Source organism: Pagrus major, chromosome 14 (genome assembly GCF_040436345.1).
Source record: "Pagrus major chromosome 14, Pma_NU_1.0".
NCBI lineage: Eukaryota > Metazoa > Chordata > Actinopteri > Spariformes > Sparidae > Pagrus > Pagrus major.
The window spans coordinates 8,811,947-9,098,373 of NC_133228.1; the positions used below are offsets into that span (position 1 = coordinate 8,811,947).

Below are 286,427 nucleotides of genomic sequence, written 5' to 3' on the forward strand. Positions count from 1 at the left end.
AATGGCTGCATAAACTTGCAAATAAATCCTCAGAATCTCTTTTACGAGTTCCTGGCAATGGTCCTGTGGATTAGTGCGGCGAAAAGTAGGCAGTGAGATGAGGTTGTACAGTTGACGTTGGTATACCAATTTCTCTAGCCTTCATTGCTTCACTTTTGTAACAAGCTAGAGTCCCACTGGCGTGAGATAAGAGGGAACAACAAAACCTTCTGCCCACCCCAATTCCATGAATATGGTACAAAGTGGTAATGTCTAGCTAAGCCTTACATTCCAGTCATAGTACATTATCATTCATGTCTAAGCTTATGGCATCTAACATGCACCTCCTTGCATTTGTGTTACCTGGCGAGCCTCCCCTTTAAAGACAGTGGCCTTGTGTTTGACTGGTGAATTTGTTGTTGGAAGTGAGTCTCTCCCAGAGTGTGTGAGCAGTCCTAGCACGTTGGAGCAAAGCACCGTCCCTCAGACTACAGGCCATCATAGTGATAACTACCCAAAAACAGCCTAAGCTCAGTTGGAGCATGCAGTTTTCCTCACAAGAGTATGTCATCAAACTTTACTGACATTCTTTGTCCCCCCACTCTTTAACCCAAGTCCACACCACTGTTATGTCCACATATTAGTTTTGGTTCTACAGTAACGCCAGGTTCAGACAGGACGCCGAAGCGCTGCGAAGCGCCATGCTCGGAAAATCTCGCGCAAGCCACAGCCCTTCTGTTCACACCAGACACAAATTTTTCCGTGCCGGTCAGCAAACGGTTCTGCTCCTCAGCTAATCTGTAGTCACACTTGGAGCTGTTTTTTCACCATAGGAAAGTAAATAACTGCATAAAATTACAACGCCATGTTTTCCTGACAACTGTAAATGTATGTCCACTTCATAGTAATGAGTAGTTTTCTGTCAATCGGGGTGTTTAATTATCGAAAATAATTTTATTTTGAAATTTGTTCTATTTTGAAAATCGACCGGATTCTCTCGCTGTTGCTTTGTTTGACTTCCTGCCCGGCTTGACACATTCAGCCGCAGCACGCGAAAAAAATAGACCAGACGCCGAAACGATCGCTGCACGGCGCGCGCCGGCAGCGGAGCAGAGCACCGTGGTGCTACTTATGTGAACGACACCATTGGTTAACATGGGCGCCGAATCGAAAATGGCTCTGCTCCTCGGCGCTTCACAGCTAATCGCGGCACTTCGGCGTCCTGTCTGAACCTGGCATAAGGCAAGTGCTTTTTACAAAGTCACAAAAAGCTTCATGTTTATGGTAATTTTGCCATCTGTGCTATACATTTTGAAATTTAAACAGAATATTACATTTGAAATATTTTAGTCTTTCCGACATTCGAACAAAATTCCAAATTTCAAATTTGTGACAGCCCTATCACGACGCAGGTCCAGGTGTCCTGGAGGATTTTAATATTGTATGTTCCACTGGTTCATAATGCACAGGAAATTTGATGGATTTCTTGCACAAAAGAGGAAGCAGTCATTTTTCAAGAAATAAGAAAGCTTTATACTATTTCCTCTGTTCAGACTGCATAATATCAGCTGTGTGGTAGAGCACATGCTGAAAGCTCCTTGGATATCAATAAAGTCCACCAAGGCCCTTGTTCTTCCTCTTTTTTCCATAAAACCACTACACATGGGACAATGCCAGAGAGGGGAAAGCAACAGATTTATGGGAAATGTGGTTTTGATTTTAGGAAACCCAAAATGCAACACGCAGCGCCTTTAAAAGCAGACCAGAGGCTAGAAAGTCCTTGGAAAATACAAACCTCCACACCACCACATATTCTTATTCACTATCTCTCAGTTGTGCATGGCTGCAGTGACCACACGCCAGTCCTCTTAGCATTACTCACCATTGTATTTACAGTGAAACCCAGGGACAAACTCACCCTTTGTTACCAAGCACTTAAGACCTGACGTGTGGTGTATACACTACAGAATGGGGGTGGTGTGTGTATGTGTGCATTCATGCTTGTGTGTGTATTTCGGACAGCCGTTTGTCTCTTAAACTCAAACAAAAGAGCGTACATCCTCCATCACAGCTTTATCTGTTTATGCCATCAGCTCCTCAGCACCCACATGCCTGTAAACACACAACCCACCCGGTCCGTGTCACACAAACACATTAGAAAATGCGCCCAGGTGGGGGCCAGTGCCCCATGACTTTGAGCTAATAATTCCTGGTGGAAGTGAAGTCACCACTAGTCACCAGATTTCTGGACTAATATGGAAAATAAGAGAAATTATCCTATTCTCCAAAGAGAAGTAATGGTTTATCATATAGTATGTGTACATATACACATATATAACATGGTCTATACCACCTTTTAACTCATTTTTTATTTTAGGACAATAATAATTTAGTCAGATTTTCATCACATTTCATTGGATCTCTGCAACACAGACCTCGCTCTCATGTGGTTGCATATACACCCGCACACATCGAAAATGTGGCCAAAATCACTATGAAAGTAACTGCTAATTTTGTACATGACTGTTGAGTAACACAGAAGTCCATCTTTCAACAACCTCAAAATCATGTTTTAATTATGGAGGGCTGCACTTTAACTTTCAATATGTTTGACTTTTTAGACTTTTTGGACTTTCGTTTCTGAGAATAAGTTTATATATGGTTCATAAGACCTGTCATTATTGAAAAATTGCACTGTAAATAGAGCTTTGCATTTCCTATATTTTCTTCACAGTTAAAGCATCCCACCAGTTCATCAATGGAAAATTTTTAATGTAAACAGCAACAGCACAATGTGTTGCGTTTGGTTTGCATCAGAAATAACAGGACACAGCTTAAATAGAGCTGAATGCAATCAGTTAAGAGTGCAATAAGAATATGAGTAATAACGTAATATTAAATGTACAGAAAGAAATGTAGGAGTGAAACTAAACTCAGTCCGTCATAAGTTGGTGGTGGTCCTGCTACCAAGCAGCTTTCCCCTGCTGTGGGGCTGTGGTGGAAATACATGCCATCACGGCTTGGCTTGCCACTGCTAAAGACGACCAACCTAGGCCTGTGGAAAAACCCTTTACGAAGTAATAAAAAGATGTGATGGGACAGAAAATACCTTCCACCACATGTCCTACTCATTCAGAGAGTGCATTATGTTGCATCCACCATACTAACATGTTTTCTCAATCCTATCAGTAGCCTTATCATTAGTATACTACATAGACATGATGCTTTATGAGTTATGAGTTTTGTCTGGGCTGTTGCCTCTGGGTTTGTGACTGACAAGTTCTGGATGTTGGAGTTTCCTTAAGCGCACCACCAAAGACAAGTTTTAAACAAACTCTGCTTGCTCCTGTATTGTTAGTCCACAAAGATGCAACTGTAAAATAAAGATTGTACAGTAGAATAGATCTATCTCTAAAACAGTTTTAAGTCTGCAGATTCATGAATGGAAACCAACTGAGAGACTGTTCAGGGGCAACAGCATGTAGGTGAACTATTCACAGAAAGTGTGTCCGTCACATTGACTCGTGGTGACAACCTGCTCTCCCAGAAGTTGATACAGAAGTGGAACAGCAAACTGACACACAACAAAGTGACCCAGCGCTGGGGCCGGTGACCCCGTTAGCGGAGCCCCATCAGTACCCCAGTTTCAGTCTGCTGACATTAAAGACAACTGGACATGATGGAAACTGCATGAAACCCAAGGGTTCCATTCTGAGGCTGCCCGCTTGGCCTTGTTTCCTGGACAGAGCAGAGGAGCAAAACCCATATGTCAGACAATGTAATGCCCTGTGAAGCATACCACCCCAGTGGTATCTGACAGAAAGGAGAGAAAGAGCACACACACACACAGACACACAATCTGATTTGAGGACAGGGCTTTCTGGATGGCCGCTCTGGCAGATGAAGAGACAGCAGTGACATAGAGTCTGTTTCTGTAAAAATGTCTTGGTTTGTGTGTGTGTGTTTGTTTACATGCATTTGTTTGCAACTGAAAGTTTGTATACCTGAATGTGCATATGCTATCTATTTTGTTTATGTGCGCGTCCACTATGTCTGTATGTTATCGTTACTGGGCTGTACTTGCCCTCTCCGCGCGCACGCACGCACGCACGCACGCACGCACACACACACACACACAACTCCTGCCATCTCCCACTCTTTGTCCCTAGTGCAGATGGCATGTGGGTCTTTCCTCTTCTATTCTGTCCTCATGGTCCCCAAATACTGAGTCTCTGGGCTGGCAGGAACCATATGTCCAAACTAAACTGACCTAACTCACACCTCACAGTCTGTCATTTTACCTGTCTGTCTCTCTCCTTTTCTCCCTACCTTTTCTATAAACTTTTTGTCTGCCATTACATTACATTTCCTTGTGTGATTTTTCTTGTGTGTAATAAAAAATCTTGAAGAAGGCACAGATGAACAATTACTAAGTGCTAAATAATAAAACAGGGTCCGTGTTGAACTTCCATGTGTCTCTTTTGTCTCAGCAGTCCTTTGCTGTCCCCGTCTCCCACAGATTTAATTTCCCAAACAAACAATCCCACTCTCCCTACCCTCCATATGCTGTTCTCTGACCATTTACCTTTTTGGCTCCCTCACCCCTCACAGTGCCCGGGTTCATACACTAGTTCAACCCCCAGTACTGGAAAACAGGGAATACATAAAAATACACTGAGCATCTGAGCAACGTAGCAGCATGGGTATTGGTTCAGCTTTGCATGGTGTTGCACTTAAAGGGGAAATGCCGTTTTTTACAACCTGGACCTTATTTCTAGCATAAAATACGATCATTTACTCACCCAGATAACTTTGGTGTCATTTGGGGTCGTTCGGACGAAATTAGATCCAGTGGAAATTATATCCATATAATGCGAGTGATTGGGGCAACGAAGCGCAGCCTCTATATAACGCATTATCTGCCGCGAAACTAGTTCATTTCACCAATATTTTGTTATGATATGCTAGTGCTATTCCCCTCTAAGTCCGGGGTTGCCTGTTATCAACATCCGGGGTCCGTATTTTATACTAGAAATAAGGTCCAGGTTGTAAAAAACGGCAATTCCCCTTTAAGCATAATGAGTTGCGGCAAAGGTCAAACTATCCCAAAACTCTACTCAGAAGTAAAACACATACACACATAACTGTAACTTAGACTTAAAAGTTTCCAAGTTTTCAAGGTCAACCTACAGCATTACATACCCTGATGACATTTTGCATACCTTAGACCAGAGAACAAATTAGCAGCCTTGGAGCCAGTTCCAGTTTGCAAGACAATTTCATACAGCAACGTGCTCAAAATTATTATTATAATTTTTTATAAATACTGTTACATAATTCATACAAACACTTGTCTTTCTTATTTTAATTTTCCTCAGTGTTTTATCGCTAACAACAATCCCTTATTTTACATTTAGCAGTTAATGAGCTGCGTGTACATCTTCAATTAAAACAACAGCACTCTGATTTGGTCAGCCAATCCCGACCAGAAAAAAAGCAGCAGTTTATTATGACCGATATTTACATTTATTGTTTGGCGGTGACCTCTTCAAACCATAGTAATTATGACAGGAGCAAAGGAGGAAATCAGGTGGCGTACTATAAAGAGCAACACATTCTACATAGGGTGAAGGATAAAGGGAACAAACACACCCAAACTTTCAACCAAGAGACTGCTGTTTATGTCCGTTATGAAATCCAAAGTCAAATTGGGCTTATTTTAACTTAAATCATGTACTCAAAATAACTTATGTTACGTACATACTTATTTTAACCTAGACTGTGATCTTTTCTTCAACCTTACCAAGTAGTTTTGGTGCTTAAACAGAACTTAACTGCGACCATCACACTACCCATGTGACGACAAAGGTCCGGTATGACAAGGATCCTGTGGGCCTGTCACTGGTAGTCTCCAATGATCATATACAGTCGCGGTCAAAAGTTTACATACACTTGCAAAGAAAATGTGTATCAAGGCAGTTTTCAGTTCCCATGATTTCTACAGCTCTCATTTTCCTGTGATGGAACGAGAGGAACACATTCATGAAGTTTGCTTCAAATCTGAATTTATTATGGGTCTTCTGAAAAGATGACCAAATCTGCTGGCTCAAAAATATACATACAGCAATTCTAATATTTGATTAAATGTCCCTCGGCCATTTTCACCTCCATCAGGCACTTTTGACAGCCATCCACAAACTTCTGGCAAGCCTGAATTTTTAACCACTCCTCTTGACAGAATCGGTGAAGTTCAACTAAATTTGTTGGCTTGGACTTGTTTCTTCAGCACAGTCCACATGTTCTCGATAGGGCTCAAGTCAGGACATTTTGTACATTTTCTTTACAAGTGTATGTAAACTTTTTACTGCAACTGTATGCTATTTCTGGAGTCAATTGACGTAGATAGTGGGATAGGTAATGAGGACATGCTGATTTATTATTCAAATGGTCCTTTCTAGAAAGTTGGTGAAAACAGTGGTCAAGTTGCTCTCTCTCCCCCAGGAGGAGGTCTACCTGATGGACACTGTCCGAGGTCCACTGAGGTTCTTTAATTCTTTACTTCTGTATCTAGGTTGTTACTCAGTTCACATTTAATTTTCATTTCATTTTTTTCTGGCTCTGATTTCTGTAGAGGATAAGAGCCTCCTCGAATGTCTTGCATTGTATATTTTGTACAGTATTCATCGAGAGAGGAATGTTGGTGTGTGTGTCACAAAACACTAGACTGAATTTGGGAATGTTCTTTCAGCCTCAGTATAAAGAAAAGATAGATTTTCCAGCTAATATCATAACTTTTGAGACCTGTACACCTGCAAGATGTTGATCAAACAGCTTAGGTTTGTCACACACCGTATCATACATCAACTGTGTGAATGTCTTTATTAAAAAGATAGTTTGTCTACACTCTACATTAGAGAATATTACATGTGAAAATATTGCAAATGATTACTTGAAATACTTATTTTCTAATGCACCTCACAAGATAAATTAGAGGCCCCTTCACTAATCCCCCTCTTTCACACAGACACACACACAATCACAAACACACACACCCTCCCCTCCCTATACCCTCCATGTCAGATGTACAGATATGATGCTTACTGGCTGCCCACTGGCCCCATAGAGGCCAGCTGAGAATGCCGATTGGCTGGATACTGACTGTGTAGTCATGGAAACTGACTTGAGCCCTGTGTGTGACCTCATGAAGGCCACATAAAAGCTGGGTTACAGAAACAGGGAGAGAGAGGGAAAGTGTCCATGTGTGTTTTGGGGAGAGAGACAGAGCATGACTGAAAATGTTACTCAACCCAGTTCAATGTGTCTTTGCTGTAGTCCAAAAGCAGAGTCCCTTGAGAACTTACATACTGAAATACAGTAAGTCTGTCTGTGAATGTGTATGTGCATGTGCATGTGTGTGGTATGAAAATAGGCACTGACCTACAAGCGTCCCCAGAGAGGTGGCTCTGATGCAGAGTTGATTCCCATCAGAGAGACGACCAACCCTGGTGAAGAGAAACAGAGAGAGATTTAGCTGGAGTTCCCTCTCTATTGTGAGACACACGCATGCACAGACAAAACACCATATTACAATGAGAGAGAGGAGAAAAGTGAAGGGACGACTTGACCCTCAGACAGACTGAATTACAGGAGAAAGCAAAAAAGAGACAAACAAACTAGAGGAAAATGAGAAACTATAAGAGGAGACAAAAGAAAAAGAGACACAAACTCAATAAGATGAGAAAGGGAATGACAAATAAAAAAGAACGGCAATTACTGCCTTGTGGTTGTATGTCTCCGCCAGTCAAGCTGCAGTTCACATCTATGTCTGACTCATTTATATAGTGAAGACTTTGAAGGAAAGAGAGAGAGATGAAATTGCGTCATAATGAGCGTATTAATTCTTAAGTTATGGTCAATAACATGTTTTGTGAGATCAAAGTGACCTTGAACTTTGACCACCAAATTCTAAACAGTTCACCCTTGAGTCCAAGTAGACAAACGTAATGAAAGGACAGACAGACGGATGGACTGACGGACAGAGGGAAGGATGGACAACCCAAAAACAGAGTGCATCTGGCCAAAGCTGTCTCTTGTGCAGAGGCATAAGAAGAACTGAGCAGTGAGGAAGTTGGAACTACAGAAGAAGCAAAGAGTACAGAGAAAGATCTAGCTGCAAACCACATTAATACAGTAGGTGTAGGTCAACTAAAAACGCTGGTTAAAATGTTTGTTCTTGTAATGTCTTTTGTGTGAAGTGTGCAGAGCAGAATCAATCCTTCCTACAGGGAATGTGTTCAATGCCAGACTTCTCATTTTGTAGGAGGCTTTTCACAACGCTCGTCATTGTCCTCCAGATTTGGGAATTACACTCGTTAATACTGCTATTTTGTTTTGTTGTTATGGTTATGTCATTGTTCAATTCATTGAGCAGGAGAATGAAAGGGGCTACAACACTTGTTTTGCAGGAACAACAAGCTCTTCATTCATGAAAACCTAACTTTACAGAACTTCTTCATTCTGCTGGTTCGATTATTGTTGGCAGTACCTTGTCTCCTGCAGCATTTTCAGCACTTGTAAAGCTCCAAAAATGTTCAAAATAAGGCGTACACTTAAGCATATATATATATATATATATATATATATACATACATATATACATATATATGTATATATATATATATATATATACATATATATATATATATATATATATATATATATATATATATATATATATATATATTTTATTTATTTTTTTTTTTTAGGTGTGCCCTCTTTTAGGGGGCTAAAATACGTCTTGCTGTCGGTTCTGTTTAGCAATAAAATGCTCTGCTTCCCTGTCAGTGCTACACACTGCTTCTCCACAAAGGGGGAGAGCTGACCGTCATCTACTGCAGATACACTGACTAGTCCGGTCCAGTCCAGTCCAGACCCATGTAGTCTTTTCCAGTTTGTCCCAGTCTGGTCTATTTAGTCCCAATCCCATCCTTTCTGGTTCAGTTCTCTTCACACCTAGTCAGACTTGCTTGAGATCCAAAGGTAGAAGCCAATCAATCAGCTATCATTAGATAATTACATAACTGAATATAAAAATGTGTAGTCAGTTGAAATGCCTCTTATTGTAGACTTGCATTTTTTTGTATTGTTTTGCATCAGTAATACTTAAATATTGCTGTTACAGACGGAAACTAAACCAGGCAATGCTACAGGTGCATTGGTCTGTTTACTTAGGCACGCACATGCATGTGTTTTAGAAATAATGCCAAAGCAACTAGTGATCTATTTTTGAGGGATCTGTGAAGAACATAACAGCTACACTACTGGTACTTTGTGTACCATGAACTGAGGGTCGATAGGTCAACTGATAAGAGTTAAGATAAAAATTCTGAAAGAATTTTAATGTACCGTTACTGTAATAAAGCTAATAAACAATCCTTAGTGTCACATTTCCATCACTGAGTTCATGTTTAACTACATAGTATCTTAATTACTGAAAATTTAAGAAGACTAAAAATGGGAACCATATTCTAAGCTTCGGCAACCAAAAGCTTAAGCCTTTTTGCCAGCCTTGGCGACCACTTTTAAAAGTTGTGTTGAGCCCTGGTAGATGGAAAAACATAAGCTCAAATTCATGCTCCCACACTCAAAGGCACATGCAGTACAGACACTGTGAATGTGGACACAGCTAATGAAGCCGAGGACAAAGACAGAACGTTGCCTGTGTGAAATACAAACTGTGGGTAAACATCCAGATCAGTGGATCTCCTCTTGGCAGGCCTCAGCTGCCTTTCTGCCACGTCCAGCCGAAAACTGCCACCCTCCTCCCCTTGTTCCAACCTAACACCTCCCTCTTAAACATCAGCTATTAGATAAACACACACGCACACACACACACACACACACACACATAGAGTTCCATTTATTACTCTTTAAAAAGGTCACCGTTTTCTCTGGCTAAGCGCCCTGCGCTATTGATAATTTTATGCATAAACAAATGGCAAATTTGTGCCACATAAATATGTATTAGCAATTAATAATGGTGGTGTGTGTGAGGGGACGCCAGGTGCATGCCGAGTGGGGCTGGCTGGCTGCTGGTGGAGCCTCTGAGCTGGACTGGTGGCTTTATGCTGCTAGCTGGTCTCTCTCTCCTACACTGAGTCTGCACAATGGCCACTTAGGCACACACCAGAAACACAAACACACATAAGCAAAGACTGAGACAAGCACATATGCAAACTGTACAACCAAATTCTCTTTACTCACACGCAAACACACACACACATATAGTTACAAAAAGAGCACATAAACAGTGCATAGAGTATATGATACCTGAGTGAATGAAAATATTAATTACAAAACATTTGCATGTAACTACACATTTGCATATATGGACACACACACACACACACACACAAGCAAACACACTAAGACAGGGCAGCATTTGTGCACAGAGGCAGGCCTGAGGGAGTGATGGCACAGCAGGCCTAATGTCAGTGCCGGATTGGGAATACGGGCAAACCGGGCATTGTCCCGGTGGCCTGCGAGGCTTTCTGGCCTACTGGCCTGCGTTATTTTTATTTATTTTATTTATTTTACGACGTGAAATATAATAACAATTTAACATACCGTTGTAGGCGAATGACGGTATATAAGCCCTCCTATTGGTGCATAAACTGGTAGCTCGGCCCATTGTTCATGACTGATGTAGCTGCTGGACCAATGAGCTGAGGGCAGGGTCTGCCCGGCAGGTCCCCTCCCTCTCGGGCTACAAGGTGCCTGTAAAAACAGCTAAGACCGAGCGTGATAAAAAGTAGTTTATAGTAGCTTATCTGACCATGGATGGCAAAAAGAGAAAGGGTGGCGCTGAAAGAGCTAGGGACCAAAAGAGAATGGCCCTCCAGGTGGATGCTGCAAAATGTAGAAAAATATTCGATATGTTTGCATCTTCTGGACGCGGAGATTCAACATCTGCGGCAGCTTCAAGGGGCGGAGAAGGTCAACAGGTGGACCCGGGGAGCACTACGGCCATGATCACTGTGAGTATAATTGATAAACTGCAACCTAACTGGTTCATAAATCAGATATCTGTGTAAGACAGAGATGGACATCTGTCACACCTGTCTCTGTCATCACTCAGATATGTATTATAATTGGATATTAATTTCATTGGTGCTAACTCTGCCAGTCATGTAACCTAGCCATTAAGCAATGCGACCTGGGCAAATGGTGTGCATGCTAGCTAGCAGGCAGGTTGTTTCATCATGGCTAGTTGGACTGGCAGTTTGATGGATTTATTTCGCCTCTGACCTGAAATTAAGTTCTCTCGCACATCTGTCATTAAGAGGGGGTGAAGTGTCGTCTACCGGGGTCACTCATACATCTGTCATTAAGATGGCAGAGGTGGGGGTGTTGGAATATTTGTACTTATGGGTGTGAAGTACTGTGTACTCATATCATTACTACTGTCTATAGTGAACATACCTACCATAGTACTATACTGTAAATACCCTAGTGTACTCATATCATTACTACTGTGACAGTAGTAATGATATGAGTGCACTAGGGTATTTACAGTATAGTACTATGGTAGGTATGTACAGTATAGACAGTAGTACTGTCTATACTGTACATACCTACCATAGTACTATACAGTAGTACTGTCTATACTGTACATACCTACCATAGTACTATACTGTAAATACCCTAGTGCACTCATATCATTACTACTGTCTATACTGTACATACCTACCATAGTACTATACTGTAAATACCCCAGTGTACTCATATCATTACTACTGTCTATACTGTACATACCTACCATAGTACTATACTGTAAATACCCTAGTGTACTCATATCATTACTACTGTCTATACTGTACATACCTACCATAGTACTATACTGTAAATACCCCAGTGTACTGTGACAGTAGTAATGACATGTATGGTATACAGTGTTAATATAGTACACATTATTATATAAATTTAATTTATGCTTACATTTAAGTAACCAGGCTGAATGAAAGGACTTATGTCTAAAAGTAATGTGACCTACTGCCAATAGATGACATCGCCATGTATTGGCATTTTTGTGTATTGCAGTATCAAATTTCCACCTTTTGTATCGAGCCATTTCTTGTTTTATGATGAATTGGATTGCAATTATATATCATTTATGGTATACAGTATTTATATATAACCAATGTTATAATATAATTTCTATTTATTCTTAGATGTAAGTATCGAAGCTGAATGAAATTACCCACCCCGAATAAATGAATGAAATAAATAAATAAATACCCCCCCCCCCCCAAAAAAAAAAACAAAAAACAAAACAGGTGGTGGCCTGGCCTAAGTAAAAAATGCCCGGCCTAAAAAAATGGCCCAGTCCAGCCCTGCCTAATGTCCTCTCTCTTTCTCTCACCTGGAGAACAATGCATCCATTACATCTGACACCCCACCAAGGACCAAACACAGGCTTTAGTCGTCTAAGTGCTGTTGTACTATAAAGTCAGTTTAATGAGGGGAGACATAAGCCGGTCAACCGGATCAGGTCAGGTTTGAGTACTTACATGGTGCATGATATATATTTCTATAGTGCAGCTTTCTTCATATACATATGATATTGCTCTTTATCACGTTCAACTTCAAGACTGGAATTCTGGACTGTGTGTAATGTAACAGTATTATCAGGATGTGGCATGTAGGTGTTAAACTTAGTTTCACTTTAGGAGACACATCATAGCATGGTAACCTTTTGGCTGTGTGACTTTTTGAGGGTTCCTCTTATAGCTTGAGACATCCAGTTTTGACTGTTAAAATACTTCAGCAAAATAATTCATGAGAAAACAAGAGCAAAATGCACATGTAGAAAGTGCATTTTGTTTGTATAAAAGAAGACTACAGTTTTCGGCATCATGCATCATCAAAGTTGAGTTACTTGAGTGATATAGAGCAATATATTTTATACCATTAACATTCATTCATTAAATACAGGAAACTACTGCCAATCAAACAGTGCTAATCAGAACAAAGAACTGAACTTTTGAAGCAGACAACCAGCTGCATGTCAGGAGTTACTGAAGTGAGAGGAGGCAAATTATTAAAATACAGACATGTGAAGACCTGATGAATACATTTGACCTCAGCTGCTTTCAGGACAGCCAAGCCAGCAAGGGATATTTAAAAAATATTGTGCAGGAGTTGCAGAAGCTGTGTGTGTGTCCGTCTGTGTGTTATGTTGTCCGTCTGGCGTGGTGAGAGCAGGCTGGCTCCCCTGTAGAGCACTATCACTCTGCTTGGCTAAACACAATCACACAACCCCAACCTAACTCAAACGACCCACTGAGAGTCAGAGAGAGAGAGGCAGACAGAGAGAGAGCACTATAAGGTTATATAGATATGAGTGTGTGTGTGTGTGTGTGTGTGTGTGTGTGTGTGTCTGTCCATGTCCCCTACGTGCACTTGCAGGACAAAAGGCAGCCCCATCTGTTCCATTGTCACAGGGTCTTAAATACGAATCAGATAAACATGACATTTGGGATGAGCGGCCAAGCTCAAGTTATAAACCCTGACATCAGACCTCTGTCTATTAGTGTGTGTGTGTGTGTGTGAGGGAGTGTGTGTGAGAGAGTGTGTGTGTGTGAGAGAGAGAGAGAGAGAGAGAGAGAGAGAGAGAGAGAGAGAGAGAGAGAGTGTGTGAGAGAGTGTGTGTGAGAGAGAGAGAGCGTGTAGGTACATGCATGTGTGTCCTATTATTGTCAGCCTGAACAAGCAGTGCACATTAACCTGTATGAATCCTGTGTATATTAGTTTCAATCAAACTTCTATTTCATCCTGTGTGTGTGTCCTCTCCGTGTGTACACTATTAGTGTGTACACTTTTATGCGTTAGTTGTATAACCTGCTCCCATTCTCAGGAGGTGCAGGGCTGACACACTGGATCTGTAGCGGCTGAAGGAGGATTAGCGGCCCATTGGCCTAATCAGAGGAGATAATCATACTATTCTCTATCATGACAACAATCAGCCGGGAGAGACACACATCTGCCTATTGAGTTCAGCTCTAATGCTATAATAGTGATGAAACATCTGGTCATTTGGGGCTCAATGCAATCAAGAAGAGGGATTGGGACAGTTGCAGATGGCAAACCTATAGTAATTATCTGTTTTAGGCAACATAGATGCAGACAGAGGGATACACACAGCACTCAGGTTCACAGGCCACCCTGCTTTGGTAACAATAAGCTCACACTGTGAGAAATGTGTCAGTGGACCTAAAGAGAGACCAATTTTGATTTCTATCATTCAAAGCACCCTTGTGAACTTTTGATTTGAAAGCTAAGACAAAAAATGGACACTATTATATAAGTGCTCTAGCTAAAATGGTCCTACAAGACAATACCTGGATTTTAATGACTGTAAAAAAAGGTTTAGTATGGATTACCTTTTTCAAGTCACAGAAAATTCATCTACACCATCACCCCCATGAGCATAGAAAGTCAGGTGAAGTTTCGTAGTCCCCAAAACATTTCTGGAGCTTCACAGCAGAACAGGGTTGCAGCATTCTCCTAAACAACTGAAGTAGGTGGTGAGGAAGAAAATACACATTTGGAGTGACGTCTAGGAAGAGCCCTCTGATCTCCAGACGTAAACGGTGATTCCTGTCCGTCTCCTAAACGCTACAGATACACATTTGTGTAACACCAGTTAATCGAAGGACGCCTAAACCTGGTTTGATCACTATGTTAAATGTGTGCCCCCATACCTCCCCCCACCCCCTGCTGTTCACACTCTCCAAAGAGCAGACCCCCCCTCCCCCTCTTTGCATGTCTTTTGTTTACCTATTGTTTGAACCTGCCATTTGTCTTCCTTGTTCTTACTGTATAAAATGCTGCAGTTTCATTTGCTCTGGGTTCACTCACTGGCTCAGATCCGCTCTGTACCTGTCGGTTCACCAGTTTACCGGTTTACTCTGATTAAACACATCACCACAGCAAACTATTCAACAGGACTTGAATGATTTCTTCAACAATGAGGACTTGTTTTAAAATGTTAAAAAAAACCTGAGATCCCAAATTGACTTGAAAAGATGTTATTTACACCTCAACATGTTGTCAAGCTTGTGCACCCACTTCAGACAGGGTGTGCTCTAACGCTTTTAGCTTAGCAGCCACAGTAAAGATTTCAGCTAAGAAAAGGATGTAAATAATGTCTTTATCAATCGATTTGGGATCTTTGAGCTTCCAGAGACTTGGAGTATGTTAGGCGAGCTGTAAGAGGCATTTATGTTTGGGCTTCTTTTTTTTTGTTTGTTTGTTTGTTTTATAAAACAAGATCCCATCTGATTCCATTGTTGAACCTCTCTACATGAGGACTCAATGATTTTCCCTCATCTCTGGTGCCAAAATCAGCATTAGTTTTTCAGTAGTTTTTTTCTCTTCACCCCCGCGACTCTGCTGTAATCATTCACTCTATCCATGGAGCAACAGAGAGTTTAATTTGTCAACATCCCACATGAGACTACTGGCTGGACTTTTGTTCATGTACACAATGGAGAACAAACGCCATCATCATTGTCTTTACTGGGGGATTTAGGTGATGATCCACAGGCAGAAATTACATCAAGCAGTGTTTGGCCATAGACTGTTTTGTTCCTCAGAGCTCGCTGTGTTATACACTTTAATACCTTCCCATTTTCCCATCTGCTGGAGGAAATGCTGCCAACATTGGCGTTACCCTGAGAATATTTCATGGCAGCCGGGAGTGGAGATAATTTGAGTTTTGAGACCTCGGCTGTCTTTTAATATAACTTGTCATGCCAAATCTAGTACCTGTTAATATTTAAAAACAATCTTCATGTATAGGTTGTTTTGTTTTTTTTGTCATTTTATATGTGGAGTGATTAGCTGTGCATGAATCACCCATTATGTGTTCATTTTTAATTGTAAAAGAGTGATTATTTCTCATTGTTGTCACCTTTTTCCTTGTATACAGTATTGATAAAGGAATTTTAAAGATGTCATAACATAATGTCAATCAGATAAGGCTTATCTGGAGTTAAAAAAGGATTTGGCAACTACAGAGTCCCCTTTGTCCTGCCCCCTCAAACCAAAAGTGTAACCAACTACCACAAGCACATTCCTCAGTGTCTGAAGCTGCAGCCCAGTCAGCCAAATTACCTGACTAACTACACATGGACAGAAAAACACACGCGTCTAGTCTGAGCGAAAACTGACCCCGCTGGATACCCCTGAAGAGTTACCGTATTAATGCGTGCAAGTTTGTGTGTGTATGGATACTTGGGCTTCCTGTCTGGCTGTGTGTGTGTGTGTGTGTGTGTGTGTGTGTGTGCTTGCATGCGTCTGCTCTGAGACACAGAGTCCAGTCAAACGCTCCAGTGGAATAAAAGAGCCATTGTTCACCAAGGTGGTCCCTGTAGGACCTCCAAACCTACCCCTTTAAACACACACACACACACACACACACACACACACACACACACACACACACACACACACACACACACACACAGAAATATACATGCATATACAGTACACTCACACATTCAAACATACAAAGAGTTTGTAAGCCGCCAGACAAACACACATAATACACACTCACCTCTGCCTAATCATAGCTTTGTGTTAGAGAGTGGCAGTTGCACAGAGGTAAATATTTGGATGTGGGATGTAAACGCTGGTCTGTGTAAATCAGACACACACACACGCACACACTCATGGTAGTCTGTGTAATTCAGCTACTTCCTTCCTGTGGGGTGATGATGTTTAGTCTCCCCACACCGCAATCTGATTGGTGCGTTTGATCTCATCCACTTCCTGTTTAGGAGCAACTCCGACCCCTCCTGGCTCAGATCTGGGATCAGCCTTCATCAGAGAGATTCATGTGTGCCACATGTAGGAGGGCTGATAACTAGTCTAAGATCAGATCTGTCTGCCAAAGAGGTGATTCATCCCGACTGTCTGTGTCATGTGGCTAATGGGAGCACGCTGGATGAATGAACCTGTGTCCTGCAGCAAACTGTTGCATCATTTCAACTTTTTTTTTTTTTCTGCTTAGGGAGTCATGTGCAAAAGGAAATGCCAATTACTTGATTGTGATAAAAAAAAAAAATTTGCTTTCAGATGGCATACATTTGTGATGCTTGTTCAGGCTTGGTGCATTATCACAACGATCAAATGAACCCTAAACATAGCCAAACACAAAAGACAGTGTGAACAACATGTTACTAAAAGCATACACACCCCACAAATGTTTCTTAGTTTGCATGTGTGTATGGTGTGAATGCGTCAAAAGCTGCAGGGCATAAAAGGAAACGTAAGATTATCCTGATACATCTCATCATTATATGCAGCAGCATACACATTTTAACTGCAAGGCCACTTTGCTTTCAGTGGAATCAGAGAATTTGTAAGTAATTTGAGGACATTTTTAGGTGTCAATATTCACAAGTCAGCACAAATCTGTGATATTCCATTGTACGTAAGTAAAGCTGAAGTTTGTAGAAAATGGCTTTAGTATGTTGCTTTTATTGAAAACCCACACAGGCATTCACCATCAAAACAACAACATAACAGTAGTCAATGATTGTATAACCTATTGGAACTACCACTTTTCACAATGTCTACTTAAGATCTGAATTTGAGCACGACTGATATTCAAATTTTTGGGCCACTGCCGATACCAATATTAAGTCGTAAAAAAGTCCAGTACTGATAAATCAGCCAATATATTCACATGATCCCTCAAATGTGATTATCAAACACTTGTGAATATTCTACAGATTAACAATTCACTTTATTGTCTAAAATGACATCAGGGCACTTCAATGGGAATCGAAGCATTATAAATTACCCCAAACATTCTTTTCTGTATTATTATCTCTAAAAAATAATGTTTTCCATAACGGAGCATATCATATGACATATATGCCAATATTGACAGATCTATAATAGGCCCATATTGGCAGATAATGTTAGCTGACTGATTGGCTTTAATGTGAATCAAAATGTAAGTTGAAATATCTTGCTGATAATCCCCTTAAAATGTATTATACAGTCTGACAATTGCGGCTCAGTGTTCCTATCAATGATGTCATTATCAAAAGTAGGAGTCTTTAAAACAAACCTTTAATAGTATTCCGTGGTTTGGGGGAATGCAACAATATAGATGTTCTTTTCTGCCGATATGGTTGAACAATTCTGAGGTGTCTGTATACTCTGCTTGTACCATCACCCATTGCAGATGGCTGACAGTCATCCATCACTGAGCCCTCTAACATTGTTATTTTCTGTTTGGTGAGTAAAACCTTGGTACCGAAAACAGTAGTTACTGGGCATCCCTCCAGTTCCATGAGCACATGCCTGGCCTTCTAACAGGCTTTGCTATTGGTGAACCCAATCGAGGCTCCATAAGACATCCCCCCCCCCACCACCACCACTACAACGATAACATTGTCATCCATCACAATGTTTTTTTGTGTCATATGCCATTACCCAACCCTTCTTTGTAATATGCAGGTAATTCCCGTAGCATAAAGTTAGCCATGCTTTACTAGTTATGACGCAAACTAGTGTGGCAACCAAAGACTCATTCAGTAGCCTGCTTTCATGTACCATGTAGGGATAAACGTCCTTTGGAAAAAGTACTTTGATGTTACATTAACAATAAATCAATTGAAAGATAATATGTCTAGTGTGATCATAAGACTTTTTTTTTTTTTTCTGCATTACTATCTCAATGAGTGGCTCTGCTTTTACTACTCTATGACAGTGTCTGATGTGACTCAGCCTGAACTGTGCACTCTTTCCATGTTTCTCATAATATAAGAGTACTTCCACCAACCAGTGCATACGGTACATGGTGCATTCTTTTGAAGCGTCTGTCTATCTGATGAAACCCTCCTGTAAACCTCTTGATGTCCAGACCAAACAAAGGCCTTTGTACAGACAAAAGCTTGCAACCACTTCAGTACAACTGCACACTGGACAGCTTATTCATCTAATTGAGGCCCTGGCCCCAGGAGAGGAAAGACAGATCACATGTTGAAGACAGTTACTGGTTAGATGCTGAATGCACTTTTATGTAAAATGTGAGGAGCAGAAAATCTCTGGATTACACAGCAGAGATAATCTTTAGTCAGATATGTATGAAAGCTATTGTACAAAAATAGCTCCTGTATAAATGTCACATTTACTCAATTCATAAAACCATGAGATAAATTAAGGGAGATTATAGGCCTAAGTTACAAGTGGGGGAATCATTTCGCTTAAAGATGGTTGGTTCACGACACCCAAGTTTTATGTTTACCGTTGTGTCTGCTCAAGGTTCAGCTTGGTGTTTTTTTGACAGAATAAATATTAGACATTCAAAACAGTTATGTAGCAAAAGCTTCTCAAACCCCTCAGATGTATGAGAATGTAAATGAATCTACACACGTTACTATGGTTTGTCTAATTGGTTGAAAAAAAAGGTAGTCATTTATGAGAACAATGTAAAAGCAGTAGTTAAAAACCATATAAATCACACTACCCACCCCCTATCACCACTCTCTGCTCCTCTGTTCTAAAATAAAAGATGTTGAGAATGAGAGACCTCTTTCAGAAGAAAAGGGAAGCAAAAAGGGACATGTCACAAAGAAAAGCTTGAGAAGAAGAGGAAGGAATTGAAGACAAGACACGAAAATGTGATTTTGCTAAAGTTATGCTTCTGAGAAATGACACAGCGTGTCACAGAAATAAAGAAAAAGTTCGATTCACACCAGTGGTTTAGTGACACTTTCTTTAAACACAAACACGGAGAGACGCCAAAGCATAAATGCTAAAATAAAATCGATTTACTCTCTTCTTATGCTACAGTAAACCAGGAGTTCGGACAGAGTTTCAAAGGGCAACAATGAATTCTGATAACTCTACGAGGTTTGGTTTGTAAGATAAAACTAAACAGTCACCGTGGAGAAGGTCAATTGTGGGTAGCAATTGTTTGTACTCACTGGACTTTATTGTGTGTATTTGAGTTTGCTGTTGACAGCTGTGGGCTGACACACACACACACTTACTGCAGGGTTCAGTGAGAGCTCTCTGGACTACAGAGCATGAACTATGGATTTGTGGAGGCCAGGAGCACTGCAGATTTGCCCTTTTGACCCAGTCACTGAAAGTTATGTATTATTGTGTACAACAACTTCTACAATTCCTGCTTTAGGTAAAGTGGACAGGAGGGGAGAAAAGAGAACAGGAGCTGCCAGAACCACCCAGTCAAAATGTCCACTTATCCAACACTCTGGTTCAGGACAAGGCATCTTAATCCAACGAACCAAATTAAGTTACATTTTTTGACACTACTTAAACTTGTAGCGCCAAATTTTTTTTCTTTTCCATTTAGTCTCCTGATATATCCAGTCCCCAGAGGAAAAATCCTAAAGATTTTAATGACCCATGACTTTGCAGCTAGTGCCACCAGGACAACATTTCTGAGGTACAAACATATCTTCAACACAAAATGTTCAAAGTGAATAGACTATACTGAATCACCATTGTCACTGACTCAATCAGTAGCTTTTAGCTGTGGAGCTCCACTTACTGGTGACCGAGAGCACCGTTGTCAGTTCAGCTGTGATACACAGGACGCTACTTCCTCTTAAAAAGTCTATTTAAAGACCAAAAAAGCCACAGAAAGGCCCCTGAAGTCATAACTCCATTGCAAATAGCTGGCTGCTGAGCTATCAATGTTATGATGTCCAGATTTTGTACTGAACTAACGTAACATATCTAACCAGCAACAAACTGAATACATTACTGAACTGAAGATGGTCAGAATCATGTGTCAGTAGCCCTTTTCACACAGAGACGCCGCATTATTGCCGCAGCAGCGTTTCGCCAATTCTCCGTCGTTGGTTGTTCACACAGAGCCAAGCAGCTCCAGCGTAAAAGACGCACCAGAGTATAATTCACACAGCAAGCCGGCGCCGCGGCTCCAAAGGAGGCGTGACGGTATGCGTGTTTTTGATGACGTGTGTTTTTTTCAACGTGTTTCCCCGGTGTTTACCTGTTAATCTAAACATGTACCCGCTGACTCTTTATAATCATATGGATGCTGTTATAATGTGCTGTGATTGGGATCCTGACCCACCAAACATCCGGGAAAGTGACAAAGTTACGTTTTCTCTAAATGACATAATTACATAATCACCATCAGTAAACAGGACGCCATCTGACTGTCACTCGCTGGGAGGGATGCTGTTTTCTGGGGTAAAGTTCACTGAATTCTCGGTGGAGGGCTACCATTGCGGTGATTTTTTTCACCGCGACAAACAGTTGGTGAGTTAAAGTTTTTTGCCGGGGACAGACGCTGTTTTTTGGGCAGAAATGTGACGAAGAGTCGGTCGGACCGACAGGCTGACAGTCACTTCTCCACGTATAACTGCTGTATTTTTTCCCTCATATAGCTTGCCAAAGACACAACCAGTTACTACGTTACTGTTGTTTGGTCCTGTAACGTTGTTTTGTGGGACTTTTCTCTATATTTTGTTGAGTGAAGGACCTGTTTAGTTATCAGACAGAGAACACCATCAGATCGACGCACCCCCACTCCGCGCCACCAGCTTATCTGTTCACACTGGTTCGGTTTGCCAATACTACGCCTCTGATACTACCTCCGGAGGCGCATCAGAGGTGCAGCAAAATTTCACCCCTCACCGCATCTGAAACTTTCACACAGAGGCGGATGCGGAGAATTGGCGCAGGATCCCCGCATGCAAACGGCAGTGTGAATGGGGCTACTGTGTTATGAGCAGTGATGCATTCGCTGACTGCTGCTGAAGTGGAAAGTAAGTACTTCATCTGAAGATCTGTTATCAAGCTCAATTCTGTGGTATTTCCATTTCATAATACTTTACATTTCCACTCCACTACATTTCAAAAGGGAAAAATCTGTACTTTTACTCCACTACATTTATCTAACGGCTACAGTATAGTATACTTGTACTTTGCAGGTCAAGGTTTTCAAACAAAACATGTGATCAATTAACAATATATGATGCAGTGCTATAGATCAAGTTATAAAAATAAAGTAGCTAAAATGAGTTCCACCTCAACCAACTGTAACATTAAAATGCTATTTATGTGGTAATACATCAAATATAATAATCCAGTATTTTTGAAATATATACTGATATAACTCTGAAAGAGTATTCTGCACACTGAGTGGTTTTACTTCAGATACTTTAGATACAATTTGTGGATAACAATTTTGTGCTTTCACTTCATGAAACTTGTCAGTTTTAACAAAGTGGTACTGCTAGTGCATTTCAATGCGATTCCTTAGCTCAGAAAAAAAGCTAAACATTTACATCACTGTATACAGTCCAGGTGTCTGCTTTATTCCAGAAACAAAGTTGAAAAATATATACCTCTTTCTAGAAACAAGGTCAAATGTAATCCATATTAAGTATTTGGATTTCTTTGATTTCTTACAAGATGTGAATCAAGACCACACTTGAGCTTGAACTTCATTGTAAGCCAGTGACTGTCAGTTCTGGTTCTGGACCTTCTGGGTTTCTTGTTTTCAATGAGGAACAGAGGCAAGATTGGAAAGGAAATATCAACAAGACATAAAAAAGGACAGGATGTACTGTGTTGTTCTCTCCTACCACCTACCTGTTGCACATTTCCCTTTTGGCAGTCACACAACACACATGGACACACACACTTCACCCCACAGAGCTGTGACAGGGAGCAGAAAGGAGGAGAAAGGTTGATAAAAAAAACACTTAGGGCTGTCTCGGATTTGACAGGGTGAGTAAAACACAGCAAGAACAGATCCCTCCTCATGTCCACACAAACACGCACACTCACTGATGTCTCTATTCATTTAGAGTGTCACACTCACACACCCCCAAGAGATCTCACTTCCTCTGTCAGCCAGCTAAATTACAGCTCTCCTTCTTCCTTGTCTATCTCTCTCTTCCTTTCTTTCTGTCTCTCTCCCCTCTGTCTGAGAGACAGACAGCAACAAAGACACATGTTTGGCATGTTGTCGCTCTCTACCCGGCTCGAACACAAAACCAGTGTCTGCAGAAGTCTGAGAGGACATACATGCCAGATGCGCTGCTTAATGTTTTAATGTGATTAAATGTTCCAAGTAAAACAACGTCATTAGGGAGAGAAATATCGTTTGTGTGGGTCAGTGTCCTGGTCTGCCCTCTGAGGACAAGGACCGTCTTATGGTTCTGCTGGCTCAAACCAAGACAGCTCAGCTGGTTCAACCGCTGAACTTATCATTAACAATCAGACCAGAACCCACCTGACTGCCAGCCAAGCAAATTAGCCAAAACAACAACAACAAGTTGCTTTCTTTGCCAAATATAATGAGGGAATTTAATTGTGTTGTTAGGGAAGGAACATATTGGAAGCTAAACAAAGTGAAATTATTAGTGCAGACTTGTGGTATGAGATGATAAGGTGCAAACAAAAAGTAACATCATTTGCTTGATGGCATGTTGACAAAGACACGACAATTTTAACAAATCTACAGCCATACTAGCAGCTCTGTAAGGCTGTACTTCGCCTAGTACAGTGGAGGCTGACCGTAATGTCATCAGTTTTTCATTAGGTATTTGATCACAAACCAAAGTGTTTTTTGACCTCATGGTGACCGTCGAGGAAAAATGGAAGGGTAATCAAAGTCATAACAATACACTATTAGAGGGACATTAATAATAGTCAAGACATTTCATTCAAACCATACCATGAATGTCTGTACCAAATGTGGCAATCCTTCTGGTATATATGAAGATATCTTAATAGATAAATTAAAATATTGAACTGCTGGTGGCATTAGATGTAAAGTCAGAAAATGACAAAAGTCACTAGGATTCATCCTTGGGAGACCAATGAGTCTATGCATGAGGCCATGCTGCCAGTTTTTACGTTTTTTACATTTATCTGGCTTAATCTATGGAGGAACAGTGATGTTTATTTTTCTGCCAATCACAAATCTATCAATCAAAACAATCAGAACATAAATGAGAATGTCCCGTCTACATCTACCGTGTCTCAACAGTCTATGTCTCGACAGTATATGACAGATATGCTTTCAGTTTAATCAATACTGTTGTCATGTTGAACTGTGACCAAGGTGACCATTCTATTTTTTCTTCACTTATGCTCATAACTTGTCAAATAATATGTCCATTTAAAATGCTTCTGAGTGCACAGCAGGACTGTGGCTCAAAAACACTTAAAAATGCTAGGACTAGGTGACAGAATCAAATATCAAATTTTTTGACCAAATACCTCAATATCAATATTGCGACAATACTGCATGGATGTACTTTTACAACATATTAACACAATGAGATTTTTTATAAATAATCTTCAGTAAGGTGGATTTAATAACAGTGTGGGGGGAGGCAAGTAGAACAGTCTGATAAGTTCAGAAAATTACATAATTTTACTGTCATGCAGCTTTTAAAACCAGGAAAAGAAACTTATGTCATATCGCAATATAAAGATATCCATAATGATACAATACCTATATACTGCCCAGCCCTACTGTAATTTACAATAACTGACTATGGCTATAATTTCTACAAAAATTAGGCCACTAATGTTTCATGCAAACTGATTTAAAAAAAAACAACAACAAATGAAGTGAATAAAGTCAAAGCAGATCTGATTAAAGCTAAAGGTAATTAAGAGAAATAAAAGCATGAGATAACTGGACCTGGTGTGCCCAATCAAGCTCAGGCTGAGAATCAAAGCCCTGGAATAAACTCAGATAAACTGACTGATCAGTCAAGATCGAATTAAATGCATTAAATTGATTTAAACATAAACAGATGCCTGCAGTTTACCAAGACAGTCATTCACAAAGAAAACAGACTACTTTAATACTGAACACTCCTTCACGCGTATACACAAATAGAGCACACACTAGCGTGAACAGTACATCCCATCCAGATGTGGAACAACAGCTTTAATTCTCTCTCAGCATGGTAACAAATGCTATTCAGAAGAGATTAATTCCACAAGAGGATTATTCTTCACATTAGAAATAATAGGAAGTAGGATGGGGGGATGGTGGACAATATTTGATCTCACAAACATCTAGCTAATCCCAGGTGTAACACATGTTAGTGTTCAAAAGACAACTGTACGTGTGTGTGAACACTTCAACTATGATTTTATGTCTTTTATCTGTGGTAGTCACACATGTGTTGTCTGCTACCTGTTACCTGCTCTACTTTAAGTGTGTGTATGTTTGCTGTGCGTGTGGTGATGCTGATACATTTCCGTAGGCCACAACAGCAGCTGTGCCCCCTGGCCTCTTCCTTAAAGTGATAATACTAATGTCATTTTTGCTTCCATTTATCACTGACTGACATATCCAGTTCATGAAAGAGATTACATTTGTCGATCTAAACATGCAGTGTCAGGCAGGAAAGTCTTATGTTGCGCAGGAAGTGATGTGATTTACATCTCTGGTAAAAGCAACAGCGATTTGCTTCGAGTTAGAGGAACAAGAGCTGGGTAGTTAGCATGGACAAAAAACGATGAAAGAGCTGCAGACAGCGAAAAGAGCTACAGAAATGTAATCAGAAAAGCAAGCCCAAATTGTTCGATTGACAGGTAATGACTGGGAATCAATGCACAGTAACAGTAACTCTAAAATAGGATCTAAACAATTCTTGCATTATTGTCATGGCATGACACATCTAGAAACTGTCGACTGCAACATTAAGCACAAGAAGACATTACCATTAAAAATGTGTTTGAGTGAACAGAGCATGCAGAGATTCATACTGATAATTTACTGATTCTTTTCTACTAAACAAACATCTCTCTTCTCTAGTTATGCAAATACTTTATCATCAGATTAAACAAATTATCTCTCCACATTATGCTATATATTCCGTTTGAGGGTTTTTCAATTAGCTGTCTTGAACAGCCTTTTTTCAGTTTCAGGCTTTAAATGAACTGGCAGAGACAAAGCTCTAAGAAAAGAACACTGTTGGCACAACATCAGCTTATGGAGTGAAGTCTACATTGCACACCTGTCATCTCTACCACAACTTCCTTTGGAAGTTAGAATTTTATACTTGTTTTCTACCTTACGTTTTGTACTTTATCCTCCTAAAGCCAAAGGTGACATCTTCAACTGAGCTGTTTGGTTTGACTGACTCGCTAAAACCTGAAGGTTTAATTTACTACAACGTAAGGCAAAGAAAATTAGCAAATCCTCACAAAAGAGAAGCTGAATCAAGGGAATATTAGCTATTTTTGCTTGAAAAATGACATCAATGATTAGCTGTTGCTATCAAAATAATTGCTGATTAACTTTAACAGAAATAGGTTTAGCTAATAAATCATAAAGTACATTAAAGCATTACAAGCTTAAATTTACATTATCTTCTGACAATTTTGCTAAAACTGAGATTCTGTTCAAATCTGATTTGGCTGGGATCTTGCCTACTTATAGTCACACTAGCAGATTGTCTATTTGTGTGTGTGTGTGAAGTTAAACCTACATACATCGATCTGTCCACATCAATGAGGAGAGTGCTGAACCTTAACTACAAGGCCATTCAACAGGACACTGTTGCTCAGTGTCACACACACCAACACACACTCTCTCTGGAGCCCACTTAACATTTATGGCCTCTGTCTGAGACTTAAACACACACACACACACACACACACACACACACACAGAGAGAGAGAGAAACAAATAAGACTTCTCATCACTTGATCTGCATTGTCTGTCTGCAGCAGAAGTAATCAAATCAAGGATCTAACTCTTTCTCACTCGGGCTCTCTCTCCATTTCTCTCTTTGTTTCTCTCTCTCTCTCTCTCTCTCTCTCTACCTCTAATGAGAAGCTGGGTGCCACTGTGTGGTTGTTTGGTGCTCATTTCAAATGCTTCCCATCTCTAATGAGGTTCAGACAGCTTGGGTTCCTCCAGGTGAATGCTGTCCATAATACACCTTTGATTCATTTTACATCCAAGACAAACTGATTATATGATTTAATATTTTGATGAAACTATGATGGAGTAGAATCATCACAGATGCCCATGTGCCCTCATGCCAGTTTTGTTTTTTCCTTTGGCCGTACTGTAGAGCAGAAACATCTTCAGCCTTCAGCCACTCCACCATCTGTGAGAAAAAGCACCAGCTCAGTTTGCTTTCTGTGCGTCCCTCTGCAAACTTTCACCTGAGCTGAAAAAATCTCCAGCCTGCAATGCAAGCCTTCGCAAAACCCATCTTGGAAGTTACGTTCCCACCATTGCAACATACTATATACTAAGTAGGGCTGTGCCATATCATATCGTTCACGATAAGACTGGTATACATTTTCAGGAGGAAAAAAAGGGAAATATCACAATATAGCTGCATGATAACGTATTGACGTGTTGATGCACAGCCCACAACGAAAACAAGCAAGAGCATGGCTTAAAGCCAGAGCAGTGTGTCAGCCTCCAACAAGGATCTTATACCTAAAAAGGGAGCTTTTTCAATAGTGTGGAAGTGGTTTGGCTACAAGAGGTCAGACCTCCAACGAAGCACAATAATGCGCAAACTATGCAAGAAAACAGTGACAGCCAAAGGTGGGAACACACATTTGTTTCACCACTTAAAGCAAAAACACACCATCGAGTACAAGCAGACTATGAAGGAGATAGCAGCTGCTGGTGATACACGTCCCAAATGTAAACAAAGCATGACTAAGCTGAACATAGCTGGAGCACTCGCAAGTCACAATCCATACAAGAAAAAGAGCAAACGATGTAAGTTATATTATACTTTTACTGAAGATTTCCAAGACAGAAAAACAAACCTACTTTTATGTTTATTTGATTTATGCTGTGTCACCATAGTATAATGCTGTGTCACTACTGCACTTTAATGCTGCAGCTACCTTGTGGTAATAGATGCACACACTATGAATTATCATCAATGTGATACTAGCTCATTGGAAAAGAATGGAAACGGTCAATGCACTTAATTTTGTTTGCACTAACGCATGCTGCTGCCTACAATCACCGATAAAACATTGTTCATTTATTTTTTTATATTGTCATGAATATTGTTATCGCGAATTTCCCTGAAATATTGTGATATAGTTTTAAGGCTATATCGCCCACCCTTACTATGAAGCCTGTTATCTACAGTCGCGGTCAAAAGTTTACATATACAGCCCTCATTTTTCTCTGATGGAATGAGTGGAACACATACTTCTAAGTTTGCTTCAAATCTGAATTTATTATGGGTCTTCTGAAAATATGACCAAATCTGCTGGCTCAAAATTATACATACAGTATTCTAATATTCAGTTAAATGTCCCTCTGCCATTTTCACCTCAATTAGGTGCTTTTGATAGCATCCACAAGTTTCTAGCAGGCCTCTGGCTGAATTTTTAACCACTCCTCTTGACAGAATCGGTTCAAGTTCAACTAAATTTGTTGGCTTCCTGGCATGGACTTGTTTCGCCAGCACAGTCCACATGTTCTCAATGTTGTTAAGTCAGGACTAGGGAAGACCATTCCAAAATTCTGGAAAAGTCTGATTTAGCCATTCCTTTACCACTTTTGATGTGTGATTGGGATCATTGTCCTGTTGGAACACCAAAGACCCAATCTTCTGCTGATGATTTTAGGTTTCCTGAAGAATTTGGAGATTAGATTCATTATTCCATTTACTTTCTTTAGAGAACCAGATCCACTGGCAGCAAAACAGCCCCACAGCATAATACTATCACCATGCTTGACAGTAGGTATGGTGTTCTTGGGGTTAAAGGCCTCACCTTCTTGCCTCCAAACATACTGCTGGTCATTGTGGCCAGAACAGAAGGCTTCTTCTTTGTCCATGTGATCAGCAGCAAATTTCAGTCGAGCTTTAAGGTGCCGTGTCTGGAGCAAGGGCTTCTTTCTTGCACAGCAGCGTCTCAGCTCATGTTGATACAAAACATGCTTGACTGTGGACACTAACACCTGTCTTCCAGCAGCTTCATTGCAGACTTGCGTTTTAGGGGTTTTGGTTGACTCTTGACCATCCCTACTAATTTTCTCTCAGCAGCAGGTGATAGTTTGTGTTTTCTTCCTGATGGTGGCAGTGACACATTTGTGCCATGCACTTTATACTTACAAACAGTTGTTTGTACAGTTGATCCTGACACCTGGAACTGCTTTGGAATGGCTCCAAGTGATGTTCCTGATTTGTTCAAATCAATAATGGGCTCTTGCAGATCAATGCTGAGCTCTTTAGACTTTTGCATTGTAGTGTTTGTGACTGAGTCTAGTGGGTGTATCAAACAAGCGCTATTAAAATGGGCCCAGAAAAGTCACCAGCTGTTATCAATCATAATCACTCATCAATCATTGGAACTGAAGCCATTTTTTACAAGTAAACTTTTGACCACATCTGTATCTGAGTTTCAGGCTCTGCACCATATTTCAAATCTACCTGCATGTTTTTTCTTGGTATACCAAGCAAACCCAACATTCATTCTCTAGCATTGTTTTGTCTTCATTTTCATGTACACACACCAGATGCATCTGGAATAGCTTTGTCACTGTTATCCATTCAATAAACCATCTGTCTGGGAAATGTACATTATCAGCTATTTATTGGTACAGGTGAAATTCTAGACGATAAATAGAACCAATAATATGAAGCCAAATTGCCTTCATTGACTAAACAAGCACAGCATTTACTCCAACACAGTAGGTGGCTTTTTGCAGCTTTAAAGATTGTTCGCAATCCACTAAAAAACACAGGGAAGATTAAGAAGATGAAGAAGACTAAGAAGAAGTGCAGCCCGTTTTGCTCATGATGTCAAACTCAACACAATGTAGGTTATAAAGTCAAATATGTTGTTACCGGTGTTGAGGTTTTTTACAGTTTCAGAGGAAGAAAACATGATTGCAATTTGCAATAAATGTTCTGCAAGGGTTCAGAGAGCCGTGGAACATTAAATCATCCATATTTGCTCATCACATCTGAGCCTTTCTTTGCCTCAGGTGTGCATAAACTACAGGTCAGGAACTTCCTTTTTTTTTCTTTTTTAACTTCCCTAATCATTACTATGTGTGTGTGTTAGATAATTAATATTTTCTGTATTGCATCTGTATTTAATGGTTTACTAAGTGTCGGCATGTGTCTGACTGATAGATTCGTTATTTATTGATTGTTTTCCACAGTAACATGAAAATGTATCCAGTAGTTTAATGCCACCAGTAAAGCAGCAATGGAACACTTTACTTTCTAAAGCACAAAAGTAACAATTTTACCACATCCACTGTTTCAAAAGGTGGTCAAAAGGCACCTTTGTCAGCTCAAACAGCAGCATCTTACAAACAGTCAAGCAGAAAAGGCACGAGGACGAGGCCTGCACTGTAATGTAAAAATAATTTTACAAAATGACATATGAGCAAGGCTGCGAAAAACATACACCTTCACGTAAACACGAGGTGGCGAGATGTTTGGGCCGACCCACTGCGCACTCCTCCCCCCTCCTGCACAGAATCTGCAGCGCTGCCTAATCATCGTCATTACAGCTGTTTGAAAACCTGTTTCCAAACAGGCAATCAAAGCCTGTCTCGATAATTAGCGGAGGGGAAGACGTCTTTGTGAGCGAACGGCTCCTCTCCCTCCTCCCATTGCCACCAATCTGAGAACACAAAATCAGATCTGTCTCCTATGAGAACACAAAAAAACCTGCACGTGTTTTTGCATGCGTGTGATTCTTATTGTGTGTGTGCGTGTGTGTGTGTGTGCGTGCGTGTGTGCACTGGTTGCACTTATTGTGCTGCCGAGACAGCTTGACTGAAAACAAACTGACAAAAAACATTTGAAGCAGAAAAAATGGAGGAAGAAAAAAACGCGCACACACAACAACCTGTCAAGAGCGAAATGCCTCTAATTTTTTTGTCATCTGCCAGCCGTTTAACAAGACGAGAGCGCTCTGCCCCCACACTCCTTCTTCAAGCCACGAGAGACAGAGATGGAGGGAGGAAAAGGCGGGGAGACGGAGAGTAAAAAGACGAGAATGGGAAAGAGACAGACAGAGCATCTGATATGTCTTTTTCTTATCTCAAATCATTCGACTCACTTAACCTTTCTTTTCTCTCCAGGTTGTGATCTTTCTCTCTTTCTCTTAATCGCCCCCTCTTCCCTACCTCAGACATTGGAAGAACAAAGTGTATATTTGTAAGTGTCGGGGGAGGCAGGGTAATAAGCACTTAGCCACTGGCCCTGTCTCTGTCAGACCAAACCTCCAGCTCTCTAAGGGGGAATGGTGTTTATAGTAAAGGTCCTGTTCACTTTAATACAGCACATTATGCTGAGGCTGCTGTCAGCTCACATGAGAGCGCAGGCGGCGAGTGCCTGTGTATGTGTGTCCCAGCATGTCTATTTCTGCTGGGTTGTACATTCATTTGTATGCATGCATGTGTACATTTACAGCAAATGTGTGTGTATGTCTAGTGTGTGTGAGTAGTGTGTGCGTGCTGTCAGCTTGCCTCCTCTTGCTCCTCCAGCGGAGCTGAGGATCGGTGGAGACAGGCGGATAGATGAAATATTTAACTGTCTTGTGTTTAAAAGAACAACAGATGCTTTGTTCTGCTAATTAGCACTTAGCACAGAGAGCAGCTACAGCACAGTTGTGCGTGTATGGCTGGGATTGTTATCTAAACTCAGCTGGGGCTTTAAGCAGCCCCACTTGACTTGCCAAGTCCAATCGTGTTCGCCCTCCATCCTGTTCTGGTGTTACAAGCAGGTTTCCAGTTGCAGCATCTGTCTTGGTCTGCGATCAAATAAATGCATTAAATGCCCAAAACAATTGTCTGTCAAATGCTTATACAGTAAAGAGTCTCCACTCTTTAAGGATGCTCTCAAAGAATTCGAGGAGCAACCAGGATTCTGCTGAGAAATTTTATGTTTAATAATCATTAACTGAACAACACTAAAGGCTTAGCATTTAAAGAAGAGGTTGAGGTGATGGCGAGACTTGCAGTAATTTATCAGCAGGGTAATAGTGAGATTAATTGTTAGAGAGGTTTTAAGTACTGTGCACCAACCTGGATATGATTCCACGTAACAAGCCAAACAGCCAGTGAAAGAGCCAATGATGATGAAGCATGAACAGGGCAATTGATTCATATCAGCGGATGCAATCACAGTTTGTGCTGAACACTTTGATCCATATTTAGTCCATTTGAGAAAAATCCTAATGATTTTGTTGCCCCTTTGACCCATTCTTCAAGCAATACCTTCATACCAATTTGCTGCCAGTTCTGCGTTGAAAGCTGAATACATCATTTCAAAATGATAAAGAGTTGTTGGCAGTAGCAGGCACTTGAAACTAAAACAACATTTTTTCAGGTATGTTCAGCAAAATAAGAATGAGACTCCCTCTGTTTAGTGAACAAATACCACAGAGGTACATCTCGGCAAGGTCTTTTCCCTGTACTGCTCCAGTACATCTGCTCACAGTCCAAAAGTACAAGTCTGCGGTGCAGGAGTCTTCAACCTCCTGACTACCTAAATCCCACTAAAAGCCAGTGAAAACAGTACTTTAATCATACATCTTTTACATTTGGCTCATGAGTTATATTACTCAACAGTGATTTTTGAAGAGAGCATTAGAGCAATAATCTTAAATTATAAGGTGCAAGAGTTGCAACCAAAAAGCAAGGTGACAATACCAGTTTTGTCAGCCTGAAATGATGGTATAAAGTAATGCAAAAGAACAAAAAAACATATGAACAAGCAAGTAATGTAGGAAGGATTTTCTCACTAGTCCTCTGGAATGCAGTTTGGCTTAAGGTACAGTTGTGGAAGATTGTAATCAATTAGCCCAGCACAGCTCAGCTCAGCTCAGTCCAGTAGTTTTGTCCTTATATAGGGCAGGCTAGCGGACGGTCGTATAACACCCGAGTCAGACTCAGCCACAGCAAAACATAAATTTAGGTAGAGACAACGGGGGATAGTCGGAGAAAACACAAGGCTAAGACTGTCTGCTCCGATTCTGTCACACAAAACAAAAAGAAAAAGAGAAAGAGAGCAAACAAGGGCAATGTCATACTGTACACAATATGGGTCATTATTACAGACTTTCATATCCTTTTGTTGGTGCCTTTTTCAGTAGCCAAGACATCACTCTCTATAACGGCGACAGGAGAGGAGGGGCTTTGCGTACGCATGTGTGTGCGTGTGTGCCAGGTCGTTGTAGTGCTGTGCCCCCTCATGTTCCTCTTCCGCCCAGAGATGCTTGTCTCCTCTCCTCTCCTCTCCTCTCCTCTGACACTTAATCAATGCACTGGAAGTAGCCTTTCACACACAATCTAATTATATGGAAATGAATGGAAACCAGGGGGCTCTATGCTAAGTGCGCTAAAACACATGCGTGCACACACACCGACACACACACTTGCACAAAGGCGAATACTCACTGTGACAGAATAGAAGAAGAGACGGAGAGCTGTTGGAAAGTAAAGAGAGGGAAGGTTACAGGCAAATGGGCTCTACGTTAAGTGCTACTCATATCAACAATAAGGTCGTTACTGTAGTAGGTAAAGAGACATCTAGCTCCCCACACACACACACACACACACTATATCTCAAACATAAGGCGACATATCATCTGTATTGTCTTGTTATTGGTCCCTATTGTGCTTTGTTTCAGTCCATTTATCAGGCTCTGACAGATACATGAGTTATAATCGTGTGTGTTTTATAATATGTGTGTAGGTGTGTGCAGTGGTGAAGGTGATGCTGTGAGACAGAGTAGGGTCAGGGTTAACTCGTAAAATAAATCAGGCTTGTGCAGCCATTAAAGCCAGGATACTGCGAAGGCATTTGTCTAGGGACTCATCCATAAACAGTGACTGTGAATGCCTACTCACACTGCGCTGACACAGCTCCCTCCTCTCACTGATGGCTTCAGGAGTCACCACACGAGGATACATACAGTAATACTGTTGAGAACTTATGTCACAATGCCAGGAAAAAATGGTAGTTACTGTATATTTGCTACCTGATTGACAAAGATAGAAAATTTAGTCAAACATGCTATGTGTTATTTTCAAGCTTCTAGAGCCCATTCCTGTTATCAGCAAACAGCTGATTCATAAAGCTATACAAATATTACTTTTATTTTTAATTACTGCCACCAAGTGTAGACTATTTGTGTAAAAAATACTTTTTTGTAGAAAAAGTAGAGGTCGCGAACTACAAACAAAACCAGCTGATTGCCAGCCACCAATAAAAAAAAATTAGAAGAAGAGGAAGAGGAACCATCCCCCTTGGCCATCTGCAAGAGAAAAAATGGACAGAGCTCTTCAGGAATTTATCCAGTAAGACGACATCAGTAGAAACAGCTTTGTTCTTCTTCTCCTCTCAGAGCGAAAACTGTTTCCATCTCCTATTAAGCACATCAACTCTTTTTCAAAAAAGCAAAAACCAACTCGAGTAAGCATAAAAACTTTTGCGAGGAAAACTTCTTAACTGAGGAAGTTTTTTCCTCCTGCAGTTTTTGGTGGTTTTTGGTTTTACAGTCTATTCGGCATACGATACCCTGCAACCTTAAACCCTTGAGTCACAAAAGGAAAAAAGTGGAAGGAACCTCAGAAAGAGCAACAGAGGAGGGATCCATCTTCCTGGACGGATAGAGGGAATCAACCAACTTAGTAAAATACAATATATAACCAGGATGACAAAATTAAGATAGATTGTGAACATCAACAAAACATCTCAATTATGATGTGCTACACTCGCAAACAGGCCTCATTCATTTTGACAGGCTAGTGTGAAATTAGTTTTGAAAACAAATGAAGCTGGTCTTCAGGACTTTGAAAGATTGCTGTTATGATGCTAATAATGATGTTGATTAAATCAAGCATTTTTGTATCAAATCATTTATGTCCTTTGTTGGATCAAGTTTGAAAGACCAATTTAACAGCAACAGAAAATGCTCTAATTACAGGTGCAACGCAACACTACTCTGACCATGCAACCACACTTGGACTGAAACTGAAGAGAGAAGGCAGTGAAACACTACTTTGTAGGATTAAATTACTCTTAAATGTCAGGAGAAATTAATGACAACAGCTTTTATAATGAGTTCCACCCTTCATCGATAGCTAGTATTCATGATAAATATCTAAAATGGCACCTTGGATCTTACAATGGATTTATTATTAATCCACTGTGCAATGTACTTAAATGTTTCACCTATTGGATAGTGTGTGTATGTGTGTGCGTGCTTGCATGCGCATGTCAAAATATATGAATGAAAGAAAGACAGAGAAGATCATGATTGAGTCAAGCAACCTGACAGCTGTCAGTTGAACCTATTTCAGCTCAGACACATACACACATACACACATGTCAATTAGAGCTATGGTGAGCTGAGCAGTAGTGAGCTGATTGGGTCACATGTTTACTGCCTGCAGCAACCATCAGCAACAGACCGATAATACGGCGGACATCACCTGACAGACAGACAAAGGAACAGACAAACACACACACTGATATGCAGTGTTTTTGTCAGCGTGAGAGCATCTGGCAAGATAAACAAAGCATATATAGGTACAGGTGCAAAGCCTAGAAATACACATATGTTCTAGGGCTGTAATCTCCTAGTCGACTGGTCGATTTATTGGTCGATACGTTCTGGCTCGACCAAAATTCTGATTGGACGATTTTTGGCGTGTTAATTACATGCTGCTATGGCAGTGCGTAAACACGCAGCGGGTCCTCTCCATGCCAATGCTGTGTGTCCTGCATATGGCATATTTGACTTCATCAGGAGGAAAGTACCAAGTGCTAATGGGGGGTGTTTTCAGAGCACCCCTGTTTCACAGGTAACAGTGTGTCTTCAGAACACCCCCCTTGTTTTCACTATTTTGGATTAGCCCAACCCACTACAGACAACAGATTGAAGAATGTACTAGAAGGCCTAGGTCCAGTGGTTTGTTAAATATTTATTTATTTTTAAGCGTTTCATTTACAGTCATTCCTATTCTACCATGTCAAAGACATCAGCAGTGTGGCAGCATTTTATAAAAACAGAAAATGGAAAAAAAAGTCGAATGCAAAGTTTGCAAACAACAGTTTGTATAGCACAGCTCGACTACAAACATGGCACATCACCTAAAAACGGTAAGCTGACTTGTCTGCGTTAGGTTGCTCCATCCGTTTTAAGTATATCATACATATATACATATCAGAATTGGCATATTTCAATGTTTTAGTCTAATAATCGTTTTATAACTGCAGGCGCACCCACCCGCAACAGCAGCATCCCCTAGTTCGTGTCTCAGCCACGAAGCTGAGCTCCTGTGTTCAGTCCTCGCACAGAGCGAAATCATAGCGTCTGTCAATTATTATCAATTATTATAACATGACAAAAACAATTGTCTAAATATTCCTCAATAGTTATGGTGCTGATATCACTAGTTGACATAGTATATTTTCGGAAATCATGGGCTATGATATTGCGCAGATGCACGTGATGCAAAACGCTGTCTACCAAGAGTCCCCCCAGTGCAGCCAGTGCACATGTGCTTTTTCTTATTTGGACGTTCCAAGCGTTGGGTCAGCCCAAGTTACAATGCTAAGATGTTGATTGACATAAACCAGTAAAACGGATGAAAGGTCAGGGTATTATCAAAGTCACTGGGAGACATCATCCGGTAACAATGAATGCCTGTACTAACTTTCATGGCAGTCCATCCAATAGTCAAGAAATTTCACTTAAAATGAGTAATGTAAGTCCATGGTGGCTCTAGAAGAACAGCCAGGGGAGCACTTACATCACTGGATTTCATCCTCAGGGGACCATGAATGCCAGTCTGAGCCACATTGGACAGACAGAGCGACAGGACAACCAACCAACATTGCCTACCAGAGCCATGCCACAAGCAATTCTTAGAAAAGTTGCACTGTTTGTCATGTTTTGAGTTTGTAGTAAACATGCAACAACGCACAACTTCCTAAATGTAACAGCCTCATTAGATTTTGCTAGCGTAGTTTTGTGTGCCTAGCAATGTTGTTGTTTGAGTCTGGCAGCAAGAGGAAAGATTTAGAAACAACCCCAGATGAAGTCTGCAAGTTTGAGGCGTATCTGCAAGTAGAGCAATCCCAGACTATTGGGAGAACTTTGCTAAAAAAAAAAAGCTGCAGCACTTTAAAGATTATTAGAGAGGTTTGCATGCTTTTTTCTATGTTGACACATCCTTACTCCAAACACCAAGGGCAGATAATAGTGGCATGGGATAAGGGTTACATCTTAGTATAGAAATCAAGTGTTGTTAAACATACTGGCATGCAATTTGCAAAGTGAATGTTGCAAAAGAGGAAGACAGAGGACATGTTCATGTCCAGCAGCGAGCCATGCTGGGCCACATCATTAAAACAACACAGATCAGAGACAGGAAGGACAAAAGAGAAGAAAGGAGCGACAGGAAGAATTAAGAGGATGTGGGCAACAGAAAGGAATGGTTGTTATAACAATACAACAAAAGACCAAAAGACTTTAAGAGAGAACAAGCGATAGATGGAGACAAAGTGATAAAGTGTGTGTGTATTCATTATAAAAGTGTTCTGATTGTCTTGGCGTCCTATCAGGTGGCATCAAACCCGTGTGCGATCTGGAGGGGGAACTACAAAGTGGATCCTGGGGCCTGCAAAAAGAAGCCTTTTTGATCGCGCTAATTAAAAGCCATTTTGTTTAAAACAAACAGACACAAGTCTAATTGGCTCTTTTCCATAAGAAAGGGAAGGATGTTGAAAGTGGAAGAACGCACGGAGGAGGGAGGAAGTGTGGGTGTCTGTGTGTGAGGTTGTGGTGCTGGATCAGAGGAAAGCCGTGATCAGTCTGGCACATATATTGCTTCAGACACACACATGTAAACATGGAAGCACACACACATTGCATTTTGTGACCCACTATTAGGGATACCCATTAACAATCTGAGCATACAGTAAAAAGCCTGTGCAAGTATGTGAGGAGTGTGTTTTATGTCCCCCACAATCCTGAAATGCTCTGATAAATCCTGACCGTTGTGTGGCCAGGATAGAGCTTAGCCTATTAAAACGTATATTATTCTAAACTGTTATTCTTGATGTTAGATTTCATAATGAAGTATAGTGGGTGATTTTTTTGCTCAGAAACTGTGTGCTACTGGCCGAACTTTGTGGGTAACCTGTGCGTGTCTAACAGGCTTGTTGTGAGAAGTGAGACGATGAGTGTTTGGGATAAGTACAAACATGTTGCCCCAAACACAGAAAAGGGCATGGATAAAGATTCAGATTGCAGTATACTAGTTAGGCTACTGAATGGCTGTGTATTGTGTGCACTGCTACAGAGAAGGAGAAAGTCTGTTAATGACATATTACTATGGTGTCTTCCTGCATTTCTCATAACAGTTGGTCCATTCTTTGAAAAGTTAGTTACCAGGTACGAGACATGCCAAAGTTTTAAGTAGAGGTCTCCTAATTATGGTTGGAAGCTGTGGATCTGGACAAGGTACTTGATCCGCAAAGCCACTGCTTCAAAATCATCTTGGACAACTGGCCGATCAAATGTAGGCCCAATTATTGGAAAAAGCGGTGGACTTTGTGCAGATTCTGCAGAACAATTAAGAATATTTCAATTTCTATCAACCATCAGAAAAACAAAAAGCATCATGCAAGAGAGGAGCACGCTGTGCCAAAGGTAAACCATGGTTTTGATTTTCTTTTGTGATTATTTTGTGAATAAAAAATTATTCTAAAATTAAAATTACGTCATTTAACATAACCTGTACTTTGCAGGCAACTTTAGTTTATACAGTGAATTGCTTTTGCTGAAAAAAAGCATATCTAAAATGCATCAAAAAAGGGGTCTGATGTCATGAAATTATTAAGGAGTATAACTTCCAAGAGTTTTGCAGTTGCAGTTGCCACTCTGCAACACCTACATTAACTATACTCAGCTTGACCTCCCTGACGCCCAGCTGACCTCACTGTGGGGCTGAACCTTAAATTGAGGGAACAAACTTCTTTCAGAAATGTGTTTAACAAAGTTTCCTTAACTTCTTAACAAGCTGTTCTGGTATTGTGCAGAAACCCCACAGGCTTTAAATCAAGCTGTGTTGACTGAATTGTTTGTTTTACTCCATGTGTGCTACTTTTTTAAATTTCATTTTTAACCCTCCAAAATGTTTGAAGATAATAAATACAAAGGTAAAGAAATTCAGCAGACAAATCTCAGTCTGCATAAATCACAGTGGGCACATTCAACAATGTCAGTAATATAACAAATATAAATAAATCATAACTTCAGTTTTGTTTTTTGTCAATATCACAGTGCATCAAATCCTTGAGGAGCATTTGCATTAATACACACACACTGCATGTGTGTCATATGTACACACACCTGGGGCTGAACAGGGAACAGATTGTCTCCTTCCATCTCTGAGTCATCACATCACGGCCTGCAGCTCCTCCGGCTGAGTTCACACTGTTCTGCTAAAAGTGACTGAAGTCAACTGAGCCAAGCTAGATCAGAGTGGGTGGACGGATCTGAACTACACTGGACTGGACTGGACTGGACTGGACTGGACTGGACTGGGGTTCACTAGCCAAGTAAAGAGATTTAATCTACTTTAACCAGTGCATTTATGGTGTGAGGGCTGTGTCCCTCAGTGGTGCTACGATCAATATTAGACTTACGGAAGTGTGTGTGTGTGTGTGTGCGTAAGAAAGTGGGAACCCTGGGAGGAAGGAGGATTTGAGAGTTAAGTGGTGTAGTGGTTCCTGTTTCTCTCTCTCACACAACCACACACACACACACACACACACACTACAGAACCAAAAAGCTATTTGAGCTGTGGGAGCTGCAGGGGATTTTCCTCTTGCCCAAACTCACTCTATCATTGTCAAAGAACTTCTCTTCTTGTAGATACAAACACACACAACACAAACACACTTCTGCGCACTTTGTGCAATAAGCAGCTATGGAGTGTGTAACTTCTGCAGAAAATGTTGAGAATCCTCAATGTTCCCTACAACATAAACTATTATTAAATGCATTTCCTTCATCCTCTCCTCAAAATAATACCCAAATATGTACGAACAGACACTCCAGATTTAACCTGTACCCATGTAAACAAACATATACTGTTCACACTCACTTCACAAAACCAAGTTACCGAGAAAACACAAAAACACACATCTTTTCGTCAGACACAAGGCCCAAAAAAATCTCACAATCTTCAGTGATTGTGTTTACAAGCAGGAGAGAGGGGCAGGCGACGTGAATGGCAGAGGCGACAGGGGCCTATTTTAACAACGTACACAATGCACTACATTAGAGCCACACTTTCTCGTCTCGCCGCAACAGAACATTCACTTATCTATATGATAATAGGAGGGTGCAGAGCTCAATGTGACAACAAGGGAGAGACGAAGCACATTGCTGAGCAGCGCCTGCAGACAGAGTGATCCAAGATGTAATCTGCTCCGAAAAGAACAAGAGGAAGAGCAAAGAAAAGAAAGTGGGAGATACACGTCTTTATGTGTGACACAATTCTGAGTTGGATGGACTGACAATGAAGCTGTCAACAACAAAGCACAGACAACAGCCTATTGTCAGAGAAGATATCTGTGGAGGAGATATTGATGCTGAAAAGGGGATAAAATACAGGAAACAGCGTGATACAGGAGGTACTGACATTCTTTACAGTCGCAGCTGGTGAGTGTAAGTGGACTATGATTGTAGACTTGATGCAGTTTGGATGAATCACAGTGTTTCTCTCTTATGTTGAATGTATGTTTGAACAAACAAGACCTATTCTATGTGGAAGTAAAAATGGGTGTTTGCACCTGCCTAGTGTGTGTGTGTTTTCGTGTCAGATGTGAATACCTGGAAATGGAAGCCGACATACTGATCTCTTTGTCTCATATTCATCTTTCGATGTCAAACCAAAATGTTTTCAGTGTACAGCAAAAATAAAAGAACTGGTCTTGCTGTTCCAATAGTTTTGGAGGGGACTGTAGAAGTTGTCAAACTAGGTGGGATGAGGCAAATACATTTTGACATGGTAGTTTTTGTCTGAAAGTTATGAGGCTATCCAGCACCTGTATCAGTTGCTCTACAAGACACTCCATATAAACATGATCAAACAAAGTTCATTTTTGTTCTCGACTTCTGACATCCGCCATGTTGGGCCATTATCAGGATATTATGTAGTCTGATCTCAGCATTGAACAAACAAGATACATTATGCTAGAAAGACAGCTTAAGTGTGAAACTGTCTCCAGTGCTAAGATAGGCTAAACACATCCTGACATCCTAACTCCAGCTTCCAAACTTCAAGCAGATTCATTTCAGCATATTTCCCAAAACACTGACCTTTTCCTTTCAAGCTGACTTGCCTGCACAGGACAATGAGACAAAATAATCAGAGAAAGAAAGAAAGAAAGAAAGAAAGAGCAAGAGAAGTAGAGGAGAAATCACAAAGGAATTACACTTTCTTTTGGCTCATATGATCTATTATTAATTCAATTTTGCACGGACCCTTCCATTTTTTGGGGGGAGAAAAATCACATTGAGCAAATTAATGAGGTAAACGTAATGATCTGAGATGATCAAAGGATATCAGTGTTGGGCAAAGTATAGCCACCAATTAGTAAAACAAGCGCAGGAAAGGGACTAAAATATGCACCACCGCGCCTGATGAAAAGACAGGGTCAGAGAGAATGGACTAATTTCACAAATGAAACAACGTGCACCAAGACAGCCCCACGTGTGTGTGTGTGTGTTCCAGGAAGAGGGGGGTGTGTATGCGGGTCATGTTTAGATTCCCCCTGGGTCTATGAGCAGAGAGAGTCAGGGAGGTCCCATAAGAGCAGCAGGAGAGGAGCTGGCTTTACTTTGATAACAATAATAAGGTATTTCTCTCTCTTTCACTCTCTGTCTCCTTTTTTTTTATCCCGCTTTGGCACAATGAGCAGTGCCGCTCTCGTTTGATCCATGAAAGAAGCTTGTTATGTTTTTTTGAAGAGTTTGATGCACAAAGGAAAAGGAGAAAAAAAAGTTTGGAAATAGGCTGCCTCTGTCCGACTTGGACTTTGGTTCATTAAGAAGGCCTCAAGGGGTGTACTTCTTTTTGTCAGTTCTTGTTTCGTTATTTTTTATTTTGGGGGAATTTTCTTTTTAAAAAAAAAAAAAAAAAAAAGGGGGTTGGATCTGTTTGACCCACTGATTGTATATAAGGTTCCATAGTGTGTGCATATATGTGCACAAAAATGGTCTGTTATACTTTTAAAAAAGGGGGAAAGGGACCAAAGATTTCCACTAAAAGACTGACCCTTTTAAAACCTGAAGCTCATGCAGATTAAAAAAAAATCTCAAAAATAGAAAATACTCATTATTTTTGATTTTTGATTGCTGTGAAATCACGTGACACTCAAATCAGTGACAATTTGCACAGAGCAGTTCAAGTCAGACAGCATCCGGTCAATTTCAGAATAAAACACCCGGTACCGACTTGGGCTCTACAGCAGAACAAATTTGGAAATATCAACAATAAACGCACTTTAAACAGACAAATAACAAAACGATTTTACTATGTAGCCTACTCAACCACAGAAGAAGCACAAAAACCAAGAAGAAATTATGAAATAAACACAATCTACGCAAGTCAACAGCATCAGGCAGCATGACGTTCCTCTTCTGAAACGCTCCCGGTGGGATATGAAGTCATGTGGAGGGTGGAACATAACAGAGGTGCACATGCCAGGTAACAAAGACCTGCCCAGCGCAATGAAGGGGTAACTCCAAATCAGGTCACAGAATTTAGTGGAAGCAAGCGCTCAGGAAAACAGCCTTTCATTAAAGCAATATAAGCAATATGGGGGAGGTCAAACAGGATCCATGAAGTCCAGTTTGAGAAACAGATCCATGAGTTTGAAGGATTATCAAAAGCTAAAAATGTCGCACTGACAGGGCCTGACTTTTCTAACTCTGGACAGCTATCACAGCAATTATTTAATCTTTTAATGTTGTAATGATATTTTCTTTTTTGGAGTGCTTGGATTTCTTTTGAAATCACCTTCTTCTCCCATTTTCCAAGAGCACCAACACACAACACAACTTTTTGCCACCATTGTGTTTAATAGAGCAACCAGTCATCTTCTCTTTTTTCCAATAGAAATACTATATTTGAGTCAGATAGATCTTCACTGTTGTTTGCTTGCTGCTCGGACATTTTTGATTGGCAACCTCAGCTTCCTGGTGGATCACACTGAGCTACAAAAGTTGAGCCAGTTTCAACTTTTTTGGCCCCATCTTGAATGGCAAGGGAGTTTCATGCTCAACCAAACAGCGTTTGGTGATATGTTACAGGTGCTTACACCTAGACACTGTGTAAGCCCTAATATGGTTCAACACAACTTTGTCTGTTCGAATTGTCTTTTGTAAATCGACTGTGAACACAGTTTAAAAAAATAATCTTAAAGGATCATTAAATGAATGCTGTTATTCTCCCTCAAACCCATTCAATGTGCCACTAAATGACATCTCAAAGTGCTAGGTGGCAAAGACTGAAGGGCACGCTAAGCTCGAGACTTCCATGTTACTGTATGTCATTCTTCACACACATGTCCCCTGACTTGTCCCCTCTCCTTTCCTTTTCTCCTTGAAATGTTCATCCCAACCAGCGTCTTCTTATCCTGCAACATATGCTGTAGTTCGTCTGTCCCAGTTTCATTCTCTATTTTTAAGAAGATTTGCCGTCTTTTAAAGTCAAATATTGTAACAGCTCACTTACTAAAAGCTTCCGCGGGGAATGAAAGCATGCGGCACATCTTTCAAATTAATAACAATGGATCACTTTGCGCTTACAAAACAGAGGAGACACAGGAGGAGGTGGGAGAGAAGAGAAGAAGGGAAGGTGGGGGGCGAAGTTAACGCTTCCTTCAGATGAATTTTAATCCTGACCTCGAAAAAAACAGTAAGCGGGGGGTTGGTATTTAGGATTCATTCAAATTTTTTTTTATTCTCACTTTGTGTATTCTCCTAAGCCTCCGCATGACTATGTGTTGGAGGGAGACAATGTTAGGACAAGCCACTTAAGCCCATTAGTCTAATAATTCATAGGACTTGGCAGCGCACTCCTCAGCCTCGTCCAAAGTCTGCTAAGAGACTGTGAGAAGGAGAAAAAGATAAATAGAGATCATTATATAGATGGATAAAGAGAGAGAGAAAGAACAACATAAGGATACAAACTACAAAGCAGAGAGAAAGAAAAGGAGACTCGATGTACAAAGTGTGCACCTAAGTAGGCACTTGATGAGGTGAATCCAGGTAAAACTTTATACCAATCACTCAACAAATGACAGCTGAAATAACCAAAAGGTGCTGCAAGTCAATATCATGACTATCAGGACAGTATCAAGAAAAAAAAGTTTTACAAATTGATCAAAAACTGTAATTGCCTTGTTTGCAGTTCAATTTGTCCTGTCAACAGTTTCTTTTACAATTCTGCTTTATGGGGAAAATGCTTTTTGGGGACAAAAGCTAAAGCAAAAACACCCAGTGGACACCCAGTGGAGAAAACTGCAAGCAATTCCGAGCGCGGCACCGTTTCCACATGTAAACCATACAATCATGATCCCTGTTGCCAGGTTCATGCACTTACCTGCAGTTGGTGGCCATAATACAATATGCAGTAGTAGTAGCACTATACCGGGAAAGGCAGAGAAGATGATGATATCCAGCCAACGAACATGGATGTAAATATGCAAGATTCAAAATACTCTACTAATACTAATATACTACCAATAAAAAATTGGTTTTGCAAACGTTTTATGTTCAAGATAATGCTCAACGTGTTTGTTAGGCATTTTGGTGGCAATTCATGAATGAAATCGTAACTCCACAGGGCACCTTTAACATGAAGTGTCAGCTAATGTTGGCTAAATGTGAATCAAATACAAACTTTAAGACACATACACAGCAATTTCTCAACAGCTTCTGAAAGCCAGGACAAGTCAGTAGGAGGCTTTAGAACAGGTATTAACCTTTGCTTCACAACTTGATCAGACGTCATGTTGTACTAAACTCCTTCGGAGGAGTTGAAGCGTTTACGGCAGGCTGGGCGAAATTTTGAAATTTAAAGAAGAAAAATCATAATAGTATAATATAACTGACATACAGTTTATCACAATGTGGAAAAGGCGATAATATCACAAAGAATCCACATCCCACAAAAAAGTGACAAAGTTATTGCACTGGGAGCCTGCAGTAAGCAGGTTTTTTTTTTTTTAATTCTGGCAAAATAATATATCAACTGATACTCACCAGTATTGCATACAACAAATCATTTTGCACAACAGATTTTTGTAACACAGTGTGTTTATATCATCCTAATACAATTCAGTTAAAAGTCAAGTGACGAGTAAGACTGAACTATCTCCCAGCCCTCCCCCTCTGTGATCTAGAGATATGGACAGTCCTTCAAACATTATGAAGCACTTACTGTACAGTTCATTTCAGAGAGGTCACGTTGGATTAAATATTATTTCACAGATGACAAAAACATCCAAGCCACTTCTCAATTGTGTAGCAGGCTGACTTCTGTAAACCTATAAAATCGTTCAGCAATTTGTTTCTGATTATTGTTTATTGCACAATTTCTTTCACCAAAACAAACTCCATTTCAAGTGTACTAACATCGCTGCTATACTGACGAGCTGTTCCAATTTCCACTCTGCTGGGATACTTCATTACGCCATAACTCACACAAACACACTCTGATGGAAAGAGAAGAAGAGATGGATGCGCTCCAGCAAGCTGCCACATGTTGGGGGATTTGTTTACTGCTTCCTGTCTTGTACGAGATCAGCACCCCGTTAAGTACTGACGCTCAAACACACGCAGTCTTCTCACCTGAGCCCTTACTGAGTATGTGTGTGTGAGAGAGAGACAGAGAGAGAGAGAGAGAGTAACTCATCAGTCGCATTGGGAAAGTACCATTCAGAGAGTGACAGATGTCTTTCTCTGTCTGACTCTTACATGCATCTAACAATGTGTCTCACTCGGTGAGCCTCAGGAGTTCTGCACACTCACTACAACTCTCACACACACACACACACACACAGACACTCGGGCACAGAGTGTTTGTGTACAGTATATGTTTTGAGTTTTTAATCTGTTGAAAATGGAGCGGAAACCAATCCCTGATGCTACAGCCAGATACAACTTCCACCTCTGCCAAGCAGCAGCAACTGATTCTGTATGACTGTAAATAACAGACACACTTCACATTCAGTGCAGATGAAAAAATGACTTAGATATGAGTGACTGACTGATGAATTGAGCAGAGTGGTTTTAGCAAACTCAGTATAGAACAGCACAGAACTCCATAGCTATAAGTGCATATGTCAGAAATTAAAGTTAAGTTTCTTGATCCTCATGTCATGTCATATGTCATGTACTATATAAATTACAGTTAGATCTCTCTAATGAAGAAAAGTGATTTTACGTAATTAATGTTCTAAGTAATGGTCTTAAACAACACAGCTCAATGAAAGAAGAAATGGTGCAGTAGTTTGTTTAAGCAATGAAAAACTAGATCACAATCACACAGCAGCAGAGTTCCTGCACCAACAGCACACAGTTTTACAGTCAAGTCACTTCAGACATTACCAGCTTAGGCTTTTACAGAGGCAGGCCTCTACAGTTCTTTAAAATTGCAGAAGAACAAGGGGAGCACAGTTTGTCTCTAAACTCTTAATGACTAAGACACACTGCCCAAGGAAGTTTCCGCTGCCAAAGTCACACAGGCACACACTTACACACACAGCTCTCAAGCCATAAAGGCAGGCATTAGCTGGCAGGATGCCGATACATGTAAAGCTTGTTAGAAAGTAAACGGCAGGAGAGTTTGACATATACACACAAAGGCTGTGGAGTTCAAAGAAAATGTTGAACTTTTCCTCAGATGTGTGTTCTGCATAGAAGGTTGATACGGCAAAATACACATGCTACACTGGTAAAAGAAAAGAGAAAGATAAACAGATATGGAATTACATTTTAAAGATAGTGTGCATGTAACTTGGCTGTTGTCACAGCTAAAATATTACGCAATATAGGAAAAGCCATACTGATAACTTTACAGCTCTGTGAGGCTGTACTGGTTTGAGCTAAATGTAATTTTATCATGCTAATGTGCTCACAAAGACAATGACAATGCGAACATGCTTTTGATAAGCAGGTATGATGTTTACCATGTTCACCACCTTAGCTTAATGTTTACATTAAGCTTAATGTTTAGCTTAAAGTATGTTTAGCTTAAAGTACAGCTGAAGCTGATGGTAATATTATGGGTTTTGCAGGTATTTGGTCATAATCCAAAGTACTAGACTGGGCTCTCTGTGAATGTTTGTGCAAACTTTTGTGCCAATCCATGTGGTAGATATTGAATATGTCACCAAATATCTAGAAATTTTACCAAATTTCTGTCAGACATGAAAGTACCAAATTCTGTGTCCTGCTTTTCTGCTTTTTACAGTTTACATGTAACTTTTCATTTTGTTGTAGACCAATTTCTTTAAATTGAGTAAGATATTTCTATTTATTTCCTCAACATTTTAACATTAACATTTTTATCATGCTCCTGATGACTGATATCTATAGATAATAATAATAAAGTATAGAAACAACATTTTGATCGTTGATTGGCACCTGCCTGTACTGCTTCCAGAGATCATTGATCAGCTCCAAAATTCCTCATCGGTGCACAACAAACACCAACTACTACAAATCATTGTGGATAATTGTGAAAAGTAGAAGTAGTATTTAAGAGTACACTACTAAAAACTGGCATCTAAGCTCATGAACAATCACACAGCCCTCCCAAAGAAGCAAACTAAATTATACTTAGGGCCAGCACTGACTGTAACAAAGCCAAGACTTTACAGTCCCCTTATATGGGTTTTACCAGACGTACATGTCCACTGTGCAAGTACTGTGTTCCTATTAAAGCTGCATCGTCACAGTCACAGTGCAGTGGAGATTCATGTTACTGAACTTCAAAGAAATCTCCGTCTGCACCAAATGGTGACAGCTTTCAAGTCAGCTCCAGTTTTGAAGCGTTAAAAAATTAGGAAATAAAACATCACCTAGGTGTCATTGTAGAATCTCTGTTCTGAAATGAGACTACATTTTGTGAGAGGACTGAATGTATCCTATTTTGTCACAGCTTAACAAGCAACAATTGTAGTGATGTTACAATAAAAGTCGGATTTAAGCACTGCCAAGGAATTTATTTTGTACTAAGTACAAAATTTAGACAAACGTGACAGCAAAACTCGTTGATTTTCATGGCATAAAGGAGAGGAAACCAGTGGCTTGATGGAAGATGAGAAATTGAAAAAAATAAACAATCACTGGCAGTAATGTAAAGTGCACAATCCTACTGAATATCTTCAACAAGAAAAGACCCATTTGTAGTTCATTCTTTGCAAAAGCAAGTTGCATGATTCAAAAATCCTGAACTTCATTTTAAATTCTAGTTACCAATATTTCCAAAAGAAATATGATAAAGTGTTGGAATGTTTAATTACAGATGTACAGTATATGGCACAGTCAAACAGTTATTTTAAAGCTACTTAACAGTCCTCTAAAAAGCTATAGTTTCTTATTAACTCACTAAAGACACACAGTTAAATCCACATAGGAATACTGTAGCAACATCAAGACTACCAAAGACAAACTGTAACTTCCTACATAAATAATAAAACAACATCTAGGGAACAACCTCTTTACTACCTCTCCGTCTCTTCCTCTCTCTCCCCTACTAATACACCAGCGCTCTCTTGCTTTTCGAGAGGCAGGGTGGTGATTGGCGGAAAAAAGCTTCACTCAATCCAATCTCTAATCCCCAGCAGGCTTTAAAACATATGCATAGTGGAGGACCAGCGGCAGCTCTCTCGCTGCTCTGAGTGTTATTTTTTCTCCTTCCTGAAGCAGCGGCAGCGCTGACAGAGGCAGCGGCGAGGAGCTGCTTTAACAGAGAAGCAGCAAAAGGCACCAGCAGCCCCGTTTGCCCTGCTTGGTGCGCTCTGAACCTAGGAGAGCCGAGTCACAGTAACAACGCACTCTAGTTGCCATGGCTTCCACAACTTGTGTACGGTGGGAAGTACTTTTTTCAGTTAAGACTTACCGGATTCTGCGTTGTGGAGGAGACCGTCTTTCCTGTGACTCTGTCTCTATCCGTCTCTCCCAGGGAAAGGCAGAGAGGTGATGGAGGTCGGGGGGGAGGCTGCTGCTCCTGCTGGTGATGGTGGTTTGGTTGCTCACATTGATTTGTGTCACTTCTCTGTCTCTCTCTCGCCACTCCACCTCAATCCCGCTCTCTCCCTTCACTTCACTTCACATTACACACACATGCATGCACACACACACACATAGAAACACACACATGCACACACCAAGGTTTGGGCAAATTTCACAAAGCTGAGGCACCAAGGGGAGTACACGTAAATTTGTTTTCTCTCCAGAACAGAGCCAGAACAGCCACAAACAGCACAGCAGGCCAGCCAGCATCTCCAAACTCCCCAAAACTCTACACAGTTGTCAAGTTCTAGCAAACCATGTATCAAAAAGCTTCACCAACACGTGTTACTTTATGATACATCTTAATGATGACAACGCATTAGCATCTCAAAAATTAACGATTACAGTCTGGAGTGGCCCCAGAGGCTCTGTGGGTATTAGAATACGAAACGGGATTGAAAACATAGTGGGCAGATGCGCCCTGAAGCATGATGCAGCTGTAGACTGTCAGGAGGTATGACTTTTAATGTGTCTGTATCAGGAGTTGTTATGCATATCAACTCCACACAAAGCTTTACTGTCCATTTAACATACTGTAGCTACTTGAGCAAGATTCTGCTGGCCACAGCCCGATCGAGCAGGTTAGTAAAACAAGCAGCTATTGCAGTACTTGGTAGTTGGTGGCCATACAGAATCACTAATCAATATTTTTATATTAGCAAAAATATGAAATGACTGAGTGAGGTAAAAGGAGTCACTTTTAGTAACAAACCCACAGACAACTATCATTTTAACATATTTCATTTCATTGTTTTGGTTTCATGGCCCACAGCCTTGCTGTTTTGGTTTACTTTCACTGCTTTTCAGCACGTTTCCTGTAGCTATGTCCAGCAAGAAAGCTCTGATAAACTCACTTTAGCTACCTGCACAGCACCAAAGGTAAATAACTAGTAGATGGTGAAGCATTAAGCAGCTACAGAAGCTAAATGGTGGAGTCAAAATTGGCGTAATCACTTGACTGACGTTCACCAGGTGGCTAAAATATGACTTGAATTAATGCTTATGGCGCAGGGTCTCTGAATGCATAAAAACTCAATTGTTTTGTCACACATTACAATTTATGTGGTGGTATTATGTTACTGTTGTCTTTTAAGCTTGTCTGACTACGAGAAAACCGCCCAAAAAATCCACTCATGCTACTTTAAGCAGATACTACATGGCATGACTATTGACATCTTTCAATTCCGCTAATGCTAATTTGCTCAATTTTAATATTATAATTCCAGCAACAAGCAAAGTTGTTCTGCTAGCTAGTGCAAGGTGTTTGCCTGCAGTTTGTACTTCTTGTTATTATTGCAACTGTCATTTCATGGGAAATGGCTGGGGGGGAATAGCCGTCTTAATATCCTGTAGGTTTTTGTAGGGGATTTTTCTATTAGGCGTTTTCGTGATAACAACTGACGTCACTGGCAGTTTTTAGTGGGAGCGTGAAAGTCAGAAAAGTGGACATCTTAAAACGTTTTTTTCCACACACATGAAAAAAGGGTTAGCTTTGTCTTTTGAGTATGAAACACTCACCTTTCGGTAGACATGGCTGTGAAAAGTTATAAAAGCTGCTGTCTTCTCTTCTCAAACTGACGCACTTGATTTCAGATCAACGCTTGCTCCGCGTGCACAATACAGTTTCCGCCTCCTGCTTCCCCATTGGTCGGTACCATTTTCTCCTAGCTCACTCATTGGTTGACCTAACGCTGCGCTTCATAAACGAAACTGACTGTATGACTGTAAGCTGAAGATAAAGATGGAGCCTAAAATTGAATTTTGTTTGTGCAGAAGTTTTTTGGTTTTTTGTGATGTGCCTGAAAATCATTGAGTGAACTTCAATAAGAATTCAGCTTAAAACCTTAATGTATAAGTGTAGATATAACAGTGCAGGTTCTTTTGCACAATACACAACGAGGCTTTATGGGAAAACAAAAAGGTGCTTTTATTCCAAACCAACCCAAATAAAACATACGTGAAGAAGCTGTTAAAGCATTATGTAAGTGATGAAAGAAATCTGGAGTCTTGGGCTGAAAAATGAATAAGTGCCAAAAAACTGCAGTTCCTCGGATGGCCACTTGAGGCTCTCTCCAAAAGCGAGTCAATCCCCTAAAGAGCCCATGTTAAAATGCCCAACTTTAAAGCAGAAATAAACATGCCAGGTACAAAAACATTTTTGGTCACTATAGCTAATTTCATGTTCCCGACAACTGTAGGAGGGGTGAATTTTTATGTAAGTCACTCGTTTAAGATATATTATGGCTTAAAGTTATGCCTAATTAGGGGCGTGGCTTCTTTGAGTGACTGCTAGCCATGAGCTGTCTGCTGGACTTCCCCTCAGCTAATTCCAGTCACTGATCTTGATCTCTTGGCTGTGTTTGAATTTTTGGAGAATTTTTAATGCAAATGTTGGTCAAATAATAGGGCTTGCTGTGTGTTATTTTTTATTCACGAGTGACCCTGTTAGCATTAACAAGCAGACAGCTGCTGGTGCTGGAGAGCTCTGGAGGAGACAGCTGTGGGCAGAGCTCCAGTATTATGGAGGGAAAAACACCTGGAGTCAAGAAGAGTACAGAGTTTGTTCTTAAATTTTTGGGATTAGAAGTGGATTTATTTTCACTCTCGCCTCTTAACCTGTCTGCCTAACTAGTGGGTAGGCGGAGTCAGGCATTGCTCTTAAGGCAACGGCCAGTGCAAACCACTTAAAGCTTCAATTTGGCTCATTGGAAACCTATGGGAGACATCAGGATGGGTCTGTACACTATTTTTACAGTCAATGAATAGTCAACGTTGTACATCAACAGCTTCCTTGGAAACAGACTCATCTTGTCTGACATTTAAAATAAGTACACCATGAGTGCCTCTATCCACTCAAAACTGGCTGTATGCTGAGTATTAAGTTAAGGCAACTCAGTTGGACATAAATCTACTGGCACAGTTCAAGTTTGAGCATAAAAATGATGGCCTTCACAGTCACTGTCATCAAAACGTTAAACAAGGGGATATTGTTTGGAAGAATAATGTTCATCCCTCAAGAGGCATGATAAAACAAGGAACATGTTCTACTCAGTCTTTGAGTGTATACGAGCCAGCACCACCAAAGCATGGCTTTTTTTGCTAAATCGATAGCAAAAGTCAAAATGAAAAACAGGGATGTGTTTGGTCTGCCCCTCCTCAGTGTGTGCTCACACACCTGAGACAAACATCTGTGTAGGTGGACTGCTCATATTGATTTCATAAAAAGAAAAAACCTAAAAGACAGTTTTTGAGAGCTCACCCTTAAGGGAGCACTCCATGGTGCTATGACCATGGTGGCCAACACTGTGCTCAGACGCCTTATGATATTTTCCTTTATTTACCGTCATTATCTCATACTCAGAGATAGACGATCATCAGCATATGTAAAAAAGTCTTTTTTCTAATGAGCATTTTGCTGCCCACTGTACCTTGTAAATGCCACAGTATGCCCGTGCAGAGGAGAAAAAGGGCTCAGGGGCAATCAGCAAAAGCGTGGGGGCAGAGCGGATGCGCTTCAAAGGTTGTCAAAACTATATTATATGGTTGATCCCTGTCCAATTCACTTTCACAGTTCAGTAGTTATTGTATGTTAAAGCTGGAGAAAACAAAGGCACTCAGTGGAGTCTCTGCATTATGAAGTTAGCTCACACAAGAGGCTTTGTATTTGTGTGTGTGTGTGTGTGTGTGTGTGTGTGTGTGTGTGTGTGTGTGTGTGTGTGTGTGTGTGTGTGTGTGTGTGTGATGGAGAGAAGGTTGGTGGTCAAACAGGGTAACGTCTAAATAGAGTGACCGCATAGGTCAGGTTTGACACACTTTATTATTCATTCACTGCCTGTCCTCAGCTGCGCTTAGCTCATCAGTGCACACACACACACACACACACACACACACACACACACACAACCTCCCCTAGGTGCGGCTTTTACTGCGCATATGCGTCTGGACGATGCACAAATGTCATGAGCAATAACTGGGATGTCACTCCAAATTCACTCTCCTCTCTTCAGCGTTTAGCAGCTAGGTAGCTCAAGGAACAGGCTCTGTCTCTCTACATGTCTGTGGGTGTATTTCTGAAGCCTATGTGTCCTAACCTCTGAAAAGGTTGGGGGGTTACCTGTTTGATTTGTTAGATTTTCTCAAAAATGTCCCACCCCAAAGTTTAATTCATTTCAATTCAATGCAGCTACAAGAATTTGTATCATGGCCAGAGGTGCCCTGGGATTAGAAGGCTGGTGAAATGAAAAAATGTCCCACTGGTACAAATCTAGGGCACAGTTAGGTTATTTTTTCCCATATTTGTAACTCCTTTTCTTAATTCCCTCCACAGGTTCAATGTCAGGTTAGTATTTTGGGGACTTCCTACATTTTGGTCACAATATGAATCATTCTGTATACTTTTAAGGTCTCTCGGGAAATGTTGTATGTTTATTGACATTTTTATCATCATATGGTTTTATTACATGATTTCCTCATCATAAGGTATGAATATATCCCCTAGTTTTGTGTTTAAATTACTTTATGAGTGTTGCAATCGCCTTTACACAGGTGAAGTTATTTAGTCCCATTTTTCTTCACTTTATTGTTTGACTTCCTTGCTCTTTGCTGTACTTTTAATGTTTTTGACACTTTTTCAGTGCAATTGTTCTTCACTGGCATGATGTAAGGAACCTTCTTTTTGTTTCCCTTTTCCTGCAAAATATTAAAAAGGGTATTCAACTGGAATAATAATAAACAAACATGTAACTAAATGCCAAACAGTGATATCCACATCCAAAAGTAGCTCAATCAATATATATTTAGATACACAACTTTATCAGAAAAAGACAAGGAGGACAATAAAGTACTAAGGTCAATTCTCCTGTATTTTATCCTGGAGATATTTACAGTTAATAACTTGCACCTGGTATTATTTAGGCTGATTCCAGACACATTGTAATAAAATTTCACTAATGTTAGACAAACAAATAACAATAAATAAATGAATACAGGATTCAGTATTCCTTCTCAATAACTTTATTCCTAACAGCATGCAGTGTGCTTTGAAACAGCAATTAAAGCTTCAAGTTTGGAAATGGAACAGCTAAATGATGTAATGAAATATGAAAAAATGGGTGACACTTTATAATAGAGGTACAAATCATATACTTAAGTAATGCTTAACTGATGCATGACTTTTTAAAACAAGCTGGTTATCAGATGCAAACAATAAGCCTACAAAAATCATAAATAGAATTACATAGATAAACCTTTATGTAAATGAAATCCAGCTTTCTTGATAGATATCAATTAATGTATGAAGTAACTTTGAATTAATATTCTTTAATTTAAGTGTGAACTAATCAGATAAAGGCATTCTAACCTCATTGTTTGTCGGTGGTGAGGCACAGGCATTCATGATACATCCTTGATCATTCATGCATTAAATCACCATAAGTCATTCATTGGTTAGTCATTACTTAAGGATGTGATCTGTACCTTTATTATTTTTTTGTGTTACCTCAAAGTAAATTTAAGAAATTCAGAGTATTTGTTTTATGGATCAGGCTGGAAGGTTGGGTGTATATACATCAGTATATCTAAAACCTATTTTCATGCTTTTATGACAACCTAATCTGTTTTTTCACAAAGCAATTTAGCTGCAAGAGTTTCCGCGTTTGGGTTTGCTTGGGAATGTTTCCAAATTCAGTGTTGGTCTTTTTACTTCAAAACTGGGCATCAGAAATGCCCTAATTTGTTTAAAGCTGCTCCAAATCAAGATCATGTGCAGCCCTCCTTTCTCTCTCTCCCCTCCTCGGTATAGTTACATGGACGTTGCTCTGTGTGTGTGTGTGTGTGTGTGTGTGTGTGTGTGTGTGTGTGTGTGTGTGTGTGTGTGTGTGTGTGTGTGTGTGTGTGTGTGTGGGAGGGATGGGAATCAGGAAGCCTTATCCGTAATGCGAACATAACTTTTAATGCTCCATCTGAGGGAGACCTTATTGTCAATTTCCTCTTGTTTCTCGGAGCACAAAGCTGTCTCTGACCTCTCAGAACATTTGCATGGATTCCTTTGAAATTAGAGGGTTTTTTTTATAATGCCATTTAACGTTGACAATCTGGTCAAAAATTCAGACAGGAATAATATGTTTGAGGTAATTCATTCCTTACAGAAAAATTAAATTACATATAACCACTAATGATATTCCTATTATAGAGCAAAAATACAGAATTCAATGTCAGAGGCCAATTTATGATTTTCTCTGGGAATAATACACCTAAACTAGCTTTGTAGTCTGTCTTTGATATTATTAGCAAGAACAAAAGGCACAGGCACACACGCAGAGACACACTCAGAGCATCATATATTACTCTTGAGTCCCTTGTAGTACAGCTACCTTCCAAGGATTTGGCAGCCTGTGCCAGACCCCTGGGGCCTGAAGCTTAAGAGCCCGGCCAAATGACACCCTGCTGGGGCGACAAGGCTCCTGGAACAGTAGCCCCCCTTCCGGAATATTCTTTTTTTCCCCAAGAAGGGACACCCATGATCAAACCAATAACACTATGTGGCTTTCATAAGCACAAATCACTCAAATCTCCTTCATGATTAAAATGTTTTCGTCTCCACTGAAGTTGAAGTCATCGGAGGATAGGTCAGATCAGTGCACAATCATTTCACTGATGTCAGGGGTAAATGCATGTTGAACTTCTCAGTGATCAAGTGGATTTTTCATCACCTCAAGTAGCTGCGGAGATACTGCGGTCTTTCTCTTGTTTCAAGGCCAACATCGCTACACAATATCTATTAATGAACATGTCAAGAGGTTAAAGATACTCATTATAGGCTATGTTTTATAGCAGCTACAGGAAGGCAGGGTGTCAAGAGCGTTGGCAAATAAACACGTGCACAAAAGCATGCAAACAAATTACATTCACATTATAAGTTCTTTGATTAAAACGCCTCAATTTTTGTTGATTCAGTAGGCAATCTTTAGAAGTATCATAGAGATAATTGCAAAAATAAAACACTTGCTGTTAAAAGTTCCAATTTAAAGAACATTTCAAATGTCTTAAAAGGCATGATTAAAACAAAATCTGCATTTTAGAAAATGTTTAGCTTGAATGCCAAGTATATTTCACAGAGAGGAGAGATCATTTAGTGAAACATGTCAGTAATCTTACCTCCTGTCATGTACTGTATCCCCACAGTTCAATCCTGCTCACATAGCTCAGGCTTAAACACCCTCTAGTGACTGGAAACACGCATTACAATCACACCGCAGCAGGCTCCAGTTCATAGGAAGCAGCTTTCCATTCAGCTTACGTTGCTATTTCTACACATATATGCTCCGCTGGACAAATATATCATGATATATCCATCTGTCTGGCCGGGCTATTCCAAGCCTGAGAAATGACAGAGAAATGCAGGAAGTCGTTGGAACATAAACAAGGCGCAATGGAGGAAGCAGGGGTCAAGGCGGTGCTTCCTGTTCCAAAACCACCTCTGTGTGCCTGTGAGCAGACACGAGGCAGCAGTGACACTGTGCAACTCCTACAGTATTGTTATTAACAAGCCTGTTTCGTGTATTTCTTTCATTCTAATAGTATAAGAATGTAATAAAAACTTGCATTAAAGCCCAATCACTTTGTCAAACTTCTGCTTTTGCATAAGTGAATAAACTTATGATTAATGCATTGTTTTGCTTCTGTTTCCTGTTTTTATATTTTCCATCAGTTCATAAAAAAGTCATTGTTTTTAAATTAAGTACATTTTTTGTCCACCTTCAATCATGATGCTGCTGCCCGCTTTGATGTCCTGTGTTTTTTTTCTGTGTTTAATTAGTATTTTTGCAAATGAATACGACCTAAAACCTGTTCAAAGTCATTTGGGGGTTATAAAAACCTCCATTGTCAGATGTCCAGTTTGGATTAGATTCATTCGCCGGACAGACAAAATGGCAGCATCTGGCCAGCATTATTATAGCATATCATAATGAATTCATAATCTGGTATTATTGAAGCATTTGGTATTATTCTCAAACTCAATTACAGTAATAGGAGTATAATGATTTCAAAGGGTTTACATTTCGGGTGACAGACAGGATGCAACATATCTCATTCCCACTCTCACACAGATTACCTCCACAGCTCAGTAATATTACCTCAGCTTCTGTTTTGATTGTAAGATGCTCCTCTTAAATAACCTATTTCAAAATGTGCTCACTCAGTTTGTCTCTTTCATCCGTTTTTTTCTTTGCAGGCGGTCCAGCACTGCAGCCCACACGACGCTTTGGACCACAATGCTTGCTGTATTTCACTCAAATGTCTTATCAGCACTTCAGAGAAGATGCAGTGTATCAAATTTAAGGGAAGACATATGGTATACATGGGAATTATCTCAACCGACTGAGTGTAGTGTATACAGCAAGAGCATCTCTATCTTAATAGTCTGTGAGCAGTGGTGAAGGGAGAATGTGAAAGCTCTGAGGGATTTGGGAGAAAGGATATGATTGCATTTATGTCCCATCAAGCAGCTTGCTGGATCCAGGGGAATGCCTAATATATATCTGTATTTGGTCGCCAGCTTACATCTGTCTGCTTATGGATTTATGACTTCAAAACTATTTGGAAAAAAAAGGCGCCTCTCGACAGAGCCAGTGACTAATAACTAAAGCTGACAGGGATGGCAGGCAAACACACACACACACACACACACACATGGATAGACGTAACGACAAGACTCGGCGACAAGGAACAAAGGAGTCGAAATCTGACACATTCTCTCTGACAGTAGGATAAAACTCACTCACCCCTCGAGCCATGCTAACACACACCACACACACGCACACAATTTACTTCTTCGTCTGTCATGCAGAGTTTTTCTTACAAACACGCACATTTTGTTTTCAGTCCTGTTGCCACACTAAACCTTTTCAAATCTTTACATAAAGTGTGTTTATTCTGATTCCACTCACCAATTCACACATACAGTTAAAAGCACCAAACTTTTGTTTATTTGCTGTTGGTTGCAGAGACTGTGAGGGATTTTTGAGAGGGAGAACACATTGAGAGAGGTTTGGCCATATACACACTGTCAATAAAAAATGTGTCACTTGTTATGTCCACAGCTCTGGTTCAGACATGGAGTTGACTTCTCGTAGCTGTTTCCAACTTGGTAAAATTTTGTTGCACTCAGAATCATCAAATCTCTTAAAAAGGATCTTCCTCTTTTAAAGAGAAATGTGCAAGGCATTCAGGGAGCCACTTAAATAGACTGCAAATATGGACTGCAGTATATTTGAAAAACCTGATTTTGTATAATGAAGTTTTGTTTCTTAAATATAAGTTCTATGTGATGCTTCATGTTGCTGGAAACTCAACTCACAGGATTTGAAAAGATATTAAACGATGCTTTGAAAAGCAGATTTGATAAACTGCTAACAGACCACCAGCCCGTTCAGACATAAAGAGATGAGATTCTCTGGACAACAAAGATTGTGCAATGCAAAATTCAAACAAAACACGCATCCCTGCAAACGTAGACATGACAACTTAAGAAGTGATTGATTTTTGGCCACTTGGGAGCAGCAGACCAAGCTGTAAACACAACATTGACATGTTATTACCGAATAAAGTCAAAATCTAGCAGAGACGGAGAAATACAAGCATTCATTTTGAGTCCATCCAGTAAATATAAAACATATCCTCATGACTAAATGATGATTGATTTTCAGTGTCTCCTAAAATGACATATATGACCATTTCCAAAACAGTTTAGTTGTTTAGTTTTGCAAGAAAATTACTTGGTTAGATTTAGGCACTAAAATTACCTGGTTAGGTTTAGGTACTCACCTACTTGGCTGGGTTTAGGAACTAAAACTACTTGGTTAGGTTTCACTACATTAATAAGTTATAAGAACTCACTGTTGACTTCTGAATGAAAGTCCTGTGCTTGCTGAACCCGACGGTCCATTCCCGACCTCCTCCCACTTTTCACTCCTTATATGACTTCTCCTCACTTCCTGCTTTGCAGCTGTAATAATCACTGCAGCCACTAGAGGTTGCTGTCCAACAACAAACGTAAGTATGGATCATAATAACCTGCTTTCCTTTTATCATTTTTCTGATAAGAAAGCCGCAAATAGTCCAACATTTCCTCTCCTTTTAGGTATGTTTTACTCTCCACCAACTCCTGAGGGAAATATCTAAGCCAGTTAGCTAGTTGCTAACTTTATCTGCCTGTTTGGTGAGGGGCAGGTACTGTACTAGGTTTATCAGAGATTTCTTGCTGAAAACAGCTGCCTACACCTAGAAACAGGGTCAATGAGAGTGTGAACGAATACGGTTACATTACAGGCCATTAAACCAAAACAATGAGCTAAAAGATGCTAAAAAAAAACTGGAGCAATGAGAGAAACCGGAGAGTTGCTTGATAATGCTCTATGTATTTGTCACAATAAGGAACATTACACAAAGTCATTTGACACTTTTTGTATATAAAAAATATTGATTAGTGCAGCTTTAATGCTTCAATCATTGATAGTGGCGTGTACAGTGACCACTTGAGTCACCATCACAGCCCATTAAGTTGAGATGAGTTTGATTGACTTGGTCTAAATTCAAATACTTTTTTTTTTTTTTCAATTCAAAGGGGCTTCATTGACATGGAAAACAGATGTTAACAACGCCAGATCACAGGTAAAATAAAAATACCTACCTTGTACATATGGACCTACCATACCAACACGGCACGCAGGCCACATGGATTATGACATGTGGGCAAACGTGGTGCTGCATAACAATTTGCGGATTGTGACTTTAAAATATATAAAGGTGGAGACAAATGAGAGAGTTGGCACTGGCAATAAGATGAAATAATGACAGAGGGAGATAGAGGGAGAATAAGCGGGAGAAATGGAAGGAGGTGGAAAGGTGAAGATGTGGATGGGTGGTGGGGGGGAAGGCAGATTGTGTGTGAGAGAGGCGTTTAATCCCCAGGAGCATCCTGTCGGCAGCTGCTCTGTACAGATGGGGACGAAGGGATGCTGAAACACACACGCACGCACACACACACACACACACACACACGCACACACACACACACACACACATTGTGTCAAAGAGAAAAAAGCACTGTCGAATGTTGGAACCCTTTTCTAACACCCTCGAGGATCATTCTAAACATAAGGTAAGGGAGCTTGGTTGTGTTCCATTATTTCCCACTCTACTAAGGCCACTGGAGCTGTGTCATCAGCTGATTAATGAACACAATGCTCTTTCTTTCTCCCGCTCCCTCTCAATATGTTATCTGGAGTTGTTTTTTCTATTCAGTGCTGCAGCACAGAAGTTTGAATCCCTGGTTTGTCTGGGGGAGTGAATGTGTTATGTCTGCTCCATTCCGTCTGTGTAGCTGTATGTATGCAAGCTCCATATGAACTCGTTTCATCATGGTCATAGTCCTAAAATCTGCAGATTGTTTCTGGTGCAGCAGGGAAACACCAGCTGCTTTCAGCCACTCTGGGTCCAGCTAGTTTCTCATGGAGAAACATGTAAATGTCTTCCAAGTTTGGCCTGTGAGCCCCATTATGAGGTCAACGCCATTTTGACTATTTTCACATTTGCTATGAAATCTTGCCTACAACAATGTGGAGTGACATTTTACCTGATGAGTGCTCCAGTAGAGCTACACAATGGCCAGCAGCCGAAGGGTGATCATAATGCACAGCTCCAAATTCATAAAAGAAAACATAATTTAGTCATTGTTCTTCGACAAACTTTTTCCAAGATATAATTTGATCTTAGAGGAGAAAAACACAATAGGAAAACACCAAATGCTTTTCATAGCTACCTTTTAAATCTACAGGGGTAAGAAATGCATGAGATTGGTTAGATGTAAGACCACAGTTCGGCCCGTGCAGCATTGTCAGTCATTTCATGCAAACTAATTAAAATTATGTATCATAATGAAAGGTGATATTTAAAGGAAATCATAGAAATGCAAGTGTGTTGCTCTACAAAGTACAGTCTATTAACCCACGAACCAAGTTTCAGCATCATCTTGTCTATCAACTAAAAGTCTGTTTAAATAAACTGGTAACTTGAACACTGGCATGGTTTCTGTTATCAGTGTAATGTGAAAAGACAGCGTGGACTTTTCACTTGTGAAAGCAGGAATGTGGAGCAGCTGGAGGAGGTACTTCTGAAGCTCCTATTCGATAGGTGAGTTATTTGAAATATTTCAACTGAGGGTTTTTCAAGGTACAAGGTTCATATACCATGTTACAACACAGCGTTGTATAACAAAATGCTAGTTGTTGTCCCGTTGTGCTATCCAAATACAAAGATTATAGAAATGGGTGAATAATTAACAAGCCATAGAAATAAGTGCAGTGTGGGGTTCAGGAGTCTCATGGCCTGAGGAAAGAAGCTGCTCCATAGTCTGCTGGTATGGCAGCAGATACTTCTGTATCTTTTGCCAGATGGCGGCAGGGTGAACAGACTGTGGCTGGGGTGGGTGTTGTCTTTTAGTGTCATTTGGGCTCTGTCCAGACACCTCACTTTACCGATATCACTGATAGTCAGAAGATGAATACCGCTGATGTTCTGGGAAGTTTTAATCACCCACCCAAACATGCACATCCCATGTGAGTTTTGGATGTTTCCAGGATGCTTTCTATTGCTCCTCTGAAAAAAATTGAAAGGAACTTGGAATGGGAATTATGCCACATTAAGTTTCCTTAGGAAGTAGAGCCTTGATTTTGCTGATTTCCCCCCGATATGAACTCTGATCATTAAATTCGACCGATAATGGTGGTGTCCATGTCTGGAAGTCCAGTCATGGGTGTACAGTATGAACAAGAGGGGGCTGAACACACAGCCCTGGGGGGCTTTGGTGTTGAACACTAAAGTAGAGGAGGTGTGTCTGCTAATCTGAACTGTCTGAGGTCTGTTTGTGAGGAAGTCTAACATTCAATTGCAGAGTGTGGGTACTTTTTGCCTTAGTGCTCAGTGTTAAAAAGACTGCATTGTCTCTCTGCCTTGTCTGTCCACGGGTTTGGTGCCGGGAGTTTGCAGCTAAGTCGGAAACAACACGCACAATCAAAAAACTTCAGAAAAAACATGACAAAGTAGAATGTGAGCAACCGATCATACAATTCATCCTGCCTGCATTTTTGCCTCAATCTTACGTGTTATACCATTTTTAACCCTGTTGCTGTTTTTTTTAAAATGTTTTTGGCGCCATTACTTTGTTAATCTATCATCGCTTGTTCCATTTAAAGGTGGAGGATTTATTGTCAACTGAGACGTGGAGGTGAGGTCATGGCATATCAGTGGTTCGTAGTGTGACAATAGCCATTGTTCCTGGGACCAACAGGAAGTGTCTGCATGGGACTTCCTGCTGAAGATAGTGCACCTCGGGAGGGCAGAGAGGTGTGTGTTTGTATGTGGGTTCATGTTTGTGTCACTCCGATGATTATTCCTTTGTTCGTTTAGTTTATGTCATCTCTTTTGTTTTGTCTCTCCTTCGGGGTCCCACCTTGTTAAATGACGCTCCTTATTTTTTTTTCCTCTTTGTTTTTTCAAAATAAAGTGTAGGTACAGTCACAGCACAATGCAGTTATGAATTTGCTTTTTATTTCTACTTCCCTACACTTCCCCTTCCATTGCACACAAAAACTTACAACAGTAGTCACATCTACAAGAATACATAAATGTATGATGGCAAGTATTGATGACAGATGTCAGCACTCAGTTATTTTTGATTTGGTGATATGCAGGTTTTGCCTTTGACCTATTTCTGAATGCATTTAGAGTTAAAACGTACATTTCTAGATGTAGTCATTGTCTAAACAGCACTGAAATTACTTTATTTTGATGCAAATTAGGTTGCATTCGTGTATGTGAACTTCTGATTAAATCATTTATATAAAAATGAAACAAACACGTGCAACAGACATACAAAAGGAGGTTTTAAGTGGGATTAATCAGGTCCATGAGACCCCTTCGCCAGTTAAAATACCTAAAAAAGCACAGAATGGCGTCATTCTGCAGTAAAAAAGAAATCTGCTTGCACCCAAACAAAATTGCCACTTAACTGCTACAATATCACAGTGTTTGATATCTGTCGGCCCAACAATAGGGCCTTCCGCACCTCTTTATTTCTCAATGTCTCCCCCCAGTAAAATTATAGGCACGATCAATTTTGATAATGCAAGGGAGCAGCGGTATCCGGCAGAAAAATAATCATCTTGATTATTCCTTCTCATGGAGAATTTTCTTTCCTATTCTGTACTTTCTTTGCCTCTCCACGGTAATGGTAACAATTTTCTCTTTTCAGTCTGACTCGAGGCCTCTTTCTCTCACTCACTGGTGAAATGTGGAGCCGTTGTTTTTTTTCTTTCTGTCTTTCGCTGCAATGCTGAAAGCCTTTTGACCTACAAAGTAGGGTTTTGTTGATAGATTGATGCTTTCACACAGTGACATTAGCTGAATCGCCGGTGTTCAGAGGCCCGCGGTGCCACTCTGGAACAAATGCCCTGGAATTTTCCCAAATAATCCCCCTGTGTGCCTGTCTGTGTGTGGTGCGGCGATGATCTCTGGGGGAAAATGGAAAGCATCTATCTGTCTGTTTGTCAGTCTGTCTGGCTACCTTTTACTAATCATTGTCTTTATCGAAGGGGATGGTGGGCTGGAGGTGCAGTAACCTTTAATGTGAAGGGAGATATGGATGAATATAGGGGTGGAGAGGGGCAGGAGCAGGAGACGTGGGATTCTGTGATGACAGCTAAGGTATTAACACTTGGTGACATTGGTACAACATGGCATTATAGTCTGACAGCAAGGTGAGACCGAGAGAGTCAGAGAGAGAGAGAAAGAGAGAGAGAGAGAGAGAGCGATGACGGAAGACAGAAAGATTTCTGCATGAAGTCTGTAAGATCACAGGCAAATGAGACAACAGATTTCTTAATGAGGAGCTTCATCAGCTTGAGCCGCCAAAGACGAACCCCTTAGAAGAAATTTCTGTAGAGGAAATATGCTTATGGTTTGACTTAAGGGAGCATAAATTGATTTTTTGGTCACTCTGTGGACAGCAACCAGCTGTAAACACAACATTGACATATCATCACCTTATAAAGTTGTTATGGCCAGCGTGTTAGCAAGCAGTGGCCTTTTTACACATCCAGCAAACAAGAAAAACATTACTATTGTTTTGGAGTCATATTCCTGACACCTGGTGAGTGTGAGTCCAACATTCACTCTCCTTTTATCTCTCTGTTGTTTTCAACCAACTCCCGAGGGAAATTTGTGGTTCTTTAGCAGCGAGGTGCTCCACCATGTTGGTTAGTTGCTCATTTTGTCAGTGTGTTGTTTAATTCTTGTCTATTCAATTTGCAGTTGGAGAGTTTTTTTCATGAAAACAATTACTGTTGCTTATATCTGCTGTAAAAAGTTGCTTTAACTGTGTAAACTTGTACACCATGAAACCAAAACAATAAGCTTAAAGAGCTTAGAGGTGAAGGAAAACTGCAGAGTTGAGTGATAATTTTCTGTGGGTTTATCACAACTAAGTCCTTTTATATTAAACAGACTCATCTGATCCATTGTTGCTATAAAACTTTTGGCTAGTTCAACTTTAACTGTACTAAAATTTAAGCTGTAAATAGGCTATATACCTATCATATACCCACACATATGTAAAACACTTACATTTTTCATTTATCTGACCACTTTCTTAGATTTTTCCTTTTCCCTATGGATAACATACTGCCTTAAATGGTATTTATCATGATTGTTTTTGGCTTCTCATTGGGTTATTTCAGCCAAGTCACCTGGATGAAATGTTTGCAAGTAACATTTCTGCAAAAATACTGATACATTCACATTTGTATATGTCATAGGCTGTATACCATATTGACATTTCTACAAAAAGGTGTCACATCACAATCACATTACATTTATGACCCGACTTTCATATCAGGAGGTGGAAGGGATGGTGGTGGAGTGTCACAGGCAAGAATGTTGCCAAACTAGTGACCATGTTGTGTTACAACACTTGTAAGCTTGACACCAGTGGATCATTTTTAAGGAGACCTCGGGACAATTTCCAGCTGTGTTTGTGGCAACCAAAACAGGCATTTTAAGCCAAAAAATGATCTTTTCTAAACCATGACCAAGTGGTTTTTGTGCGTAAATCGGAGCACAGGCTTTACCAGAGCATAAGCATAACCAGGGCATATGCACAGTGTTGTCACGAGTTGCAACACAGAAAAATAAAGGTTCAACACATTCGTGGTTTTCAGAAATGTACATTGCCAACATTCATTCTGCCGATGTGGTTGGTTCTTTAGTATTGTTAAATGGGACTCTGTTCTCAACTCGAGTGGAAGAAGATGCAGACTGAGCGCAACTGAAAGTTCAACTGAAGCACCTCATCACAGAATAACTCCTGGAATGCAGCAAAAACAGTAACAACAAAGTCAAACTGAAGGTGCGAACAGTCTCATCAATGTGTCATTTAAACACAAGTCAGTGTGAAAGTAGAGTTCTGTCTTGAGCAGTGCACGTAATGTTGTCTTTACATACACGTACAAGGTATTGTCAAGCCTTGCTAGCAGTGGGTCACAGCTGAGAGAAGTTCAGAGGGTCCAAAACCAGCGCCGCCAACCCCCCTCTACCCAAACACACACAGACACATACATACACACACACATACACACTGCCTTGTCAAAGGACCCTTTGTGCACTGTTGTTTTTTCAGGGAAAATACTCTCTTTATTTCTCTGTGGGGAATATACAGCAGCGATCACCTAATCACACACACCGAGAAACCCAGTTAACCTCCCACACACACATACACACACAAACTTTACACAAATACATATGTTCAAACACATACGCCGCACACACACACATTTATATTGACACATGTAAATGAACACAAGTTTGCACACACATTCAGAGACATGGGCAAAGGAAAAACACACACACACTCACAATGGGTCATTTATGTCCCTCTCTGCACCCCACATTCATACTTGGCAGGCGGGTGACTGCTCTGTTGTTTCAGTGACCTGGAGGAGAAGTTATGTGCTCTTAATTTATATATCAGGAAACACCTCCCCTCCCTCATTCACACACACACACACACACACACACACAAAGCTTTTCTAAGAAAGAAACTGTGTTTCATCAGCAACAAAAGTCTTTAAATAAAAAGAAATCTGATTTCTTGAAAAAAGAAGAGGAAGAGAGAATAAACCTCCCTCTTTATTTCGAGGAGGGAAAGAAACAGCAAACAAGAAGTAAAATGACCCAGAAACCTTCAGCTGCCCCAGGGCAGAGTGTAATATTGATGATGGTTGCAAGACCTCACCTCTGGACACACACACAGCTGTGTGGCAGCAGTGTTAGGCCAAACCCTACAAAACTAAGACAGAAGAGGTGCTGTTGAAAAAAAATCCTCTAAAATAAGATGTGTATGTATGTTTGAGTGTATGTGTGTGTGTGTGTGTGTGTGTGTGTGTGTGTGGTACCCAGCACTGAGCTCTCCCATGGGAACGCGAGCACAGCTGAGAGTAAATGGCAATTACTGTGTTTAACTGTTTTATCCGCGCTCAGAGGCAACCATACATCGCCGATTCCACAGAACATCATTAAAACACACTTAAACACACACACACACACACACACACTGTCACGTCACGTCTGGTGGGTTATCCATGCCTGTCACATCGTCATTTATTCAACCCTGATGGAGTGATACAAATACCAGCAGACATATTTCAGTATTCTGCTGGAGCAAATTATGATATCTGATTAGCAAATGATGGAAAAGGGCGTTACACACACACACACACGCATCAGTCTCTCAGACACACACATTTGCACAGGACTTACAGTTGACGGATGGACCCATCAGTTCAGTGTTACAGTCATTTATGATGATTTGTGATGCCAGTACAGTTAAAGAGGAGGTCAGTATGGGAAAGAAGTGTAACATCTGCAAGGCTTCACTTTCAGTCAGCCTGTCCTGAAGGGATTTTGGTTTGCACCCAAGTGTCAAACACATCAGATGATGTTAGAGGACAATGAAACTGAACAATCCACAGTCAATAAAAGAACATTTTAAAAAAGCAAACGGAGTGATAAGTAGCTGTGAGGAAAAAAAACCGATCTTGTGACAGATGTGAAGAAAAAGACAGGAGAAGTACACGCTCCACTCACAGCCATGTCTCAAAATTCCTATAAACAGCCTACATTCATTGCCCTTACAATGCACACATAATAGTGAAATACCCCTGAGATGAATAATAACGGTTACGACTTTAAGGAACTGGACTCCCCAAACAGTCAACGCTCCCACAAGTGTACATGTGACCGCGCTGTTTTTGACTGCAGATGACATAATGGGACATGTATTAGATATAAATATGTGTTTTCACTGTTGTGTATATCTTGGCAGCCGCATTAATGCCTTGATTTAATGCTGTTTACTTTTATAAATCGTACAGTAAAGCAGCTTGAATTTGAATTTTGACAGAGACATAGAGGCAGACAGGGAGGCCGAATAAACAGAGGAGAGAGAAAGGTACCTTCTCTCCACCTTAATGTGAGTTGGCATTTGACAAGGATGTGTCAGACTTGTGTGAGTAATGAGAGAGAATGACTGTGTGTGTGTGTGTGTGTGTGTGTGTGTGTGTGTGTGTGTGTGTGTGTGTGTGTGTGTGTGTGTGTGTGTGTGTGTGTGTGTGTTAAGGAGTAAGAGAGAGAGATTCTGAGAGAGAACCTCACTCTTGCTGCTGTGGCGGTATGTGCTGTTGCTCTGCAGACAGACAGACAGACAGACAGACAGACAGTTGTTCATTGGCCAGTTGGCTGCCATGGTCGCTGGGCTGGCACACCGAGGTGGTCAGCATGAAATGGGTGGCACTGCATGTGTGTGTGTGTGTGTGTGTGCGTAAGAGTGTGTGCGTGCAAGTGTGTGTGACTCACTCCCACCTGCAGGGAGACAGAGCAGTGCCAGCCGCCAGGCCTGGAGAACATTACTCACCGTCAGGACCGACGTCTCTCTTTTTTTTTGTGATACACACACACACACACACACACACACACACACACACACACACACACACACACACACACACACACACACACACACACACACACACACACACACGTATTCTCCACACCACTGAATAATAAGTAGGTGTCCTGCATTCCAAGACAAAATGCGCCCACCTGCGACTAAAGTACATGCTTCCCCCACAGAGCCCGAAAGCAAAGGCACAGAGAGATTTTAATATTAACCACTCTTGTATTGCTGATTTAAAAATAAATCATTACCATTACAATTTTGAGACATTATTGCTACAACGATCATGAACAGACGAAACCATTGGCAAGAAGACTAGCAGCTTCAACACTGCGTTTGACGTTGTGAGTCATCCTGTCTAATTTTATAAAAAAATCTGCTTGGTTGCTTTATGGCACGAAATAAGAAGAGGACCCTGATCTTGTGTGGTAAGGGACTGTACCAGAATTATTCGGATAGGGAGAGGGGCTAAACGTTATGTTTCATTTTCTGAAGGCCCTCCCCAGTGTTATTAACGTTTTCCTTTGGATCAAAAGAGAAAAATTGCAACTCTCTACCCACAGAAATGTGAGAATTTAAGATGCTGTCAACCACTCTAAACCTTCACATGTTAATATGTAAGTCACATATTGCAACAAAATTGTACACAAAAGGTGCAATTAGCAATTGCCAAAATTATGGTAAACATAACAAAAAAGATTCATCTTGCTCACTGAATATTCTTGCCATTATTTATTTTTGAACTACGAACTTTCACTATCACTTTATCTAACTTATTTCTGGAACATTTTACTTTACTGCACTGTAAAAACTGACAGTAACCAATTGCCGCAAAATTACCAAGACAAAGTAGAAGTGGTTAAAACGGTTTAACTTGTACACCTTAAATTTGATAGTCTAATTTATTCAGTAATTCTGAGGTAATCGGTTTCCTCGTGTATAGCTCTGCTTTCTGTTAAAGGTGCAATATGTAAGAATTGGCCAGCTGTGTATTCATACTCCCAAGAAAGAGGGGGCAGCATATCACCAGAGTAACCACTCACTGCTGCTAATGGTAACTGCTGTTAGCTAGTTAGCTTGGTTAGCCGTGCATCTAGCTCAGATTACCAGGGGGAGTGTACACTGCGAGCACAGGAGATTTGGAATGGACAGGCTGCGACTAGCTGGTTAGCATGCTAACTTCAGTAGATATCTCTGCACCGCAAACCATCGATGTAATTACGTCAATATTGCTATTTTTTTTACATGTCTAAATGTTTTAATCTAAAACTTATGTATTGCACGTTTAAAAAAAAGTTGAGTTGCGATAGTGTTGAGATAACAACTCAATTAGCAAAGATCCTCCCCCCACTCTCCCAAAATATTTAGGCCACGCCTCCTCCAGCAAAAAACAAACAAAATCAAAACATTACCTCCACTTTTATAAAACCCTAACAATTTTTGTACAGTCCCTAAAGTGAGCTAACTAAGCTTCTAGAGTTTGGAAGGGATGAAATGTTAAAATATACACTTTTATATTATAATATCCAATTATTCTGTAATTACTAAGACATTAATATTATTTATTATAACATTATTATCTAATGAAGCCCACAATACTTTGCATTGGGCAAAAAAAAAAAAAAACACAGTTTAAGATGCTGTTGGTGTTCAGTATAAAAAATGTCACGATGAAAAAAAATAGATAGAAATATGCATGTCACATCTTTTACTCGTTTGCTTTTGCTGCATTCAATTCCCCAAACCCAGCCATCAGTTAGATGATGCATAATACAATCTGATGCAGTAAGTACAGAATGAGGTAAAACACCAGAGCAGCAAAATGGCTGATTTTTCACTACAAAATGAGACTTCAAGTATCGTGTGACAGCGGAGCATCTCCATTACAACACTGATGAGAAATAAAACAGCTTTTACCACAAAGCAAATCAGGCTTTGGAGCTGAAGCTGTGTGAGTGACACTGATCTCTCTGTGCATGTGTGTGTGTGAGTGTGAGTGTGTGTGCCTGATCTTCATCCATCCATCTATCCATCCATCCATTTACTCTAAGCTCTTAAGCAACGGCGCTGTTAAAAAGTCCCCTAAAACTCTAAGCCAAGAGCAATAACATGAGCGGCAGGAGGATAACGTTGATGTAATGTCAGACACACACAACTGACACCCAGTGTTACGCTCGTGTTAACAAAACCCATCACGGCCTGTCTGTCCGTCTGAAGGCGCGCGCTAATCTGCTCTTAATCAAGAGCTCTTATTTACAAAAAATAAATTTTTTTATTAATGCAGCGGAGGGGGAGGGGAGTGAGGGAGTGGAGAGGAGGATGGTGGTGATAGTGGTGATGGTGATGATGATTTTGTGATTAAATGATGCCATCGTTGTGCTGGTGGATTAGGACCGGCATGGAAATAGATTAGTTCTGCAGTGGTTTTTCATCATGATTGGCAGGCCTCCAAAACCTCACTCCACACACCTCCCTCTCCCTCTTTTCTCTCTCTGTGCCTCTACCGCTCTGAAGCAGAGGTGTGCTGAGGTCTATGGTTTGTAGGCTGCTAGCACCACCCTCTGGTAAAGGAAGACATGATATTAATATATCTCAATCTGCCCCACATAACTTTACTTTTATCTAAATGATCGTGCAGTGGTTTAGCTTTATCAAAAAGGTGACTGTGGCAAATTAAGGGAAACACTTGAATAAATCAATGAGGAAATATAATAAATGCATGCCACATGAGGGTGAATGAATGGCGTCACTTGCATCTTTTGAAAGTCCTCTGTTCTTGTACCATACAGAAGTCATAGGTAAATGGCTGGGTTGGATAATTAGTGTGCAAAATGCAGGACTGAGACACTAGAGACTAAGAGGCTTACATGCTGTGACTCACATGTGGTTAGACCAAGGTAACAAAAACACTTTGATTAAGAATTAAATCATGGTTTTGGTTCAAATTTAAAAACTATCCTGTGTTTTGCTCCAAATCACAGTTGCCTTTTCGATATTTAACCAAGATCACAAATCTCTCCTTAATCTTAACCAAGCTGTGACTGCATCTGTATAACCTTCAATATACATATAGAGAGCTGCAATAATTAATCGATTAGTTGTCAACTACTGAATCAATCGGCAACTATTTGATTAGAGATGAATCAGTTTGAATAATTTTTTAAGAAAAGAAAAGTCAAAATTCTTTGATTTCAGCTTCTCAAAGGTGAATATTTTCTGTTTTCTTTACTCCTCAATGTAAGTCAACTTAAAATCTTTTTGTTGTGGAAAAATAAGTCTTTTGACAATGTCATCTTGGGCTTTAGGAAACACTGGTAGACATTTCTCACCATTGTCTGACATTTTATACACCAAACAACTAATCGATTAAACAAGAAAATGATTGACAATGAAAATAATTAGCTTGCTGCCAGATAAACAAATGTAAAATCTTGTCAGTGAATATGTAGCAGATACTGAAGGACATTTTATTACTTACCACACTATGTTTCTCTTTTTTCTGTTGGAAATTTGTACTATATACCCTTACTCTTTAGGAGACAAGACACATTTGTTTTATTTTTATCTGTCACACAAATCAAAATAGAAATGAAAGGCTGGTGCTGTGCATCTTCTCTGGATATTGTCTCACAGCATGAAGGATCTGATTTTGATGCCTGGTCTTTGCCTGTTCCTAATATCTAAAAAAAAAGACCGAGTGACTCAGCGTCCTGTGGGTTTTCCATCCATAGAATGGGTATGTACTATATTTTAGACATTATACTGACAAGACTTAGACTTAGATTACATCTGCCTACCTGCAATGCATTGCATTGCATTAATCTCTATGTCTTTTCTATTCTTTTCCTGTATCCTTGAATAATAAATTAACAGTTTGCATCTCTGGAAAGAAATCTTTGCTTTTTTCTTCACCAAAACTTGAAGTTGACAATTGATGTCCATTGTACCATGAGGTTTTTAAAGCTGTGCTGAACACGTGTTGATTGGTTATGCACAAATACAAGGTGCAAAGTGTTAAAAACAACATTATAATGGAGTTTTACAGTAAATGTGTGAAGTTCTGGAAAGAGACACTGACCACCACTCTGCCCTTCAGCATCAGCATCAGCGACCAGCAGCCTTTCGTTCCCTTTCTCTGCTCCCTCATTAGGATTCAGAGACAAACACAACAGAGTCAAGTAGACACACACACATGTACAAATGTAGGCCTACTACACACACACAAACACACAGCTTGATTCTAATTGGGTGACCCAAAGCCATTGATATCATCTGCTATGGTGTGAGACCACAATCTCACCCAGAGCGACCGACGGCCTCTGCAGTCACACCGCCTCCGAAGAAGACTGGAGGAGTGAGTAGAAGGAGGAAGGGTAAAGAAAAGACAAATAGAAGACAAACTGGCCTGAGAAGGAAGGAGAGGAGCAGGAAGAACACAACAACAACAACAACAAGAAAAACACAAAGTGGCGCCGAGTTCATTAATTAGAATTTCAAATTGGACAAACTCAAGATGACAGCGTTGCGCTTGTCAAATCAGATCATGCCCCGGCGGGGTGAGACAGAGGGAAGAGAGAGAAGGAGGCACACTGCTCAGAGCCAAACAGCACTCTTAGTAGCTGAATGGGTGCCATCTCTTTCTCTCTCTCTCTCTCTCTCTCTCTCTCTCCTTCCCTCTCTCCCTCTCTTTCTCTCCATTTCCTCTGATTACGCCGACCGCCTCCCCTCTGTCCCCGCGTGAATGTCACGGCCGCCTTAACAAGAAGTGACAATTAAAACATCATCGCCGTCTCCAGGCTGAATGGGAGCGGCCTGCCGGGGTCCCTGGTTCCTGTGAGGGGGGAGAGATGGAGGGAGAGGGAGAGAGTGAGAGAATAAAGGAGATGGAGGAGCTGGGGGGGAGCTGAGAGAAATGGAGAGAGACATACTTTGGCAACATATACTAAACTATTATGCCAATAAAGATAAATGTATGTTTGGATGTATACTGTATGTATAAGGGATGGAACAAATGAGCATGACACATATGGTACACATCATTAATGCTTTCAATCACCATGAAATGGCAAATTCGGTAATACTGTGCCCTGAAGTAGATATAAAACTGCTCATTTAATAAGAAAAAAATACCATATTTTTAGTTATTTCACATATAATCATGCTTTATATATATATTATATTGAATTTACTGTGTAGTTTTATGTTTTTCTTTTACAAAAATAGGTTGTAATTCTTCATAATCCCCTTCTTACAGTGAGAGTGAGATGCAAATTGCAAACCAACACCGAAGCCCTGTAATAAATATGAGCTTTTTTTGTTCACACTATGTCAGTGGTTTCCAAAGTAAACATAGCCAATATTCTGTCTATCTCATGTATGTAAATGGTGTAAAACAATTAAAGAATTTAATCCAGTATCACTGATATTGCATCAAAAAGTTTGGCAAATGCACCAAAGATAGATCAGAGACTAAATGTGCCAGTGTCTCCATCAGTTCACACCATCAGTGACTTTAACACTTTTACTCAGTTCTGAATTATTAGCTCAGAGGCTCATCAGCGACTGTATTAACACTTGTCGACTCAAAGTAAATATCAATGAAATAACAGCTCAGATTCGCTTTTTAGTCCTCCTGGAACAGTTTCAGTAAAGCTAACATCCAACATGCCCTTAAACAATCACGCAAAGTGTCCTCACCTGTCTACATGTCATTTGATGAGATTAGATGTAAGTGTAATGATCCCTGTGGGCGAATAATGGAGTGAGGAGCTTGAGAGACTAATTTATAGCTAATGATTATTGAACAAACCGCTGTGAGCGTTTCATAGTGACAGAAAGCAAACAAAAGAAAGGAGAGGAAACTAGGCTGGAGAATAAGACGTCACGATGTGTGCTGTGGTAAATTAACCAGTGGCCTGGATCAAGTAGGTTAGATGGTGTTTGGCATTTTGAAGTGTGTGTGTGTGTGTGTGTGTGTGTGTGTGTGTGTGTGTGTGTGTGTGTGTGTGTGTGTGTGTGTGTGTGTGTGTGTGTGTGTGTGTGTGTGTGTGTGTGTGCACTCACTGGGCTCTACACCAGCTGTACCACTGCACACAAGGAGGGAGCTGCTGCCAAAATGAGCTGTCTTAACAAAGAGCCAAAAATCATTCAGCACGCCACTGGGCAACCCCTTATACACACACACACACACACACACACACACACACACACACACACATACACAGATACACACATAGACAAAGGCAGACATACAAAGACCCATTTTACTAGTGGACATAACTTAAACTTGTGAGTTTTAATTTGTAAATTAAACTAGTACACTACATCCTGAATTATGCCGTGCACATGTATGTGTGCCTGTACATGTGTGTGAAGAGCCAAACAGCCAAGGGCTCTCTGGTTTGATGGCTTTCTGTTATGACTCCATTATGCTGATGGCTTTGGTTCTGTTCCAGGTTCTCCATGAGTGTGTGTGTGTGTGTGTGTGTGTGTGTGTGTGCAGGGTGGCAGGAAAGCACTCCTCAGCATCATTAAGGACTGTGGAAGCATCTCTGCAGAGCTTGGCTCGCACTAAAGTTCCTGAACCTTTGAAAAGTACTGCACTCCTAGTGAGGATGCTTTTTTGCACCTGGATCTAGATTTAGTCTGAAATGCAGAGTTCCTCAAAAGGTTCTTGGCCCCCTGGAAAAGTTCCTGCAATGGAAGTGCCCTGTGTTTAGGTAAAAAAATATAGTTTTACTGACCAATTAACATCAGGACAAAAGACATTTTCTAACAATCACAATTGAAGATTACAGCACTTGTCAGCACTAGTGCAAATGTACGATGGTTAGCTAAATATTGATTAAGCTTTATTTATGATGATTACTATTTGGTGGTATTTGGTTAAATTATTAAAAATCCCATCAGACACGTTTTAAGATGTTAAATTATCTTGTAAAAATCCATCAAAAAAACATCTCCCTCTCCCTTATTTAAAACTATACACGAAGTCTTCCAATTTACTTTAAAGGCAATTCTCAGTGTATGTGCTCTGTAGGCCTCAAGTTTCAACGTCACACTTGTGTACGCTGAATGTTGGACCAGGATTGGCTTCCAAATTTCCAAATTATTTTTCTATGAAAATGGACACTTTTAGCAATTAATGTGAAACAGCCCCTTAGTGTCAAACTCTGCACATACGTCATTATAAACAGTGAAACTCAAACATTCAACTGTAGGTACACGAAAGAAAAACAAAGTTTTGACTCAATCAATTGACTAAAATTGCAATTTAATGCCATCACTACAATGCACTTTGTTCAGGAATTAACAGGTGTAACATCCATAGACAATGGCACAAAGAGAAGCGACCACGTTACACCAATCCTTGCTGCCCTTCACTGCTGACCTGTGAGTTGTAGAATTGATTTTAAGATTTGACTGCTTGTTTTTAAAGCCCTGAATGGTATGGCTCCTGCCTATATCTGTGATTTGCTATCTCCTTATGATCCTGATCACTGCTTGAGATCTTCTGGCAGGGCCTTACTGATGGCTCCAAAATCTTGACTTGTGACCAAAGGCGACTGGGATTTCCCTGTCTGGGTGCCCCAGCTGTGGAGCTCCATGCCTCTGGATCTCAGGCAGGAAAACTCAATATCATTCCTTTAAATCTCTTTTTGAAACCCACTTTTATTATATGGCTTTTTCTTAACTGATGCTATACATTGTTATCTTAAATCTTTTTATCTTGTTCAGACCTTAAGTTGTGTTTACTATATGTCTTTATTGTAAAGCACTTTGTAACTCTGTTTTGAAAGGTGCTATAAAATTAAAGTTTATTATTATTAATGTTTTAGTGGAGCTGGAAAGGCTGTGATATGATAGTATAAAACTCAGGAAAACTGTCTTTGTTCCACCTTCCTAACTGTACTTTTCTATAAAACTTACAGTGTACTACAGTTGCAGTTGTGAAGTTGTAGCTGCATTGCAGTGGCAGAAAGTAAGTAAGTACATTTACTCAATTACTGTATAAAAGTTAAGTACAATGTTGTGGTAGTTGTACTTTACTTCAGTATTTCTATTTTCTGCAACTTTATACTTCTACACTACATTTTGGGGCGTATATTGAAATTTTCACGCGCTTTATTTATTTGATGGATGTAGTTACTAGTTACTTTGCAGCTTACATGCTGCATCAGAGTCAAAGTAGCACATTTCTAAATTCATGTATTTTATCGCCAATTGAAAGAAGAAAAAAAACACTGTTTCCAAAAAATGCTAAACATCTGATCAGAAAATCGCCCAGGCAACTAATCAATTATGTTAACAGTATGTTTACATGCATGTTAATATATTTATTATTTACATTTACTTTTACTTTTGATATTAAAGAATATTTATTGCCAGAAAATAACTGTTGCTGCTTCAGTACAGTACTGTTTAAAAGTATGGGGTCACTTAGAAAAAAAAATTCCATTAAAATAATTTTAAATCGGTCATAAATACAGTCTAGACATTATCAATGTGGTAAATGACTATTTCAATGATTTCCTTAGGCTAGTTGAGTATGTGGAGCATCAGCATCAGTGGGTTTGAATTTAGTCTAAAAAATGGCCTGAAATAAATATAACTTACCTCTGAAACAATGCGAGAAATTGCTAAGAAACAAAAGGTCTCATACAATCGTGTGTAATACTCCCTTCAAAGAACAGCACAAACAACTGAGCAAAAGAAAAGTACATCAGGCTGTAACTGCTGCAAATGGAGGATTCTTTGATGAAAACACAGGTTGAAGGACAAAATTATTATGGTAAAAAACATTAATTCTAACCTTGTTGATGTCTTGAATATATTTTCTCTTCATTTGGCAACTCGTTTGATGAATTAAAGTGTGAGTTTTCATGAAAAAAATTATATTTTTGTGTTACCCCAAACTTTTGAGCAGAAGTGTACATTTAATATCTGATACATATAGACTTTTACTTAAGTACTAGTTGGATGGGTGACTTTCACTTTTACTAGTGTTTAACATCATAACTTCACTTTCACTCAACTGTGACTTTTGGGTACTTTTTACAGTACTGCTGCTTTGTAACTCTTACACATGTGATATGAAATTCTCTGTAACATTTGTTTTCCTAAAGCCACAGCTGTATCCTGGATGTTGGTTGGAAAAGGAGATGAGGAGCAGCAGAATAAGCCACTGTGGCTGTGTTACTGTAAGTTATTGTGCACTATTGCATGAGACATTAGCCTACTTTTGTTAATTATTTTGGACAGTTGTGTGTTAGTCATTAATTTGAGTTTAAAAGGAGATAAAATGTTATGACACTCTCGCCGCAGAGCTGTTCTCCCTGATGTTGCAGTGAAACTACAAATATTGCACATACATTGTTTCCTTATTAATGTACATTTACAGTATGTCTATGGTTGTTGCATAACAATATGTTGTTCCTGTACACACACTGGTGTGTGTGTGTGCATTTGTGTGATCCAGGCTTCTTCATCACTGCTACACCAGGAAGGTCCAGTCGCTGGGCGTGCGTCCATACTGTAAGAGAACAAAGGTCATGAAAAGGTTACAAGAGAGTCTCCGTGTCTCCAGCGGCCCGAGCAGTGAAAAGAAAATCTCACGTCACTAAGTACTAAACTTCTCTCGCCCGCTTAATTGCGAGCAAAACACAAATCAGAAAATGAAATCAAATATCCGTGAGCAAATCTGCAAACTCAGCCACCAACAGAGCACAACACAACAGAGGAAAGGGAACTATAATAAAAATCAAAACAAAATGTTCCCCAATCCGTGACAGCCGCGGAGACAAATCCAATTATTTGTGTCTCATGTTGCAAATTTGTTCTAATGGTCGAAGTGAGAAAGTAAATAAACGCCTGCGAAGGGGAAACAAAAGAATGTGATTTCTAATTAACTTGAAAGAGGAACAGCAGGGCGACTTAGTAAACCCATCTTTCATCTGCTGCCTCAGACCACTCGTTTGTTTGTTGCACAATGTTGTCTTCAAGAGGGGCGGGAGGAGGAGTGTGTGTGGGGGGATAACACCGTGCTGCTTCCCTCCAAATGAAATGTCAACAGATTTAACAGCGGCGCGGATGGAGCGCAGCGTTTTCCAGCGTTTTGTCGATTTTATTGTTCATTAAGCTTCACTGCCGCCCCTTCATTCCCCCACCACCAAATCTTCTTCCTCCTCCTCCTCCTCTCCCACTTGTTCGAGGCTTCATTTGCAGCATCTTGGCTTTGAAGATCACAAAAGGCTGAGGCAATAATTGGGTTTGTGCAATTACAGCAAGCTTAATGAGAGAATTCAGGAGTTTGTCTTGCCCCTATCTCCAACTCTCCACACTCCACCATCAGGCCCTGTCTCTCTCTGAAGCACTGTCGACGAAGGGAGATGTTATCGGGTATAAAGATGTGGTCAACACATTCATAATGCGCATCATGCATGCACACAAGGCCTGGGTGATGGGGAGAGCAGATATGCTAATCGCCCAGCCGCCCTACACTGACCAGAAAGACGAAACAATAAAAAACAAAAATGCAACACAGAAAGTAAAGAGAAGAAGAGGGAGACAAAGCAAAGGAAAAGAAGACAAAAGTCACTAGTTGAAGAGATAAGACACGTCAACTAATAAAAGTGTTTAGAGGACGTTTAGGAGAGGGCTACTATCTGTAATGTGTAATAATGCAGATGTGGAAGCCTGCAGGGCATCCAGAGCAAAACCAGTCAAAACTGATGATTCATAAACAGCTGGTCATAAAAACAAGTAAGCAAGGACACATTGACCTTTAAAGGATAATTTCAACAATTGTACACGTTAAAGTGTGTTTACATGTCTTGGGGAGCACTACTACATATGTGAAACAAGTAGTATAAAGCCTTTTGTGGCTCCAGAATAAGCTGCTTGTATTTGAATAAATTGCCTTCAGTGATGTCACTCAATGGCTAAGATTCATTGTGGGTAATGTAGACGCATAGTCTAAGTACATAACGTGAGTAAATATACTTAGTTACTTGACACTTGATGATTTGTTCGTGAACTTATGAGGGCCTCTCCCAGTATGAGTGAGAAAATAATTATCACAGTCCAGCTCACACTCATACTAATAATAGGCTCATTACAAAGCACAATAACAGAAAATCAGCGATACATAACGCTCTCATTAACACAAATCAAGCCTTCAGCAAAAACATTATGAATTTGTTGAATCCTGCAGTGCCGCGCAGACTGTAGAGGTGGCGAGTTTGTAGGCCATGTACAATATTACCAAGTCATTACTCTTTACCTAATAAGATATGTACTTACAGGCGAGATAATGCATGCAGTGGGTGTACAATGAATATAGACCAACGGGGGTTTGTTCATAAAATACAACTTAATGCTTTTATCTCATTGATTACATAATAACTGAAAAAAAGAAAACAGCCCTGTAATACAATTATGGAGATGCGTGATAAGTTAATATTTGGTGGGAATATTTTTTTTTGTTTGTAATCGACCATATTTTCAATTTAGTCAACATTTCTATTTATTTGTCTTTATTAGTGAATCCTCTTTATCGTAAACATTTGAGCACTATGAGACTGACATGTGACAACAGTAAGTACAGATATTCCACACATTGTCTTTTCATACCACTGCCACTTGCACTCCTACCTTTTTTTTTTTGAAGGAGGCTGTGCTTCCAATTTTTTCTTCTAAAATCACATCACTGAATGCTTTATTCAAAGTAATCTAGCAGTGCAATGAAAATAGAGTCCTGAGGGTGACAGGAGTGTGAGGAACACAGATGCTCAACCAGCTGTTACTAAGCTAGGCGAAACATCTGTGGGATGTATGTGTGTGTGTGTGTGTGTGTGTGTGTGTGTGTGTGTGTGTGTGTGTGTGTGTGTGTGTGTGTGTGTGTGTGTGTGTGTGTGTGTGTGTGCATCCACCAACCTGTATATCTTTGAGTTCTTTTGTTATCCGTGAAGTCAGCTGTGAGTTGTTATCCTGACAGGGGATGTGGAAGTTCTAAGACACACAAAAACACACACAATTTTAAAACATTAATGGGCTTGAATGTGAATCTACTTGTTACAATGTAAATTACGAGAACACAGACAATATTAAGTAAACACATTATGGTATTAAAACAAGGAGCCACAGGGTTCTGACGAGCCTTTAAAGATGAAAACTGTCCATGTGGTCACAAGAGACTGTGAGCCTCATTTATCAAAGCACAAAGCTTCGAAAAGATTAAAAACTATGCACAGATTACTACTTTATTGTATTAAAATGTACATCTTTCATATGATTTTTTTAATCAAATAAAGATAGCATAACTTTTTTACAGTGTGACTGAAATAAACGGAGGCTTTAGATGCAAAAGTCAAACTTCTTATGCTTATCATGAAGCAGAAGATGAGAGGGCAAATTGGGAAGACTCAAAGCTAAAAACTGAGGCTACAGTATGCAGCTGTGTAGCTTAGCATAAAGAAACAAAGGGCAAACAGCTAGCTTAGCTCTATCTTAAGGTAATAAAATCAGCCTACTGGTATGCCTTCAACTTACTAATTTACATCTAGTCTGGCATATAACTGATTTTTATTGACAGTTCAATGAAACCAATCTGTTCCCACCTGTTACCAAATCTTTTTGCTAAGCTGTGCTAGCTGGTTGCTCGCGGTAGCCTAATATTTATTGGAGAGATACATCAAAGAATGGTATCAATCTTCTCATTTTACTCTCAACAAGAAAGGACTGCAAAAGTGCCCTCTTGGATGCACCCACGGTAGATAAAACGTGATAATGTGTCTCTAGGGTGCCCTTCCAGCGTAAAAAATGTGGTGAAGTGCCCTTTCTTCACTATAAATACTGTATATCACAACTTTTGCACACTGGTGCCCCACTGGATACAGCTGGTGGCCTTTTTATTTTTTTCACCCCTGCCCCTCAAACATCCTGAGTCAACCACAGGATTTTCAGTTTCAGTTAGTGTCCATGGCTGTGTTCATCTGGAAATTACATGAAAAATAATTAATTGTTTGAGGAAAAAAGTTTCTAATACTATCATACTGTCTGTTTTTAATTGTTAAGACAAAGCAAGTGATAGAGACCAATGAAAGCAAAATTTGATTTACATTGTGTAAAAGATGGCTTTAAAAATGCAATGGCACAGGCAATGTCCAAAATTACCTTCTTATAATAATACAAAGGAGAAGGTTTACCTACATAATATGGGGCAAAATGTTAAAGAGAGAATAATATTTTTCCTGAAAGTCACTCTTGCGAACCAGAATAGTTGTTTTCTTAGTAAGAACATATAAATCCTGCTGAACTCCACTTTGACACTCATTGTTTATTAAATTATTGAGATCTAAGTGATACACCACTACTCCTTATTTTCATATAAGTAAAAATATTCATATCAAATATTACATAATTTAATGTAAACGACCTTGCTTTATATTGGTGAGCATAGATTTTCATAGAATGTGTCGCTCTTAGTCTTACCTCTCCCTGGTAAACAATGTGTCCTATGGGGCAGACCATGCAGGCAGTACCGGAGCCAAACAACTCTTTGACCCGCTGCTGCTTCACAGCAGAGCACAGCTGGCTCATGGTCAGGTAGCGCTCTGTTACCTTAAACACACCCTGCATGGGCACAGAAGACAGTGGAAAAGACCAGAGGAAATGTGATGCCTCATTTGGAATATTTATCCATGCATGTTGACCTTTATGGTTTCATCTGACTCACCCATTTCCTGGTTAGTTCCAGGATGCTCTGTCGGGTTACACCTGGGAGTATGATACCGTCCAGAGGTGGAGTTGCAAGTTCCTCCTCTGGAAAAGAATAAACCAAAAAAAAATAAAACTGAAAGAAATGATGAGTGGAGAGGCCGTTGTGCTGTAATGACATAGTTCTGCCACAAGAGGTCAGACTTGTGAAACATTTTGTATAAATGCCTATTATACTGTATAACTGTATACTGTATACTGTGTATGCTGAGGTTAAATGGAACAACCAGTCTGACCTCTTGTTTCAACGGCTAAATCTGCTCTCTGCACTGCAACTCTACATCTTCCACTTCACTGGAAAACAGTCTGTGATTGGCCAAGTGAGGCTCTGGTTGTGTGACAAACCTCCTTCCTCATTGATCCAGTGCAGGAAGACGTTCATACTTCCGGCTTCAGTGATCTGGTGGTCCTCCCCGTACAGCCACAACACCTGCTGACACCCATAATCCTCTGCTTCATACTGGGGAGATATAGAACATCCATAGTTCCTGCAGAAATCCAAAGCACAACTATGATTAATTTAGCTAAAGCATTGCATGTAACTGTACTGTATAGTGAAGTTGAGAAGATTATTTTACCTCACCCCCCCCCCCCCACACCAAACAAATCATCCATTGTGTGTGTGTGTGTGTGTGTGGGGGGGGGGGGGGGGGGGGGGGTGGTACGCTCTTTATCTTTACATTCAGTGAAATAAGAGCAAGGAAGAATATTTTGTGTATTTATGTCAAATGTTTGATTGTTCAGCACTTAACACACCTATCGTGAGTGTTTGAATAATAATGTATAAAACTAAACAACTAATCACTAATTTCAGGAGTTCTTAAGACTTTATCTGCACTTGTCTTTGAGGATTGATCAGCAACCCAGATGTTGGAGTTGAGTGCTTTAATTATCAATGAATAATAACAGTCATACAATATGTGTTTACCCACCCTCCCATCTTGCAGTCTCCAGTTCCTCCTCTCCAGGCCCGTGTGTACTTCGGGTCAGCCCACAAGGACAGGGTCCTCGCAGCGCTGAAGTAAGTGCCCACCGGACTCAAGATCACATACAGCAAGGCATGGGTGGACTTCTTCAGACCCAAACAGGGCTACCAAAGACACATGAACACATAGCAATGTGCTTGAGCATGGTACAGAGCGCTCACACTAGTCAAACAAACGAGGCTTTGTGGTCAAACATGCTTGGGCATGGTATGGATTGCCTAGTGTGAGTACACCCTAAAAACAACAAAACAAAAAACTTCTGCCTTCACAAATGAACATAGCACTTCATTATCCTCCTCACCTCATTGCCAATAAATGTTGGTCTTATGTAAAGACTGCTTTCATTTGAGTGAGGAACCCAGTCCTGGTCAATCTCTACCAGTCGCCTGATACACTCCAGCAACTCTGACTGGTCAAAGGCCTGGAGGAGGGAGGGAGGTGGAGAAAGAGAAGGGTAAGGAGAGTGGAGGCTGAGTGGGTGAAAAGACATTTAAATAGAAAGGACGGTGGTGATGGCACTTCAGAAGTGGAAGATTGAGTTGTAGTTGTAGCTGAAATTACAGTTTGAAGGCAAAAACAGTAATTTGCTCATCACTGTCAACTATCCTTTCATCCATCCATCCACTCATTCCTCACACCCATCTTACAGGTAGACAAGCTCTCTTAGCAGAGTTGGACATGCGGTTCATGTTGAGCATCGGTCTGAAGATACGCAGTTGGTTGTCATCCCCACGGTATGCCTTCAACCCCTCAAAGAGCTGGTGAGAAGGGAAGAAAAATTACTAAACAAAATGCTAAATTCTAAACTAAATCAGTGCTTGAACAAGTGTGGCCTTGGTGGAGAAATACAAATGTGTTTATTTAGCAGAAGTTGTGTCATAAGTAGGGAAGGCAATTGATAAGATTTCATTGATACCAATTCCATTATTAATTCTCCTTATAAGTCTTAATCTTTTATTGATTACTGATCAATTTTATGTGTCAAAAAAAAAAAGGCTTACGCCGTTTTCAGCATCAACAAGCTGTTTCATTATCTCTGAGTCAGAACACTGTGTAGGGAAAAAGGCATGCAGGTGTACAAATTCACCATTGTTTTACTGCTGTGTTATTTTAAAGCAGTTTCTCCAGTCAGGTCTGTCATAATCGGAAATGAATGAAATGAGAGACTTGTACTGTAATCATATTTATAGTGGTTTTCTTCTGCTAAGCCTGCCTGACTTGTACTGATGTTAGAACAACAGAGGATATTTATCCTCTGTAGTGTACGTACTGCTCAGCTGGGAAGCAGCATAACTCATGCATAGTGTCAAATACATGGCTTTCTTGAAATTTAAGCCAATGTTGCGCAGAAATATGTTTTCAGCGTATCGCTGATTGCTCCACCCTTTCTTATAATTATCATTTTACACAAATTACAGCAAACGCTGTTGTCATCTTTTTTTGTTGTTTGCTTTGGACTGTTTCTTCCACTGCACTGCTTCAATAAAATTTGACTAATTGATAACATGAACTGATAAGCTCTGAGGCATACCATTCTGAAGGATCAGATCATTTTGAACCAGTTCTCAACTGGAACCGGTTGTAAATTCACACTAAAGCCACCTATCGAACATACGGGGTCTCAAAACACTAGAAATAGCCTTTAAAAGACCCATTATATGTTAGAAGGTTGCCAGAGCACAAAAAAGATCCATAGTGTCTTCAATAGTAGCTATGACCCTGGTTGAGATTCCAGTTGGGCTCTTCTGTTGTGTCTTAATAAATAAGTGTAGAATACTTGTCATGCTGCATTATGAAATATTGGGCCTTTTTTTTTTTTTAAATCTATGCCATAAGAAGTTACATCTTTTTATGTTTTAAATATGACAAAACCTTCATCCAGGCTTTTTTTGCCCCATCCTGACTGAACTCTGAAGCTTCGTCAGTCTCCTGACCGAATGTAGCATCAGATGAGATACTAAATCCATTTAAGCTAGTCTGAATCCTCTACCTGTATGGCATAGTGTAGTGCTGAACAGGCCGGGTGAAGTGACAGGTTCCCAAAGGGTTTGATGAGCGGAGCCTGCCAGCCCTCAGTCTCACTCCACTCTATGGTCAGCATGTGGTCAGTGAAGGTGGTACCAAAGGTGAACACATCTTGTTTGGGGTTTGGAGTGGAGGACAGCTGGATAACCAGGTCAGCTGCCTGGTTAAAAGCACAACAGAAAAGAAAACAGTGAGATTTAAGAATGAATCTGAATGTTTTATTGAAGAATCCACATTGTATCAGACTTGTAACTGACGGAGCATTGTGTCTAATGTTACTGATGTATAACTTCCATGTATTTTATCTTTAAGTTCAACCACTTTCATGTCAGGCAATATATTTAATCTCTTCATTGTTTAGCAGAGCAATTAATCTGTAAAAAGCATTTCATCTTTCAGCATTTTAAGGGACATCCATTTCAACTTGAAGCTTTAACAATATTACAGTTTAGCTTACATCTTTTCTCAGAATGCATTTCAGCTCTCAGCCTTAGGTAATGCACTTTAGCATCCAACTATTGCTGTTGTCTTGTTTTTCAGTCTGTGTTTGGCCAGCTGCTGTAACATTGAGAGCGTAACAGGCTCATACAAAGAATGCGAAAAGCAACATGAGTTCACCTCTCAGTGACCACACTGCTGCAAAAACAAATGCCGTGCTAGTGACAGTGTAACATCAGGGACAAAGATGTACAGAAAGTAACTGTTGTCACTAACATTTTAACTGCATGAAAACCACAAACCACAAACATCTTCCTCAACGACCCAATTCAGAGGTCAAAGGTCATGCTTACATACAGAATAGAATAGCATCATTTTAGCATTGAAAGAGCTTGAATCCAAGTCTCTGAGTTCATTATGTCCCCATGCTGCATTTATGATGCTGCAGTAACAGCAGGTTGAGAAATATGTGTCATATTTATCAAGAACAAGTGCTGTCCTTTCCTGCTGTTCTGCAAGACTGGTTCATGTGATCCTTCTTTAAAAGAGAAATATCTTCTGGCCAACCATTCAGTCAGCTATCTGTTCCAGTTGGCTGGGATTAGACTGGCTCTTCATCCCCTCCCTCCTGGTGCAGAAGGTTACCTGGGCCATAATCCCAGATTACAGTACTGGAAAGTGACGAGTGACCACAGTACAACACCGTGTGAAAATGTCAGAGAAATGCATTTTTTTTATATTGTATATTTACATTTGCCTCTGATTATCTTTGTTACATCAAATACCTGTTTACATATCAACATACTTGTAGATGGTTTAATTTTCGTTATTGTAAAACTTTTATTCTGCTGCTGTTTATCTCCATTCTCCAAACCAAAGCCAACTCTCATCCTCGTGAGTATACGTCTGAGTGGGTGTGTGTGTCCACAAATGTCCGCTCTAATCTCTACCTGAGCCTGCTGTCTAGTGCTCAGGTGTTCAGGGTCAGAAAACAAGCAAAGCTTCAGCTACTTAGCGTGAGCTGGGAAAGTGGATTCTGCTGAGCAGGCTGCAGCAAGAGGGAGAGGAGGACAAGCACAGGAGTGGACGCTGGTTGCCTCCTTACCTCCCAAAAATGGAGACAAAATGGACAAATCAAGAGCTAAATCAAATGCCTTAGAAAAGGCTTACTTAGGTTGGAAGAAAGTGGACTTTTTAAGCACTGGAATATATATTTGGATTGTTTTTTTAATGTGTTTTGTTGTCACATTAAGAACATTGTTGAATGACTGTGGCTCCAAATGCCTCTCATTGCTGCTCTTGGCAACATGAGGACAAGAGGCACTGCTGGAATATCTTCTATGTGGAGGAAAAGGGGGGATTTTTAAGTGTCAGGAAGCCAAGGAATCTTCAAGATGCTGCAGCTGGAGCAGCTATTGAGGGTAGGTGCTCTTTAACCACAATGCCATTTTAACAGAGGCCCTTACTAACATCTTCTGCTGTTTGGCATTCATTCAATTCTACAAACCATAAAACCACAACACACTTAAACAGTTTGAATACCTTAAAGCTTGGAGTAGTGTTGTCAGCCATTGGGGTCGTGGAAATGATGCTTCCCTGAAAACAATTTGAAATATTTTAACAATACAATAAAAATAAACTTTCAATGTGCATTCGCGTTCTACAAGGAATTTTGCCTTAAGGGGTAGAATCTGCTGAACAGGTTGTCATATCCAGTTGAACCAGCTGTTGACCCTTTGAGAAATTAAGTCACTTTACTTTCCTTATAACAACATACTGCAAACTTAAGTCAATGCTGGTTCCACACTGGTTGTGCGATCATTTTTATTTAATTGATAATATGATTGCAGCTCTTTTTCTACAATTTTGTCGAGCGTTTACTATCACATAGTATAATAAAGGAAAGCCACATTGTCCAAACCTTATCAAATATCTTCTTAAAATGCAGGTGTCAACAGAAACAGGCCTTGTGATAGAATTACATTAAGCTTTTCATGAACTACATCTTTACATAAAGGAGAAGACACTGCATGATAGTAGTCCACATAGAAGTTCTCAGTAGGCCCTACGTATCTGTAATTTGGTAGTTATAATAGTGTACCTGCGCTGAAAGCACAGCCTTGTCACCAATATTTATCTCCAACATTCACGCTCACAATAGTAAATATTGTAAAAAAAAAAAAAAAAAAATTAAAAAAGGAAAAAGAGAGAAAGAAAAGTTACCTTCAGAGAAGTAGAGCCGTCTTCACCAAATGTAGCAGCTGGGATGAATGATGAACCGGTTGTGCATCTTCAGACACTCCCTCCTTAAACCGCTTACAGCTTGCTCAGGTTGAAACCAGTCCCAGTAGTCACGACACCAAACATCCAAATTCACTCAGCCAATATTATATTTGAGCGCACCTGACGTGGTTATACTGAGCTTGTCTTGTTTGCTTTTTTCTGTCTGCTATTTAATGTATTTACAGACTGACGCGTCTAATTATTGGTGAGTCATTAAAAAAGGGGGGGGCGGACTATCACCTGGGGCGAACTCAAAACACTTAACGAAATTAACTTTCAAAACTCACCCCACCTACATGAAATACGAACTCGTAGTCTGATACATTGGGTGCAGTGTCTCCTTCAGGCCGCAGGGGGGGGCTGCCGGCTCATTTTTCGGAGCCGGGGACACGCGCGCGGGTTTTAACTCTTTCAGTCTCGAGCGCTGTGCTTCACACTACCTGTGCGCGTGCTCTCTGCGTGCGCGCCCGGACAGTTGGTTCCAAACATTTCGTCGCGGACATTTGCTCGCAAAAGCTAACAAAAAACCTGTGTCCTGCTAGCAAACCAAGGCTGTTTTGAGAGAGTGAATACAGAAGGTGGGTTTTTGTTGGACGTGGTGGTCACGTTCATGTGTATGTGTGGATATAATATTTATCGCTGACGATAAAATAAAATAACTGTCCAGGTAGCGTGGCTGTCGTAGGCTGACGCATTTATCTCCTAAATCTGTTAAATGCATTTGTTACGCAAATTCTTTGTATAAAGAGTCGCTCGTTTTGCTAATATACTATAACGGATTTAATTGACAACCAGTTGCATTTTTTTAAATTTCATCTGCAGCGAGAAAATGAGATATTTTACTGAATATTTTACTGAAATAAATGCTGCTGTGTTTAAAATTCGCGAGGAAACTCTTGAATTAATGAGCTCGTTTGCGCACCTGGCGCTTCAGAAGGTGATGCTTCGGATGTGAACACATTTGTGCTTTAATCTTTCCACACTGAGAAGCCAGGATTTCAAAATGTGAAAACTTGTGGACTGGTTTGCATGTATTGTAACTTCTGTGGAATCTCCTATCCGAACATATCCGCTGTTTTGGTAATTGATTAATCGTCTGTCGTTTTTACAAGCTAAAATGTAAAAAAAATCTGCTGGTTCCAGCTCTTTCTTTGTCATATGTGATAGGGAATGAAGAGTCTTTGGGTTTTGGTGTGTTTTTAGGAAAAAATAAGCAATTTGAAGACATCAATTTGACATTTTATGGTCTAAAGGATTAATCCATAATGAGAATAAATCTTATTAGGGAGGATTTAATTTGATGTCCATTTTATCTCTTTCCTTTACTCTTCATCTTCCATTTTTCCACTTACAGTTCTTAACAGACTCCTGTCTATGATAGCCATTGAAGCTTGGAACAGCCATAGAAAGCAGTCCTAAACAGACTGAATGTGCCAGTTGGTCATCTACCAGCAGAATAACCATGGCTTTCTCTGTGTTTTAATATTTATGTCTCTATTTTACAAACAAAATAGTTTCTGCTCCTCTCTCCACAGACTTCAGCCTCTCCTCTAGCCGGGAAGCCAGCATTGCAGCCTCTCCATCAGCAGCATGGATTATTATATGCCCCAGCCCAATCGTCGTCACAATCCTGTGGAAAGCATCTGCCGCAAACTGCAGACCATTCAGTGGCGCGGTGATCGAGAGCCCAATTCACCGTTCCAGATTCCCAAACTCTCCTCCAGCAGTTACGACAGCACACAGTGTGGCCTCAGGCACAACCTGGAGGCCATTCTGAAGAAAGGGGTCACACACAGAGACGAGGGGGAGAGGGGGAAGGAGAGAGTGACGCAAAAGGAGAAGGGAAAGGGGAAAGGGATGGGTATGCCGAGCTCTGCAGTGTCCCAGAGGAGCCTGGGCTCTTCTGTCCCGATGTCCATCCCTTCCACTCCCACTATGCCAGCTAATGTCACTTACACCATCACTAGCACACTAGGAGAGAGGAGAGGTGCTGATGGGAGTGATTTGAGACAAGTTAAGACTTGGCAGAGGTATTGTTCGACACCCACGGGCCAGTCCAAGGAGTCCCCTTACTTTACATTCACACGAGGACCCCAGTCGGTTCAGCCCGAGAGCGAGAAGCGGAGCAGGAGCCCGCCTCTGTCTCATACCTTCACTCCAAACCACAGCACCGTATCCTACAACCTCAACTTCTGCTCAGGAGACACAGGGAACTTGACCGAGTGTGAGCTGCCCTACCCAGCTCTGGTTGTGAAAAGACTGTCCATGGGAGATGGAGGTAGGGAGGAGTGGCTGAGGGCCAGCTGGGATGTGAAGGTTTTTGTAGCAGCGAACACAAAACTGAAAGCAACAGTAGTTTGACTAAAGAACTTAACTCAAAGTCGCACTTATTATTTTTTCATTGCTTTGAGTCACATCTCCCTGACACTGACACTCCACTGACAAGAAGTGTGAGGTTCAGGTAAAAGCTGTGGGAAAAGCTTGTAAGCAGACTTTGTTTGGTCTAAACTTCAGTTTAGTGTTTAATATTTTCACCAGCAAGACAAACTTGAAATGCTGATTCTAGCATATAAGATTTTGGTTGTTGACTGGAAGTTTTTTTTTTCCTTAATTGGATTTCCAACACAGGGAATCTGATGTGTGCTACTAGATGGTACTAATGAGAAGAAGAGAGAGAATGCAGCTACTTTATAAAATAGAAAAATAAGTGGTCTACAAATTAGCAATAAGGGACAAAGGCTTAAACCACATGAAAGTCCCAAATTTCAGTTGGTTTACTTCCAGAGGAACAAAATTGGTGCTGGCAAGGTTGTTTATTCAAATGTATACAACAAAGGTTGACTGATGTTCGATTTTTTTGGGGCTGATACCAATATTGCGGAGTAAAAAATTCTGATATCGATGTGTCGACCAATATACGGACATTTTGTGTAATGATCCCTTAAATGTGGTTTTGTTACCAAAATATGTAATGGAGGCAGGATGTTGTAAAGTTGAACAATTAACTTTGGATTCTAAAATGATGTCCGTGCACTGAATCAGTAAACTTCACTGGAAACTTGAATAATTACATTAACCCAAGTATCTTTTTCTGCATTATAATCTCTAAAAATTACCCTTTTTTTATCAGTGCCTATTGGGCAAATACCAATTTGTGTATGATAGGTCATTATCGCCCAATAAATCATACAGGCTCTAATACAGATTGAAAAATCAGACTACGTCAGGGATGAATTACCAACTATGCTAAGCTAACAATTTTCAAGAACTTGAGGGGGCACAAAGGAGCATGGCATCCTTGTTTATCCTTGTTTTGTGTCTTTTTTCTTGTCAAAACTTACATTACTTCACTTTGGTGCTTACTTGTTCCATATTCCTAAATTACAACTTCTCTAATGAAAGTACCACATAAAAAAAACCTGGGATGAGATTGTAGTCCAGCATAAAAAACTGAAGTTATTGCACAGAGAGTGGGGATAAGTGTTAATGGGGCCCCCATGGCTAGTTAATTTGTACTTGTAGCCCCAAACCAACTTGCATTATGTAACTCTGCAATAGTGTTTCAGGCCATCATGCCATTATAGGTTTTGCTGTGCCTGAAGGAATATTTATCATGTGCCTGCTTTTTCTACAAAAAGTCAACACATTGTGTGTGTGTGTGTGTGTGTGTGTGTGTGTGTGTGTGTGTGTGTGTGTGTGTGTGTGTGTGTGTTGCATATTCATGTCCAGGATCATCACTGGCTTCTGAAAACAGGAAGGAGAATATGGCAGAAATCAGCCTCATCTGTGAGGAGAATCTGCTTGATACCATCTTCCATGCCTGTGACACCCAGCGCCGAGGTACACATGCACGGATACACACACAAGGTCATAATTGGTTGGGTCATGCATTTTAGTCTTGCAGCAAGCTGAATACAGCCGCTAAGTGACAAACTGTAATTATCATTGAGGGTAATATGACAGTGTGTTCCCTTCAGTTTCCCACAGTCACACAATATCAGTGTTGTCTCTTTTGCCTGCAGCATTGGCAACACAAATCTGTTCTATTTATCTCTCCAGCCTTTAAGGGTTTTCATCTGTTCACAGACTTGTGTGTTCTCTGTGTTAAACACTTTTAATGCCATTTGGAGTGAACCATCTTGGGCAGCAGGGATATGGAGGTGGTGGTCATTTCTTTCAACATTTTTGTTCTTTTTTCTTGAACTCTGGATCTGATCTCTTCTGATTTCTTGTGCTGGGCAGGTGGACATGTATGTTTCTGTCTTTGTTTCTTTGTTTGTTTCTGTCTGATTGCGGTAGAAATATAGCAAAGTTCTGCCTGATTACATTTTGTGTTTTGTTGTATATGAAATTGAAGAGTACCATGTGTAAACATATTAAAAAGTACATGGTGTATTGTCTGCAGTTGAGTTTTAGTGAGAGAAGTATTCATGAATATTGAAAGATCATGGAACGGATTTTTGTGAGATGAAAGAAAACTAGTCCACAGTTTAGATTCCTGCTGTGGTAACTGAAGGCTGAAGAGTTTCAAAGAAAAAAAAACTGAAGTCAGCGTTGAGAAATGTGTGAAACAAACTGCAGAAAAGAATTTAGTCTTGATTCTTCCTGTCGCTATGGTTACTGCTTTTGCAGCTTGCACCTATAACCCAACAAAGACAAAAAGATTGAGGAGAAGTGCTGTGTTACAAAAAATTATATACACACATAATAAATCTGTTAATATATTAACCATCATTGCTCTAACAGGAAGAGCAGAAGATTTCTTTTAAGTGTCTCTGTGTTACTTTCATCTTGCAGGTAAAGTGTACGTCTCTCACATTGTGGACTACCTGCGTCACACCACCAGTCGCAGCTCAGAAGACAGCGGACTGGAGGAACTTTGCAACATGCTTGATCCAGAACACAAAGACGTCTCCATTGACTTGGACACATACCACGCCGTCATGAGGGAGTGGATCGATGATTGCCGCAACAACGGGTATAAAAAAAAGCTGGTGTTATAAACCTGAAGTACATGATTATTTATTAAAAAACGAGAATTTTCTGGCTTTGTACGGTGTTTAGTTTTTGAAAAAGCTGGAGGTTTCAGTTTTAAGAGAAAAATAATCTTAAGCAAAATGCTGAATCAAGGTCCAGCTGTGCTTTTCTGGAGCTACAGGATGTGTTGTGACCTTCCTGTGTGTGGATGAAAGAGAAAAGTGAAATCTGTTAGGTGGCTAGTACAGAATTATAAGTCAGTAGTGGATTAATCATCGGTTATCTGTGTATTCTTTTGCTCGTGTTTTTGTCTGGCTAGAGTACCTATTTAAAATTTTATGTGTGACAACTGGTGGTTTCAGAGGAATATAACAGCTTGTGCAGTCAGTGGTTACATTTTTTGTGTAGTGTTATGACGGGGATAAAAGGTGAGATGCCTCCCCTTTTGCACCTTAAGCGTATGTTAATGTAATTTATGTGTTAGAGGAAATAATATACTAAATTTTCTCCACATGTTTTTCTTTCTACACATTTGCAGAATAGTTTCCAGCCTCTTTAATGTGGCGTGAAAAGGACAGCTTGCAACGTCTTTTACCAGGCCTGTGGTTTCTTTTTAGCCTTTCAGAGAAGAACCACTCGTATGTTGTGCTTGAGTTATGCAAGTAGATGTTGTGTAGGCGGGTTATGCGTCAGATGAAAGATGATTTTTTTTTTTTCTTCCCCATAGTTTCAGCTGTCTGCATCTTAATGTAACAGCATTGTGTCGTTTGTCTCAGAGGCAGTTCTGCGTAATCACACTGCACACTGTCAGGTTGATGTCAATGTGCACTTGACACCTTTGATTCAGTCTGATATGCAACTCCGATGAAGGATTAAAATTGAAAGTCAAATTGTTTTGTTTTAAGTTTATATTATATTCATTTATCTCTCATTAAAATTGTCCTGATGTGTGGGCTGTGAATAAAGCTGAAGACTTCATACTTTGAAGGGCAACAATAGAGGTCCATTTTTATCGATGCATCTTATTCCTGTATACATGAGGTGGCCGACCACACACTATATCTTTCACAAGCATAAGGACTGTGCCTTACCCAGTGAGCTCTTTGCAGTATGTCCAGGCTCTGTTTATACATCACGTAGAGAATGAGTTTCAGACTGAGCAGAGAACTGACTGTTTTTAGTGCTCGGTCTGCCAGGCACCAAGAATTAAACGGTTAACCATCATTTCAAACATTTTTTCAGGGGTCCAAAAGCAACAGTATAGTGCATGACTGCCAAACGCTAGAAAAATATCATAAAGGCAACTGATCTTGCACAATCTGATGTTTGATTTCTCTGTTTTATCTCAGGGAAGAGCCAACAGATGACGTCATCCAGGACTCTGTAAAACTCAGAGACAGCCTGTCCGGTAAGGGTGTGTGTAATCACTCGTGTTTGCCTTTCATTTCATTGTTTCACTGTACACACATCTTATTTTAATAACACCTTCAGCTTTAGATGTTTTAATGTATTTTGGATCTGTGTTTGTGTGTGTTTTAGCCAAGAGGTCAATGCTGCTCAATATGACCTCAGGAAGCTTGGAGGCCTTTGGAGGGGAGGCATCCAGAGCAGAATTGTAAGTGATGTTTGTATGAACGAATAAGAGTGTCCATGTTCATATAATTAGGTAACCAGTGGCTTTATTAGTGTGTATGACCAACCAGCCAAGGGTAAAAATAAGCATGTACATTTGCACTGAGGCAACTCCTGTAACTTTGTAATAAACGTGTTGCAATTACTAGCGCTTTAATTATTATACCTACTTTCTGTTGCCTAAGGTGTTAATTACTTAAATTATTAAGTTCCATGCTGGCAGTAATGCCATGCAAATACAACTGCAAAAAATACACTTTAGCCAGTGTCTGAAAGTGGATGTTTTCAGCCAAAAGTGTGAGAGTAGACTTACTGAAGGAGACAGAGAGAAGTTCTGATGGTGGATGGTTGTCAGGATGTGGTGGTCCAGCCCAATTTAAGCCAAGCATATAAGTGTTTGTATGTTTCTCCCCACAGTGAGACATCAGAGCTGGTATATTGTGTTGCCGACCTGCAGATGAGCAATCAAAAGCTCGAGGAGGAGGTGAAGAAGCTGAAGCAGGTGGTGGAGGGCATGGAGGACAGCAACCAGAAGCTGGCAGAGGAGAATGAGGAGCTACGCAATCAGGCCAGAGTGTAAGATGCACATACATGCAAACACAGAGCACAGATTTATTGTAGTAGTGGTTTGCTGACTTCTATCTCTGTTTGTCCTCTTGTGCAGTAACCATCAGCTGTCGCAAAAGGAGAAAATGCTGAAGGAGGAGGTGGAGGAGATGAAGGCCACTCTGAGCTGTACGGAGGAAGGCAGAGCTCGCGCCTCCGCACACAGCAAACATGTGGTCAGTCAAACTCGGGCTGCACAAAGAGAATCTATAAAAATGCATTCTGCTTGCAAACAGATGGCTTGTGTCTGTTATCTTTGCCTACACTATTGGTCTGCAATATAGTACAGCACATTTCAACTGCAATGTCTGAACATAGACAAATCATCAACTGTTGTTGACCCCATTTGGATTAGAATTAAATGACTGTAGTTGACATTCATTGCAGCCATGACAAACTGGGGCACTTTGACTTGCATTACTGATTGTGGCTGGAAATTAGAGCCATGTCTTATTTTTTTTCTTTTGTATTGCATTGCCAAAAATTGTTTACAGTCACAACCCAAATCCAAAACAAAATGGCTTTGAAAATACACCTTGGTTGAAGCACTTGCAAACTGCAAATCACATTTTTTGTACATACGATTTTTGCAAATGCAAGCTGAAGGTAAATGAGCCCAAATAAGTCCACATCCCAGATTGCATTCAAACTTTAGATAAAATGGCAAAATTCTTCAAGTCAGGATGTCAGAGTGTAATAGAATAGAAAGTTTATGACTGTATTGCTATCGATTGCTTTTCTTCTTTTCAGGAGAGAGAAAACCAGAGTCTCATTGCCAAGATTGCTTCTCTTCAAGAAGAGGTACTTGATTGTCCAAAGAGGACTTTTGTCTGAGGAGTTGACAGTAAAATCAATGACCTGACTCACAGGGGATCAGTAGCACTCATCCATTTATAGTTGGTTTACAAAGAGTATGTTGTTACAAGTTTTTTTTTTATAAAAGGATGTGACCACCTGACCTAACTCCCCTCTGATGGCTCCCCAGAACTTCAAGGTAACCATGGAGACAGACGAGCTTCAGAGGAGAATAGCAGAGCTGTGTGACATTAACGCTGACCTACAGGTACCTGTCCGTTATTATTTTTTATATTTAGCTCTGCATTATTACATCCCTTCTCTGTCATTCTTTACTTCTCTCTTACAGTGCACTTCTCTTATTCTATTTTTCTGGCCCTGAGACATTTTTGAGTCTAAATCCATCTTCCTTCCTCAAAAAATGACCTTTGCATTGTCAATCTGTCTCAGGAACACTTTGTAATTCTGTGTCAACGTGCTGTACCTTCTTTATATTCTTATGTAACTGCCCTTTGTATGTCCTCAGTTGCAGATTCACTCTTTTGATGGTGTCGTGAGTGAAAAGGAAGCTGTGATTCTAGAAGTCAGTGCCTTTTATGATGTTTTTAAAAAACAAATCCTTATTACTCACTGTAAACCTTTTTGTGGCAGTTGTGATCATTCTATACATTGAATTTCTTGAATCCAATCAGAGATTCAATCTGAATGAAACCTTTGAAATTTAGCTTTAGCTACTAATTGTGTTTCTAAAATTCCAGATGAAGGTAATTTTTATTGCCCTCTTTTCAGTTTCTTCAGAAAACACTTGTATCCTTTATCCTCCTTTTACAGAAGAGCAGACAGATAAATGAGCTGAAGTCAGCAGTAGAGGAATATTCCTCCATCACAGAGGTCAGTGTGTTGAACTTCACATCCTATCATTAGTTTCTCATAGATGGTCTTTTATGCTTTCACTTGTTCCTGATCTCTCTGCTCGCTCCTTCCTCATGCCAATGCAGACCTTTTTATATACTCCTTACAAACCTATTGTCCAACTCCACCACTTATTTTTTAGCTGACCGGTGTTTGCAGAAAATCGTCCTGTGATTCACTGATTTCCTGTGTGCAGCAATGAAAAAAATCCTCATGTTAAATGAAGTTTGCATCAGATTGGTCACTTCAAAAGCATATCACATTACTTATATCTTGAATAAGATATTGACTATGAACTTGAGGTAGTCATTTTATTTTCCAAAGTATTTATGAATATTTGTACAGCTAAATGTGAGTATTTTGGGGTACAGACAGTTCTCTGCTATGTCCAGTGTGTTTATACAGTTATCAGCTGTGCGTCATTGGCTGACCAACTGTGGGAATTAAATCACCTGCTTCCACACACTGGTCTTATAGTCAACAGGGTTGTTCTAGTGGGCTAACAGCAGGACACGTGGTTGACCTGTAAATAACTAAAGGGGTGAGCTGAGTCATGGTGGTGTCTCTGTTGTTGCTTCCAGCTGCTGAGAGCAGACAAGAGCAAGCTGGAGAACCAGATGCAGATGATGCACCCAGACCTAGCTGGGTAAGTGAATGACGAATAGCCTTGGATTGACCGTGTTTGAGATATTAAATATTACAACTAAGGATGTAGACATTAGCCTAGTTTTATTTTATCACACTATTCATTCTGGGGAGAAAGACTGCCACAAACTGTATCTTTTATATAAAAAAAAGTAAGATTTTTGCACATTATGGGGAAAATGTGTCCTTTGACATTTTTTTTTTTTTACCTTGTTTGCACCCCACCTCTTCACTCCCTGTCCTTGTGTCTGTCACAGTGCTGGTCTGTCCCTGTCGGTGGCCTACAGGTTGAACCAGAGCAGCTCAGGATCCCTGCAGACAGAACTGGCTCTGGCACAGTCACCACTGGAGGTCAGCACTCTCTTACTTTGTCTGTCTCTTTCATTTGCTTCCCTCTTATTTTATGCCCTCCATTATTTTTGCTTTCTCCCTCTTGCTCTCATTCTCTTATCTCATAACCACCTGTTTCTTCTTCTCTATTTTTGTCTGACATTCTGACACTGATTCTTTTTCTCTGTAAACCCTGTTTTGGTCTTTTATACCACAGACAGATAACTCATGGCGGCTACACATCTTGGATATCTTCCTTGTAGTAACCAAACTGTTGCACATATAAACTTGATTGCATCCCACACAGATACAGCATGTACACCAACTAAGCACTTGAACAGGAACTAGTTTTTAAGATAGTTTTGGTAATGTTGTGTAATCTCAGTTTATAGTTCATCTGATCCCTGCTGCCTTCATGAGAAGATTATTTATGCCTACAGGCAGGTGATTCATCTCTCAAGATTTTTCTTCCTCATGCTGTAGGGCCTCTCACACACTCGACGGACAATGCAAAGCACTGTCTGAACATTAGCTGCAGTTCTTCACATGTTGTGTGCTTGGTACAGTCCAGCCTCTATGTAATAATCAGACCAACGGTGATTGTTTTATAGTTAGTCTGCTGACTTGTTTGTATAAATGTATACAGCAGGCCCCCAATGGACTTGATCATTTTTCCACTGCTATGAGCTTTGCCTCCCCACTGGATGAGACACTTGACAGGGAGGTGCTGCTGATGCTGCAGGGACCCAGCCCTGAACACATGGCCCAGGAGTTCAAGAGCCTCCTAAACAAACTGGTAACAAGTGTGATTAAGTGAACCCTGACTTGCACTTAAATCCTTTAATTGACTTTAGATTGGTGAATAGTGGCCAATTGCATCTGTATAACAACCCCATTTTTCTTTTGTATAAAGTGTTATATAAAACACTTTGACTTGCAAATGACTGCTTTGAGTGTAAATGTCATTCCGCTCCAGTCAACACAAAACTAGCATGGCATCAGCAGTAGCATATGACACATGTATTTGTAGCTTTTTGGTATGGTATTTTAATGTTTCAGGTGCTCCTTTCTGTAGCTTCAGATACAGACTGCTAAAAGCTAAAAAGGCAACTGTTTGTGTATGATGATGTGGCTACTCTTCAGACTTGATTTAAATTTTAAGTAGTTTAAAATCACAAGAAACACAATTGTCAGATTAACTTTTTAGCTACAATGAGAGGTGACGATTACCTTGAAGTTTCAGTCAAATTCAATAAACAAACATGACGTTAGGTTTATGTTTGCATTTAAAGTTCTTGTTTGTCTCAAGCAGTGTGTCTAATGTGAATAATGACTTTCCATCTTACAGTATTTCTCTTTCACCACTTTCGCTTTATGTTTCTCAGAAAAGGGATTTCACAGAGGAAGCTGCATCCGTCTTGTCTGCAGTTGGAGGCTTGTTGGACGACCACGCACAGCCAGGGGGCAACACAGGCACCAGTCTTCAGGTCACATCCACTCACACACTTTCACAGACAGATTTTTACAGATTTTGTTCAGTGTCAGCCTACCTGAAGGTCTTGACATAAGCTTAAGAAAAGTCTCAGGTTAACAGTGCACTGCAGTGTTAGATCCTTTGTATATGTGTACAGGTTCATTTCAGACTGAAAAGGGCCGTTTAACTACCTTTTATAATATGAATCATTAAATTATGTAATGTGATTTCTGTCTTTCTCTCCCTCCACCTGTTGCTCTTTTTCCATCTATCACTGCCTATCTGCTCTTTCTCTCCTTCCCACCCACTATCTCTCCTCTCTAGAGATCTCTCACTTACATAACTCTCCAACAGGCCCCATCCAAGCAGTGCTATTTAGTCAGTGTGTTGTACCATGAACACAGCCCACTCCCCTCCTCCCTCACTCCAACTTTCTGTATCTCTCTCTCTCTCTCTTTCTCTCTCTCACTTTCTATCACCCCCTCCTCCTGCATTGTTGCCACTCTGCATTCATTAGCCACGTACTGCCATACAGCAGTAAACATACCAAATGAGACCGAAATCATTAGTGGAGCAGAGCTGTACCAGTGCAACTCGGTCTTCTGCTGGTTCTTCAGCGTGCTGCTGGCTGACATGGAAAGATTGTTTGTCAGTTAGGTGTCAGAACTTTTCAGAGGCATAAAAGAAACTTGGTTATTCAGGCTGCAAGGCTGCCTGCGGCCTTTCACCCCAGCGAGAGGCTGACTCCTCGGCCTTGTCATCCCACAGACCGTGCAGGCCGAACTGGACTCGAAAAGGGCAGACTGGGCCCTCAGCCTGGACCAGCTGGCCCAGTACACCGACTCGCTGGAGAAGGAGCTGATCAAAATGGCCAGTAACATGAGGAGGTCCCGCACCGAGATCCTGCACCTTTCCGTCAGGTGAGCAGATCTTTGTCTGTACTCCCTGTGCATGTGTGGCAGTGTCTGTGAAAATCAGTGGGCAGTGGACAAATATGTGAGCTGCTGAAGTGAGTGATGTTTGAGGATGTGGTATGAGCGCAGAGGAGGGTGAAAGAGAAATACCAGAGCAAGATGGAAGAGAATAGATTTGCAGTGGATCTTGTGCTGGCGTGTTGAATACAACTAGCCTGTAAGGTAGGAAAACATTTCTTTAAGCTGGAGTTGCTCTTGTGCGGCAGTAATCTCATTGGTTGAATTAGACCCTAGTAGGCAGAGCTAAAGAATTAAGTAAGGTAATTCTGATGTCACAGAAGAAGACATTAATAAGGGAGATAGATGTTGATTATATCTTGCCCTTAAGCATAGTGACCTATCAGGTTATCAGGTTAGCTGGTTAGCCTAGCTGACCTTCCAAGTTTCCAAGCTTTCTCTGTAAGCTTGTTTGGGTGCTTGCAGAGCTTCCAGGATCTCAAATGCGACATGGTCCTGAATTGATTTAAAAGTTACTGGGCAAAGCTTAAGAGGATTTAATGCAAGTGAAGTTATTTCTGCTGTCAAAGGAGATCTGGCTATCAGAGAAGTCCACATTTCTAAAACTTTCTGAGACGCTACATGAATAACACCACACATTACTTAATGGCAGACACCTGCAATGTGAGTCTTTCTGCTCTCCAGTGCTGTGTCTCAGTTGTGTTGAGTGGGGGAAAAACCTGTCAATCATTGCTGACCTCAATGACCCCAAAGAGCCCGCCTCACTAGGTCGGAGTCTGGGCCAATTCTGGACCTCACTCTTTGTGGATGGGTTTGCCTCGCCTTTTGTGTGTGTGTGTGTGTGTGTGTGTGTGTGTGTCTGTTTATGTGTGTGTTCATGGAGACGGCCATCCCCTTCAGATATATAACAGAGCTAGCATGGTAAAGTATTAGACCAGAGAGGGGGAACTGGTCAGGCTGTCCAGCTGGGATTTACTGGTGCTTAGTTGCCAGGGTAAACTCAGGAAATTTGATGTTGTTTGGGAGTAAGGGAAAACTGCAGGGACTCATTGTAAGTAATAGTTGTACCTCCTGCCCTGGACTGTCGGGGCTAACGCATACTGTTGAGAGTAAGACTGGACTATAAGACAGGGCTAGGATAGGGATTTGTTGTAGAACACATTTGAGGTTGTAGGCTGAGATTAGAAGGTTGCACTGGTATTGGATCTACAAAACTGTGAAGTGAAGAAACTGTTACTGGGCCAGTCGGAGAACTGGCGGTGGTCACCCTGGGCAACAGAATGGGACACTGCATGGGCCTGCGGATTGGGTACAGTATGTCCACTGTACTGTCGCCTAAAATAGGATTTCATACTTCTCCGAACAGCAAAGATTTTGTTTCTACCACATTTTTTGGGAAAAACCAAATATCCCTCATTTGGTTTTAATGAACAGGATTTTTGTACTGTTGCATGCAGGGTGCAGGAGCAGGAGAACCAGAAGCGGCAGCTGTGTGAGGAGCTGGAGCAGCTAAAGACGCCTCAGGACAGCAGAGAGGCCTCATCCCAGACACCTGCACCAGAGGAAGAGGTCAGAGAGGAAGGGCAGGCTGGGTCATGGACCTCAAATCTATAAGTGTATATTTGATAAACAGCAGCAGCTACTTGCTTCCACCATTCTCAGAATTAATCTTAATCTAGTCCAGTATACATGGATGTACACTGTGTGGGAGGTCAAGTTCACTCTTTGGATGTTTTCCTGGCATTAAAGTCATATTCAGTTTGTATGACACTTTAATCATTTACATGTATGTGTTTTTGCATGTATGAATATTCAGTTGCCACAATAGAAGGATATTGAAGGGCTCGCTTATTGAGCAGGGACAGAGCTTACTGTATTCAGACAGATGGAGTATCTGCCAGAAAAGAGCTGAGTGCGAGTTGGCGGTTGAAGTGGACATGTCCACACACACACACACACATACAGAATCCGATGCGGCCACACACCTACGCACTGCTCCTCGCACAAAATACACTGAAGCATGCTTGAACATTTCCATTACAGTAGCATTGTTTTCACTGCAAAGCATAATGAACTTGGTGCTGAGGTATAGTGGATAGATTTGCACACAGTAAACAAGTTGTGCTTCGACAAAAAACCTGGTTGTCTTTGAAATAATTCAGTATAGCTCCTGCTATTTTATAGCTATCTTTCATTGGACTTAATCAACAAGAAGAACAGAATATAATCTGTGAACTCTGTTATGATTTGCTGACAGCTTTGTTAAAAGGGTCATCCTTTTGGAAAAGTTTTACTTTTTCCGCGATGGTTTAACCATGATGGCTGTCACTGCTCCACTTCAGCTTCATCACCTCCATTCCTGCAGTTGGATTTTGCCACAGTGGGGTTTGTTGCAGGTTTTTGTGCATCTTTTTTTATTGAGACCTTGTTTTTCTCTTTGGTTGTTTTTTCTTTTTAGCCTGGAGATGACTTGGACTGGGATGAGGAGTTTGCCCTTCAAGACTTCCTGAAGAACGAGTTAGCAGAGAGGAATTGCAGAGAACAAGGCGGGCGAACGGACAGCAGGCCGGAAGAGACAGCGGATAAGTTAGCAGACAGAGGTGAAGAAGAGGACGGGGAAGAGAAGTGGATGGTGGTGGACACAGCAGGAGAGGGAGAAGTGAGGGACACGTCCACTCCTCTATCTGCCCTCTCTGGGGAGGCCCAGCTGGGGCACAGTGGAGCAGGAGGGAGTCAAGGTGAGTGGGGTCACAACGGTGGACAGAATGACCACCAGTCAAAATCTCAATACTGAAACTACTTAGTGACTATTATAACTTAATTTTTCATAATTTTTTTTAGACTTTTACCAAGTAATATACCTCTAGATAACAATTCTTATATGTATTTAATATAATATCTTGATGGGTTATATGATGTAGATTTATCCATAAAGAACCACTAAATGTAATACTACTGGTAGCAACTGAAGCTATTCATTTTGAATTGGCTCTCAACAGATTAAATTTTCTGAATTTGTTCCAGTTAAAGTTGAGAACTTTGAGCAGTCTTCCTGGAGCCTTTTAAACCCAGTTTACACCAGAATTGGCCCAGGGCTAACTGGAACCTCAGAAATCAAACCAAATAGGGCTAAATATAGTTTCATATTTTTGTAGCCCCATTCTGACCTTTGCTCACTCTGTTCCTATCTCTGAATCTGACGCAGTAGGATTAACAGTAGAAATAAGCCTTGAACTAGCGTCATGCAACAAGAATGTGAGCTAGTACATCCTCTGTCCTCTTAGCATGAGAATATTGAAACCATAGTTTGAACATAAAAACTGTACATAAACATTTTACAAATTTGCTGGTTATTGAAACTTAACACTATTGTACATTCACACAAGAGTCTCTGCAAGTTAACTTTAAATAAGCACTATGTAACTTTTTTAGTATCTATTTGTTGTTATACCATCCTATAGTCTTGAACTGTGGGACTTCTTGATGGACAATGTCTGTGTGTTTTTGTGTTCATCCCACCATAACTCAGAAACAAGCCTGTTTTGCTCAAATGTTAAAAAACACTAATGTAATACTAATTTAAGTTCATCTAAAATGTTAGCTCCTGTGAACTGTTACTCCATGTATCAAGAGCTTTTTCTCTTTGTTAATACTAAAAAAAGAAAGATTTAAAAACTATTGCATAGTGCACCTTTTAATGGGCTAATGTTATTCCTTTCTGTCACTGTATATGCCTTTTTAGCTTTATCTACTGGAATGTGTAGATGTTTCAGTACGTAGCAACACAAAGCTAAACTACATTTTTTATGTATGCAATTATGGAAGAATATGCACACTGGTAGTGATTACTGATAGTAGCCATATTAAAGTTATAGAGGATTTTATTTTACTCTCTTGAGCACCTTTTGTGAAGCCACAGTTTTTAATCTCAGACCATCAAGTTAAACATTACAATGACTTAAAAATCACTCACACATCCAGCTGATGCACCAATTTGCAGGTTTCCTCGGTCTGACAAAGTGCTTCAGCGGATAAACTCTAAAGGTGAAGAACAGCCTACAGGCTGTTATTGTCTTTGAGTGTTGATTTGTGTGTGTGTGAGAGTGACTGTGTGGATTATCCCCCTATAATCCATGGGAGTCACAGGGCACTCAGCCACCCTTGAAGCACCAGTACAGTACACACACTCGCTCACTGTAAGGATACACACAGTCTGTGGCCATGGAAGTAGACCCCTGCCTTCTATGGATGTTGTGGCCCTAGTCTTATAAAGGTTGTGTTTGAGAGTGAGTGTGTGTCTGTGTGTGAAATCCTCTCTTCCTCAAGGTCCTTGTATGGCCAGGTGTACAACCGGTCTAAGGCCACGAAGTGAGCTCAGTAATCCTCCATTCCTCTGCTTGCATGAGCGGCTGGCAGGCAAAGAGAAAGATGAACCATAGTGCGAATGTGGTCATTAATGCCACCTTAGCCATGCATGGTATTTTAGAATCTCTGCCCCTCCCCCAACTCAATGCCTTGCATAATAGACAATCTGACCCTTTATGGTAAAAGGTGGGGTTGCATTTTTTTGTATGGCGATTAACCCCTGTAGATGGATGAAGGTTAGGGTTTTTAATGAACAGCTTCTTTGTTTGGCCCTTTTTCAGCCCATTCTTCCCATCTGACAATTTGTTTCCTGATTTATATTAGATTTTCTCTTCTTCTTCTTCCTCTGTATCTGTTACAGACTCTGCAACCCACACCAAGTCAGAGCCCGAGGTGAACTGTCAATCTGTACAGGTAAATTGAATTGTCATGGGATTAGTTATATGGGTCGTACAAGATGCTCACCGTGTTTGGGATTGTACGTGCATGTGACCTCAGTGTATTATCCTTTTAACTCTGCATATCTTTCATAGTATTTTACTAAATGTACAGTACAAGATTAATTACTGAGATCACTAACATGCATGTTAATGAGTGGAACATTCTGCGTCCCTGAAACGTTGACAAGTAAACTTCAGAAAACTTCTTTTTAGTTGTTGGAAGATCATCTTGAATAGATGAGATGAAGATGAGGAGATCTTTCCTTGAAACAAATCTGTGAAAATATAGGCAAACTGAATGTAAGCATCGTTCAATATCGGGAAGCCACACGTTCAAATTAATTTGTGATGGTTTACATGTGATTATCATCACACCAGTTTTGACCGTATGAAAGCTTGTGCTTGTAGCTTAATGCAGTGATTTCATGATTATGTCAAATGTTCTCACGCAGAATCAGGATCCCTTTCATTTGAACAAGACACTGAATCTCAACCTGCTCAGAGGCCAACAATAGATGACTGTAGCTGTACTGGGAAGCTGCCAGGTGTGTGACAGGTGTTTAAGTGTGCGTCAGCAAGAAGCTGGACAGTTCCAAAACAGATTTGGCTCTCAGCGTACATTCCTATTTGAAAATAGTTGGCTTACAGATCTTTACCGGAATACGCACTATTTCCCTTGTGATGGTGGGAAGGAAGTAGGAAATTTTTAAAGTTATGATTAACAACGTCAAAGGAGATTTAAAAGATTATTTGAAATTAAATTAAAATTGAATGTAACTTTAAAGGCCCATGTTTGTCTTTTGTGGCATGTTTTAATCCATTCATTACAAATTCTTTGTACTTAGAATTAGACAAACCTTTCAAGCTACTGATTAATTGTTTTTATTAATCTCACTACTGTATGACAACTAGCTTGAAACTTGCAGGAGATGAATAATTCATCTCGGTAAACATTTATTCTGTTCTAAGTTCTCGTCACATCCATCACACTTGTTTGTTTATACAGTTACAAGCAGAGGCTTGTTTGCAAGCTATTTGTCTAAGGATGCTAAATATTAGATTTCCGAGTTTTCAATTACATATGTCAGCTATGGGACTGTCCTTGAACTCATCATCGACAAGGAGGGCTCTGAAAAACAGTCATTGTTATGGACATATCTGAGTTCTTAAGTTACTATAGTACTTTTACAACTACTCTGTAATGAATGGGAAGCAATGACTGCCTGGAAGGTAGGAAAAGGATCTAAAATCATGTTTGGCAATATTGCCCTATATTACTTTCTTATGAATCTAATGTTAATGTAATTGGTTCCAATGTGTACATGTGTTATTTTTGCTCCTTGTCTGTTATTCCTCTCTCCTAAGCTTCAATCTGCACTCTCTCTGTCTTTCTTTTTCTCTTTCTGCCATTTGCCTACCAAATAACTCTTCACATCATCATAATTCACAGCCTCTGGTCACAGGCAGCAGTCTGCGTGCTTGTGTTAAAGCTTTCCACTTCCTTATATAGAATGACTGATGAAACTTTGGGGTCACACTAAGATTAAAGGGAAAAATAACCTGCTGTAATGCTATTGGCAAAAGAGAGGATTATACAACTACATTTGAAAATGAATATATTCCATATGTATTCTGCACCAAATAACAATGCATGCTATACATAAACTGCACGTTCATAACTATAATCTCAATGTCTCGTCATACTTTCTGATCTTTGGTGTTGTGTATTCTGCTCACTTGCCGTCCTCAATGCTTAATTAATTTCATGCCTGCGAGGTTGGTAAAACTAATTCAAACACTCCATCATGCTGCAGTCAGTGATGTTTGCTTTGAATTCCTGTGAGGTGACATTAAGTGGGGGTCTTCCCAACAATCCATTACTGATTTAAACAGATGCTTTGTGCTGTCCATCAGCCATTAGATTATGTTGACTTCTTGTGCAATGTCTTCTCATCTGACAAAGATTTGTTTCTGTTAACTGTAGGCCTGTTGTTTGGTTCATGCTTAATGTGTGTTGCTTATTTGATCTTTTCACCCCTTTCCTTTCTGAATATTTATCTGTGTGTGCGTGTGCGTGTGCGCTTTCAGGAAGAGGCTGCAGTACCATTGAGCGCCCACTCACAAGCTGTCAGCATTAGACACCCAGAGGCGGATGCGCTCCCTGATCGGTCCCACTCAGAGAACAACAGTAAGATCTCCACCTCCCTCTCTCTTTCTTCCTCGCTCTCTGTAGTTCACTCTCTATGTTGATCACACGCTCCCTTTCTGTTTCATTTTCTTCTCCCCCTACTGTCAGCTAGTCTCCACACTGTGTGCATTTACAACTTAACCAAAGAGTGAGTCATTTCCTGACTCACTTGGTATGTTTGCTGTTTGTTTAGAGGAGAGAGAACTTTATTAAATCTTGCAAGATAAAGGTCAGACTTGCCAAAATACCACGGTATGAACATTTTTGTCTTTTTTTCCTAATGCAGAACTCCACAACTGCTTTGTAAAATCATATACTTAGTAACTGCATTTTTTAAAACAATAATTTTCTGTTTTCCTGTGTTTAGAAGCAGAATTTAAGTGAATTAGAGAAGGAAACTCCAGTTATCTTGCTAGAGAGCAGTCGCATTGTTACTGCACTTAAACAGTATCTCAAGCTCAGACAAGCTTGGGGGTTTAATCCAATCAGTCCTGTCTCTGAGAGCACATAGAGAACTCTGTTATTTCACCCACCCCCTGGGTTATTTGAGACCTTTTGGATGAGAATTGATCATTCTTATTGGATGAAATAATATGACGCATCTCCTGCGATTAATCGACTATTCAACTACTTTATGGTATCAATCAATACTACTAAAATGCAGTAGTCATGAATGTCGTATTTCCCATATGAACATAATCTGGGTGTTAAACCCATTTTTCCCACTACATGAAGTCAAACATTGAAGCTAATATACTCCATTCGCATGCAAGCCATGTTTTCAGGTGATGTGTGTTGAAGTTAAGGCCACTGGCTTGTTATTACTTTGTCATCTGTCTCTGCTTGTGTAAAACACCTATTGGGTTTTCCCTTGCTATTTTGGTGTAAAAATGGTTCAAGATTACCCTTTAGGATGGACCCATTTTTCTTCTCTTGTTTTCTTCTCTAAGCAGATGCAGATGCCCCTAAGACTGCAGAGTCTCCCCCCTGTGGTCCTGCCCAAAATCTGACCAATTCTTCTGAGCAGGACCAAACAGTAACACTTAGCAACACCCCTCCTACAGCAACTGAGATGGTTCCCCCCAACAGCACATCACCTGGACCAGATGGGACCATTATCCAGACTGAGAGGTGAATGAAAAAATAAATGTTGTACTTTATAGACTGGACAGTACTGGAGAGTATTAGGCTGCCTTTCTTCTCATGCAAATTCCAAATTATATGAAGTATTGCATGTGCATTGAAGTATTTGTTGATATTCTGGTTTTATTCATATTCTGTCTTTTTTGGTGTTACCCCTAGGGGGCACCAAGGTCAAGAATTTTTCACATTTTTCATAATGGCTTTAATCATACATTACTTTTCATGGGTTAAATCCATAAAGATGTGATTTAGCATATGTCAACTAGTTTATTAGAAATTACAAATTACAAATCAAAAGAATGCAAATGTTTAGATGTTGAGAACAAATATGTTATCTCCTTATTTCTCTGAGAGACAGTGAGGGATCACCTTACACAGGGCAGTAGCGGTTTCAAAGGTGTCACAGCAGATTATACACTGGGGCCATGACACATCTGACGTAATTTCTGAATGACGAAACAGGATTTTTCAAAATAAACAATGCAGAAACTGAGGGGAAAAAGAAACGGGAAGTTTACTGACTACATATGATGCATTAGCTGGTGACCTGGCAAGAATTCCCCACTGAGATGGTTGTTGTAGAGGAGGAAAAGAGGATAAAGCTACCGCTCTATCTTTAAATTTATTGTCTCCATCACACCTAAACAGGAACTGAATCCACAGACACACCTGTGGAGTTGCTGTTTGGATAAGAGAACCCCACAAAACAGAAGCCTCCATACTGACATGAAACTGACATTACCACATAGCCTCACCCAGCATCCTGACTCATTTTCATAGCAGTATAGACCCTCCCTGCTAGATGTGAAGTAGATGGGTGTTATCATCAAAGTTGAAGTCACCATTTTACCGTGTTGCGTCATTTCCCTATGACTTGGTCCACATTTGCTAGTCAAATGGGTATTTTCCTTGCTGTGGGAGGAGTGTGCAGCCTAATTAGTATCTCTGCAGCCATGCTTTGCATAGGTTCAGTCCACCTACAAAGCGACTGGCTGTTCCTCACCTCTCATACTGTTGCTATCAGTTGTACCTTATGAGATAGATAGAAAGTGTATCTGAAGTATACGTCAAGCCTGAGAAAATGAACAGTGTTTGACAGTTGACCTTTGACCTGTGGTTAGCACCCAGCCGACCTGTGAGGACCACGGGGGAGAAGAAGCAAAAGAAGGCGAGGCGGACTCGAGCACAGGAGCCATGAGACGTTCAAAGGTTAGTAGCAGAGAAGAAGTGTTTTAATGTGTGAGGGAATACAACTTCCTCTATTCTCTTTAGCAGTGGCTCCCCACTGCTTCCCCTTCCTCTTTTGGACCCTCTCTCTTTCTCTATGCTCTCTGCTCTTCATGTGTGCCTCTGCTGAATGAGAGTAGATGTGTTTTGAAGTGAGGAGGCTTTCAGTGGGCAGGGCGGGGGCTGGCTTTCCTTCAGAAAGACTCAGAGGGAGTCCTCGCCCGGGGCAAGGAGGAGAGGAGAGGGCAGGGATGTAAAATGAAGGGAAAGATCATTGAATCAGTTGGCCATCATTCTAATAATGACTAAAGCTAATGGGAGTCACAGGATGGGCTATCTGGTTCTCTGAATGCTACTGCCAAAGGAGGCAAGTACAAAGTCCTTTATATGTCTCACTATGTTGTCGGTGTTAAAGTGCTTACATTACCGTGATGTTTACTTCAAGTTGAAATGCTTTAGATTTTTTAAAGATCGGATATAGCACAAAAGACAAGAAATATGTAATATATGATCAGAGCAGATCAAAGAAGGTTGAAATAGGATAATTGTATGAATGTAATGAATGGTAATTAATGAACATCCATTACTTTAAGCAACATTGTCACTTTTTCTACCTTTTTTAAAATGAATGGTGTCTCCGCCCCCCTATCACTTGTTTCTGTAACTTCAGTGAGAGGGTAGGATGACAGCGTTGCATACATGTTTACTTCAAGATACAAGTTGTCAACACATAACATTGTTATGATGTAATGAGTTTTGGTTGTAGTTAGCACTCACATTATGTCTTACAAATTGTTACAGACCTGGGATTTGTATTTACGACAGTGTTGTTGTACTCAGAAACTTTTGGGGCATCACCCAATTGCATCAAATACCAATTTCTACATTATGTCGCTTTAATTAATATTTTAATATATTTTAAGTAACTGATCACAACTTTTGTTGATTTAAATGTCAGAACAATTGCATTAAAAAAATCTCCAGTTAAAATGAAAAACAGAGAAGTCTTCAGATTTGAGAAGCTCAAATGGCAAATGTTTGGCCCTTTTACTTGATTAATGACAGAGATGTTCCAAAGCTCATTAGCAAAGGCCTGGACACAATGGATCTTCACTGTATCGTCTCCCCCTTTGGACCAATTAGTGTTTACAATGAGAGGCTTTGATGTACGGTCCATATAATAAGATTGCTTGATGGTAATTATGCCCAGCCTCTGTCTCGCATGGGCTTGCAATGCCTTCATGTTAGAGGTGAGGCCCACTTCTGTTGTGATGCTGTTTCACCACAGCCTGCTTTGTATCCTGCTGAGAGATCGATCCGTTGGTTTATTTAGTCTCCTGCCTGCTGGTGGCATGCTGGACTGCCTCCCTACTGAGAGAGAGTCTGAGGGGAGCCAAGAAAGATGAGCTTTGAAGCTGTGGGTGTGTTCAGCATGTTAATAAAATCCTATTTTACACTCTTAAAAGCCTGGTGGAGAAAATGTTTGATGATTAAGAATCAACTCCTGGTTTTAAGTTTCTTAAAGTTTGAGTTTTTGTGAACAAAATCATTTGGATATATTCAAATAATAGTTTTACTTGTAAATGTACGACATTTTCATAGGAAGTAAGAAGCAAAATTCAATCATTTATGTTTTATGTTGTGTTTTTACTTGGTGATAAATTTACTTAACATAACTTTTAACATATTTGTACAACGAGACGCTAAATGATAAACATGACTTATAGTACCTACCGAGAACGCTTTGTGCAAGCATAAAAGTCAAACTTGTTATGGATGATCACTGTATTATTTAGCAAGGAAAAAGCTTTATGGGCAAATTCACTACATTTTGGAGGATTGGATAATATCAACTTTTTGAAAATAGGTCTTCGGAAAGAATTTTAGGTCAGATCATTGGATTTTAATGCAAAAAAAATCTAATGATGCTTAAAGGTAACTGAGCAGTTTTATTTTTCTTTCTTTGGGCCTCATTTGTAAAAGAATTTCTTCAATTTATATTTGAACTTTGTCTTAAGATCATTTCTGACAGTGTGGTTAAATTCGATTCATAGAAGATGAGCATTTAAAAACCTTGCAAAGTCCTCCACAGGCTTTGTTTCCCAAACTGCAATACCCATACATAACCAGCAGGAAAATCACTGAAGTGGAGTCTTGACTTTGCTTAGAGATGAGATCATTTCCAAGTCGAAGCTTTTATAAATAACTGCTCTTACATGGTTTTCTACTTCATATTTAAGATCAAAATGGATCGTAAATCAATGTTACAAATGAGGCCAAGGAATATAAAATGGCATTAAAGTCTCCTCAGGTTTTGTATTTAGAAAATGGTGAGGCAGCTCTCTCCTATTCTGAGCAGTGTCAAAACGGATATTATGCAGACTCATTACACAATATCCCATTGCATTGCTCTATCTGCTCACCTTGCTCCTGTGTGTGTGTGTGTGTGTGTGTGTGTGTGTGTGTGTGTGTGTGTGTGTGTGTGTGTGTGTGTGTGTGTGTGTGTGTGTGTGTGTGTGTGTGTGTGTGTGTGTGTGTGTGTGTGTGTGTGTGTGTGTGTGTGTGTGTGTGTGTGTGTGTGTGTGTGTGTGTGTGTGTGCGCACACGACTGTGTATGCACGCAGTCCGCCTCCACTACTTAGCACTGTGCCAGTGTTAACGTGTTCTCTGAGCACCCCTCTCAGCAACACACACACTCAAAGAGCTGCAGGGCTCTCTATGAAGCTCCACATTATATAAGGAATCAGCCCAATCTTTCTCATCCACACTCTTACTGTACAGCTTAGATAGCATTTCACTGCCATGGGACAGGTACGCTACATGTATGTGGATGTATGGGTGTCTTTAATCATTGGCCATTTGTTTTAATGCAGGGTAGAATTTTGTGCAGCAAGCCCGCCTGTTATTTTCTTACCCCCTCCCTCCTTCTCTTCCTTTACGTTTGTCCATCTCAGAGCTTGAGCGAGGACCAGTCGGCAGACAGATCAGCAGCAGAGGACAGGTGAGTGATTCACTGTCAACTGTTGGCTCAAGTTACAACACTGCTTCACTTTCCAGCAGCATTAATAACTCCTGAAGATTTTAGTGATTTCTGCCTAGAGAGAGCTGTTTTATCTGCATATTCTTTTGGTACCGACATAAAGATTTGATTTGATTTTTTTTTTTTTTTTTTTCCCCAAATGCTGTAGTAATTGCTCTTGTGTAAAAGTGAACTGTATGTGTTCCAGCACGTGTCTGCTGCCTGTGTTGGTGGAAGAAGAGGAGAGTGTGCAGGACAGCACAGCCGAGGTTCCAACAGTAGCCGCTAGCATGGAAGGTAGGAAGAAAAAATGCTCAAATCTGTGTGCAGGAAGGAGAGAAAGAGAACCTGATATTTCTTAACTGTTTATTTACGCCTTCTTTCATCTGTGTGTAACTTTGCCCACCCACACACCAACTCTTCCTTCACAGCAACAGAGCAGCTCACCAGCAGTGGAGCAACCACCTTCCCTGACGGCAGCTCTCCTCAGTCACAGTCGTCCTTCATACATGCCAGCCAATCAGGGAGCGGCATGGGCAGCGTCACCTCTGACCCCAACCATTCAGAGGCTTCAGCAGCTAAAAAGGACGCCCTCCTCCTCTGTGGCAAAAATAAGAGGGAACTGGTAAGACCTGCTCTACTCCCACTTGACTGCTGGATTAGTATTTCTACATATTAATGGTGGCAAGAAGTTAAAGTTGTTTGCTTGACTGCTGTTGGAGTTGATCGCTACTTTTGTGTAGATCATTCTACTGTAGTTTTAACTATTTTACTGACTTTTATATAAGGTGGCTGTTTTTAAATAAAACTTTCAAGCTAAATCAATTATTATTTTCATTTAGGGTCTGGTAGGACACATAACATGTGACATAACAATGATTATGGTGGAGTTTGCAGCAGGTGTTATGTAATACGAACTAATGACTAAAAGTGTTTAAAATAGCGATCTCTACACTTAAAAATACAAATGTACAAGTTACTTTGGGTTCAGTTTTCTGCCATAATGCGTAATTTTTATTTAAGATTTGTTTTTCAATGTTTTGTTTTCTGTTAACACTAAATGTTATTAAATGCTTAAACATAACTCAAACCAACCTAAAAGTAAGTTTGATGAAGCACCAGGATCATGTTGAGTGGAGCTGGTGTCATTAAGATTAAATGTCTTTGACAGTGATGAAATGGTGCATTGGTATCTTCCTTCACCATGAAATGCTGTCTTTCCAGCTATGCGAGTGTGTGTCAGTGTGTGCGTGTATAAAAGAGAGAGCAAGGGAGAGTGCCTAGTTTCATTTAAGCTCCACTCAGAGTCAGATCATTCAGAATCAAGAGGCAGCTACACTGCCAGCTACTTTGAATCTTCACATTTCACCTTTATTATGTAAAAACTATTGAAGAAGAGCTGTGAAAAGGGAGGGAGTGAAGGGAGCAATATGGATTTGGAGGGCAATGTGAGCATGGAGGGATCAGAGTTGGGAGAGCAGGAGGGGGAGAAGGAGCAGAAGGAGGCAGTAACGTTTGTCCGGGTCCTGCAGGAGCTGTCACGCAGCATGGAGGCCATCGAGGAGCACAAGGATCAGGAGGACCAAAGTGAGACCAGCATGGCCACTGAAAGGGAATGTATGTGTAATATATTCAGTGTACATACTAGATATATGTTTACCAGCTGTCTTAAATCCATTTTTTAATAACTGCTAGTACTCGAAATGGTGTTTGCACCATTTTGTCAGGTATTTGTTGAGTCATGATACACCTACTTATTATTTCCCTCTCTAGCTGAGACATCACTGATCTCTGACACCAATGAAACCTTAAAAGACAGGAACAGGTAAGACAACAAGTGATCATTGTAACACAGCACATAATCATTTTTGTGTAAGACTTTCCTTGATTGTTGTCTCTTTTTCTGCAGTCTGTCCCCTAATGACAAGGAAATAGAGGTATGTATGCATCAAATCTGAGAGCTGCATTCTATTAGTATTAATGCAAACAATTGGTGTGTTAAGGACAGTTTTTGTTTTGGGATTGTGTGTGTTTGAGAGCATAAAAGCCACAAATGAGTCTGTATCATCACCAGTACAAAGTGTCATTCTTTTCTAATACAGCCTTCTGTCACAGATTAAGTGTGCATCCATCAGAAATATTTATCAGACATACAAAGTTTACATGTTTGTAGGTTTGCACTAATTTCCAAAAACCCGTAAGATACACAGAAACATGCCAATAGAAAATGCATTATACTTAAAGTATATTGAAAATCTGAGGGTTTTCTACAGAAATGTGTAGAAGTTTCATAATTCATCTTATCCATTGGCACAATAGTAGTCTTTGACAGGTGACAACTCTTATCTTATTCAAACAAGGAAATGTTGGTAATCCACATTCAGAATGTGTCCAGCAATGAGTGCCAAGTCAAGTGTCCTTTTCATGTTTTCAGACGGAGTTCCAGCGCCTGGCGTTGGGTTTCAAGTGCGACATGTTCACCCTGGAGAAGAGACTCCGGCTGGAGGAGAGGTCACGTGACCTGGCTGAGGAGAATGTCCGCAGGGAGGTGTCCAGCTGCCAGGGCTTACTGCAGGTCAGTCTGCATACGCATGGAGCTTTCCAGCTTTCTGTTTTGCTTCATCCCCTGACAAAATAATTGTATTCTGCCAAGTATGATTGTTTATACATTCTCATTTTGGATGATTACTCAGTAAATATTTGTAGTGCAGCTCTTTATAATACTGTAATTTGTCCTGAACGCCTTTCCAGTTTGTTAAATGTTGTCAAAATGTGTAGAAAATCACAGCATGTTTTGGCTTTATTTTAAGTAAGTGTTGTGGTTTCATGTAAGTAGGACATGTCTGAACAAGTTTCAACCAACAACAACAATGGGGACAGTCATCTTGCATCACGATCATCAAGTATAAATGGATTTATTTGTAAATGTAAGTGATGAATAGGTGTTTGTTAGTGGGTATGAGTGGAAAACCATCTGTGTAATCTATTGCTTTTATGTTTACATGTAAAGTGTCTATGAGTCTCTTGAAAAGCGTTATACGGATAAAAGGTATTTTTATTACTATTACTGTTATTGGTTTCTCCTGTCAGGTGCAGTCATCTGTTTTTTGCCCTTTGTCCTTTCTTTTTTTGTAATTTGTTAACTGTCTCCTTGCCCTTTCTTTTGCCTCTGCACCAGTGATAGCCGTTCGTCCAAATGTTCGTCCCATTCTTGTGGACGTGATATCTCAGGAAAGCCTTCGGAGGATCTTTTAATTAAGCCATAATTTCCACTTGGACTCAAGGATGAACTGATAAGATTTTGGTGATCTAAGTTCAGGGTCATTGTGAACTCACAAAACATGTTTTTGACCTTAATTCCATAATTTTCCAAAGCCAAAACTCAGGAACTGAAGGGGGGATTGTGACCATATTTCACATTTGGTTGGATACACACTAAGTGTGTGTGCGTGTGTGCGCGTGTGTGCGTGTGCCAGGTTTTACAATTTGTAGGTTCTAATCATGGACAGTCATGGATGTAAACTGCAACTTGAGTGGTGCGCAGAAGCATTCAACTGTGAGGTTGTAATTCGAGTCTGTCTTCTGTTCTGTCCTCTCAGGCTCTGATCCCTCTGTGTGAGGATGACAACCAGTCCATGGAGATCATCCAGAGGCTCCAGAAGAACCTGGATATCCTCATCCAGTCCATGACCAGAGTGTCCAGTCGCTCTGAGATGTTAGGAGCTATTCACCAGGTGGGATAATGCGTATGTTTGTGTTACCATTTGTTTCCACCATGTTGTGGTGTGGTGAACGTTTTCGATTTTACTCCTGTGCTGTCTCTGTGACTTTGACTGTGATGATTTAATGGAGCCTTGTGTGTGTGAACATCAGGAGAGTCGTATTGGTAAGGCTGTGGAGGTGATGATCCAGCATGTGGAGAACCTGAGGAGGATGTACACCAAGGAGCATGCCGAGCTGCTGGAGCTGAGAGAGACACTCATGCAGAACGAGAGGTCGTTTGGATCACAAACTGAAAGAGGTATGACATGTTAGCTGCAATGTTGTTCTCCCATTAATTATCTTACATTTATCAGTGCTGTTCTTATAGTTTATAACTAAGAGCATAGTTTTTCCCACAATGTTTTTTGAGAACCAGACTTAATGAAATGTTGTGGCAATGGCAGGGGAACTCTCGAGATCCAGTAGGAATTAAAATGAAAAATGTATACATATTTAGTGTTGAGCCTCAATATAACGTAGACTCAATATAATGACAAATGGGGGTATATGTGTCAATATGTATGCTCAGTGATGGCTCACACAAAGCACATATATAAGGTATTTAAACTGTTCCTCTTTTCAGATGACTTCCGTGGCAAGAAACAGCCGACATCACAGTACTACAAGGTCAGCTGCAGCTTGGTTACATATGATCTCATCACTCTGCTTCAGTCAGGGCTCATGTTGGCTTGATGTGTGTGTATATGTGTTGATGAAGAAATGTATTTATTTTCCTTGTTTGTTTGTTTTTTCTAAAAAGTCATCAGCCCGGCGGGTCAGCATAGCAGCAATCCCCCGCTCTGGTACAGGCAACATGCACTTTGACATGGTGAGGACATCATGTAGCATGGACTTTTTTTTTTTTTTTTTAGACACCTAGTGAGCTTTTTGCATTATTTAACAGTTTGGTTCATAGTTTCTTTATAGATATCCACTTTTAAACTGTATAAATAAAAGTTATGTTTTTGTTATAGAGTTCTGATGCTGCAGGTAGGATTGCTTTCAAAGCCAACTACATGCATTGCAGGACAAAACATTACTATTGTTGGATAGGCTTATAACACAGTGAGCCTAAATATATGTAAAATGTAGGTTCTAGTGCTGTTAGGACTGCACTGGAGAGTTTCGCATCCAGACAATCAGATCCAGGTTTAGAATGTTTGTTGTCATTGAGCATTTTATGTTGACATGATAGTGACTTAAATAGCTTAATTTTTCCCACCACAGTCCAAAGCACAGGACGGCTCAGAGGCTGAAACAGAGCGACTGACCAGGCGATCCCCATGGTAGGTATTTGTTGATTTGTCTGTGTTAAATCTGCCTTGATTGTAACATGCAAGTGAAGTTAAACCAGATTTAGTGTGTATGTGAAGGGGAGAGTGTGCTTAAATTACAAGTAAAAGGACTGTTTACATTACTCTACCTTTTTAAAAACACAGCAGCATTCTCTCTGTGTGGGAAGTTGTTTGCTGTGGCTGTCGTCCTCATGCCACAGAAAGTTGGTGTACCCTGACATGAGGGATGTTGTTGTTGTTATGCCCCTATGTGATAACGGTGGTTTCCAGGAATGTGGCAGGGAAGAGCACGGCGCGCCCCCCACTTAAACGCTTTGTTAGCTCTGCGGCCTGGGTTGACACTGAAGAGCCCTCTCTCGTGATGAAGGGGTAAGACATGCCAAGAGGAAGATACCACGCTGGCTGCGTCGCAAAAGTCCTTTCACGCTGGACCCAGATGCATAAAGATGGAAGCTTTCTAGTGTGACATGATTACGGTCTTCCCAGCTGCGGGTTAGTCAGAATTACATCTCTCCAAATCAGTTTGTAGTAAATGTTGTATCGAAATTATGTGTTTCTGAAAATGCAAACTTTACAGGGAAAAAACAGAGGTTGTAATCAACTTTTGTCCTTCCCAACAGTTCTGTACCCAGTCTGCTAATATCTATAATTGTAACTACACTGACAAATGTGACATCAGCAGTAATAATGTAGTAAAGGGGGAAGCTTAGACTGCTGGAACAAACTCAAAACCGCATGTTATCCTTTGAGACTAGATTAAAACAATCGCTGACATTAAAACGCCCAGCAGCCATCTTTCATGCATCTGGTTCCTCCTCGCATGGGGAAGTGTTTATCAGAATCCAAATAGGCACATTTTTATTTTTTGTTTTTGTAAATGTCAAGTAAGACTGTCGACTTTTTTGTTTTTATTGGTATCATATAACTTTCAAATGTTTGGACGACGGGAGTAGAATTTGTTCTATTTTTCCAGCTAAGCCAATGTTGAAGCTTAGGTGATATAAATGAAGCACTTCCAAATATCTGAAAGAATGTGAAATTGCTTTGTGGGTTCATTATTTATTATCTGAGCATGTAATTGCTGTGCATTGCTGGGCATTCATTGCAGAAAATGATTTTAACATGTTTCTATCACGCATCTCTACAAATATTTGTATACAGAAGGTGAATGTTATGCTTCATATGCATGAAATGTGCATGTGTGCATGTGCACATAGTTATTGTGGTCGTGCAGCTATGCTTGGACTTGAATGTGCAACTGAACAGTGTGTTTGTGAATGCCTGATCCATGCGCGCCAACAGGACGGCCTACGACAACACCGACTGCCAGTCGGAGGATGAACAGAAGGAGGCACCAGTGGCAGGGAGGAGGAGGTCCAGTCTCAGTGAGCTGGGCAACAAACTCACCTCCCTCATTCTGCCCCTCAAGACGTTAGTCCAACCAAATACCCACCACTAGCCTACCGCAGCACCACTTTCTGTCAGCAAAGCTAAGAGGCTAGCTGCGTAGTGGAAGAGTTCAGCATTTAGCTCAACTGAGGTTCCAATAGCTGCAGACTGTTTTCTGGTACCAAAGTGCAATATTAGATATTGTTATTTAATCTTCTGTAGTGTTTTTGCACTTCAGAGTACACCTAGCCATCATTGTGTCAATTATTATGACATCTTGACATCAGATGGATTTGAATTTGCTGTCAAAGCTTGTCTCTGTAGGAGGTGCCCCTTAGCTTGGCTATCACTGCTCATGCTAACACTCAGTCGCTGATGGGAAATATTACTGTTGTGTCTGCTGGAGACTTCACCTTTACTGCTCCAGTGTGTTTTCAAATGTCAAAGCTTTCATGAGCTACACAGCTAGATGCTACTTGCAGCAAATCACACATTCTGAATTATTTAATATGAGATCATCACCTATGTCATATTCTGTCATTCAAAAAGTTGTGAGTTTATGGAACCTCCTAGGTGCTGAAACTTTTTCACTATATTGGGTGTGTGCTGGACTAGCTTCTTCTCTGCTGCAGGGGCTCAGCGGCTTTTAATCATGTTATCCGGGCATTTTTACTGGAAGGGCCAGAACTGAACCATTTCCTTCAACTGTTAACTTGAGATCAGTGTATGTTGGCGTGACAAGTGATTCTTGAGGCTACCTGATTTGTGTTTCATGCATGGATCTCAAGTTCTGATTTGCAGTGTGCAGCTAACAATGTGTCTAACATAACTAATTCACCTTTACTGTGCTCAGTCTTCTGTCATTTACTAACCTGTTCAGCCACCATAATAATTATATGTGCAAACTGCTACACTTGGACTATTTTCTCTATTTTGTGTTGGCGGATCACGTGTTGTTCTGAACTGTCTTTTCCTCTTTTCCTCCCTCCACATTGCTCAGGAGTCAGGATGAGCTGTTTGTAATGCTGTAAGTGTGCAGGGAGGAGAGTCCAGAGTGGAAAGAGCTTCTGGATTCTATCTCCATCCAAAAACACAATAAATGCATGCAAAAGGCCTGTATTTATCATGTGGGGGTGCTAATCAAAGGCCACTTTAAACCTTGCACTGACTTTCATAATGACTGTAAAGTGATGTGAAGCAGCACTCCTACTGTTGACAGATTCCAGGCCTAAATTGTCTGCTGCCTTTGCTTCACCAGTCAAAGCTCAATCCACCTTCGTGCCAACTGCTATTAACTGTGCTTCCGACAGCTTTTTCATTATGCTGATGAAGATGATGTAAATGGTTTTGCATCTTTGACACAGTTTGAGACAGGTGGCAGAATGTGCTTTAATGAAGCCAACTTCAGATTGCACCAAGCTGCAGCTTATTCACCGCCTGCCATCCATTGCATTAGTTACCACAAATGACTCACAGTTTTTACTAAAAGTTTTCAGTGATTACTTATTTACCTCCCTATGCGTCATTCTTGGTAACTTATTCAATATCTCGCTTCACCTTGGACCATATTTTATGTCTTCATTTTCCATCTCTTTTTTTTTAATTTTCTATCCATCCTGTGGTAACATTTTACTCTTTGTTGCACTTCTCCAGTCCGAGCCCTTCCTCCAGCCCTACGTCTACAGACCCAGGAATGGCCCACTCTCTGTCCAACAGCCTGACCTCTTCCCGGGCGGCCGCAGCAGCAGCAGTAGCCAGAGGTGGCAGGGGGCTCTGGCTTTGGTTGGCCATGGTGGTGGTGCTGGCAGGTACACTGTCTGTAGAACAGGTTTAAAAGGTCCCCATATGGTATAAAAGTGAGATATACTGTCTGTATGGCTTTAAAGAGACGAACACTAAAACTAGGACTAGAAGAATAATTTGATTTGGAACATTAAAGCATGTAAACATTTGCTAGTAGCCCAAAATAAAAACATGAACCTGTAAATGAGTACACTATGGGAGATTTAAAATCATTCTTTTCAGTCTTGTAGATGACTAGTGGATAAGTTTCCACTTGGATTTGACAGAAAATGCCCTACTCTGTACTGATTTAAGCATATACAAATTCAATTTCACATTTAAACAAGGTGACACTTTTCCAACAGTTTCTGTGCGTGTTGCTTTTGGTTTGAGTTTCCTCTTTGTTTTGGGTAACAAATTCTAAATCATTCACAAGTTTAAAAAACATTTATATATAAACTCAGTCTGTGTTCTAATACTACGATGACAGAGTAGCATTTCCCAATACTGGTAAATATTTATTGTTCCCCTGCAGGTCTCTTGGCATTGCTGGCCAGTCTGGTGATGCAGCCGGTGGTAGATGCAGCCCCTGTGGGGACCGGAGACTCCTGGATGACCATCCAGCAGCTGCTGTGGCCCTACGCAGGGCTCCGGCACAACGGACAGCCGCCCGTCTAGCCCCTAAGATCAAGGGTGGATGGTGTTACTGCCCATCGGCTCTCTGCAGAAATGATCCGTGCACTGTGGTGATTAAGGAAATACAGTGTGCCAGTCCTGAGCAGAGGCTGTTGGGATGTTTACTGGTGCCTGAAGATTCCTAAAACAAGACTCACATTGACAGCACAGGCCAGGCCTCAGGGGATAGCTAACCCTATGGAGGATTTTATGCATCACTTCACGTTTGCTAAATTAGTTAGTCTGTGTGTGTATGTGTGTGTCTGTGTTTTAAGAGAAGAAGCAGTAACAGTGGTTTTCGGTCGGCTGCTCAACAATCCTTTACCACGTGATGATGCAGTTGTATCAGTGCTGCCGGCAACTGTCAACTTGGACCCAACACAATCTGTCAAATCAGGCATGCTCAGTCAGCAGAGGTGGTACAACGTTGACCAATCATGTCACAACTTCATCACAATGATGGCAGATGCAGATTCCCATGGACAAACATCGCAGACGATGGCTCCGGTTGTGCCATGTGGCTTTTTAAACACATTTCATGCACTTGAGGGAAACAAATACTACCAACCTTTTGCCTCATGGGTTGCAGAGGACATTTTTATCATTTTTAAGTCTATAAACACTGGTAATAAATCTTCCATTTTAAGTGTTTTTAAATTCCTGAAATCTATTTATGAGTTTGTTAGTTCTGAGTGGAAAGATGTGAATATCTGTTTATTTTTGTTAAGTTATAATTCTACATTGTTACAGTCTTATCACCAAAGGGTTTTTTTATTTTTCTGCTGTGGTTGTCACCGTTTTCAACTTCATACACTTTTGTATGTTCCAAAGAAGATGTGTGGGACTTTGCACAAATAAAGTAGCCAATTCTACAATAGAAGACGTGTGTTCTTATGTACATCTAAATGCATATTTCACATTCAGGTATTTATAATGGCTTTAATTTGTTCATTTAAAAAAAAGTTTCATACAGATTATGAATACATCAGGGGTCTGGTGGAGCAGAGAAGGCTCTGAACCGTGTCGATGAACAGATAACTGGATTCTCTGGTCCTAGCTAGGCCATCAGCGCTCATGTTGTCCTGGAGCACATGGATGAAGGTGGAGTGAAAGTCACTGCCGGGATAATGGTCAGGAGAGAAAGCCTCGCTCCGCTCTGTGATTTCCAGCTTCTGACTCCTCTGAGCACCCAGCAGGTAGAGACTCCACGAGCTCTTAGGCACAGGGGCAGGGCTGAGATGCTCACACACCTGGTAGAGGAAATGGAAGAAGTCCAAACAGGAAAAAGAACAGAGGAAGAGAATTCAACATTTACACTGGCACTATACAACTTCCCTCTTTCTCATTCTGAAAAGATCATATTTCTGCACTGCAGTTCCTGTAGGTGTAAATGTCAAATCTGGTTATTTTGGGGCATCAAGGTGGAACAGCCTTGAAGCTACAGTGACAACCCCTGATTGTCACAGAGTGGAAGTGTTTGGGATGAACATTTGCTTGTGGCTGATGACTCCATGTTGACAGGAGGAGACACATGATGGTGTACACCCTCCTCAGACTATTCCACATTTAGGGAAAAAAAGAAGTTGAATTCTAAATGAAACTTTATATATACAGTATGTGTAAGTGAGAATACCTGCAAGACCAGATGCTCAGCGCCACATTTAGCGTTCCACTTGCTCCAAGAGAAAGCACAAGCGGAGGCAAACAGGGCCATCTGTTCGTAGGCAGCATGTTCTGTGAGTGGATCCTAGAGAGACAAACCACACAGCATATTTAGAACATGTTGGAAAATGTTGGACTGTACTGTAGTGATAACGCAAATAAGTTTTGGCACTTACTCATTCTATAGAATAGTCCCTTTCAGCTTTACATAATTTATGGTGAGCAGGTTTTTTTTACAGGTAAGTAATGCTGTGGCAGCTTCATATTGAATTATATTCATCTACTGCACTAATGACTGGCTGAAGCAAAAGAAGTTTTCCATATTCTTACGTTTCAGACATCTCTAGATCATTTTACACATTTAGTGTGGCTCTATAGATTGGTCATTCCATTATTTCGGTCCAGATTTAAATACCTTAACTATCAGATGGCCTTGGTGCTGTGTACAGAATTTAATGAAATGGTTAACCCCGGGAGTTTTCCTCTAATACCAGTAATGTGGTTGACATTTGTTTTTCTGAATGAGATTTCAACAACTTTGATGATCTCTTAACTTTCATCTAACACCATCATCAGGCCAGAACTTTAGCCTGATTTCTCCAGGACTTTGGTTTATGACCAAATTCCTGCAAATGTCATAGCATTCCTGTCAATCACACATTTAGTTTTTGTCTTAATTAGCAAATGTTAACATGCTAACACATTAAAATAAGATGGTTAACTACTGTGCCTAAGTACAGCCTGACGGAGCTTCTATCAAGCACCAACAATTTATTTTATTATTTTCCTGTCGTGAGTAGCTTAGCCTGTATAAAACACACACTCAAAAGTGGACTGTATGTAGTATGCATGCCCTTTGCCCTTGGAAACAATATGAAGTATTCATTTGAGCATTTCTCTTTTTCTTTGCCAATAAAATAATAAAACAGCTTAGTATTAGTTGGACGCGCTGTGATGACAGTGTGATACCAGCATAAACACTGCACTCCTTAAAATAACAATGCTGGGAAGGAAGGGACATGCTGGGACATGTCAACTCCAATCTACTGTCACTCTTACAATGATATATGGATACATGCTGTCACTATGTTGCAACACTGTGCATTCACATAATTGACTAACTAAGTAAAGCCAAACCTTCCTGTTCTTCTATTCTTAAAGCCAACACATAAAAGATGCAGACCTTGCCGCAGGCGCTGACGTATTTGTCCGTGTACTCGTTCACAAAGATGTTGATCCCAGCGTTCAGCATGGCTCTCTGCAGGGCGGGGCCACTCATCCACTTCCCTATGAGGTGAGAGAGGCCTCTCTCTTGCTCTGACTGCAACATGCACTGATTACCCTGTGAAATAAGCACATACACACACTATAACAGTCAGGCTACATCAGTTCTACAGTTCTCTCCGGTCTCTTACCTGGATTGTGACACTGAGCTTTATGAGTGCCCCATTGACGGTGAAAAGAGCTGAGTCTTGGCCCAATGGTCTGAGCTCCCAGCACTGGAATGGAAAGTTTGCATATGTTTCCTGCATCAGCACAACAGGCTGGAAGGAGTCCATCTTGAAGGAGATCTTGGCCTCCGCCTCCTCATAAGAGACGTCGTTCATGCCATCCATCCTCCACTGCTTCCCTAGATGAATAACCAACTTCAGTGTCCATGACTTTTTGGTTCCCCCCTTTTTAAATCGATCCACTTTTTTACACCTTTCCATGCTAGAAATGGTAAATGATGTGTTGCTGTCTGCCCTACCTGCAGCATCCCAGCGAGCCACTTGGGGAGCTTCCAGGAAGACAACGGAGTTGGGCAGTGTCACAGTTATACCAACTGGAGGCCAGGTAAGCCCTTCATTGTCGTCTAAGTGAGACTTCTCCATAGGGTAGGGGAACACCTGCAGCCCTTCGTCCAACAGCTGGAAACACGTGGACATAGAGGGTGTTTAGTGAGATTGACTTTAGCTGCAGGGCCTGGTGTAGCAGCAGCACTGAAACCCTTTTTTTTTTTTTCTTTACCTGTCTAATTTCCCATCCACGGACCTGGTGGGCTTGTGGTGGGAGGTGGAACACGTCAAAGTAGAGGACCCCACCCAGAGGTGTGTACTGCATTAAATCCACCATCTGGACACTGCGGTACATCGCTGTCAGCTGCACTGGAGGAGAAGTTAAGTCACCCTTAGCTAAAGAGATTAAAAAAAGAAGATAGAAAAAAAGATTAATTTGTATTTCTCAACTAAATTTACTTCATTTTTACAACAATTATAAGACAGATTTGAATCTTTGATTGAGAACAAATAACTCAGAGTACGTTGTTGCATGCTATTAGGCCATGTATCAAAAGACCTGTCAATCATTTTGAGTGACATCTGATTTATATTGTGTCGTCTTTTTGTCTTCATTTGAAGTTTCAGGTTGGGCATCTTACCATCGAGTGCCTCCATCTGGGTCTGTACTTGGCTCTCTTGTCCGTCCGACCGTTGACTGGCTGCACTCTGTGAGAAACATCCACAATAAGAATGAAAACATCACATTAAATTCCAGACCAGCAAGTCTTTGTTTCATCCTACCTTCCGCCCTTCAGACCCTTGGATGGACTGCACCTCCTCGTCCACTCTTTGCTGCTGAGTCTCGTTGTCCTCCTTCACCTCCTCCTCTCCTTTAGTCTCCTCCTGCTCATGTATATCTATGTCTGCTAGAACCTCCTCAACGCCTGTTAGAGACCTGGAAGCAAAAAGATGAAGAAAGACACTGTAGATGACTTTGTAGTATTCACTGTGTAAGAGCACTATCAGATAAGTACCTGTGGCTGGGGGTATGTATTCTTAGGTGAGCCATCCTGGCCAGCAGGGACAGGTGGTCATAATGTGTGTGGAGGATCCGTACAGCGATATCACTCACAGCCAGCTGCTTGGGAAGCTCAAAGCCCAGACCGACCTCTTCAAAGTTTAAACCTTTAAACCTGAATGGACCACAGACACAGAGTGTTGTTACCTGGGAAGGCCACGTGGCACAAAAGTTTAACATTTAATGTCACAAAAATTACAGATGCCCTTATGTGGAACGTATAATCAAATTTTTATACTTTGTTATTGCTTTTCAAATGTAAGGAATAAACATTGGATACCCTCTCCATCATAAATCACAGCTGCTAACCTCATTTTAACCTTCATTTTAAACCCGTATATATATATATTTGTAGCCCTTTCTTCCACAGACCTTGGGTTCTTCTTTAGGTTGGCCCAGAGACACAGAGTGATGTTATCATCTTTGACCACAGTCTGCATGTTGCCTGTCTCTGTGTCGATGTTGGCACTGGCCCTCTATGACCAGGGAGACACACCACACAAAAGAACAAAACAGGCATGGTTAAAAAAAAAAAAAGTGTCCAAGTGTCTTGGACCTTGCAAAATACATCATTTTTATTAATATTAAAATCTTTCATATAGTTACAAAGTGCTTCATTATGTGTAAACACAAGTAGGACTATGATTCTTGTACCTTGAGGATCTCCTCAGTGGTGAGGAGATGTTTCGAGTGGATTAGCTCCTGCAAATTTATAAGAGCCTCCTGGTACTTGTAGCTCTCTTGTGGATCTGTAGCGTCTCTTAGCAGAACTTCCAGCTCCTCAATCAGCTACAAAGGATGACATTTACTTTTATACAGACTTTGTAGTAAAGTGGTAATCTATAAAGCACTGATTATATTGGAATTTTCTTAAATGGGCTTTTTTGGGGCACAAGGAACCATGGTGATAGTATTAATTTTTAATCAATCATTTGACTTTGGTAGACCACACCATTAACTTTGTTAACTGATCATTAAAACTTTAGTTTGACTCCTCACTGACTTAACTGTGCGACACATCCACATTTCCACATTAAATACACACCTGTAGAATGAGGTTACATTGCTTGAGCACGACTGTGATGTCGACCTCTGGATCATCTCGCCATAAGCTGATATATGTGTTAATATCCTGCTGTACTGCTGGGTCTGGAGTACTATCACAGCGCATGTATCTCTCCCACTGGACACAAACAACAAACTGTGTATTAATATTAGCCAGAGAAGATCTGCTAGGGGTGCTGTGAAGGGAAGACTAGCATGCCTGATCAGGTTACTTTATCTTGGTGAGTGTGACTTTTTTTGTGTTGAGTGTATTATTTGTAGTTACTGAGTCTGAAGAGGGACAGGCAGATAATATTTTGTTATTTTTGTATCTGATTCATAGTCTTGTTTTTTCATTATATTGCCTTGTTTGCTTATGAAAAAATTGATGATTGGTAACAATACATGTATCAGACATCCTGTAGTTTCTCCCTCTCACTAAATATCTCACACAGACAAAAATAGACACACACCTTCTCTATCTCTCCAGCATCAGTCTTCCATTTGATTACTGCAGTATGATTCTTCTCCAGCAGGTGGCGGAGTTCGTTCAGCTCATCTTCTCTGCGCTCTCGGTCCTGTCAGCAGAAGATAATAAAAACTTGCAGGGCAGTATGTCCATAATAAAGACAACAAACAGCTGTCTATTTCAGTAATTGCTGCTCTGGTCTTCAGTCAATACATAGTATTATAGTCAGTGATGGAATCTAAGTACATTTACTCTGGTACTGTACTTAAGTATAATTTTGAGGCACTTGTACTTACTTTCCTTGAGTATTTTTCATTTTCTGTTACTTTGCACTTCCACCCCACTACATATTGGAGTTAAATATGGTACTTTTTACTCCACAACACTTTAGTTACTAGTTACTTTGCATAGTACATGTTGCATCAGAGCCAAAGTAGGACATTTGAATAAATATTTTATCTGTAATCGGCTCAAAAACAATTATTCTAATATAGAGAAAAATGCTGAACATCTAATCTGATGATTGAATAAGCGGGTAATTGCTCGACCCATAGTATACAGTATATAATTCATAGTTTACTTTTACTTGTAATTTTGATACTAAAGTATATTTATTGCCAGAAAATTACCACTTAATATCAGATCAAATGTAATCATATTTAATATCAGATTCTTTCACACAAGCCCTGTTCTTATGGGTGACTTTCACTTTTACCAAAGTAATACTCTAACAAGATATCTTTTCTTATACTCAAGTATGACTTTTGGGTACTTTTTACAACACTGACTATATTCCATAGGGACATCTCACCTTTAACTCAAGCTCTTCCAGCTGCTTTTCCTTGATCTCTCTTTCCAATTTTTCCTGCTCTTCTTTTTCTGCTTGAAGTCGTGCTTCCTCTATAAAACAAAAGCACAAATACTGTTTATCCTGAAGTTTTCAGAGGCTCAAAACAGTTTATTACAGATGACTTTTCATCATTTTCCTGCAGAGTTTCATGCATCATACCAATGCTTCCGACAAGCATCTGATTTTGCCCCAGTTTATATGAGCAGAGACAGATATATGGATTACCTTCCTCTCGCAGCCTCCTCTCCTCCTCCTCTTGCTGCAGCTTGGCCTTCTGGGCCTTGCTTGGCTTACGTCCCTTTTTGGATGACTTTAAACAAGCAAAACATTATAAATCAGTGTGTAGTTTACTAACTTACTACTTTACTTTAGTGGTTGTGGTTTAGTGGAGAAGTGTGGGTCCACACTGGGACCATACAAGTCTGAATTATTGTTAGCCAACCATACAAGAGACAATGACTGTAGTAGTAGGATGGTGTACTCTACGCCTGTCTGCATATATCTTCAACTACATAACTATGATATCAGATAAACTTTATTAATGTGCTGACTGACTTTTGCTCATACCTTTCCTTTCTCGGGTGGCTATCACTCGCAGGAGAAAACAGAGAGAAGGTTAAATAAAGGTTTAAAGCATTAATTTAAGTCACAGGGTCAGAAATTGGTGAGAAAATGAAGAGAAGAAAGAGCACCAAAAGTAAGGACTTCTGCTAACGTGAAAGCTACGCAGTTCAGTTAACTGCACTGGGCTGTTGCATTTACTGTCTTGTAAGTTCGTATAAACAGGTTGTCATTGACTATACTTTCTTATTTGTCACAACTGACTATAGTTTAATATAGTATAGTTTAGATTATTTCAATATGGCATCATTTAATGCTAAAAAGGGGCAGTTTGTTCAAAATAAAGTAGTAAAACTCACCATGATAAAACAGGAAAAGCTCTACAGCGTTAGGTTACTATAGAAACGCTCACGCATGCGCGGTTATCTGTTTTTATTTACGACACAACGGAACGACTTACGACCGTGTGTACAGCTGGGCTGTCCACTGTCAGGCAAAGGAAGGACAAAGAAAAGGAGACATTTTTCTTCGTTATCGCAGCGCTTCAATAAATCCACTCAACAAAACGACGCGTGTAAATATGAATCTATTGTTTTACATGGTTCTAAATACAGTCTGCAAATGATAAATGCTAACAAACGTGCTAGCTGTTCAGTTACAGCTTGCTAATGCCAGTGGGAACCAACTCTTCTATCTCTTTAACTCTTTTCTTCTTTCACACACGCCTAATGATGTTTCTGTTATTACCGTAATCCCCGTTAACGAACAATTTCTCTCATTTTCTCGTTTCAGAAGGGGTCAAAGGCCACCTCGTTTGTGACATGGCCAACCCTTTAAAGGGGGAGGTTATCAGGCTTTACAAAACTGTAAGTGAATCAGTCAACGACACACACACACACACACACACAGAGAGAGAGAGAGAGAGAGAGAGACAGCAGCTGAGATGCAAATGGTTTTAATGTGTGTCTCGTCCTCCACAAGATGCTGTATCTCGGCCGTGAGTACCCGAAGGGAGCAGCCTATTTCAGAGGGCGTCTCAAGTCAGCGTTCATGAAGAATAAAGACGTGACAGACCCAGAACAGATCAAGAAGCTGGTGGCCCGCGGCGACTTTGTCATCAAGGAACTGGAGGCTCTGTATTTCCTCAGGAAATATCGAGCTATGAAGAAGAGGTATTATGAACCAGAGGAATGACTCATACATACAGCACCAAGATACACTTCTGAAATGAAATACATGGAGTGTATCAATACTTTATTGAGATGCAGTCCACACTATTCTGCAGGAATGAAAAACACAACAGTTGCCCTTATAAAATAAATAAATGAATAAAAACTTGCCTCACAAGGGAAATGGAAGATCAGTCTGATAGAAGTGCCAGAGAGTGATGATAATGAAGCTGTTACAGAATGTACTTTTTTATACACAAGTTGTACCTTAAAAGCCAGTGTTTTAAATCCTATCTACTCTATTTATGTTACTATCTGGGGTTGTTCTGATACTGTGATGGAAAAGGTCTCCTCTACTGCTTAAACACAGCAACTCGTAACATTATTATCAGAGATGGCAGCGGAATAACTTTATCAGAGACTGGACGTGCTACCTCCCAGCAGCATCCTGTACACCTGTATGCAGTCAACAGATTTCTACATCCATACAGGGTTAGTAGTATACAGGTGTTAAAAATTTTGGCAATATTTATATATTTTAAACCCACTGGTAATGAATTGGTACTCGCTATAGGCTGATACACAAAGTTCAGAAATCGAAAGGAAAAAATGCTATCAGAACATCTATTTTAATATCATAGGTTGTTCTCCAGGAGTGGAAATCATCACATCCTCAATCAAGATGAATTAATTTAATGTCCATTTTGAAAGGAGTGTTCGGATTATGGTGTCAGGGTTCACAGGTAATACACACGCAGGCCTGCACCTGGTCTATAATAAACTGGAGGAGCCTTTGGTATCAGATTGACTGAATCATGTTGTACAATGTATTTCAGTGTATATATTTGTAAATACATGGTCACATTTCTTGATGATGAATGTATAGGACTATGTATCATTGCACTATTCTATAAAAACAATGTTTTAAAACTGATGTTTTGTGTCATAAACTAAATTATAAAATCACAGCAGTGTTCCTCAACATTTTGACTCTTTTACTGCCATTGCTTGTATGAGATTATACTATTTAAATAAGTAAACATATTTGTTCTTTTGTATCAAGAACTGACACATGAAATTAAAAGCAGAGAATTATGTGAAGAGTTTTGTGAGGTCACAGTGACCTTTGAACACCAAAATCATTATCAGTTCATCCTTGAGTCCAAGTGGACATTTGTGCCAGAGGTAATGAAATACCTTCCAGGCATTCCTGCCGAAGGTGGGCTCACAGTGACCGAGACCTTTGAGAGGAGATTGTGACATGATAGTGACACCAATCTTGGGTGCCCACCTTGAAACTGTGATGATTGTTTATATCTTCTGTGCTGCTGGGTTGAGGATGTGGTTGATGCACCAACGTTTTATTTTTAGTGTCTTGGCAGCAACATTTATTTTTGTAGTATTATCTCCTGTCATGGCTACAACTTTATGTTATTTAAGAATCAGATTTATTGGACAAACGTGAACACATGCAAGGAAATTGACAGTTTTTTGCTTCTCAATGAACTTGCACACTTATAGACATTCAGAAGTAGTCCACCACATCCTCATTGGGTAAATAAGTCTTTAGGTGAAGACAGCTTGTTTCTCACTGGAAATAAGTTACTGGAATCGTACATGTCAATATTGTGATAACCTCAATTTCGCTTCAAAACAACATAAAAATGAAAAAGCATTTAATGCCTTTTATCAATGTGGACGGAAATTAATATAAACTGCAACCTTACTGACTGGCAGAGGCATACTGTGAGACAAGAATTGTATAATGTGAAAAAGAAATAGAAAATTGATAAACTCAGAGGGTCCATTCGAATCCAGGTATTCAAAGCATGTAGCACCCTCTGGCTGTAGAATATGTTTAAGCTTCAAGCTCGTGCTAAACTTTGTCTCCTCACTCCTTCCATGATCAACAAACATTTTAGTGAGAGAAGAAACTAATTTTCAAACTGGACCAGATAATCTAATAAAATATCACAGGTGTGTTTGTGTTTTCATACTTTTGTGTGCATTTGTAGTATAATAATATAGTATAACACTATTATAGGGAATTAAAATAAACAACATTTTAAAGGATTGATATTCTGGTTTGTAATAAATTACAGAGATACTATAAGATTTTGTATCACAAAGCACAAAAAAAAAAAACACTCAGGTTGAGTTGATCATGGTGAATTTCTACTATTGTGATAACTGCAAAAATATCCTCTCGGGTGATTAAAACAGTCCTATGATTTAAAATAAAAATATTTAAAATATTAATTTCTTAATTCCAGTATGTTTTAGTTCCATTTTAAGAGTTGTAAGCATATTTTGATGATTACCATGATTATATCGTCAATCATCAATTGTGTCATAAAATGTTCATATCATTCAATGGCAAATTACATAAATCTTTCACATACATTTCTTGTATAAGACTACAAGATGAACATTTTTCCACCTTCGTATTAAGAGCCCATGACAAAACTGAAGAAATCTAGTCATTTTTATGACAAATGTTTATCATGTGGGAATGTTGCCTCTCTTTTTTTGGCCCTTTCATGGCTTAATTCTATAGGCCAGATGAAGAGTGTCAGGAAATGGGATGAGAGGATGACATAAATAAATGTGGCCACAGGTCATGTTCGAACCTTGTGCTTATGTGGCGAGGACACAACCTCTGTACGTAGGACTTATGATTTACCAACTGAACTACTGGGGTGCCCCAGTAATTCTACTTTTTAAGTCCATCTCAGTGTCACAGAAAGCAGCATTTGTGTTGCCAAATTTCTTCTCTCCATTCTTTTTAAGAATTCTTCTTATGACTTGAAGAGGGAAATGGACAGAGCAGAAGCCAGGAGCTGTTATCAGTCTAGCTTTGAGCATTGTTTCCCTGCTGTCATATACTGGGGAAATATAACCCTCTGAGCTGGAAAAACCTGATCAAGCATGCACATGTATATGTCTCTTCTATAAAAGTATTCATGGACTGGCTCCTCCCCCTCTAAGTGGCTTTGACAACAACTAAATACAAATCAGTTTAAAGAGGCGTCACAAGAGGAAACTTTATTATCCCGTATCTGCCTTATCAATTTAAACTCATTTAAACTTCTTGTTTTAGGCTGACTTTAGTTTGTGTACTTCACACAGGGCTGAGACTACAGCTAAAAACTAGTGTCTTTGCTAACATATTTTCAGGGATGTTTACTGACATGCACTGTCCCTGAGAAATAAGTTGATTAAACTGAACTAAGCTGCAGCACTTACTTTGTCTTTGATAAATGTGAATAGGTGATACAAAGTTGTGTCTTCTTTCATTAATGTAAGCCTTGATTCCACCCTGGTCCTCAAGCCTCTTGAAATGTACAAAACAGTAGGACAATGAGATCTGATGTATTTTTAACAAGTGCCAACAGAATATATTTCTGTACCTGTTAACAGGCTGACTATCAGTCCCACACTGACAGTTGTTACAGTTCCAATGAGACCGATGTAAAGACAAGAAGGAGAGTGCCAGTTATCTGCCTACAGAGGACAGAAAACAGTACATGTTCAGTCATTCTAGTGTATCAACAGGACTGCACATTCATTTCCAATTAAATTATATTCTGTTTAATTTGAGCTCTTTAGCAGAGATTGACATAAACAATAGTAGAGTTCACAATGGAATATCTGCAATGATTACATTAGAGTAGGTAGTAGGTAAAAATGCAGACTATTTACCCTTGTATTAATTACTATGGTGGCCCTGAGGGACAAAACACAAAACATTTCAGAAAACACAACATCAAACACAAATAATAAATATGTACGTAAAGAAATACATTTACAAATTAATAGATAATTAAAATGGAAAGTTATTGGGCGAAGTAAATAGAAAGGGGAAGTAAAACAAAGGTAAATAAATACTAAAGCAAATTAAAACAGAAATATCAATTTCTGTCACATTTTAGAAATTAAATAAGTCCTGCCATACCATTAATGCTGTTGTGTGAACTTTTTTTGCCAAGGACTTGAATGTAACGGCTCTTCATTTAATATTCAAAAGCCCACACTGCGGGTTTAAATTTTTACTAGAATATGAAACCAGCAGAATTGTTTATGCCATTTGATTTCACACTTAAGTTCTCTGAAAGTTATTCTGCTGCCATCCGTAGCTGCGCCCCATGGATCGTGTGCTAGGTACTGAACTGCATACGTGAACGTGAACTGCATGACATCTGGTAGGCTGGGATCAGCTTGTTGTTTGGTGAAACCACAAAAGGTTGTTTTCTTGAACGGAATTGTAGGAGCAAAGATGGGCCAAGAGTTGGTCCTGGGAGTAACTGTTGGTTCAGAGAGGACCCATGGCGTACGAAGTAACAATTAAACACTAGACGTTCTTTGCCATTGTGGCTAACGAGGTGGTGTGGCAAGTACTCGTCGATCTTTGTCACGTGTCCTGCCTCAGTGAGCCTGTGGATTTCTGCTTCATATACCTGGGCCTTCATGGGATCTCTACTCAGTTGCCTTTCAGTACTCCTGAGGTTCGGCATGACTGCCTCCTTGGAGGCCTTCGGGGGGGTTCATCTTGGATCCAAAGGAGGGGAGTGCCATACCATGAGATGTCACCCACTGTCAGTCTTACCATTTTGGCCTCAAGGGTCTCCGCTGCTTCTTGGTCTTGCTGGGATCTCTTCATAAGCTTCTCGCTCCAATATGGCAAGACATCTTACTGCCACAGGTGCTCGACATGCTGAAAGATGTCATCACTGGTAGTTGGACAAACTGAAGCCCACAGGCACTGTTGTACTTGCACCTGGTGCTGCAGGCGTCCATCTGAGGGCCCAACTTAGCCCTGTATGCACTGCTGCTGGTCCACCAGCAGCACCTAGATGGACAGGCTCTTTGGCTGTGATCAGGTTAGCGTAGTCGGATCCAACCACTAGCAGTGGGTGTGCCCCATTGAAAGAATGTAGCGGAAGAACTCTCAAGTGATGGTATTGTCTCTGGAGAGCTATGACTGGATGAGCTAGGACTGCTCCCCAAGTGCATCCTCTCTGCTCCATCATCCAAAATAGCGGAGGTCTTTAGTGACTTCTGGTCAGCTCGCAAGATTACTGGCACAACCTTCAGAAAGACTCATCCAGTCTGATGTGGAGGCATAAAGTAGGTCCTGGTGAAGACACAAGCAGAATGGTAGGGCCTTTCTCTGCAATGCAATGGGGTACCTGAAGGTGTATTCCATTGCAGTCCCTACAGGCCTTCTTGAAAGTACAACCACTACTGTGGCTGGTGTGCCCACACTCCAGCACCTCTTTCCTCCCGGATCCAGTTCATGATCTGTTTGATCTGTGTTTTATGGAGATCACTACAGGCTGTTCCTTGACATTGGATTGCTCACTGCCATGGTAAACAGCAGCTGGCTGACTCTTCCTGGGGGCAAATGTGTGATCCTTCCGTAGAGTTGGCTGCCTCTCTGTCTGGTGCTGCTGGGCCATTTTGGCAGACAGCCACTGTCTTTTAGCCTTTGACCTTAACCATTGTGCCAAATCGTGCAGGTTTCAAGGGTTAAGACTTGATGTTTGTAACCTGCCTCTTACCTGTAGGTGCTCAACAAAACTGCTACGGTACTGTACGTAACTTGCTGAGAAGTCTGTCAACATGCCTATTGCAGGTCAACTCCATCCCCTGCGGACCCTCCAACAACATTCTGACTAGCTTCTCACTGCCTACGTCCGAACGTCTACCCTGCTTCCGCTGGCTTGGCACCTGACTTGAATAGCCCCTGAGTCAGATACGGCCACCAGCCACGCCTGTTAACGACAGCTCTCCTCTAAATTAACTGTGCACTTGGTAGGGTGCTAGGTTGAATTTTAGGGGCTTTTGGTAAACCCTAAGGGGCTGTTTCAGTTTGTTGGGCTAGAGTAACCTTTAAGAACCTTTAAGATATTTTGCACACTTATCACCTACTTTTTACTTCAATCAAAGAATCATAAAATCAATGTCCACAACTTCTACTTTAACTAAAGTTGAAGGTTTATTACAAAGTTTTAGCAAGAGCAAAGCATACAGCTCAAACTTGAAAATTACTATCAATCAATCATTATCAAGAATACCTATTGATAAAGATCACAATTCAGCATATAATAAAGATTAATCTAAAAGAGCTGAGGCTGGTTCAAATACTTAGATGTAGTAGAGATTGAGAGGGTCAAGCCTTCCGGTAAGCCTTTCCCTTCCTGCTGAAAGTCCAAGTCCTTGCGGTAATTCATGACCCCGCCCGAGGTCCCCAAATTTCCTCAAAGTCCAAACTTCATGCCAGTGGGGTGAACAAAAGAACTCCAATGTCCAAATTATTATCCACAGTTGGTTGGTAAAAATGGTTAATCCTCCTTATGCTCTGTTATCCTTGGATCCAACTGCGATCCTCTTGAAGTCATTCTGCGATGATAGGCTGCTCAAATACTCCATTGTAGGTTAATCCAAGGTAGTAGAGCGGAGGAAGAACATCTTGTCCTCTGTTGCTGCAGTTTTTATACTCTCTCAGCTGGCCATCTATTGCTTAAGAGGGAGACTTTGCTTACTTCCTTATAAGGACGTGCAGCCGCTTCCGGTAGCATGATGATGTACTGGTCAACTGCTGATCCAATTTTTTGCCAAACTCATTGAAAAATCTCGACCTTTACCCCGCTTCAGCTTGTATATTACTTTTGTCTGATTCATCTCTTCATTCAATTTTGTAACTGTTTCTCATTTGTATAACTTCATTGTAATCATGGCAACAATCATTTGATTAATACAATACGCTAATAGCAGAGCTATTTCTTAATCACTTGTTAGAACTAGGTATAATGTCCTTTTACTTGCCAGTGGTATATGGCCAGTGTGTAGAGATCTCAACTCTTTTGACTACCCCTTCTTGAGATCAGCACTGCTGGGGATGTCCTTTTTTAGCAAAATCCAATTTCTTCAGAGCTCTGCCCACCCAGAGTCCTGAGGTTGTTCTTCGTGTGGTGACCACTCCGTAGACAATCTGACGGAGGGTGGCAGGTGCTGGGTGCATTTTTGGTTCCTGGTCTTCTTCCAGCTAGGAACTGGCATAAGCTGCTCCACTCCCTGGATTCACACGATACACAATATATTTCTAAATCATATTTAGGACTGTATATAATGTCCTTTATACTTGTATTTGTGTATGGCAGGAGTGTATGGATCTCAACTTTTCTGACAATACTCATTGTATCATTTCTTTTGCGCTTCCTTGTAACTCAAATACTGGAAACAGCTGTCAACATTTTGTTTAAACGCTCTGAGTGATAAAATGGAAAACAACTTCTTTTTGGGTGTCCGTGTTGCTCCCACATGCTGACATGAACACACTGAAGTCAGAAGAACGACTTGCCAATTTGGGAAATGGAACCCTCCGAGGAGCAAGTGAGTGCAGCATTAATAGTAGTGTAGCTATAAGACAGGAAGTCGTTCATTAAGTGGCAGCCATGTGAGGATGTTTCTACAACCCTGTTCCATCCATTGCTCAGAGACTTGTGAGACACATTGTCTGTAAGTAGATCTGTGAATTAGTAATATATCAACATAGAAAACAATATATTTCAAGAGTTTATGGTGAATTCTTTGTTTTAGTAGTTGATGACATATGATGCTGCTGAGTGACAATCCCGAGTCAGCAATCAAGCTGAACAAGCCAATCAGCAGGCCTAACCTGTTCACAATCAGAAACACACACACACACCACACACACACAAATGTAATGAAGCGATCATTTTCTGGCTTTGGTGGCCTGCAACTGCTGTTTATGACACAGTTTAATTGTGAATGGGTCAATTAACACCTTTTCTGTAGTTGTGGAGGCTGAAATAGCAATGACAGTAAACTAATTATCTATAAAACTATACACAGGAATTTTAGTGAGAAATCAAACTAATTTTCAAACTGGACCAGATAATTCAGTAAAATGCCAGAGCTGTATTTCCTAATTGATATTTCATATCTATTTGTAATTACACGTTCAAATGTATTAAGGATAACAATATGAAAGGGAATGAAAATACAGACAAACATTTTTAAAGGAGTGATATCCTGGTTTGTAATTAATTACAGAAAACAGTTTTCTTCTTCTTCTTTTACTGACTTTTCTTGTAGAAGACTAAAGTATGAACATTTGTCCTACTTTATATTAAGGGCACATAACGAAAAGCAAAATTGAATCCAGACATTTTCTGACAAACATCCATTGTTTTATGTGGAAATTTAACATTATAAGTCCATATCAGTGTCACAGAAAGCAGCATTTGTGTTGCCAGCTTTCTTTTCGCCATTTTCTGTCAGATCATGCTTTCCTGCTCTTCTCATGACCTGAAGAGGGAAAAGACAAAGCAGAAGTCAGCAGTTGATATGAGTCTATAGTTATTGGCATTGTTTCTCTCCTGTTATGCACTGAAAAATATAACCCTCTGAGCTGGGAAAACCTGAAAGCAAATATATGTCTCTTTCTTTAAAAATTCATGGACTGGCTCCTCCCCCTCTGAGTAGCTTTTGTAAGTCCCAACTAAATATCAGATTAAAGAGGAGTCACAAGAGGAAACTGAATTATCCCACTTAGAAAATCTGCTATAAGCCAATCTGCTTTATCAATTTAAACTCATTTAAACTTTGCTGACATATTTTCAGGGATGTTTACTGATATGCACTGTCCCTGAGAAATAAGTTGATTAAACTGAACTAAGCTGCAGCACTTACTTTGTCTTTGATAAATGTGAATAGGTGATACAAAGTTGTGTCTTCTTTCATTAATGTAAGCCTTGATTCCACCCTGGTCCTCAAGCCTCCTGAAATGTACAAAACAGTAGGACAATGAGATCTGATGTATTTTGAGATCTGAAGTGCCGTCAGAATATATTTCTGTACCTGTTAACAGGCTGACTATCAGTCCCACACTGACAGTTGTTACAGTTCCAATGAGACCGATGTAAAGATAAGAAGGAGAGTGCCAGTTATCTGCCTGCAGAGGTCTGGTGGTGACAGAAAACAGTACAGTACATGTGCAGTCATTGTAGTATATCAACAGGAGTGCACATTCATTTCCAATTAAATTATATTCTGTTTAATTTGAGCTCTTCAGTAGAGATTGACAAACAATATGGATTTATTCAGAGTTGAGTTCATAATGGAATATCTGCAATGATTACATTAGAGTAGGTAATTGCTGAAAACATTATACTGAATTAATGGTATTCTATTTAATTGAAAAATATATTTCATTTATAAGGACAGTTTATCAAACAGCCTGACTCAAGGGATGGTCATGACGATTGGTCAGTCGGTCAACCACTAAAGACCAGAATGAAAGATTGAATCAGTTTTAATTTGCCTCTGTATTTATTTACCCTACACTTACTTCTGTGTGGCTGTGGGGATTGTGATGAAGGTTGGCTGTGTTGGAAGAGCAGTGGAGGTCCAGTTGAGGCTGTCTGTAGTGGTGAAGTTACAACCGTCAATGGTCAGTGACAGAGGTCGGGTCATTGCAGGAGGGGGAGGGTATATCGCAGATCCAATGCTCACACCAATGGACACAAGCAACCCTGACACAAGGCCGGACAAACCTCCCTTTAGAAAAACAGCACATGAAACATCATGAAACTACTCACAGTCAAAAAAAATGACAGTGTTTATATTAAATTGATGAACTTTAAAAAAAAAAAAAAAAAAAAAGGTGGCAAGCAAGCGACTCCTAAACGAACTTGAACTTAGGTTGTTGTTGAACATTCTGGGTTATAGAGAAAAACTTGGTTTGAAACAAAGTTTCCAGGAGCTCTAAGGTGCCAAACAGTTTCTGGTTGCAGCATAAGATGTGTCCACATTTGCTTTCTTTTTCCTTTAATAGGGGTGCATGCAGCGAAGTGCAGGTTGTTGTATCTGGCAGGATTATTCTTTTTAAGAGATAAAGCTTCAGGGTCTCAGAAACTGTAACAGCTGTAGTTACCACCTATCTGATAAACTGTCATCATCAGCCCCCGCCCGGACCTCAGCTACATGCTGGAAACAAGAAAATGCATGGTGCACCAGAGGCCTGCTACATCCTCTGTTCTGACTCCAAAAAGCCAGGAATGAAGAAACTAAAGACTCCCTTCACAACTTTCCAAAGTGTGAATAAAAAAGAGGGAGAGAGAGAGAGACGAAGGCCCCCACGGCAGCAAAGGCTGACTAGAGGTCTGCCGCAACGCTTCCTCCCTCTTCATCCTCATCAGACGTGACGACTTCGCCTTCTCACAAAGCCTCATCAGGTATATAAACTTTCCAAGGGTTGAATAATATGGTTGAGGTTCCTCCATTCATATTCTATTGTGTTGTAAATTGTGTTAAATTACAATTAATTATTTCCCCTGAATTAATATGTGTGTTCATAGACCCATCTTACCTGAACAGCAAGAGGTTTCACTGTGTTGTTGTGCTGACTATGAGGTCATCTCGCTGGTCGAGAGACTAACAGCGGTCTGCATAATAACCTTTATTAACGGCATATTAATACTAATATTTTGAGCTATAATTATAATCTTACAGTGATCAAGTCATCACATGCTTTCAGCTCACTTGCTCTCTGAAACCATACATTGTGCTTGGACCCTGTCTGTTGCCATTTGCGGTTATATTTCTTTTTAATACCATTGTTCTGTTTCAAAATAAGAAATAAGCAGCAAATGGTAAAAGTGAAGAAAGACAAACAAAGTGTTTGATTTCCGATTTTCTGAATTAATGTCTTTGTTTAATATTATCATGAGTTAAATAAACTGGAAGAAGTCAAAGCCATAGTTAAAAGAGGACGGACTTACTTTGGAATTGGCAAATGGACAGAGGACGCCCAATGAGACAACGCCAATTAAAGGACCTCCAAAGGCACTCGAAATGATGGAACCTGCCTGTTTAAGGAGACACACATCTACAGTTTTGCCTCATGACCACAAAAAGGAAGATGGGGACCCCACCACTTGTTTTTCATTGTGGTAAGAAATGTAGAAACAGTCTTTTGAAGCAATTGGTTGGTTGTTGAGTTATACTGTATATGAGAATGTTTTCAAACTAACAAAACATAGATGGTTCCCATTTAGATTTATCCATCCAGAAGTTATCATGCTTGTGTATTAAAAGATCTACTATACCTGCATCATCCCTCCCAAGATTGAGGCCAGTCCAGCCATGCTAATGCATAAAATGCCGTAGAAGAAACCTGCAACCAAATCATGTCAGAGACTGACATTTTAATTCTGGACAATTTAGTTACCAGAGTTATAGCCTCAGTCACACAGTAGTGCTTATCAGGTAAATCATTTAGCTGATGTACAGGTTAACCTTCAGACAAGGACATCCACTTACTCAGTCCTTTGGACATCCAGAAAAGGTGTTTCTCAGACATGTTAGTGTACGGTTTGATCAGGTCCTCTATTGTCACTGCAGCCAGTGCATTGATGGCGGAAGACACTGTGCTGGGGTGAAATGACAACAAGATTACAAAAACAGGCAGAACCATCATATTTTAAGTTTTTAACAGCCAGTGTCACTTTGAGTACTGGACATGATGAGTTGATATCAGGTGCCCATCAAATCAGTTACCTGAAGAGGGCTGTGTGTAAACATTTTTGCAACTATAAAATACAAACCTTAGCGAGCCGCTACATACTGCAGCAAAAAATAGTCCAGGAAGGCCAGGATAGCCTGTCATGATGTCCATCACCAAATAGGGCATCAGCTGTAGAGAAGGGATCACAGGGACTAACATACATGATAAGAAAACATAAAAGAAATGGTGACACCCAAAGCACATACATTGTTGTCTACTTTCTTTCTTTAAGTATACAGATAGGTACACAGTGTGTGTGTCTGTTGTGTTAAGACTCTTGACAACCATAACTCAGCTATGCTGTGCATCTCTCGGACATACCTGATCAGGAGCAGAAATCAGTCCAGCCGTCCATGGGTCACAGTTCTTATAGACTGAATAAAGGCACAACCCTGCAAACACTGAACCTGCCAGGAAGGTGCACAGACCTAACATGTAGATGTACAGAGCTCTAGACCAAGAAAGAAACAGACAAACTCAATACAACCAAATTTAAAATACATGGATACAAACATTTACAGCCCAAGAAAATTATAAAATCATTCAGCACTCTCAGTATCTGTGTCAATGTTGATGCAGTGAATATGGGGCTGGATGCTTAAAACGTTTGATAGGGTCCATGGGTCTATATGTTATTGGTAATGCAATGAATACATTAAGATAAAAATGAAAAATAAATACTTTCCTTGTGATCACTGTGAGGTTAATGTTCTAGATTATTCATAGCAACTGTGATGTGTTAATAGGCTATCAATTTTCCCTTTTGATGGGTGATGGGCCCCAAAAAGAATTGATGTAAATACTGATTAATCCTGATAGTCAGAGATGAGAATAAATCTGCTACTTCCTCTGACCAAAATAAAGTTAAACATTATCTATTTAAATATTCTTAAGGTACACCTGTGCTACACTTGTAATCACTGATTTAAAAAAAAAAAATCCACTATCTGACATTTTCTAGAGGCAAACAAAAGATCAAAATTAAAACCAGACAAACGTCAAGTCACTACTAGAGGGTCTCTCTTTATTCTGAGAAGCCACTACCAGCAGATTTTGAAATTTCCAAATTTGGCAACAGCCAAGTATAAAAAAGCGAATTCATGCTGAGCTCATGATTAAAGAAACATACTCAACTCACTCCGACTAATCCCTCTTGAAATGTTGAGTTTCAGAAAAAAATTACATGAAATGCCAAATAAAATCAGCCAAATGTGACTCACACTCTGGCATGAGTCACGCTCTTGCAGCAGACGTATCTCTGAACCATGGTTTGGTTAGTCCCACTGACAGCAAGCCAGGTAAATGCTGCTCCGATGGTGATAGTCCAAAAAGTGTGTCTCCTCAGAGGGTTTATGTCAAAGCTGGTGTAACAAAATGAAATGACAGTTTCCTATTCAGTAAAACAACACTGAAATTAAAGTCCTGTTTTTATGGTCAGAAAATCATTGCCATGCCAGTACAAAAAAAATAACATCTATTGCTCAAATATGAGATGCAAGATTTGAATGAAACTAATTATTCTCTCTCTCTCTCTGGCACAGGGAAAAGCTCCAGCAACTATATCATTTTGATCCTTTAACATACTCACTCCAGAAAGTTGAGTCTTCCTCCTTGTTGTGAATCTGAAATGATGGTGGAAACTCCTCCTTGTAAGATCACAGCCTGGACGATGACAGCCACGTAACCTGTAAGCATTACTCCAAGCTAGAAGATAAAATACAAGGCTTTTGGTTTGGTTTTGGTCCAGATTTTGGATCTGGTTATACCAGATTGCTGCATTTAACTCTTTTACATGGATTATGTTTAATTGATTCTGTATTATTCAGAAATATAGTCATGAGTTGGATGAAATTTTACTCATTTTTAATGTATTTTCCTTTTTTGTGGGTGGTTACGCTGCTGTGTATGAAACACTGGTGTACAGTATATTCAGTGTAAGTGGCACAAGCCATACCACCATCTCCTTGTGTAGTTTTTCTAACTAGAAGCTTACCTGGAACACATCAGTCCACACCACTGCCTTCAGTCCACCCTGTAACAATGCAGACCACAAACAGATATTGCGATGATATCTCAATTCAAATCCAGGTATCCCAAGCAAACATCAAGCACGTCAACCAATCAGGAGTGCTCTCTGCCTGGGAGAGATGTTTAGGCTTACAGCTGAGAATGTGGAGGTGGGAAGCCAGGGTCTATTTTAATGTGTTTTCTGTATTTCTGTGCCCACAGTGCACACCGACTTCCCTCTGTGGATAATAAAAGCCAATCAACAGAAACAGTCAAATACTGGTATTTGTATTTGCTTTCAAAGGCCAGTATTGTGCGTCATAAAATTTAGTGAACCAGTGGCTCAAAGCAGAGATTGATAAGCCTGTTGTCATTTGATTTTGTACCTAACTGTACATTGTAAAACTTATATAAGCTGTCTTATGTCTGTTACTAACCAATGTGCAGTAAAGAGTACACACAAGGCCTGTTGAAATAATTCCACCCCACAGATCCAGATCAATAACTGGAAAGAGAGAGAGAGAGGTCATTTGATGTGAATTGTGAACCTGACTGACCTCTGTGGACAGAAAACAACTTACCTTGGCTGAAAGCAAGAGCTGGGCCATAAATGACGATTCCACTGAAGAGGGTCTGTGACAGACAGACAGGAATTATACAGTCATAAATGACCCTCAGGTGTCAGATTTGCTGCCTTCAGAGGTCAAATTGCTGTCACTATGTGTTGATCTCTTTCTTACTCACTATATGAAGAATGCAGAGCACAGTTCCCAGCAGACGGGTTGCTTTGTTGAATCGCAGCTCCAGATACTTGACAGAGACATAACATGTATAGAAAGACATTGTAGAGGGTCAATTTTACTTGTCACTATATGTAATGAACCCATTTATTTATATTTCATTTAGACAGGCATGTTGTGTGAAGTCATCAAGAATCAAAACCACTGATCATTATGACATCTAATCAGGTGAAACACTCTAATCAGAGAACACCATTCCACTGCTTTCAGTAAAGATTATGCCGGTGCTGTTTGGTTCAATGTGAAAAAATAAACGTAGTGTAAAGGCAAGCCTTCATTTTGCTATTGCGTAATCTCTTTCTGAAAAGGGCTAAAGGGTTCAAAATTTCAAAGGTTCATTAAAGTCTTTTTACAACATCAGGGTTGTAGAATGACGTGAGTTTTATGGTGGAGTGCAGAGGATGAATTAAGTCTCACAGTCTTGGGAAAGAAGCTGCTCCATAGTCTGGTGGTATGGCAGCGGATACTCCTGTATCTTTTGCCATGTGAGATGTGCAGAAATCTCAGTGATGCTCAGTGGTTTGGTACCAATAGAGTTCTGGGTGGTTTTAATCAACCACTTAGCCTTCTTGTCCTGGGCCATGCACGAACCAGTTTGTGTTGTTTCCAGTCAGGATGCCAGGATATTGCTCCTTTGTAAAAGTTGACACGAATTTGACCTTCATAAGTTTACTTGGGACGTAGAGACTTTTCTGTGTTTTTTTATTTATTTATATATGTATTCATTCACTTCTTTTACCGGGGTGGTGATGTGCAATGACCATATGGGTTCTCTGTGATGTTGATTCCCAGGAACCTCAAGCTGTTCACCTGCTCCACCTCAGCTCCACTAATGTACGTAGACATGGGTGTGAGTCTTTGCCTCCTTGGTTTTGTTGATGTTGAGCAGTAGATTGTTCTCTGTGCACAACTGTACAAGATTGTTTATTTCCTCTCAATATGAACTGTCATCGTTTATAATGCCGTCGATGATGGTGGTGTCACAGAAGAGTTCATATGATGTCTGAGAGTGCAGTCATGGATGTACAGTGTGAACAGAATGGGGCTGAGCACACAGCCCAGGGGGACTCTGGTGTTGAGTAGAGGAGGTGTGACTGCCAATCTGAGCTGTCTGGGATCTGTTTGTGAGTCCAATATCCACTTGCAGAGTGTTGTACTCAAGTTTAGAGTATGAAGTTTTCAAAACAGCTTCATAGGTGAGATTGTATAGCATGCAATGCTGAAATCAACAAACAGCTTTCTGATGTTGCTGTTCTTATTCTTAAGATGTGCGAAGACTGAGTGGAGGGCAGTGGGTGTGGCATCGTCTTCGGATCTGTTGGTTGTGAATGCATGAGGGTCCAGGCTGGCAGGGATGTTGTCTTTGATGTGTTTGAGGACCAGTTTCTCAAAGCACTTCATCAGGATGGGGGTGAGAACCAAAGGCCAGTAGTCCTTAAGACTGGACATAGGAGACCTTTTAGGCACAGGAACGATGGTGGCTGTCTTGAAGCAGCAGGGAACAGTCTCCCGTGAGAGTGAGATGTTAAGAATGTCAGTAATCAATCAGCTAGCTGATGGGACATGTCTTTAGTACACAGCCAGGTAAATTATCAGGATCAGCAGCCTGTTGGGATCCACAGATGAAGTCGTTCATTGTGGATTTCAAAATGGACACTGAACTGAACTCAGTTCCACCACACCTAGGTGCAAAGACTACCAAGAGACCCGGTTTTGAGCTACTATTGGTCAAGGTGACAGACCTGACCAGGTAGTCAAAACTCCAGCTCCTTCCTTTGGTCTCTCTCTTCACTCTTCAGAACTCTTCTCCAGCTCTGCCCCCACTGGGCTGCCCCCCAGTTCTGTTCTCCACCTGCGCTGAGTTGAGCCGAGCCACGCCCGCGATGGACCTGCTCCGGAGTAGGGCCAAGCTGCAGCTCCGCCTCCGTGGTTAAGAAGATCAGAGCAGGCATAAAATATGTTAAGCTTATCCGGCAATGTGGCCACACAAATGATTCAGAGTTCCTGCATTTGTAGCCTTATATTTTGAATCATCTGCCACATATCTTTGGTGCTGTTGGTGTTGAGTTCCCTCTCCAGTCTCTGCTGATGTCTCCTTTTTTCCTCCTTCATACCAGCACTTGTGATGCAAGGTAAGATTTTTTGATCAGGGCCACTTCAGCCTCGGGGACTTAATCTTTGATCCACGTCAGTTTCACTGGTATTCAGTATGTAGACAAACTACACTCTAAAATGCACAATAAGATCACAACAGACTAGCTTATCAGAGAAACACTCATCTGAGAACAAAACCTCATAAATCTCTTTTACCTCATAAGCGCTGGTGATGCCCAGCCTGTAGTAGATTGGGAGGAAGACCTCTGAAACAACCACAGTTGACAATACATAGGAAACACAAAGGAAGGCAAAGATGGCTCCATAGCGATACACCTACAAAGCAAGTGTATTTTCAATTAGTGAAGTTCTCTATGAAATGGTAGAAAATAAAATAATGAAACAGTGAGTAAAATGTAGCAACGGGCTTTCATTTTACTTTAAATAATAACAATGTAAAGTTATATAAAGCGTCTTTAGGGGTGTTATTTTATGTTTTCCAATAACAAAATATTTCTGATAAATATGTTCAGTTGGTGTCCTAAAAGCACAACAGCAAACATCTAAAGAAAAAAGCTTGTAAACCGCAGTGTTATTTCAGTTTGTCAGTGGGATTTAATGTATATACATCTGTGAGTTTTGGTAGATCACTGTACATTAAAGAAAACATAACTAAAAGAAATTCACCAGTTTTTTTTCAAGAGGTCCGCTGTTTTACTGTTTCATTGTAAACGAATGTTAATGTGCAAAGAAACACCTCAATCAACAACAAGGTATCTGCAGTGAAAACAACTTACTTGTTAGAAGAAGATTTTTTTCTGTTTTTGTTTGTGTATTTCTACATTTGAACATTAATCTAAAACATTGTGTCAACTTTACCTCAGCTGGGTTGGACAGCACTGTGATGGATGACATGAAGTTTGCAGTCATGGACATGGAGACAGGAAATGCAGTCAATCTTCGGCCCGCTGTTAGGAAATCTCTGGAGTTTTGTTGGCCCCTGTTGGCCCAGGCAAAATAGAAACCGATGGCAACAGATACCACCAGCATGAGAGAAAACACCACATAGTCTGCAATCACAAAGGAGCCAGCTACGAGAGAATCCCCTGACATGTCTGTCTGTTAGACCAACAATGGAAATAATGGAAGTATTCAGTTATTCAAACTGTGAAATCCTATCTGAACTCCTAATATGACACTGAAGTGCAGGAAAACTCCAAGTGTGAATGACAACTCCTCCGTCAGTTGGCATGATTTCAATTTTATACACCAGCATTCAATATTTAACAAGAAGAGTTAATATATTACCAATTCTCAAGGGGAGGTTCAGATCTGTGTTGACAGAAGAGCTCTTGTGATTGACAGTGACTTGAACTGACCATAGAAAAAGAAATAACTGAATCCAAAATGTATTGGAATGCTCCTTTAAGTCCAGCTCAACGTCACAGAAAGTGGGATTAGTGCTGCCAAACATCTCTCTGTCCCTTGTCACCTCATGAGCTGTTATTAGTCTGTAGCATCTGATGTTTTTTCACTGCTGCAGCACTTACTGTGTCTTTGAAAAACTAGACAAGATGATAGAGTTATGTCTTCTTTCTTTAATGTAAGCCTTGATCCCACATTATGCTTCCAGCCTCCTGAAATATACAATACATGTAAAAACACAAGAGACAGCCAGATCTGATTTTCATAACAAATGCCCATTTTTAAGACAAATTTATTTAACACAGTATATATTCAATTTACCTTTGAAAAGGCTGACTAATTCCCCACTGATAGTTATCATTATGATTACGGTTCCAATAGGACTGAAGTAACGGTAGAAGAGAGAGTATCAGTTATCTGCCAGCAGAGGCCTGGAGATGGGAGAAAATAGTAAATCTTCAAAAATAGTGCACATGGAGTGAAATGTTTCAATTACAGACAAGACGGTGACATCAACAGATGTAAAGAACTAGATGTACATATGAAGAACTTACCAGACTAATATTGAGTAAAGTAAATATTGGGTTGATGAAACTTTTACCAAAGACACGTATTGTATACTCTTTGTATAATTTCCTTTGCGCTTCCTTGTAACTCAAATACTGGAAACAGCTGACATGAACACACTGAAGTCAGAAGAACGACTTGCCAATTTGGGAAATGGAACCCTCCAAGGAGCAAGTGAGTGCAGCATTAATAGTAGTGCAGCTATAAGACAGGAAGTCGTTCATTAAGTGGCAGCCATGTGAGGATGTTTCTACAAGTTGATGACATATGATGCTGCTGAGTGACATACTCAAGCTAATTTCCTACACTAGTATCCTATGTTACACTTGTGATTTTTACTCTTGGTCAGTCTTGTTTATGGAAAAAGTAAAAATAGATAAAGCAACCAGGAAGTATCTGATATTAATGTTATTGACTAATTTTGGTCTATTTTTACAATTGTGATGACGACCACGACCTGTGATATCTTTCTAAAGACAGAATAAGTGACGATTGTGGTTCGTAACATTTTGCATTAATGAGAAGGGGAAGGATTTAAAATGAAAAAAGTTGTGAAGTGATCATTTTCTGGCTTTGGTGGCCTGCAACTGCTGTTTATGACACAGTTTAATTGTGAATGGGTCAAATAACACCTTTTCTGTAGTTGTGGAGGCTGAAATAGCAATGACAGTATACTAATTATCTATAAGGTAAAACTATATACAGGAATTTCAGTGAGAGATCAAACTAATTTTCAAACTGGACCCGAAAATTCAGTAAAATGTCAGTTTTCTTTTATTTAAATCTTTTACTGACTTTTCTTGTAGAAGACTAAAGTATGAACATTTGTCCTACTTTATATTAAGGGCACATAACAAAAAGCAAAATTGAATCCAGACATTTTCTGACAAACATCCATTGTTTTATGTGGAAATTTAGCTTTATAAGTCCATATCAGTGTCACAGAAAGCAGCATTTGTGTTGCCAGCTTTCTTTTCGCCATTTTCTGTCAGATCATGCTTTCCTGCTCTTCTCATGACCTGAAGAGGGAAAAGACAAAGCATATGTCGGCAACTGATATGAGTCTATAGTTATTGGCAGGGTTTCCTCCTGTTATGTACTGAAAAATATAACCCTCTGAGCTGGGAAAACCTGCATGCAAATGCAGTCTCTTTCTATAAAACTATTCATGGAATGGCTCCTCCCCATTTCGCTTTCATTAGTCCCAACTAAATATCAGATTAAAGAGTAGTCGAAAGAGGAAACTGAATTATCCCACAAAGATCTGCTATAAGCCAATCTGCTTTATCAATTTAAACTCATTTAAACTTGTTGTTTTAGGCTGACTTTAGTTTGTGTACTTCACACAGGGTGACTACAGATAAAAACTAGTCTCTTTGCTAACATATTTTTAGGGATGTTTACTGATATGCACTGTCCCTGAGAAATAAGTTGATTAAACTGAACTAAGCTGCAGCACTTACTTTGTCTTTGATAAATGTGAATAGGTGATACAAAGTTGTGTCTTCTTTCATTAATGTAAGCCTTGATTCCACTCTGGTCCTCAAGCCTCCTGAAATGTACAAAACAGTAGGATAATGAGATCTGATGTATTTTGAGGGTCAATTTGACATGTAACTATATGTAATGAACCCATATATTTATATTCCATTTGGACAGGCACGTTGTGTGAAGTCGTCAAGAATCAAAACCACTGATCATTATGACATTTAATCAGGTGAAACACTCTAATCAGAGGACGCCATTCCACTGCTAAACTTGAAGGCAGAAGTGACAGCACTTGGAAAGCAAGTTAAGATTATTTTTGACCTGTAGTTTGTGCTTGTTTTGGTGGGAATAATAGCCAATGCACATAAACATTACACATGAAATGGAGTTGTAACTTATCACTTTTTACTGACCAATCAAGAATATAAAAAGTAACCTTTGACCCTCATCTTTCTTTTCTAAACAGGGTCTTGTCGGCCTCTTAATCTGTTGTTTTACTGTCACTTTTATTATCTCTTACAGTAGAACAGCCAGCTTCTATTACACAATAATGCAACAACTTTTTATCTTGTTCCGTTTTACTGGCACCATACAATACACACTATGATTACTGTACAATGGCTTTCCAGAGAAAAGTGCTTTATTTGTAAATCAATGGTCCCTGAACACAGACAGGGTGCTGTTCCAGCCAATCAGGGGGAGCGAAGAAAAGTCAGGGAACACATAAAAAATCTAGCAGTTAAAAAACAAACCAAAACTGTCATCACAAACTGAGCATTATTTATTTATATTTATAAAATCAGAGCATTCATGACAATTACTCAAAATCAGCAGTGAGAGGTGCGTAGTAACAGTTGATTAACGTTTATGTTCCTTTTTATAAATCAGATTTAAAATGCCTGCAAAAGGCAAGTGATTTTTGAGTAACTTAAGTCAGAAATAAAAATAGACAACATAAAATATTACACAAAATGTATTTGATAGTGACAAAGGATCCCATCAAACAGGTAGGTCCCAGTCTGGGAGGTCCTGGATCCTTTTCCGGAAGGATCTTTGCACAAATTAAGCCCTGCCAGAGAAACACTCGTCTGAGAACAAAACCACATTTACCTCATAAGTGCTAGTGATGCCCAGCCTGTAGTAGACTGGGAGAAAGACCTCAGATACAACCACAGTTGACAATACATAGGCAACACTGAAGAATGCAAAGATGGCTCCATAGCGGTACACCTACAAAGCAGAGATATTTTTAATTAGTTAAGTTCTCAATGAAATTGTCAAAAACAAAGTAATCAAGCAGTGAGTAATAATAAAGCGAAGGGATTCTTTCAGCTGCAGCCACATCCAGGCTGATGGAAGTTTGTTGCAGTGCAGGATGATAAAGCCTATAAAGGGTACAATAGTACAGACCTATTACAGTAACAACCTTTAATTGCCTTTAATTTCCCTTAAATGTTAAAATTTCAAAGTAATATACAGTGTATTTGAGGGTGTTATTTTATGTTGCTGTATAATTAAATATTTTTGATAAATATGTTCAGTTGGTTCAAGCCAAAAGTAAAAAGACAGCAACTAACAATTAAAGTAAAAAGCCTGTAATATCTGAGATGATATTTCACTGCAGTTGGATTTAATGTATAATCATTCATGAATGATGTAGAACTGGCTTGGGAATGTTTTCATTCTGCTTTTAATACAATTCTAATTTAACAAATGCAAATTTGGAGCTAAAGGCTATAACAAAAGACTCATGTACTGTAAGTGCTATAACTGCTTTAATGAGCATTTTGTATTGTCTGGTTCCTTATTTGAATTTACACCCAGATCTGAAACAGCCAAATTAACAGAGAGCTAACTGCTAACAGTTACTTTAACACTTTAACAGTTACAACTAATCTTACTCCACTTAATGTAATATAAGTCCATAGAGCCTTAAAGCAACTGGATCCTAAAAAATCTGTAGCTCCTGACCATGGATCTAACAATTAAAATCCTGACAAGTTTATCCTTATTTTTTCAAGTTAACAGTTGACTTTATAGCAGAATTAACTTATATTTTTAATCTCACCTTGTCCAAAAATGAGAACCAGGGGTTCCCACAGTTACTAATAACTCCAAGCCGATCTCCAAATTAAGTCATTGCAAAATTGGTTAGTGAACTTAAAGATTTTCTGGAAAAAAATGGTATTCTGTCACAACATCAGTCAGAAAACAACACAGTACAATAACTGCTGCTATTAAATTGGTGAATAACATTATTATTACAGATTCAAGCCATAAGCACTTACAGAACTTCATATATATATATACATATATATATATATACATACAGTATATGCTATACATATATACATACAAGTACATGAGAGAAGGTACTGTTTTGACCGCACACACTAGGTATTAATTATCAAGAAAGTTACAATGTTCCCACGGTTAAAAAGCTGAGTAGATGCATTGAACAAATCAATGATTGGCTGTGTCAGAGTTTTCTTCAGTTGAACAAAGATAAGACTGAAATAATTGTTTTTGGAGCCAAGGAAGAATGACTAACAGTTTCTGCTCAGCTCCAGTCTGTAATGTTGAAAACTACAAACCAAGCCAGAAACCTCAGTGTAATTATGGACCCAGACCTGAATTTCAGCAGCCACACTAAGACAATTACAAAGTCAGCCTACTGTCACCTTGAGAATAGATCCAGGATAAAAGGACTTATGTCTCGGCAGGATTTGCATTTATCTTCAGCAGACTCTACTACTATAACGGTGTCTTTACAGGACTCTCTAAAAAATCCATCAGACAGCTGCAGCTGATTCAGAACGCTGCTGCTCGAGTCCTAACAAGAACCAAAAAAGTAGATCACATCACTTCAGTTCTCAGATCTTTACACTGGCTTCCTGTCTGTCAAAGAATAGATTTCAAAATCCTGTTGTTGGTTTATAAAGCACTGAATGGTTTCAGGCCAAAATACATTTCTGCTCTGCTGCTACGTTATGAACCATTCAGACCTCTGAGGTCGTCACGTACAGGTCTGCTTTCAGTCCCTAGAGTCAAAACTAAACATGAAGACCGTTTTCGGGAACACAAATAAGTACATTGGTGTTACGATTTATTTCAGAAACGATCAGCACAGTGGGTTCTGTGAGACTCTGCTGAGAAGGTGATTGGCTGCAACCTTCCATCCCTCCAGGACCTGCACAGCTCCAGGGCTCTGAGGCGTGCAGGTAGGATTGTGGCCGACCCCTCCCATCCCGGTCACAGTCTTTTTGACACTCTTCCCTCTGGCAGGAGGCTGCGGTCCATCAGGACCAAAACCTCCCGCCACATGAACAGTTTCTTCCCCTTTGCAGTTGGGATCCTTAACAAGTCCCGGGACTCCTTCTTGGCAATAAATCTGTTTCTGATTCTGATTCTAAAATTCTCTAGTTTGGAGCCAGACATTGCTTCACCTGTCCATGTCTCAGAAAAAGCAGCACAATTCTTCCCATTAAAGATGGCAACAGATAGAATGACAAGTGAGTAGCTATTCTACTTTGTAAGACCATCATCTAGTTATGCTGTAATTTGTAATTTACTGTTGAAGTAGGCCAATTGTTTTCAGGGATGTTGGGAAGGCAAGTGGTCCATGAAGTTTTTTTATTGGCTAGGTTCACCTTGGTCTGAAAAATATTGAGAAACACTGGTTCAGATCAACCTGACCTGCATGCCTTTGAGACTGTGGGACATGCACACTCCACAAAAAAAAAAAGCCTCAGTTGGAAGGTGAACTTCAACCTGTGATATTTTACCTTGTAACAAATTATAGGGTATGTCATTTAAGGTTATGTCATTTTGTCTGTAATTCAACTCTTTCATTAACACTGACTTGTATTAACCATAAAAAAGAAATTAATTTTATCCAAAATGTATATTTCATGCTTTCTTGTTTTTCATGTTGGAATGTTCCTTTTTGTTAAGTCCAGCTCAACATCACAGAAACCTGGATTAGTGCTGTCAAACCTCTCTCTGTCCCTTGTCAGGTCAAGCTTTCCTGTCTGCCTCATGACCTGTAAAGGGAGGAGCAAAAAGTAGAATGTCAACAGCTGTTACAATTCCATAGCATTTGATGTTGTTTCATTGCTGCAGCACTTACTGTGTCTTTGAAAAACTTGACAAGATGATAAAGAGTTGTGTCTTCTTTTGTTAATGTAAGCCTTGATTCCACCTTTACCTTCCAGCCACCTGAAATATTCATGAAGAACACAAAAGAGCACATCAACAACATTGAAGCTCAATACAAAACAGTAGGACAGTTAGATTTTATTTACATAACTATGGTACATTTTTAAGACAAATATATATATGTAATTTACCTGTAAACAGGCTGACTAATAACCCCACACTGATAGTTATTATGGTTCCAACAGGACTGAAGTAAAGGTAGGACAGTGAGTACAAGTTATCTGCCAGCAGAGGCCTGGAGGTGGGAGAAAATAGTAGAAAATAGTGCACAAGGGGTGAAATTTTGCACAGACAAAACTCTGACATCAACATATTTAAATGTCTCCTTATGAATGTTCTGTATAACTGGCCCCTCTGATTTAGATAAAGAAGACAGGTTTATTCAGGGTTAGGTAGTAAAATTATATTTTTAATAGTAGGGCATTTAGTAAATATGAGCTGTGTAAGGAAGAAGGGTCCAAGAAAAAGTCTCTATCTTATTTTTGTAATGTCTTGCTACATTGATGCAGCTTTTTTGTGTTTTTATCCTAACATGCAACATCTCACTGACTTGATATTGCATAGGTAGGCATTACCCTTAGTCGAACTGAGGATACTAAACAAGCTAAATAATATTAAACCAATAGTAAATCACAACCAGTTGCACACTTACTTGCCATCAATTCTGTGAACTGCGGCTGTGGTGATGAAGGTTGGCTGTGTTGGCAGAACAGTGGAGGTCCAGTTGAGGCTGTCTGTAGTTGTGAAGTTACAGCCTTCAGTGGTCAGTGAAAGAGGTCGGGTCATTGCAGGAGTGGGAGGGTATATCTGAGCTCCGATGCCCAGCCACAGAGATACAACCAGCCCTGACACAATGCCTGATAACACTCCCTAGAAGACATTCTGAAATTGTTAAAGTGTCTTTTTTTCAGAGGAGCACATATAAATGGTATATAGACGTTTTTAATGGGTCGTAATTGAGAAACTGTATGATTTGAGGAGTTGTGCTGCTATCTATGTAAAAAAACAAAAAAAACATATTTCATACCAGACTAGGTAAACAACATTTAGCATTTAAAATTTTTTAAAGGATAAATAATTTGGGCTGCAAATCTTTATCAGGAGTGAAATCTATTTACATGCTGGACTTACGTCCTTTTCAGTGTTAGCATGGGTTACTGGAATCACAATAACAACAAAAAAAACTGGACTTGCACAGGCTTACTTTGGAGTTGGCAAATGGACAGAGGATACCCAATGTAAACAGGCCAAGTAAAGGACCTCCAATGATGCCAAATATACTGATCGCTGCCTGTATACAGAAGCACATATCACTTGAATTGCAGGGTTAATTCCTATATAAATCATGGACCTAAAGCATACAAAACTAAGTATAGTTAACAATTATACACAGCCTTTTTTCTTTTTGTTTCACCCATCGAACTTGTGTACTAATAGATCCACTCTACCTGCAAGATCCCTCCCATGAGCGAAGCCAGTCCAGCCATCCCAACACATAAAACCCCATATACGAGACCTGCAAATAACATTGGGGAAGAATTTGAGAATGACAGTTGAGACTGTCACAGCCATGCCACCAGTTACTTCCCTTGTGTTTCCCTCTTCCCCTATGTCTTCTGTGTACTCCTGTCCGTCTGTGCTTCTGTGTTTTGGGTGTGGCTTCTTTCTGGCACTACTCAGCTCCCTCCTGACTACAGCTCATTGGCCACACCTGCCCAGCCTGCACATCTTCCTTCTGTTAACACATCAACTCAACAGTATATCTTCTCCAGTTCTCCATCCTCTCATCACTGTATCATTGTTTCAGTCGCTGTTGTAGTTGATGCATCTCTACTGTTCCTAGTTTATAGTTTGCCATTAGCTCTTTTCCTTGTGCTCCAGGATCTTGTCTGGCTGTCTGCTTGTTTGCCACCTCACCAACTTACTGCCTATCTGCCAACTCCAGCCTGCTCACATCATAGAGAGGCAAAGTCTCACCACTTCACCACCACAGTAGTCAAATGGTAGAGACAAATACTTTTTTGATCCCGTTTGAATCGTGCCATGAAATACACATATGATATTTGTCAATTTAAAAGATAATTTTAGTTTTATGTAAAACCGCTCAGTGAACTACATTGTTTCACTCAACATACGTCACAAACACCAACTTGACTGTCACCATATGTGTAAGTCATGGCACAATTCAAACGGATAAAAAGTCATGTCATGCCACTCACTTCCATACATATTTTTTCTAAATTAAAAGGTCCAATTGTGGCCCAACGGAAGAGGTGAGACTATGCTGCTCTAAACCACCACATTCATCCACCCTGCCCAACTGGTCCTCCTATTACTCATTGCCCTCCTGACCTCTGCCTCAGCCAGCTATCTCCCCTCCAATTTCACCTTTGTTTCCCCACTATCATTTAAATAAATCCTCTTTATTTAAAATCCTTAAAATCTGTGACTGCATTTGAACTCTCACTGCAAAACTGTTACACTAATTCTAAAGGGGGATTAGGGTTCAACAAACAACTCGTTTAGCTGAAATACTGTGAGCACAAACTCACTCAGTCCTTTTGAGGTCCAGGACAGATGTTTCTCAGACATGTTTGTGTACGGTTTGATCAGGTCCTCTACTGTCACTGCTGCCAGTGCATTGATGCTGGAAGACACTGTGCTGGGGTTGAAATGACAAAATCATGCACAATTTAGACAAAGAAGGACCATCATACAAATACCTTTTTTCCTGTCAATCACACATTGAAGTAATGAACATAAAACAATATTACAGAAAATAAACATATAACAGACCTAATATAAACTATAGATATATACATGATACATACAATCTGCTACAAACTAGAAAACAATACACATTAAATTATTAACATTCTTTCATGTGTGAATTGGATCTGTTGAGTGAAATAACGATGATTTATTAACCTTAGAGATCCACTATATGCAGCTGCAACAAACAGTCCTGGAAGGCCAGGATAGTCTCTCAAGATGTCCATCACCAAATATGGCATCAACTACCAAAGAAGGGTGACATTGGATTAATATATATGATCAGGAGGGTTGCTGTCGCACAATACATACATACATACATACATACGTACATACATAAATTCATATTTACACTTAGAAACCATCTATACATGCATATATGCAAACCTGGCTTAGGTGTTAAAGAGGAGTCAGTGGTTTGATGCTGACTGGTGACAGAAAATGGTTTTCCAGTCAAGCTTTCAGTTGGACCATCTTGGTATCTCACAAACATGCACACAAAAAGGCTGACAATATTTATATTTTTAACCCCAGCACAATCTAATTTTTTTCACGTGTACACCTGTATCTGTGTTTTGTCAAGACATTGATGTCCAAAACTCTGAGCCATGCCATGCCATGCCTTTCTGCATTGTACCTGATCAGGAGCAGAAACTAGTCCAGCAGTCCATGGGTCACAGTCCTTATAGACTGAGAAGAGGCACATTCCTGCAAACACTGAGCACAGCAAGATGGACAAGAGGCCCAACAGGTTGATGTACAGAGATCTGGAAAACAGAAGAAACGTACAGAGTTGTAAAGCACATGGATGAAAACATCGAAAACATTGTAAAATTGTTAAAAGTGACATGGATTAGAAACACACATGAATGAATGCATGTATGCATATCTCAAGAAATAAAACTGCCAAAATCGTATATTTAACTTAAATATGCATGTTCACCAGTATGGTGCTAAATCTAGTACTTCCAAGATAAATGTGCACATTCCCAGCTAAGACACAGTACAGCCATACTAAGGTGACTGGGAGCAAGTATTTCTCTTTGTCTATTGCAGTACACTAATTTCTGAATTTCTTAATCAAATGAGACAATATTGTCAAGATTTGTATCACATAGTGTCTCAGGACTCACAGTCTGGCATGAGTGATGGTCTTGCAGGAGATGTATCTCTGAACCTGGGCCTGGTTGATCCCATAGATACTGACCCAGACAAAAGTCCCTCCGATCGATATGGTCCAAAATGTGTGTCTCCTCAGTGGGTTTGTGTCAAAGCTAGTGAAACAGAAAAACAGGGTCGTTTTTGAATTTCAGTAAAAACCTGAAAGTAAAAGTTTTTTAAGTGCTGCCAGAAATGATTCAATAGTGCCTAGTTCAGGGGCTTGTTCCTTCGACAAACACTATTCTCAAAGAACCTGAAGGCAAGGCCGAGAGGCTTACAAAGACCAAAATTAATTGTGCATTTAGGGGCCCTTGTCAGCTTGTACCATAATATTTTGGCTGTATTAAACTTGGATTCAGATTTTGAGCACGATTGAGAGGGTCACACAGAAAATGGTCTGAATGTTTCAGCTTCATAAACACAGAAGATTCTTTCTGATAGTTGGAAGAATAGTACTTTACCCCTAGAAAATATTGTGTACTATTATGATTTATCAACATGTTCCAGATCTGGTCTCATGCGGGCCCATTACATGCCTGTTGTAGCAGCTCTGTAAAAATTATTAGTACACAAATGTGCTGCACCTGTACCTCGGACACATACTTACTCCCAAAAGTTGAGTCTCCCTCCCTCTTGTGAATCTGAAATGATGGGGAAGACTCCATCTTTTAAGACCACAGACCTAATGATGACGGACAGGAATCCTGCGAGCATGACACCAAGCTGGAGGGGAAATCGTTTTTATAATTTTAGGTTGCTTACCAAATCTCTCCTGTTTATCCTCTTATAGTCATGGTTCCTATTGACCATTTTGATGCATTTTAACTACTATACTTAGATAACATTTAAGAATAATTCATTATTCCAAAACATGAGCCAAAATGTTAGTGTTTTTATTGAAATGTGGTTAATATGTAATGACGTTTCCATTTTTTTGTATTGCAGGTTGTTGCTGCGGTGGCCTACACACTGATGACCAGTATTGTCACTGGCAACCACAAAAAGGTGACACATGCACAGTATTTCCTGACTTGACCAGTCAGTTCAACTTTAAATTCCCTCACAAATCAAGCAAACTAGTGAAAGTTGTACCAACCTGAAACACATCTGTCCACACTACCGCCTTCAAACCACCCTGTAACAACGTAGACCACAAACAAACATTGTTTTTACTGCACGATAAAATCCAGTAATTCAAAGAATACAAATAATGGGGAAAACACTCAGTGAAGTCAATAGTTAACAAATGATTATATTTCAAGAACCCAGTTTATTACATTTTAAAGAACCCTGTGAAGGACACTGTGTTACGTACCATTGTGCAGTAAAAGGTACAGACCACGCCTGTGGAAATAACTGCACCCCACAGATCCATACCAGTTACTGCAGAGAGAGGGAGGGTTTCAGATATACTCCACTGAGCACAAGCAAGCAGCTTTAAGTGCCTCCTTGCAGGATTGTTTCATGAATCTAACTAGTATGTACTGACAATACCTTGGTTTAAAGCTAGAGCTGGGGCATAAATGACGATTCCAGTGTAGAGGATCTGTGACAGACAGAGAGAAACACAGACATAAATGACCCTCAGGTGTCGGGTTTGCTCTTTTGCCCTCAGAGGTCAAAGCCCTGTCATTATGTGTTGACCTGCTTCTTACTCACTGTCTGAACAATGAAGAGCCCAGTTCCCAGCAGACGTGTTGTTCTGTTGAACCGCAGCTCCAGATACTTGTTAGAGACATGACACATTGACATGACGTGACATTATCACAAATTGGCCTCACTTAACACAAAGGCAATCACTCATTTACCCCCTCCCTCACTTTGGATCTTTAAGGAATAGTGCTTGAAAAAAAGCAATATACAATTATCCAAAGAAGGCTGGTATACTATATGTAACATATAGCATCAACTGGACGAGTGGAAAGAATTTTGGAAGAATTTTGTTGTTGGAAACAGTCAGATTTTTCATTACTCCCAAGACTAAGAGTACATTCTCTTATACTCAACAGACCCCTGAGGAAAAGCTGATATTGAGTCATGAAATACCAAAGACATTTGAGGTGTTGTATTTTGGTAACTTGACAAGGGATAATGTTCAGTATGAAGACCGATGTCCAGTCAAAGTTCTGATAGCAGCGACCAAGAAGGGAATTACCAGGAGATGGAGCAAGGAGGACCCTTCTACTCTGAAACACTAATTCAACACTGTTAAGAGATATTTGAAATGGAAAGACTCGCACACGTATTGAGAATACACACAGTCTGAATTTAGCTAGAAATGGGGCAAATGGACTGTTTATAAGACCCTTTACAGAGACACCCTTACAGCTCCTGAATAAAGACAGAGACATCCTGTGTTGTATTGATGTGTTATGTATCTCTCCGGCACGACTTATGTTTGTTCTGTGGTTACAGAATGATAACAAAAAAAGGGGCAGAGCTTGATCCCACATTTATTACCCTCTATCCACCACTGTTCATATCTACTCCTGAACACTTGTAAATCACCTTAACTTGCTGCCCAGAAATTGCAATGTGTTACAGAATCTAAAAAATGGACGAGTAATCAGAGCTACAACACTTTGTCCTGTGCAACAAAACCACTTAATGAAAAGCAATTGACTGACACAATAGAGAAAGCAACATAGGAAACTTAAAGACTCCACAATTTAAGAGTAGATGCCATTATCTCAATATCACACAACCACTGCAGTGCTCTAACCCCCCTGAACTCCACAGTATTTTTAATAGTGCATGCAGTAGGTGTTCTGCTTTATCTTGACCCACGCTCTACCTTGGAGCCCATGCCTGAGGTTAAGACTATACACCTACCTGCAGCACATTACAGCCACTTTTGCTGATGTATACCACCAACAACAAAAATTAATTTCAGATTTACAACAGCTCTAACCAACCTTCCCAAACATTTCCCCTTGTCTCTACTTTACAGGTAAACTAAACATTTTACATATTTCATGGCTCTGAAAATAGAAAAGAATATGAAAGAACAGAATCTAATCTAAAAACCAAACAAAACACTCACCTCATACGTGCTGGTGATAGACAGCCTGTAAAAGACTGGGAGAAAGACCTCAGATGTGACCACCATCGTCATTACGTAGGAAATACCATAAAATCCAATAATGGCTCCGTAACGGTAGACCTACAGATGGATAATATGAATTAGTATTTTATGATTTGGGCATTTTTATTTTGCTCTATGTACAATTTACAAATGTTTCTGTAAATGTATTAAAACATTTAGAAATGTATCCCTTAGTTCCCCTTATAACTGCATTGGTGGGATGAATAACTCATAAGTTTAAGTTTTAAGATTATCTATCCATCATTATGTCTTAGATTCACTTGAAATCAGAATCAGGTAAACTGTACAGGGAAAGTGATGCATCTCGACCTACTAAAAAGTGTTCTTGCATTAAAAATGAATTCTGCAGACTAAAATAGACACAAATAACTTTTAAAGTGAGATGGTTTTTTGAATTTGTCCCTAGGGAATGTGCAATGGCCTTACTTCGGCTGGGTTGGACAGCACCGTGATGGCTGACATGAAGCTGGCGGTCAAGGACAGGGAGACAGGCAGGGCCGTCAGTCTTCGCCCCCCCATCAGGAAGTCTCCCGAGCTTCGCTGGTCCCTGTCTGCCCAGGCAAAGTAGACCCCGACTGCAGCGGACACCACGAGCATAAGAGCGAACACCACATAGTCTGCTACCACAAAGGAGCCAGGCACCAGAGAGTCCTCTGACATTTTGGTGAATGTCAAACCACAGCTAGATTTAAAACTTTTCAGAAAATTATACAAAGTGTCCCTTGTGTTTTGCACTCATAGAGGAAAAACAGATGAATGAGCACAAGTCCTGATACATTACCTACTCACTCAAAACTGAGCTGAGAGCAGGACCACAGACCGAAACCTTTTATATGTGTGTGTGTGAGTGTGTGCGTGTGAGTGTGTGCGTGCGTGCGTGTGTGAGAGAGAGAGAGAGCATTCCAGACAGGTACAAGTGAAGTCAACAGGCGAGGAGAGAGAATTGTTCAGCTGACCACAAGATAAAAGCTATCATCAGTACAGACTCCACACCTTTACACACCTTTACACACACACACACACACTAAATCCTAATACTGACTCTATCAATTTATTGACTTATTTCATTAAAGGAAGAATTAATTTCTGCAAGGAATACTAGAGACACTGAATATGTTCCATATGTTTTGTCCTTAAGTTTCCATATTATTTAAAATGACTTTTCAACATGTCTGAATGAATCGTATTATATGATAAAACATGTTGTCTATCTAATTGTTTAATCAAAGCATCTACATGGAAATGACATGTTTTTGTAGTATCCAGTTTGTAAAGTTATAAAGATCTTGATCTGACTTCTTGTTTTCATCTTGTCTTTAACACTATTTCTGTATTAAATGCAGCGGCCTTAACCAAGGCACTGGCTAAGATCTGTTGCCCACTGCTCAGGATGGGTTAAATGCAGAGTATCAGTTTCACTATGTTGTACATTGTATGATATGTGATCCGCCATAAAAAATAGTTTTAATTTTAGGAATCTGACCTGGTAAGAGGCATTAAGAATAACCATTTAGAAAAAAAGCCAATATTCCCACCATAAAAGTTCCTTACAGTAAATTTAAGATGTTGAAATTGTTTGTCCATGGCCTACACAGACTCCCATGTAAATTTCCTCCATATTTGTGATATCACCTCCCACTCTGTAACCGCAGTTTAAATATTTTTACGAAGCCTCTAAGGAGTCCCTATCTTTCAAGTGTACAGTATCAGTATCTCTATTCACACTTTTCATATTTACTTTTACACTTACGAAAATCTATTCCACTAAAGTGATTGTAGACAATATGAAAGATAAAAGTATCAAAATAAATAAATGAAAGAACAGCAGGAACAAGAAAGATCCTCACATTCCTGCACATGTTTCTTCAAAGTTACTATTTGTTTTGTTTTTTTAGTGTTACTCTTCCTGTGCAGGGCAATTCTCCCTATAATGTTTTTGAACTGTTGTGCACAATACTCCCTGTACTGCAGTGTTATTCGCAATGTGTGCCTTCTGTACTGATAAGGAACAGACCTCTGAAATTTATACATTTTAGCAAAGCAGGCAGAGAAGGGAGGCAGCACTTAGGTAAACTGAGGTTATATTATCATTTAGTGAATGGAGAAATAGGTTTGAGAGGTGTTGAGACTGGACTTTTTGGATTTAGAAACTATTCTGTGGCAAGTGGCTGCAGTCTATCAGAACGCTGTCATATTACTTGCCCTTTCTACAGATGTAGGTATTTTAGCTCTTGTGTGGCATTCAATTCTAAACCAATTAATCGTTTTTTGCTGGGTCAAGTTGATCTTGGACACACAGTACTTTGCTTTTTGGAAGAAAGAAACTGATGATTAAATACTTCACATACTTTTTCTTACTAGTCAACATAATAGATAATGATGAATGAATTTGATTGATTGATTTTTTTAATCTACATTCTCTGACACATAGATGACAAGTTTTTTTTCACTATTCCTTAGGTATATGCTGTCACTTTTTATGAGGTGTTACTAGTGCCTTTACTAACTGGGTGTCTCTTCTGGAGCTTTTCAAGGTGGCATCCATAGACTGTATAAATAGAGGACATAGCCTCTGAAATGTGAAGCCAATGCGCAAGTACTTTAAGCCTGCATTCTTTCAAAAGACCATCAGGTGGCGACTCCACTGGTTGCAAAAAGAAGTCCAAGTGTATGAGAAACTAACCCTACTTCTCGCTTGAAATATAACCACAGTAAACAGTTCCTAATGAGCTAATGGTCTCAATCAGTACTTTCAAACCATTTTCAATACAACATAATGTTCATTTAGTAAATTATGGTCCCATTTAGACTAAAATAGACGATGAAGCAGGGTATTCTTTAAGACATGGCTACCCTATGATTGACAAGTCACAACAACGGATAAACTAAAACAAGGATATAGCCTATTAGCTATGAAAATGTATTCATTACTCAAACTGGTCTTTATCATGAATCATCATGATCCTACCCACCACCTCCATGACACCAACAGAGACAGCAGACATCTATCTATGTTGATATTTAATACTATGATAATTAAGTAAAAGACAATGAACTTACCTTGAGCAGGGTAAGATTTGAGTATCTGAAATTCAGCCTGATGTGTTAATGGTTTTGATTTATCATATTGTAGATGTGTAACAAACATCCCTCATTCAAAACCATATAGATATTCCCATGATACTGTGACAGCAAACCAACGTGCACAATATCTCAATATTAATTCAATTAGTTACACCTTTTCTTTTCTAAGAGTGACAAAATATCATCAGTGAAAAGGGCCTATAGAGCGTTCGTGGCAGACAGTTTGACCTGTTAGCAGGTGTAGTAATATGAAGGCAAAATACAAGGTCCTGAGGTGACTAAATGTAAGACAGCCATCTTTACTTAATGTTGTTGTTACACCTGTTTTCTGCTCTGGCATGTCAAAATGTCTGCTGTGGAAACCATTAGCCTAAAGTTACTTACTGCATTGTGGGTTCATGTGTGCTGCCAAAGGCTGGTAGATGTACCACAAGGTATGAAATGTTAGCAAAATAATTTTACTTTTAGCCTTGTTTTATTTACGAGTTTTTTAACATTCACTAGCTTAGTCTGTTCCAAAAAGCTATTAACTGGCAGTCATTACTAATGTTAGCTAACTTTAATCGTGTCTTTATTACATTGTCATGGCTAAAACCTATGTAGGTTGGCTAGTTACATACTAGGCAAAAAGAAGCCTTTTTCGTTGTCTATATTATTTTTTACCTAATTTAAACTTGGCGCAGTCCGTTTCTCCGCTCAGCTCTTTGCATGGACCGCGGTTGTTTAAACTTTAGCTTTAACGAAGTTGGAAGTAGAAAGGCGCGAACCTCAAACGAAGGCGGAAGTGAAGGCAGGATTTCTCTCTCGCCTCTGCGCTTCCCTCGCACACCACGCGGAGTCAAAATTTCCCAGAATGCTTTGAGCAACATGGCTGCGCCCTGGTGTCGGCGTGTGTGTAAACAGTCGTAGTAACGAAAAGAAACACATTGTCGTTTTCATGAATTATTTCAATCGCACGACAACCTTTGGAATACAATTCATCACTTTTTAAGCAACGAGGCAAAGATGAAGATTAAATCCAAGTCTTCGTATCACAAATCTGAGAACACCTACAGGGTGAGAGTCCACAAACTTACTGCAGCATGTTGCTAATAGAGACGCAAGGGTGGAGATAAATACACATCTGTAGTAACAGTTTGTTAAACTCATATTTTATATACAAATTATAAGTAAATCAAGTATGGAGACTCGTTGTTGATTTCACTCAGGTAGCATAGTCTACTAGTTTAAGGGAAATATGGCATTCTAGTGCTAGTATTACAATATCATTGTTAAATCCGTTGTCTCCGAGCCCTAGCTAGCTCTATGAATCTGTCTGGTGTGTCTCTTTCAGTTTCTCACTTTTGCTGAACGACTTGCCAATGTCAACATTGATGTCATCCATCGTATTGACAGGACTGGATCTTATGCAGAGGTTTGTACAATCAGTCATTTTGGGCATGAGCATTTCTCTTATTTATACAACAGGCTTCTCAGTGTCTTTATGGTTTGCATCTAATGACTTGTTTGGCCCCTTATGCAGGAAGTAGAAACATATTTCTCCGAAGGACTGACAAAATGGAGAGACCTCAACTTGACAGAGCATTTCAGTATGTATAAACTATGATTAATACATCACCTTGTAGTGAGTGTTGTAACATGTTAGGAAAAAAAATGCCTTAAATTACCTACAACTGAAGGAAAGATGCTGTTGTTTGCAGCGAATGTAAACTGAATGTCTTTCCTTCACAGCTACATTTTTGAAAGAGGTTTCCAACAAGAGCCAGTCATTCAACATGCTGGTGTTCCATCAGAAGACGATAGTGGAGAGTCTGAAAACACACCTGGCTGTCAGCAACAGTCTGGCCTATCAGCCACTGTTGGAGTAAGTTGTCTCTTATTTTGTATATGGCTTGTAGCTTCTCGTACCATGCGATGCAGTAGCTGTAGTTTACGTATGACTCCAGCAGTGTCTCTCCACTCTTTCTCCCTTCAGCCTGGTGGTGCAGCTGGCCAGAGACCTCCAGACTGACTTCTACCCCCACTTCCCAGACTTCTTTGTTCTGATCACCTCGCTGCTGGAAACCAAGGACACGGAGGTCCTGGAGTGGGCTTTCACCTGTCTCTCCTACCTCTACAAGTACCTGTGGAGGCTCATGGTGAAAGACATGAGCAACATCTACAGGTGAGAAAATAAGATGACTCTGTGGAGGCTTTATAGGTGAATCTATTTTCCAACATGGTGAAAATTAATTCTTCTTTTCTCCTCAGTTTATACAGCACACTGCTGGCGCACAAAAAAGAGCACATCCGCAAGTTTGCAGCAGAGAGCTTCTCTTTTTTGATGAGAAAGGTGAGCAGATGTCAAACATGAGCTCGTGCCTTCCTTCCTCGTGTCAAAATGTTAATGATTCAATGACATTTCTACATGTCACGCAGGTTTCGGATCTCGATGCCCTGCTGAATCATGTGTTCACAGATCTGCAGCAGCACCCTGACAAGGCGGAGGGAGCAGGTCAGCTGCTGTTTGAAATGTGCAAAGGAGTCCGAAACATGTTTCACTCCTGCGCTGCAAACGTGAGTTTCTTATCTAAGGACTGTATGTGCTAAATAATGTTACTTAGCAAAATCCCTGGTTTAGTACAAAGTGTTGTCAGTTAAAGGTACAATATGTAAGGAATGGCCACCTGTCAGATTCATACTTCAAACAAATATGGGGCAGCATATCACCAGAGTAACCGCTAACTGCTGCTAATTATAGCAGCCGTCAGCTAATGAGCTCAGTTAACCGGCAGCAAGCACTAGAGCTAGTCGTATTAGCTCAATCAGCCCGGACGGGGAGCTCGGAGCATGGCGGAAGTGTTGGTGTGGTTTACAAGTGGATTATTACCTCTTGAGTGGGGGTTGACCGATATGGCTTTTTCAGGTCTGATACCGATTATTAAAAATCAAGGAGACCGATTACCAGTATTATCAAACTGATATTTGTTTTAATAATGAAAATCTTAAGTGTATAAATTTGGAACAACCAGTGATGAATGAACCTAAGTAAAATTAACACAAGTACGTTTCTTAAGTAAAATTTTGGGGTACTTTACTTGAGTATTTCCTTTTTCTGCTACTTGTACTGATGATGATGATGATACATTTACTTTGCAGATTCATATTATTTTATTGTTTATAGGCTATCAATTGTGATGTGTTACCAATCAGATAGTGTTGTGGCAGGACATTGTGTAAAAGGATGAGGCCAAACTAGCACCTTTTTAAATTGGTTTATTTTATCGTCAGAATCTGACAGAAAAATCACGGATACCAATAACCAGAAAAATGCTGAATATCAGCCTGATAATTGGCCAACCGAGCCCTACTCCTGGGTTAGAGATTGGTTAGGGGCTAACTGGTTAGCAGGCTAACTTAAATGGATTTAATATACAAATAAATTTCATTGAGGATTAAACAAAGCTGTATAACACTAAACACAGTAACCCTGAACCATCTGTTTCTCTTCACCTTTCTCCACAGGCTTTTCCTGTAGCCTTGCGTAAGCTTGGACCCTCAACCAGCCCCGGAGTCTCTCTGCCATGGGACACTGTTAGGGACGCACTGGATCACATGGCCCAGGCTGCGGCTGATCACGTTGAAAGAGACCACTTCCTGGTTTTGTGGGAGTCCTTACAGGTGGGTTGAAACATTCAAAATCCATCCCAGACAATTGGACTTACCCTCGCCTTGTGTCTGACGGTGATGTGTTCCCATGTACAGCTCAGTGTGGTGGAGGTCTTGGGTGTCATGGAGGCGAAAGGAGAAGAGGCGGACCAGGCAGCAGAGCAGCTTGAGAGGCTGCTGTTCGTTCTCCATACCCTGGTGTCCCACAGAGACGGAGCCAAGATCACCAAGCCGGAGGCTGTCTGCCAGGTAGGAAGAGAACACTGGTCTCCCGGTAAAGTCACAGTGACTTGTCTTTTTACTGTGTTACTCATCTTACTTCTTTTCTCCTGCCTGCAGACGGTGTTGCGGCTGACTCAGAGCTCGTCTATGTCGGTTCCTTGTTCCCGTCTGCTCCTACAGATCACCTCCTCTCTGCTCCTCGGAGAGAACATCACCCTGCCCAAGGCGCTCATCCAGGAGACGGTCCAGAAGGTGTGTGTTTGTGTTGAATGGGAAAAAAGAATGATAATATCTGTATGTTTGGAGGTTAGTACTTTTGTTTGTGTGTTAACGTGTCTCTTTTTCACAAGGTATTTGGCAGCACAATTGGGCAAGATCTGATACTCGAGTTCACAAAGGAGATGTTTACCATGAAACAGTTTGAGCAGGTGAGTCACCAGTGGAGGGATGTTTCCAGTATTTTCTTCTGTTTCTGCTTCTGTCTGGTTTCTGACTTTTTTCCTCCATCCCTCTCTTCCAGCTCTTCCTCCCCAGCCTGTTGCGCTTCACCGCTGGCTTGTTCGGCTGTGGTGATCCCGTGTCTCGCCACTGTGGCCTGGATGTGTTGGTTAGTCTGATCCTCGCCAAAGCCCCACCACCCACAGACGGCTCCATGGCCTTTGAAACCTACCCGCTGCTCTTCACCGGACAGACCACAGGGTCAGATACTACAGTATATTTACATCCTTTAAATTCTTTAAGAACAGTCTGAATTCTTTGTTGCCTGATTCATGCCATAATCCAAATTTTGAATGTAGTATTTTCTAGGAGGTAAGCATGTTTTTTCCTCCCGCAGAGTGTTTAGCAGTAATGACGCAGGTCAGGATAGCAGCACAACATCAGAGCAGCCTGCAGTGCCAGAATTGGTGCTGTCTCTGATCAAATATCCCGAGGAGGAGAACCAGTCCATCACTGACTTGTCACTTCCTTGGGCTGCTCTGGTGCTTCTGCCACACCTCAGGTAACACACACACACTTAAACATATGCACTGTTACAGTCCTCAGGGTAGCTACTGGCCACACAGTTTCTTTTTGAGAGATGTATTCCAGCCAGGCAGTGTCGGGGAAAGCTGAATATTTATTCGGGACAGGAATAGTTGAAGCACATTTTTCAACTCAAATACCAATCCATAGAGTGTATACCTCTCCCAAGGCCCCAAAGTCCCCTGTCATTCAATCAAGCCTAATCTAATCTCAAATAAAACATAATTAAATCCACTACACCAGAGTTTTATTAGGATCTACATCAAATTGTTCTTACCCAGAGATATCAGCCACCCTAAAAAATGGCAGATTTTTTTCATCAAGATCCATGAATTATTCCCTGAGAAATTAACCAAACCCAGCTAGCTCAATTGGTATGGTGACCCATGTACAGAGGCTCTGTCCTCGCTGCAGCGACCCAGGGTTCGTGTCTTACCTGTGACCATTTGCTGCATGTCACCCCCCCCCCATCCCATTTCCTATCATCTCTCAAGCTGTCCTGTCAATAAAGTCATGAAAAGGCCCAAAAAATACTTTAAAAAGGGGGAAAGTGGAGTAAAGATGAGCAGAGATTTATTAAACTAATCTGTTGGATTTCTGTTTTGTTTTTGTTTTTTTATCCTTCAGGCCTTTAACTCCAGCTAGTGTTGTTCCTGCTGTGACTGCTTTCTTAAACCACCTCCTGTGTGCGATTGAGACAGAAAAACTGGGAAAAGGTTTGTGATTTCTTGTTACCTTTTTTATTTAATGGTCACACCGCATAAATATCAAACTGCTCATAGCAACTGAAACGGTTGTGAAGTGTTGAGTAGTTGACAAAATGAGCTATTTGAAGGCTTTTGAATGCAGGAGCTTGATGGACACCACATTTTATTGGTTAATTAAAAAAAAGAGAGAGAAGAGTTTATAAAGGAATTAATCAGTTGCAGGTTTGAAATTCTCCAAACAATGGCCCTGAAAACTGTTCATACCCATACAAGTGTTAAAACAGATTTTGAATTGTGCATTGAGTTTTGCTGTTCTCAAGACCGAAGCCCTTCTGTCCTGCCTTGCTTCTCCACCCTCCAGCTGGTCTGTTCGTAGCCAGACAGGCCCTGAGCTGCCTCCTCACTCTGGACGGCTCTGCTGAGCTCCTCGCACTGCTCACTGTGGACAAGATCAACTCAATCCTACGGTACTTTCTGTTGTTTTTATAGCTGAATGTAATGAGGAACAGATTGTAAACACCTCTCTCACTTCCACTAACTTACAATCATTGTGTTCATTCTGGTTACAGGAAGTTTCCCACTGACCTGTCTGCCCTGCTGCTGGGAGATCTGTACTACAGCCGCCTGTCACTCAGCGGTGTTTCAGAGCACCTGTCCCACAGTGCACTGCTGCAGCTCTTCCAGATCCTGCAGACCAACCTCTCCTCCAACATCTCCATGGTATATCAGCAGGGACTTACAGCAATTCCTCATTATTGAGAAAGCTCATTGAAACACAAAGACATTTAATCATGAGTTTCACAGAATATCCAAAGAATAATGCAAATATGTTTACCACCAGTGTCACTAATAAATTGTTTTCTCTCTCAGATCCGCCTCCTGACTCTGAGGATTCTCTCTCAGTTTGAGGCAGAGCTCCCTCCACAGATCGAGGTACAGTCTGCATTCTCATTAAACTTGATCGAATACTGTTACGACCCTAGAGGTCATAAATGTTTCCTTTTTGTCTGTTTCAATAACCCTCTTTTACCTGAGTGAGTGTGATTGGTTGCAGGTGTGTCTGAGTGATTGTAGGTTGCCCCGGTGAGCTGATTGGTTCCTGCCTGGAAGCCAAGGGTTTAAGGGCCGGCTCCTCTCCAGTTCCTGGAGGCTCTCCTCTGCTGTCCCAGACTACCAGCATGTGTGATTGTGGACAAACTATGTTTGTTAATAAAACCATTTAAAAATGCTTTGCTGCTGGTGGTGCTTGGAGGATGGGAAGAGGGGAGTCTCATTTTCATGTTGTGCCAGGGTTTCCCTGAGGCCCTGGTCGTAACAATTGGGGGCTCGTCCGGGATCTGAATGTCCATGAGGTGAGGTAGATGTGGTTTAGTTTGTTTGTGTAAGTGGCCTTTAGTTAAGTTTAGTGGTCATCTTTTTTGTTAATTTGCTGTTGCAGCATGTTGTTTCTGACTGAGCACCCTGACTAGTTAGCTGCTGGGCATTCTTAAGAATTTGCCACTTTATTATTTTGCCTTTCTTATTTTTGGTGGTAATCCTGAGTGGGGGTACGCTTCAGTGTTTTGCCGTTGACTAGGTTCCTGGTCTTCGGTAATGCACGGAGTTCGGCGTTTAAAGATGCCTCGAGCTCGGCAAGCCACTGAAGACTAGCTAGGTGAGTTAGCCATCTTGGTAGGCAGGTAAAGTTTGGGTGTCTGCAGTTTGTTTCCCTTCATTTTATACTTTGCACAGCAGCGTGGTTTTGTGTGAGATGGCTGCTTTTGTGTTGGTCACGTTGTGATGTGTGGCTTATTAATACTTGTGTGCAGTAACTTTTTGTGACCTTTTGGTTGTGATAACTGGACTCCACTTTTGTTGGGTCACTTGTGGTTGCAGCTTAGGTGTAAGCTGGCAACATTTGTGTAGTGGTGACTACAGAGTGATGCCTTTTGTGTGCGGTGGTTGCAGTCCACTTTTGGTGTGGTCACATAGGTGTTACTGCTTTAGTGTTTGGGATGGTGTCACTCCTTAGATAAGTGGATCTTGAGTGGTGGGTATGGCTTCCCAGTTTGTTTGGTTACTTTGTCTCTTTTGTTACACTCCGTTACAGTAACGTGTGGTTGGAGATCACAAGGTGTCCATTTTGGGTGTGGTAGTGGCAGTTCACCTTTGTTGGTTCACTTGTGGTTGCAGCTTAGGTGTAAGCTGGCAACATTTGTGTGTAGTAGTGACTACACAGTGACGCCTTTTTGTGTGGTGGCTGTTGCACTCCACGGCTGTGTTGGTCACCTGTTGCTGTTTTTGGTGTGTGTGTGTGTGGTGTGTGAGACCACAGTGGGTGTATTTGCTTTTTGTGTTCTCTCCTCATGGTGGTGGCCATTTTGTTAGTGGGAGTGGCACCCACTGACTTGATTTTGATCCTGTTCATAAGTGTTTTTATGTAGACTGTGGTTCAACAGGAAAGAGGGTGATTGACTTTAGGTAGCCAAATACCCTTATTGCATCTCTTGAACTTGAACATTTCTTTGGGAGAGAGATGTTCAGTTTTAAGGGGGGAGGTGTTACGACCCTAGAGGTCATAAATGTTTCCTTTTTGTCTGTTTCAATAACCCTCTTTTACCTGAGTGAGTGTGATTGGTTGCAGGTGTGTCTGAGTGATTGTAGGTTGCCCCGGTGAGCTGATTGGTTCCTGCCTGGAAGCCAAGGGTTTAAGGGCCGGCTCCTCTCCAGTTCCTGGAGGCTCTCCTCTGCTGTCCCAGACTACCAGCATGTGTGATTGTGGACAAACTATGTTTGTTAATAAAACCATTTAAAAATGCTTTGCTGCTGGTGGTGCTTGGAGGATGGGAAGAGGGGAGTCTCATTTTCATGTTGTGCCAGGGTTTCCCTGAGGCCCTGGTCGTAACAAATATTTAAACGATGAGCTCATGTGCTTATTTGTGTGAGTGTGTGCTTCTCTGTCCAGGGTGAGGAGAATGTGGAGGTGCAGCCGGTGTTCGCAGTTTGCCTGCAGGCTGAGCTGGTGCCAGCTTCGGTGCAGGACTATAGAGAAAAGCTGCTTCACCTCCGGAAGCTGAGACACGACCTGGTGCAGCGCAGTCTGCCGCAGGGCCCGCCCGGTACCTTCCAGCAGGTACAGAGGAAGCTCTCTTGGCTGTTTCTTCTTCTTTTCATCATTTGGAAATTATCAACACCGTGACATTGTTAAAGGGGCAATTTGTAAGATTCAGAATTTTCACTTAATACATGCCACTTTGTAGCACTTTGCAAGAGACGGTACCCAGAACCTTATAAAGTGTATAGCAGATTACAGTACATGTATTAAGTACAAATATAGACATGAGAGGAGAGATGCTTCAGTGGTATCCTTCTTCTGCCCATTTTCCTCCAGGTTCCTCTGCGTTACCTCATCGCAATGCTGTTCGTCAACTTCAAACCTCTGTGGGACGCAGTGATTGAACTTGTTGTGTGAGTATAAGATTAATTTAGCTGTAATTAACACACTTATAATGGTTTGATACATTGAGTCATCTCCTTTTTGTCAGTCAAGCTCTTTTCGTGTAAGGCATTTTGATGATTGCTCACAGGCCTTACTGCTAAAAATAAGAACTTTGTCTGAATTGCCTGCATAAACATCACAAATATTCAACATCTTTAGGTGTCTGCTGAAGACATTTAGTATAAACGGGTCTCTTTGCTCCTCACAGGAGCCATGCCAGAGGGATGGACAACAAAGACTTCTGGAGAGTCTACCATGAACATCTGGAGATGGTGGCAGGGCTGGCTGGTAAGGGCTGCCCGCTGTGTGTGTTACATGTAAATTCTTTATTCAGTGACAGTTTTTACATGCTGGGACCCACAGTTTGGTAACACTTAATAATAACCATCATTAATAATCAAATCATCAGTTTCTACTTTTATAATGGCCGTCCAAATAATGTTTATAGATGAACTACACAGTATTGCTTTATAAATGGTGTATAAAAGCATTTCATTGTCAATGGTCAAATAACTATTAGTTAAAGTTTAATTAACTATAACTCTTCCTCTCTGCGTGTAGAAAAAGAGCTGCAGGAGGATGGCGAGGATGATGATGAAGAGGAGGATTCAGGTCCCCAAGGCGAGCAGGGCTGTGATGTCATTGAAAGCGGGGATGTGGGGGTGCTGTTCCTCGAGCAGCTCAAACTGAGCTGTAACCCCAAAGAGAGGACGGACTTCATCAACTTCCGCAGCCTGCTGTGGCGCTCCATGGCCCAGTTTCCCGACAGAGTGGAACCACGCAGCCGAGAACTGACCCCCCTGCTGCTCAGGTTCATCAGGTCAGTGTTTATGGTGTTTTTACGTGAACTATATTATAGGTACATTTATCCTGTGCCGTCAGAGTGCAAGAATCTCATCCTGATGCTTTTATTGTTGTTGTCAGGAATGAGTTTTACCCCGCCGACCTGCTGGTGGCTCCTACTCAGAACTTGAGGAAGAGGGAAGATGCTGCTCTGGAGGAGTCTCAGGTGGCTGTGGAGGGTGAGGAGGAGGGAGAGGAAGAGGAGCAGGAGGCAGAGGAGGGAGGTAGACAACAGAGGAAGGCACTGCCAAGGAGAGCTGCCGCCAAGTAAGATATCAGAATCACACTCAATGATGTCTCTACCTGCCTTGTGATCGTTACAGTAACAGCTATTACTCTACACTAGTTACAGTAGAGGTGGATGAAATATACAGAAAAGTAACTAGTAACTAAAGCTATCCGATAAATGTAGTGGAGTAGAAGTATAAAGTTGCGAGAGTATTTTAATATTATTTATAGGCCATATCGCCCAGCCCTAGTGAACCTGTTCTGTGTATAGTCTGGAAGTATAATGTGTGACCCCTGTGTGGGAATTGCCTTTTTTCTTACAGACAGCTGATTGCCCATCTGAAGGTATTCGCCAAATTCACCAACCCTCGCTCTCTCTACCTGGAGAGCAGCCTCACTGAGCTCTATAACCAGGTAATCAAAAAACTTCACACGCATTTTGCTCTGAGTGCCAAGATGTTTGAACATATCTGGACACTCTTCAGCAATGCTAAAACCGTCTGAGGAGTGTCTTTTTTAATATATTACAGTACGTAAGTTTTCTAAGCATGCTGCACTCCTCTCTGTTTTCAGTTGCTGTGCCATCAGGACCAGCAGATCCAGCGAGTTGCACTGGAATGCGTTCTCACATACAAAGACCCCAACATAGTCCCATACAAGTAAGAACACTTCTAGGAAAACACATGTACAGTAATATTTCTCTTGAAGCAACAATCTCCTATTCTTCCCTTGCCTTAAAGAGTTCATTGTGGCATCTGTGATAGGAATCAGAGCTCTCGTCCTCAGCCCTCTATGGTTACAGGCGGAGGAATGTTAACTGTTATCAAGCTATCCGTTTACTGAACCTCCAGCCTACCTGCAGACAGATGTGTATTTCCTGGAAAGTTTTACATTACAGATGCTTGTGTGTGACTCTTTGTTCAGGATCAGGATGTAACACTGACCTGGTTTTGTTTTTTGTATGCCGGTAATGAGTCCATATATTAGGATCTACAACATGGCCTTTCACCTTCAGTTGATATGGGTTATTAACTTGACTATCAAATACACATAAAGCATCATTATGAGGCTACATTGTAGGTCATTAGGAGTGTCTTTAACCCAGGTTCAAGTTTCTGTCCTAAAGAATAAGTCTTTGTTCAAGACACTGAACCGCTACAAGCTGCAGGGATGATGCTCTGTGTCCCAAAGTTTTGACCTTTGTGTGTGTGTTTGTGTGTTTTTTAGGGAGAATCTGGAGAAGCTGCTGGAAGACAAACACTTCAAAGAGGAAATCGTCCATTTCAACATTTCTGAGGAGACAGGAGTGGTCGATGCTTCACACAGAGCCAAGCTCATCCCACTGTTAATGAGGTACTGTGTGCGTGTTTGTGTTGTGGAGTATGTTATATTTTATTTATTCATTTTTGTTTTAATGTTAATCATGCTGCCTAAAAATAAATGGAAAATACACTTTCCTGATGGTGAAAAGATTGACATCACTCTCATGTATGTCGAGTTAGCTTAGCTTAGCATAAAGACTTAAAATGGCCTCTCTCTGTCCAAAGATAACAAAATCTGCTATCAGCACCGCTACAGCTCACTAATGAACAAAAGTGTATAAATGACAAGTTGTGCTTTCATGGTTGCGCTGAACCTACATTAGTTAGCTCTGCTTGCCATAAAGAATGAAAGCAGGGAGAAACTGCTAGCCTCGCTCTGTTACAGAAGTTACAGAAATGAGCCTAAGAATTTTTTTTCTTTACCTCTAGACAGCCACACTAGCTGATTCTCTCCATCCAGTTTCTTTATGCTAAGCTAAGCTAACATCTCCTGACCATGGCTTCATATTTGATAGACAAACAGAAGAGTGGTATTAATCTTCTCATTGAGCTCGCTGCAAGAAAGCGAACTCAAGCAATACTTTTACAATACACATAATCACTAAGACACACTTTGTTCATTTTGGGAGTGTCCATTGGTTATACAGTTTATTAGCTAACAAGTCAGGTCATTGATAAACTGCTTTTCATGTTGACATGGAAAGCAGCAGCATGCTTTCAAAAAAGAAGAATGTAGGGAGACCATTTTCATTATTTATCTCCTTTCCCAGTACACCACAGCTTTACCAGAAGTAACTTACACTTTGATTTGATCTGTCAGTCACCAGCCCTGTGTTTGTTGTTCAGGATCCTGTTCGGCCGTCTGCGCAGTAAAGCAGGCAGCAAGTTTCAAGGGAAGGCGAGCTCCGCCTCCCGCTCCTCCATTATCCTGCGTTTCCTGGCAGGCTGCCAGTCTGAGGAGTTGGGGATATTCATTGACCTGCTGCTGGAGCCTGTCTGCCATCACAGCCAAGGTTCGACACGCGTCGTTAACAATAAAATATATTCGCTGATGTGAATCTTTGTTTATCTTCCAGCCAAAAACCCCCCTGTTGAAGATTGGGGTAAAACAAGGTTAATATGTTGAGTCTGTATGACCTTTGTAGTTGAACTTCAACCCTAATCAACATAAATTAAGATTTAGTTTTTTAAATGGGTGACACATTCAGAGTGAAAACTAAAATGATGTTTGTTCTTCTAACTGGTAGAGCTACCGGGGAATGATATATAGAGTGACTTTCTGGGCCTTGTTCATTAAAGATCATAAAAAAACCTTTTATTTTTGTAATTAGTAATTAATGTAATATAATCTGCTGCAAAAAACTAATATTTTAAACAATTTTTTAGATTTTTTTTCTCTGCAGCACTGTGAATATAAATTAATTTATCGATTAGTCAATTGGAAGAAAAGTAATCTAGTATTTTGATAATTTGATATTATTTCCGTCATTTTTAGCAAAATGTGAAATATTTCTTGGTTCCAGTTTCTTAAATGTAAGCTTTTGCTGCTTTTCTTTGTCATTTATTATAGTAAGTAAAGAGTTTTTGGGTTTTGGACTGTTGGTTGGACAAATAGAGAGGGAAGAAATGAATGAAAATAGTTGTTAGTTGCTCCCCTAGTGCTCATTCGTCTTTATTTCTGCAATTTATATAATACAGACTGATAAATTAAGTAAGTAAGATGAAGACTACACTTCCAAAGGTCTCAGTGGGTTTCAAAGATTCCAATAGTATATCTAATACAGGACAATACACAAGAATTACACAACGAAACAACTCTCTCTTGAACTAATGCTCCTCCTGAGACTCGGATGTAAAAAGCGGCATTTTAACAATAGGCATTCCTTTCTTCTTTGTCTGCTTCCTCAGGTTCCTGCCTGTCAGCAGTGTTGAGAGCAATAGCTGAGACAGATGTGAGTGCCGTCTTGCCGCTGGGCCGTCAGCACAGCCTGCTGAACATCATCAATGTGGTGATCCAGAAACTGGGCCACCTCATCCACATCTACCTGCCCAAGGTGCTGCAGATCCTGCTGTGTGTCACCGCCTCAGTGTCCACCATCCTGGACAGCAGGGACCAGGTAATCAAGATAGAGATCGATAAGAATATATATATTTTTTTATAGATTTTTAATGATCAGATTCCTGAATTATTTCTATATATGACCAAGACAACTTGAGAGCATACCAAGAGTAACAAGTTGAATGAGTTGAAGCTGTTCAGTTACAGCTGCTGTATTACTGATCTCTAAAATAAGTATGATTGACTTCCAAGTTAAAATGCGCCAATGTGAAGCTGTGTGTGTACAGTTCACTGGGTACTGTAAGTTCTCTTGTTTTGTCTTTGTAACAGAAGTGCATAGGAGGAAACTTTCATTAAATCTTTTCCAGTGTTTATCTAGTCACTAAAGTGTTACTTTAGTTTCTCTTTCTGTCTAATGTTTGACAGGTTCTTTCTTCAGTTACAGGAAAAGAATTTCTGAGATAGTTCGTCTGTGAATAAGAAACTGTACTTTTTGAGCAGCAAGTGAATAATAAAAATGCATGTATGAGCATCACAGATAATCGGGTATTAAAATGTCATTTACTGCAGTGCCACCTGATATCACATTTTAGAAATATCTTTGTTCTTGGATGCTTTGTTAAAACAATATATAACTAAATCCTTTGCACTAAGAGATGTAAACCTAAAAAACTGTCCTGTTGTCTGCAGCTGCGTGGAGGTTGCATCAGTCCACTGAAGAACCTGAGGCGACTCGGCATCCTGAGGATCCAGGACTTTTTCGACGGCTTTGACTCCTACAGCTTCAGTCCAGATGAGCTGGACGCCGTCTTTGAGGCTGTGGTCTTGCCTCAGGTACACGTCGCTAACAATTTTTGTGTTTTTGTCTGGTTTCCATTATCTTCAGGTTTTTTTTTTGTGAATACATTTCTGGTTCAGCTAGGAGTTAAAATTTGTTTTTGTGCAGGTGTGTCGTCTCCCCACAGAGAGCCCTTACTCCCCCACCCCTCTGCTGAAACTCATCCATGTGTGGTGCAAAAATGCCAGGTCAGTCTGCCTCTCCTCTCCATCTGTGGTATTCTGATCACACTGTTCATCTATCTACCAAAACATCTTTACCAGTTATTAGTAGTTTTCATCCAGAGTGAGTTAAAGAAAGAAATACAGAGATGTTTTTCTTGTTTTTCAGGTATTTCCCCCTCTTGGCCAAGCAGAGACCGAACCAGCCGGAGTGTGATGTACTCCTTAATGTCTTCGCCCTACTCTCAGCCAAGAACGCCTCGCCAGTGACCATCGCCATGGTGATGGACATAGCAGAGTCTCTCGCAACCACTGAGGACTTTGTTGCCTCAGAGAGTGAGACGGAGCTGAGCGTGAACGGATGTGTGTTCCCGCAGCCAGAAGAGGGCGCTCTTGTCAGTGCAGGTTAGCAAAGTTTGATAAAGGAAAGAAGATAAAATGAATTATCTTTAGTATATCTTCTAACTCAAGTGTTGTCGTAGATTTTAATGTGAACATTGTTGTATCTCCTCCAGACTCATTAACTCAGGGCTCCAGACTGCTGCTGCCTCACATATCCACCCTGCTGCAGTACCTCAGCGGAGTCGTACGCAACACCGACAGACTCAAGAAGAAGAAGTTCAGGGCCCAGGTGGCCAAAGAGCTCAACATCCTCTCCAAGTTAGTGTCTTATTTGGATGAGAACACACAGTATAGTTCACATTCAGGTTTCTTTCTCTTTCACTGTATGTAAGATTTGTTTTGTGTTTGCACTTTACTTTGTCTCATCAAACACCTTTTTGACTTTTTTCTCCATCAGGGTCAGTCGATTTGTCAGCGACAAGGAGCAGAGCTCTGTTCTCATCAGCCTGCTGCTGCCCTACCTCCAGAGAGCCAACAATCCTCAAGTAAGACTAACATATTATTATTTGTTTTCTGTATTTGTTTGTTTATTAGAACCCCCATTAGCTGAGCCCTAAAGTGCAGCCAGTCTTCTTGGGATTTATATTAAAAGCCTACATTTTTTATTTTATTTTATGCAGTGGCACCCAGTGGAAAATAAATAGAAACAAACAAAAAGGAACAATAACAACATTAAACAAGCATGTCTGTTGGAATTTGCATTTTTGATTTTTCTTGTTTGATGTTGTTTGGTAGCCTGTTAGAATGTTAGGGATGTTGATGATTAATCATCAATCAATTAATCGTTATTAAGAAATGAACCTAGTTTATCAGAGACTGTACTTCTTCATGCTGCCCATTAATGACCTTACTGTGTGTTTGTTTTAGGAGACAGAAATCGACATCCTCGCCACAGTGCAGAACCTGCTGCGACAGTGTGCGCAGCCCTCTGCCTTCCTGCGGCCGCTCAGCAGACTCTTCTCCATCATCCACAACAAGCTGCCCAGACAGGCCCTCGTTAACGTGTTCCAGGTACAGCAGAGAACTAAACAAGATGCTCATTTTACTGGTATATTGTATTTGTAATTTAAGACATAAATGTGCAGTCACCACTGTTGGTCACACTGCACTGAACAAGTGGAATCTCACCTGATCCTTAACATTGGTGTATGAATCCATAAACAGTAAGCAGTGTGATATATGTAGCTTTTAGCCTGTATCAGATGTATATTTCCAGCTGGTGTTTTTTGCGCTGTTTTTTTCCAAAAAGACAATGCTATTTTTTATTGGATTTTAGAGTTAAAATTAGCGTTTTCATAAATAATCAAAGTGTTTAGCATTTTGACAGGGAAACCAGGCTAACATGAAGCAAGAAATTCACTATTAACTGATAACTACACCACCTTAATAAAACCAGGACTTTTTAGCATGTTTCTTTTTTTAATGACTCTTTCTTCCTCTTGCTGCTTTGCTCTCAGACTCTGTCAGATCTGGAGCCGTCCATCTTGTACATCACCGATTTAGCAACAAAGGTAAGATCATTCATATCATATTCATAAATACCATATTTACCCATACCTGTGTTATACACCTGGTTCACAATATTCTAACTAGTAAGACGACTCTTATTGTTTCATGCTCACTTTCTCCAGCTTAACGCGTTTGACAGTCGACACTTGGATGAGGTCTACTTCGAAGTGCGTCTGACGGCTTTCCAAGATGCCGCAAGACGCGTCAAAGACATGACCACTCTGGACCTGGACTACATCAGCACCATCATACACAACTGCTTCCACACCTATGAGGTAAGCAGATATATGATATTGACATGCTGTCTATACTGATAGCTTCAGCCTGAGAAGATTTTCATCATCTGTTTGATTCTCCTCTCCTCCCCGCTCCCTCCTTCCTTTGGATGCAGATTGGTGACATGTCGTTGGCAGACAACGCCACGTTGTGTCTGTCTGCGGTGATCACCCAGCTGGCAGCGGTCGGGGCTGGAGAACAGATCTACAGGGACATCATACAACACACCATCCTGGACGCTGTACACAAGGGGCTTCGCAGCAAGACAGAGGTCAGGAGCACATGTCACTCCTCCCATTTCTAAACACAGTGGGGATATCAAGATGATGCTATAAACTCACTCAGTATGAAGTTAGTCATCTACTCTCTCCTTCTCTCTACCAGAGTGTGCAACATGACTACACGACTGTACTGGCCTGCCTGGTAAAGATCTTTCCCTCCAAGAAGGAGTTCAGAGACCTGGTGCAGCTCACCGACTACAACGACCCAGAGTCTGACTTCTTTGAGCACATGAAGCACATCCAGGTAAGAGAGAGAACCATGAAAAATCACTCCTGTATCTCCTTTCTCCCTTTTCCATCTGTCACACATGTGACTGACATATCTGTGGCATTATTTTCTTTCTGTTTAGATCCACCGTCGAGGTCGCGCCCTGAGGAGGCTGGCCAAGCAGCTGACCGAGGGCCAGGTGGTGATGACGCCTCGTTCTCTCCAGAATTACATCATGCCGTATGCCATGACCGCCGTGCTAGATGAGAAGATGCTCAAGGTGACTCATGCACACACAAACTCACCAGTTAAATTTCAAAATACATCCAAACACACAAGTTTTGTTTCTTGTTTTGTGTGTGTGACCTCCTCCTCCTCCTCACATACTGCAGCATGAGGGCATGATATCAGCATCGGTGGAGGTGGTGGGCGCAGTGTGTCGCAGGCTGACCTGGTCCAAGTACCTCTACTACCTGAAACACTTCGTCCATATCCTGCAGACAGCACAGGCTGAGCAGAAGCTGGCGGTCAGGTGGGGATGTCTGCTTATAAATCACTTTTAACCACTGCGTTTCTTTTAATGACCCTTTTATTTTAAAGGGACAGTTCACCTCAAAATCTAAAACACATTTTTCCACCTGTGGTGCTGTTCATCCATCTAGATTGTTTAGCTGTGAGTTGCAGTTATGGGGATGATAGCTGTAGCTTGGATGAGAGTCTCATGATCATGGCATCATGGGATGTAGACACGAGTGGCGTCCTCGCCTGAGCTGTAACGTTAGCTGTATTCCATGAGTTACTGTGAGCTTCCTTCTGCTGATCCTCCTCCTTCTTTCCTTTTCTCCCCAACTCCAGTTTGCTGGTCACAGTCCTGGAGGCTTTCCATTTTGACCATCAAACCCTCAGCAGAGAAATGGAGGCTGCCAAGGCCAGAGAGGGTGAGCGACCTAAAATCCTGTATTTGTTTGGTCATTTAAAATTGTTCGAATTTTGGTTTCTTTCACACAAGTAAAGTCCCATGAAGATATAACAGGTTTAGATTCAAGCTGATAAAAGGAAACGACTTATGTCAAATGTCCTTCATCCAGCTGGGAACATTGCGGTCGATGCAGATGATGAGGAACAACCTGCAGCCGACGAATCAGACGCAAGTGATGATGAGGAAATGGAGGTAGATGGTAAGACTCCTTCTTCTGACGTTCCCATGGAAGTGGACACCACCAATGGAGAAAAGGACGTCATATCTAAGGCAGCAGCCACCAGTGGAGCCAAGGGGCCAGCAGCTCCTAAACCCGCCGCAGTTGCCAGCGGGCTGCCGCAGAGCAAAGACGAGCTGGAGTCTTTGATCACCGCCATCCACGCAACTGTTAATAACAGCGTGCTGCCTCGCCTGAACAAGTGTCTGACTGCAAAGGTACAATACACACACACACACACACACACACACACACACACACACACACACACACACACACACACACACACACACACACACACACAGACTTCCACTGTTATACAGTTGTTTATAGTTTTCAGACCAAATAAAGACGCTGTGTGTTTGTGTGTGTGTGTGCGCCGTCTAGGTAAAGAGCGAAGACGAGCACAAGGCAGTGAAGTCGAAGGACGTGAAGGATGAAGAGGTAGTGAGGATACCGATAGCCTTCGCCATGGTGAAAGTGATGCAGACTCTGCCTCCACACATCATGGAGGCCAACCTGCCCGGGTATGCAGAATTATGTGTCTGTGTGAATGTATACACACGGGATGGTGTTGCCAAAATTTGTGTTAAAGAAAGAAAAGTCTTGTTTAGAAACACTTAACAGGCTCTTGGCTGTCTTTTTAATTGTTTTCAACTGAAGGAACATTAATTAATTTGTTTGTATATCGAGTATTGTATAGATGTAGAATTAGAATAAATTATATGTTTGAGATCATAACTTATATATGAGTTTACTTAAGATGTTGCTGTTGCATTTGTTTAAAATGACACATTTTAGTGATACCTGCATTTTGTCTGTTTGTTCATATTTGTGTGTGTCATTCAGGATCCTGATCAAGGTGTGCGTGCTGCTGAGGAACCGTTTCCAGGAGATCCGAGACGTGGCGAGGGGAACTCTGGTGAAGATCATTGAGACTTTAGGCTACAGGTACCTGCAGTACCTGCTCAAAGAGATGCAGTCAGTCCTCGTCAAGGGCTACCAGGTATGAGCGCACACTTACAAAGACATGTTTGCTTGTGTTTGATTGTTGTAAAGAGATGTATCAAAATTGTCTTTGAAAATCCTAATATTTCTGTCTGTCTATCTCTCTGTGCTCCCCTCCATCCAGGTCCACGTACTAACATTCACAGTTTACCGGTTACTGTCAGTCCTCAGTCCAACCCTGAAGAGTGGTGACCTGGACCCATGCATGAACATGCTCATTGATGTGAGAATTTTTCACACCACAAACCCACAAAGACTCCAGTATGTCAAATAACACAAAAGGCTGACAAATACTTGGTTTAAAACTTTAGTCGCTCCTTCTTCCCTGTTGGTCAGATCTTCAACAATGAGCTGTTTGGTGCTGTGGCTGAGGAGAAGGAGGTGAAGGGGATCGTCTCCAAGCTGATGGAGGCTCGACACAGCAAGAGCATGGACTCCTATGAGCTGCTGGCTCAGTTCTGCAGCAAGGAGAGCATCACCAAGTTCATACTGCCGCTGAAGGAGGTGAGCGGGGATTCAATTTATGTGAAAAATATAAAAATACATGCTTACATACATAAAACATCTCATAAAACAAATATTAGTCAGGACAAAAGTGACTTGACCCAATACCTAGAATTTGACTTAATACAGGCCAAAAGTATCTTAATACAGTTCCGAAGAACTTCTCTTAAAAGAATAATAAAAATAAAAATAATTCAAATGCGAGATGAGGTACTGCATTAATTTGTGTCTCATTTTGACATCAGTATAAACGACACTGAAGGAAACTGTTTCAGCTTTTTACAGGCCTCGTGTCTTTTTCTGCTTATTTTGCTTAAATTCACACTATTCTTACTATAACTTGATACATACTGTAAATAATGATATTTTTTCAGTTCAATAATTAAGATTGAGAAGTACAAAACTATTCATGTTTCATTTATCTTACAATCTCTGAGTCACAGCAGAGCAACTAATAGGACTGTGTGGCTAGCTAGCTTAACTAACGCTAGTTGTAAGCACTTTTCACTAAAACACTAGCCTTTTCAGCTAGCTAGCTACCTAGCTTCAGTTAACTAACTGTCTAACTATTCAGGCCAGTGTATTTAATGTGAATCATTCCTTTACAGTATGTACTGCATACTTTTGTCACTGAATTTAACTAGTATCATTATAGGTCTTGAAAGTAAATAATTTTAGCCAGCAAGCTAATAACAAAATTAGCTAGCTAATGCTACTTGGAAATTCATAGACTATCTTTATCTTCAAGTGTATTTTTCATATGTTCACCTAGGAGCACAACAATATGAAATATGTCCTGAAGTCCTGAAAAGTTTTTCGACATAATTTGATTTTATACATTTTTTAAGCATGATTTTTTTTCCCCCATTCCCTCACCTTTCAGATCCTGGAGACCTCCTCCAGTCTGAAGGTGTGTAACAGGGTGGGTGCTGTGCTGCGGCGACTCGTCCTGGGTCTGCTTGTCAACGGAGGCATGACTTCCCAGGATATCTTACTGCTGTGCCACGGCCTAGTCAACGAGAGCCTGCCGCTGCTCACCAAGAGAGACCGGTACACACACAAAAGCTCACATCAATATGCAGTAAATCGCTTGGATGCTTATTTCCATGTATGACTCTCTGTATATGTGTGTGTATTTGTAGAGAGAAAGCCTCAGTTAAGCCTCCTCCAGACCCCAGACTGCCTCCTCCCAGCTGCCTGCTCCTGCCTCCAACTCCTAAGAGAGGAGGTCAGAAAGCTCCAGTCAGCAGCCGAACCAACATGCATATCCTGGTGGACGCAGGCCTCAAGGTGCACACTGAAACACCTAACCAAAGAAACAGCGTTCTTTATACTTCTCAAACAACATGCATAACTTTCTGCATTGTGTCACCTCATCCTCTCCTCCCATTAAATAAATATTGCACATTTCCTTTACCGTAAGAAGTCAGGCAAGCCTTGTTGTAATAGATTTGGTTGATTTGTCTGTTTCTCAGCTGCTCCACCTGAGTCTTAAGAAATCCAAAGTGACGTCGTCTGAGGCCTCGACCCTGGAGATGCTGGATCCTTTCGTACTGCTGCTGCTCGACTGCCTCAACTCCATGCACGTGAAGGTACGAGCATTATTCTGTGTACATGGGTACCTTTTTATCACCCCATCCTCGAGCATTGGCTGATCAAACCTATTCTGATCTGTCTCCTCCCTCTCAGGTGATCACAGAGGCTCTGGTGGCATTCACTTGGCTGTTGAAGTTCCCTCTGCCAGCAGTGGAGCAGAACGCCGACCAGCTGACCAAGCAGCTCTTTATCCTGCTGAAGGATTACTCCAAGGCCGGAGCCGCCCGCGGGGAGAACTACCACCTGGTCCAGAACTGCTTCAAGGTACCAGTAGATAGACACATATACACACACCTTAAGATAAACAGGTCCGTAAATTAATTCTTTGGGGGAATTTCCCTTTAATTTTATGGATAAAACGGCACAAAGCTGATGAGAGATGAAATTAAATCTGTTTTTAATTAAAATAAAATTTCATGGGCCTCCCCGGATTGGATAAACCTAATACAAACATTAAGCTTGAACTGCTGCATTGATTTATGATTATTTATTCTCTCAGGCCATCACAATACTGGTGAGGAACGTCAAAAGCAACAAAATCTCAGAGACCCAGCTGCAGGTGCTGCTGGGATACGCTGAGGAGGACATCTACGACCAGTCTCGTCAGGCCACCGCCTTCGGCCTGCTGAAGGTGACCAGTCAAATGTTGACCTGCTGGTTCTGTGATTTATAAGTGCAGGACAAATCTGAAGATTAAATATCATTAAAAAAACTGTTTATCTGTGTCCTGCAGGCCATTCTGTCTAGGAAGCTTGTTGTTCCAGAGATGGAGGAGGTGTTGAAAAAAGTAGCCAAGCTGTCCGTCAACGGCAGCAACGCTATGATCAGAATCCACTGCAGACAGGTACTCGCACATGAAAGAAGTTACACTTTTCATCTCTGCTGTACACCGAATGACAGAAAGGTTTTTAAGAGCAACTTTATCTGCGTTCTCCTCTGGTATGGGTTTTAAAATGGAAACTCACTCTCAGCCATTAGGAGGCGCAATGATGTAGGTTACTAATGCCCTCCCCTCCCTAACCCACACACACACACGCAGAAATTCATTTTAAGTAAGTACTTTGAACAAAAATTTGACTGTTTGGATTTGGTCACTACTGGTAAGCACAAAAATAAAAAAACAAACATAGCGGACCCGCCCTGAACAGTCGTGTGCTCACTCAGTGTTCATGCTGTGTTTTTCAGATCTATCTAAAATACCTTCTGGACTACCCCCTGGGGAAGAAACTGAGAGAGCACATGGACTTTGTGGTGTCCCAGCTGCACTACGAGCATGACACAGGCAGAGAGTCTGTGCTGGAGATGCTGGCCTACATCTTCCAGACTTTCCCTAAGGTGAGTAAATATCCTCTCAAGTCTACATGTACGAGAAGTGGACAAAAAAATAAACAGTTGGCTTTGCACACATAATCAGAGCCCAAACAAAGGAGACGATAATCTCAGCAGATTGTGTTTTAATTTTCCTGCTCAGGCTCTGCTGTTGAAGTACAGCGGCCTGTTCTTTGCCCCGCTGGCCCTGGTTGTGGTCAACGACGACTCAGCACGCTGTAAGAAAATGGCCGCCATGGCAATCAAGGGCCTGCTGACCCAGCTGGATTTAAAGCACCAGAACACCCTGTTCTCCCTCGTCAACACCTGGCTGAATGCAGAGAAGGTACACTCACACACTCCCAGGGCAACAACGTTGATACAAAACTGAATTCAAATCAATTCAAGTCATTTTTGACAGTTTTTGGTATTTTCTAATATTTGTTTGATTTTATGTGCCCTTCAGTACCTTTGGTATGCTTGAAAGTCTTACATAATTTTGAGTAAGATCTAATTTAAACCTCTGACTTTCCCCCCAGGCCAGCCTGCGGCGTCTCGGGGCTCAGATTTGTGGTCTCTTCGTGGAGGTGGAGGACGAGAAGTTTGCCCGTCGCATGGACGACCTGCTGCCTCTGCTGGAGAAAGAGATAAACCCCGACTGCTATGAAGACGTGAGGCGACACATTTGCACCCATTATCGACCACAAATTCGAAACCTGAGGAAAAGAAGGCATGACAACTCTGTCTTGTGTTTCAGATCGAGGAGGAGCAGGAGGAGAAGGGAGCAGACAGGCTGCTGTTCAGTTTTCTGTCTCTCATCGCCAAACTGAGCAAACACTGCGGCCTGCTGGAGCTCAGCAAGCCTCAAGACACACTCGGTCGTATCTGGGGTAAAAGAACGATAACACCACCTCTCTGTCGATGAAATACACACATACATTCCTCACACACTCACTTTCTTCCTTTCTTGTGCTCCTGCAGGTCACATTGAAACCCACCTGCGGTACCCTCACTGCTGGGTGTGGCTGACCGCCTCGCAGCTTTTCGGTCAGCTGTTTGCAGCCCATCAGGCAGAGCAGCTGGTCGCTGTTTGGAGAGGAGAGGGAGGAGATGCTTCACCCCAGTCAGCAGCTACAGCCTTCATCACAGATGGCCTGGACAAGAAGGTGAGGCCGAGGACCAGCTGACCTGCGGTGATCTAGTTTCTGAATCTCATTGTCATTGTTTGAATGTTCTCTTATTTCTGCCTTCTTTCTGACGTTCAGATGAGAGAGTTGGCGCTAACTTTCTGCCATCAGCTACAGTCCAAGTTCCTAGACACGGCGTCAGGAGAGCAGGTGCTTAAACTTAAATTTCAGTTACAGTTAAATTCAAAATCACACATGAGATGTGACTGACAGACATATTCTTTCCGCCTGCAGGTGATCAAGAACCTGCTGTTCATCGGCAAGGTGATCTACCTCGTTTCCCCCGAGTCAGACATCACCCCCCCCCAGGAGGAAGCTAACGAGGAGGAGGAGCAGCAGGAGAATGGAGAGGAAGAGGCCAAGGAGGAGAAAGAAAAGGACGAAGAAGAGGGTGAAGATGAAGAGGGGATCGAGGAGAAAGACAAGGAGGAAGAAGAAGAGGAGGAAGATGATAAAGACGATCGGCCTCCTTCCCTGCTGTGGCTGATGAAGAAGCTGTCGCTGATGGCCAAGAGAGAGGCAGCATACACCCCCAAAGTTCCCCTGAAGGTAGGCATAGAAACTGAATAAACAAACTGACCCCGGACAACACAATTTCATACTGTTTTACTTTGTTTACATTTGGCGGACCCTGCCACCTTTCTAGCTTAAAAACAGTGTTCTTCTTCAGCTTGTTTATTCAGTTCTGGAAAAAATAAATACCTCTGTTTGTATTATTGCCTCATTAATATTGTAAATATTAAAATTCTAAGTTTGAATTTCTTCTCCAAAACTACACACACGCTGTCAAAACTCACATGTCAATTTAGGTAAATTTATTTTTAAAAGTCCGTCTTCCCCTCCACTCTCTCCTTCAGAGAACATGTGTGTTCAAGTTCCTGGGAGCGATAGCCATGGACCTGGGGAAGGAGCGACTCGGCCCCTATCTGACCACCATCATCACTCCTCTGTACAGGGAGCTGGACAGCACCTACGCAGACCAAGGTAACTGCTCTAAATCTGTCTTAAAAAGACCAGAAAACTTGTCATAACCCTCAGAATTCCTACACAGTGATTCCACTGAACTCTCTTTCTATGTCCAGATCCCACACTGAAGAACCTGGCACAGGAGCTGATCGAGCTGCTGAAGAAACACGTGGGGCTGGAGAGATTCTCTCTGGCCTTCTCTGCTGTCCAGAAGGAGTTCTCACAGAGGCGAGCTGCACGCAAACGACACAGAGCCATGCAGGTACGTTGAACACCAAAGCGCGCGCGCACACACACACACACACACACACACACACACACACACACACACACACACACACACACACACACACACACACACACACACACACACACACACACACACACACACACACACACACACACACACACACACACACAGACAGAAGAGCAACAACTTCATCTCTAGCAATAAATTTACGTTTCCCTTCTGTTTTATAGGCGGTGGCTAACCCAGACATCGCAGCCAAGAAGAAACTCAAGAAACATAAAAACAAAATCGAAGCCAAGAAGAGGAAGATCGAGTTCCTGCGGCCTGGATATAAAGCCAAGAAGCACCGGAGCCATGCGCTCAAAGACCTGGCCATGGTGCAGTGAGCCACATTGGTGGCTTATCTGTTCATCAAGGACGCTAGGCAGGAATGAGAGCTGTCCGGTTGACCCCAGGAAATGACTCCTCTGATTTGGTCTTGTGGGCTACCTGGCTGCGGATACCACAAGTGTCACTTCATGTTGTTACAGAATGACTTTTACTACTTATTATTTTGTCAGTTGAGGCCAGGAAAAACAGAGACAGATGTTTCTCACCGGTGGTTTGCGACAACATCCTTCTTTAAGCATTCTAACCATGAAAAGTTACGATAACGTGATAAATCTCTTCTGTCGGGTGCCCAAACACCCTTTTGTGTGTGAGGGATTGAAATTGGGACATCATGTAACAGCTGTTGCACAGCAGGATGTTGCTGTTTTGCTAATGACATCAATTCATATGAATTGCAGATCAAAGCTAAACTGTTTCTTTTCCTGCTGCGAACAAAATGTGAACTTATCCTCAGATTTATATTCCGTACAGTTGAATGTACAACATTTTGTAATTAAAAAAAATCACACATTTTAACCAATCATCCATTTTCTGGTATCACAAATTGAACAGCCTCGACACAAAATGGTACAATCACCAATAGCAATCTTTACTGAGAATCATTTTCACTGTACAAGCAGATATAAATATGCAACCATAAAACTTTAAGCATACAGTTAGTGTTCAGTAACTACATTACTAATATGCCAAATCTGTACTTCAGGAATTTAACGGAAAAAGCTACTAACTACTAAATTATTTTAAAAAAGAGTGGAACAACACAAATGAACAAGAGGAAAACAAAACAATAGTAATCCATGACATTGCATCTGCCTGGCGATATTGTACAAAAACAGCCTGGGCTGCAGTAACACTCGACCAGAGAACATATAGTAGAGGTGGAGTACTTTTTTTTTCTTTTTACTGTTTGAGGCCAAATTTATGATTTCCCAAAGTAAATAAGAACATTTTACACAAGCCAGCAGATTGTTTACAGAGAGGTAATTTACTCAAAGCCCAACAATTAAATACTGTATGGCTAGTCCAGCATACTATTTAAAAATTGTCTAATGAGTTGGCAACCAAGCAGCTGGTTCTCTGAAGATGTGTCCCCTCATCTGTGGATGCTCTAGTCTGGAGCAGGAGTGAGGGTTGTGCCCTGATGGGACAACGCTGCCACCCGGTGGATCTGTTTGTAGACATCAGTGACCATCACCTGCTGTTCATCTACATGCGAATGACTGAACCCCTCTGGGAGAAGATGACGCTAACATTGTCCAGTGAAGACACCTGATTTCAGAGATGCTACAGACGATCGGAGTGGACGGGCTGGTCACAGAGTCTTATTTATTGATATCCATGCTAACTTGTTACAAATGGGTTCATAAAACTATCATTTGACATGTCTGTTCAGATGTTCTTTGCATTTCCAAAACAACAAAAACTGTAGATACCAACTTGGCGCCCGTCCATCACTGAAGTCATACAGCTCTCTAAAACTTGTGCCACAGCATCAGGAAGGATGGGATTTACTGTGTTTTGCCCAGTCCAGACATTACTGCAGCCTTCGCATCTGAGTCCCAGGCTTGAAAGGCGTTAGGCATTGGGAGGGCTTGGCCAAGGCTTCAGGTGGGGGTGGGGAGGAGTGCAATCAACTGGTCCAGTAGGGGTCAGTCACAAGGCTTCATACAGAAGGGTCAAAGGTCAGGTGTATATACAGAAGGGGTGGTAGCTTTTACTGTCGACTCTTCAGGGAATCCACCAGCCTGTGAGGAAAGAGAGCAAATATAATTCACCTTGTGTAAACACAAAAAACAAATAACATATTGGGAAATATCTACAACGTATGAACTACTACTGAAGAGAATCAGTAATCTAGTGTCTAGTTGTCTTTTCGCACCTTAGTTCTCTCCCTACAGCAGATATTTAATAGAAAGCTGAGTTTTTCTGAGTTCAGAAAATAATTTACTCCCATTTCTATTGTTTCTCTATATAGTATGGTAAAGCCTACCATTCCATTCCCTCATCCAGGCCTGTGCCCTTTGTAGCAGAGGTCCTAAAGATCTGCCATTTTCTGTCTTTGAGGGCGGGAAGGCCCAGAGCGTTGGCCACCTCTGTGGGCGTCATTGCCTGGTCCATGTCCTGCTTGTTGGCAAACACCACCAGGATAGCTTTCTTCAGCTCTTCTTCCTGGAGAAAACACAAGGTCGAAATATAACACCATGAAGAATATCAGTGAAATGGAAGCAATTAACAGCTGTATTAAATGGTATCTCATAAGAAAGTAAACGCTTGATTGTAGGGCTGCGTCCAGCGTTTATTTTCATTAATCTTTCAATCATTTCCTGGACTAAAAGGTCAATTGTTTGGTTCGTCAAAGTCCAATATGATGTCTTTATACAGTATGTTTTGTTTGGTCATTCCAAAACGCAAAATGTTCTGTTTAATTATATAAAACAGGTAAAAGTAGGACATTTCTATACTTAAGGGGCTGAAAACAGCATTTTCTGCAATTTTTGCATGAAAAGATACTTAAACGATTGATTATTAAAATAGTTGGCCGATCAACTTATAGTTGCTGCTCTACAAATTGTTATAATTAACTGATTGTGCTCTTACTGTTGCAATTGAACCACTGAATTTATAGCTTTGTAATTTTGAAAAACCATTTCCCTGAATTTATGTGGAAAGAATTCTCCTCTTTGAAAATTTCAAATGGTGAGTTTTTAAACCTTGGTTTTAGCCTGGATGTTCAAATTAGTATTTTTAATGTCTGGATTGGACCATTGTTTTTGTGGTAATATAACCATTATTTTGTCAAGAACCGGAGTTAGACAAATGGATAATGAAACCTTGTGGCAGTAGAGAAAAATCTTTGGACACTCCCTACAGTTCTGCCGCATGATGGTTTTAGCTTGCAATGCAATCCTCTCAGACCTAACTTAATTCAATGCTTTTAGGTCGAAGTTGAGAATACGCCTTCTTACTTCCAACATGGCCACCAGCTCAGACTTTGAGATGCCCATCCTGTCGCGGTCACTGCTGTCAACGACATAGATGACTGCGTCTGTGTTTGAGTAATAACACCGCCAGTAGGGTCTGTCGAGCAGAGAGAGAAGCAGAGAGGTCATCAGACAGGAGAGGTGGAAGAGAAGGATGACAGAAGGCAAAACAATTTCAAAACATTTTAAAAGTGAGGTAAAATATGTTAAAATTACATAAAAACAGGAACAGTGAAGCCAATTGTGCGTTACTTTTACCAGAGATTAACTTGATTATGTGTACAGTAACAAAACTATAAATTTAACATACACAAAATTATGATTTCTGTTAATACCCAATCTCCAAGGTCTCAACTGAGTCACAAGCTGTTTGGAGCAACGTCAATGTTCCACAAACACTTTCATACTGCAGCTCTGCAGCACAGCCACCCCCTGCCACTTAACACATACCTAATGCTTGTCTGTCCTCCCAGATCCCACACCTGGAACTTCAGGTTCTTATACGTGACTGTCTCGACGTTGAAACCGATTGCTGTACAGAGAGAAACCAAAATAAGTACAGTGAGGGCAGAGAACACGAACCTGATTATTACCACTGGCTCATCTGCTTGCACAGTGTGATATTCTTGCTGAGTACAACATGTTCAATTTCTATTCTCAGGCTTTGTAATGTAAGGGAGATAACGAGAGAAAAATTATGCTGAATCTAAAAAAGAAAGAATTGGCACAATGTTGATTAGTCATTATAAAACGTCAAATCTATGGAAGTCTATCTTTATTCTAAATGTTTGGTGCTTCACAAAGATCCTCAAAACAACAAACCACAGTGGCTACAAATGCGTTTAAGTGAAGTGTGCGTGTGTTTTTAATGCAAATATTCAGTACCTCTACATTCACAAGCAAAAAAACAGGAAAACACTGGTAAAATTTTCAAGAGCTGTTGTGCAATCAACTGCACACGCAGAAACAATTCAGGATTTTTAATGGGACATGTAACTAAATCAAAATTAGTTTGCAAACCTTGTCATGGATGAAAAGAATATATTTTAAGATCCTCATGATCATCAGGCTGAAGAGTATTGCTTTAAAAAGGAGCGCATATGTCTATATACTTACATTACAATGTTTAAAAACCACATAGTGAGCGCTCCATTCTACAGATTTTAATTCTGATGGCCTAATAACCAAAATATTTGGTTTTCTCACGGTGTCACAGAACTGAATTAAAGCCAGGAAAACCAGCTTGACTTCTCTCCATACAAAGAAGAGAAGCCACCAGACTGGTTGTGTGTGCGTCTACCAATTCTCTCCATAGAGCAGCTTTTGTTCATAACCTAGTTAAAGTACATAACAAGATTGTTTTCATACTACTATATTAAAAATAGTCAATTTTTCCAGAATGAGTGTAACTGATTTTGTGAGGGATACACACTTAGAAGAATTAGAGCAAACCAGTACATACTGGGGATTGTGGTGACCACCTCTCCGACCTGTAGCCGGTACAGAATGGTGGTTTTTCCAGCGCCGTCCAGACCCAGGATCAAAATCCTCATCTCCCTGGTGCCAAACAGGCCCATGAAGAGATTAGAGAAGAAATTACCTGAAGAAAAGACACACAGGGGAAGAGATGAGTGCTGAGAAAAGTCACTTTTCATTAGTGGGTGATGGGTAGAAAATAAACAACTGAACCCTGAATCCATCTAATGAAGTTAATACTGGGTCTGTTGGGTGTCAGACATCACATTGGGCTGAGCTGACCACTGATGGGCGTCTTTATCTTTATTTTTTTAATCAATAATAACTGGGGGGAAAAAAGGTGAACGTTTGTACCTCTGGAACATTTTCAAAGTCAGCTCTTCCTGATTTAAATGACAGTGGCCTCTCTGGCTGTATCACTCAGGTGGTGGAGCACGTTAGCTGAGGTTAGCTTAGCTCCACTCACTCACGTTATGGCATAATGGAATTAACTTTCTTCTTTTTCTTCTCTTATGTCGCCAATATGTAGATGATATAGCTAACATGACTAGCTTGAATTGAAAATGTTTAGGGACTGTCCCCCACCTAAACATCATGGATGAAAATCAAACGGCGTTTACTGTCAATAGCTAACGTTAGCTAGCTAGCTACCTGGTAAAAGTCGCACTGCGCTTCAAATAAAGCACGCAGATACAAATACATTACAATACCGGTATCTAATTATTCATACGCATGTTTGCTGCAGACACAGACGCTTGTTTTATCGACCAATAATCAAAATACTCACCCATTTTGATGAGACTACGGTCCTTGCAGCAACACGGTGGCAGGACGGAAACCTTCTTCCGTGTGGTTGACGTGTCGCTGAACGATGCCACAAAGTCTCGCCTTGATTTTGTTTCGGAGCTTTCGACACATTCACAATGGCATGCATAAATTCAAAATGGACGGCCACAAGTTAAAAGTATTTGCAACAATGCATACATTAATTGTCTTTTAGATGTTATGCGCATTAATAGTAGGTTTACCGCTTTGTAGAGACATAAATCTTTATCGAAAGTGCCGCTTGTGAAAAGAAGACTCACCCGGACGCTGTGGTGCGGGGTACATTCAAGAAGCCAAAACAAATGCGTGTTCCAAACTGTTCAGCAGCTATTCTTAGCAAAGGGAATGTGACAGAAACTGGTGAATTGTTTTGAATGCAGCTCACATTAGACGAAGGAGTTGCCCTCTCTGAACAGCATCAAATTTATGATCATCTCAGACAAGAAAGATTAGAAAGATAGATGTGAAAGCTGCTGCGCGCAACGTTCATTTGATGCAAAATGCAACCGTTCTGAACAGTTTGGGATAACTTTACGATGCGGGAATTGCTCTGAGCTGTGATTATACACGGATGGACCTGGTGCCCGTCGGCTGAGACATCATTTACAATCCGCGGTGAGACTGACGAGGCGGGACCGCCGACAGGATGGTGGAGCGGTCGGACCGAGCCCCTCTGCTGGACTGGGAGGAGGTACCGTCCGCAGAGAAGCCCGACGGAGCGTCGCCGCCCGCAGCAAAGGACCGACTGTCGAGCCCCTCCAACAGTCGTGCCCCAGCAGGATGCTCCTCGCCTGGGTTTGGGTGGAGCAGCGGTCCGGGGGGTCCCACTCCCAGCAGGGCTGTCTCAAACGCAGACGGCTGCAGCGCCCCACCCGCGACCTCCAGCACCCCGGTGGCGGCGGGCAGGGATGAAGCGCTGCGTCCCGACAACGAGGAGCATCACTCGGATTCAGGATCGAGGGAGGTGTCGCTGGAAGAGAGGATGGTGAAATGGGAGGAAAAGGACCAGATTGTGTCGGTCTTTGTGGTTACATTCAATACCAGATCAGGTGGGACATACAATGTGCAACATGAAATTATCAGTGCTATAATAAATGCAGTATATGTTGACAGACAAGAGAAAGGATAATAGAGAGCTGAGGAATAAAACAGATGCATCCTGCCTCGTCTAAAGCAAGCAACTCCTGTCTGACGCCCAAAATGAAGAGCGCATGTTTGTAGCAAGTCTGCAGAACCTTCTCCTACAGGTGTGGCTCTGTCTGACCTGGCCATAAGTTTAGAGACACGATTAAAAGGCCTGACACCTGCTGTAGTCTAACTACAGGGCAGAAAATGTCAAATTGTCACGATGAGTCCTCTGATGGAAATCAATCAGCTGGTTGTTTCTGCAGAGTAGGCCTATACATTTTTAATGAGGGGGCATGCTGAAGACAAGGGTGAGCCCCTGTGAAGCAGCAGCCAGTCAGGTTACCTACCTACAGGAATCATACCAGTTAATGCTTCAGAAAGATGGAGAAAACCTGAGTGCGACGAAGGAGGGTGGAGCTGGGCACCATGTCAGACTGACATGAGACCAGGAGGATGAAAAGATGATGAACAGGTTATGAATGCTTTTTTTAATATGAGCTCAGTGGAAGGCTTCCTCGTGTGAGTACACACAGTCTGATGGGGGGATTTTACAGGAAAGGCCTCCCAACGAACAGGACTCCAGGTAGATGAGCTGGATCAATTCCTGGTCTGTACAGTCAGTACTGTCACCGTGGACTCGCAGTCCTTCATACCAGAGGCAGGATTCACAGGGCAAGTCATTATAAGATAAAACATGATATATTATTGTTGGATATACACTGGTATCCCATAGGGCTGCGACAAATGATTATTTCCATTATCAGTGAATCAATCAATCTGGTTATAATTTCACGATTAAACGTTGACTCTATAAAATGTCAACTTCCCAGACCAAAAAGTGTCATCTTGAAATAGCTTTTTTTGTCCAAACAACAGTCCAAAATCCAAGGACTCTTCATTTACTAACAACAATGACAAAGAAAAACAGAAAATCTTCACATTTAAGAAGCTGAAACCAGCAAATGTTTGACATTTTTGCTTATAAAATGACTGAAACAATAAACTGATTAACTAAAATATTAATGATCCAAATTTTGCAGCTGTTATACAGTCGGTCGATATATGATATGAAATTAAATTATTAATTACAAAACAGTTGGCTGCATCATTATATGTGAAACCTATAGTGCAAAGCATACCCTTTTACTGGGTATATATTATTAAATGTTTTCATCATAACGATCAAAATGAAACAGTGTGTAACACACACAAAGTGTTTTTAGTGCTCACATTAACGTACAGTATCTACAGTTTGTGCACTCAGATGTCACTTGAGAGAAAATAAAGGAAAATACACCTCTGGCCTCGCAACACTAGAAAATGAAGTCTATTATGACGGTTCTGACAGAATTTTGGCTGAAAGATATCACAAATATATTCGACACTGCAGCATCAAGATATGCCCCATCCCTAATTAAAGAAAAATATATAATTATTACATTTAATATTTAAAATGGCACCTACTCTTTCCCCCTAATTAAAAAATTAAAAAAATAATAGAGCTGACAGGAAACCAGGTGAGACAAGGAGAGGGAAAGACATGCAGTAATGTCGAATTGGCAACAAACAAGACTTATAAATGTAATAGAACGAGTAGAGGATGAATCAGAAAAGATTAGGATTCAGTTTTGTGTTTTATCTTTGATAATGCTGACAGAAATCTGAAACAAAATATTGATTTGAGGATAATTTCTTACAGAATTTAATCCGTCAGAGCCACATTGCATCGCATATTAAAGCAGAGCATAAACATGTAATAAAGAACATTATGTCTTGAGTGATTTAACCAGTAGAGACCTTTTAATATTGATCTCTCTGTACAGGAAATAGCCTTGACTGGCACTTTGCAATCCCTGATGCTTAAAGCTAAATACTTCAAGTGTAACAGATCTCAAAGTGACCACAGAGCATCTTTGATGTTGAACTGCAGGTGGTTTTCAGTCTGAGTGGACGATAGAGACCTGCAGGCTCAACCTCATACCTGATCAGCTCATATTCCTGCAGAAACACAGCTGACTGATGCATGTAGCTGGTGAATAGACTGAAAACAACACTGGCTGAGTCACCTTCTCAGTCTCCCTGCTCCTATCAGGCCATGTTTGCTCAGCTGCCGAGTGCCACATAATGAATTCCAAGGAATCCAGATGAGCTGTGTCACTGTGGTTTTCATGAGCATGAAATGAAATGGTGATAATATATTTACTGTCTGGACTTGTATCAGTAACAGTGTTTGTCTGCTTGTGTTTTAATATTCTCTCTCTGTGGCGTGGGCATGATAGGAAACATGCTGGAGTGGTGTCTGCCCAAAGACATGGACCTGGAGGGAGTGGAGTTCAAAGCCATCGCCAGCGGCTCCCACCGAGTCACCACGGACTTCATGTGAGTGTGTGTGCATGATCAGTATGAAGTTTTTCACCTTCTTTGTAACCTGAAGGACGCAACCAAGTGGAGGAAGCTAAGGTATTAGGATGCAGCCCAATGTCTTCCTCCTGGCAGGACAGAAAGTGTTGCCCGGCAAAGAAAAAAAAAGAGCCGAGCCATCTGGCAGTGCCTTTGCTTTTCGTGACTCATGGCTTCGTCTGTCTCCCGCTCCTCTCCCCCCCCTCTATCTACAGCTACTTCCGGAAGGGCTGCTACTTCGGCCTCGCCTGCTTTGCCAACATGCCGGTGGACAGCACGGTGGAGAGGGGAGCGAGGATGAAGTCGGTAGGGATCCTGTCTCCGTCCTACACCCTGCTCTACCGCTACATGAGCTTCCTGGAGCACCAGGTCAGGTAAGAAGAGCTAGATTTTTGATCTCAAAACCCAAAGATATTTAGTCAACAAAAAAAAAAAACTCTACACAATACCTATTTAGTAGCTTTAGTAGTTCTGGAGCTTTGGATCATATCACATGGACTTCCTCAGGAGTTGAAGCTTGCCCAGTTCTTATGGAACAGTAGATGTTCAAATGTATTTTTTTCAGAGCACTTGAAGCAGCGAAGATGTAACTGCCTGGAGAAAGATGCTACAAAAAAACTGACACTTTGGTTGCGTCAGTATTTGACAACACTTTTTCTCCAGGAAGTTACATTTTGTTGCGTTAAAAGTTACTCAAACGTTTAGGCTTTAAGGCTTCAAGTTGAGACTGAAAGTCAGAAACATTCAAGTTTTTAAAAAAGAAAAAGGCAAATACTCACTTTGGAGAAACTGAACATGAACAGTTTTGCTTGATTAATTACTTAAAATGATGGATGAGCTGTCAAAATCTTTTTTAAATTAATTGAATTTTTTATTATTTATTATTATTACATAGATCAAAAATATTATAGCTCAAGACTAAAGTGACTAAAGGTGCAGTTACAAATCCATCTGATGCTTCAGCACCATGGACAGTGCCATGGCACAATTAGGGGTCTGATATTTCAGAGTCATGGTTGCACAAATGTCAGTCACATTAAGGATCAATGATTCAGGTAGACTAGACTAATATATCAAACTAAACAACCTCTGCACTCTCTCTGCTAATAGGGAATGCAGAGGGGGGATGGCAGGCTTACAAGGGGGAGACAGGGAGACAGCATCCCCCCTCATATCACCTACTGTCTACAGCCATGTAAACGGCTCTGTGAGCTGTCACTGTAGTACAGCAGTGCTTTAATCTTAATGCTAACATCAGCATGCTCACAATGACAATGCTAGACATGCTGCTGTTAAGCAGATATAATGTTAGCATGCTAACATTTGCAAATCAGCACTAACCAGAGAGCTGCAGCTGAGGGGGATCAGGAAGTTATTATGCTAGGTGTTTGGTCATTAAAGGGTACCTCCACCAATTTTACACATTGTAGTGTGATTAGCGGTCTTCAGGAGTACTACTGCATATGTGGAAAAAGTAGTTTGAAGCCTTTTGTGGCTCCAGAGGAAGCTGCATGGAATCTGATAGATTGCCGCCAGTGATGTCACTCAGTGGCTAAGTTGCATTGTGGGTAAAGTAGGTGCCAGGCTTTGAAAAGCGGTCAACTAGTCTAGCTTTGCACTCCTATAACACTGTTGGGCTCATCATGGACAGCTTTAAAACAAGTGATCAGAATGGAACCAGAGATAACACCTTCATTATTCCATGCATTCTTTTTAATCCAGGTGCCTACATTACCCACAATGCAACATAGCCAATGAGCCACAAAAGCCTTTATGCAGTAAATGCAGTAGTACTCCTTAAGACCTGTAAACACACTGTAATGTGTAAAATTGGTGAAATTACCCTTTAAGTATTGGACAATGAAATGTTGACCATGATGAAATTAAATCATGTTAAAGAAAATAAAAAGGTTTTATATGGTCACTGATCAAAATAAGAGACCTCAAGTATTGCAAAATTAGCCCACATGTATGATCAAATACGGCCTCTAGGGGCCGCCACTTGGGCTTTATTTTCTCCTCTTAGTCTACTTCCTCTTCTTTAGTTCCTCCACTCTCACACTTTCCTTGACTCTGTGTAAATTTCCTTCAACAACACTGCACTCATTATTTCTACACACCTTCAATAGATTACATCAGATTAGATCCAATTGGAACATGTTGACACATAAAAAAAATCTAAGTAAGAAAAAAACAGAACAGAAAACATGCAGCAAACTCACAACAAGCCACATAATAAATGTGCTGGTGTAAACAGGTCTGTGTGGTACATCCCAAGATTCCCCCCGTCACACTTGCTCATGAACACAGCTCTCTCTATATTCAGTCCAAATTTCTTTCTGCTTGCTTCGGTCCTCCTCTCTTCCCCCTCCACAGTTCCCACACTCTGGCCTCTCCTGGTCGCCCGCCGGTCACATTGCGGTCATGCTCCTTACTCATCATTCCCCACGTAGCCCGCTCCAGATACCTCGTCTGCTGACTGCCATAGCAGTTATATAAAGGGCTCACTGTTGGTCACGAGGTGGTTAAGATATTTAGGAATTTATGGATACTTTCCCCTTTTTTTCACTCTCTCTCTCCTTCCCTCTGTTTCTGATTCAGTGGAATACTGTGAAAGGCATTCTCGTTATAGAATAACCGACTAAAAACTCACATTCTGTAGTCAGGGTCTATCTATGCTGGGTTTTTCCTCTGTACTTCAGCATACTTCTTCCAAGACTGACATCTAGCCCACTGCTTTGGTGGCAGTTCAGTTTAGTCCAGTCTGAATGAGCGTTTCCAGGCCAAATTAATTTGTATGACAAAGAGCTGCAGCTGATCATTTGTGTCACAATGCTGTCTCTGCACTAATTAACGCTTGTTGACTACATTAGTTTCCACATTTTAGTTCTCCATTTGAAAATCAAAAAGGCTCTCTGAGCTGAACACCTGTCCACGTCATCTTGAAAATGAAATCAATCTATGTGGAGGAAAAAAATCAAGGTACATGCATATACCAAAAACAAAACAAAAACACTTTGGTGAGTTTTGTGCTGTGTGTAAAGAGAACCATTTGAACGCAAAGGACAAGTTCCCCAAAAATTGAAGTCATTATCCCACACAAAGTCGGGTGAAGTTTCGTAGTCCACATAACATTTCTGGAGCTTCACAGCAAAACAACGTTCTCCTAAATAGCTTAAGTAGATGCGGACTTTAAAAAAAACATAAAATGGCTCCATACAGCTTGTCCAGCATAATCCAAGTCTCCAGAAGCCCCGGGATCCCAAATTGATTTGAAAAGATGTTATTTACACCCTCGGTACCTGGTCAAACTTCAGACGTAGGACGTGAATTTTTATTTTTGGGTGGACTTGTCCTTTAAGCTGTATTGAGATTACATTTTTGAACCTTCTGAAAAGCTGTTCTTAACTCACTTACAGAGTAATGTCTATTATCTGTCCCTGCTCCAGGCTCCAGCTTCAGTCCCCAGGCCACTACTCTCCACTGGAGGCCTTCTATGAGGACAAGAGAGCACTTCTGCCCCCCAGTGGTGATGGTGTTGTTACTACATGTCCAGCCAATGCCTGGGGAGCTGCAATCAACCACAGCATGCACCCTGAGATGAAGGTAGGAGGGACATCTCCACTTCTATTGCTGTCTTTTTTTTACACTATATCAGTGAGTGACACTGTGCTCCTCTGTGTATGAATACCTGTGCACCAGATCACCCACCCTGCCGGCTGCATGTCCCAGTTCATCCGCTTCTTCGGGGAGCAGATCATGGTGCTGTGGAAGCTGGCTCTCCTCCGCAGACGCATCCTCATCTTCTCCCCTCCGCCTGTGGGCGTGGTCTGCTACAGAGGTGAGAAACACCTGGATTTGTTCACAAGGGTTTGGAAGTTTAAAGGAATAGTTAGACATTTTGGAAAATATCATAAAAAATGATTATTTACATGTTTATACTTCACTATGAGGTCTCACAATCTTTTACAGCTCTGAAGCCAATTAAACTTCTAACACAAATTACCAAAAGACAGTTTTCTGAATGACTCAGGGGATTTGACGTCAGCGTACATGCAGTTCCTCTCCAGCTGTTTCAGTGTTGGACAGCCTGCACGTCATGCACGCACTCACATCCCGTGTCGCTCTCTGTCTCTCCCACACTCATGCATCATTTTTCTAATGCCACCCTCCACCCCCTCTTCCCGCTCAGTGTACTGCTGCTGTTGCCTGGCAAACATCTCCATCCCCGGGATCGGCGTGGCTGTTCCTGAGTTCCGGCCCTTCTTTTACGTCAACGTGGCCGATATCAGCGCCCTGGAGAATGAGCTCTCCTACGTGGCATGTGAGTGGATGCTTGAAACATGTAAAAACAATTTGAAAAGGGCTTGTTGGTCTAATATCAGTGTATCTCCTGTGTGCCAAATCTTGTATTTGGATTTATAGGTACTACTGAGAAGATCTTTGAGGAGAAGAAGGATCTGTATGATGTTTATGTAGACAATCAGAATGTAAAGACCTGCAGAGACGGCCTGAAGCCTCTGCTCCGCCTCAGCACCGCTGACAGGGAGAAATATCGCAAACTCACTGAACAGAGGTAGGTAACACAGCTGACAACAACAACTGATCATTTAAAAAAAAAATAAAACTATGAATTTAGTATAATAAAATGTTTTTACAATGTAGCCAAAGTTGAATGGATCTTATTCTCCAGAACACTTGGAGTCAGTCACACATACACCATCCTGCTGCTATAATACTTGTAAATGTGTATTAATCCGCAGCTAAAAATAGTCCCCAACAAATGCAGAATTTCCTCCTGTTTGAGCAGCATTTGACAAAAACTACAGTGCCCAGCTGTTTTAGGAAATTACTTTTTTTTTTAATGAAACTATATATTTTTGAGCTGCTTAGGAAGGGTTGGAAAGGCAAAAAAGTATTGATGAACTAACATATTTTGGGTTTTGCGGTTTCCCTTTGACTTTTTATAATGACAGAAATATAGGATAAGGCAGCCTCATCACTTAACAAGATGCTCATACATTATGACAAAATGCAGTCGACTATATTGCAAATTAAACATTGTTTTGAAAAATCTGCACTCAAAAATAAATCCAAACTTGTCAGACATATGAACTCTAAAATCATCATCCAAACCAACAAGAACTCAAAAACTGATAAAAATAAATAAAAACATTTTGTCTAATCTTAACTTTTGCAAAAAGACATGAGGAACAGATGTCATGTGACCTAAAGATTTTCACTACATCCTCATTAGTTCTGCACATCACTTGTCCTCTTTTGGATTTCGTCATTTAACCAGATAATATGCACATTCTTGTTGGATCAATGGATGGATTTCAAGTGGAAAATCCCATTGCTGATTACAGCGGTGGTTGTTAGCCATGTTAGCAGTGTGTTGCAAGGGATATCCATAAACTGGACAAACTCATATCTACTCAAATATTAAACTAAGATTGCCAACTTTAGCATATTAACATCATATTAGCATTAAGCTAAGCACAGCCTCATTAAGATGCTAGCATAAACCTGTTTCCGAACTAAAACACAAAAAGTAAAAGTACCACAAGTACACAAAACATATCTTTGTATAAATGCACAGTGCAGTCTCCTCTGTAGGTTTTCAACAGAACAGCTAAATAAGTGTGTGTGTGTGTGTGTGTGTGTGTGTGTAGGCAGATGTTGCTGTACTCCCAAGAGGAGAATGGAGACTGTGTGTCCAGTGAAGAGGATCTCTTTATTCTGTAAGTATATGATTAATTTAACCAGCCAGTGGAGCCGTAACTACTGATTAACCACTGCGAGCAGAGCAGACACGACTTGGTCTTCATATGAGAATTCTGGGAAGAAAAGTCAGCACAGCAGCAGCTCAGAGACTGCTGAGGAGGAAATGAGCCAGACAGAATCTCCCGACCTTTGTCCTCCTCTCACAGTTACTGGGAACATTAAATCTCATGAAGAGATTTGTGCTGATTTCTTTATGTTCTTTTTCCATGTTTTCGCTGCTTCTGTTCAAATCCAATCAAGAGTATTTATATATGTTTAGAACCAGAATTTCCCAAAGTGCTGTGCAAAAAGGCACAAAAACATACACAAAAAAGTAAAGAAATGTATAACAAAACAAAGGCTTGTAAGATCAATTTATAAAAAATAAAATACTGAAGTCATTAATATTAATCAAATCTATTTTAATTGTGAAGAAACAAGATCTGAAACTACCACCTTCCTTCCAGGTTTTTCCTGGAGCAGAACAACAGGATCTTCCAGACCCTCAGCGAGGTGGCAGGGAGCTCCGATCCTACTCTGACTCAGGAGAGCGTGAGGGCCATGGGTCTGGATCCTCATGGAGACCGGCTGTTCCTGCTCCACCTGCTGGAGGTCTACGGCTACGACACCCTGCTGGTGTCGGAGCAGCTGTGCTGCAGTTGAGAAACGACAGACGGATGGCTTACTGCCTTTCATCACTGCTGGTTATAAAAAGGGGGTTGAGCTTTGAGTGCTGCACTACTGGCTTCTTGGAGTCTCCGAGACAGTTTGAGCCTCCATAAGTGTCTCTGGTATTACTTTTTTTTTGGTTCTGTATCTCCTTGTGCTTCTTTTGTTCACAGTGGCTCTGCTCCTTCACAACCTGATGGCAAGAGCAACAATTAGAGTCGCCTCTTATGTATTATAACCAAGAGCCACGTGGTCAGTTCTGCTTCAGATCAACACACCCTTAAAATGGATTACTCTAAGTTGACTGATCAAAGTGAGGCTCTGAATCGGATACAGCTGCAGTATTTCAACACCGTGCCGTGTTTGAATGCAATGGATGGCAGGTCCAAACCCTGAATGACATGACTGTGTAGCAAGAAACTTTATCAAAGCTGAAGCCAGTGGTTTGGAGATTTTCAGAGAACAAAAAGCGTACTGTATGAAAGTGTAAAAGAGAGGGAGCCTTCCTGTAAATAGTCCCGCTTTTTTCCAATGTGTACAGTGTGTCAGTCTGCGTATGTGTGATATGGGGTCCGCCTCTCTGTTAGTGTTACTTTCCTTGTATCAAGTGCTGGATTTAAACATCTCATTTTTAAGCCTCTATGTCCAAATCAGGGCGTCCTCTCTTGAAATCGAACTAAAATGTCACTACAAGCAGGTTGAACCACCCTTGTCTTTAACAGCCATGTCTGTAAGCACTACTGTTAATGCCACAAATAACCAATTCGCCATTTAATGTTGGCAGTAATTATTTTTGGCCCAAGCTAAGACCAAATCAGATTTTCTAATGATGTCCAAAAAGGCAAGGGTGATGATGTCCACGAGGACATAGAGGCTATTTGAAAAAGGCTTATTTGCACCCTGGCTGTCAGCTGGGCCTGCAGCTCAGAAGAATAAGCTGTTAGTCAATGAACACTGTTTTTACTGCTTTTCTTAAAAACGTACAGTTGTGTGTGTGCAGCTCTAGTGTCAAGACAAAGACAGGCTTTCATGGACTGAGTTCACAGCCTCAGATAATACTCTCAATTCAGAGACGGTGAGTTGTTTTTTGTTTTTGTTTTTACAGCTACAATCTGCAGAATGGATCATAGAGAATCTGTTCAGACAGAATTCTATAACTTAAGCTCTGTCCAATCCGAAACACAACATAGCAGCGTATATTTCCAGCTCCGTTAACTTGTTTGCTTATTTGTTAGTATGTTGTGTTGCATATTGCTGTTGATACATGATGTAGTACACATGTGACGTGTCAACGGGAAATTAAGAGTGAACCTTAAAGTTGCATTAATCAAATCTTGGCCACTTGAGGGCAGCAGAACTAACAAATGGCATGGCTAACGTGTTGCTAACGATGGCCTAATGGAGTGCTGTAGGGATGACGTATTTTTGTAGGCTAACATGGAAATTAGCATCACTCTGGTTTCCTTGACAAAAAGGCAAAAATAAAATCTGTGGCAAACAGAGTTTATGACACTTAGACATTTTGTTCAGCAAGATGATCTTCACAGATGAACACCACTTGATGATGATTTGATGATAATGATTTTCTAAGCTTAAATAGATATGTAGATACGTCTGTATTGCCAGATGTCAGCAGAACAACTGGCCGATAACGTAAAATGTTTTTTTGGCTTTGCCACAGAGCTATATCTTGCTATTGGCTGATTATCAAGAAGACAGACACAACATTAATAGGGAATGCTGATAACTTTAGCTCAAAATTACTATTACCAAGCAGCTTAATCTGTTAGCTGTAGGCTTACAAGTAACCTAGGTGTATGAATGGAACTAAAATACCATTTGCTTTGTCGTCATATTTCAACTATTAATCTTACAATAGCGACACATTACCTCATCCCTACACATCCTCCAAACAGAAATATTACAAATGGGTTCCCCCCCCACTCGCTTTCCAAACAATGCACACGCTAGCCACATGAAGATCTACACAACATGAGACGTTGGTGCTCTTACCGCTTTCATCCACAGGTTCAACAAAAATTAAAGTTCCTTGTAGCTGCTTTAATATAAACATATTGATTAATGCAGCTTTAAGCAACTTTTCCTTTTGATGGTACTTTGTTTTATTTTATATCTCAGCCTGAAAACCTCCGTAGATCAGGTGTAGTTAGGCAATTTGCAGAGAACTGCAAGGTCGATATTTCTGGGAATTTCCGTTATTGTAACATCTTTGCTACATGAAATTGAAGCAATTTATTGGATTGACATCATGATCGTGTTTTTTTTTTTTATATGCCGGTTCTTCTTTTGGATTGAAACATGCTGCACACCAAGCTGAGTTGGTGCTTTGGTTACTCCATAGGCTTTATATCAGCCACATAAAAGATATCACAACAAACTAAAGGTTATTAATGTCATTTTCTGTTTTAGACTGATCATTTTTATCCATTTAAGTTTTTTTAAAATATGTATTCAGTTATTTCAGCTGTAAATCATTTTGCGTGTAAATATTCAATTGTTGTAACATTATCTGTGAAGAAATGGGATCAGTTGAATGTGTTTTATAAGGCAATTATGATCCCACAGAGCCTCTGTGCATCACTGAAACACTCGCTGCAATTATGTGTTCAATTGTCCGCTGTAAGAAAACAACATAGCATATTTTCACACTACATCGCATGGCACCTTAGACAAACCTGTACAGAGCTGAAGCAACTGTGTTTGTAGTTGAAGGGATAGTCTGACTCACGTTAAAACACCTTCACTTTATTTATTTTACTGTAAACCATTTCAGAAATAAAGTGCATCGACACTTATAAGGAAACACAGTTCTCAGTCTGAATATTATGTATTAACGACCTTTACATTCCTGAATTTCATTTGTAGATTTCATTCGTTTCATCACGTGTGCAGTTCAAAGCTACCGTCTTTAACATCAGTGGACTTGTTTCATCTGTTGCTGTATGTTTATATGAGGACATGGTTTTCTGTGTCGCCAATGATGATAAATTCCTCACCGCTAGAGACTCTTCCACCGGTCACGTTACCATTAATACCACATTTGGAGCCATTGGTGATGATGTCACAGCCACTGAGTGAGCCCGCTGGCATCCTGCCCGTCACTGCAACTTTCAGAGCAGTCACCCAGCTCTGTTTGAGGTCCGAGCCGTCGCAGGAGAAACTGTGGGTTGTTCTGGATTGGCTTAAACAGAAACAAGGTTGACCCTGGAGCTCCTGAGGGGAATCCTCCACACTGCAGCCCAGTAGAGGTATACAGGATATGGGCTTCACATCCTGGAGATATGGGGGGGGGGGGGGGGTTGAATAAAAGGGATAGAAAAGCAGGTGATGGATGCAAAGGTTAAAGATGGCAACGGGATAATTTTGGCAACATGGCATCATTACTTAAAGTATGAAATAAAGAGTAATAGTCTCTCACATAATAAACTCAAGAATAATTCAGTACACCATATTGTTACATTACTATTTTTTCTATCACATAGATGCCTACCTGTGGAGCAGCATACAGATAGAGGGTCAGGGGTTCAGTCCTACTGATAACAGACCACACCTGTTGCCAGGTCTTGGGGTTGTCACCGTATAGCAGGAAGCCACTCATTATGCTGTCACTGGACACTGCAGACATCTCCGACTGGAAGAGACACACACAAGAACACAATTCTGTGAATACATCCATGTTATGTTGTATTTCATGCTCCTAAAAGGCAGACTTACATTTTCTGTGCAGAATATGCCGCAAGTCTTCACTATCAGCTTTAAAAAAGTTTTTTACGAAATGTAAATTTAAAAAAAGTATATCCAGTTCCCACAATGGTAATTATGATTGATTTGAAAGCTAAACTTTTGTCATAACCTTGAGAAAAACAAACAAGGCTTACCTCCAGGATTCGTCTCTTCTTCCCCTCCACCCTCTCCCCTCTCTGAGTCAGGATGGAGTAGCAGGCTTTGCACACTTTGTTCAGCTTGTTACCATCATACTCTAAAGCCACTTTATTGTCTGAACACTTCCAGCACACCACCTGTGGAGCAGAGGAACCATCACAGCTATATTGTCCTAAAATGAGGTTTCGTCTGAAGCTATGGCGTCTCGTCACTCACGCAGCCACAGGCTCTGCAGTGATGTCTCCTCCTGGTGAGTGCATTGAAAGGTTCTTGGCATTTCATACACACGGTCACCTCGTTGTCTCTGATCCAGCGCGGAGCACGTCGGCCGAGCTCCTCTGTCTAGAAAACGTTAAGCTTGGTTAGCTGGAATTCTTTATTTTATTTATACAGACAACCGTCTTCTGAAGATCATCAAACTTACCGGTTCTTCTACATTAAGCTCCTTTGAAGCCAATTTGAAGGTTTCATTTTTCTTCTGAAAGACATCAATGGCTTCTTGAATTACCTGGGAATAAGACTTGCTTTAGAAACCTCAGTTGACACCATTGAATCTTTACCAAATCAGTGTAATATTTAATATGTTGCATCAAACACTGAATAAAAATACACCTTTACCTTTAGCCACTCGTCTCTGTCTTGTTCAGAGCTTGAAAAAAACAAAAAAGAATAACTCCAATTCAAATTTGTTCACAGACTACATTATGTCTGCTTCATAACTAGAAGACCTTCTACCAAGGCTGCACATTCCTCTCAACTTCTTCTTTTAACATAACAAATGTATAGACAAGTTTACAACATGAGATGTGTTGGACAAACAAAGAGGAGCCTAAAACGACATAACCATGGTAGAAGTATAAAATGAATGCTGCCAACTGGTTTGATACACACCACAGTTTTACTGTGTACACACCTGGCCTGCAGCTCAAGGGTCTTCTCCTTTCCAGACACCTGGAAGCTGTATGGATGGTCTTCATTGGTTGTCTGCTGCACCTGCATGCCGTCCACTCCAATCCTGCAGCGCACAGTAAAACGCTGGCCAACCAGGCTGAACTTAGGAGTGCAGCACAGCAGGAAGTTGTTGAACTGTGAAGAGAAGTTATGCACCAAAGTTCCTTTAATGGCCAGTAAACCATACATTGTTTTATACATTATATATATTTTTACATTTTAGTGTACTGTTAGCTAGAATAATATTTCGAAAAAGTGCAGTTTAAAAAAAAAAAAGAACTATGACTTATGTGTTTTTGGCAGATTATGGATCACTGTCTCAACAAAAACGCCCAAAGACGAAGTGTCTCTGCAGTTTATGTCTGTACATCAGTGTTCTAACCAGGAATAGGTGCCTCTCCATAGCAGATGTGTTCCTGGCAGCAAGCTTGAGCAGTCGACCTTCCCTGAGGAACTCATTGGTCGGGTTGACCACTTCCTCCTCTCCAACCATCTCGTATATCTCCAGCAGCCGCTTCAGGCTCTCCTACAGAGGGACAAAGGGAAACATTGAAAAACACATCAGCATGGACACACTAGCCATGTTTCTATCCAAATGTATGGCAAATTTCAACCAGTTTTCCAGAAAATCTGCAAAAGAAACTAGAAAATGAACGCTTGTTTCCATCCACAATTGTTATGTGATTATTAGGAGTTGGTTCAACAAGATTAACAGTAGGTGGCGCCAATTCTGCAGTCTGGAAATCATTATACCACTGCAGAAAAAGAAGAGGGCACAATAACATTAATTAATTTATAACTAAACAGTGAAAAAACAATGTAGAAAACACAATTGAAATATGATATTTCTGTCTGTTTCATGTATTAATGTGAGGAAGGTTTCATCAGATATGTGAGGAGCAATAAGGAGACCCGCTATAATATTAGATGGATGAAAACCACTGTATCAGAATGAGTCACAATGGTAAATGATGTGGTATGTAATGGTAACGTACAGCTCTGTGGATGGCACTGTTTGAGTGGGTTGCTGCCATGGAAATGGTCTGCAAGGACTCTGTAGGATGAGACAAAGCAAAGTTAATTCTGCTCATTAAAGACAAAATGACCCATGGAAGACAGACCGGCACTTTATGAGAGCGAAGAGAGCTACCAAATCTAACACAAGCTCACTCAGAGCAAGGATATTTGTAGACAGACCAATAAGGCCAGCTACAATAGATGGATATAAAGACACTGGTGCAGGATACTTACTCTGAGCAAGCTCATAATCTGGGTTATCCTCTGGCAGTTTCTTCAGGTAATCCCTGAGTAGCATCTCATAACGTGGGACCCTCTGGACTGGTTCCAACATGTGGTGCTGCAGGGTCAGGCTGCCACACTCCTCGTGACTCTAAAAACAGGATGATACATACAGAACATTCGGCTCAGACCTCCACACTTTCAGATGCATAGGAACAGGTACTGATCAGTCTGCTGCCGAGTGCGTCTTACTTGTATGTCCTGGATGATGTTCCTGAAGGCAGAGGAGCGTTCTGTCCAGGTCCTCACCAGCTCCATGGCCTGGTCAAAGTTCCTGACATAGTCAGCGTACATCCTCAGGAAGGGTGCATGTTGTAGCATTACTTTCCCCAGGCCTGGGCTCTCACTCCTAGATTGGTGGAAATGGGGAGGTCAGGGGCCAAGTGCAGACCTGTTCAACTGGCAGCCCATGGGTCGAATGCGGCCCTCTAACAACCTAATTGATCACTGGTCCATTGATCCTTCTGGTAGTAGGCCAAACCTACTTCTAAGATTTAAAACTTTTCTGTTTCTGTTAAAAACGTTAGAACTGAGAAGAGATTTGTGCATTGTTTTCACCCAATTAAATTCCGAGCTTTACAGGTCAGGCATCTGGAAAGCAGGCTTAAAGTCCGACCCCTTGGTACTTCACCTTTATTCAAATCTGACCCTTCTAAAGTAGTGGAATAGACCTGCTCCAGAGTTACAGTACAAGGCCATCTAGAAGTTCTTGGACAGAGACACATTGTTGTGCAGGCCCTTTGCTCCACCACGTTCTTTGAAATTAAGCAACGAATACAAAGGTTAAGTTCTGACTCTCAGCTTTAATTCAAAGTTGTTAACTTCCAAAGTCACATTAACCCAGAAGGTTTTGGCCCTTTTAATATACAGCAGGAGTGACCAATCTTATTCCCCTTGGAGGGCAGAAACTGAAATGTAACGTTGGGCTACGAGCCAAAAGGAAGCACCTATTATAATGCATTGTATTGTTTTGTTAAGATGCAAAATAGTACTCAGGTCTCAAGTTCCCCCAATTGACTGACTTCCTACACATACTGTCACTCTGCCCGCCATGCTCAGTTTATGAGAAATGGTTTATAAATGGGGATTGTTCATACAGCAACTTTAACACTACACTGTGGAGGAGTGTAACAGCCAGGACAGGCCTGAATGCTGTATTATTTCTGACACAAACACCCACCAGTGGCTGATGCAGTTTTCCAGGTCAGGGAGCAGGAACTGGCCATGGAAGGAGTAGATGGAGGAGATGTTGGAGAAGATATTTCTGATCACCTCAGGAGGAAATGAGCCTCGACCTGCCTCTTCTGTTAGGCGTAAGCAGAACACCTGTGGTGGGAGTCAGAGAGGTGTGACACCCTGAAAGTTATTGATCTTCAACACAAGAAATGTTCCATCTCGCAAGACCAACAACCATGTGGTACTGCATAAACCAATTCACCTGCATGAGGAAAGGAGTTGGGTGAGAATGTGGCAGTAAAAGACATCTCTGCCACACACTATGTTAACATAAACAGGCAAACTGTAGCTGTATCTTTTAGCATCAAGTGAAGTGTGTTTTTTTTTGTGTTTATTTTTTAAATGGAGAGAGCCACAAATAGATGACCGCACTGACCTGGTCTAGCAGGTGGAGTCGAGCCACGTAGGCCCTCTCTGTTTGCAGGAGTTCATTGGCTATCTTGTACAATTTCTGCTCTGGGTCCTCGTCATCTTTTGGCTCACCTACTCCTCTCTCCTTCCTCTTCTCCTCCTCATCATTTGGTTCACCATCAGACTCCTTGTAAATCCTGCCATCTTCTGTAGTTGCCTTATTCCACTGGCAGGAAAACTTGGATCCATATCCTTTGTGCATCTTACCATCTTCCATTCTGTCATTTATTCCTTTAACATTTACCACTGTACAATCTTTCCCCTGCACAATGACACCCATGTTTCTAGGGGAATGCTCTATGCCATTGCTTGATAGATAGACTTCACTTGTAGAATGATTGAGTCTGTGGTTAACAGGTACTCTAATGGTGATGGCTGGCCCGTTGCAGTTGGGTGATTGCAGCAGTTTCAGTGGAGAGCGTTCAGCTTTTCCAGTAGGAATCCTGCTGAAATAAAATTCAACCATCATTTAAAATTTGATTAATATTCAGAAGTAATAAAATTCTATACGCCAGTGCCAAAATAAAATTAATTAAATTAGAAATCCAACCTGCTCTCATCCATGTAAACAATCAAGTCAGGCACACTCAAAGATTTCCCCGTGCCTTTCTCTTTTCCATCCATCTTGCTGCTTGGGATTCGGTGCAGTCCTAACCAGGATTTAGAGTTCCTGGCTGGGCTGTAGCTCCCCATCTTCCACTGCACTGGGCTGGGGGTCCGCAGTTTCCCTACGAGTGGGCTATGGTTCCTTGGGGACAACTTTGCAGGGCTGTGCCCTCCTTCCCTCAGCGGGCTACAGCTCTGAAGGCCTCTTTTGCCTGGACTTGGAGAACCAAAAACTGGACTGCTTGTAAGAGTTGGAATCCTCTGAGTATGTCTGGCAGGGCTGAGTCCAGACACACCATTTAAAAAACTGTTCCCTCCTCCCCTGATAGGACTTGGGGTGCTGAGACAATTCTGTGTTGGGCTGACACAGGAAACACAAAGTCCATTTCCTCTGTTAGGACTCTGGTCCTGATCTGTGCCATTAACTTGCTGAGGTAGTACTTTTCCTGTAGTAGGACTGTGGGCTTGAGGTTGTCCTGCCCTTAGAGGACTCTGGAGGTGAGCTGGTTTAGGAGGCACTGCAAAGACATAAACAGCACACTTTGCTAAATTATAGTGCCAAAATTTCAATTCGAAAATTGTCAAAATCAACAGCAGGATTGGTGATTCTCCCAGTATTTTTCCCATCTCCATGCCCATCTACTTACATGCATCAAAAAAAAAAAAAAAAGACAAATCAACACATTAAACATGATAAGACTAGCTTATCCTGTATCCTATCAGGTAACTCCGTCAGCGTCAGAGATAGTGTTTATTTTCTTTTTCCAGAGATCATTTATTGACATGTTTGGGACAAAAGTTTACATGTGGGGAGGAACTGAACAGGACTGGTCACATTACCAAAGATCCTTTATTGATTTGTTTAGGAAGAGGATCGACTCGGCACAGATTTGAAAAACTGAACTTTGTAACTTTTTATCTTTTGTTGTTCATTTTTTAATCCTTGAAGGATCGGTATTTGTTTTAGCTGAACCTGCAAAAAGCCACCAGGATAAAGGATCAAGCTGTAAAATACCCATGTTTTCAAAGAATCTGAATATGTAAATGAAATGCAGGGCAAAAAACTAATAATCTGTTGATTTTTACAGTCCAGATTTGACAGTCAGTTAATGGCATAACATAAAAAATGTTAAAATCAAATCGAATTGTGACACCCCTACTTTAAATTTTTCATATGCAAAGTCCTGCCGGTACAATATAGTCCACAAAACATTGAATAAAGATAAGCTGCGATGTCAGTAATAGACTTGCATGGACAGCATTTATTGTTCAGTTATGTATGTGAGCCACAGGAGCCTACCTTGTGGTTTGAAAGGTAATCCTTTAGACGGTCTTCTCCTAACATCTTCCTCTGCACCAAGTTGAGAGTTTGATCCACAGATGCTGTCACAAGCTCGACCACAGCTGTATGAGCCACACACCCCACTGCTCACTGCTAAAGAAAATTAAACAGTTACTATTTGAACATATATATACACACACACACAATATATACACACAAGTTAGTTCCCCTCACTGCAGAGAAATGTTTTCTGCAAGAAGAAATAAAGTAAGTGTACACATTTCCTCTGAATTTTTTAAATTTTGAGATCTTCATTCATGAAAAAAAAAAAAAAAAAAAAGTATTGAGGACTTTGTTTGCCGAGTACTGGGAAACTAAATCAGCCTCAGAACCAATTGTTTTACCAAATGTTGCCTTGTAGGTAAAATACAGGGATGAACAAAATATTCTCTCTACTCCGTCTTCATACATGTACACGCACACACTGTAGCAGTAAGCCAGCTAGTGCAAATATCTTTGACAAATCTTACATTTTAAACAAAAGATAGAGTCCAATCTTAAACTAATATTCTTGTTAGCACTGGTTTTGTGTTTAATTTAAGGATCATCACAAACAATTAAGACTGCACATGGTAAAAACATCTGAAATCTGTGCACCGACATCCTCACATCACAACAACGTACTACTTTCAAACTGTGTAATTATGTTCTTACTTGCGGATCATTCCCAAACTTATGCAAGATTATCTATAATTTGTATAACTTACTTAGGCTTTCCTGTTTGCTCCTGGTACCACTTTAGTGTAACAGATTTTGTGGTCACATGGAGCTGGCTAAAGCCTACTTTCTCAACAGTAATACTTCTGCTTTCTAACTTCTCTCTTTTCTCCACAGTGTTTAACCTCTGCCGGTGAAATCAAGTCACGTCAGCGTCTAAGAGGCAACGTTCAATACTTGACAACGCAATAACAGAGTACCATCACTCCCACAGAATGTTGTATCTAGGCGGAGCACAAAAGCTTGAAAGAAAACAAACAAACTGGACAAAATCTTTTTTTTTTTCCATTTCAGTCTTTAATTTTTTACTACTAAACTAAATATCTTTGGGTTGTGGACAGAATAAGACATTTGTGGACCTCATCTTGGGCTTTGGGAATCACTGATCGACATTTTATATGCCAAACAATTTACTGATTAATACTAATCCACAGATTTATCAACCATTAAAACAATCATTAGTTGCAGCCCATAGTTAAACATAACATTTTGTGGTTAAATAAAAGATATCCGGGTAACGAGATGACTACAATATTATGATTAGAGCCTGAATGATGATACATCGGCGAACCTACAAACATTTTTTGCAGAGATCCCGCTAATGTGGTTATCCAAAACTAATGGAGGCAGGAACTAAAACAGCCAACTTCACTCAAAATGTAATAAATGCAATAATTTTAAAATCACCCCGAGCATCGTTTCCTGCACTGTGTTCTTTAAAACCAAAAACTTTTCATATCTGCTGATACGGATAGATCTGTGATAGGCCAATATCGTCTGATAGGATTGGCCAACAGATATATTGACTGGGCTCCAATTAAAATGCTTACATGAATAGTTCAACAACATGCTTCCTTCCTTCCTTCCATCCATCTCTGCTGGTCAGAATCCTCCCCCAGTCTGGCACATAACCCTCCATTAGGGCTGGGAAATATATCAATTTATGTTATGACTGTTTGAGCACGTTGAAACAGCCCATACAGTGCATCAAGCCAAAGAACATTTGCATTATATAGTTCACAGGGATGCATGGCACTGTTGAATCCTGCATCTGACAGTACCATTGGAGCTAACACACTTCTTTAATCTGAACAGATAGTTCACCCTCAATGGGGGAACAGAGCAGCTTTGTGTGTGTGTGTGTGTGTGTCTGTGTGTGTCTGTGTCTGTGTCTGTGTGTGTGTGTGTGTGTGTGTGTGATTGACAAATGCTGGTCTCAAGACACACAGGCAAAGTCCAGGCTGAATCAGGAGAAAGAGATTTCACTGGAGTAATCTTACAAGCTAAGAGGCTAACATTCATGCACACACACCCTCTTACAGAACAAGAGAATTAAGTAACAGGTGCATAGTTGGCTTAATAATTGTGGTTGTGAACACAGGCAGCTTCCTGACATAATGGAAAATACTCTGATTTGAGCTCCATTTTTCTGAATAACCCATCATACCCACTCTTTATTTTACCACAAAATCTATTAAAAACCAGTTCCCCATCTATGATGACTCTTTCTACTGTTGGTCACTTCTTGGGCATTTTAGCAAGTAACAGTGATCTTGCAGGCTACAACTCTAGTTTTACATCCTCTATGAAGCCTAGCCTTGAATGCAGGAAATAAACATTAGAGCCAGTGCAGCAAATATCGTGTTATTTTTATCATTATTCTGAATGAATACCTTGTCTACAGGACCACTGGTTCATATTTTAAAAACACACACCTAGCCAAAATGAGCCACATGCTACAGAGATATAAGGTGAAAACCAACAGGCTATTCAACTAATGTCACAAAGAGGTCTGTTGTCTAACATTTTGAGCTACCAATTGAAGTAGTTTTGCAAATTTGTGAAACACCTGAGCAATTAAAAAGCAATTACTAAATCATTACTTTTCTTTAAAGGAAGCTCCTTCACCTGTATGTGAGGCGTTGCAGTCCACCGCAGCACCTTTCACCTTCCGCCTGACCGCCACTCGTCTGAACTCCTCCGCCTCAGGGCAGTTCAGAGTCAAACTATTCCTCTTCTTCAGGTCAAACATTGTTTCAGGGTCGCCACAGCTGCAGCTTCAGCCTGCTGTTTCTCTAAAAAAAAGTCAGTAAAATGTCCGGGAAACACGGAAAACAGCTGATATCCAGCAATTCAATCACTGCCACTGATGCATCCGGCTGTTTGACTGGCACCGCCTCTCATTTAAACCCACACGCGCCCCCGAACGAGCCCACTGGTGGGCACTGACCAATCAGCGGTCAGTCTGACACGTTTAAAGGTTAAGTTCACCAAAAAATGAAAGTTTTCTGATTATCTTCTCACCCCCATGCCGCTGGAAAGTCGGGTTAACTTTTATAGTCCATGTCCTTCTTAATGTCTTTTAAGCGTGTAAAAATGTTTTATGCATATACTTAAGTTGTACTTTAGTATCAAATAAATAAATAATGTAATCATTGAATAAATAAGCCTAAATAGAATTTAAAAAATAAATAAATAACATAGGTAAAAATGCTAAATAAATTAGTAAATGTCTTTAAATTATTTTCATTTTGCAAGTTAGCATTTTGACGCACTGGCAAAGCCCTCGGTAATAATAACAATGATGTGAGCTGTCACCTTTAGTCGATTAATTGACGAGTTAATTGACATAAAGTTAATCGGCAGGTATTTCTATAATTAAGATATCTGTTTTTGTGATTTTCTCAAGAGAAAATGCGCTCCTCCATTGTAAGGATGATATTGAGCTCTTCATATTCGCGAACTAAATATCTTTAGTTGTTGGACTGTTGAATGGACCACAAAAGACATTTGGCGACATCACCATTTGCTCTGGAAATATGTGATGGGACCTATTTGTAATATTTCTAAATATGTGATGGGAGTTTAATTGATAATGAAAATAATCTTTAGTTGCAGTCCTACATTTTCCTTATTTTCTTTTTTTATAGACCGAACAAATAATTGATTGACTGAGAAAATAATCTTCATATTAGTCAAAAATGGAGACAATCGACATTTGCAGACCAAATAATAATAATGATAACTACACAAATATATGAATGTACGGAAGCCCTAAAGTACGGAAGCCCTAAAGGGCCATGCATTCATACATTTTATTTCCTCCGTTTTCCCATGATAATGAGTTAATTTCATTTGTTTCCTCGAGATCTCGAGTTATCATCTCGAAATAACAACTGCCGTTTTCCTGAGATAACAAGATAATTTTCTCGAGATCTCGAGATAACGAAACTTTGTTTTCCTGAAAAAAAGATATAATTAATTTGAGATCTTGAGAAAACAAAACGATAGTGTAGTATATTAAATCATTACAGGAAACATCATTCAGTGTAGCAATGTCAGAGGAGCAGGAGCACATCGATCACCACGTCACATATCTTTTCAATCAAGGCCTGACACAGGCTGAAATAGCATTATGCCTTGCTATTACAGATAATATACACATTAGTGTGCGTAATCTAAAAAGGCTTCAGCTTTATCAGCGGTGCAACCTAAGTGAGCCTGATGTCGTCTTTAACTACATAGCTGACCAGCTACGAGGTCCCGGGCATCTCCATAATCTCAGGCCAATCATATCACAGTCATTATCTCGAGATCTCGAATTAAATATATCGTTATCTCGGGAAAACAAAGTTTCGTTATCTCGAGATCTCGAGAAAATTATCTCGTTATCTTGGGAAAACGGCAGTTGTTATTTCGAGATAATAACTCGAGATCTCAAGAAAATTATCTCCTTATCTCGGGAAAACGGCAGTTGTTATTTCCAGATAATAACTTGAGATCTCGAGAAAACAAATGAAATTATCTCGTTATCTCGGGAAAACGGAGGAAATAAAATGTATGAATGCATGGCCCTTTAGGGCTTCCGTACTAAAGGGCCATGCATTCATACATTTTATTTCCTCCGTTTTCCCGTGATAACGAGTTAATAACAACTGCCGTTTTCCCGAGATAACGAGATAATTTTCTTGAGAACTCCTCATTAACTACATAGCTTGTCAGCTATGTAGTTAATGACGACATCAGGCTCACTTAGATTGCGCCGCCGACATAGTTGAAGCCTTGCTAACCGTCTTTTTAGATTATGCACACTAATGTGTATATTATCTGTAATAGCAAGGCATAATGCAAGACACAAGAGGACAGGAGACACCATGCACTACCAACTCATTGATACATTGGTACATTAATTTTATTTATCAGAATTCCCAGAACTATCAGTATTTCTTCTTAAGTTATTAACTGTTAAAGGTGCTATTTGTCAGAAAAGTTGGTTTTTGAGTCTCACTTCCAGCTCGTCAAATCGGACACTTTGGGGTTGTAGGTCGGGTTGGCGTCAGTTTTTGACAAGTTGGAAATGAGACTCAAAAATGAATTTTTCTTACAAATAGCACCTTAAATCACACTTATCCACAATTTGTCTTTCAGAAAAAGAGGAGTCCCGATGAGACCGATGATTTCCTGTAAGATCCACAGATGAGACGAGGAAAGGAGACAGCATACATTGTGAGCCCAATCATAAAAAAAAAGATAAGTATTTATTTTATATCTATTTTATTATCAGTTTCCTCTACAGTTCCGACAGTTCTTCAAGTTTCAAGTTTGTTTCATTTATTTCTTCTGCCTGCTGAACTTGTTTGTTAACTGTTTTCTTCCTTGTCTGCCATTTGTCTTTTAGAAAGAGGAGTCCTGATGAGACGATTGTGAGCCCCCTCCTTTTAAAAAGATAAGTAAAGATTTTTATTTATTTTCTCACCAGTTTCCTCTACAGATGGACAGTTCTTCTAAGTTTCAAGTTTGTTTCATTTATTTCTTCTGCCTGCTGAACTTGTTTGTTAACTGTTTTCTTCCTTGTCTGCCATTTGTCTTTTAGTAAAAGGAGTCCTGATGAGACGATTGTGAGCCTCCTCCTTTAAAAAAGATAAGTATTAATTTTCTTTTTTTTCTCACCATTTCCTCTACAGATGGACAGTTCTGTTCTTCTGGCTGCTGAAGTTGTTTGTTAACTGTTTTCTTTCTTGTCTGCCATTTGTGTTTCAGGGAGAGAAAATATAACAGCATGAAGAAGAAACAATAAGAAGACAAGAGGAGAGGATACAGGACAGCGTGCACTGCGAACCCTCTCATTTACAAAGATAAGTATACATTTATTTTATGTTTTTATCTGAATTATTATTATGATCAACTCTTAATTACACTTTAACAGTTATTCCTTCTGACATGTTGCTTCCCTCTAAGAGGAAAGAGGCCTCTTATTTAGATCCATTTTATTTCCTCTTTTATTGTCAGAATGTGTAGAAGTCAGTGTCAGTGTAATACTTGCACTAATAAGACTTTGTTATAGTGAGAATGATTACATGATAATATTTAGAGAACCCCTCTTTATATAATAATGTCCTCACTATTCATGACTGGATTACCTTTACATTTGAGATTTCTTAACTTGTTGGGGCCGTTGTTAGCACTCTGGACTTTGAATCCAGTGATCCAAGTTCAAATCTCAGTGGAATCTAGTTTACAGTAGGTGAAACACAAAACAGTGCAAGTTCCTGGTGAATTACTTTGTACTGATCATTACTTTACAAACCATCAGTGCTACCTTCTGCAGACTTTCAGTATGTAGTACATAACTAGCATTACATGTCATTTTTGAGTTGAATTTAAGCTCTTTTGTGTTTCACCTACTGTAAACGAGGTTCCACTGAGATTTGAACTCAGATCACTGGATTCAAAGTCCAGCGTGCTAACCATTACACCATGGAACCTATATATGAAAGATAGACAGACCATAGGACAGACAGCGTACAACCAGAAACAGTAATTCACTTTGGAAAAAAGCAATTGTTAATTGGTTGTAAATGCAATTGGTCGATTGAGTTTGTTTAGTTTGTATTGCTTTATATAGGGTTGCCCAATGAGAGTATCATGTATCATGGCTCAACTTTTGCCACAACGCAGTCTGCAGTAACGCACTGTGTTTGCCAGACATGCAAGTGCAGAACTAAAGCTTTATAATGAGCCTTTACATGAATTCCTGTATAATCACCATATTGACTTTGTGTCATTTGCATTCTTGAGTGAACCTTAAGCTAGGTTCCACCGAGATTTGAACTCGGATCACTGGATTCAAAGTCCAGAGTGCTAACCATTACACCATGGAACCACTACATAGCTTGCTCACACATGATATCACCATCAATTGGACACTGACGATACCATTGTTCACATACAGTAATTGACACTTGGGTTACCTTTGCGCAAAAGCAATGTTAAGATACAGGTTGTAATGTAACTGGCTAATTTAACTTACACCTCACCTGTGGTGGGAGTTAGAGAGGTACGACACACTCAAATTACCTTTAGTTACTGATCTTATATACAAGATATGTGGCTGCAGCTGTTTTAGTGGCGAGTGTTCAACTTTATCAGTGGGAATCCTGCAGAAATAAAGTGTAACTATCATTGGAAAATCACATAGTCTTATAGTGATATACATGCTACTGGAAGTGGAGCATGGTTTTACTGTGGTTTCAAGTAAACAATCAAGTCAGGCATGCTCAAAGATTTCCCTACCTTTCAGGCTCTATCCCCTCTGACTGGTTTGCAGCATGGTTTCCTGAGTTCTCAGCTTTGACAGAATAGTAATTGTGCAACACGACCCACTGGGAGCACATGCGGATCCAGAGTTCTGCAAAGCATTGTTTCATCTGATCCGGTTTGTAAAAATGGCTCTCCAGGAAACTATACCTTAGGAGTGAAGAGGACTGCTGGGGCTGAAAAAGATTTTCCCAAATACACCATTGAAAAAACACTACATGTCAGAAGTGATTTCAAACCCACATCTCTCAGGGAGACTGTAACCTGAATGCAACGCCTTAGGCCCCTCTGCCGTCCTGACTGTAAAAGCCTTTTGTTCAGTGGAAATTCAGAAATATATCAGCAGATAATACGTTCCATTTGTCATCAGGTAATACATTATAGCAACTATGCTGTGATATATCACAGTTCAACTTTCACAGTAATTCAGCGTCATCCAGTAAGGAACTGCGTTGACAATACATGCAAGCACATATTCCTGGTGCATTCATTTGTAGCCTATTTAACTTCTGTCTTCACGTCTGTGAAGGTTTTCAGACATCCAGGTCGTGGTGTATCTAAGTGCTTAACCAAGGCAACCAGCAACTCCCCACCAGCCCATAAAAACTGAAAAGGCCAAGTGAACCGTCTCAACGGTATTTGAGGCAATAGAAAGTCACAGAAATGCTCACACACAATCCATCATCACAAAGCTGGCCGGACAGTGTTTTATGGCTGTTCAACCATCTCACAAGCCGCAGTATACTGGAGCAGTGAAAGCGCCACATGCAGCAAATTCAGTGGAACCTCACTTTTATGGTGAGAATAAGACAGAATCCAAAGTGTTCATGCAAATATAAGTCAATTCCATTTCACTCCTTCTGACCCTGTCCATTCAATGAGGACTTACACTTGGAAACATGATCCCACGTTATTCTTTTCAATGTGAACGTCAGCGTGGCCTTGTAACAGTCATCCACAGATCAGATTAAAACCAGGTTCCACCGAGATTTGAACTCGGATCACTGGATTCAAAGTCCAGAGTGCTAACCATTACACCATGGAACCAATCTTAGCTGTTGATTAACGATATATCACATCTTTCATGACGTAGGAGGTATGCAACAGTACCACTGACACATCACATTTCATCTATCATCTTTCCTGTCTGTAAGACTCTTTATCTTGCTGTATAATCTGTCCAATGTGACTTTATTGTAGACGACTTACCAACATCGCTGTGGTGAAGCAGAACCACTGTCTCTGTTTTGACAGCCGTTCAGCAGGTAATTCAGCAACCGTCTACTACGAGCTGAGAGGAGGGGAAACATGTCGGGGTTTGCTCCACTTCACACGTTACTTTATGTTGTGTAAAAGGTTCATTATTAGCAGGTTTGTCAGCTCAATTTAGGTGTATTATTACAATTAAAATACCTTCTGCTCCTGGCGGTCTGAAGAGTGGAGAGATTATTAAACTAAACTCCATTCTAAAAACAGTTGTTTTGTAGTAGGGCTTTAGTTTCTAACAGTAAAAACTGTAATTACAACTTTAAAAAGGCTGTTTTTTGATTCACTTTGATCTACAGGCACAATCGGTACACGTCATTTACTCAGTAACTTCATTAACTAACCTGTGATGAAGTGACTTTGGGGAAGTAAATACAATCTCAACCTTTTGGGATTGTTATTGTTTGATGTGAAAAATGAAAATGAAAATGCTAAACAGAGGTTTTTAGGCATGTTGCTACTAGCCAGCTGTTTCCAACCTGGCGCTAACACTGTCACAGTCTGTTTTCAGCCACAGGGGGGCGTCGTAGTTCTGGCTGCTCCCTACCACCTCACACAGACTGCACTGGCCTACAGGTGTCGCTGTTCAAGCACCTTAATCATAATTAAATTAGAGGATAAAAATGATTTTGTAAATGGTTCTGAGATCTGGTTATGTTTTATTTCATCCAATTACCCTTTTTAATATTTTGTTCTCCCTCTTGCTTCTCAAATATATAAGTTGAACAACCTCCTCTGCCTCTATGGTCCTCTATAGATATCTATGGACCAGCCTCCACTGGTTCACACATACAAGCTCAAAGCTGTGAGCGTGTTTGACTGAATTATCATTGTGAGCCCAGGATTTATAATCCAAATGAAGGACATAGAGTCTAAAGTGCCAGGGCATGTCTCATGCAGTGAGTTGGTAACGATGGGCCCCAGTGCAGGATATTATGACGGGCCCTCGGGCTCATCAGTTAAGAAGCACACACATACACACACACTTAGATACGCACACAAAATTTGGCGTATACATTAAGTACCAACCATGTGTTGGATTTTACATTGTTACCTAGACTATTGTATTTGCAAAGTACAGAAGTCAAAGAGAAAGTTATCAGAACCATTAATAGTGATAATCCTGTTTTGGAGCATCTTCCTCACGTGCCCAGATCACTGGATTCAAAGTCCAGCGTGCTAACCATTACACCATGGAACCTATATATGAAAGATAGACAGACCATAGGACAGACAGCGTACAACCAGAAACAGTAATTCACTTTGGAAAAAAGCAATTGTTAATTGGTTGTAAATGCAATTGGTCGATTGAGTTTGTATTGCTTTATATAGGGTTGCCCAATGAGAGTATCATGTATCATGGCTCAACTTTTGCCACAACGCAGTCTGCAGTAACGCACTGTGTTTGCCAGACATGCAAGTGCAGAACTAAAGCTTTATAATGAGCCTTTACATGAATTCCTGTATAATCACCATATTGACTTTGTGTCATTTGCATTCTTGAGTGAACCTTAAGCTAGGTTCCACCGAGATTTGAACTCGGATCACTGGATTCAAAGTCCAGAGTGCTAACCATTACACCATGGAACCACTACATAGCTTGCTCACACATGATATCACCATCAATTGGACATTGACGATACCATTGTTCACATACAGTAACTGACACTTGGGTTAACTTTGCGCAAAAGCAATGTTAAGATACAGGTTGTAATGTAACTGGCTAATTTAACTTACACCTCACCTGTGGTGGGAGTTAGAGAGGTACGACACACTCAAATTACCTTTAGTTACTGATCTTATATACAAGATATGTGGCTGCAGCTGTTTTAGTGGCGAGTGTTCAACTTTATCAGTGGGAATCCTGCAGAAATAAAGTGTAACTTTCATTGGAAAATCACGTATACTTATAGTGATATACATGCTACTGGAAGTGGAGCATGGTTTTACTGTGGTTTCAAGTAAACAATCAAGTCAGGCATGCTCAAAGATTTCCCTACCTTTCAGGCTCTATCCCCTCTGACTGGTTTGCAGCATGGTTTCCTGAGTTCTCAGCTTTGACAGAATAGTAATTGTGCAACACAACCCACTGGGAGCACATGCGGATCCAGAGTTCTGCAAAGCATTGTTTCATCTGATCCGGTTTGTAAAAATGGCTCTCCAGGAAACTATACCTTAGGAGTGAAGAGGACTGCTGGGGCTGAAAAAGATTTTCCCAAATACACCATTGAAAAAACACTACATGTCAGAAGTGATTTCAAACCCACATCTCTCAGGGAGACTGTAACCTGAATGCAACGCCTTAGACCCCTCTGCCGTCCTGACTGTAAAAGCCTTTTGTTCAGTGGAAATTCAGAAATATATCAGCAGATAATCCATTACATTTGTCATCAGGTAATACATTATAGCAACTATGCTGTGATATATCACAGTTCAACTTTCACAGTAATTCAGCGTCATCCAGTAAGGAACTGCGTTGACAATACATGCAAGCACATATTCCTGGTGCATTCATTTGTAGCCTATTTAACTTCTGTCTTCACGTCTGTGAAAGTTTTCAGACATCCAGGTCGTGGAGTATCTAAGTGCTACACCAAGGCAACCAGCAACTCCCCGCCAGCCCATAAAAACTGAAAAGGCCAAGCGAACCGTCTCAACAGTATTTGAGGCAATAGAAAGTCACAGAAATGCTCACACACAATCCATCATCACAAAGCTGGCCGGACAGTGTTTTATGGCTGTTCAACCATCTCACAAGCCGCAGTATACTGGAGCAGTGAAAGCGCCACATGCAGCAAATTCAGTGGAACCTCACTTTTATGGTGAGAATAAGACAGAATCCAAAGTGTTCATGCAAATATAAGTCAATTCCATTTCACTCCTTCTGACCCTGTCCATTCAATGAGGACTTACACTTGAAACATGATCCCACGTTATTCTTTTCAATGTGAACGTCAGGCGTGGCCTTGTAACAGTCATCCACAGATCAGATTAAAACCAGGTTCCACCGAGATTTGAACTCGGATCACTGGATTCAAAGTCCAGAGTGCTAACCATTACACCATGGAACCAATCTTAGCTACTGATTAACGATATATCACATCTTTCATGACGTAGGAGGTATGCAACAGTACCACTGACACATCACATTTCATCTATCATCTTTCCTGTCTGTGAGACTCTACCTTTCTCTATAATCTGTCCAATGTGACTTTATTGTAGACTACTTACCAACATCGCTGTGGTGAAGCAGAACCACTGTCTCTGTTTTGACAGCCGTTCAGCAGGTAATTCAGCGACCGTCTACTACGAGCTGAGAGGAGGGGAAAACATGTCGGGTTTTGCTCCACTTCACACGTTACTTTATGTTGTGTAAAAGGTTCATTATTAGCAGGTTTGTCAGCTCAATTTAGGTGTATTATTACAATTAAAATACCTTCTGCTCCTGGCGGTCTGAAGAGTGGAGAGATTACTAAACCAAACTCCATTCTAAAAACAGGTGTTTTGTAGTAGGGCTTTAGTTTCTAACAGTAAAAACTGTAATTACAACTTTAAAAAGGCTGTTTTTTGATTCACTTTGATCTACAGGCACAATCGGTACACGTCATTTACTCAGTAACTTCATTAACTAACCTGTGATGAAGTGACCACTTTCATCCTCTCTGTGGATGAAATAAGGCCAAAGATCTCTTCTTTTACTGTCCTTCGTTCTTTGGGGAAGTAAATACAATCTCAACCTTTTGGGATTGTTATTGTTTGATGTGAAAAATGATGAAAATGAAAATGCTAAACAGAGGTTTTTAGGCATGTTGCTACTAGCTAGCTGTGTCCAACCTGGCGCAAACACAGTCTGTTTTCAGCCACAGGGGGGCGTCGTAGTTCTGGCTGCTCCCTACCACCTCACACAGACTGCACTGGCCTACAGGTGTCGCTGTTCAAGCACATTAATCATAATTAAATTAGAGGATAAAAATGATTTTGTAAATGGTTCTGAGATCTGGTTATGTTTTATTTCATCCAATTACCCTTTTTAATATTTTGTTCTCCCTCTTGCTTCTCAAATATATAAGTTGAACAACCTCCTCTGCCTCTATGGTCCTCTATAGATATCTATGGACCAGCCTCCACTGGTTCACACATACAAGCTCAAAGCTGTGAGCGTGTTTGACTGAATTATCATTGTGAGCCCAGGATTAATAATCCAAATGAAGGACATAGAGTCTAAAGTGCCAGGGCATGTCTCATGCAGTGAGTTGGTAACGATGGGCCCCAGTGCAGGATATTATGACGGGCCCTCGGGCTCATCAGTTACGAAGCACACACATACACACACACTTAGATACGCACACACAATTTGGCGTATACATTAAGTACCAACCATGTGTTGGATTTTACATTGTTACCTAGACTATTGTATTTGCAAAGTACAGAAGTCAAAGAGAAAGTTATCAGAGCCATTAATAGTGATAATCCTGTTTTGGAGCATCTTCCTCACGTGCTCACTGGGGGCCCACGCTCCATCAGGCGGGTCCCGCTCGTGTCACAGGCCCCCGTGCAGCCTGGGCCTCAGTGTGGTTGCACTGTCTGCACTGTTTATAGCTACGCCCCTGGTCTCATGGTTGGTGTACACCAAACATGAGACACACTTAAATAGAATCTGAAGCAAAATAGGAGAATTTAGAGATATGTCACTGAAAAGTTGGAAAGTTTGGTTACAAACATTGGCGCTGCCTTTGACACCTCTTGCACTAGCAGATGTTACCCACCAGATGGCAGTAATGTATTTACACCATTCCCATACTTTATGGTTTAAGGTTTATGTTTTGCTTTCATCATTTTGTTCATAAATTCTGTCTACCTGACATTTGTGGTTTTTTTTTAATTGTATACATTTCCTGAATAGGATTTAATCATTTTTTTGTTATTTATTTTTGTCACTATTTGAATAAACTACCATATAGTGCAATGTTAATAAATACTACACAATACTACACACATCCTCAACATACAACGCAATGTACCCATTTAATTTTGCTTGTTCCTTTAATTGTCTAGTTGAGTCTTCCTGTCTCCAATTTCACACTGTCTTTTTTTCATGTCACACTTGGTGTACTTCCTATCATTTCTCTCACTTGTCTTGTGTTGCATCACTTCATGAAAAAAAAAGAAATGTCTCGTCAGCGGTCCGCCTTTAATTCTGTGACTTCATGACATCACACTACATCACCATGTCACACATTTGTATAATTCATGCACAGCAGCTAGTTTGGCGTGTAAGAATTGAATTAGCAAAGCTGCTCTGTTGTTGTTAGCGGCGCTCAGTCGTGTGTGAGCTGACCAATCAGAGCGGACTTGGTATTCTGGGCTTTAAAGAGACAGGAGCAAAAACAGAGCGTTTCAAATTATGACCCTTAAAATAAGCACATCTCTTACAAAAACAAACAAATTAAAATTATCAACAGAATGTGAAGAAATAACAGTTTTGACATTATGATGTCTTTGTATTGTGTTTAGTTAGCCCCAGCCCATGCTGTTTCACAGCTCCTGTGCTAGCGGCCTTAACACCAATACATCCCCTGTAATCTGAGCTACCACTCTGGCTAACTGAGCTAACTAGCTAATGGTAGCTACAGTTAGAAGCAGTGGTGTGTGGTTAGTCTGGTGATAATCTGTTTTGACCATGAATTCCACAGGATGCAATTTTTTATTTTATTTATTTATTTATTTGTTTTTTTTTTTTACATATTTCACCTTTAAGGCAGCAGTAATACAACAAAAATAAAACAAAACAAGGCCTAAGTCATAGTAAAACACTGACAGGGACCATTTCAATGCACAATTTTACTTTAAGACTTAATAAAGTAATTAATAAAAAATTAATTACTGAATTAAAAATTAAATAAAAATAAAAATAGGCCTACAATGAGGTAAAGATACAAATTCACTGAAGTAGAAGTATGTCATAGTGTGGTATTAATACTTTTATACTTCACTGCTTTTTAACAATGTAGCTACAGGGAGGAGGGGGTGTGTGTGTGAGAGAGAGAGAGACAGAGAGGGGGAGAGAGCTAGGCTGTCACTGGCCGGTGCGGTGTGTGTGTGTGTGTGTGTGTGTGTGCAGCAGCAACAGCAGCAGCAGCAGCTCGGCTCCGGCAGCAGACGGCGGCTCCATCTACCGTCCCCCTCCGATCATCTCCATTCTGCCCCTTCTCCTCCTTCCGCTCGCTGCTCTATCTTCCGCAGCCGGCTCGGCGACATGTCCGCCAGACCAGGATTTTACCGGCAGGAGCTGAACAAGACCGTGTGGGAGGTTCCGGAGCGGTACCAGAACCTGACGCCGGTGGGCTCCGGAGCATACGGCTCGGTGTGGTGAGTGTGAGTGTGTGTGTGTGTGTGTGTGTGTGTGTGTGCGGGGCGGGTGGAGGGGCGAGGCTGCACAGCCACAACATTTACCGTATGTTGGTCATGATGCATCAGCATAGCGATGCGTTCATGTTCGTGTCGGTCATAGGAGAGCTGCGTGTGGAAACTCATGTTTGGGGTTGTATTGTTGTCATTGTTGGTATCATTACCAGCTTATTATTATTATTATTATTATTATTATTATTATTATTATTATTACTACGCCTTTCAGCTTCGTTGTCAATATCACTGGAAAAAAAACATAAAATAATGCACTTATTTTATGTTTAAATATCCATATTGAAGTATTTCTTCATGTATACTGTTGTCAGCCACATAGGTAGACACAGCAGGTCTGCTTGACTTGTTTTTATCCCACAGCCTACTGTCTGCTGTCTATATGTGTGGAGGGGAGTTAAAGAATGAGACAGCATCAGCACAGGAATTTCCCAAATACCACCAACCCCCCCACCTCAGCCCACACACACTAACACACACTCACAGTCTCTATACTCTAATTTGAGGAGCTACCCTGCATCTGCATCCCCATCTGGTACCCGCTGCTCTCCCTGACTAACACAATGCAGGGCTGACACCAGGTGCACGCATCATTTAACATATCCAGAAGCTGCACACAGCCACCCTCCTCTCCGTTAGCCTCTGTCCCACTGTCTGGTCTGGATGCAGACATCTCCAGCGTTGGAACATGCAATTGCTCAGCCGGTGGGATCCCGTTGCCATGGCGATGTGTCATGGTGATAACCACCTCCGTCAGTCAATATTAATTAAGCTGTAATAGAAGGCTGATGGTTACCTCAGGAAATGCTTGACTGACGGATCCCAGTGGACTCATCACAGTTTCGAATCACGAGTAAGATGTCAGAGAGGAATTTTACTGGTTTCCAGCTCTGTATCACCACAGTGTTGGTAATCAACTGAACAATGGTAAACTTACTCTCAGAGGCCAACAAATCATCCAAATGACGCAAAAATGGTGCATCCTCAGGCGGATTTTAGGGCTGTTGAATCACATGCAGAATTTACTTCCACGACACGAGGAGTATAGTCAGATCAAGAGGAGGGCGTCTCACCAAACTCCGATCGAACTGTCTAAACCAGGCAGTGCTGATAAACTACAAAGCAAGATTCTTTTACTATAATGTCTACATCAAAACACTTGAGGCGAGAAACAGACAGTGAACAGGATGGTGTTGGTTCATATTTGATCAGCACTGCCTTGTTTTACAGTTTGATCAGAGCTTATTCAGCCTCTGTTTTCACAGCACAGAAACAATATGGCAGCCACTTCCGGTTCACGAACTTTCTCTTCTTTTTCTCACCATATTGGTCCGGTGACCAATTAGGTTTTGACCAAATGAGAATACCACAGCCCATTTTTTTCCTGTTTTCTCTGGTCACGTAGCAACAATTTCAAAATGATCTTCGTCTTCCCAGCCGTGAAATACTTCTTCAAGCTTTTCTACGAAAGCTTGCACGCTGGCAGTAAGAAGTAATAATGTTGATATATTGATATGTATATATTTGATGTATGATGTTTGATATGTATTGATATGTTGATATCAGTCAGAGATTGATCCTGGCAGGTTTGGCCGAACACTAAACAATGAAGAAACAAAATTCATCGGAAGACGTTCTGTAGTTGTGAAAGGAAGACTCTTTCTGCAATCGCATTATGAAATGTAACTTTTGTGAAATCCAATCACCCTCACAGTAAACCTAGTCTTGGCCCACTGATGACACCCCTGACTCGAGCATATGCCCACTGAGCCTTCCCAGACTACCATGAGAAAAAAAATCAAAATTCATAGGCCAGCTTTGCTACACTGTATGCTCCCCAATCCTGTAAGGCTGAGTCCAAATCCTGTGATGCTTTCTACCAAGAGGATGAGAGAGGCGGAAGATTTAATGTCTCTAAGTCCAAATTTCTCCAGACGGAGCGCTCACTCTGTGCTGTTTAGGAGACAGTCTGGAATAGGATGCTAAGTTCTGATTCATCATTTCTTGTTTGGAGCGTTGTCTGTGTGGGCGAAGAAGAATCCCTAACTGACACTTCAGGCTGAGTTTACTGCTTCTTATTCTCACAGTGTCAGAGCTGTTTGTCCCAGAAGTGCAGGAGAGTGTTTGGGTTATCGTCATCGATTCAGGTCTTGTGCACTGTGTGTCATATTAGGAACTAACATTTTGGCAGGAAACTGATATGGAGCTCATATGTCGGCCTGTTCAGCCACACCCATTGCTACTGCCTGCGTCCACAGAAGGGAGGTTTTATCTAAACAACAGCTGACTTCCTGTCAAATCAGATGCTAATTAAGACACTGTATGAACACGCAGGAGATGGGATGTGCTTCTCTGTCGGAGCTCCACTTTCTGATTCAGGCTCCCACAGGAGTATTTTGTGCACAAACATCTTGCCAACATGGCAGCTTTTAAAGCTCGGCTCAGAATAGCACAAGAGTAAAAATGTAGATGGATCATGACTTTGCTTTCAGATGTTTGACTCGCCCTCAGAAGTATAAGCACACTGGTATTTTTGGAGCATGAAACTGCCATGGTTGAGGTTTGATTCCAGTTTTGGACACTCATGCGGCATGTGAAATGTTATCAAAGCATCCATTTATGGAACATGAAGCTTGTCTTTGTTTACAGAAAATAATTGACATTTGTCACTCATGATCTCTAAAGGTTCGGTTCAGTTGGTGTAAACATAGAGTTCATGTCCGTCTATTGTTGACTATTTTCAGCTATTTTCTCACAGAGAAGAGAGATGTCATTTTAACTGCAATAAACCTTATTAAAGACGACATTAGGCTCATTTTCAGGTTCATAATTTTACTTTGCGTTACTAGTAGAATACTAGCTTTAATGCTCAGAAAACAACAGTTTTCTCTGTCTGAAACGCTCTGTTTTAAGCTCCTGTCTCTTTAAGGATCCCCCTTCTGAATACCCAGTCTGCTCTGATTGGTCAGCTCACACAGGCCTGAGCCAGCAACGTTAGCAACAATGGAGCAGCTGTGCTAAATCAATTCTTATGTGTTTGACATCCTGGTGTAGCACCAGGACATATATAAAACAGAGGAAAAAGAAAAAAACAAAAAAGCATAATAGGTCTCCTTAAATGATATGTTTTGGCTCGAAACGATGACGGTGTAAGGACCAAAAACATCACGTTTAGCTATCGATTTCTATTGTTTATCCATAACTTTGGTGTCCCCAAGCTTTTGTTTGTCACACAGGACATGATGTGTTTAATATGTCTGGAATTACAAGAAGAACTCGAAGCGACAGAAAGAGACAAAGTTTTTCTCCTCCTGTTTTAATCACTGCACCTTCTGAGCTGTTATATTTCTCAGGGCATCACATCGACAGCGTGTAAGTGTGAAAGATGGCGCTGGTGAAGTGCCCAGACTTTACTAAAAACTCTTTCTTAAATTAAACACGCACACACAAAGAACATTCCTCCACACACCACCCGGCATTGCCCTGCATTGTTAATGTTGATCTCGAGCCATTGTCAGTGACTTTCTCATGGTAAAGCTCGATTAGCAATCAGTTGGGGGATGGCGGCTCGGAGTGCGACATATGTATGCGTGCGTGGCGATGTAGGGGGGTTTGGATCGTCCCACAGTCTACCTCTTGAGATGCACAGTAAAACGGCTCTCATCGTTTATCTCACATAGCGGCGTGTTCTCTTTGTAAAGCCTCTTGAGGCTGCAGACCTGAGGTCAAGGATCCCACAAGATCATATAATCCATTATAGCTCGAGCTGAGGAACCTATACCCCCATCACCCACGGGAGAAGGGGATCCTAATGACACAGAAATAGAACTTAGAAAGAGAATACTGGAGTAGTTACAAGGGAGTATATGAAGGAATGAGATTTAAGAGCTGCAAAGCACAACCACCAGAGAGAGAGAGAGAGGGGCATCATAAATACAGAGCTGATTGAATAATTTAACATGCAGTGCCTCTTGAATTTTGATAAGTCATGAGACAAAAAGTTTGGAGGACTGTACGCAGTCATATCTCTCTCCTAATCCACACTCATTGTCTTCTCATCTTCCTCATCCCATTGAATATTCTCTTTTCTGCTTCTGTTCTCGAGACCGAAATTGTGGCAATTTTTGGGCCGGGCGAGACTGAATGTCAGGAGGGAATATGCACTAAGACGATCAAGGCTGCTTTCATCTCATATCAGCATATGTAACATCTGTTCAGCGAACCAGAACTCTGGCACGAAGCCTCTCATTTGGTTAACTATGAATAAAACATGACTGCCTAATTTTCACCTGTCAAAATTGTTATGTCTCAGCTTGTCGGTTGGTTGATTGGAAATATGATGAACGGAGCCGAAAAACGAGATTGGGGTTCTGATTTGTTGCTCATCTTGTTTGGGTAGCTGGACGGTTATTGAGTGACTGCAGTGCAATTTAAAAGACATGGCTGCGCGCATGCTTAATGATAGTGTATGTGTGTGAGCAAGTGAGGGTATGTGTGTGTATATCTGGAGGAATTCAGATTCAGATGAGAAATTGATGCGACACAGCCAGTTCGCATAGTTAGCATAGTTAGCGTTAACGACTTCACGCAGGTGGAAACAGCTGGCCTTTCAACAAAATCTGACAAAGTCACTGCGTCTGGACAAGAAAGAGTCCCACATGTCTCTCTGTGAACCACAAATTGTAATTTTGACACATCTTTTTCATTAATTATTAATTAATTAATTAATTATTATTATTTCAAATTAAGTAAATGAGACATAATTAGTGAGTTTAAGAGTTGCTGAGAGAGTGATTTCGCTACCTTTGGACAGAGCTATGTTAGCTCTTCCCCTGTTTCCAGACTTTAGGCTAAGCTAAGATGAATAGCTGCTGGCTGTGACTTAAAGGCGTTATTGATAACACATTGCTAATGCTATCTAGCTAACATTGGGGCAGTACAGTATGCTCAGCGCAGTCTGTAGAAATCAGCCATTCTTACATCTTTTTTCCCACAAACTGGCAACTACCAAGACTGTTGATCACTGACGAAACAAAAAATAATGTTTTTGAGGAAAAGAGATACCTTTATTCTGCACCTTTCTCCATGCTCCGTAGATGCATGTGTTGTATTGGAAGCCTGTTGTTAGTTTATGTTAGCGGACCCCATTTCTGAACCCATTCTCATCCTTTGGACTGTCTGTGAAATCCGACCCCAATAAATTAAACGGATACATGAAAGTATGAAAAGAATTGCTCCAAATTGTTACACAGAGCCCCTTTCACATTCAGCATACACATGTAAAAAAAAAGTATCGTCCCATTAAATTAGAGAATTTCCTTAAATGCATAAAATTGGCTGCAGTTTGGGATGCAAGGAACGAACTCGGTAGATTATAATTTCCTCTCTCTATTTGCAAGAGTCAGTCCCCTCCTCCCATTTCAAATATATGCTAATCATATAGGTTTTTCCTTCTAATTTAATGAGAATGAATCACATTAACTGATAAGATGAGAAAATGTGCATGAAACCACTTTTCCTTTGTGGATAAACAGTGTACTTGAATCATCTCACGTTGGATATTAGCTGCCCCCTCCCCCTCTTCCTTTTTGAAACCGGAGGAGCATTAAGTGCTTTGATATAAAAAAAAAAGAAAACAATACCGAGACAAGAGAAGAGGAGAGAAATCGATGCTCGCTCGATCTGTGTGTGTGTGTGTGTGTGTGTGCTGACAGCAGTGCAGTCCGACCCATGTATGGAAGATGGCAGGGAGGGAAGGTATGTGAGAGGCCTGGTTCATGTCAGAGATGGAGGAGACCGGCTGCTGTCCTGGATGAAGCTCGGCAGGGACATCCGGACTGGCAGCAGGAGTCAAGACGCATGGATGCACTCAGCTGTGCAGGAGAGTAGTTTACTCATGCATGTGAACATTACAGGTCACCATGAAGTGATACAGTATTATTTACACTGAGCTTCATACTGTGGACAAACAGGAGACACGCATCATTTGGTGGGCACTGCTGGTCTGTTTCAGGATAAAGCATAACTGCTGTGAGCTGCAGGTTTCCAGGAAAAAAGAAATGACAGGAATTGATGGTTGCACAGGCCCCCTCCATGGATAGATTGGGTACATTTTAGAAAGAAGAGAGAAGATGGTGTGCGCGAAAAAGCCCCAATAAAATACAGTCAGACCAGAAACTGTTTCTGCAGAATGGTTGCAGGCTGCCAAGGCTACGCTGTGTGCCTTCATCATGTCCTTGTATAGGCTACTGCAAAGGACACATTCAGAATGAGATCATGAAGATGTCAGATATTGAAGGGATAGTTTTAAATTGTGGGAAATATGCTTTTCACTGTGTGTGAGATAAGAAGACTGATACCACTCTCATATGTGCATGTTAAATATAAAATAAGATACTGCCAAGAGATGGTTAGCATACGTTAGAATACAGACTGGAAACAGAGGGAAACAGCTAGCATAGCTGTCCGAAGGCTAAAAAAAAAAATCCTTGTCAGACAATTGTGTTGTCCTTTAAGGTCAATTTGTTTAGTCAGTCGTGAAAATGAAGAGAGTTTGTTTATTTAGTTTGTTTAGGCATAAAAAATCGTCAAAACGACACAGTGCTCCTTTATGACTGTCACTGAACATCATTCAGGGAGAAATCTATGGTTGAAGAGTCAGTTATCGCACCAACAATAGAATAACATGGTGCTGAGTTTTTTGTTTTTTTTCACACAGTAAAGAAGTTCTTGTTATTGCCTCGGTATTCTGTGTCACTATCTCCACCCTCACCCAGAACTGACGGCTCAATATGACAGCTCTTGTATTCTGCTGCCCCCAAAAAGATCTTTTTAGTAAACGATGACACGGCACATTGTGGTTTCAACAGAAGTTCACCTCATTACTGCAGAAATTCCTGAAATGAACACACATCAGAAAAACGTCAAGTGTGTGCAAGAGGGGATTTTTTTCGGTTAAGTAAACAGGAATTAGCCAGAAAAACAGATGGTATACGCCACATGACAGAGTGTTAACCATACATCGAGTCTGTCGGCTCTACATGTAAAGGACAGAGTGAATCTTCCTTCAAATGGCCTTTTTCCAGTGTTTCACTTCTTCCTTCTTGCTCTGTCACTGCAGTGCTGTGCAGCATTTCTCAATTCTCACCCCTTTCCTTCCTGTTTGTCTGTTCCGCTCTCTGATGCCTGTAGTATTAGTATTATTATGGCTGCGAGTGTTGAAAAGCTGGCAGGACTGAAAAGACATCGGCACCACAAAGGCAGCGGAATGAGCGGCAGCAGGGCTCGGCGCTCGACATGTGGAATGGCATTTACATTTCAAAAGAGGCAGACTAAATAAACCACGGCACTTTTACAATATCTGACATGCTCACTTCTCTTGTTCCACCACATCCTCTGTCACCATCTCCTACTCTCTCTGCATCCGTTTGTCATTCTCTGTTTCTATACATAGACGTACTCTCGGAGTCTAAAGCTGATATCAAGTTTGACATTTTGGGAGTAATAGGGGATAAAGAGTGGACAGCAGCTAGCTTGGCTTTGTCCAAAAGTAACATAGGCTAATCTGCCAAACACCACTTGTGAGACCCAGTAATTAACACGCTCCATTTTGATTGTTTAGTCTCTTTAAAAAAATAAATGTCAAAACAACAATTTTTCACCAGGAGACAATGTGCTGGATTTAAATGTAGCCTAGCTTAGCATGATGACAGGAAGCGGGGAACAGCTCAGCTAGCTGCGTCCGAAAGATACAAAATCAGAGGAAGTAACTGTAACAAATGTGTTTTAGTACAGATTAAACAAAGGAGATGGGGAATGTTGGTGAGTAAGCATTAACCATGTTCATAAACCTACCTTTGGACACAGCTAGGCTAGCCGTTTCACCCCATTTCCAGTGTTTAGTCTATTGGCTGTAGCTAGCGACATAAATAGGACATGAGAGTGGTATGAATTTAATTATCTAACTCTTGGCAAGAAAGCGAATAAACTCATTTCCCAAAATGTCAAACTACTTCATTATTTTTACTGCTTTTTTGGGTTTGTTTTTTTATGGAATTTGCATTTTTATGTCCATTTACAATAAAAGCCATATGGTTTTAAATAAAAAAAGAAACTCAACTTTGGGAAGTCATCATATCAATGACACTAGCTTTAGTAAACAACAAGTTTTAATGGATTATTTCTCTCTCTGTTCTCTCTCCAGCTCGGCCTATGATGTGGTCCTACGACAGAAGGTTGCGGTGAAGAAACTGTCCAGGCCTTTTCAGTCTCTGATCCACAGCCGGCGCTCCTACCGGGAACTCAGGCTGCTCAAGCACATGAAACATGAGAATGTGAGTGCTCCTCATGATAGTACCCAGAGACAGACAGACAGACGCAGCTCCCTGCGTGCTTCCGCTCTGTTATTGATCAGCTCTGCTTGTCTCGTGTCTTGCCCCTGCAGGTAATAGGGCTGCTGGACGTCTTCACACCTGCTGCAGCGTTAGAGGACTTCAATGAACTGTAAATCCTTTTTCCTACAAGCTACACAGCTGTTCACGTTTCATAAAAAATACACAAAGATTCTGTGATCAGAGGGCAGGGTGGTGTAGGTGGAGGTTATCCTAGGGGGATTACAAGCTCGCAATAAATGACGGTTGCCATGGCAGCATCACTATGTTCGTCCCCAACCCCCCATTCACTCGTACGCTCTCCCCCTTTTCCACAGCTACCTGGTGACTAACCTGATGGGCGCAGACCTCAATAACATCGTTAAATTTCAGAGGTTGTCAGACGAGCACGTGCAGTTCTTAATTTACCAGCTTCTCCGTGGCCTCAAGGTACCTGCATAATGACACACCTGCTGTATGCCGTACTGAATGCTGCATGAATAATACATGTGTTATACTGGATATATGCAGATATCGTTTCAGTGGTTCCATGTCGTTTTTTTTCTGATGTTCTCCCACAGCCCTGACACATGAACTGGATTACAATTGAACTGTTGATATTTAGGTTGCTATGCTCAAGTCTGATTTTATACTATTAACTTAAAGTAGCGGAATTTGGTCATTTACACCATTTATCTGTTATTTCAGCCACCTTATTCAACCATCCATCCATTACCGTCAGTTACATAATTCAACTATAATTTAAAAGTAAAGTATAAAAGTATTTATAACCATTAAATCCTTTTATTTTAAGCTAACGATCTCAACTATCTCTCAAAGGGGCAATTTGTAAGATGTGGTCAGAAAATGTAATTCAAAAAAATTAAAAAATTAACTCACATTATGTGACTGGTCAGAGCCACTGTAAATCACCTCCATACTGTTGCCCCCGTCTTCACACTTGCATCTCTTGGTCTGACAGGCTATGTTCAGTCTCAGTCTGGTGTCCAGCTGTGTTCACCGGAAGCCCTGTTTAGCTGACCCCCGTGGCTCCCCTTGACTGGTCGTGGTTCGACTAGACATCTGTCAGATAATAGGGCTTCTGAGCACCACAGCTAATTGAGCTACTTGCTAACAGCAGCTAGTCGCAATAGCCAAAGATAGCTACAGCAAAGAGTAAAGAGAGCAGCAGTTAGCGGTTATGCTGCTCCCTATACTGTAGTTTTGAAACTACCTTCAAATTCTGGCCATTTCCTTCAAAATACACCTTAAACTATTTTAATTATGTAAACTATCTATTAATTTTAGCTAACTATGATAACTGTTTATCCTTTAAGCTGTTTAATTCAACCATGAATCCATTACTTCCCTCTGTTTCCAACCTACCTCAACTGTTACTGTCGCTTGCTAACTAGTCTTCACACAGTAACAGGTGTTACAGCTGACCTTTTTGTGGTTTAGAAATTTGTTGTGAACTGGGGTCACCTGTCAGCAGTCTTTCTGTCAGAAATATGAACCCACAGTCTATGTTGCAGCAACACTCCTTATATTTATCCTAAGCTTGACATCCTGTTATTCTTCATGAATTCTGCCCAAAGCCTGCGTGCTAACACTGAGTCAGTCCAGCAGCCAGCAGGGCCGGCTGTTCAGCCTTCCCGGTTACCATGAGGCAGACAAAAGCAGTCTCCCTTTAGATGGGGGGCTATATGGTAAACTGCACTGTTGACCCCTGTGTCCCTTTATGTCCTCTCTCTCTCTCCCCCCTCTCTCCTCCCCCATCCTCCGGCCCCACCCCGCCGCCTGTCGAACAGTACATCCATTCAGCGGGATTGATCCACAGAGTGAGTGCCTCCTTGTTGCCCTTCTTGTCATTTTTGACCATCAAGTTTGAGAACGCATAAAAGCACTTGCCTGCTTTAAAAGAAAAATAAACCCATTTTAACTTCTTAACACAGATTTCCCTTAATATTTCCCTTAAAATAGCACTTTACTGTCTGATAGTACCATCATCAAAGATATGTGACGTTTACACAGTGAAATTCTCAAGCCCAGTACTGCATGTTTTACATGTCCGCACCATTCATTCAAACCAAAGTATTCTGGATGTCTTTTGTGTGATCTTGTTCACCTTCATACACAGCTCAGTAGGACATTTTTGGAGACCATTTTTTAGGAAACTCTGGAAACTCCACTAGATGAAGTTATGTATGTTGGAACGCTGTTTGGCTGCAGAGCATACTTGAATTTCAGTCTTTGAAAATGGATTGTAGCCTTTTTAAGAGAAGTAGAGTATCTACTTTTTATGGTCCTTCAAGGTTGTTAAAGTTGGGTGAAATCCAATCCAGTGAATATTTAATAACTGGCTACAAATAGAAAAGCTGATTAGCAACTTAAATCTGATTGTGCAGTAGTGTTAAATAAACAGGAAAGGCTGAGCTGTTTTATATTCATATCTATCCCTCTATCTGCAGATACATCTTTATTCTAATCATGTTTCTCTCCTCCTCTGCTTTACTATCTTTGCCAGGACCTCAAGCCGAGCAACGTGGCAGTAAATGAGGACTGTGAGCTGAGGGTGAGACTGATGTTCAGATTGAAGTGTAAACCAGTGTAGAGATCCTTCACTCCAACCTGTTAGCTCCATCAATTAAAAAAAACTGCCTTCCTGTCCTGCAGATACTTGACTTTGGATTGGCCAGACAGACAGATGACGAGATGACAGGGTACGTGGCGACACGCTGGTACAGAGCGCCGGAGATCATGCTGAACTGGATGCACTATAATCAGAACGGTAGGACACCATCACACTACAGACAGTTAATAAGCTTTTTTTTCTCTGAAGCAAATGAAATGTAATTTAAACTCTGTTGTTTTTCTCTTCCAGTTGATATTTGGTCAGTGGGATGCATTATGGGAGAGCTCCTGAAGGGAAAAGTCCTATTTCCTGGCACTGACTGTATCCTTTTTATCAGTCTGGCAAGAGCCCGCTGCAATTTGCAACCTTTTTTCCCTCTTAGCGTCAACCTCCCATTACCTCCGTAAAGTGCCCTGTGGATGCAGACCTCTTGTGGATTTGCATTACAATCCGAGGCCTTTCTGGAGGGGAGGCGCATCAACAGAGAGAAGTGGGGAATGAATGGGAGCGATGACAAAAGGCTGAATTATCTAGGTTGTTGTGTTCGGTATCTAAGTGCAGAGCTAAAACAAATTTGATTTACTGATCTTTGTGTGTCGGGGGACTTGCTGTCTAGAAAATAACTATTGACCTTCAGCTTCATAGTTTCGAGTCTGAGTTGATTTACTATGTGCCAGGATGTCAAATCTGAACAGCCTTTAACTCCTCCTGCATGAAGATATTGACCAGCTGAAGAGAATCATGGAGGTTGTTGGGACTCCGACACCGGATCTGTTGAAGAAGATCTGCTCTGAACATGTGAGAGTGGGAGGATGTTTGGTTTAAAGAGAAAAAGCCTGTCATCCACACACTGTAATGTTGCTGCCACTGACACAGGCAACCTAATTGATTGGTTCATTCCATTGACATGGCTGTTGATTGAATAGTCAATATGTGTGAGTGTTGGGGTGATTGATCGCTAACTGTTTGACACTAAATGATCCATATTGTCACATGCCAAGAGTTGAGCGTTGGTCTGTATTTTGCAGGCGCAGAAGTACATCCAGTCTCTGCCCTTCATGCCCCAGCAGGACCTGGAAAAGATCTTCCGAGGAGCAAATCCACTAGGTGGGCGATGCACGATTGCATTATCAACATCGCAAATTCAATTGCAAGGCTTCGAGAGGCTGCTAAAGCTCAAGTTGCTCCCTCCGTATTGTAAATGAGAAAATTCAGTTACACACATCCTTCACCTCCGTCTGTTTCCGTCTCTGTTAGCTGTCGATCTACTGAAGCGTATGCTGGTTCTGGACTGTGACGGGAGGATCTCGGCCAGCGAGGCTCTGTCCCACCCCTACTTCTCACAGTACCACGATCCGGACGACGAGCCGGAGGCCCCGCCTTACGATCAGACACTGGAGAGTAAAGACCGGACTCTAGAGGAGTGGAAAGGTAAACTGTCATTTGAAAAGGAGCACAATTGACGATTTCCACTGAGACTCGATGTGTTTGCAGCGTATCCATGGCATTATAAAAATGTCCAGATGTTCTTTACTTCTCAGTTTCTTTCAGATGAATGCTCTCACTTCCTTTTGCAAACAATTTTAGAAGGGCCTATTTGATTCGCAGATGAGGAAGTTGCGCATGTTGATACCACAGATCCAAAGTGAGCTTCAAACTGCAGAGCTTTTACTTTGCGGATTATGCAACGATGAGTTTAAACTGGGATGTTTGTCGAGGGGAATGCTGACTACACGGTCAAAGTACTACGGGTTTTGAAATATTTACAGATGCCATTTGTACCGTGATAAATGTGATTACGTTTCATTTCAGAGGGGAGTTTTATGGTTTGTGAAATGCCCCAGAGCTGATGTGAGTCATGGCGGATCATTCTGTGCATTCTGATGTGAAGTTTCTTTGATAGACCAGCTGAACCAGCACAATTATAATGGCACTGTATAAAAGCTTGTGCCAGAGGACTCTTGGTGTTTATTCCAAGTTGACTGTTGTGACAAGGTGACTTCAAACATTTACATCTACTGTACTTAAGTACAACTTTACTTGTATTTTACTTGAGCATTTAAATTTTCTGAGAGAGCATCTCTCATGAGATCGACCACAAATATTATCCCTGCACAGTCTAAACTGTAGCGTTTCATTAAGTCACTGTCATTCAGTGTTTAGAGAGTATTTCTCCTTCCTCTTTGTCTTCCCACCATTTTCTCCTCAGCTTAAGAAACTCCTAAAATGTCCTCCTCCCTACTCCTAATAGATTTTCCCCTCAGGAGCTCTCTTAAGAATATTTTCTTCACAAAGATTTAGTCTTAGTTTTAATTTTATATATAGGTTCCATGGTGTAATGGTTAGCACTCTGGACTTTGAATCCAGTGATCCAAGTTCAAATCTCGGTGGAACCTAGTTTAAAGCAGGTGAGACACAAAAGAGTGCAAATGGTGTTTTACTTTGGGGTGGCTCAGGGGTAGAGCCAGTGTCTTTTTATCGGAAGGTTGCTGGTTTAATTCCCCTGGTCTTCATGTTGAAGTGTCTTTGGGTAAGATACTGATCCTGATGTGCTGCTTGGCACCTTGCATGGCAGCCACCGCCATCAGTGTATGTATGAATTACTGTAAGTCACTTTGGACAAAAGCGTCTGTTAAAAAGTAAAATGCTAAATGTAAGGAAAATGTCAAACTAATAAGAGCAACTCTTAGTCCTAGGTCTAGTACTAGATCTGATAATTGGCCAGGTCTAAAACGGCAAGTATACAGTTTATAAAATACATGTAATTTACTTTTACTTGTATGTTTGATACTTAAGTACATTTCATACTTTAAGACTTGTACTCAAGTACTATTCCTATGGCTGACTTTCACTTTTACCAACGTAATATTTTAACAGGGTATCTTTACTTTTACTCAAGTTTGACTTTTGGGTACTTCTTACAACACTGATTTCAAAGAAGTGTTTTATACCACTCCATTAAAGGGGCACCTTGTAGTTTTTAAGAAGAAATTCAAACTCAGAATTTTAATATTGACAACATTAATATTAATACAAACTCAGAAACACCAGAACCAGAACACTGAAGCTAGAAAGGTGGCAGGGTCCGCCAGATGTAAAAAAACAAAGTGAAACAGTATGAAACTGTGTTGTCCTTTAAGGTCAGTTTGTTTATACAGTTTATTTCCACATTGATTAAAATTGATTCCCCAAAACTACACAGTGCACCTTTGAGTTTTGTCACTAAAAGCAGTTTTAAAAATATTCCTCGCCGTCTCTTTACAAGGCTCACACCTTTCTTTTCCCTTCTCTCTCATGTATGTCAATAGAGTTGGTTTTCGAAGAGGCCAACAGCTTCAAGGCATCCGGCAAGAAGACCGATAGCCTTCAGGTGGAGCAGTAATCCTCTCTCTGCTCCGCCTCGACCCCCACTTGAAGAAGGACCACGTACTCAATGAGTGGGAAAAGGACTGTGGGAGAGAACTCTGCCTCCCCTCTGCTCAGTGTGACTGTGTCTGATTGCCTGTCATGAGTTTATTTGAGCAGCAGGGCAGGACGGTCCCCACGGGGATCGGATGCACACATTGCAAATACAGGGAGAATTTTTAGGATCTGATAGACGGAGCTTTCCATCCAGAAAAGTTGCTTCCTCTTATGTTTCTGCTCAATGAGGGTAAAAAAAGGAGGAACCAGTCACTGTGGCTACGTCAGGGATCGCAGAGGACGTGTGGTTTCATACGGGGGAGCAACTTTGGGGAACCGAACTGTGTTTACAGACTGATAGAAGGTTTATCGAAGGATGAAAAAAATGCACACTAGGATTTCCAAAGTGACGACCGAGCGCCGTCTGGCCCCTCATCATGACAAACGCCGTGAGCAGTCAGTGCTTTCATATATGGGATTCATGTTTAAAGGCTTGCAGCAGTGCCACGTCATGCCACATAACAGCTTAGCATCTCGCCTGCATACTACTGCATGATTTATGTGCATTTTATTATTACAGACTATTACTGGTGCTGTATTATAAACCATTAGGACGGCTTATTGCATCTGCCACACAGCTGTAAAAACCAGCCTGAGGGTCAGACAGCGGTGTTACCAGGAAGTGTGACCAACTTTCAAGCCTGTTTTATCTCTATAATTTCCGCACAGTGAAATAAAAAGCAAACAATAAACTACTGCTCTTCCTCAGATGAATGAAAGTCATCCTCACTTGCTTATAGGATAGTAAACACCAACTGTGCTATTAATTAGCAAGGTAATTAATATATGCCAAAGCTGCAGCGGAGAGACTGTGTCGCAGGTCTGTGTTTACAGTGTGACCTTGCCTCTCATATACAATTTCCACTGATGGCTATTTTTCTGATCACCTGTTGGCTTTGGCAGAGCTCCATCAGGTTTCCATAGTTCTCTGCTGAGTCTTTTACAGCCCCCTGTTTGTGTTTACCATAATTAAGATTAGGGGCATTTTGTAAACTGTTAGGAGCAGTTCCCAGGCAGTGTGTGCTGGATAATAATGTATTACCCAACTAGTAGCTCCATGCAAGCAGCGACTGGTCAAACGCTCCAGGCTGATGATTCCTATGACGCAGCCATATTTGGCTGCTTGTGGCAACCAGGGAGCTCATTAGTGATCTTTCATGCTTTTTCAGTGTTATAAACCAGATTCAACGCGCTCATTAGCGTCCAAAGTATCAAAGCGTTGCGGCTGTGCTTTACCCCGATTGTAAGCATTTCAATAACGCTGCAGTTTATAGCTCATTGCGATAGTATTATACCCATCCTGATGAAGGCCTTCACAGGTAACATTTGTATAAGCAGCATGAGCTCAGTGATTCTTACATGAAATGGCCGACTTCCTCACTGTTATTGCGTCACTGTTCTTGCAGCAGTCTTTGTTCTACAAATGTCTTGCTGAGGTAGTAATAATCTGGTTGTGTTAAACCACAGTGTAAAGAGCCAACAAAACCACAGGTTCCTCGGCTTAGTACTGAAGTTCAGTGAAAATGTCAAGAGGTGAAAGACAAAGGTGATATTATGAAATCTAGTATTTTATAGATTTACTGTATATCTGACAGCTGAGCTGACAGATCAGTTATTTTACTCTGTGTACTATCTGGATACAACTTGGATACTAATGGCAGGTGTAAAGCAGATGTCTGTTTTCTAGTTAGTTATTTAAATTAAAGGATAAGTTCACCCAAAAATGAAAATTCAGCCATTATCTACTCACCCATGCTGATGGAAAGCCGGGTGAAGTTGTGTAGAAAGAAACATTTCTGGATTTTCACAGCAAAACAGTGTTGCAGCATTCTCCTAAACAACTGAAGTAGATGGGGACTTGTTTTAAAACGTAGAAAAACAGAAAAACGTAAAATGGCTCCATACAGCTCGTCCTGTGTAATCCACGTCTCCAGAAGCCCCAAGATCTCAAATTGATTTGGAAAGATGTTATCAACACCCTCAATGTGCGCTCAAGTTTGTGCATCCACTTCAAACAGGGTGTGAGCTAATGCTTTTAGCTTAGAAGCTACAGTGAAGAATTTAAAAAAGGTAGTAGATAACGTCGTTTAAAATCAGTTTGGGCTCTTGGGGCTCCTGCAGACTTGAATAACATGTGACCAGCTGGATGGAGCCATTTAATGTTTTTTCAGTTGTTTTTTTTTTTACATTTAAAACAAGTCCCCATCTACTTCAGTTGTTTATGAGTAGATAATGACTGAGTTTTCATTTTTGGGTGAACTTAGCCTTTAACTGACCTTCTACTGCTCCAAGTAGCAGTACTAGGTGCTCTTTAGGCTAGCGAGTGTGCTGCAAGCTACCTTTGACGTTAACCTGGCTAGCTAGGTTAGCTAGTTAGATGAACAACAGAATAAAAAGTAAAGTTAAGGGACTTTCAGTTGGAGTTTAATGAGTAATGCAAGTTGTATATTAATGAGTGATGTTTTTGAGGTTAGTTAGTCTCTCTGACCTCACACCAAGTAGCAGCACAAGTAGCTCTTTACGTTAGCTAAAGAGCTTTAAGCTAGCTCTGATTTTAGGGTTAAAATCAGTTGTGTTAATGTTAATGCTCCTTCTTTGTCATGCAGGTTAAACTGTAGTTTCTTGGCTTCGTCCACGCAAGTTTAACTCAGCCAATGAGATTATTTCTGCCAAAATATCAATTTACCATTTTTGAGGAGCACAAGAAGGAAACTTCCTCTAAACTACAGTATATATATATTTTTTTCCTGTAATGGTACACACTGGAGTGCTACATGTCGCCTTTTGTGCAAGTCGTCCATTAACACTGGATGCAAAATGTTGAATTTACAGTCCAAATGAATCGAATCTGTCTCAGTCAAAGCGTGTACGAGCTCTGAATGTTCAAGTGTTTTGTGCTTATGTGGATGTCGTACAGTATATGTGGTGGAAATGAATAGCAAACTGCAAAATCGAATGTATATGTATGCTGTATGTATGTATGCTATAAGTTAGACGTGTCTTATGAAGATGTCACATGCCACCACGTGTGTGTCAACAGTGTGAAATCATTAAGCAGAATGTCGACTCTCAGTTTTTAAAATGATTCAGATGATTTTTCTCATTCTTCAACGGGTAACATGACTTTGCAAGTCTTGGCTTCAGCAGAATAAACGTCATCATTTCTGTTTGTATGTTTCTTATTCTGTGCAGCATTCAGACACATAGCAGACACCCCTGTCCACATACTCCACCTCTATGGCAACAGTTTGGGAAAGGTTAACCGTTATCCAAGTTTGGTGAGGAGGAATTGGCCTTCATCGAGCCCTGAACTCAACCTTATCCAGCACCACTGGGATTACCTGGAACGTCCACCCAGAGCCCGGCCTTCAGTAGCTACATGCATTAATATTGTGGCTGAAAGGGAGCAGCAGCAGTCAGACACCAACATCTTGTGGAAATCCCTCCTGAAAGACTGGACTTTGGTTGTTCTCATATGGAATAGGATAGAATATAATACAGTATAGTTTATCAATAGAATAGTATATTAGAGAAAGCGACAGTAAACCTATATTATAGTATTACATGCAGACTAAACAACTCATCTGCCCCTGCACTCTCTCTGCTACTAGGGAGAGAAGAGGGCGGATGGCAGCCTCTCTTATCTCCACTCAAATTGCAGACTGAGTATAGTATAGTATAGTATAGTATGGATACAAGTGCAAGTTAGAATCAATGGGCCCGACCAAAGAGTGCAGGTGAATGGAACGAAATGGGTCCATCCCCCCTCTATCGCATACTGAATATGGTTTGGTATAGTCCAGCATAGTAAAGATTAATATAGATTTGAATAGTATAAGACAGTATAGTGTTTAATATAGTATATGATAGTAAAGATTAGAGTAGTAAGAATAGAGTGGTATACTACAGTATGACATGGTGTAGTATACAGAATAGCACACATAACATGATTATACTTAAAGGAACAGTTCGGTCATTATTTACTGATCCTCATGCTGATGGAAAAGTCAGGTGAAGTGTTGTAGTCCACAAAACATTTCTGGAGCTTCACAGCAAAACAGCGTTGCAGCATTATCATAAACAACTGAAGCAGATGGGGACTTGTTTTAAAACTTTAAGAAAAAAATAAAAAATAAATAAAACATAAAATGGCTCCATACTGCTCGTCCACTTGATACCAAATTGATTTAAAAAGATGTTATTTACACCCTTGATGGGCAGTCAAGTCAAGCATGCTAACACTTCTAGCTTAGCAGCTACAGTGATGATTTCGGCTTAAAAAAACGTCTTTTCGGATCAATTTGGGACCTCTGGATTGACTTTTATTACGCCGAACCAATTAATTTTACTTTCAGCTGTTTGTTTTTTTTACTTTTTAAAACGAGTCCCCATCTACTTCAGTTGTTTAGGGGGGACGCTGCAACACTGCTTCTCAGTGAAACAATGTGAAGAAATGTTCTGTGGACTGAAAACTTCTGACTTTCAACAGGCACGAGGTTGAGTAAAAAATAACTGAATTTTCATTTTGGGGTGAACTTCTCCTTTAAGATCAAGCTACATTATTAGATAACATGGACGCTCTGAAGTCTTAAGTAAAGCTTCTATAGGCAGGAACAGTTGTGTTCAAGCATCATAGGAATATTAAAGGAGTTATAACCCCAGTGTGGGCAGATGTTTTGTGGCTTTTTCCCCCACAGTGTGTAGACACACCCATATACTGCCCCGGGCGACCACAAGACATGATTAACAATGTGTGTGTGTGTGTGTGTGTGTGTGTGTGTGTGTGTGTGTGTGTGTGTGTGTGAGTGTGTGTGTGAGTGAGTGTTGGGGGTGTAACAGGCGACCCTACACACAGCTCCACTGGTCTCCTGCTTCAGCTGGAGGAATCTGCGCCGAAACAAACTTTCCTCTGCGGGACGGGCTTCTTTTCTTTGCAGCTAAACACTCCTCACATGAGAAGTCGGAGCGGAACCGGACCCACATCCTGACCTCAGCCTCGTCTAGTCTAGTCTGGTATGGCTGTGCGGTCAAGGACGGGATACTACCGGCAGGAGGTAAACAGAACCGTGTGGGAGGTTCCGGAGAGGTACCGGGACCTGAAGCAGGTCGGGACGGGAGCCTACGGGACTGTGTGGTGAGTTCAGGAGGAAGAAGTGATGATGGCTGGATGTTGATCAGCTGATTGTCCTGCTCTATCACACATTCACACAGGCGATCAGATGCATTCCCGTCCAGCACCACCTCTGTGTGCCTGTATGATACACAAAGAGGAAGTAGTCTAACACTCACCCACTGTTTACTGCAGCTTTATGTGGGAAACCAATACATACTCTTTGTTTCTGTATTGTAACATCCCAAACATACTGAAAAAGAGTCTAGATATTTCATAATGGTAATAATGACCCAGTTATTTACTCATGTATTTTTGTTTATTTACCTCTACTTGAGTATACACTAAAGTATTCCTGCAGTATTTCTTGTGTTGAGGTATTTTGGCCAGCAGCGTCTCCACAGCTGGCTCTGCAGGGCCTTTCACTGCATTGTGTTGCGTGCATGAGGGTCAACAAAGAAACCCCCCCCCAGTCTCATTGTTGGAAGAAGTCAAAGAGAGCTCGAATTAAGTGGCGAGAACGCACCACTACTTTGTCGTCAGTCACACACAGAGCTCTCTCCTCGCTGCAGACACAGTGACACAGTGAGGTGTAATTAACGTCATTAATCAGGCGCCGTTCCAGTTAGACGTCCCAGATGTTTAGTAATTACACCTGTGGATTTCCTCATAGAGATGTTCGAATGTCAGCCTTGTGGAAGTCAAGTTTTGCTCCAACATCTGAATTCAAGCTTTCTTTTGGATCACACTTGCAGCACATAATGTTTCTTATTTGTCTATTTATTTCAGTTCAGCGTGGGATCGCCGGTCAGGGTCGCAGGTGGCCATCAAGAAGCTTCACCGGCCCTTCCAGTCCAAACTATTTGCCAAAAGGGCTTACAGAGAGCTGCGACTGCTTAAACACATGAAGCACGAGAATGTAAGAACGCTCCCCGCAGACCAGAGAATAAAGAGGGATTTGTGGGATTAAAGTTTTAGGGGGCAGTCTTAAAGGGGCACTATGTAGTTCTGGAGAAGAATTTTAATATTTTCAATATGAATGAGGCAAAAATACAAACTCAGAATTACTTATTTTCTATAGCTAGATAAACAAGCTGTTCACAGAGGAAGATAAAGTCCCCAAAACACTGTTTGAAGCTAGAAAGGTGGCATGGTCCGCCACATATAAACAAAGTAAAACAGTATGAAATTGTGTTGTCCTTTAAGGTCAGTTTGTTTATTTAGTTTGTTGAGACATAAAAAATGTATAAAACTACATAGTGTACCTTTAATACAGATTGTATTTTTGCATTATTTCTCCTTCAGGTCATTGGGCTCCTGGATGTTTTCACTGCTGAAATCTCATTGGACCGTTTGCGTGACTTGTAAGTTCCCATCCATCCCTAAATGCTGATTCTGAAATCGGTTGTCGTCGTTCCACTGGAGTGACTCGACTCTTCCTGTCTTCTCCGCAGCTACCTGGTGATGCCATTCATGGGCACTGACCTCGGCAAGCTGATGAAGCTGGAGAGGTTAACAGAGGACAGAGTGCAGTTCCTCGTCTATCAGATGCTCAAAGGACTCAAGGTGACGACCAATACATGTATAAGCGTGTTACTCACTACCTACACCAGTATCCACACCTGTTAAAGGTGTAAATAAGGGTCAGTCGTGTCTTCGTTATCATGTTTTCCCCAGTTGAGCTGAAGTTGCTGATGTTGTCCGTATCTCCTCTCTCCTCAGTACATCCACTCTGCAGGGATCATCCACAGGGTGCGTGAACTTTGACCTTTCAGACTATGAGCATTGGGGGTGGGGCTGTTGCTCTTATTCACACTCAATCCCATTTATCCAGATTCCCACACAGGGAGCTTTTTAAACTCAGAACCATACGCTGTCGCTTAAATTTTGTTACTGAGACGTTCTACATGTTTATACATCTCTCTTTGACTTTTCCGACCCAGTTAACGGCCAGTTGCATGGATACGATTTTAGTAGCAATAAAAATTGTACAAACGAATGTTGAAAGTCTATCATGTTCATACTGAATGGCTGGTTTTAGCCCATTGTTTCAAGGCCTTCGAAAATAAGCCTCCCAGTCAAAGTTCAGGGACCAAAGTGCCCACATACTAGCAAAAATCTTGTATATACATATACTTACAAACTTTGCTACCTGAAAATCATAAGAAATGAAAATAAAACTGATTCTTTCTTTAAAAACGTGAAAAAAAATGTCATTTTTAAAATATGTTATAACTTTATGTTCTTTCTCTCACATTTCTGGAATCTGCAGGATCTTAAACCTGGAAATTTGGCCATTAACCCGGACTGTGAGCTCAAGGTACTTTTACTTCACATAAACCTGCTTTAATGTGAGCACCCTCATGCATCCACAGATTTTGATTTCATCACATTTCTGCTTCAGATCCTTGATTTTGGCCTGGCGAGGCAGGCGGACGCAGAAATGACTGGATATGTTGTGACACGCTGGTACAGAGCGCCCGAGGTCATCCTCAACTGGATGCACTACACACAAACCGGTAAACGTTTTCACATTTTGATAAAAGAAAAACGCTAAGAGACTTCCTCTATAACTCAGATTCAACGAGAGAGCTGATGTTTGCTTTCTCTTGCAGTGGACATCTGGTCGGCAGGTTGTATTATGGCAGAGATGCTGCTGGGGAAGCCGCTGTTCAAAGGAAACGATCGTATCCTTGACCTTCATCAACTTGCTTTTCACTGTGTGTGTCAGCATCACAAGAATGAACCACCTGCTTTTAGACCTGGTTAAATGCTTCAGATCCTGGCAAACTAACCTGAAAATCCTGAAATCCTTAGTTAGTAAAGACAAATAAGTATAATTTCGTTGCATGTTGATCACACCATAACCTGAACAGAAAGCTAAAAATCAATGCAAGATGATACTTAACCACAGCTACTGGCAGACCTGGACCAGCTCAGAGAAATCATGAAGATTACAGGAACCCCAGCCGCCGACTTTGTTGTGAAGCTGCAGAGCCAAGATGTAAGTTGCATCCTGGGGTTTGAGTCATATATTAATTTTTGTGCAGTACAGAAAAAAGCAGAAGTTGGCAGCACTGCACAGATGCAGAAGCCATTTTTTGATGAAACAATGAGATCATCGTGAGCGGGGAGTGGAGAAGTGAGAGTATGCTGCAGGAGTAGTTCATATATCTATTGACTGAATGCTCGGCTCAGATTCACCAGGAAACTGTGTCCTGTGTTTGATTGTTGATATATTTTGGATGGAGTAACACCTGCTGTGCCTCTGTTAATGCATCATTATCATATTTGTTTATAGCAGATCATTTAAATGTATTTTGGCATTGGTATCCAAGTGTTTCACTACCACTGAGCCATGGTGTTGTGTTACATTGTGTAAGGAAGTAACCCTTGTGTCAGTAAAGAGTGTCAGTATCTCATGATGGTGTGAAATCCGAGACGTCAGAAGTATCAGAGCAAAAACATTGTTCAACTATTCACACTTCCCTCAAAACCCCTCAGTGCACCAACCTCTGTCGTCCTTCTCTCCACAGGCCAAAAACTACATCAGAAGTCTACCAAAAGTACCAAAGAAAGATTTGCACTCCATTTTCTCCAAAGCCAGCTCAAATGGTACGTAAAGCTGACCGTTCTCCAGTTTATTCTGGTGTCGGTAAACTCTGTCATGCTGACCTTGATGTGTGTGTCTGCAACGCAGCAGTGTGTGTCCTGGAGAAGATGCTGCTGCTAGACCCTGAGCAGAGGGTGAGCGCGTCAGAGGCGCTTGAGCTGCCTTTCTTCAGTGAGTTCAGAGACACCGAGGAGGAGACTGAAGCACTGCCCTATGATCAGACCATGGACAACACAGACCTGCCGCTGGATCAGTGGAAACGTAAGAGAGAGGGGACAGCCTGGTTTAGATTTAAAGGAGCACTATGCAGGTTTGGGGAAGACATTTTAAACAGACGAGAAAGATCTTCATTCTCTGATTATTTTATGCCTAAACAAATTAAATAAACAAACTCTCTTTTGTTTTCATGACTGAATAAACAAACTGACCTTAAAGGACAACACAGTTTCATACTGTTTTACTTTGTTTATATTTGGCGGACCCTGCCATATTTCTAGCTTCAAATAGTGTTCTGGGGACCTTATTTTCCTCTGAGAACAGCTTGTTTATAGAGTTTGTATTATAACCTCATTAAAATAATATATTAATATTAAAATTCTCAGTTTTAATTTATTCTCCAAAACTACATAGTGAACCTTTAAAGCTGCTGTCATCTATATTGTTGTATCAACAACAGGTTAAGACACCATGTGTAATGTGAAAGGTGTCGCTCGTTTTAGCCTCTTTCAGCTCATGGTTTTGGTGTCGAGACCTGCAGCCTAACCATCGTGGTTCACTCTCACAGCTCTCATCCACCTTGTTTCTCGTCGCAGCTGCTGTTAACAGTGATAAAGCTCTGGTAGACCCATCGAACAATACCTGAACACCACAGCAGACAGACAAAGATAGCAGCTAGCTACTGAACATAGTGGAGCATTTAATGCTAAAGAGCTACATGTTTTCCTCAGGAGCTGGTGAGATGAAAACACAACTAAAAGTAAAGTGAATATTGGAGTTATAGTCATCAGTTAGCTTGAAACCTGTCTTCAAATGGATGCTAATGTTGCTCCATGACTGCTACTGTTTGCTAATAACTAACAGTATGTCAGTTGTTTGTTTACAGCTTGTTGCCCAGAAGTTGCCAAAAAATCCAAAAAACATTCTTCAACTTGAAGGAACATTTAGTTTTGTGAATTTGCAGTGCAGTAAAAATCAGGAAAGAGGAAAGAGCATTACGTAGCAGGAAGTGAACTGTTTCAGTGTTGTTTCAGTACCTGATTTTAGCCAGAAGAGGTCACTGAAGAGCTTACTTGATGCTACTTTTAACACATGATAAAACAAAGAAGGTGCAACAGACATATCAGGAAGAAAACAGCTTCATAAGAGAGCATATGAAGGGGTTGATCTTGGATATGAATGTAGGACACAGATGTGATGTGGCGGCTGTATAATCCTCTCTGTCTCGTGTTTGTGCAGGTCACACGTTCACAGAGATCCTGACCTTCAGGCTGCCCAGGGACTCCAGAGAGACGTCACTTTAGGAGCACACACACCTCTGCAGACTGTCTTACACTCAAAATTGCACATGCTCACACACATACACACCAAACCCCCCAAAAATATTCTCACCTTGTTGACTTTTTATTGTTGTGTTTGTGTAGGAGTTGTTGTTTTTTTCTTTGAATAAATGTAATTTGCTCATTTGTTAATTTGTTTGTGTGCCATGTTATTCTCTCCATGTTTATATTCATGCTAGCTGCCACAGCTTGGTTAAAGTCAGGATATCCATTGTGTGGCAGTTCTTTTTTTCTTCTGTTTGCATTTTGATAATTTATTCTGATAATGGATGTATTTCTGGAAATGAGGGCGAGGCCACCTATTGTACACTACCAAGGTAAATGCTGGGAATGCATAAGTGAAAAACTGTTCACTCTGTAGCTGAGTTATGGTGATGACATGTTGTATATGTGTTTTCCAATATGAAATCCTACCTTGTTTGGGACATATTCCCTTTTGCAGTGACCAGACCTGTCATTTATACCTAGCATGGCCAGTTTCCAAACCATTACACCGCCCAACAATCCGTCTAAAACACAATCTATAAAACACTCCCTGAGCCAGAAGCCCAAAGAAGGGAGCACTGCTGCTCTGTGTTTTCTCCACTCTTACTGGACTCTCATCTATAAAACCGAGCAAACATTCACCAGTAAGGAGATCTCAATTGGTCATGAGTTGCTGAAGACTAAAAAGTCACTTATGGGGAAAGCTTTTTATAACCAATGTAGGCCACAGTCTACTGACTTTGATCTGTCATCGACGAAAAGTGATTGATTTCACCCTTTGAGTGACTAAGAAGGCAGATATGTTTCTTCGCAAGTCACTCCGATAAGAGCTGTTTGCCTGCTGATGTTGACTGACTGACCGTGCAGTGCCAGTTGTCCATTTCCTGGTGGCTGTACACTTCAGAGGCTCACAGGACAATGGATAATATCTACAAATCCATACAGAACGGAGGACGCTTAAATTGCAGCAGACTTTTGTTGCTGCTGTTTCTGGCAGGTAACAAATTCAAGGATTTTTCTCTTGACAAAAATACCAGTAACAGAGTCGATACAGTTGTAGATTATACGGTCCATTGGCACAGTGTGTGGGTGCTGCAATACTGAGTAATCAATGGCTGTCGGAAAAACTTTTCTTACTTTGTTTTATTTAGTAAAACTCCTCAAATTGTGTATATATTAACCTATACATGTGATAAACCATGAACTATAGTACAAATTAGCTGTACTAGCTTATGCTTTTACATTTCATTATTAGCATTGAAAGCTACTAAGCTACTTTTTTTTTACTTACTTTGCCTTATGAAGATTTTACATACAAACATATAGGCTTTAAAAATATGAAGCATTGTTTTATATGAAACTACACAACACCATATAAAGTAGTTACAATCTGCTCCACCTCAACCTGCTGCAACTGTAAAATGCTGCTTACTCATTGATCCATTAGTAAAAATAAGCCAATAACACATGTATACAACACTATTTTCCTTCTGAATCAATGCAGTGTTAAAAGTATATTTTGCTGATAAAACTACAATATACTTTCACTGAAGTAATATTCTGAATCTGGCATTTTACATGTAATGCAGTACTTTTACATTGTTGTCTTGCTGCTAGGCTAATGTGTATTGCAAGCCTACGTAGCATTAGCTAAACAGCAGCTACTCGCCACAAGTGACAATTACAGTATAATGATGAATGCTATAACATAGTTTAATGGTGGCACAAATACAGAAGAGTTAAAAAAATTAGAAAACTGACTCATTAATGTCAGGCAAACCGCATGTTTGCTAATGTTAGCTAACATTAGCCAAAATATGCTAGGCTAACAGTTGTGCTTGAAGTCTTTTTGTCAATTTGTATCATGTCTCCTTTGAAAGGTTTTATAACCTTGCTTAAGCAATTAATCAAAATAGCATTTCAAGATCAACGTTCCTGCTTAATACCACATACTGTTTTAGCTAGCAATAAAATTTGTTTTCATTGACTGTGTAGGCCTTCAGCCAGTACTGTCTTCAGATGAAGAGAGCTCTGAAACAGGTAAGAGAAAACAATAAAACCTACAGTGTATTACAGGTGCTATCTGTATGGCCATAAACATCCAGATACATTATATTGGTGATTAATGTCATTTTCAGAAGAACCACAAATCAACTGTGCAATTGTCGGTCCGGACTACATGACTGTGGGTGTGCCCAGCAGCATCGAGTGTACAACCGACTGCCCTTCATGTACCTTTTCTATGTCTTTGGATGGACAGAGCGCCCAGGGTCAGGGCAATGTGCTAGCCTTCACCGTCGACAGCTGGAGGGAAGCCTTTACAGTGGCATGTACAGTCACAGATGATAATACACTGCAGACTGCCACGGCAACAAAGAAACTGAAAGTGTTAGGTAGGTGAGAGCTGATTTAAAACATCTTTTAATTACATTTGTGTAGAAATCCTGTAACATGGCCTTCAGAATAATTGGCCTATATTCATGATGTATGTGCTTTTTAAATGTATTTCCATTCTAAGGACTCATATATTTGTCTTTCTCACCTCAGCTGGACCTGCAAACGTCTCCATCTCAGGCCCTGATCTGATGAATCCAACAGTGAGCCACACCTACAGTTGCCACGGCTACTGTCGGCCATCTTGTAACTACGCCTGGAGGATAGATAAAGGCGCATGGATCGGTGGTCAAGGGAATGTTATTTCTGTCAATCCTCGGGAGGAGGACCACTACAAAACGCTCACCTGCAAAGCCACCAATAGTGTGTCTGGGCTGTTTGTCACTGCTACTCGAAACATAGCTGTGGCGTGTAAGTCAAGAGTGTCTATGGAAGTAGTTGTTGGATGAAGGGTCCTAAAAGTGGAAATAGCACGTTTCCAGTAAAATTTAGTTCCCTGCCTCTGCATCAATATGGAGCTACAGCCAGGAGAAAGTTAGCTTAGCTTAGAAACAGCTAGCCTGCATCTGTTCAAAGATACCTCGAAAGCTTTTATAATTCACGTTTAACTTTATTTTAATCGGTATAAATATACAAGTGCAGCAACAACAAATTGTAGTTTTATGGGCGGTTATGTCGCAGAATATTTCTCGGCGGGGTGCAACGACTTCCTGGATTCCTTGCTGGTTAACTTACATTAGATATATTAGACAAGTGATATATAACTTGTCAATTGATGAGCTGGGTTTTGTTTTCTTTGGACAGAGTCAAACCCAGTCTTTATGCTAAGCTAAGCTATGCTAACAGCTGCTAGCTAAAGCTTCATATTTATTTAGTGTCATCAAACTTTTCTTCTATCTCTCGGCAATATAGCAAATAAGCCTTTATCCCAAAATGTCAAACTATTTCTTTAACAAGTGAACTAATTCGATGGCTAGCTGTAAGTTAGCTCATATGCTAATACCTAGGCCTACACACCAAATCAGCCAGATAAGAAATGATTACTTTCAGTCACCAAGGAATAGAAATAAACAATATCTCTATGTGCCGATATTATAATTTGTACATTGAGAAACAAGACTAACTTGTTCCATAACGCCACTTTACCTCCAAAATGGCTACCTGAGTGAGCCTTAGATCACCTGAAAGCCACTGCACACTTTATATTTAAAGACAACACACCATATAATGTAATCTATTACATTAGCATTTTTCTCAGTACTGATCTATCCTCACTATCTTTCTTTCAGCGGGTCCTTCAGACATTCAGATCAAAGGCCCCGACGTCATCGATATCGCCGAGAAGTATAAGTTTGAGTGTACGTCTGAATGTCGGCCATCTTGTCGCTACGTGTCGTCTGTGGACGGTCAGACCGTGAGGGGCAACGTGATCGAGCTCACAGTGGAGCATCCGCTTAAATCTGTCACTATCAAGTGTGAGGCACAAAACACTGCTTCAAGGAAGACAGCGACTGCCTTTAAAACTGTACAACTGACAGGTAGATGAGCCGTGAAATGGTTTCATGTACATAATCTCACATCAGATTAAGATCGTCTACTGATCAGAACTGTGTTTGTATTTTTTTCTTGTGTTCAGGGTCGGATCCCAACCGGTCCTCTCGTCCTGAAGAGACTTCAGCTGTGCTGCTGCTGCTGGCCTTCATCATATCTACTGCCTATGCACTCTGAGATTTACTTACTGTGTGTATGTTTGGGAACATTACAATCCCAGCTATACGTTTCTTTTAATTGTTTTTTATTTGCTCAACATATTACATCACTGTTAGTCATATTGATATTATTAATTGTAGTTTTATCATTTGGAACAATGCATTTAGCTCTAACAAAGAGCAGGTACAGATTTATGGTTCTGAACATCATGAGAGCAGTTTCTCTCTTTGTCTCTATCAGGTCCTTATACGTCCTGTGAATGAATTTATTATGAAGAAAGGTAGTTAGTCATGACTCATGTCCTTCTGCTCTCACGCTGCATATCATTCTCTTCCATTTGTCTCACATGTTGACTCTGGGCTGAACCCTGTTTGCACTCTCTAGTAAGACGTGAGGCAGCAATTAAATATGAGCCTGAGCAGGAGGGAGTGTGCAGGTGGATTGTCGACTTGTGAATAATGTATTCGTAGGATTATTCTACATGAATACATTTGAAATGTTGAAATGTCCACGTGTGAATAAAATGCACTGATGACTTTTTAATACAAGGCTCTGACACTTTTCTTCACACACCATCTCACAGTTTCAATAAAATCTTAGATAAATCCAATTTGTCGGTGTAGCGGGTTGAGGCCTACACCCGTGTGTTTTCAGGTAGATATTCTGCTCAGATTGTTGGGTGGGGCAAAAAGATTACTTAACCTAATGAACTAATAAAAGCCATAAAGATGTAGTTAATAACATTAAGTGTAACTCATAAAAGTGGGTGTCTGCAGGGACTTTAAACTACTCCAGAGCTCATATGAGGATAACAGCTTGATCTCATAATAATTCAGCCTTGGCTCCACCTGCAGGTTGGATGGTGATGGTACACCTCTGAGATCTGTACTTAAAGGATAAGTTCACCCAAAAATGAAAATTCAGTCATTATCTGCTCACCCCTACGCTCATGGAAAGTCAGGTGAGGAAAACAGCTACAGACTACGAATTTCTCCTGACTTTCCATCAGCATGAGGGTGAGTAGATAATGACTGAATAAGAAGTGGTGTGATTCTTTTAAAAATGTGTGACGTCAACACTACAGAGTTAAACGTCTTACTCATCGGGAATTTAAATGGCAGTAAAATTCCCAACACTTCAGGTGCATGTTTGCTTTAATATTTATATTGGCAAAGAGCAGTGACAGCTAGAAGTCACACCCAGGGTTCATAACAGGCCACTGACAAACACTTTCTGAGAAGCAGTTCAATGTGGCTTGAACTCATTTCTGCTTTGATTTTAAAAAAGATGCCCTATAAATCATTTCAACACCACAGATGTAATTGTAAGGTTTCTATTTACACCTGTGTCACTGGCACTACTTTTGTTGGAGACATGACAGAAGTGAAGATGGAGGGACCTTAAAAAATGTGCATTCATTGTGACAGTAACTGTAATTGTAAGAAACAGTGAGCACTTTGGCAGCAACTTTTATTAATTAATACAACTATTAATATTATGTATAACTTAGAGGGCAGGTGTGTCACTGGATCAACTCATGTCACCTCCTGAGTGAACTAACTTCTGTTCAACTTAAAAACTTGATATGATAAAATGATAAAACTAGAATGGCGCTCAATAGAGCGCATACCTCTTCCAAGGCCCGACAGTTAACTTTAATTCAATCAAGCCTAATCCAAAACTCAGTAGCCTTGTATCACTTTTAAACCACCCATGACTGCTGAACCATAATGTAAGCTCACCAGATCTAGGATCCACATCAAATTGTACTCACTCATAGATTCCAGCCACCTTAATACACCTGATTTTTTTCCATCATCATCCATACATTATTCAGTGAGAAATTGGGGTAAATGCCAAACAAACAAACTGCAATGTTAAAGAAAGTGATAGAAAATTCCTGGATCTGTCTGTTCTGCAACAGTTAAAGGGGGCTGAGAACCAAGTTTCATCCAAGTTTCGTGGAAATCTGTTCTGTAGTTTTTATGTAATCCTGTTGACAAACCAACCAACCAAAAAACACAACCTCCTTGGCGGGGGTAAAAAATGGAGATAGTACAAGGCAGAGCCACCAACACAAGATAAATGGCTGATAATTGTGAATGAAATATATGATATGGGACAGTTAACTCAGGATAAGAGCTCAGTGTCAAACAATGTCAAGAAAAATGGTAGAAATGGATGACATTTACATGTCAACAAAAAGACAAGAGGATGAACCACTGAATGTACCACAGGAATACAACTTATCATTTGTGCTTTTTTTCTGTGTGTATGTAATTTCTCTGTAATAGAAAGCAAATGAAAATAAAGTGTTTTTGGCCACAGCAGCCAGCTGCTTTTGCTCTAAAATCAACTGTACACTACCTGCTCATGATGAAACAGCAGACAGACACAGTTAGCAACTAGCTAGTTAACACAGGGGATCAGTTAGCAGTTAAAGAGCCGGACAGATTGGACTGTGCCAGGAGGCCACATCTCATCTCTGCTGGATGTTCCCCAAAACAATTTCAAAGGTGGTGATAATCAAAATATTCATTATTGTCGGTCCAGACATATAAAATAAGATATAAAACACATAAGATATTAATTATTGCAAGTGTATTTATATTTAACTGAGCCAGGCTGCCCCCACAGATGGCCACTTCTTACATATTGCACCTTTAAGCTGACAACACGTGAATTTTTTCCCAAAGGTCACGAGACGCCTGGCTTTGATCTCCTGCAGCTATATACATACAGGTGAGGTAAATACATTAACAGAGCCCCCGTATCAGATCTCGTCGACAGCTGGAGTTGTATTCTATCAAGATGCTGTGATAAATGGAGTTTAAAATCTCTACATCTGTAACCACAGGCAGATATGAGAAAAGAGGGAGCCACATTATCTGCTCTGGATTAATGTTGCAGGTACAAAAGAAACAAACACAGACCACAGAAGACAAAACCATGCAGCATGTCGGCTGCTTGAACGCACACCCTCTGCAGAGAATAAACCCAGCTGATAACCAACATGTTGCACTCTTGTGCCAGGAACACTAGGTCATTTATTGTCTCTGTTTTGTGTGAGTGGGTGATAACAGTGGGCAAGGCCTTCATTTCCCAATATATTATAAGAGTGTGGATAGTTACAGAGCTACTCAGACCGTCTGCAGCACCATGGTTCATCACACTGCCTCTCTACTGTTGCTCACCTGCCTGGCAGGTAAGAGGACGTCCTGCTGGCTCATCTCCTGCTCGCCTCAATCAGCATTTTAGCAGAACGCTCATTACTTTAGACATTAAATTATTACATGTTTTCATGTAATTATTCGATTAGTTTTGTTTTGGTTTGCAGTGGAAATTAATGATTAACATTTTCTATTTTCTCACGTCCAAGGTTTTTCTGCCAGTGAAACTAAGCTGGGTGGACCCGTGGAGGAAACCTCATGTAAGACACTTTTAATACTAATTATTACTGCAAATTAATATTTTCAAATGTTGAAAATGGGAACTAAGGAAACTTTCTTTGCTCTTTTCTGATTGCATGATGTTGGAGTCTTTATTTAAAGGCTTCAGCTCCCTCACAAAATGTTATAATGTTGTAATGTTATAATAGTAATAGTTAATTAACTTTAATAAGACTATATAAGTGTTAATAATAGCATAATAAATAAATAAATACATATGGCTAGGTTATAATAATAATAATTATTATAAGACATTTATAATTACTTATAAGAACAGTTGGTAACGCTTTATGTTAAGGTCTTCATATTAATGCAACTTATAACTATAAAAGAGTTAACAATAGCATCGTTAACAAGTCTTATACATTTTTTACTAAGCTTTATGTTGCTTTATTAAAATGAATTCATACTTTATTGTGCATTTATGAGCATGTAAGTATGCACAAAGTTAACTATGCTTTTTGCAGTCGTTGGATCTAAAGCAAGACAATGCCTTTAAGGTTATTAATACTTGTTATGACTTTGGTTAAGGCTTTTTTTTGTTTTGTTTTGCTTGTGCTTTTAGTACATTAGGCGAAGGTTGGAATCTGACAGTAAGTAGATGGAAATTACCAAGCAGCAAATTTCTTTGATACTTCTCCCAAATTACCACAATAATTACCTCAGAATGTATTGAAAATGACTCCAACTTTATTTAATAATAACATTGTACTATTTCCAACAAACATTTTATCACTAGCTTGTAATTTCTTTAATACACTGCCATGAAACTTCCAACTATAGTTTCTGTCCAACGCCTGCAGGTCATTATTAAGTCATGTTGGGATCATTTTCAATGAATTTAAGTAATTATTGTGATTTGGGGGTAGTTTCAAAGAAATTTTAAATATTCTACATGGTAATTACCACATACTTACCATAAAATTACCAGACCTGTCAAATTGAATGTTACCATGCTGCTGCATGTCTTGTAATCTTTCAGAAAAACTGTTGAATAAGTGCATAATAAAGGATTTATTAACCTTGGTAAGACATTGTTCTGGCTTTAGATCTGTTAAGGCATAATTAACTGTTAATAAATGCATAATATGTATGTATGTATTCATCTTACTACTTTATTTAGCAATAAATAAAACTGAGTAGTTTTAACAATGGCATGATATATAAGTTGGTTAAACTCAATGTGTTTGTAATGTGAATTTGAACAAATTATGAGAATGTTTTTATTAACGATCTTAAGCAGTCTATTAACTTTTAACAAGTTTCTAATAAGTGCTTATAAATGTCTTATAATCTAACAATGAATGTGTTTTCTGATGCTATTACTTGCGCTTATACAGTCTTATTAATGTTAATAAGCATCTTATGAGAACTTTAAAAGGCTTTCTTACCTACCTTATTAGAAAGATCCCCATGTAAAGTGTTAATGAAAAAGACTTTTAAGCCTTTTCTGCTCCACCTCCTGCAGACGGGCCGTCCTCATTGGGGATCAGTGGGGTCGATGTAGTGACAGTAGGAATCCCATATGGTTTCCAGTGCTCTGCTGACTGCTACCCTACCTGCCAGTACACCTGGACTCGGGGTAATGTGACCACTCAGGGGCCTGAGCTGAGCCTGCAGCTCCTGCGCATAATGCCACCACAGACCCTGACCTGCACAGTGGTCAACCCTGCAAGCGGGAAGTCAGCCTCTGTCCACAAGACGCTGCAAGTGACAGGTACGAATGACCAAATTCAAACTCATGAGTTCCTTCAGTAGAAATACTTTCAACCAAATCTATTTCCAACTTTTCAGCCGGTCCATCAAACGTACAGATCAGCGGTCCAGCCTTTCTGACTTCAGGAGTTGGAACCAACTTTACCTGTTCAGCCATCTGCTACCCCTCCTGCAGCTACTCATGGTCTGTTGTCTTGGAGGAGGAGATGTACAGTACGGCACAAGGCAACACGATATCTGTCACTCCACCTGCCGCAACTGTCAACTCGGAGACGCTGATCTGTGAGGCTGAGGACACCGTCTCACATCTCTACGTCTCCACATCTCTGTTTCTGTGGGTGGCAAGTATGTGACAGAACTTCATCTCTAATGAGAAGTGACAATAAATAAGTTTAACAAAAAGCAACAAACATTTAAAACAAATATTCCAACCAAACAACCAACAAACGAACGGACACAGGTGAAAACATAATCTCCTTGCTAAAGAACAAATTGCACCTTACCAGCAGACAACTTAATCATTTCCTTCATGTTGTCGTGGATTCATTGTAACATTAACACATCCATGATCTCATTCCATAAATCTGTAAATGACATGTATATAAATTATTTGAAGGCAACATCTTGACTGCACACATATTCTAATGTTCTAACCTTTTAAAAATGACCACAATACATTCAAATGTATTTCTACATCTCCTTCTTTAGGTTCATCCAACATTATCATCACTGGTGACAGTGCAGTGGTGATGGGAAAAAAGTACTCGTACATATGCTCTGCCGAATGCATCCCATCCTGTCAGTTCACTTGGAAGTACAATGGAAAGACTTTCCAGGGTGACGAAATCCAGATACCCATTTTACATCAGGGGCAGATGCCAAAGTGTGCCAATCACCTGGAGATCACTTTCAGTGACTACTCTAAAACTGAGCCTCTGACCTGTGAGGCAACAAACATTATATCTCAGGCCATTATCAGCATCACTATGAACCTCACTGTAGTAGGTGAGTCTGACATATTGCCTCCAACTTTTAAATATAAAATGGTAAAAGAGGCTAATCACATCACGTCTTTCATGTTCATGCCTGGTGTTTCGAATGTTCTCTCTGCACAGATCCATTCTCAGTGCGCCCCACCTCTCAGGCCCAGCCAGTGTCAGGCAAGTCTTTCTCTCTGCAGTGTGCTGGCTCTCAGAACCCAGCGTCCATTACATGGCTGAAGAATGAAGGCCCGATGCCTGCGTCTGAAAGAGTGCATTTCTCCCCTGGAAACGTCACGATGACCTTCAGTCCTCTCCTGCAGGCAGATGATGGTTTATACCAGTGTGTGGTGACAGAGGGGCAGACCCCCATCCAGTCTATTGGCTACATCATGCAAGTAAACTGTGAGTATTCAAGAGTCATGTGGGTCCTGAGTCCTGGGTTTGGGTCAGGCTTTGCTGTGGCAGTAGACTAAGCGTCGCCTCTCACCAGTCACTTCTTCAAGCTCTTTCTGTGAGTTCCCAAGTCATTTATAAGCTAGATGGGATAGCAACCCTTGAAGCAATTTGTTGGACCACCCAGGGCCTCTTATGCATTGGTCATGCCCACAGTTGCGGTTCCTTGTGACCAGATGTCAAAACTACCTCAACTGGCTCCTTATAATGTGAAAGAGCAGCAGTTCTAATTACTCATCCTGTCCCAAAGGGTGACCAAGGACACCTTATACAGGAAACTCATTTTGGCCATTTATATCTGTAGTCTCGTTTGATTTGATACCCTGATGAAGTCAAAGGTTGGTTGTTCCTATCAACCATCATCATGGCCCATGTAAGCATTGTAGTTTCTTGACAGAACAATGAGATCGTGAACAGGTGGTGCTCTTTCCAGGACCCCATCCCGAGATTCCTCTGAATCTTCTGGTACTAGAAGATGGTACTTCTCACATTTTTTGGTTTAATAATAATGAAATAATCATATTGTAAATAAAAGAGGCCTACCTGTCTATTTGTCTGCTCTACCTCCAACCACAGACGGACCGTCTTCAGTAATGATCAGTGGTGTCGACATAGTAACTGTGGGAGTACTGTACAGTTTCCAGTGCTCAGCCAGCTGCTACCCAACCTGCCAGTTCACCTGGACCAGAGGTAATGTGACCTCTCAGGGCTCGGAGCTGAGCTTGCAGCTTAAAGAACTATGGCCAAAACAAAACCTGACCTGCACAGCATTTAATCCTGCTACAGGAATATCAGTCACTGCCCAAAAGACGCTGCGAATGACAGGTAATTATGACAAAACTGAATACATTCTCATATGTCTTTTTTATAAGCATTACCTTCAACTAATTTATTTCCAACTTTTCAGCTTGGCCATCGAACATTCAGATCAGCGGTCCAGCCTTTCTGGAAGCAGGAGTCACATCCATATTTACCTGCTCAGCTAACTGCTACCCCACCTGCAGCTACTCATGGACTGTTATCTTGGATAAGGACACGTACAGTACCGCACAAGGCAACACAATATCTGTGGCTCCACCTGCCATTACTGTTGCCTCCGAAACACTGATCTGTGAGGCTCAGGACACTGTCTCACATCTCAACATCTCCAAGTCTCTGCTTGTGCAGGTGGCAAGTATGTCAAAGATCTTACCCTACCCTAACATTTTGAATGCACACTTGTTTTGCTGTTACCTCCTTGAAAAATGACCATAATACATTCAAATGTCTTGTTTTACTCCTTTAGGTTTATCCAACATTATCATTACTGGTGACAGTGCAGTAGTAATGGGCAAACAGTACACGTTCACATGCTCTGCCACATGCAAGCCATCCTGTGAATTCACTTGGAAGTACATGGGAAAGACTGTCCAGGAGGAGAAGTCAAAGTCTGACAGTCACCTGGAGATCACTTTCAGTGACTACTCTAAAACCGAGTCTCTGACCTGCGAGGTCACCAACATGGTGTCTAACGCCACCATCACCACCACTAAGAACCTCACTGTCATTGGTGAGTCTGTGATGTTTCTCCCACCTGATCTTCAACAGATCACTTTGGTGACTTTATGGTGTAGGGCATAATAAATGTTCATCAGAGTCACTTGATTTTTTGGTATTCTCTCTTCACAGATCCATTCTCAGTGCGTCCCAGCTCTCAGGCCCCACCAGTTGCAGGTGAACCTTTCTCTCTGCAGTGCATTGGCCCTCGGGACCCAGCCTCCATCTCATGGCTCAAGAACAATCAGCAAATACTCGCATCTGAAAGAGTGCATTTCTCTGCCGAAAACGCCACAATGACTTTCAGTCCTCTCTTGCAAGCGGATGGAGGGTTGTACCAATGTTTAGTAGTAGAGGGAGGGAACCAGACACTCTACTACAACTCACTGGAAATAGTCGAGGGCGGGACCCCCATCCTGTCAGTTGGCTATGTGATGCAAGTTAACTGTGAGTACACCTGGGTCATGTACTAGTAATTTGTTGATAACCAATCAGAACTGAGGAATCTAAAACATGGTCTTACATTTCCAGATGGTCCAGATGAGGTTCTCATTGTGAAACCCAACAAAGAGCCTGTAGGTGAGGAGATGTTCACCATGGATGGATCCACGACAGAGCTGCGGTGTTTGACCGACTGCTTCCCCGTCTGCTCCACCACCTGGTTCTACCGTGGCAGGCTGCTTTCTACAAACGCCTCCATATTGTTCACACCTGTGACACCTCCATATGAGACTGCCCTCACCTGTGTGGCCTTTAACTCAGTGACAAAGAGAAACAGAACGGCTGAGACCACAGTGGTGGTGCCTGGTAAGACAATATCAGGGGCTGAAGTCAGAGATGATCCTCTTTAAATGACGGATTAAGCACATATGTACCTGTCTTGGTTCTGTTGAGCAAAAAGACCTTTGGTTTATATATCGCATTTCTTCTCTTGCAGATGGACCAAAGAATGTGATAATTTCAGGACCAGACAGTCTTGAAGTCGGGGTCTCAGCGAGCTTTACGTGCTCAGCCGAGTGCACTCCTTCATGCAGCTTCACGTGGACCTTGTATGGGAAAACTATGACGGGTAGCGGCATTGACATCACTGTGAATCGCTACGTTTCCCAAGAGTCCATCAGCTGCCAGGCTGAGAACACATTCACCGGGAAGATGGCGACGTTCAACGAGACGCTCAGTGTCTCAGGTAGGCTGCTGCTGGAGGTGTGAGTGTTGTCAGACATAGTTTATTATCCGTTTTAACTCTAATTTGTGTGCTTGTCACTGCAGATCCTCACTGGTGTGGATGTTAAGACTTCTCCTCTGCAAGTGCTCTGGTAATCTTTCTACGTGTGTGGATATATTTGCTCAGGCTTTGTGTTGCTGACTGTGATGGACTGGTGACCTGAAGAGGGTGTTTCCCTGCCTTGAGTGCAGTGCACTCTGGGACAAGCTCCAACCTATTCTTGACCCTGAAGATTAGACAGGTATAGAGAAGAGACTTTATGGATTGTGTGCTTGAGAAATACGTTTCTGGGTGTTATTTACACAAGGCTGATCATTTTCTTTGATAATGTATTCCCATTTGTCTTGCCAAACAATATATACTATCATACTTAATAAACAATGAACTACTGTGTTAAATATACAATGACCTACTGTACTCATTAGTGTGAATTCATCACTCTGATGTGACACATTTAAGATTACAGAGTTATAAACTGTTTTACTTCAGAAGGTACTGACTCAACAACAACACACGCACAAGTGAAAATAAAATACGCCTTTATTTGTAGTTCACTCTCTGAAAACAGAACAAAATCTGTGACTCAAACTGAACACCTCCGTCACTGATACAGTTTTCTAATCTTGTTTAGCCAATGCAGCGTCAGGATTATTTGGTAGGTTTAAAAGGGACAGTTCAACCCAAAATCAAAAATACATATTTTTCCTGTCACCTGTACTGCTATTGTTTTGGTGTCGGTTGTTGTGTTTCGGAGATATCGGCCGTAGAGATGTCGATCGTCTCTTAAATATAATGGAGCTAAATGGCACTCGGCTTGTGGTGCTCAAAGCGCCAAAAACATACATTTGAAAAACTCAACAGAAGTGTCTCTTTCCAGAAATCATGACCTGGTTACTCAAGGTAACCCACAGACCTTGTTGTGAGGCATTTCATCAAGGAACTATTTTCTTTTCATATCACAGCACATAAAGAAGTGTCTGATATCTCCAAAAATGCAGCAACTGACACCAAAACAACTGAGATGGATAAATAGCACTACAGGTAATTGGAAAGATATGTATTTTTGATTTTGAGCTGAACTGCTCCTTTAAGTATGGGTGGAACCTTCAAACAGGGCAGAGTACTCACAGAGACCGATCCACATCTTTAGGCTGCATTCGGGTTGAATTAGAAAGTTGGAAATTCACACTTCCCTGTAACAGAAAATCCCCTCTGGTTGAAAGTCTCCATCAAATGTAACTATCTGACTCCATTTGACTGAATCAACATGTTTATGGAGCTCAAAATTGAATTTCCATGAAGCACACAGGTAAGTTTCCACTTTCTGTGTAGTTCGATAAAATGCAACATCTGAGCCCAAACACGTTGGATGTGCAGACTCTACTACATCTTTAACCAAACCTCAGAATATAAAAACTAAATTTTTCAGCATTGCATGCTCATAAATGGTAAAACATATACATTTACACAGAAAGTATCGATGACGACATTAGCTGCTGCACAAGGAACAGGACTCTACACTGGAAGTCTCAACAATTTGTGAATTTCCAACTTCCAAGTTCAAATAAATGCAGCGTTATGAATAAAGAAAGAACATGAAATCACATTTCCACAGGTGAATGGATGTAGCACAGCAGTCCGATTTAATAAAGGTTGAACTGAATGTAAGTTTATTCAGTATTGGAATATAACTACACTTTTCCATCGGCTTTGAAAGCAATGCATTATTGTGTGCTGAACTTTAGATTTTCCTTGAAATCCAAACGTCAAACTCCGTACTTCTTCTGTAAGGCTGTGACGGATGATGCTTCCAGCTCAGCTTGGTGGAGGAAGTCAAACAGTTCTTTCACAACTAGAGGAAAGAAAAGTAGTACAGCAGTTATCAATATGACGGCACGTGTGGTTGAGAAGATACAGTAAACAGTAGTACGTCAAAGAGACTTACGTTTCTTCTCTGGGGACGACATGAACATGACGGCCATGTCGAAGCGTCTCACGCTCGCTAGACTCTTGAGGACCTCCAGTGTGACGGCTGGCGCTTCATTCCTGCATAAGACTGGTGTTAATATACAGTACAAGACTACACATGTAACCTGACTATGCTGAGCAGATGTCCAGTTTGCTTGTAGATTTCTTTTTTTGAGCATTAAAAAAAAAAAAAACTCACTTGATGTAGAAGTCATGCAGGGTCGTCAAGATCTGATTGAGAATGTTAGGTTCAAGGGGGTTGTGGAAAATGTTCACGTACGCTTCAGGCTTGATTTGCTGTAAGACAAGAACAAAAACAAGGCTGTAATCTTCATATTCAGGTGTTTGGTTTGAATTCTAATATGTTTGTAGATACTGCTTTTTGTCAAATTTAAAGTCTCTCAGAAATATCCGCAAACATGGTGATTTAAAATTAGATTTTAATTATTTCTGTGGAAATCAGACCCGGTTGACATGGCAATGACAAAACATATCATGACCGTCATGAAAGAATAAAAGAATTAGCAATAAATGTCCTCAGCTCGCATCAATCTGCATAAGCACGCCTGCACAGTCAACACCACTGCAGTGCTGACAGCTTATAATTACACTGTCTGAACACACTAATATCATCTTGTCAGCAGTAAATTACAGTGTACGCAGGCAGCTTTGTCCTCTTCAAACACGCGGCTCACCCTCAGATATCTGTAAATCACTTCAGGCTGGTTTCCGATCTTACGGAGGTCAGCCTCCAGCTGGAAGCTGTTGGTGGGTGGAGGAGGCAGCTCTGCGACTGTCGGGGAGGGGTTGGTGGACGGTTGAGGAAGATGAACTGTTTCCGCTTCTGCTGGTTGTTTGGTCTTTCTGTTTGACACAACTCTGGTAAACAGGAGCAGGAGGGGTGTTTACTTGGTGGTAACAATGCAACATTCAGTGCTTTACAGAGATACTATGAAACAAATAACATATCCAGTGTCATGAAATAAAAGAGGCTGTGCCACTCACTGGTCAGATGAGTCTGATGGGACTTCTGCTATCTCCTCGATCTTGATCATCTTGGCGCTGGGTGATGTCGACAGTGGAGAGGATTCGTCCTCAGCCTCCCTCATCACCTCCTGGACGAAGGATGTGGACCCACCTGACTCAACCTCAGACACCGATACCTTTCCGCTCACTTCTTCAATGTCAATCCTCCTCAGTGGTTTCTAAAGAGCATTGGATGTTCAGCATCAGTCAACATTGTCAGTCTTTGAGAAAAACTCTTTACAAACAAAAAATTGTCTGTGTTTGTCCATCTTTTAACAAAACAGCATCAGATCACTGATCGACTGAAACCTAAGAATGATACGACAAAATGAAGGTGACAGAATCCAGATGTTCAGTCGACATTAATGTCTATCCTGCCACCTGCTGGACAAATAATGTGAAAGCACGCTGTGAGCACAGGAAGTTAACCGCTAGATAGAGGAAACACATGAGACAATTTGTATGTTTCTTGAATGAATTCACCTGCATTTCCAAGTACCAACTTTATGAAGACAAAACATCATGTTCACATTTGTGATGGTCTGTTCAGCATATATTTGTATTTTTACTTGTTAAACGTCTCCGATGTAGAAAAAGACTTCTGCATTGAGGAGGAACTATCACTGAAAACAAACAAATGTGAACTCACTGTTGAGCGCAGATGTGTTGGTTTGTCTATCGGCTGAACTGTTCTCCTCTGGGAGCCGTCTGGTGTTTGAAGAAGGCCACTGGGACCCTCCACCTACCACCACACAGTGACAATAACAAGAGAGAAGTGAAGTCTGACGTGTCCATTAGTCATCTGTACATGAGATTCAATTTAATTAATTATCCTTATACTAGTTCTCACAGCCAGAGAGGCTTAAAACACAGTAATGTTGTGATGGTTACTGAGAGAGTGAAGTTTATTCCTCACTAACAACCAAGAGCAAAGACTGCAAAAAACGGAGTAGAGATAATGATGCAGAATAGTTTCTACCAGTCACTTAATTACCATAATCAGCTATCATTTGTTTACTTTAACTAATAACTGGATCATCAAACTTACAATCTGGAGTTTCTGGAGCTCATTCAGGGCCTGCTTGTTCCCTGGTTCCAGTTTCAACACCTCCTGAAAATCTGTAAAACACACACACACACACACACACACACACACACACACACACACACGGACAAATTAACAGTCAGTAACTGATAGCAATAATACTTGCACAGTTCCGTGCAACTTCATTTTAATTTAACTCTTGTTGAATTTTGCACGTTTATTTAAAGCTCATTTAGAAATTAAGAGACTTCTAAACTTAACTTGAACAGAAGCAGTGAACTGGCTTGAAAATAGAATAAAAACAATTTAACAGCATCAATAAAGATGAAAATAAAAGCAACTATAGAGGGTCTAACAGAATGTGACAGCTTTAATGTCTTCATTGTGTTCAAAGATAGACTAAACGTGGTTGCTGCTGTTTGCCTCTGGAGGAAAGTGTTGTTCTTTACATCACCTTGTTTGGCCTCCTGCAGTTTTCCTAAAGCCACTCTGGCTGTGGCACGGCGAGCCAAAGCCTTGGAGTACGTGTTGTCCAGAGAAATGGCTTTAGTGCAGTCCTCCTCTGCCTCCTTAAACCTGCAGCAAACATTTATGTCCTTTAAACGGAGGCCTTTTTATTCTAACACACACACACGCAAAAACATGCTGGAAGAATAAATGTAGTAAATGTCGTGCTTACTTCTCGAGCTTGAGGAAGGCCATGGCTCTGTTGGCGGGCAGCAGGACGTTCATGCTGTCCGCCTCCATGCCTCTACTGTAGCACTCAACAGCTGCGTCATACTTCCCCTCTTTGAAATAAGCGTTCCCCTGAAAGACACATTCAGAAAACATCACCACCTACGTAAACCTTTCCAAAGAAACGCAGTATGATTTGATAACAATGTTATTTTGACGCTGTCAAATAAATAAACTAAACTGATAATATCAGTGTATCCTTATCTTTTCTCAGAGAACAGCACATTGAAACAGAATGAATATACATGCAAACAAATAAATGAATAAGTAAATAAATAAATAAATAAATAAACTAAAATCTGTGCAGCATTCGAATGTTGATTTTGAACTCAAATGTCAATGATATAAATGAAGCTTCAAACAATATCTATATATAATATATATAACTACTATATCAAATATCAAAACTGACATTTTTATGTAGGAGCCTCTGAGATATGAGCAGATGAGACCAACAGGCACATTGCAGCATAACTGGTGAACCACAGCGAAGCTTACTCTGTCTTTCTGTACAGCCGCCTCCTGTCGTCTCTGCTGCTCCTCCATCAGTCTCTGCTGCTCCTCTATCAGTCTCTGCTGCTCGGGGTCCACTGTGGGAGCCTCCTGTGGTTGCATGGTTTCTTCACTTGGGGTGGCTGGGGCTTCATGTCCGAGGCTCTGAAACCAGCCAGAGAAAGAAAGGAAATAAAGGGGGAACAACTTGAGAAATGAGGCTAACCGCACAATGATCATTTCACACTTACCTCTTTGATTTTCTTAATTTCATTCTGTGCTTCCAGGTTGCCGGGATCGAGCTTGAGAACCATCTCATAATCTGTTCAGAGATAGATTCATATTGTCATCTCAGTGCTCTCAAGTTGGACAGATGATCTAATCCTTTAAACAGCTTGTCACCTTCTAATGCAGATTCATATTTCTTCAGTGCGAACCGTGCTGCTCCTCTCCGTGCATATGCTTTGAAGTAGTTGCTGTTCAGAGCTATCGCCAAGTTGCAGTCGGACTCTGCCACAGCATACCTGCAAAGAACAAAATCTCAGTGATTTGCAGGAGAAAAAAAACATGTAAAAATCCATCTTTGCATTGGTGCATTTACTGAAAAATGATTAAGACAGCAGCCGTTTACTTTTTGAGTCTGAAGAAGGACGTGGCTCGGTTTGTGGGAAGCACAGGGTTGTAAGGGTCTGCACCCATCCCTCTGGTGTAACACTCAATGGCATCGTTATACTTGCCCTCTTTGAAAAGCGCATTACCCTAAAAGTAAAAGTGTAATGTGCATTAGAAAGGGGTAATCTCTTCTTTTCTTTTCCTGCAGTACTTCTCATACAGTACTTACCTTTTCTTTCTCAGCTAGCGCTTTCTCCTGATCAACTGCAGCCTCCTCAGAGTCTGACTCATTTGACTCTGCGGGACTTTCCTCCTTATCCAACTCTGACAGAGCCTTGTCCTGCCAGCACAGGAGCATAAATCTTTAGTTAACTACTTCATGATGTCACAGATCATGCTACGTGTATTTTGTACGAATGTATTACAATACCACATCAAACTTGTCCCATGATCGATAATCATATGCTTTTATCCTTGAGTCTTCCTTGGACTCGTCTCCCTTTGCGTCTCCATTGCCTGCTGGCTTTGTCTTCTTCTTCTTCTTCTCCCTCATCTTTGTTTTGTAGTCTTTGTTGCGCACAGGTGGGAGCTGCTTCTGAAACAGAGACAAAAAGCTACTGACACATGAAGATCACCCAGTACATTACCTTCTCCTGAGATGGATGGATGTCTACAGCAGTGACAAACCTGGACCTCCTCAAGTCCTCCCGTCCTCAGCTCGTCGTCCTTCTTCTTGATGTCCTTCTCCCAGCTCTCCAGGTCCTTCATGAAGCTGTGCATATCCTCAGCATTTTGCCGCATCTGAAGCTGTAACTCAATGGCTTTGTTTCCCCCGGACATGTTATTCCCTGCGAAACAGACATTTGTTTGGGACAATTTCTTAACACTTGTTGCTGAAGTTGCTGTCTTGAAGTTGCTGTTGCAGCCAAGAGGAAAACACGAGAATCACGCTGTCATGCTTTCGCGGCTAGCAGCAGGCTAGCTAGCTAGCAAAAACAACAAACATAAAAGGCAAATAAAGTAAATTTAAGTGACTCTGTGGCTACTTGAACCTGGTAAAGTACCTGGCGCTTCTTTCTCCGGTTGATAATACCAGTTAAAATGTAGCTGCAGTTAATTTGGCTCAATACTACAACAAACTGTCGTTATTCATAGCTTTCTGTTTACGTTCACAGCCATGACAGCCGAGTACCAGCAGCCTTTGCGCTGCTGAGCGTGCGCTGTGCGTAACCAAAGATCGTCTATATAACAACAGATAACTTACTCCAAAACCATTTTCCTCGATTGTTCATTTGTAAAAACAAACAAAATATATCCAAAATATACACAAATATCTATATTAACGGTGCCCCCTGCGCTCAACTGCCTTGTCTTATTAAAAATGATTGTACAGACAGTTTAACTGCATTGGGTACTGTGCTCTCTAGGTATGGTTTTGGTCCACATATTGCTCGTCGAGTTGACGTACGTTCTAAATAGATGATCTTTACAGTCCAGTCTCTAACAAATCGCATTTTATATCATTTTTTCCCCCCAATACTAAATTAAATAGAGTTGTGTTTCTTAACTTTTTGAAAAAGGAGTGATGCCAATCAAGTAAAAATTAATATCCCCCTTCATTACCTTTGACCTATAGCTACCACGTGATCTACCAAACAGTGATGACCTCTCTAGGTAGCTAGCGGTAGCTAACCAGGGGAACTTATGCTACCATTTCCAAATTGTGTACAGCATCTCTCACAATGGAGCAGCCTAAACAAGAAGAGGACTATGGATACGATTTATTCCCGGAGAGACACGCGCCGAAGTACAAGAAGGGATCGATCGGGGAGAGCCTGTTCACTTTCAGCCACAAGTGTCAGGTCATGCTACAGTTCGCAATGGAAACTAGTGAGTATGCTAGCTACCTAGCTAGCAAACGTTACCCTCTAATGGGAATGTCATCTCATCTGTGAACATCTGACGACTTTTCTGATTAAGACTTCTCTCAAATGTGTTTGTAAATAAAATACCCGTTAACGTTTTAACCCCGCTGACAGAGCAGCAGCATTCAGCATTAGCTATTTTAGCTAGAAGTGGTTCCTGTCAGTGACTGCTAGCAAGCTAACGTTATTTAGCTGCAGCGTTAGCTAACTGTTTTCTGCGCTTGTCCCAGGTCCGTACGCCAAACTCCTCCTCAGTGCCATGAAGAGTTCCGGATGGTACGTATCATTTTAGATGACATACAAGTGTGTTTGTCATCTTTTACCTTCACTGCAACAACCTGGGGCTGTGTATGTGTTTACACAGAACAAATAATACGCTTGTAAATGTTGATACTGTCATTTTTTAAAATGCTTTATTGAACAAGATAATCACAAACAACAAGGATCTTCTATAATGGTATTAACAGAACACAATTGGGCTGATGAGGGTTTTCATATATTTTTGTGTGTAATATCTTGCCATTATGAGAGTTTTATTAATAATCAGATTTTCACGTTTCTCCTTCGTTACATTACAGCCACATGTGATTTCAATTCAACAGATACATTTTCATGTTTGAACCGTTCTTCCAAATGTTTCAAAAATAGTTTTGAGTGGCTGCAAGTGGAGAAAATGTGCTCTGTGGTTTCAATATCTAAATTGCAAAATGAGCAAATATTGCTTTCAAAGTTGAATCTTAATCTAGGAGATTCACTGGATGGATATACGTCATTAATACATGTAAACATTAATGCTGTCATTACTGCTGTATAATATATATTTAATAATATTTAATATTATGATCATGTCAACCTGCCTCCACTTCATTGGCACTTAACTAACAATTTTTCAATTTAGAGATTACTTGTGCCAATGTCATTTTACTGTCTCCTCTCAACACAGCAAAGCGTTCAAAGATCGCCATTTCTCCTGTGAGGACTGTGACGGGACGGTCAGCGGCGGCTTTGACGCAGCTTCTTCTCAAGTACGAACGAGACCTTAAAAATAAAGCGGGCTCTGATGGATTTAAAGAACTTGAGTGTTCAACGTTGATGTGACTTGTGTTCGTTTGCAGATCGTTTTGTGTCAGAACAACATCCACCAGCAGGCCCATATGAACCGAGTGGTCACGCATGAACTCATTCATGCCTTCGACCACTGTCGGGCCCACGTGGACTGGTTCAGCAACTTCAGGCATCTAGCTTGTTCTGAGGTGAGGATTTTTTTAGGTGTGATTTAGATGTGAGAAAAGGGAGGTCTGCTTCCTTGTGATAAATAACAATCATCCACATCGTATTTTCAAATGCATGTAAAACCTGTTCTAATGGTTTCATCAAACCATTCAGAAGAAATATAATTTTCCTGCTCACCTATATGTTTTTTTGTGAACCATCCAAAGACTTTTTGTATCCTTATTTCAGATCCGGGCAGCTAACCTAAGCGGAGACTGCGCCTTTAAAAATGAAGCCGCCAGATTCAACTTCGGCCTCCAGAAGCATCATCAGGTAATCGCACGAGGATGAATCTGACTTGTAAGTAGCTGGTTTCAGGTTCGGATCTCTAACCTGGTTTTTCCCCCCGGACAGGAGTGCGTCAGAGGCCGCGCCCTCCGCTCCATCCTGGCTGTGAGGAACATCGGACGAGAGGAGGCGGAGAAGATAGTGGACGAGGTCTTCGACACGTGCTTCAACGACCATGCGCCGTTCGGACGAATCCCGCACAGCAAGAAGGACGCTAAGTTCGCCTACAGAGATTACGAGAACAGGGATCGATACTACGCTAACATTTAGTGTCGTCACGTATGTCAACTCCCCCCAAAGGGTGCTGTGACTCGCGGCGAGCCTCAGAGCCGCGGTCGGTGTAACAGAATGAAAGTGTGTTGAAAATGATCATATCCCTTCAGAAGGATTTTTTTTTTTTAAGAGAATGAATCGTCCTTGGAAACAGGAAGCAAAGGAAGGAGTTTCGGTACATTTCATCTTCTACCCTCTGGACACTTATTCTGCATAAAGGGATTGTGAGGAGTGATTTCACTCTGGGAAGGAAGCATTAGATGAGGCCCCAGTGATTTATTTGTCTTTTTTTTTTAGGTAATCTAACGGGTGCTTTTAAGGAAAAAATCCAGGATTTCCTTTGACTTTCTGCTCTCCATCTTGTTGCCACATTGACCTCCATTAATTTCTTGTAAATAGAGCTGATTGTGCGTAAATTAAACGGAATGTGTTTGAATTAAAGTTTGATTCCTCTGAAAAAGTAGGAGTTATTAGTTGTTTGTGAGGACAAGAGGGGGATGTTGGGTTCGACCTTGGCGCAAAACGTTCTAATGAGCGACTCGCCGCAGAAGTGCGTTGCTGATTATGAACACATTCATGTCTAATCCCAAGAGAGGAGTCTTTAAATTAGCATGTGAGACGAGTAATGCGAGTAAAGTGAGAAAAGTTCCTCCACAACAACACGGTCAACTTTGTTCACATCTGTGCCGCCACTGTAAAATGTCACTGCTGACATCTTTATTGGACATTAGCATTTAAAGAATCTCGTATCCCTCCGCAGAGATTAATGAGGGAAAAAGTTATAAGGGAATTAGCCTCATAATCCTCCTCCTCCACTCCTGCCTATCTCAAAGACAACACCCTCTGCATCATAATCACAAAGTCACTCGGCGTGTCTGCTGTTGGAGTGTAATATGCCACTTATCTCAACACTCTCCTCTTTAAAAAAAAAAGCCACAAAAACACGACATGAGCAAGTGGGACGTGGGTGGGACGGGACGAGCAAAGAAGATTAGGTTAATTTTAGAAGCTTAGCAGAGAAAATGATGAAAACCGCTTCAAGGCAGCGGGATTATAGTGAGACAAACACAAGGAAACAAAAGGAGGGAATCATATTTGGATTTGTGCAATATCACACACCCGAGTAGGCTAAATGAAGAAATCATACGAAACAATAGAATTACTGCTGGAATGTTACACATATCAAATCCCAGCTGCTAAACACATTTGATACAATTAGACACGCAGAACAAGGTTGTTAATTTGTAAGCTGTTTTATTTCATAATAGCTGCAGAGTTCAGGACTGCACTGAGGTCATGAGTCAGAGTCCTCACAACCATCACAAACCCACAATCCAAGGCTCATATTCACTCTGAAATAGATAATGTTTTCTAATAAGCGATGATAACTCTCCCTTGGTTACTAAATTAATCAAATTATGATGATGGCTACAGCCTGACAGTTTAAAGGCATCTGGCTGTGTGGTTGCAGATTGCGACCAACTAAATACCCCTCGTCTCATCCTCCCTACGGTGCCCCGAAAAATGGGAAAGGCCGTCTCAAGCCAGTGTTGGTTTGTCCGTCCTGGGCTACTGTAGAAACATGGCGGTGCAACATAGCCGACTCAGAGGAAGAGGACTCAATATCCACTCACCTTTTAGCTCTGTTTTGGTCTTCACCAACTTCTACTACTTGTAGAACAACTTTAGCCGCTAAATGCTCCTCCATATTCACCAGCTACTCGCTTACTTTGTCTGCCATTTAGTGTTGACAAGTTAGCCTGCAGCTTATTTTCACTGAAAACAGCTGCGTGCTGTCTTTTTGCACATTTGATAAGAACATTAAAAATGAACCGACACTTGTTTTGGGCCGTATAACCAAAACAATGAGCTGAAAGACGCTAAAGTGCTCCGTCAAGCTGAGGGGAGCTGCAGTGGTGGAATGTAATTAGGTACTTTTACTCAAGTACTGTACTTAAGAGCAAAACATACTGGAGTATTTCCATTTTAAGTAACTTTATACCAAATCTCAAAGGCAAATGTTGCACTTTTGACTCCATTGCATTTTTCTGACAGCTTTAGTTTTCTTTTAGAAATACAGTACAATACCCTTTCCAATGAAAACCACGCATCTCCAAATTTGGCATTTTGAATGTTAGTGATAAAGTGAAGGATTAGTTGTTCCTTCATGTGTGGAGGAAACTCTCCCTCTTAAGCTAAATAAAGTCTTAAAAACCCTCCTGGATTAGCTGGGGGAAAAATCATGGTCACAAAGCTGGAAACAGGCTGTTTTTCTGAGCTCATGACAGGTTGACTTCTCAAAGCAAACAATATGATGCATTGTTGTAGATTAACTACACACTAGTATATAAAGTAGTTACATTTAGCTCAACCTTAAACATCTACTGCACGGCCCTAGACTGCAACAGAAACATTGATGCAGCAGTGATATTAATCCAAAAACATCAGATATAATAGTAAAAAAACTACATGGAACATTTTACTGCAGAATGACTTTTACTTTTCATACTTTTTACAGTACATTTAGCTGATAACACTGATAATTAAGTGAGGTATTGAAGGCAATACTTTTTCCAACGTTTCGTCATTTGATTAATTGTTTATACAAATATGTTGATGAATGCAGATTTAAAGTCAAATAAAAATGTGTGCATGCAGCAGAAAAAAGAGAAGATGACTGGATGCTCTATTTAACATAATGTAGGCAAAAATTGCGTCAGGTGCTCTTGGAAAACGGGAGAAAAGGGTGATTCCTAAAGCAATCCAGGCTCTTGAGAAGCAAGGAAGGAAATATTAAAAAGCCTTTACTGTTTCGGCTAAATCATTAAAAGGGCAATCATTAAAAACCATCAGGTCTCCATCAGGGCTCCCAGTCTACAGACGTCGTTGTTAAAGACACAGCATGTGCTCTGGAGAACGTTCAGTGTATGCTCAAGCACAGAAATGAAGCTGTAATGCAGTTATCTGTAGTTATTTCTCTATAACATGCATTTAATAACACTATCATTACCCCAGCTGCTATACTGTGGTCACTGTGTTGTGGAGCAGTAATCATCTAGTCTCAAACCTGCAGTACCACCTCAGTCCTCCTGATGGCAGCTTTGTCCACTAATCCTCATCATCACCATGAATCCAATCCAAACTTGCAAAGAAAGTGCTGTCACCGTTTTATTGATACATATAATTGAATCCATTTAGCGGCGTACGGTTCCAGGTGAACGTTGTGCCTTTTATGAGCAGAGATAGGGGCGCAGTAATCAAGTTGCCGCTGCGAAGAGTGACGACTTTCATTATTCCACCTATTTAAGCAGGCGGCACCCACTGTGATCTAATTAGGATGCTCCGGCAACACTGGAATCCCTTCACTAATCTGCTGTGGGACAACACATTAACCCCGAGAGCACTAATGAACTCGTCTCATTAATTAGAATAATGCCAGATTTAGTTGTAGCGTGGAGAGGCGATGAAGTGCGAGGACACCCACTTGCCTTTGTGAAGTTTCGAGGTGTCTGCTCTCACACGGGGGTGGAGGCGATAGTGAGAGGCTGCTGTATTATTCAGCTGGGGATTTTGTACATACTGAGATATTGGTATTTTTCTGCACAATACATCTCCTCGAAATGTGTGATGAGCTTTGGGGGAACAGATGTTTGACACGCACACGTTCCTCGTGTGTGACTTTGAAATGAACATGGCTGAAAGAAAAAGGAGAAACTGGGGGAAAACTTGTCGACATGGCGTCCATCGGCCAAGGCGGCCGCTATTCGGTCCCATCTCCAACACTCCGGGGAAACACTTGAACAAAGAAAATATATTGAGTCCAGTCGCTTCTTCTTTAGCCTGAGGAGAACAATCATATTCAGCTGATTGAGGACAAGAGTGCATATCTAAAGATGGCCGCCGTGAGCCTTGTTTTATCACCTCGACCTAGCACAGGTAGGCTATAAGAGGGTGAATATCCAGAATAAAGGGAACAAAAATAAGAAAATAATAGTTGTAGTAACAACAGAAGTAGCTTACAATACACTACTTGTAGAAGAGCTAGCAGAATTAGCAGTTTAGCCTTGTAAAAGCATCAGCAGTAGCTTGCTAGCCCATATGAGCACTATTAGTAGTGCTACTAGACAAAGTATTATAATTACAATTTTAATAACAGGAATAGTTCGACATTTCAGGAAATGACACTCTCATGTGTGTAGCAGCCTATAAAGGTAGGCCTATAGCCAGCAGCCTGTTAGCTTAGGTTAGCACGAAAACCAGAAGCAAAGGGGAAACAGCTAGCTTGGCTCGTCCAAAGGTAACAAAATCCACCTCTGAATTCATTAATTAAGAAATAATGCAGTGTGTAACCCCTCATAAAACCACATCATGTCATTTTTACACTTGGACTAATCAGACAAAGCTATATCAAGAATGAACTTGAGAGGTGTGGGTAGCATATTTGGACTTTGTTAGCTTTGGATAGAGCCAGGCTAGCTGCTTTCTCTGTTTTTAGTGTTTATGCTAAGCTAACTGGCTGCTGGTGGTAGCTTAATCATGTTTCTCATGTTTCACACCCAACCAGAAAGAAAGTGAGCATATAGTCCAAACATAAAAGCTAAAGTGTTAGCCTGGCAGCAGAGGTGATAGTAGTAACTTAAAATTGGCAGAGGTCGTATTTAGGCTTCAATATTAATTAGCATTAGTAGTAGTAGTAGTAGCCTGGTAGTGACGTAGGGCCTAAAGGAAAACTTATTTAAAATATCAAATTAGCAACTATGTGAGTGTAGAAATATAAAACTATAAAATGTCGCCTTTTATATGATATAAGCATCTTCCTATAGTTTTTGCCTACTTTACATCCAAAGATGAGCGGTGTGTATCCATTACTGCCAACAGATTACTTTATAAAGTGTATGTGGAACCTCGGGACATAATATAATTCATTAAGTTGTGAACAGGCAACAGTGGCAGTGGAGGAAAAAGTGGAAATCATTATAATTCACAGCACAAATCCTCTGGAGGCGAATCGTCTAACCTGACAATTAACTTCCCCAGCGGGGAAGCTCTGTTTGAGACTGGGGTGGGGGGGTGGGGGGGTGGTGGGCATGTAAATCAATTAATTATGTGTGCAAGTTGAGGATTAATTAAGGGGATGTTTAAAGTTGGCAGAGATCATCTTTGTTTTACTACAATTTTATGTAATTTGAACACAACACTTTCCATGACCTGAATTAATGGTGGGTTGACCCGGATCACAAACATCTTTTAATTTGCCCCTGGGTAATCTGCAGACCTCACTGTTAATGTTTTCTCTTGAAACTGCTTTTTTAATGAAGAAGTACTAACAATTCAAGGAGAAAGTTTTTCATAAGCTTTTTGAGAGTTAAAGGATAAGTCCACCAAAGAAATGAAAATTAGATTTTTTAGCTACCCTAGCTACCCAAGTTGGGTAAAATTTTGTAGTCCACAAAACATTTCTGGAGCTTCACAGCAAAACAGCATTGCTTCATTCTTCTTAACAACTGAAGGAGATGGGGACAGCTCGTCCGGTGTAATCAAGTCTCCTGAAGTCCCTGTTTTGTGTATTTCATTCATTTTATGAATTCCATAGATTTAATAGTGCATCTGATGGTGTGATGAAGTTGCCTTAACTTGCATAAAAGTATAGGCAATATCTACTATGTAGGCCTAGTATCTGAATTATTCATAAAGTCTGTTTACAAAATCATTGTTCTCTTTAGAAAGTATAATACGATACAGTTCTTCTTTGCCGGTCTGCCAGGCTTGTGTGGCCGTCATGTTTTCAGTGATTTCAAATACAAAAGGAAGGAGGTGGTGAGTTAGTTAAGTGGTCCTTTCCCACGTCGTCTCGATAACAACAATAAGTCGAGGGATTTGTGACACATTGAATGAGGCTTATTAGGAATGAAAGGACTGGAGATTAGATCAGGAAATCCCCCTGACACACACACACTCACACTCACACTCACACAGTACTTCATCTTGATACTGCTAAACATCCTGTATTAAAGTACAGGTTTTGCTTGACAAAACACACAAATGGACGTAAAATCTGTGAAACACATTACCAATCAGATAAACTAAGTTTGTTATAATCTGAATATTTCTCCCACTCGTCTCGATTTTCCGGCATAGATGAGAGGGCTTCAAGTAAATGAGCTCTGGCAGACGGTTAACATTCACCGCAGAAATGTAGATGACTTCTATAATGGTAATTAACGCATGCTGGCATTTGAATCTTCATTTTGCTAATGATATGCATGGTATTAATTAGGCCTAAGTGATTAACATAACAACCGCTGGACAATGTCCTGAGGTAAGAGCAGGACTGTTTTTCTTTTTATTAATTCTCCCTAAAGCCACAGGCTCATTAATAAATCCTAACAGCCAGCTCTGCTAACCTTGAAAAGTATGTGGAGTCATGTTGAAAGTGATTTAGTAAACTCTGCAGGCTGAAGTGAAAGATGAGGAATGTGTCCAAGAAGTGAGGACACAATGGGGAAAAAGAGGGCATTGTAACAAATAGAAGAAAACTGTGAGACAAATGAAAGAGAAGAGAAGAGACACAACCAAACCGACGGGAAGACACAAAATGAAAATAAATGACAGAATAGAAAAGAATGAAGTGCAGGAAATGGAAAATTACAGAATAAGAAACCAACCTGAATAGAATGAAGCTGGAGAGAAGAGAGCTGAGCTTAACACAAAATTGGTTTGTGTAATTACTATCCAGTGTCAGCTTATGTTATAGGGCGAATTTACGGCTGATGAACCTTGACACAGTTGTAATTAGCAGTTAGGGCTGGCACACATGGTACAAGATGAAAACTTTGTGTTCCAGGTGTCCTAAAAATGAAGAAATATACATTGTGGCTAATTGGAAAATGTAAGTCCAATATTCTCTCCTTCTAGCTTTGTTTAGGTCTCCACCGACTCCTGAATGCGTCTCTTCAGCTGCTACATGCTCGACTTACATTCACATGCTACTTGCTAACTTTCACTTTCTGCGGTTTGGCGTTACCGTGTTCTCTTAAAAAATCTGCCCGCTGTGGCTGGAAATAAAATTGATGTGAGCAATGAGAGAAACAGTTAAGTTGTTGGTCGTAAAACCAAAACAATGGGCTGAAAGATGCTAAAACAGGAACGTGCAGAGTTTGACTTTCCCCAGATCAGTTAGTGCAGGTTGAAAGTTGTAATTTGGAAGATTTATTCTTCAGTCTCATTTTCATCTTGTCAAATACTGATGCTTTGGGTTGATGGCCTGTCTGACGAACCAACCAAAAGCGTTGGTATTTGACGAGTTGGGAATGAGACTCAACAATCACCCATCTTACAAATTGGACCTTAAAGAAAAAGGTTTTAACGTGGATAACCACAGGTCTGTCCTTTGTTGTACGAATCAGCGAGGTCACACACTGAGTTCAAGGAAGTTGTAGCTTGAGTCAAAGCAAAAACAAACAGATGAAGGAGTCTTGAGGTTCAGACAAGACAGAATTGGACCAGACAATGATTGCTGTTAATAGACAGGTTAAAATCCTTGATTCTGGTGCTGGGGATGATCCAATATTGATCGTCCAAGAGCTCAGAGAAATAGTACTCGACTCTACTCGAATCCTGCAGCCCAGTGAAGTCAGCTCAGACTGAAATCCCACCTCCCCTTGAATTCTTTGTCATTCAAAGCACCAAGGACATCGGCAGATCACCTTGTTCTCCTTTTCGCCCCGTTTGTGAGATGTGGTCGGCCTTCTCAGAGCCGAGCTGTGCAGCCGGTGGGACTTCCAATTCATTGAAGGGAGGAGCAGGAGATTGCCTGAAGGGTCCGGTCGCCTCTCTGGTGAGCCAATTTAGTTTGACCTCCTGTATCTCCTGTGTCGCGAGTCCAGATAACTGTCCTCCAATCTGACGGCTTTGTCACGGTTGAGTTCTGGCAGCGGCCGAGCAGCTGAACCTGAACATTCACAACCAGAGGGATTACAGTGTCTTCAGTGAGGACCGGAGTGAGGGCTGACACCTCCGTCGACCTGTCTCTGAAATAGCAGATGAGAACTGGGGCAGCAGAGTGTGCTAGAGGGTTGAGATACTGTCTATGGACACCTACTGTCCTGTAGCTGGAAGGTCAAGGGTTTGAACCCCCAACCTCCTTTTGATCTTCTTTGGTCAAAATCATTCTGGTACGTCCTTTGGTGTATTTTTGATTCTACCTGGTTGTCTAATTCAAAGCAGACCAGGGGTTATAAACAAAGGTCATACGACTGATTAATTGGACAGGTTAGAGATTTTGATCAAGCTATTTTTGCTTCCTGTTTGGGTCCTGAGAAGAGCAAGCATGTTAACAAACAGTGACGCCATTGATCATCTAAACAGAACTTTAATCTAAATGAGAACACATCGTAAACCCTCGCAGCATTCTGTCTCATTATCATTGCCTGAGTTAACCTGCGCCGGCTGTATCTCGGGGTTCATTATCCCAAAGGATGAGGACGGCTCTGACCCCGTATCTTCACCGCACATCACAGTCATTAGTCACCGCCGGGTGAGG

General features: G+C 40.8%; 14 protein-coding genes and 6 non-coding genes across 31 annotated transcripts; 8 read left to right on the forward strand and 12 right to left on the reverse strand.

Moving 5' to 3' along the window:
* Positions 1 to 77,100: 77,100 nt before the first annotated feature.
* On the reverse strand, positions 77,101 to 85,390 carry bcat1 (branched chain amino-acid transaminase 1, cytosolic). Its single transcript, XM_073480600.1, has 9 exons — positions 85,199 to 85,390; positions 83,856 to 83,966; positions 83,510 to 83,629; positions 83,155 to 83,312; positions 82,568 to 82,710; positions 82,182 to 82,267; positions 81,938 to 82,078; positions 80,381 to 80,455; positions 77,101 to 77,978 (listed from the first exon to the last, which is right to left on the reverse strand). Exons 1-9 carry the CDS (start codon positions 85,307 to 85,309, stop codon positions 77,940 to 77,942), a joined length of 984 nt encoding a protein of 327 aa, XP_073336701.1. The 5' UTR covers positions 85,310 to 85,390; the 3' UTR covers positions 77,101 to 77,939.
* A 2,995-nt stretch (positions 85,391 to 88,385) lies between these two features.
* lrmp (lymphoid-restricted membrane protein) lies at positions 88,386 to 122,422 on the forward strand. Of its 5 annotated transcripts, none has more exons than XM_073480389.1 (39): positions 88,386 to 88,532; positions 89,490 to 90,232; positions 91,684 to 91,794; positions 92,752 to 92,932; positions 94,281 to 94,339; positions 94,471 to 94,546; positions 94,981 to 95,139; positions 95,228 to 95,345; positions 95,920 to 95,970; positions 96,155 to 96,232; positions 96,491 to 96,547; positions 96,796 to 96,855; positions 97,458 to 97,522; positions 97,779 to 97,872; positions 98,501 to 98,647; positions 99,237 to 99,338; positions 100,094 to 100,245; positions 101,715 to 101,826; positions 102,716 to 102,995; positions 104,984 to 105,036; positions 107,151 to 107,250; positions 108,201 to 108,381; positions 109,515 to 109,602; positions 112,575 to 112,621; positions 112,848 to 112,936; positions 113,071 to 113,264; positions 114,172 to 114,256; positions 114,413 to 114,464; positions 114,549 to 114,576; positions 115,074 to 115,214; positions 116,239 to 116,373; positions 116,513 to 116,660; positions 116,985 to 117,028; positions 117,162 to 117,230; positions 117,629 to 117,687; positions 117,967 to 118,065; positions 118,999 to 119,127; positions 120,739 to 120,893; positions 121,403 to 122,422. In XM_073480389.1, exons 2-39 carry the CDS (start codon positions 89,545 to 89,547, stop codon positions 121,543 to 121,545), a joined length of 4,629 nt encoding a protein of 1,542 aa, XP_073336490.1. In that variant the 5' UTR covers positions 88,386 to 88,532; positions 89,490 to 89,544; the 3' UTR covers positions 121,546 to 122,422. The 5 variants fall into 5 exon arrangements, with proteins under 5 accessions (XP_073336490.1, XP_073336492.1, XP_073336494.1 ...); XM_073480391.1 differs by having other exon boundaries at positions 108,204 to 108,381; XM_073480390.1 differs by lacking the exon at positions 88,386 to 88,532 and adding an exon at positions 88,948 to 89,034.
* A 39-nt stretch (positions 122,423 to 122,461) lies between these two features.
* Positions 122,462 to 135,435, reverse strand: dnai7 (dynein axonemal intermediate chain 7). The gene is made up of 16 exons (XM_073480395.1): positions 133,382 to 135,435; positions 128,631 to 128,715; positions 128,367 to 128,455; positions 127,560 to 127,664; positions 127,088 to 127,225; positions 126,697 to 126,831; positions 126,415 to 126,518; positions 125,999 to 126,157; positions 125,766 to 125,919; positions 125,624 to 125,690; positions 125,215 to 125,378; positions 124,955 to 125,114; positions 124,620 to 124,834; positions 124,388 to 124,546; positions 123,176 to 123,289; positions 122,462 to 122,792 (listed from the first exon to the last, which is right to left on the reverse strand). Exons 1-16 carry the CDS (start codon positions 133,430 to 133,432, stop codon positions 122,517 to 122,519), a joined length of 2,175 nt encoding a protein of 724 aa, XP_073336496.1. The 5' UTR covers positions 133,433 to 135,435; the 3' UTR covers positions 122,462 to 122,516.
* On the forward strand, positions 129,446 to 131,101 carry lyrm5a (LYR motif containing 5a). The gene is made up of 3 exons (XM_073480396.1): positions 129,446 to 129,540; positions 129,759 to 129,832; positions 129,948 to 131,101. The coding sequence occupies exons 2-3, from the start codon at positions 129,788 to 129,790 to the stop codon at positions 130,158 to 130,160; spliced, it is 258 nt and encodes an 85-aa protein (XP_073336497.1). The 5' UTR covers positions 129,446 to 129,540; positions 129,759 to 129,787; the 3' UTR covers positions 130,161 to 131,101.
* A 2,265-nt stretch (positions 135,436 to 137,700) lies between the features above and the next one.
* LOC141008730 (sodium-coupled monocarboxylate transporter 1-like) lies at positions 137,701 to 147,805 on the reverse strand. The gene is made up of 17 exons (XM_073481198.1): positions 147,509 to 147,805; positions 146,846 to 146,965; positions 144,480 to 144,545; positions 144,317 to 144,368; positions 144,173 to 144,240; positions 143,722 to 143,760; positions 143,317 to 143,432; positions 142,949 to 143,089; positions 142,050 to 142,179; positions 141,769 to 141,857; positions 141,485 to 141,594; positions 141,271 to 141,338; positions 140,944 to 141,030; positions 139,512 to 139,720; positions 139,022 to 139,125; positions 138,854 to 138,942; positions 137,701 to 138,469 (listed from the first exon to the last, which is right to left on the reverse strand). The coding sequence occupies exons 1-17, from the start codon at positions 147,740 to 147,742 to the stop codon at positions 138,371 to 138,373; spliced, it is 1,821 nt and encodes a 606-aa protein (XP_073337299.1). The 5' UTR covers positions 147,743 to 147,805; the 3' UTR covers positions 137,701 to 138,370.
* A 6,230-nt stretch (positions 147,806 to 154,035) lies between these two features.
* Positions 154,036 to 162,026, reverse strand: LOC141008694 (sodium-coupled monocarboxylate transporter 1-like). The gene is made up of 17 exons (XM_073481144.1): positions 161,793 to 162,026; positions 161,304 to 161,423; positions 159,920 to 159,985; positions 159,755 to 159,806; positions 159,576 to 159,643; positions 159,357 to 159,395; positions 158,868 to 158,983; positions 158,233 to 158,373; positions 157,737 to 157,866; positions 157,256 to 157,344; positions 156,880 to 156,989; positions 155,776 to 155,843; positions 155,532 to 155,618; positions 154,980 to 155,197; positions 154,459 to 154,562; positions 154,239 to 154,327; positions 154,036 to 154,152 (listed from the first exon to the last, which is right to left on the reverse strand). Exons 1-17 carry the CDS (start codon positions 162,024 to 162,026, stop codon positions 154,036 to 154,038), a joined length of 1,848 nt encoding a protein of 615 aa, XP_073337245.1.
* Positions 162,027 to 165,336: 3,310 nt separating this feature from the next.
* utp20 (UTP20 small subunit processome component) lies at positions 165,337 to 191,129 on the forward strand. The gene is made up of 61 exons (XM_073480348.1): positions 165,337 to 165,506; positions 165,784 to 165,864; positions 165,973 to 166,039; positions 166,182 to 166,314; positions 166,426 to 166,614; positions 166,701 to 166,782; positions 166,869 to 167,006; positions 167,955 to 168,110; positions 168,195 to 168,347; positions 168,438 to 168,572; positions 168,671 to 168,748; positions 168,841 to 169,019; positions 169,156 to 169,320; positions 169,971 to 170,059; positions 170,412 to 170,517; positions 170,620 to 170,770; positions 170,921 to 170,983; positions 172,995 to 173,162; positions 173,421 to 173,497; positions 173,737 to 173,816; positions 174,090 to 174,348; positions 174,453 to 174,638; positions 174,923 to 175,013; positions 175,173 to 175,258; positions 175,827 to 175,952; positions 176,768 to 176,934; positions 177,830 to 178,038; positions 178,671 to 178,814; positions 178,927 to 179,006; positions 179,149 to 179,384; positions 179,495 to 179,639; positions 179,779 to 179,866; positions 180,249 to 180,392; positions 180,839 to 180,892; positions 181,013 to 181,165; positions 181,282 to 181,437; positions 181,551 to 181,691; positions 181,798 to 181,935; positions 182,048 to 182,187; positions 182,511 to 182,593; positions 182,744 to 183,069; positions 183,239 to 183,378; positions 183,701 to 183,857; positions 183,984 to 184,082; positions 184,196 to 184,363; positions 185,247 to 185,413; positions 185,506 to 185,653; positions 185,839 to 185,955; positions 186,053 to 186,223; positions 186,459 to 186,590; positions 186,693 to 186,803; positions 187,145 to 187,294; positions 187,431 to 187,613; positions 187,807 to 187,938; positions 188,025 to 188,157; positions 188,249 to 188,433; positions 188,533 to 188,604; positions 188,689 to 189,003; positions 189,312 to 189,438; positions 189,537 to 189,682; positions 189,901 to 191,129. The coding sequence occupies exons 1-61, from the start codon at positions 165,456 to 165,458 to the stop codon at positions 190,054 to 190,056; spliced, it is 8,502 nt and encodes a 2,833-aa protein (XP_073336449.1). The 5' UTR covers positions 165,337 to 165,455; the 3' UTR covers positions 190,057 to 191,129.
* On the reverse strand, positions 190,629 to 195,688 carry arl1 (ADP-ribosylation factor-like 1). 2 transcript variants are annotated; one of them, XM_073480351.1, is made up of 7 exons: positions 195,603 to 195,688; positions 195,305 to 195,423; positions 194,504 to 194,641; positions 193,492 to 193,573; positions 193,027 to 193,138; positions 192,051 to 192,229; positions 190,629 to 191,805 (listed from the first exon to the last, which is right to left on the reverse strand). In XM_073480351.1, exons 2-7 carry the CDS (start codon positions 195,306 to 195,308, stop codon positions 191,775 to 191,777), a joined length of 546 nt encoding a protein of 181 aa, XP_073336452.1. In that variant the 5' UTR covers positions 195,309 to 195,423; positions 195,603 to 195,688; the 3' UTR covers positions 190,629 to 191,774. The 2 variants fall into 2 exon arrangements, with proteins under 2 accessions (XP_073336452.1, XP_073336451.1); XM_073480350.1 differs by lacking the exon at positions 195,603 to 195,688 and adding an exon at positions 195,546 to 195,590.
* Positions 195,689 to 195,988: 300 nt separating this feature from the next.
* On the forward strand, positions 195,989 to 205,549 carry LOC141008121 (DENN domain-containing protein 11-like). Its single transcript, XM_073480349.1, has 9 exons — positions 195,989 to 196,391; positions 198,750 to 198,849; positions 199,086 to 199,244; positions 202,320 to 202,476; positions 202,573 to 202,711; positions 203,063 to 203,194; positions 203,296 to 203,446; positions 204,546 to 204,614; positions 205,104 to 205,549. Exons 1-9 carry the CDS (start codon positions 195,989 to 195,991, stop codon positions 205,297 to 205,299), a joined length of 1,506 nt encoding a protein of 501 aa, XP_073336450.1. The 3' UTR covers positions 205,300 to 205,549.
* Positions 205,550 to 208,050: 2,501 nt separating this feature from the next.
* LOC141008068 (FYVE, RhoGEF and PH domain-containing protein 4-like) lies at positions 208,051 to 217,921 on the reverse strand. 3 transcript variants are annotated; one of them, XM_073480262.1, is made up of 16 exons: positions 217,679 to 217,921; positions 215,012 to 215,143; positions 213,656 to 214,229; positions 213,071 to 213,551; positions 212,639 to 212,784; positions 211,651 to 211,807; positions 211,411 to 211,549; positions 211,155 to 211,213; positions 210,542 to 210,685; positions 210,122 to 210,294; positions 209,827 to 209,857; positions 209,633 to 209,716; positions 209,425 to 209,550; positions 209,205 to 209,345; positions 208,817 to 208,957; positions 208,051 to 208,599 (listed from the first exon to the last, which is right to left on the reverse strand). In XM_073480262.1, exons 1-16 carry the CDS (start codon positions 217,800 to 217,802, stop codon positions 208,273 to 208,275), a joined length of 2,979 nt encoding a protein of 992 aa, XP_073336363.1. In that variant the 5' UTR covers positions 217,803 to 217,921; the 3' UTR covers positions 208,051 to 208,272. The 3 variants fall into 3 exon arrangements, with proteins under 3 accessions (XP_073336363.1, XP_073336364.1, XP_073336362.1); XM_073480263.1 differs by having other exon boundaries at positions 213,071 to 213,548; positions 215,012 to 215,146; XM_073480261.1 differs by having other exon boundaries at positions 215,012 to 215,146.
* Positions 217,922 to 221,463: 3,542 nt separating this feature from the next.
* On the reverse strand, positions 221,464 to 221,535 carry trnaq-uug (transfer RNA glutamine (anticodon UUG)). Its single transcript has one exon. It is a non-coding gene; the product is annotated as a tRNA-Gln (tRNA).
* Positions 221,536 to 221,861: 326 nt separating this feature from the next.
* Positions 221,862 to 221,933, reverse strand: trnaq-uug (transfer RNA glutamine (anticodon UUG)). Its single transcript has one exon. It is a non-coding gene; the product is annotated as a tRNA-Gln (tRNA).
* A 1,409-nt stretch (positions 221,934 to 223,342) lies between these two features.
* On the reverse strand, positions 223,343 to 223,414 carry trnaq-uug (transfer RNA glutamine (anticodon UUG)). The gene has a single exon. It is a non-coding gene; the product is annotated as a tRNA-Gln (tRNA).
* Positions 223,415 to 225,151: 1,737 nt separating this feature from the next.
* Positions 225,152 to 225,223, reverse strand: trnaq-uug (transfer RNA glutamine (anticodon UUG)). Its single transcript has one exon. It is a non-coding gene; the product is annotated as a tRNA-Gln (tRNA).
* A 1,409-nt stretch (positions 225,224 to 226,632) lies between these two features.
* Positions 226,633 to 226,704, reverse strand: trnaq-uug (transfer RNA glutamine (anticodon UUG)). The gene has a single exon. It is a non-coding gene; the product is annotated as a tRNA-Gln (tRNA).
* Positions 226,705 to 229,681: 2,977 nt separating this feature from the next.
* mapk11 (mitogen-activated protein kinase 11) lies at positions 229,682 to 247,688 on the forward strand. The gene is made up of 12 exons (XM_073480444.1): positions 229,682 to 230,002; positions 238,257 to 238,386; positions 238,497 to 238,555; positions 238,761 to 238,872; positions 240,234 to 240,263; positions 240,950 to 240,997; positions 241,099 to 241,213; positions 241,307 to 241,378; positions 241,776 to 241,855; positions 242,086 to 242,164; positions 242,315 to 242,488; positions 244,366 to 247,688. The coding sequence occupies exons 1-12, from the start codon at positions 229,890 to 229,892 to the stop codon at positions 244,437 to 244,439; spliced, it is 1,086 nt and encodes a 361-aa protein (XP_073336545.1). The 5' UTR covers positions 229,682 to 229,889; the 3' UTR covers positions 244,440 to 247,688.
* On the forward strand, positions 243,382 to 243,453 carry trnaq-uug (transfer RNA glutamine (anticodon UUG)). The gene has a single exon. It is a non-coding gene; the product is annotated as a tRNA-Gln (tRNA).
* A 1,739-nt stretch (positions 247,689 to 249,427) lies between the features above and the next one.
* On the forward strand, positions 249,428 to 259,391 carry mapk12b (mitogen-activated protein kinase 12b). 2 transcript variants are annotated; one of them, XM_073480446.1, is made up of 15 exons: positions 249,428 to 249,653; positions 250,419 to 250,548; positions 250,935 to 250,993; positions 251,084 to 251,195; positions 251,352 to 251,381; positions 251,902 to 251,949; positions 252,034 to 252,148; positions 252,245 to 252,316; positions 252,554 to 252,633; positions 253,166 to 253,244; positions 253,330 to 253,503; positions 256,925 to 257,176; positions 257,331 to 257,588; positions 258,467 to 258,715; positions 258,814 to 259,391. In XM_073480446.1, exons 1-15 carry the CDS (start codon positions 249,535 to 249,537, stop codon positions 258,903 to 258,905), a joined length of 1,869 nt encoding a protein of 622 aa, XP_073336547.1. In that variant the 5' UTR covers positions 249,428 to 249,534; the 3' UTR covers positions 258,906 to 259,391. The 2 variants fall into 2 exon arrangements, with proteins under 2 accessions (XP_073336547.1, XP_073336546.1); XM_073480445.1 differs by lacking the exons at positions 256,925 to 257,176; positions 257,331 to 257,588; positions 258,467 to 258,715; positions 258,814 to 259,391 and adding an exon at positions 254,698 to 254,904.
* A 9,380-nt stretch (positions 259,392 to 268,771) lies between these two features.
* On the reverse strand, positions 268,772 to 276,249 carry rpap3 (RNA polymerase II associated protein 3). Of its 4 annotated transcripts, none has more exons than XM_073480660.1 (17): positions 276,140 to 276,249; positions 274,815 to 274,975; positions 274,558 to 274,722; positions 274,357 to 274,467; positions 274,147 to 274,274; positions 273,918 to 274,039; positions 273,767 to 273,837; positions 273,522 to 273,680; positions 272,968 to 273,095; positions 272,743 to 272,864; positions 272,292 to 272,362; positions 271,893 to 271,985; positions 271,223 to 271,422; positions 270,913 to 271,096; positions 270,417 to 270,514; positions 270,195 to 270,295; positions 268,772 to 270,101 (listed from the first exon to the last, which is right to left on the reverse strand). In XM_073480660.1, the coding sequence occupies exons 2-17, from the start codon at positions 274,965 to 274,967 to the stop codon at positions 270,016 to 270,018; spliced, it is 1,992 nt and encodes a 663-aa protein (XP_073336761.1). In that variant the 5' UTR covers positions 274,968 to 274,975; positions 276,140 to 276,249; the 3' UTR covers positions 268,772 to 270,015. The 4 variants fall into 4 exon arrangements, with proteins under 4 accessions (XP_073336761.1, XP_073336758.1, XP_073336757.1 ...); XM_073480657.1 differs by lacking the exon at positions 276,140 to 276,249 and adding an exon at positions 276,053 to 276,074 and having other exon boundaries at positions 274,558 to 274,719; XM_073480656.1 differs by lacking the exon at positions 276,140 to 276,249 and adding an exon at positions 276,053 to 276,073.
* Positions 275,663 to 278,345, forward strand: atp23 (ATP23 metallopeptidase and ATP synthase assembly factor homolog). Its single transcript, XM_073480661.1, has 6 exons — positions 275,663 to 276,017; positions 276,283 to 276,328; positions 276,996 to 277,077; positions 277,168 to 277,305; positions 277,514 to 277,597; positions 277,679 to 278,345. Exons 1-6 carry the CDS (start codon positions 275,870 to 275,872, stop codon positions 277,880 to 277,882), a joined length of 702 nt encoding a protein of 233 aa, XP_073336762.1. The 5' UTR covers positions 275,663 to 275,869; the 3' UTR covers positions 277,883 to 278,345.
* The last annotated feature ends 8,082 nt before the right edge of the window (positions 278,346 to 286,427 follow it).

Bases quoted from the DNA above. Each gene is read 5' to 3' on its own strand.
- bcat1 (XM_073480600.1), bottom strand. From the start codon at position 85,309: ATGCTGACCATAGAGTGGAGTGAGACTGAGGGCTGGCAGGCTCCGCTC. The intron at 83,313-83,509 runs GTGAGGAGGATA...TGTCTTTGGTAG, and splicing joins CAACATTTATTGGCAATGAG to CCCTGTTTGGGTCTGAAGAA. The intron at 80,456-81,937 runs GTAAGACTAAGA...TGTGTGTCTTAG, and splicing joins ACATTGTTTACCAGGGAGAG to AACTTCCACATCCCCTGTCA.
- lrmp (XM_073480389.1), top strand. From the start codon at position 89,545: ATGGATTATTATATGCCCCAGCCCAATCGTCGTCACAATCCTGTGGAA. The intron at 92,933-94,280 runs GTATAAAAAAAA...GTTTTATCTCAG, and splicing joins GATGATTGCCGCAACAACGG to GGAAGAGCCAACAGATGACG. The intron at 112,937-113,070 runs GTAGGAAGAAAA...CTTCCTTCACAG, and splicing joins AGTAGCCGCTAGCATGGAAG to CAACAGAGCAGCTCACCAGC.
- lyrm5a (XM_073480396.1), top strand. From the start codon at position 129,788: ATGGCCAACCCTTTAAAGGGGGAGGTTATCAGGCTTTACAAAACT. The intron at 129,833-129,947 runs GTAAGTGAATCA...GTCCTCCACAAG, and splicing joins TTATCAGGCTTTACAAAACT to ATGCTGTATCTCGGCCGTGA.
- dnai7 (XM_073480395.1), bottom strand. From the start codon at position 133,432: ATGAAAGAAGACACAACTTTGTATCACCTATTCACATTTATCAAAGAC. The intron at 128,456-128,630 runs GTAATCCATATA...TTTGTTTTATAG, and splicing joins GAGGAGGCTGCGAGAGGAAG to AGGAAGCACGACTTCAAGCA. The intron at 127,665-128,366 runs GTGAGATGTCCC...TTCTGCTGACAG, and splicing joins TGGAAGAGCTTGAGTTAAAG to GACCGAGAGCGCAGAGAAGA.
- LOC141008730 (XM_073481198.1), bottom strand. From the start codon at position 147,742: ATGTCAGGGGATTCTCTCGTAGCTGGCTCCTTTGTGATTGCAGACTAT. The intron at 143,090-143,316 runs GTGAGTATGTTA...TTGTTACACCAG, and splicing joins GGAAGACTCAACTTTCTGGA to CTTTGACATAAACCCTCTGA. The intron at 142,180-142,948 runs GTGAGTCACATT...TTCTTGGTCTAG, and splicing joins AGCGTGACTCATGCCAGAGT to AGCTCTGTACATCTACATGT.
- LOC141008694 (XM_073481144.1), bottom strand. From the start codon at position 162,026: ATGTCAGAGGACTCTCTGGTGCCTGGCTCCTTTGTGGTAGCAGACTAT. The intron at 155,844-156,879 runs GTGAGTTTGTGC...TGTTATTTGCAG, and splicing joins CTGGACCTCAAAAGGACTGA to GTCTCGTATATGGGGTTTTA. The intron at 154,153-154,238 runs GTAAGTGCTGCA...CTCCCTTTACAG, and splicing joins TCAAGTTTTTCAAAGACACA to GTCATGAGGCAGACAGGAAA.
- utp20 (XM_073480348.1), top strand. From the start codon at position 165,456: ATGAAGATTAAATCCAAGTCTTCGTATCACAAATCTGAGAACACCTAC. The intron at 166,040-166,181 runs GTATGTATAAAC...TTTCCTTCACAG, and splicing joins CAACTTGACAGAGCATTTCA to CTACATTTTTGAAAGAGGTT. The intron at 188,158-188,248 runs GTAAAAGAACGA...GTGCTCCTGCAG, and splicing joins CACACTCGGTCGTATCTGGG to GTCACATTGAAACCCACCTG.
- arl1 (XM_073480351.1), bottom strand. The intron at 193,139-193,491 runs GTATGTGTTAAG...TCTGCTCGACAG, and splicing joins GGAGGACAGACAAGCATTAG to ACCCTACTGGCGGTGTTATT. The intron at 191,806-192,050 runs GTAGGCTTTACC...CTTTCCTCACAG, and splicing joins CTGGATGAGGGAATGGAATG to GCTGGTGGATTCCCTGAAGA.
- LOC141008121 (XM_073480349.1), top strand. From the start codon at position 195,989: ATGGTGGAGCGGTCGGACCGAGCCCCTCTGCTGGACTGGGAGGAGGTA. The intron at 202,477-202,572 runs GTAGGAGGGACA...CCTGTGCACCAG, and splicing joins GCATGCACCCTGAGATGAAG to ATCACCCACCCTGCCGGCTG. The intron at 204,615-205,103 runs GTAAGTATATGA...CCTTCCTTCCAG, and splicing joins GAAGAGGATCTCTTTATTCT to GTTTTTCCTGGAGCAGAACA.
- LOC141008068 (XM_073480261.1), bottom strand. From the start codon at position 217,802: ATGTTTGACCTGAAGAAGAGGAATAGTTTGACTCTGAACTGCCCTGAG. The intron at 209,717-209,826 runs GTAAAGGTGTAT...TCTTATTCCCAG, and splicing joins ACAGAGACGAGTGGCTAAAG to GTAATTCAAGAAGCCATTGA. The intron at 208,958-209,204 runs GTAAGCCTTGTT...TGTCTCTTCCAG, and splicing joins AGAAGAGACGAATCCTGGAG to TCGGAGATGTCTGCAGTGTC.
- mapk11 (XM_073480444.1), top strand. From the start codon at position 229,890: ATGTCCGCCAGACCAGGATTTTACCGGCAGGAGCTGAACAAGACCGTG. The intron at 238,873-240,233 runs GTACCTGCATAA...CCTGTCGAACAG, and splicing joins AGCTTCTCCGTGGCCTCAAG to TACATCCATTCAGCGGGATT. The intron at 242,165-242,314 runs GTGGGCGATGCA...CGTCTCTGTTAG, and splicing joins CCGAGGAGCAAATCCACTAG to CTGTCGATCTACTGAAGCGT.
- mapk12b (XM_073480446.1), top strand. From the start codon at position 249,535: ATGGCTGTGCGGTCAAGGACGGGATACTACCGGCAGGAGGTAAACAGA. The intron at 253,245-253,329 runs GTACGTAAAGCT...TCTGCAACGCAG, and splicing joins CTCCAAAGCCAGCTCAAATG to CAGTGTGTGTCCTGGAGAAG. The intron at 258,716-258,813 runs GTAGATGAGCCG...TCTTGTGTTCAG, and splicing joins TAAAACTGTACAACTGACAG to GGTCGGATCCCAACCGGTCC.
- atp23 (XM_073480661.1), top strand. From the start codon at position 275,870: ATGGAGCAGCCTAAACAAGAAGAGGACTATGGATACGATTTATTCCCG. The intron at 276,329-276,995 runs GTACGTATCATT...CTCTCAACACAG, and splicing joins GCCATGAAGAGTTCCGGATG to CAAAGCGTTCAAAGATCGCC. The intron at 277,078-277,167 runs GTACGAACGAGA...GTTCGTTTGCAG, and splicing joins TTGACGCAGCTTCTTCTCAA to ATCGTTTTGTGTCAGAACAA.
- rpap3 (XM_073480656.1), bottom strand. The intron at 274,723-274,814 runs GTTTGTCACTGC...TCTCTGTTTCAG, and splicing joins GAGGACTTGAGGAGGTCCAG to AAGCAGCTCCCACCTGTGCG. The intron at 274,275-274,356 runs GTAAGTACTGTA...TTTTACTTTTAG, and splicing joins CGCTAGCTGAGAAAGAAAAG to GGTAATGCGCTTTTCAAAGA.